The 288,358-nt window shown below is 38.6% G+C and overlaps 1 protein-coding gene across 2 annotated transcripts; it reads left to right on the top strand.

The window, feature by feature from the left end:
• The first annotated feature begins 152,275 nt into the window (after positions 1-152,275).
• On the top strand, positions 152,276-274,276 carry LOC114054296 (BTB/POZ domain-containing protein KCTD1). 2 transcript variants are annotated; one of them, XM_027877501.1, is made up of 5 exons: positions 152,276-152,398; positions 216,789-216,967; positions 254,398-254,542; positions 265,332-265,637; positions 273,312-274,276. In XM_027877501.1, the coding sequence occupies exons 2-5, from the start codon at positions 216,804-216,806 to the stop codon at positions 273,468-273,470; spliced, it is 774 nt and encodes a 257-aa protein (XP_027733302.1). In that variant the 5' UTR covers positions 152,276-152,398; positions 216,789-216,803; the 3' UTR covers positions 273,471-274,276. The 2 variants fall into 2 exon arrangements, with proteins under 2 accessions (XP_027733302.1, XP_027733301.1); XM_027877500.1 differs by lacking the exon at positions 152,276-152,398 and adding an exon at positions 152,767-154,593.
• The last annotated feature ends 14,082 nt before the right edge of the window (positions 274,277-288,358 follow it).

The raw sequence follows: 288,358 nt of genomic DNA, 5'->3' as shown, positions 1-288,358 counted from the left end.
TGCTTTAGGGCTGGGAGAAGGTTAAAAAAAAGAAAGAAAGAAAGAAAGAAAGAAAGAAAGAAAGAAAGAAAGAAAAACCACTGGGGAGGGCCTAAGAGGAAGTACTTCCTATAATTGAAACAGGAATCCTACTGGTAGTGAAAAGGATTTTCAATCACAAAGAATGGTGAAATAGCAGAGGAGATGGGAAATATCATATTTATGATATTTGTCTTAAGAGAAAAATTAAGACCTTACTACCCCAAGGACAATTTTGACAGGAAAACAAAATGTAAGCAAACAGAAAATGAAGCTTTTCTACATATTGGCATAGCAGCCAATAGAGGTCTCATCTCACCATTATCAACAAATATTTACTAAATGCCCACCAATATTGTACAAGGAGTGTGGACACAAAGGCCATAAGAAAGCACGCTCTCCCAGAATGTACATTAGCATGAGCCCACACACCAAACAAATACACCAAAACCACAAGAAATATCAATATTTTGTCAACGATGTAAGACTAACTCCATCAAGCATTTCTCTTGTCTCTGGTCTCTTTTCCCCAAGACCCACGTTCACAATGTACAACGTGGCCAGATCAACCTTCCTAAAACAACGCTGTGTTGTGTTATGACAAAACCCTCTAATCTTCTCACGTCCAAGCAGGGGCAAGTCTGAATCATGGTATAGTAGAAAGTAGATTTAGAAGGAGAGGGTCTGAATTTGAATCCTGGTTGTGCCGTTTAAGACCTGCATGACCTTGGTGGGCAAGCCCTTTATCTCCCTGAGTTCCATTTCCTTTCTTAGTAAAAATGAAAAGTTTCTTCGGGATCTAAGTCTATAATCCTGAAATCCTCCAGGCAACTTCCTTATTTCCTGTCCTCACCAACACTGATCTTCCACTTAATTTAATTTCCTTTTTGTCTTTAAACAGACCCATTCCTTCCTTCCTTGCTCAGTCTTGCCTTCCTTCTCCAGTTCACCTATTCACTTCCTGTATTCCCTTCAAAACCCAGTTCGAGACCCATCTCCTCCATAAGGTCTTTCCTAATTCACCCAGCCCACAGTAAACATTTTCTTCTTTGAACTAGGGTAACAGTAGATCATCCAGTTCTTAATTATCTAGAGCCCTTGCAATCCTTTTCTATTTGTTTCATGTATATTCATTCTGATTCTCCAATTAGAGCCACAACACCTGGAGGAAAAGAGTGATTTCTTTTTTTTTCTCTCCCACACTCACAGCAAACAATGGGTGGGTGCTTAAAGGTGACCAAAGAAAGACAGGCAGTTTAGCATTTGTTTTGAGATTCCCTTTTCTGTGGGAGGCTGAATTTCTCTTGAAGGGTTTACCAGAGACTTAAGGATTCTATTAAAGGAAGGGAAGCTTCGTGTGCACAACCTAACATACTTAACCACTGAAAAAGCATTTTGTTTTTAAATAAAAATCTTGGTTTTAGGAAGTAAAATGAGAATAATCAAAGCAAAGATGTTTATCTTTAATTAAACATTAATTGAATAATATAAAACTACGTGGCTAAGGTCAGGCTTCAGACAACAAAGGAAAGTCAGGATGTACATAATCCACTTTCCCCCCTATTTGAAGGCCAGGATGTACTGGCCTCACACAGTGAGAGTACAGCCCAGCAGTATGATGGATAAAGCATTGGCTTTGGAGTCTGGAAGATCTGAGTTCAAGTCCTTCCTCTGCACTTACTATATGTGGTAGCCTGAGCAATCCACTTGACCTCTCTGGCCCTCAATTTCCTCATCTGCAAAATTGGGGTGATAATAGAACTTACCTCCTAGAGTTATTGTGAGAATTAAATGAGATAACCTATAAAACACCTTGCAAACATTTATGTGTTATGTAAGAGGTACTCCAACTATCATTCATACCTAGTCGTCTCCCTGGTGTCAATGTGGGCAAAGATTTCCTGTTGTAAGAAGCTCTTCTTTTGGAGTAAGAGAAAAGTATTTCTTCAGAGCAATTCCAAGCAACTTGGGAGCTCTCATCTCGACTACAACAGGAAAAGAAGATTCACATACTCTGGGTGTTCACTCACTCTCCTCTGTTCACCTCTCACTGTGAATCGTAACTTTACAATGGCATCTTCTAACAACTCTGCCTTTGCCCTTGCCGGCATGTCGTTCTCTGTGCGATAAAACTCTGCACTACATGATTCAGTAAAGAACCATAGTGACACCCAGACCTGGAGGGAGATGATTTGGGTTGTTGGAGTGCAAGCTGCCTTAACGGGCTTTCTGGGTTGTTTTGGGAATCAGGAAAGATGGTGGATGTGAAAGCAATTTGTAAACTTGCAAAGTACTTTGCACAATTTCAGAGTTTGGCAGACAAACTTAAAAAAAGGGAAAAAAACATGATAGAAGCAAATAGACTACTTTTCTTCTGCTTCTTACAAAATCGCTCAGTAAATGTACTTGCCAAGGGGCAAAAGGGGGGTGAATTTAAACAAAAAAAAGGAAAATGCAAAAAAAAAACCTAGCAAAGATGTGTTTTAAACAGATACAAACAGACACTCATGGCTTCCTTTGAAGGCAAAAAGTTTCTGAAAGCTTAGGATTTCTGGAAAGTAAGAGAGTCACTACAGAATAGTAGAAACTTTCAAAGGTACAGAAAAGCCTTTACTCCACTCAGAAAAGCTTCAGAGCAGAATAGCTATTTTATTTAACTCCCACATCAGAGATTCTCGACCTGGGGGTATACATGAAAACCTTTTTAAAGTGGTGTGGGAAATATTTGGTAAATAACTATGTTTATCATATTGAATTTAATTGATTTTGTTAGTTATGTGCATATGCATGGTAAACTCTAGAATTTCTTTCCTTTCATGTTGAATACTGAATTTGGAGATGCTTAATGAAATCTAAGAGGTATGGGGATCAAAAAAGAATCTAAAGGGTATGGGGATCAAAAAAAGATTGGGAACTCCTGTCCTATAATCACAGTTACCAGCCTCAGTCTACTCCCTCCACCCCCAAGATCAAAGGGTATCTTTGCTTTCTCTTTTCGTTCTTAATGCCACCATACTGTTCTGAACCCTCTTCACCTCCTGCCTTGATTATTTTTTTTAATGTAAAGAGTATTTTTTTCCAATTACATGTAAAGATGGTTTTCAACATTCATTTTTATAAGATTTTACATTCCAAATTTTTCTCCCTCTCTCCCTCCCCTCCACCCTCCCCAAGACAGCAAGCAATCTGATATAGGTTATACACATACAATAATGTTAAACATATTTCCACATTAGTCAAGCTGTGAAAGAAGAAACAGAACAAAAGGGGGGAAAAAACTTGAAAAAAAAAAACAAAGAAAGTGAAAATAGTGCTTCAATCTGCATTCAGACTCCATTACTTCTTTCTCTGGATGCGGATAACATTTTCCATCATGAGTCTTTTAGAATTGTCTTAGATTATTGTATTGCTGAGAAGAGCTAAGTCTATCACACAATGTTGCTGTTACTGTATACAATGTTCTCCTGGTTCTGCTCACTTCATTCAGCATCAGTGCATGTAAGTCTTTCCAGGTTTTTCTGAAATCTGCCTGCTCATCATTTCTTAAAACACAATAGTATTGCATTACATTCCCATGCCACAATTTGTCCAACAATTCCCCAATTGATGGGCATTCTCTCAATTTCCAATTCTTTGTCACCACAAGAACTACTATAAATATGTTTGTATGTATAAGTCCTTTCCCCTTTTTTATGATCTCTTTGGGATACAGACCTAGTAGTGGTATTGCTGGATCAAAGAATATACACAGTTTTATAGCCCTTTGGGCATAGTTCCAAATTCTTCTCCAGAATGGTTGGATCAGTTCACAAATCTACCAACAATGCACTAGTGTCCCAATGTTTCCATATCTCCTTCAACATTTATCATTTTTCTTTTCTGTCATATTAGCCAGTCTGATAAATATGAGGTGGTACCTCAGAGCTATTTTAATTTGCATTTCTCTAATCAATTGTGATTTAGAGCATTTTTTTCTTATGACTATAGATAGCTTTAAATTCTTCATCTGAAAACTGCATATTCATATCCTTTGACCATTTATCAATTAAGGAATGACTTGTATTCTTACAAATTTGACTCAGTTCTCTATATATTTGAGAAATGATCCTGCCTTGATTATTGCAACAACATTTTAGGTATTCTCCCTGTCTCAAATTTCTCCCCAATCCTACAATTCATCCTGCATGTCGTTTGCAAGATTGATCTTAACATGTCACTTTTATTATGTGACTCCCCTACACAAAAACTTACAAAAGGCATTATTAGAAAATAACTGCTGGAAATACTGGAAAGCAGGTAGACTGAAATTAGGTATAGACTGAACCCAACACAAGATAGCAAGATAAGGTCCAAAAAGATACATAACTTAGATATAAAAGGCCACACCACTTAAAGGTGCAAGGAAGAAATGACCTTTTAGATCATAAATAACAGAAGAGTTCACGATCAAATAAGAGGTAGAATGATAAAGATTTATCTCTAAGAGGATAAAGTAGACAATTTTGGGATTGCATAAAATTAAAAGGTTTTGTACGAACAAAACCAATGCATCTAAGATTAAACAGGAAACTGGGGGAGGGGAGTAGGGAATCTTTGCAGAAATTTCTCTGATAAAGATCTTGTTTCTAATGTGTATAAGGAACTGATTCAAATATATAAGAGCCATTTTCTAATAAATACATGATCAAAGTATACAAGCAAGCAGTTTTCAAAGGAATCCAATCTATCAACAGCCATTTGGAACAAACAATGTCCCAAATTACTCATACAAATTTGATAAATCTAAATTAAAGCAACTCTGAAGTTCCACCTCACATCCACCATATTGTCAAAGATCACAAACAAAGGGAAATGACAAACATTGGAGAGGCTGAAGAAAAGTAGGCACACTAATGCATTGTTGATGGACCTGTGACTTGATCCAGTCATTCCGGTATGCAATTGCCCCACAAGTTACTAAAGTGTTCATAGCCTTTGATACAGTGATACCAATATGAGGTCTCTTGTCTCAAAATAAAAAGAAAAGAACATATAGGTACAAAAATATTTATAAAAATTCTTTTTGTATTGAAAAAAGAACTCAAAACAAAAGGAGTACCCATTGTGCTATAAGAAATTATGAAAAGGATGGTTTCAGAGAAAACTGAGAAAGACTTGTAAGAACTGATGCAGAGGGAACAAAATTAACAATTTTAAAACACCTAAGGGCAGCTGGGTTGCTCAATGGTTAGAGTACTGACCCTGAAGTCAGAAAGACTCATTTTCCAGAGTTCAAATCTGGCCTCAGACACTTACTAGCTGTGTGATTCTGGGGAAGTCATTTAACCCTGTTTGCCTCCATTTCCTCATCTGTAAAATGAGCTGGAGAAGGAAATGGCAAACCACTCCAGTATTTTTGCCAAGAAAACTCCAAATTGGGTCACAAAGAGTCAGACATGACTGAAAAGTGCTGAACAACAACAACAAAGAATTCAGTAGATGAAATGATAGACTATGATTCCAGAGGACCAATAATGCAGAATGTTACCCACCTCTTGACAAAGAGGTGATGGACAAATGATGCAGAATTAGACATACATGTAGATATGCTAATGTGGGAAATTGTTTTACTTAACTATGCATATTTATTACAAAGGTTTTGTTTTTCTATTTTTTTCTTTCTCAATGGGTAAGTGGGGAGAAGAAAAAATAAGTGCTTGTTAATTGAAAAAAAGCTAATTAAATAAAATTACAAATAAAAAAACTTACAATGTCTCCTAATGGATATATCAGGTCCAAACTTGGCTTTCAAGGCCCTTTTGAGTCTGGCTTCACTGTCTTTGTAGAACTTGGTTTCCTGCTGCACTGCAACATGTACTTTCTCCCTAGCCAAGCAGTTCTCTCCACTGCTTCTCCATATGCCATGCTCATTCCTGAACTGCATCCATAACTTGCCTAATGTGTCATGACATCCCCTGTTCTTGTCTGCACATCTACATACTATTTCTCCTTCAAAAGTTCAGCTGAAACTACTTCTTAGGCTTTAGAGTCAGGAGGGACTTTACAGATCACCTAGTCTGTCATCCTAATGTTTTAGACTAATGAAGTGGGACCTAGCACACAACAAGTTAGTGGTGGAGCTGGGATTCAATTCCCAGTCAAATCCCAATTATTTGGCCCCATATTCAATGCTCTTTCCATGACATCACACTCTCTTTTCCAACAGTTTCAGCTTATATGCATTATACCATTCCTACAACACCTATTGTACTTACAGTCAACATCAAACAGTCTAGGATTTGTTTTTATTCATCATGTTTGAGCTCTTTGAGGGCAGGTGTCATGTCTCAAATAATTTTTGCATTTCTCTACACCATCAGTTCTCAAGTTTTTTGGTGCCAGGATCCCTTTACATTCCTAAAAGTTATTGAGGACCCCTCAAAGAGCTTTTGTTAAGGAAGGTTGTAACTATTGCTATTTACTATATTATAAATTAAAATGTAAGTATTATTGTGAAAACATTTTTGAATGCACAGGATCCTTAAGAGGGTCTTGGGGACTACTAGGGGTCCCCAGACCATACTCTGAGAAGCATTGCCTTAGAGCATAGTGCTGGGATCAATGAATACCTATTGGTTAACTGATTAACTGGAATCATAGTAATAATGCTTTACTATATGCCTACAATATGCCATTCTTTTTTATATTTCCTATCTTCCCTGTAACAGCTTCCTTCCCCCACCAACAGGAAAGTATTTCTCTAATTATTTCCTCGAAGTGACAGAAGGTAAAGAGAGCAAGGCCACAGTGCTAGTATTTTACCCATTCCCAGACATTATTTTGACAAATTCTAGATCAGAATGGGACAAGGACCACCCTTCTTGACTCCATCATCCTTCCAGGGCAATGAAAAGAAGGTAGGCATATGCTTATAGTTAACAAGAATGTCGAGGATGCACCTAGACATTATTCTGGAACCATGTTGCCACATTCATGTGGTTCTTTGTTTAGGCATATGTGGTATCGCCTATAGAAGGTATAAAATCTTTATGGTACTCACTGATAAGATAAAGGCTTTGTTCTGGCATTGATGATACATTCTTGATAAGGTTTCACTTCTTTGCCTTCTCCTAGGCGTTTCTTGTCCTACTGAGATCTCATTTATGATAGATGCTTAATTCACAGGCCATTCATATATCTGAGCTTGGACTTGACCTTTAAAAGAGAGGGGGTCCACCTGCTTTCTAGTATTTCCAGCAGTTATTTTCTAATAATGCCTTTTGTAAGTTTTTGTGTAGGGGAGTCACATAATAAAAGTGATATGTTAAGATCAATCTTGCAAACAGCATGCAAGATGAATCGTAGGATTGGGGAGAAATTTGAGACAGGGAGAATACCTAAAATGTTGTTGCAATAATCAAGGCAGGATCATTTCTCAAATATATAGAGAACTGAGTCAAATTTGTAAGAATACAAGTCATTCCTTAATTGATAAATGGTCAAAGGATATGAACAGGCAGTTTTCAGATGAAGAATTTAAAGCTATTTATAGTCATATAAAAGAAAAGTCAGAGGCTAATAAAAAACTTTTTTTTTTCGGTGAGGCAATCAGTGTTAAGTGACTTGTCCAGTGTCACACAGCTAATAAGTGTCAAGTGTCTCAGGTCCTCCTGACTCTAAGGCTGGAGCTCTATCCACTGTGCTACCTAGCTGCTCTGAGAAAACTCTCTTCCTAAAGAAAAGAATTTCCTGGAAAGAAGTGTCGTCTTCTGCTTGTCTTCTCTAGAGAACCACATCCTTCCCCATCCCCCAACCACTCCCTAAAGGAGAAGGAACCAGAGATGGCAATGGACAGAGGCAGGTAGCAGGGTGACAGAGTGTTAAGGAATTCCTGGGCCAAATTCCTGAACCAAGATGGATCCAGAGCTTATTAACAGCAAAGGATCAAACTATTGTATAAAAGATTCATCCTGGTCCTTTTCCTTCATTTGTAGTGTGTAGCTCCTGAGAAACTGAGGAGGAAAGGGGAGAACAGGACAGGATGGAACTCCATTCTCACTAGACCCTGAAGGAAGATAGACATTGCCCTTTCATTCTAATAATGCCTTCCCTCCCTTGATTATTTCCAATTTATCTTGTCTATACCTTGTTTATACATAGCTGTTTGCTTATTACGTCTCCCATTAGACTGTGAGCTCTTTGAGAGTAAGGACTGTCTTCCACCTTTCTTTGTATTGCCTGCACTTAGCACAGTGCCTTGCACATTTAATAAATGTTTTTCAACTGATTGATATTGGTGAGTTAATAAAAACTGACTTATAAAAGCAGCAAGGTAGCACAATGGACAGAGCACTGGCCCTAGAGTCAGGAACCTAGTTCAAATCCAGTCTCAGATACGTCATAGTTGTGTAACCCAGAGCAAATCACTTAACTTCTGTTTGCTAAAGTTTCCTCAATTGTAAAATAGGAATAACACTAACACCTACCTCTCAGGGTCATTGTGAGGATTAAATGAGATAATATTTGTAAAGCACTTAGCACAGTGCATAGCAGTAGTAGGTGCCATAAATCCTAGTTATTACTATTATGCCACTGGGTCTATAGGGTTCTCTGGAAATGAAAGGAGAGTTGGCTGGATTGTTTATGGGCTCAATTGTGATTCTTTTATTGTCTAAAAGTTAAACAAAAGTTCAATAAAGTCTGCCTGAGTTGCGTTAGCCTGAGTACTTGCACAGGAACTGAGTCTTCTCCTTTTGTTTTGGAGGACTAAAAAATGAGCTAAATCCTCCTGTTCTTGGGAGCCATATGGTTTCTCCTTCCAGGAAATCTAGCCCTTGTTTATTGTGTATAATTTCCCTCTTTTTTCCCCTACTCTTAGAATTTCTCTCCAGTCTTCAACCTCCTTGTTTCTCTGTGCACCTTTAAAGTTCAAACTCAAGGGTGCTCATTTATTTGAACAGGCTATGAATTATCATGCATCATGGCCATTAGGGCAGCATCATTGAGATTGGCAACAAGTGTCCAGGAAACGGGAGGGAACTCCATAGCTAGAAAAGGATGACATCAACAATGTCCTCTATTGGGGAAGTGGCTAAACAAATTATGGTATAGGAATGTGATGAAATATTATTATGTCATAAGAAATGATGAAATGGACAATTTCCTAAGAAACTGGGGAGATTTTTATGAACTGATAAGGAGTGAAGTGAGAAAAAACTGGGAGACTCATTTGTATAATGGTGATAACATTATAGAGAAAATCAACTTTGACTGACTTTAGAACTCTAAAGGTCCAAAGGCCAAAGGCTTTGCTGTTCCAAAAGAAAGAAAATGAAACATGCCTGCTGATGGAGAGGACTTGAATTTATGATGCAAAAAGAGACATTCATTTTCAGAAATGGATAATGTGGGAGTTTGCTTTGTTAGAGCTATATAGATATGTATTGAGGGATTCGTTTTTGTTTTTCAGTTTTTTCACTGGGGGGAGGGAGGGAAGGGGTATTTAATGTGAGGGACAGATAGATTTAAAATACTTGTGTTAAAAAAATTGCCAAAAACAAAGAGCCACACCAATAAGGCAATAAAGACGCAGACCAATACTTAGACATTCTTGCCACAGAATATACTCTCTCTGCCCCTATTCAACAGAAAATTCTACATAATGCTTGCCAGGATAAAAAGGCAATCACAGAAAGAGAAGTAAAATAACAGAAAAACAAAGTAGCCCAAACTATATTCCATAGAACAATGACATTCTAAGCAATAAGAACAGGGGTTCTATAGAAAAATGTTAATGTTAGCCACTTTTTCCTCATAAAATATTAAACTTGAAATTGTGTATATATCAAAATACTTATGCACATTTTCAGTATGAAATTTTTCAGAATGAAAATAGACTTAGTTTTCCTCTGTTTTACTTTAAAATTTCCCCAATCCCCTCTTATCCCAAAGGCATTTCACACCTCCCAGACCAGTATTTATAGATTCTGTCAATTTATTTTAAGCCCAAATTTGTTCAGTGACCAAATTAGTTTGGGAAACACTACTCTACAAAATTGTATACAACTTAGACAGTTTTGCCTTAAGAAAAAGAAGGCAGAAATGGAAGCAGTCCAGATAAATGTTATAAAGATGGTTAGCTGGTAAATGATGGTACATAACTTAGAGACAGACTAACGAAAGAAAATAAGTTAGAATTCTAGACTTTATCATCACAAGTGGTGATAATGATAATGTTTTTTTTCCTCACAGTAGCCTAGTGGGATATGTAATACCAATATTATTTATCCCCATTTTACAGATGAGGAAATTTTACAGATGACGGCAAAAACTTGTAGTAGCTCCTATTGTCTATAGAACAAAATCGATAGTCTTTAGACTAATATCTAAGGTCCTCCACAATGTAGCTCCCACCTATCTTTGCAACCTTGTTTCATACCACTTCCTTTCGCAAACTTGGCATTCTAATCAGAGCGAACTAAAAATTGTTTGCTAAATTTGATATACTACTCCCATCTCCTACTTCCATGTATTAGTACATTGCATGTGTATTCACCTCATCTCCACCTCCCAGAATATTTGTTTTTCTTCAAGGCTCTACTGAGGTGCCACTGCATCCTTGAAGTCTTCCCAGATCCCGGTCTCTCCCAGCCTCATTATTAGCATTCTCTCTTCCCCCAATTTTCCTTGTATTGGTCTTATTTTTTGGTTGTTTTTAAATTTTTTATTCATTTGAAACTTAAATACAAAATGAGAAAAAGGGGAAAAAAAACATTTCCATGTACGTAGCAGAACATAAAGACAATGCAATATAAAACAATATATTTCGATTTCAAGAAAACCATGTAATAAATACTACATTGTTTTCAAAGCTACCCAGCTTTTCTGTGCTTTCTTCTAGGTTTTATGTTGGTATTATTTGTGTACGTATTCTATTTCTCCCTTAGCAGAATGTAAGTTTCTTAAGAGCAAGGACTGATTCCTCTCTGTCTTTGTGTCCCTAGCATTTAATACACTTCCATGCATATTATAGGCATTTTAAAACATTGAAATGAATTGATTTGACTATCTTCCTCTCAAGCCCTCCCCCACTTCAAAATTTACCTATATCTGTTGAGGGCACCATCATCCTCCTAGTTACTCAAGCTTTCTTAATAGCTAGTATTTATATAGTGTTCTAAAGTTTGCAAAGCACTTTACAATTATTATCACATTTGAACCTCACAATAATCCTATAAGGGAAGTACTATTATTACCCTCATTTTGCAGATAAAGAAACTGAGTTTTATAATGGATAAGTAACATGCCTAGGGTCATACAGCTAGTATCTGAGGCAGGATTTGAACTCAGGTCTTCCTTACTCCAAAGACCAGTGCTCTCTCAATTGTTTTTGAATATTACCTCTTCCTCACCCTCCCTCCACCCAATAAGCTGTCACATGTTATGTCTTTAAAACATCTCTTTCATCCATCTTTTCTCTCCACACATACAGTTACCACCTGAATTAAAGTCTTCGTCACTTATACTTGGACCATTGTAACAGCCTCTTAATTGGTTTTCTTGTGTCCAGCCATCCATCCTTTGTACATATCTTCTAAAATCTAAGTTGGCTGATGAGTTCCCTGTGAATTCACAGGGTCCTGCGCAAGTAACTCCTTCTTCTCTCATTTGGAATTATTTATTTTTGTTTAAGAATTTTAGAATTTCATTCTTAAGAACTTCTATTAGAAAGGAAAAATTAATTACTCATTTCGAATTTTAGTTCATGTATCCTAACTAACCTTTCTGATCCCTTTGAAAACTGTTGTCTCAAAGCCTACTATGCATGTTAAACCATCATAAATGGGACAAGAAATGTCCAGGTCAAGGTAAGAAATTGAAACTTTATCCAGGGCGCATCACCAGTGCCAGGACAAAGACTTCATCAGTGGAAGCAATAGGAACTTTATACCTTTTATATGAGATATCATCAGTGCTAAAACAAAGAGACTTATGAGTGGGGCAAGAGCCCAAAACAGCCTAGGTGAATGCAAACAATAAATGCATGTCTACTTTCTTGTTAGTCAAATGCCATGGAAGAATAATGGAGTCGAGAAGTGTAAGTCTTTGTCCCATCCTAACCTGGGACTTGAGTCCCACTGAGATATAAGAAAGAGGTAAAGTACAAGGACTATGCCCATGCCCAAAGCTATATATTGTCTATGACATAAGGTGAAGATTAATTCCTTGCCCTCTCCTCACCTTATGTGACTCTCAATAGGTGGTTAGAAAAACATATTCCCACTTATGTGTGAGAGCAGTGAAGAAATGAGAGGGTTTGTGTGTGTACATGTGGGGGGGGAGGTGCATGCATGCAGGCATGTGAAAGGGACACAGAAAATACAAAAGGACCTAGTATATTGTAGAGATAGAATATAATCTATATTGATCATAAAACCAACAGATATTCAAATTACAGCCCCTTCCTTCAAGGATCTCACACAGACAGACAGAACAAGAGGAAGTCAGAGGTTAGGAGGAATAAGGACAAAAACCACTCTTAGCAAGAGACAACCTCCAATGTTCCTTTTACAGGTACTGTGAGCTACATGAATTGTGTAGGCCCAGAAAAGGGGGAGTTGACTCTCAAAGGATCCCAGATACTTTTGCCTTCTAGAGAAATGAGCCTAATAGGGAGGGATGGAGGTAGGGGGTGAAATCAGCTATAAGTTGGAAGATTATAGAGATCTTCAGGGAGATGGGACTGGCTAGAAAAGAGAAGAATGGCCTTAAGGGTCATTGAGGGTGGGCTCCAGTGTAAACCTGCATTTCTTACATATATCACAAATTCTAAAACTGAGCAATCTCTTAACTAACACTCCAATTTCCTGTCCCCAGGCTTCTTCACTGGCTATCCCCTATCCTTTATTTCTCAGAATGCCTTGTTTTCTTCAAAATTCTTCTCAAATGCCATTTTCTACATAAAGCTTTTCCTGCAGCCAGTGCCCTGCCCCACCTAAAGTTATCTCATATTTGTTTTGTATATATCCTGGATATAGTTATTTATATGCATGTTGTTGCACCTACTGGAAAGTAGGCACCTTGTAAGAGACTGTTTCAGTCTCATCTTTGTATCTTCAGTGCCCATCATAGCATTGATTTCTTATCAGAACTCCAAGCATGGGGGACAGCCAGTGAAAATAGGATTGAGGTTTCTTATAACAAAGTAAAATAACAAAATTTGTTCTGGGAAGAACAAACTTGTGCTTTCCCGGGAGAATCACAGTAGAAAACTGATTGTGGAGCCCTTCAGCTCAAGCCCCATGACTCTCCTTCTCACTGAGTTAGCATCTCCAAAGCAACTGGACACTCTAGGGTCCCTTAGCTTCCTTGACATGGCTTTCTCTTGGTTGTCCTGTTACTTGTCTGACCATTCCTTGGCACATGGTAGATAATTAATAAATGCTTATTGATTGATTTATGGATTGCTATTTAGTTGTTGAATATACATAGTCACTTTTTTTCTTTCTACCTCCCTGCTTTTTAGTTTAAAGCCATTTAAATTAGACATGAAATTGGGTAAGTCACTTAACCCCAACTGCCTAAGCAAAAAAAAAAATTAGACATGAAAGACTTTAGACAAATACATTTTATCAACACTTTAAAAGTATTTTAAAATATAAGGTAACCCATTCCTGGCTAAAAGTCCTTCATTGCTATAGTTTAAGCTGCTCACACACATGATTGTCTTAAACAGCTCTTCACTTCCTAAATAGGCCTTTTTTCTTCTGAAATCCTTGCATTCATTTGGCAGCAATGATAAAAAAAAAAAACCACCTGTGTCCCTAAGGTCTTCTGTTTCTTACCCAAAGCCTTCATCATCTTTACCAGTGCTTGGCAGATTCCTTCTAGTGGCATCATTTTGAAACACTTGAATCAGCAGAAGTGTGTAGTAGTTATCAGGTTTGACAAGAACTCGGAAGTTCTGATGGAGTCCGAAGGCAGATCAAAGCATACTATTTTTTACTTTTTTTTTCCCCTTGGTTACAACATGACTAATATTGAAATGTTTTACATGATTGCACATAAATAACATCAAACTGTTTACCATCTTGAGGGGGTAAGGGAGGGAGGGAGAAAATTTGGAACTCAAAAAAAATTTTAATGAATATTAAAAATTGTCTTTACATGTATAATGGAGAAAAAATAAAATACTATAAAAAAAAGAATTAGTAAGTTCAGTGACATCACGGATACATGCACCAGGAACAATGCAGACTTCTCTCTCCCTCTCTCTTTGCTATCTCCTCTCCTCTTCTCTTTTCTTCTTCTTCTTCTTCTTCTTCTTCTTCTTCTTCTTCTTCTCTCTCTCTCTCTTTCTCTCTCTCTCTCTCTCTCTTTCTCTCTCACACACACACACACACACACACACACACACACACACACACACATCAGGTCAATATCAGTTTCAGCAGTAACCCTCAGCAGGGAGTCACCAGCTAACACTACTCATTTCTTCCTCTGATCCTTACTAGGTACTCTATCATCTGGTGGCATCCAGGCATCCACCTGATCATTCTTTGGAGGACAAGTATTTGCTTCCTCCCCAGACAGTGCTGTCCCCTCCTCTTTGGGAAGAGCCTTATATCTGTTTCATTGCTGCAAATGTTCAGGGGTTTTTCTTCCCTTTCTTTTCTCTGCAAAATTCTCCCACCCTCCAAACATCCTGTCAAGATCAGGATTTCTCTTTGCTATCAAGTTTTAAACTAAAAAGGAGATGGCAGAGAGAAAAATGACTAGGCATATTCAACAACTTTGTTATTAGAGCCCTCCTTTCTCTTTTCCTTAAAGGAACGCTTTATTCTCTCTAATAATAGAGTGGAGGGGTGTTCCTTGAGCCCCTTCACCTTATTTTCTAGGAGGGAGACCAACCTACACTTTAAGCATGTTCTCTATACTTGCTAAGAATGAGAATAAGATCATGACACTTTTGTCGATTTTCTTTCTCTTTTTTTGTTGTTATTGTTGTAAAAATTTCATGGACATGTTTTATTTTTACGTTACAAACATTGACAGATTACTCCCACTCCATGAAAGGTTTCTTATAACAAAGTAAAATAACAAAATTTGTTCTGGGAAGAACAAACTTGTGCTTTTCCGGGAGAATCACAGTAGAAAACTGATTGTGGAGCCCTTCAACTCGAGCCCCATGACTCTCCTTCTCACTGAGTTAGCATCTCCAAAGCAACTGGACACTCTAGGGTCCCTTAGCTTCCTTGACATGGCTTTCTCTTGGTTGTCCTGTTACTTGTCTGACAATTCCATGGGCAACCCTTTTCTGTATTCTCCTCTTCCTCCCACACTATTCTCCTCTTCCTCCCACACTATTCTCCTCTTCCTCCCCTTACATATATATATATAATATGTATATATATACACATACATATATATATACATATTATATATATATATACACACATATTTGTGACTAATGGTAGCCATCTCTAGGGTGGGGGAGGGAAGAAAAAAGGAAAAAAAAGAAATTTACATGATAACTTTATTACATATTTAAAAGGAATAACAAGTTGTACATAATATATTTGCAGTTTCATGTGCAATCATCTTTTTTTTTATTATACTATGTTATGGAAATGCTTGTTTTACTCCATAAATTAAAAATGAAATAAATAAATATTTTTTTAAAAAGAAGGTAAGCTCCTTGAGGGCAGGTACTACCTTGTTTGTTTGCATTTGTATTCCCAGCACTTAGCACAGTGTTAAGTACATAGTAGACACTTAATGAATGCTCTATCTATCCCTAAAATCTTTCCCAAACTCTAATATCTACTGCCTGTTGGACATTTCCACCTAAATGTCCCATAGCCATCTCACAGTTAACATTGCTAAATCAGAACTCATCTTTCTAAAAAGAAAGAAATCCATTTCCCCCCCCCAAACTTCACTATTTCAGTTGAGGGCAGCATTGCCCTTTCAGTCACCAGGTTCGTAGCCTAAGATTCATTCTTGACTCTTATCTCTCCCTCAGTCCCCATATTCATTCAGTTATTAAATTTGTAGATTCTACTTCCTAAACAGTTCTTGTATCCGTCCCTTACTCTTTACTCACACAACCTTAATCCTACTTTAGTCTCTAATCACCTCTTGCTAGACTACTATAATAGCCTAATAATTGTTCTCCCCACCTTCAGTCGAATCAACAAGTCTTTATTCAGCACCCACTAGGTGCCAAGTACTTTGCTAAGCCCTGGGAATACAAAGAAAGACAAAAATTAATACCTGCCTTCAAGGATTCTCTCTCTAATGGAAGAGACAACATACAAATAACTATATGATAAATTAGAGATGATCAACAAAAAGAAGTCAATAACATTAAGGGAATCGAAGAAAGGCTTTCCGTAGAAGACAGGATTTTAGCCAAGACTTAAAGGAAGCCAAGGAAGTCACAAAGTCAAGGGGAGAAGGGATAGAAATCCAAGCATGGGGAGCAGCTAGTGAAAATGCATGGAGTTGGGAGACTGTCTATATAAAGAGCAGAAAGAAGACCAGAGTCACTGGATATTACAGTGCATGGAGAAAGGCAAGATGTAGGAAGACTAGAAAAGTAAGAGGAGGCCATGTTATGAAAGTCTTTAAAAGCTAAAGCAAGGGTTTTTTATTTGATTTTAGGGGAAATAGAGAGTCTCTGGAATTTATTGAATTGGACAGCGAGGTGGGGTTGACAAGGTCAGACCTGCCCTTTTGGAAGATCACTTTGATAGCTGAGTGGATGGACTGGAGTGGTGGAGAGAGACTTGAGGAAAGGAAACCATCCCAGAAGGCTACCACAGTAACCCAAGCTTGATGTGATAAGGGTCTTTACTAGGGCAATTGCAGTGACAGAGGAGAGAAGGCAACGTAAAAGAGAGAGGTTACATGGGTAGAATCAATAGACTCTTCACTTCTCTCTTCTCCTATCCTCCTTTTGCCCTAACATTTCTTCTTCAGCTGGAGTCCTCCTCCTTTAACTTATTTATTTTTTCAATCTCGCTATCCTCCTCAAGCCTTCTCAAATTTCCTGTCCCAGATTTCAATCTCTAGCTTTCTTCATGACGCCAAAACCCTCAAATCCTGATCACAATTCTTTCTTCTTATTTTTATCTCATTTCTGTCTTTTCTCACTCAGCCATCTTTTATGGCAACCATCTGTAAAATCTTTAGCTTCTTAAATAGTGATAGATTTGCAATATGCTCAATATTTATCACATATTTGCTATTGTTCCTCTAGTTGTAATAGTCAAACAATCAATTTGCTCTGTAGGAAACTGTCACTTTCACCAGGATTTCTCACAATTGACTGACTGGTGTTGCACTAAAAAGGGTATTAAACAAGCAGGACACAAATAATGTCAACAAATGAATAAAACAAATGTTTGAAAGACCCCATTCGATTTTTGCATGGACTCCAGGAGAATGATAAGAACTCAGCTCCAAAATGGCACAGTACAAACATCTGACCAATGGTCACTGGCTTGCCCTTGACACCTTACAAACCAAAGTCAACTGCACCTCTAGAGACAAATGAATCGGCATCCAGGATGACTATACAGGAATTCTAACTGAGAGAGGACATCAATATAGATGGGAAAGTGCCTATTTTACAATGTTACATGAGCAATGATTTTCCAATGATGTTTGGATGGCATTCTTGTTATGTTGGTAGTTATCCAATAATGATTGAGTGGTGTATTTATGGAGAAAGAGAGAGAGAGAGAGAGAGAGAGAGAGAGAGAGAGAGAGAGAGAATGTATGTGTGTATTTTGGACCTTGATACATATTTTAGAGATTCAAAGTTAAGGCACTCACTACTTTTGATATCAAAAACCTAAATAGAAGTTAACAAGATATTTAAAAGAACCAAGTATTCAAAAGTATTTTTTATATTACTATTATGATTATTATACCTATAATTAGAAACTATCACTTAACTATAATCAGTCTATGGAACTTCAGAGGGTATTCGATCTAATATTCTAGCTAGAATTAAACAGAAACCAGGCCATTTGATGACCACTAACAGCATTTAGAGTCCAGCAAGCCAAGGATAATCAATTCTAGTGCTTCAGGGCATAAACTGATCACCTGTGGAGCTTAGAAGAGACATTTCCCCTTGTATATAAAATAGTACAATTGGCTTTGTGTGTGGAGGGCTTCCCTCCCCACCCCCACCCCTTTTGTCTGAAGTATTATGTATTGGCTATTGCCGAAGGCAAGATATCAGACTACCTAGGCCAATGATCTGACCCCATTTAAAAAAATCTTATATTCATTTGAAAATAATGAGATTAGTTTTCATTTTCATGAACAATTTCCTTTGCCCTCCCGAAAAGGAAATGTACATCTGTAACATGTAGCAGTACACATGTATTTATAGACTGATATGAAGAAACTGGAAAAATTTCGCTGCTTTAAGACATTCAATTCAGAACTTTGCCTAATCTTTTTTTTTTATTTGGTATATGTCATATATGTGTACAGTGAATACAAAGCTTCCAACACATACGAGATTCCAGTTCATCTTATGTAGAGGCTTGAGAAAGTAATGACAAAGAGAAGAACAGCTTTTCTTTGGAAGGTCTGGGTATCCTGATTGTCATGAATGGCCTTCCTGGGGGAGGCAGTATCAGCACTCCCACTAGGTTTTCCTAATCTAATTAGGAAAATATACCAAATCAAGGTTTTTTTTTTTCTCCCCTTAAATTAAATGGTAGCTAATTAGGAAGTAAAGACATTTCTCTAGAACTTGAGTGTCTCAGTAAAATACTTTCCCCCTTATTCTTAACTAACAAGGACAAAGAGTGGGATTTTAGAAGAGAAGAAAGATTTCAAATGATTTAGCAGTTGGTAGAGCTGGGAAGGGTGTGACTTGAGTGTCCAAACAACAATAGGATGAATGTGCTTCAGTGTTCTCAAGTCCTGTATCTTCGCTGCCACTAGTCATGCATCTGTGGTCCTAGATCTTTCCTCCATTTGCCCTGGACTCTGAGGGAAGGTTCACACTTATTCTGGTAAAGCATTGTGTTGCAGGGAGTATTTATTATGCAGGGCAGAAACAAAGAAAACAGATACTTTCTGCAGTGTCGTATTACCTTCCTTCCTCTGTCCTACTCTCTCCCTGCTTTCCTAAAAAAAAAAAAAAAAAAAAAAAAAAAAAGAACAGGGGTGGGAGGGAGAAGAGGAGGGGAGGGAGAGCCTCCAGCGGTGGGATACAGAAAGAATCAGGCTTACCACTGACAATTACTGGACCTTCCTTCAGGGTAGACCCACTCATTTCCTGCTCACTCACAGGACAGAGGGGCCCTATACTGGGGTTTCCAAAGACAGATGCAACTTGTCCAATGTGTCTGATTTGTGGTTATGACTAACCCACAAATGAGTACATGGTAAGTTAGATTTGCCCAGAGAAATAGGGTTGTGCCTACCTGGCACTAAATGAACTAATAGAGGCTGTCAATTCAGTTAAAAAAAAAATCAATTCTATAGGAATAAAAATCAGTCAAACTGGGTGTTTGGTGACCTATAGATTTTTTTTAAAATGTTTTATTTAATTCACTCCATTTTTATCTGACTACTTGGGCACAACTCAAGTTATTGCCTGAGTATGAATTTAGAACTTTTGAAATTATTTTAAATTGCTGGTAACCTAAAGAGTTTATGGGGAAGACTCTTAGAATAATGGAATGAGCACTAGAATTGGAATCAAAAGGCCTAGGTTTGAGTCCCAACTCTGTCACTGACTACCTACATGACTTTAGACATGTCACTCCACCTCCTCGCTAGGCATTAGTTTCTCCACTTGTCCAATAGAATAGATGCTCTCACAGGTTCCTTCCAGTTCTAAAATTTTGTTTCTGCAAGCATACGATAAGCTTTCTTGGAAAAAGTGTGATTTTCATGTTGAGAGACCAAGAGAAGAGTAGCATAGATGGGAAGGTGGTGAAAGGATTGAAGGAGAAGAATAGGAAGTCACTCTGTGGGCTATAGAAATGGTCTTGGCAGTGAGGAAAGTGAAGAGGAGGAAAGGGGCAGGAGCAGTGATGCTAACATCAGAATTAGTTAAAAATAAAGGAACAAAGGTAAAGCAATGGAGTACAAGACTAGGTGGAAATACTTTCAAAGTTAAAAAATGTAAAAACAGACAAGATAGTCATCTTATTCCCTACAGTCCCTTCCTCTTCCCCCAGGCTCTGTAAAACAAAATATAGTTCATTTCTCCCAAAGGGTAATAAGGGGGTATGCCCAGTGAATTGTCGTATTTCCTATGAAGACTGTAGAAAAACAGGCCCACTGAGCTTTTCAGTCATTTCAGCCAGATCCAACTCTTCATGACCGCGTCTGGGATTTTCTTGGCAGAGATAATGGAGTGATTCACTTTACAGATGAGAAAACTGAGACAAACAGGGTTAAGTGACTTGCCCAAGGTCACACAGTAAGTATCTAAGGCCAGATTTGAACTCACAAAGATGAGTCTTTCTAACTCTAGGCCCAACATGTTATTCACTGTACCACATAGCCGTCCTTCCTCCCCTTCATATACTCTACCATTTATGACATTGTTTCTCACAAACGATATTCCATCTCCCAACTCAGGATATTTTCACTGGCTGTGCCTGAAATGCTCTCCCTCCTTCATCTCTGCCCCCAAGCTTTTCGGGCTTCATTCAAGATTTAGCTCAAATCCCAAATCCCACTTTCTGTGAGAGGCCTTTCCTAGTTCCTCACCCCCACCCTCTGAAATTACCTCCCATATTTCCTGTATATATCTTGTTTGTACATAGTTGTTTGTATGTTGTCTCCCCCCAATAGATGGTGAGCTCCTTGAGGGCAGGCACTATTTTTGCCTGTCTTTGCATCCATAGCACTTTAGCACAGTGCCTAGCACATAGTAGGCATATAATAAATGTTTGTTGACTTGCCTCAACATAAGCCAATGCCTCTCACAGTGCTTTGCACATAGCAGATGCCCAATAAATCTAATCTCTCCTAAATGCCAAACTGAGTCAAGGTAAGAAGCTGAGGTTGAGGCCAAAAAAAGTAACATGAGTAATCCAAATGATCTGCTGTCTCAGTATTATATTACCTCCAAATATCTAGGGCAAAACTAAAAACTAAGTCAGACCTATGGCTGATTTGCCTACATAAATCTAAATATCCCAATGTTCATAAATTTCCAGGTGCTTCAGCTGGTTCTTTATCTCACAAATCTTCAACACACCTCTCTGCACTGAACAGGAATTTTACTCAACAAAGGTCTTGTTTGGATCACACCAATGTGATGATTTCTGTTGGTTCACAGCTACATTTCTTCATGAGCAGCTCTTGCCAGGTGAAATTTCTTTGCCTTATGTTATGTAGATGACCCCTGTTAACAGGAGAATCCAGTGAGCTGAATGCCCTGTTTTTATTATATTGTGCTATTTTGTCCCATACTTTTAGTTAGTAAATAGAATCCCCAAAATGAAAATAACCTAATTCTGACTTCAAGAGAAAGCAACAAGTATTCATTAAGCACCTTCTATGTGCATGGCCCTGTTCTAGTAGCTTGCTCATTAAATACTCTATGCTGCATATAGATAAAATGACTTTTAAATTTATTAGGTTTTTTTTGGGGGGGTTTTTTTTTTTTTTTGTAGAGCAAAATTTGAGTCCTCTGGACCTAAAATCCAATTTAATCAAATCCATTACTACTTTAAGTTTTGTTCATTGAGGAAAGAGAAGCTTGGGAAGATTGGTATTGGTACAAAATTAGGGATTACAGAGCTGGGTACATGCTCTACTTATCAAAAGCCTTCTCAAGGGGAAAACAGTAAGTTACTCTCATGAACCCGGAGCTCTTGCCTTGCTAGGACATCAACAGTTAGAAAGGGTAATAGACAAGCAGGCTTTGTTTTCTCAGCAGGAGATGCTATACATTGGTACAATGGATATCTGTTTTATTTTTTTTTTAAATTAAGATATCCATTATCTACAGAGCAACCTTAGAGGGACAGACTGTGGATTTGAGTTTAGAATTTTATGTCTGACTCCAACAGCCAGATGGTCTTTTACACAATGAAAGTTCACTACAATTATTTGTAATTGTTTCCTTATCACTATTATTGCCATTGTTATTAATAACAATAACAATAATAATGTTGAAGCAACGAAAACACTCATGTTTCATACCCCCCATGTCTCGCTGCTTCCCACTTCTTCATCTCTTACATGTTCATTGCACCATTTAGCTAATCAGAATTGAACTCATGTAAAAAACCATTAGACTGGCTTTTAAAAGTTGTTTTCTTCTCAGATAACTCTAAAAACAATACACTAAAGTTTGGATTTGTCTGATGAACATATCATCTTCACTCCTTGCAGAGCGTGTGTTTGTAGGCACCTACCGTTATTGGAGAGGGAATTTTTTTCTTTTAAATATGGCATTAAAATAGCAAATTTTATTATTCATTCTGAGAAATTTCTTATGTATTTTTCAGGAGAGGAGTAGGGATAGACTTTTAAAATTTGAAATATGACATCCATATCTTTTGGGTTTTTTTAAGTTGTTAATATGCTTTAGGGGTACTCTTTATGGTTAGCAAAGCTGAGAGGTTCTGACCCCCAAAGGATGCAGGAAAAGATAACTTACATAAATGTATATGGTGCCCGAAGGGGCCTCAATTGTGTTATAGGGTTTCTCTTGAACAGCATTGATTCAGGCAGTGGGACAGTGAAGCAAAACTAAGTGGTTCTTTAGCAGATGAGCTGTGAATGAGACACATTACACGACAAATAGAACTAAGTACCTTTCGATGCCAACTGGTTGGCTGTAAAGCACTGAGATATGAAATAGTACAAAGCAACTAACGAAATGTTTATCTTATTTTTAAAAAGTACCCTTAAAATGCCCACTGCAAAATCCTAAAATGGAATGATCCAGCAGCGTAAATGGAACCATCTGAAAAACCTTGGGTCTTAAGCTTTGAAAAGAAAGTCAGGCATAGGTTGTGTGAAATAAACAAGAGTAGATTTTTTTAGAATTTTGAACCAGTACTTTTTATGTTTCTTTTTACTTTTTTTTCTTCTTTTTCTATTTACCTTTGGGTTTTCGAAGCAACCTTTTATTCTATAGTTGGGTGCCCTAAAAGGTGTGCAAAAGTTGAGGGAAGGAGAAGATTCACCATGGAGCTGGAGCCGAGTCTCTCTCCAGTGAGACAACAGTCACTCACACAGCTGAATTAATTGTTTTACATGTGAGGCACTCTTGTCAAAAGCTACAAATCTCAAAGGAAAAGAAAAAAAAGATGTTATGTTCTCTGATAAGATCTCAAAATTCCTGTGATTTCTAATGAAATTAGATTCAGTTTATTGTCATAAGAGAAATGATTGCCACAGAAAGTTCAACTAGATGGATGCTCTTGGATATACAAATCTTTTTTTTTAATGACATCAACACGCACTATAACAATTTCCTAGATGCTGTCTCTACATAATACAGTAAAAACTCACTTTTATTTGTTCAAAATATGACTGTGATAAAGACATGGCACTTTACATCTTTTCAATCAAAGAATCTCAGAGTTGGAAGGGATATCCAAGGTCTAGATCTAGTCCAACCCATGTTGAACAACAACCCCTATTTTATTAGTTCCCCCCAACATTTTGTTCATCTAGCCTTGACCTGAAGGCTTTCAGTGAGGGGGAACCCACTACCTCCCATAGTAGCCCATTTCATTCTTAAGTGGCTCTATTTGCTAGGAATTTTTACCTTTACCCAGCTAAAATATGCCTCCATACAATTTCCATCTATGGCTAATAGTTCTCTGCTCTCTTGGGCCAGGCAGGACAAGTCTAATTCCTCTTTCTCACAAACAGCCCTTCAAAAGCTTGGAGACAGTTGATATGACTCCTTTCCACTTTTCATAAGTCTTCCCTATCCCCAGTTTCTTCAACAGATATTCATATGGCATGATCTCATCCACTCTCACTCTCCAGCCAACTCTCTACCAAACCATGTCAAACATCTATCTCAACCCATGGTTCAAAACTCCACACTAAAAAGTCCTCCTAGTTAATCCCAGTCTCATTCTCTTTATTTTCTATCATGTAATACAGTGCATCATTGCCATTTGCCTTTGTGTCTTATCTTGCTGTTACTTCCGGTCATGCCCACCACAGTGCTCGGTGCAGGAAGTGCTTAATATAGGTTTGCTGAATGAATAAATGTGAATGGGGTGCTCCATCCTACTATAACAAGGTATTCAGTCCATATTGCCAGATCTCTGCATCTTTTCTTCCCTACAGTGAAAGTCTGGGAACCCAAGTACATGAATAGATAGATTAATGGATTAATGGATGGATGGACAGAAAGAAAACAGTCAGATAGATAAATGGATGGATAGATAGATCCCTGCTTAAAAAACCTTTTTGGATTTCCTTGTTTCTCTCTCTTTTTTTTAAAGAAGGCCTTTAGTTGTGGTCCAAGAGGTATAACATTCATTAGATTATATTCATTTAATGTCTATCTTGTCTTTTTTCTCATTTGAGATATAACAATCTTAAATAAAAGTTGTATAACTTTTTGGAAAACTATGAAAGAACAGTAAGATTAATTCAATAAGAGACACACAAGGGTCACATTGTTTACAATCAGACTTATTGTGGTCAAAAATCTTGCCCTCAGCAGATAGACACCTTCAAACTATGACCATTAGCTTTACCTTTTCATAAAGCTGTGATGTTGTAACCTGTTAACATTGACAATAATCTAGAAAGCTAGTGTGGTTTCTCAGAGGCTAATTATAAACAGGTGAAAGTCTGAGTAAAAATTCAGGAATCAAGTAGCACATTTTTGAGCTCATTAATGTTCTTATTCAAGTACAGGGAAAGAAAGGTTCACATTCCACTGCATTATGCAGGGCCTCAAGTAAGCTGATAAAAACCAGGTGATTTGCCCGCAAAAGACCTTAAAAGTAAAAATTAAAGTAACTTGGTTTGGCTTTCTGTTTTGTTGTGTCTCATGAGTTAAAATTATCTCCAAGTCCAAAAATATTGTGTTTGTATTTCCTGGGTTTCATTAATATGAAAATATTCATAGGAGAACTCTTTAGCAAAAAAAAAAATGGAAACAAAGTGCACGTTCATTGACTAGGGAATGTCTGAGCAAGTTGTGGTGTATGACTGCCATAAGAAACCACAAAGATGAGGAACTCAGAGAAGTATGGGAAGACTTACATGAGCTGATGCAGAGCAAAGAAACCATAATAGGAAAATAGACTCCAATGGATCTGATTTCTGTGGGTATTCAGGTGGTTCAAAATGATGTAAATGAAAACAGTACTAAACCACAAGTCTGATCTTGGTCCCAGAAAACTGATGATCAAACACACACTTCACTCCTCTCAGTAGAGAGGTGGTAAACTGCTGGTAGGGACTGTTGGATATCTGTCAGTCCTAAACTGTTTTCCTTTGTTATGAAAGAGAGAGAGAGAGAGAGAGAGAGAGAAGACCAAAAATCATTTTTTAAAAAACCTTAAAAAGGAAATGTCTGTAGTTGAATGACCAGAAAGAGTTAATTGACTTAGCAAATAATCATGCAGCTGTGAATAGAGAAGGTTAAACCAAAGCACTAGGGCTTTTCTTCTTTTCTTTAATAGAAAGTGAAATGGAATCTTTAACTTGGATTTTAGCATCCCAATCCCACAGTGGAGGACTCCTCAATTTCACATTTCATCTCCAGAGGTTAATGTACACATCATCTAACATAGCCACCAGTAATATACTGCAGGGTTATCCCTAGACAAAATGTTGATATTCTGTGTAAACTTGTGATTTGAGGCCTCAGTGATAACAGAGCTACCAAATGAGCTGTCTTATAGTTCACATTGCAGCTGGTCCTCTGCTCTTTCTAAAGAACATCTCTTTATTTTCTCTTCCAGAATCATCACCATTTTATATTTCTGTTCATTTTCATTGTATTTGATTCTAAATACTCTAAAAATGGCTTTCATGTCTTTAAAAATCACTAGTTCTTGATTTTATTTTCATTATTATCTTAAAAGATTAAAAGCTATCTCTTTCCTTCCTGAAGTTTTCCTTTCTCAATCTTTCACATTGCTAATGAATGCCTGGCTGCTGGCACATCACTTCATTTATTTATTAGAAAAGGAATACCGAAATATATTTCACATACATGCTCTGTGCGTTCCTTAAGTGATGAGAGAAGGAACACAGCAAGAGCCCAAGAAAGGAGTAGGTTATCTTACACGGGTATTGCTTGGATCACATGTACAAATGGACTTTTTAAACTTTTTGAAAAATGAAAAAAAATTATGCTAATAAAAGTTCTTATTTTAAGAATTGCTAATAGATGAGCCATGGTGTTCCTCCCAGTTTTAAGGATGCCATACTTTGAAGTACCATTAATAAACCATCCTTTTCTATTTTTAAATAAATTATATTTTTTTTATTTGAAGGACTTAAAGTTCATCTCTGTCGAATTGAATGGAACAAATTCAAAAAACATGCTTTTTCACTATTGTACTCCAGTGCAGACCAGCTTTGCCCTTTACAATCCCACATACCTAAACTTATGGTCCCTCCGAAACAAGGGAGATTCAAGATCATTATTCCAATAACATCAGGATTTATCCTGAAGCCTATCTGCCACTGGGAATCCCACCAAATCAGCCACAGACTGATAAAGAAAAATGATTCTTTTTAAAAAGGGGGAGATCATTTTAAAGTGAAGTTCTTTTAAAAAAATGAGAGCATTGTTTATACAAGGTATGGCTAAAAAGTAATAGTTGTAGAGTGTTTCTGCATGTGTTTATGTTAAACAAACCTTTCAGAACATATAGAGCCAAATGAGTATTGTTCCCTTCAAAGTACCCACACTGGGAGGCTATACTCTTCTTAGATGATGATAAATTCCATTTTGGAACTCCTCTTCTGGGAATACCTTCAAGGGCTACTAATAAACAAGAGAAAATTCTTCTCTTTACTTCATAAGTAAAAAGAGGCAGCTAGGTGGCTCAGTACATAGAGCCCCGAGTCTGGAATCAGGAAGATCTGAGCTCAGATCCAAGCCTCAGACTTCTTTGACCCTGGGCAAATCACTTAACCTCTGCCTTGGTTTCATCATCTGTAAAATAAGAATACTAATAGTTTCTACCTTCCAGTGTTGTGATGATCAAATGAAATAACTATAAAGTGCCTGGGATATAGTATCTGCTTAATAAATGCTTGCTTCCTTTATAATCATGCCTCATTTTTTGAACAATAGCAGTATCTCCCAATTTGATCCCCAATCTTTTCACAGAAATTGGTTCTGAATAATTATTGATTGTTTACAAAAATTAAACTGTCAAAGTATGAAGAGCCACTACCACTAAAGAATGTTTTGGATTTTGGGGAGAGGAGGAGGTGTGTGTGTGTGTGTGTGTGTGTGTGTGTGTGCGTGCGCACGTGCGCGCGGTCTCACTCGAGTGTGCGTGTGTGTTTTAACTAAACAACAGAATGGTCTGAAGATAAAAATGTTTTGGTCATCATTGGGAAAAGGGTATAGCTTTCAAGGTGACTTTTTTCTTTTTTAAGAAGGCTCAAACACTCATTTGGATATAAAGTATAAATTGTGTACTGTTAATTTTAAAATAAGTCACATTGCTTTATTAGTCATATCGTGTATTTATGTGGCTATCATATTTTATTATTCCAAATGGAAATGAAAATTTACCAATGATTTGAGGTGTTCCTTCTTGGTTACTTTTCTCCCTATACTTTTTTTATATATTCTATATCTTATCTATCAGTGATGAGTAAAGTCAAGTTTTAATTAGACCTAAACTCAGAATTTATGGATTTAAATTATTCTATTACAGAACAGGCTACACAGTTTGGCTCTCTGTATGTGTGTGTTTGAATGTATGTGTCTGTGTCTGTATGCATGTGGGCAGGCAGTGTGTGTGTATATAGTAGGTATGCTATGGCCTGAGTTTCTGAGTATGTGTGTGTATATATACTTATATACACATACCTATACATATACATACACATAAACTCAGTATGTGTGTATACATACATATGTACATATACATGTTGTTATTGTTTAGTGGCTCATTCATATCCAACTCTTCATGACCCCATGGACCATGGGATTTTCTTGGCAATGATACTGGAATGGTTTGCCATTTCCTTCACCAGTGGATTAAGGCAAACAGGGTTAAGTGACTTACCCAGGGTCACAAAGCTAGTAAATGTCTGAGGCTGGATTTGACCTCAGGTCTTCCTGACTCCAGGTCCGTGGCTGTATTCACTGGGCCACTAAGCTGCCTCTTACGCATATGTATACATATGTATATATATGTATATGTAAATTTATATACACACATACATATTTACATATATTATGTAAATGTATATACACATATACACATTTACATATATACACTCAGAAACCCTTGCCATAGTATACTTGTGTGTGTGTGTATATATTTATGTTGGATAACATTCTTTACTTAATTACAAAACTGTAGCTACTTTCAACACAGAAGGCAATATTCCTGTTAAATAAAGACTGAATACTGACCACTACCACCTCCATTCCCCTGCCTATGATAATCAGGCCATGTTATTAGCCAGTCTGATCTGATTGACTATATTTTTAAGCAGTAAGATCAGACCTTCCTTTTTTGTTGGTATAATAGCAGTGGCTTGCCTTAAGGTGAAAGGATGATTTTTTAAAAAATATTCCAAGCTGCCAATTGCAGGTATTTGCTGGACATGTCTGATTTTATTTAGGGTTTTATTGAACATCTCTGGCCTTACAGTCTGGTCTTTTTCATAAGAAATGTCAGCAAAGTCTTTGAATTAATGGACTGTGAAGTGCTCAGAAACATACATTTCAAAAAGTATCCTGCAAGGATGTGACACTAATGGGAGGTGACCCATGAGTTTATAACCCAATACCCCATCCTAACTACAAAGAAATTAAGATAACAACAGCCCATGCACAACCATTTTGAACAAAGACCTGTCAAAGAAAGGGAAGTGAAAATGAGAAGAGGTAAGAATTGAAGTAACATTAATCCTTTATAACATGTTCAAATTATCAAGTCCCTTTAGCTTACTATCCCAGAAGGCTGAGCATTTCCGTCAAATAGTGGAAGTATAGAGAACTCTTCCCTATATACCAGACATTGAGTAGGAAAAGGAAAGGGAAGGAAAAAGAGGTACAGTTAGTCTGGGAACATTTATTACATGAACCTGAATGGTAGATTATTGAATGTGCTTCCATGGATTTTGTTTTCTTTTAATTTTGCTATTTTGGAAAAAAAATGCAGTGTAACTCCTTCAATCTTTTTACAATTCTGCATGGTTGAACATTTGAAATGAGTTTGTGTATCACCCTGAGGCACTGATTGAGACTTGATTGGGGCAAAGCAGACTCCATGTGCTTATTTTTATACACGTCATTTGGGAAGTTATATAGCCAAGGGAACAGAAAATGTGTTGCTCTATTGCCAAATTATCACATATCCTTTGATCCAAGGAGGAGGTGATGTTAATCAACAAGTTGCCCGACCTTAGTGCAATGGCAATGTCAGGTCAACTCGGGAAAGTGAAGAGGAAGATCTAAACACAAATAAAAAGAAACAACTCACAATCCTTATAATTATCATCATCTGCTGCTTTTCCCTCTTTTGGCAAAGAAACACTCCATCCATTTGCAGAAATCGCCTGCGGAAACGTTACATCAAAACTAATCACAACGATTAAAATCAGCTTTTCTGTGCAAGAGGAGAGTAAAAAGCAAGTTGGAGGCTGGAATGAGACTGGTTTTCCACCCCCAAAAAAAAATCTCAAAAAAAAATCCCTATATATATATTTATAAATACATATATGTACAGCTTTATTTTTGAAGGAGATCAATTTTCTGCCCGTGTGATCAGTTAATTTGATTTAAGTTTTATTTTGGAGATTGATTTAGACTGGAGGTAGAGGCATGAGCTAATTGTATCCTGATCCTTGCCTTGAGGGGTTTCAAAGCCCTGGAGCAACTCTTCTCTGTATTTTGTTCTGTCTACCTTAGCCAAGCTATTGCATTTCTCTCTGGTGTAGCGAGCTGAGCAGATCGCTGGGAGAGAAATCGGAAGGGGGGAGAGGAAAGGAAGGGGACTTGGAAAGAGACTTTGTGCTTCAATGTTTCAGGTAAGATCTGACGGTTTTGGTTTGTTATTATTTGCTAAGGAGGGTATGGCTGGGACTTTGGGCGCAACTCGCTTTTACGCATGTGCCAGGCATGGGAGAGAGCGCTCCACACTCTCGCACACACAGAGCCAGCCACGGTGGGGTTGGCAAATTCCTCTCCGATGAGCGGCGGCGGCGGCGGCGGCGGCGGCGGCGGCGGCTGCCACTTCCTCCAGTCCTTTTTTTCCCCCCCCCTCCCTTTCCTTTTCTTTCCTTTCTTTCTTCCTTTCTTCCCCTCCTCCCTCCACCAAACGTTGGAGAAACCAGCTGGAGGAGAAGAGGTGGGAAGAAAAGTGCGTGGTGGCGGGCCGGGCTGCTCCAGCCTGGGGTTTGCCACCGTGTGCGGCGGCGAGAGTTGCAATGCCCCTCCGGATCCCGGTGGTGCCCAGGAGCTGGAGGTGACTGCTCCGGGAACCCCGTCTGTGTCAAGCGGCCGCGGCTCCCTCCTGGAAGCCCTGGGAGCGCACTTACTCAGCCCCCCACCCCGCACCTAAACCCAAGCCGTGTTTTCGCTCCAGCAGCACCCCCATCACCCCTTCCTCTCTTCTCCTCTCCCCTCCCCGTCTGTCCTTCCGAAACACCCCCTGCCAAGTGCACGGAGATAGCCCATCGGGTGGCCGAGCAGCAGCAGCTGCCCCGGGGACCCGCACGCCCCCTGCCAGCAGGAGCGCACTGGGGGGCCCCCGGGCCCGAGGCCGCCTGGCTTTTGCTCGGCGCTGCTCCCCGGCTTCTGCCGATCTCCCCGGTGCTCCCGAAAGCTCCGTGAAAAGCGCCATTGTGGCTCTGGTGCAGATGCTGCCCAGGGGCGGTTTTCTTTTTCTTTCTTTTTTTTTCCTCTCTTTTTTCGCAAGAGGGACCAGGTCTCCCTTTTGTGTGCAGCCGTCTGCGTGTGGTTTCCTCTCCCCCGGGCAGTGCGGATCGTGTCCCTTGTGTATTCACCCCCTTGGGCCGACACAGGGGACCTGTAAAGCCCCCTTCCTTCCAGCCTCTGTCTGTCTGTGCTGCACCCCCCCCCATACACACACCCCGCCTTTTTTGGGTGCAAACGTTTCATTTATTTTTTAAAAGCTCTCATTCCTCTTCCTCCCCCTTCCCTCCCTTCCGCGATAAAGGGCACGGCACATGCTCTGGATTAGAAGTCTCCTTGGGAGGCGGGGACTGGCTGCTGGGGTGGGGGGAGGAGGAGGATGTGAGAGCTGCAGGTAATGGCTGTGGCTTTGCTGCGCTCGCCTCTTCCCCGCGGTGCCTGCAGCGCCCGAGCCTGGAGCCCGCATCCTTCCCTCCCCTCCTGTCTGCCAATGTTCCCTTAAAGCGACAGAGCTTCCTCTCCGCCTCTCCCGCGTGGATTGCACCCACGGCCTGGGGCGGAGGGGGTAGGTGCGCTTTGGCTCCAATCCAACCCCTTTCCCTACCGGAGGAGGGGAGATTATTTTCCCCCACTTTCATTAAAGTGTGCGTGTGAGCTTCCTTTCTCTCCACCCCCCACGGGAACTAAAATAAGGACTCCACGTCTTGCCTGAAAAGACAACACAAGAAAAGGGGGCTTTTTATTGGGAGGTCAGGTTAAAAGTGAAATCGATCCTTTAATTTTTTTATTTTTTAAGCAAGAAGGGATATATTCAGATAGTTTCTAGCTCTGGGATCCCCATACCTTTATTCGCGGTGGTAGATGAAAGTAACATGTGTCTACTGATGCACACACACTTCTCCACTCCACCCACCCCACTACTTCTCACTATTCCCATTACACCCGCTAGGTCCTAGCTGTTATGCATCTGCCTCTGTGCTTTCTAACAGTTGCACTGTAGTTGAAGTGGTCTTCTGTTATCAAAATATCTTTCAACGTGACTGCTCCGGAGGCAGGATGGGCGAGAGCCAACTAAGTTACCGAAGTTGCAAATAGGAATTGCTGCTTTGTGAGTCTGGGAGCAGCTCGTAGGAACTGTCGAATACCCCTGTGGCTTTGACTTCCTCTCTAAAAGGTGCAAAACAGTGGGCAAAAGTAATTTGGTACAAGTACTGCATTATCTCTTAGATAATAGGACTGGCTGCTTTCGAGTAAATCCTTTACTCTGTGTCTGTGTGTGTATCTGTCTGTCCCTGGTTGAGGAAGGTGGGGGTGGAAGAGAGACATAACAGTTTAACATACTCATTCTTTAAGAAATGTTCGCCTTCTGTTTTCAATCAACTAAGCTGGCAGCTAGAGATACAAGTTTATTTGAGAATACCCTCTGGGTACCAAGCAGGCTTGGATTGTTTTAGCAAATTAAAAATGAGCAAAATGCTTTTACCTTCTCAGCAGTAGACTCCTTAAGAGACCTCCTGTTTTGTGTGTGTGTGTGTGCGTTTTAAAAGAAAAACATTCTCTGTGTACCTCAAATGTGTTTTTAAAGTGGGAGAGGAGAAAATAGAGAATTTTTAAGACTGAAACTAATTCTCAAAAAATGTAATGATATCTGATCTCCAAACCAAGGATGTACCTAGTGTTTTTAGAATTTGTGGAACCTAACAGCTAGGCCATTATTGTCCTTTACAACAAGATCACTTTATTTACTTAATAAGTTAAGGAGCAACCAGCATGATTAATTTATTGCTATTATTTTTATACCACTTGGTGAAATAAAGGTGGTTGGGGTGCAAGAAACTGCACACTGATTTTAACAATTTAGTTGATGTTTCCTACTGCTCTTTGATTGAAAAAAAATTGTTAGCAGTTACTATAATGAGAGTAGATTTGAAGTTTGCATAATTACTAGGTGGAGGTGACCACATGGAATTTTTAAACTTTGAATCACAAAATAAAGTTCGTTGTTTGCTTATACAAGGCAATTGATGCCACCTGAGCAAAATGGCATCAGCATAATAAAGACATTTCTAGGTTAATTTAGTGTGTGATATTTTGTAAAATTTACCATGAGAGTATTCAAAATGACTGCAGTGATTCTGGTGTATTAATTACGCCTGGAGCACAGCACACACACACACACACACACACACACACACACACACACAAGAGCTTTAGCATACACACGCTAGAGGTCTCTCTTCTAACTGGAACATATTAGTGTGTTTATAATTCTTTCTTTAGTGTTTGAATACTAGGCTTGTACAGTTATATTTGGGTCCATCTTGACATAATGGCAATTTAATGTCTCCCTTCATATTCTCTGATTTTTAAAAGGTTTTCTTTTTTATTCAGCATACAGTATTTATTGTCCAGGTTGGATTACATCCTTATTATGAAAATGACTGCAAGAAGACTGAGCCTTGATAATGATTCTTAAAAAGTGAATCTAACGTGAAAACATACCATTCAATTTGTAAAATATCCTTTGGCTCTAAAATTGTTTAACCTGTGCATTTTTTTTTTCAAAAAGAACCACAAAAGTTAGTGGAAGATGTGTTATGATGGAGAAACTGAAGATTGGGTGTCCACAAAGCTCTGACTAAATGTGGTCTCTTTCAGAAGTGACCACTTGCCCTGGCATTTCTCTGAAAATGTTATGCTTTTCATTTGAATTATAGTTCAAACTACTGCCCTTCAAACATTTTTGTTATGATAAATCAGCTTCCCAAGTGTTTATGTTATTTTAGGTTATGTTTTTTAAACTATATTTTTGAACTTTTATGAACAATAACACCTTTATTAGGAGCCTTTGTAGGGTCATTGGGAATGCTGGTTACAGTCATGTATAATTGAGTGAAAGTGGGGAACAATTAATTAAATTTTAGTGTCATAGATTCAGAGCTAGACAGAGGTTTAAAAAGCATGAAGGTCCAACTCTTATTTTTTTAGATGAACCTCCAAAGATCCAGCAAGGTGAAGTGATTTATCCAAAGTCACACAACTACTAAGTAGAAGTAATCTGAACCCAGGTCCTCTACTTCTAGTTCCAATGCTTTTGAACTTAAATAATGAATTCACACATGATTGTTGATGAGAAGAAATGTTACTGAAGAAATGTTATGCAGAAAATGGAATTTAGAATGAAAAATCCTTTCATCACAAGTCACTTTTCATAATATGATATGTTCAGTTAAAGAACTTAGAAAGTTGCATGTATTTTACTGGGTAACATTTCAGATGGGCTAGATTAAATAAGAGTGATGGGTTAGATTTACATCCTGAGGGGTTCTTTTAAAAACTAAGGCACCTAACACAGTAGTTATATGTATAGGACGTGAGTTATACATAATCTTTTTATTTTGTTAGTCCATAAAATTTGTTCCCCTATTTTCCTTCACTGTACTCTAGTGTAAGACTTCAGTAGTTCTCTGTTAAATTGGGATTTGTGATAATTTGGATAAGGGCTGGGCTGCAGTTTATTCTCTTTGTGAATAAATATTTTCTTAACAGTCAGTGGAAATCAATTGTGTAATAAGATTTCAGGAGGAATTTCTAAAACTCTTAAGAGAATAAGCTTTTGAAGCTCTTTAAAGAAGCAGCCACTTACACAGAAAGACTGATTTACTAATTATAAACTTTTCTTTTCAATTCATTACATTAAATCTTATAAGGACCTCAACTTCAGTTCTGCCTACTTTAAGCTAGCTTGTATTGGCCCATATGATAGGAATTTTCATTGCATTTCTTTAAAAATATTAGTCTTATTTTTAAAAAGTCCCCATTAGTTATATATAACTGAATTTACTATTCCTTTACACTTCTTTCTCTTATCCTTCTGTAAATATACATTGTTAGTATGATATAATTTTTCTCTCTTTACCACTCTTGCCTCTTTCATCCTACAATTTTAATCTGGACTTCATTCTTCTAATACTATTCCAGTTTGGTATGACTTCAAGAACTTGTTTTATGATGATAATAAAACTGTGTTTTGGGAAATTATATATGCCAGAGTCCAAAATGAAATACAAAAGCTTTTACTAATTTGGATAATGACTGATTCTTTAATTGAGGAAAAAAATCCTTCACATAGGCATAGTACCTCTTCTTGTATTCCCCAACTTGTATTCCAACCCTTGGGTTGGTTCCTCAGAGGACACCTGCTACTCACAGGTTCTAGGGTATCTTGTGGGTCTACATTCCGAACACTATGGCTCACAAGCCCCCATTAATAGATTTCCTATTAACAATCAGACAGTAGACATATTTTAGCTGATAGCCAATACACTTACTAAATTGGCACAGAAAGAAATGTAAGAAGGAAAAATCATACCCTACACCCTACCACTCACCACCACCACCACCACACACACATATAAACTTAGGGTGCACTCTCCCACTAATACACATAACATCCAAAGGAAGAGTGGGCAAAAAGTTAGACTATAATGTTTGTGGGGCACACCTGTAAGGAACACCTGTAGCCAGGGCAACTCACCTCAAGAACTGAAGGATGTTGATTTTCTTTCTTTGCTCATGGTGTGCTTTTCCCCTCTACTCAGCAGGCTGTTTAGTTGAGTTAGGCATCTGGGTGGTAAAGTAGCTAAAGTGTTGGACTTACAATCAAGAAGACCTGAATTCAAATCATGCCTCAAACCCTTATGAGCTGTGTGCTCCTGGGAAAGTCACTTAACTTCTTTCAGACTTGGTTTTCTCATAGGCAAAATGGAGATAATAATAGCAACAAGGGTTGTTATGAGAATCAAATGAGTTAATGTAAGCAAAGCATTGTGGAAACTTTAAAACACTTTATAAATATTAGCAATTATTATTGCCAGGGCTAGTTTTTCTTGAATTCATAGTCACCTCTCTTTTTTTCCTGCTAAAGGTGCCACTTCTCTCTTCGCATAAGACTATCTCTTTTTTTCCGTCTCTGTCTGAAGAGTGTATATCTCTGGTTCTTGTTGAGTATGGTGTCTCCTACTGGTCAGATAACTTGACTTCAAAGCACTATTGCCAAATATAGGGAAGAAGAGAGAGAAATTCCCTCCTCTTCCACTCCTCTAAAAGGGAATCAAAAAATATTTGATTTCCTCCCAGAGGCTTGATTCTTGCTTAACTGCTGCCTTGTTCCTGGCCTGACTCTAAAACTCAACTTTTTTAAGGTCTATCAGAGACATGGTCAATCTTCTCTAGGCTAGTGGTCAACCTCCTCTTCCAATTCAAAGAAATTTTCTTCACATTTTGTAAAGTAATAGAGTTTCATAGCTGCATCTTTTTATTTATTTAGTTTAACACCTCACTGTCTGCCCTTTATTTTCCGTTATTGTATAGTGGGTTTCTTTGACTGGGGCAGGTTGATTAGAGATGAATTCCCTTAATGCATTCAACTTCTAGTCCCATAAAGATCTGATTAGTAAGACAGGTCTTCCCTCCCTTTTTTTTCTATTGTAGAAAATCATAAGCTCATAGGACCATATATCCAAACTTGGAAGGACTTTATTTTATTTATGAGGAGGCTGAGAATGGGGCTAGGTCTCCTTTAGCCCACCAAAACATGCTGCTCCCATCTAAATCTAACTTTCCAAACTCCTAGGAAAAAGAGTATCTACTGTCATTACTCTCTGTTTCACCTTTTACCATTCATCTTCTAACAGTTTGGCTTCTAACCCTATCACTTAATTTAAATTGCTCTACCCAAGGTTACCAATCGTCTCTAAGTGGCCGTTCCACAGTTCTCATCCTATTTTTTCTCTCTTCAGCTTTTTACACCTCCTCCTGGAAATCCTCTTCTGCTATCTACTAAACTACTTATCCTGGCATTCACAGCCTTCTGTAGTCTACTTCCAAAGTAACTTTCCAGAATTATTTCAAACTAGTCCCCTTTATATATCCTCCATTCCAGTTGAATTGAACTATTCACTGTCTATGTTTTGGTCCTACTCTCCTCAACCCCTGTTCCTCATTCACAATATCCCTCCATGACTAGAATGAAGTCCCCTTAGACCTCTCTCATTTCACCCTTTTGAATGGTGATGTTTAGCCTCAAGAAGAGAAGACTTCAAGTATTTAAAGGTCTATCCTGTGGAAGAGGGATTAATTTGTTCTGCTTGGCCCCAGAGGGCTATGAGTAAAAGTGGTCAAGAGCCAAGTTTAGGCTTGAAATAAAGGGAAACTTTCTAAGAAATAGATTTTTTTAAATTGTAATGGGCTGCCTCAGTTGCAAGAGAGTAATGGGATGACCACTTATGTATGTTGTAATGATGATGCTTTTTCAGATACAATTAGACTAAACAGTCTCTGAGGTCCCAATGCAACTTGAAAAAATTACGATTTTATTATCCTGTCTTCCTGTCACTGCCTATCCACTACCCAAGGGTATTTGCCAAAGCTGTGTTCTGGGCTTTCTTCTTTTCTCTGTCAACAGTCTCCTCAGCTTCAGTCCCACATCACCATCTGCCTGCTGAACATCTCCAATTGTGTATCTCTTCACCAGGTGAAGAAGCCAAACAGAACACATTATCTCACAAAACCCTCCTCTTCTCCAAACTTCCCTGTTTCTGTTGAAAGAACCAAAATCCTTTCATCCACTAAAGTTCACAGCCTAAGAGCCATCCTTAACTTGTCCTTCCCCTTTCCCTTCCCCCCTCTTCCATACCCAAACAGCTACCAAGTCTTGTTGATCATACCTCCACATTTCTCATATCTACTCTTAGGACCACTAACCTAGTTCAGGTCCTCATCATTCCTTTCCTGGACTATTGCAGTAGCCTCCCTGCTTATTTCCAATTATTTCCCTCTGCAACTCTCCCACAGTTGCCAAATTAATATTCCTAAAATACAGATCTGATCAAATTATTCTCTTATTAAAAACTCTTCAGTGGCTCCCTGTTGCCTCTGAGATTAAATGCAAATCCTTTAGCCTGACATTTAAATTCTTTTGCAACCTGACTCCTATTTATCTTTCCAGACTTATTTCATATTATTTCCTTTCATAAACTCATTGTATCCACCCTGGGCTATCAGCTATTTCCCAAATTTAACATCCCTTTGTACAGCCTGTCCCTGAACCTTTACCCCTTGGAATCACTAGTTTCCTTCAAGGGTCAGATCTTACCTAAAGCCTTTCTGTATTCACTCAGTTGTTACTGATTTCTCCATTGCATCTCTTATCTGTCTGCATTTTATGTTCTCTCCCCACTGGAATGTAAGCTCCTTGGGGGCAAGTGTTTTTTTCTGTTTTTGTATTTCCAACACCTTGCCCAACACCTTGAACATAGTTGGTGATTAATAAATACTTCTTTGTTTGAATTGATTTGAAATAAAGAGGATCCCTTTCACTAGCCTGTGTGTAAAAAGAAAATTATTTATATCAGAATCTTTATTTTATATTTACTAAACAAAAGTTCACTTTTATTGTCAATATGCAAATATACCTGGATGTTTAGGTATACATAGCAACTCCCCATTAACTCTCTGAAGAATAATAATAGTTCATATACACAATCCCTGCATAAGGTTGCCCTAACCAACATTATTTTGCCATGTTATTGTTAATGCATTATAACCAAACTTCATTGTAGAGTCACAAAAAACCCTAGTAACAGCTGGCCAATACCCTATTTATGACATAGGGTATGACATATGATTGATTTATGCTTCAATCACAGGCCCCTCATTTTGCCAAAGATGGTATTTTCCGAGAATCACTGAATGACAGATTCATACATACAACATGGATTGTCAACAACAAACAAATCCCATACTATATAAACAAACCCCAAAGATGCTGGAGAATTCATTCAACAAACCATACTCTAACCAGACCCATCATCTCAGACTGAACTGTTGCCCACAATCACCTAGACATAGATAGCATTGATCTATAAAAACTTGAGAGCAACCTTTTTAGTTGTCATCCCAAATGCTTATGATCTCCAAGCTATAGGGAACAAAAGGCTTCAAAACACAGAGACCTTGAAGAGAAAAGCAAGATCATGTGAGATCAGAAGGAGGTTCATCTCCCTGTTGTTCTGTCTGCTGAATTTTAGGAGTTGAGTTTTAGGAGCATCATTTAAATCCCCTGGACTTCAGTTTACTCATCTGTAACATGGGTAGACCAATAGCCATAGTGCCTCCTTAAAAAGATCATAGATTTAGAGCTAGAATGGACCTTAGAGATCATCTAATGCAACTCTTTTTACAGATGAGGAAACTGAGACCCAGATAGTTAAGTGACTTGTCAAAAGTCACATAGGTAGTTAAGCAGCAGATAGAATTTGAGCCAAATCCTCTGACTCCAAATCCAAGATTTCTTCCACTGTACCATACTTAAAATACTTCATAGACTTATAAATCGGAACGCTATGTGGTACAGTGGATAGAGTGCCAGGCCTGGAATGAGGACAACTTCTCTTCCTGAGTTCTAATTCAGCCTCAGACACTTACTATCTGTGTGACCCTGGGCAAGTCGCTTAACCCTGTTTACCTCGGTTTCCTCATTTGTAAGATGAACTGGAGGAGGAAATGGCAAAACCAGCCATCTCTGCCAAGAAAGCCCCAAAGGGATTCACAAAGAGTTGGACACAACAGAAAATGGACTGAACAACAAAGGACTTTTAAGTCTTCCGTAAATGTTAAATGTTATTATTTTTCTTGCCCTTAGAAAAAAAATCAATTCCCAACACATACTCTGTCATGTTGAGTAAAAATTTGGGTTTGTTTTTCATTTGTTGAAAACTGATTTCAGAAGTTGCTACATTTAAAGACTGCCACTAAGAAGAAAAGTTATGAACTGAAGAAAGTATTAAATATATTATAAACATATGTTGGAGTGAGGGATAACCTACCTGAAAAGTTTTCCTGCATGCCTATTGCTGTTATTGGGCATGAGGTAGCTCTGTGGAATGGAGGGATAGCCTGTAGGAGTTTGCATCTGTAAAACCTGGGTTCAAATCCTGCCTCAGACACATTAGCTGTGTGACTCCAGTCTCTCAGCTTTAGTTCAGTCTTCTGTAAAATGAGGTTTTATACTTATTTTCTAGGGTTGTTGTGCAGATCAAAAGGCATAACATGTGTACAGTATATTGCCAAACTTAAAGTAGAAGTGTTACTATTATCATTTTTGTAGCACCCAACTTGCTGGAAATTTATAGATTGTGATAAGGAAAAAAAGTTTGTCAAAGAAAAAACTCAAATTTTCTATCATGTGCTACTTCTAAAAATTTCATTATTTTAATACACATCAGAGCAGTAACATAACAGCTCATAAAGAATTTGCATTTTAAGTCAGCAATTATTTCCTTTGTCACAAGGTTCTAAGTCCAGAAGGAAGAATTCTTTATCCAGATTGCTTGTAGTTGTTTTTTTTTAATCGTTTGGGAACGTGCCACATTAGGTCTGTGGTAGACCTGGGAGCACCCCAAGACTTTAATCTTTGGCTCCTAAGTGGCCACCAAATTTAGCCTTTCCCTCCCTTCCTTCATGAAAGCCCATCTAGTCGTTTGACAGGAATGCAAACAGTGCTCAGGAGTGTCAGGTTTGCAAGAGTTTTTGTCTACTTAGCATGGAGAACAGCCCGCGTAATTCCAAACAAATACTTCTCCGTATTTCTCCCCACAAAGGAAAATGTTCAGCTGTTCATATAGGCAACATAGAAGCTTATCCAAACAAGTCTGATATCCATTCTGTCCAGCAGATGGCAGTAGTACCCACTCACAAATCAAGTCTTGGAATAGCCTCAGGTATTTCTCACAGTCTCAATCAAGTCCCAAGGCGTAGTCCGCCACCCGCTGTGGAAGATGCCAGCAGAACTTTCTGATTCTCCCTCCATTCTCTAGCCTCAACAGCAGAAGCCAGGCTAGCACAACCTAAAAAGCCCACACCCCAGAGTTGATCACTGACCACACTGTTGCCTCTGCAACACATGCAATTCTTGCATCTTGGGCATGCCTCTCAGAGTAAGTTGCAGTAAGAACAGAGCAACTGTTTTGTCCTGAATTTGGACAGGCTAACAGAAGACACTGTCAAACATCCATTGTTCCCTAACTGTGCAATTTATTCCCCTTGGAGATCGCATCTCAGGACCACAGATTTTCGGTTAAAAATAAACTTAGACATCATTTAGTGAAACTTCCTCATTTTACAGATGAGGAAACTGAGACTCAGATAAATTAAGGGACTTGCTCAGTCACACAAATAGTAAGCAGGTGGCGAATTCGAGATTAGAACCCAAGTCCTTTGCCAAGTCCATCTTCCCACTGTACTCCACTGTCTCCTAGGAGAGGAACTTCACGCCACTGGGTTGTGTCACTATGCCAGTAATAATGATGACTCTTGTTATTTTATGCAGTTAGGTACTAATATGGGCTGAGACTAATTTCTTTTTGTCTTTAAAAATGTTTTTGATCTTTTGATTTTATTTCCCTTTCATTTCGGAATATATCTCTTCTCTCCCCTCCCTATCCCTTGCAACAGATGTATTTAAGAGAGGGGAAAAAGTAGTTCAGTAAAATCAACCAACATCTCAACTGACTCTGACCATATATGCGATATTCCAAGCCCATAGTCCCCCACCTCCGCAAAGAAGAGAGGGAGATACATTTTTTCAACTCTTTTTCCAGGGCCAACGTTTCCTTTAAAATTATATAGCATTCTGTTTCATTTTGTTTTTGTTCTTTCCATTTCTATTGTGGTCCTTGTGTATATAATTTTTTTTACTCTATATGTTATACTATAGATAATTGTATATGTCTTCCCATGCTTTTCTGGCTTCTTCCTATTCATTTCTTATGGTATATATTATATACCATTATATATGCAATATATTCCATTATATTCATGTGCTACCACTTGATTTGGCTTTCCCCCCCCCCCCATCAATGAGTACCTACTTTGTTTCCAGTTCTCTACCACCACAAAAAGTGTTGCCATGAATATTTTAGTGTGTATATGTTTGTTCTTTGTGTCTTTGACTGCCTTGGGGTATATGCCTAACAATGAACTCTCTGGATAATTTTGGTCACTTTTAAAGCATAATTCCAAATTGCTTTCCAGAATCATTGGACTAATTTGAAACTCTGCCAAAATTGTCTATCTTTCAGCAGCCCCTGGACTAGATTATTTTCAGATGCATTTGAAGTCCCAAGCCATCCAATAAATAATTATTAAGCACCCAGTATGTGCTAAGCACTGTACTAAACACTAGGGATACAATTAATAAAAAGAAAGACAATCCCTGACCTCAAGGAGCTTACAGTCTCAGTGGGAGGAGAGACAACAAACACAAAGAGACAGGAAAGGGGAGGGGCAGCAGGAGGTACTCAGTTTGGGAGCATCTTGTTCCTTGGAGTTGAAACAGGAAGAATGGAGTGAGTTCTTCTCCTGTGAAACCCTTTATTCCTCTCCTGTGAAATAAATTTCATAGAATATACACAAAAAAACCACAAAGGACTTTATTAAACTATGGATTCTGTGGGTCAGAGTGTGACCCCAAATACTTCTTTTTATCTGGAGCCAATCACATGAGTATCTATTGAGCATTGACTACGTACCCAGAGTTTCGGTAGGCAAGCACTTTGGAGAATGCAAAAGTGGTATGTCTCTACCCTCTAGGAATTCACACTTATCCCCTACACAAATATTTCAAGGACCCCCGATTGTCTCCATAAAACATGGGCTAAGATCCTCCATCCAACCATAAAAATCATAAACCCTCTATGCCTTAATAAGCCATCTTTTTGAGTTGCCATGTTTAAAAAAAATTCATCAAGGTGATCAGCCTTCTGAAGATGAGTATCTCCAAAATTAGCCGGCTCAGCTATCAGATAACAGACACAGAGAGTCTGCCTCTGCTCATAACCCTTCCATTTTAGTATGACCCCCCCCAGACATTATGCTCTGGTAGCATAGCCTATGAGAACCTGGGGTTATTTGTATATCCTAATCTAATGCTTCACTGGACTTTACATGACTGCACAGACAGGTGGGTGTAGGGGCTAGAAAATATAAGATTAAAGCATAATGAAGTGCTAAAGTGTAAGTTCAGATTTACAAGTGCTGTAGGAGTATAGAGACAAGAGTGATCAATGTGGACTGGGTATAAAGAGGCTCAACTGTAATTGTATGTCATAGAGGAATCAATTTAAAATTCATTACCATTCTAAATTTCCATCAGGTGCCCTTTTATATTTACAGCTTCACAAATCATTTTGAAAAAGCATTAGGTCAGTCAGCAAAGATTTGCATTGGTACCACTCATGTTTACCAATGATATTTCCCCCACATGCTAATCTTCCCCTCTTCCTTTTACTACAAGGATAGGAAGAACCAATTGGTATTAACACTTACTGAGTAAATGGTCCTTCCCATCACACAGGTAGAATACTTTTGTGCACATTTACTTTGCTTATCTGTGCCTGTGGTGTGGTTAGCCCCAGTTACATAGCCTCATAGATTTAGGACAGATATCAGCTAATCCCAGGGTTCTTAACTTTTGTTTGTGTGACAGATGCCATTGGCAACCAGGTAAAAAAAAAAAAGAATAATGTTTTAAAATACATAAAATAAAATATGTAGGCTTATAAAGTAAGTCAATTCTATTGAAATACCACTTTCAAAATTATTCTTTTTTAACAACAAGTTCAAATCCCAGTTTAAAACCCCTTCGTATAGGCCAATATCTTCATTTTATAGATGAGGAAACTAAAAGTGCACGTGATGAGACTTGCTTAAGGATCTAGAGACAGTAAATGGCAAAGACAGAAATTGAATTTGAATCTAGTGATATTTTTTAACTATACTTAAAGTTATAAAGCAATGGAAATTTATATTTGGTTTCCCACTTGTTTCAGCAATTATCTCTTCTGGGGGGGGGGGTCTTGGTTAAAAATATTAGACCAAATGTGAATTTGCATTAGGTTTTGGCATTTGCTGTGTAGGTTAGGACTCCCTGTCCCCACTTTCCATAGTGTACCCTAACTAAAGGTAGCAGCTTATTGATGATGTGAGAGCTAGAAAGCCTTTTAGGACCTAGATGAAATTGAAATAATCAATTTGGACAACAAAGGGAAGCCCAGCCCAGAATAACTAAGTATATCTTTCTGGAATATTTAAGATTCCTATGTATCCAAGGCCCAAATAGATCTGGAAAAAAAAACTAATAAAATTAATGGGATTTCAATTATAAAACTAAACCAATGAGATTTGAAATATAGATGATTTTATTTTACTGCAAAAGCTAAGGAAACAAACAGAACTTAAGTTCCACCTCCATATCCAGTTTATATTTGGTGAAGAACTGAAGCCTTGCAGAAAGCAGCCCTATCCCTGTCAAATAAAAATATTAATAATTAATAATAATAATAATAAATTCTGCAAGTTGGGCTCAAGGCTGCCAGAAACAGTTTTATTTAATGTATCATTCTATATCCAAGCAATTTTAACTTGGTGGAAGTTGGTCAAACTGGTAGAGCTCCCCAGTCCTCTGACATGACTCTCTGTTCCAAGACAAGTTGAGGTTACATTTGTAGGAATCTTGAACAAAGAAAAGATCATAATATGTTAAAATACAGGATGGAGTTAACATTCCAGGACTATTCTGTTCCTTCCTGTACTACTCCCCACCAGGACTGAAAAAAATTCCTTTCTGTGATCAATATTTTAACCTTGAATTTCAGTAGAGCAGGTGCTATTTTCAGATGCATCGGGATGCCGATAACTTCCAGGTTTGGGGAGATAATGATTGTATCTGGAGTAGAGTTCAGTTTAATTATTATGCTTACTCCATTTCAAAAGGAGGCTTTAGGTTTAGTTCCTCTCATTTTCCTAAGGAAGAAAAAGAAAAGTTTGGAAAGGATTTTAGACTGAAGGAATATTATTTCTTAATATCCTTTTTATTTTAAAAGGAGTTTTTTTTCCCTTTTACACATGCATCCACAATTCCCTCTTTTTTGTTTCTGCGCAATTTGAAAAGTGTTCAATATTCAATCCATATCCCTTATATATTCATTCTAGAATCTCAATTTTGTAGCAGCAGGACACATTATTCCAGTTGTTCCAAAGAATGTAATTCTCCGTGTTTTGCTTTTCTGAAGGCAGCAAAACAGAAAGGTAATCAAGACGATTCTTGATGCTATAACAGTATACCAAGTAGCTTAATAGGGTCGAGGCATTGCCTTGAATTGAAGTACAAAAAGCAGTTCTGTAGACAGACAAGACCTAGGTCTCTGTAGACAGACAAGACCTAGGTCTCAAACATACTTGAGTATCCAGTGGCCAGACAGCTCTGTAGACCAACAGTGCTGATGGGCATCAAAGTAGTCCAATTTAAAGGCAATTTGAGTTATATTCTGCTGGTCAGCTGGCCAGTAGATAGGTAGTCATTAAGCATTTATTAAGTGCTTACCATGTGTCAGGCATTGTGTTAAGTGCTGGAGATACAAAAAGAGGCAAAAGACAGTCCCTACCTTCAAGGAGCTTGCAATCTAATGGATTATGATAGGAATGTATAGTATGATCCATAAGTGGATTCTTCCAATATAGATACATTCTCATCTACAGGGTGCACTTGCTATTAGTAGGTGTGGAGATTCTAAATATCAGGATGGACTACTTATGCAAACTTCCCAGGGTCCCTGAGTCACAGCCCAGAATACCTTCACAGGGCCATAGCTGTGGAACATCTACTGTGAATGGCTGCATTCCCAATCTGAGAATATGTAGGCATAATTCTAAAGCTATTGGTCAGAAGAGATTCTTGATTCTTTGAATGTCTAGCCCACATTGATGAGTGAGGTCACCATAAGTGGCCCATAGCTATTCATTCCAGAAATTCTGGACCTCAGAGCATTGATCTGCCTCTTTGGAGTATCTCACCCTAATAGACAATCTCACTGATTAGTGAGGAGAGATGAGTTCTCATGTAGCTGCTTAGTGCAAAATGATGTGGAACACTGCTCATATCACCTACAGCTGATTTGACAGACTCCTGTACTAAGGAAAGTGGCTTTTTCAGTTGTACTAACTGGTGGTCTCTTTCTAGGTCTTTATGTATGTTCCAGATGGAAACTACATTGTTGGCTTTATCCCAAATCATCCACTTAAAATTGGCTTACCTTTCCTAGGCAGTAAGGAAACTTAACTGCTAGTCAGACCTAGTCAAGTTGTGTTTATAGGACAGCTATAGTCTTAGAGCAATGAGAGTAAAGGGGAAGAACTGGTTGTCAAAGGATCATTTTAAAATCCTTAGTATAGAATTTAACCATCTATCTTCTTTCCCAGCTTCAGATCCTATAATAATAGTATTGTGTTTCTATTCGTGGATCGCCAGTGTAAAGAATCATGGTTAAATTATATTACTTGACAAAATATACTGACATTATAAAGAACAGTATGGTCACTGAGGGTAACAATTTGTATATAAAACATTGTAGAAATTCAGTATCATACTCTGCATTCTTAACAGATACCTGCTTTTTTCCCCTTATATGTATTATTTTATTATATGTAATATTTTATTTTTTCCCAATTATATGTTAAAACAAATTTTTAACATTTTAAAAAAAGTTTTGATTTCTGAATTCTATCTTTCACTTCTTCCCTTTCCTATCTCTGAGACTGTAAGCAATCAGATATAGGTTATACATGTACAAACATGTCAAACATTTCCATATTAGTCATTTTGTACAAGACTTGAACAAAAGAAAAAGAATGAAAGAAAATGAAAAATAGAGTGCTTCAGTCTGTATTCAAACAATATCAGTTCTTTCTCTGGAGGCAGATAGTGCATATCATTAGTCTTTTGGGATTATCTTGGATCACTGTATTGTTGAGATGAGCTAAGTCGTTCACAGTTCTCCATCATAAAATATTGCTGTTACTGTGTACAATCATTTTCCTAATTCTGCTCACTTCACTTTGCATCAGTTCATGTAAGTCTTTCCAGGTTTTTCTAAAATCATTCTGCTTGTCATTTTTTATAGCACAATAATATTCCATCAGAAGCATATATCACAGCTAGTTTAGCCATTACCCAGTTGATGGGCTTCCCTTCAATTTGCAATTCTTGGCCACCATAAACAGAGCTGCTATAAATATTTTTGTACAAAGAGGTACTTTTTAGGTCTTTGGGACACACACCTAGCAGCGGTATTGCTGGATCAAAGGGTTTGTACTATTTGGCCCTTTGGGCAACGGATACCTTCGTAAAGAGTACATTTCTGGCCACTGGGGTAGGAAGTATTGGTTGAAATTACATAATAGTGATTGCAGCTGATTGTTTCACATAATACATATCACATTCCCAATTAAATCTGTCATAATTCTTTCCAGAAAGGCATTCATGAGGAAATAATATGCAGTCTTTTTGCTCTGGGGTGGTGTATCTTCTCTGGACAGGGGAGAAATTACTAATATGGTCACCCTGGCCTTTTTCCTCCAGCTCTACAGAAATAAAGGTTCATTTAGAGTGGAATACATGAACTCAATGTTGAAGACTGACTTTCAGAAGTTTAGTGTTACCAGTCATCTGGTTGCAAATTTTTGGAGTCTATTTTAGCAGGAGGGTAAATGAGAAGTCATCCTACAAACATATATATAACACAATAATACAAATACATTCATCATTATGGCATTTAGACATTTAGGTAGAACTAACTTTATAAGAACAGAAGGAAAAGACCTATCATGAATGCTATTCTCTTTGTCTTAATTTGTTCAGTCATTTCAGTCATGTCTGACTCTTTGTGACCCCATTTGGGGTTTTCTTGGCAAAGATACTAGAGTAGTCTGTCATTTCTTTTTCCAGATCATTTTACAGGTGAGGAAACGAGGCAAACAGGGCTAAGTGACTTGCCAAGGGTCACACAGCTAGGATGTGTCTGAGGCCAGATTTGAGTGTGGGAAAATGAGTCTTCCTGACTCCAGGCCAGGTACTCTATCCACTGTGCCACCTAGCTGCATTATATGCACTTAAAGTATGCAGAATATCTGATCCTCGTATCTACCCTGTGAAGTATATGCCATTATCATTTACATTTCACAGAGAAGGAAACTGAAGCTGAGAGCAATTACATAACTTGACTGCAGTCACACAGTGACTAAGTGATAGGATTTTAATTCAGACCTCATCAGCTTCAAGTTCAGCCCTCCCAATGCTTTATGCTTGGTGGATGAAGTCCATATTGTTAGGCCAATAAAGTCAAATTTTCAACAACAAAAATTTTTTTTTACTCCCACAACAGCACCAATGAACACCAACTCCCCTTTACTCAGGTGCATTATGACAGCCACTACCTTAAGCAAAAATGACCTGGTTGGTCTGAAGTTGGGGAAGAAGATAAAGTCATAATTGTTTTGCCTGAGGAATGAAAAAAAGCTACACATTTTAGCATTGGAGTCAGCCTAGAGTTCCTTTTTCTAAATTGCTTAGCCATTCCCAAGATGACCTTGAATTGTATTTTTGAAAAATATCTCTGCATAGGCTTCATGCATTCCACAAAACAAAGATGCCAAAGTTTGTTCATGGCCTAAATTGTCCATTTGACTTTTTTTTAACCCTCCAGAACCCACTCTTGCAAACTGGTTGGCATTTATTCAGGGAAGGGTCACAGTATTTTCAGTTTTGGAATATTGTCTCATGTCACTGAGACAGACAATTGCCTGGCCCTTATGTCTATACCCATTCACAAACACTTGTTAATATAAACATTTCCAACTCTGCAGAACTGTTGACCAAAAGCAAAAAGGCTTTTTGACAAAACAGAGCAGTATATACTACTTGAATACTTAAAGAAAGTCATTAACTGGAGGAAGGCCCTTTGCAGCAAAAATCTCTAATTAGCAATTATTCTAATTTATAAGTCATCATAGCATCTGGTTAAAGAGGATCTAGTCCTTCCTTGTGTATTTTCTCCTGCATTTGAATGTGAGCTCTTTGAGAGAAGGGATTCTCATTTAGTAAGAACTTAGTTTTCTTCCTTTTTCCCCAGCAATTACCAATGTTTTGCATTTTATTCATTCAGTCATTCCTGATATTACAAAAAAATCATTTCCCTCCAAAATCAGCAGCATTTCTATACACTAAATCACAAAGAAAAAATCATAAAGAAAAAAATTAGACTTCTCATCAACACAAAACATAGGCTTAAATATAAATTCAAAACTTATTGTCAGTCAAATAACATTATTCCAGTTGAATGCATCTTTAAATTGTCTAGATGGAAAAACAACATCTATAAGTTTTTGCATTCCATTCTTGGGTTGTGTGGGGTATTCACGGACGATGAGTACCTGTGCTGTGCACGCACTTTTCAGTGCTGCTCATCCATTTTTGGTGTCTACCTGGCACCCAACTCTCACCTGTGGTTTCAAGAAGCTGTAGCATGTACAGCAGCCACACCCTGTAAACTGTCTGACAGATGGGCTACACCAGGTTGAAGGTAACTGAGAGGTCTCAAACCCTTCAGTGAGGTAGGGAGGTACCTATACCAAGCATGTGAAGACTTCTCCCAGTGGAATGTTGGATAAAAACAATTTGTTTCAACAGCCATGATGGCAGCTAAAGCAGGTGCTATGGGGCATTTAGAGCTTGATGAGACAGCTAAGAAACCAAGGTCATCCAATGCATCCTGGGCCATCTCTAGTAATCTTGACTTTTGTCTTGCCACTGGACATATCTTGATAACTCTGGAAGACAGAGTGAAAACTCTGTGCAACCCTGCCTCACTTAAATCCAATTCACACAGGAGTCAAGATGTCACTTCGTGATGTCATTGATCGTCTTTGAAAATGAAGGACAAACAAGTTGCATTCACAAGCTAGGACAGAATAGTTATCACGTTTACTCTTATAGCTACAAAGGTGTGGCAGCTGCTGTGTTACCATAGAGAACACAGACCAACCACGCTATGAATAATAATGGACTCCAATTAATCAAACCCAACATAAATATAGATTTTAAATTGCTCAATTTTAACCCTCACTACATAACCCCAGCCACTTTCCCCAGATTCACAAGGATACCAGAATTTGTGAAATTAAGCTTGGAAATCATTAGCAAAGACTAACTACAACTCCAAAAGTGAAGTTTCACGGCTTTGCAGGCATGGCAGTTTTCACTATTCTTGTATCTAAAGTCTAAAAAAAACTTCCATTGACATTTTGCAAAATCCTGGACTTCCCCTCCCTCTTCCTAAATTAGCCATTGATAGAGATTCTGATAGCTGGGGAAATGAGGGTCTTGGATGATGGTGGTGGTGGTGGTAGTACTAGTAATTATAATAGTAATAGCACGTACTATGTGCCAGGCTCTATGCAAAGTGGTTTACAAATATTATCTCATTTGATTCTCATAACAACCTTGGGAGGTAGGTGCTGTTATTATTTCCATCTTCCAGTTGAGGAAACTGGGGTAAACAGAGGTTAAGTGATTTGTCTAAGATCACACAACTAGTTAAGTGTCCGAAGTCAAATTTGAACTCAGGTCTGACTCCAGGCCCAAGTTCTCATTGTGCTACCTAATTGCTTTATATGGTCCTATTTAAGTGAAGAATCACTGAAGTGGAGGTGTGAGTCTAGATGAGTTAATACCACTGTTTGTAGAGTGGCATTCTCAGAATCTTTTTACTTTTTTTTTGGAGGGGGGGAGGGTGGGCAGGGAGAAGGCAATCGAAGTTAAGTGACTTGCCCAGGGTCACACATCTACTAAGTGTCTGAGGTCACATTTGAACTCAGGCCCTCCTGACTCCAGGGTCAGGGCTCTATCTACAGTATCACCTAGCTGCCCCAGTCTGGTTACTTTTAAGAGCAACTTATACACTTCTCATTGTCTTTTTAATTGAATTTCAGGTCTACTTTGTGTCAGTGTAAATGACATCTAATTCCTTTTTTAATTCCTCTCCTTTTTTTTTTAACTGAATGATTAACCCATACTGAGCCTTGAAAATCATAGAATTGTATTTTTTTTTTTAAATTGTTGACTCATTTGGTATTTCACTTTCTTTCTAACACTATTAATTTCTTAACTTCATACTTCTTTGGTTTTAAACCATTTTTTCAAGTTGTTTTGAGATCTCTATATTTTTTTACTCCATTAAATCTTTTGAAAATTAACATAATTTTTATGCGTCTCAAATTCATTGCAAATTTAGCCTTTAGGTGATGAGAACTAAAACTTCCAAGTTTACAGTTTCTCATTTTGACATGTAAAACACTTTCAATTTCATTTTTTACTAAAAAAAAAACTTGCAAATGCATGTCATATTCTATGTCTTTTTAAGGTACTTTGCTTCTACTTTACCTAGGCAAATTCTGCCAAGTCATTTAAAACTTCTCGGTGGTCAGGCAAACCAAACTCCAAAAATGAAAATTTGCTCTTTTGTGAATTCGTCTCTTGATTTAAAACAAGTCTTTTTTTTCACAAGCTAAATCGTAGCTTCATACTTCAAAAAAAATTTTTTTTTCTGCTTTTTGGAAGGAAGTCACTGGAAGGAAAACTTTTAAACTGGCTTTAATTCTGTTTATGGACTGAGCAACTTTTTTCTGAATAGAACACAAACAGATAAAATGCAGGAACAAACATTCTAGCAGCATTCATTCATTCACACAACCAAAAATTCACAGAGTGCACTTAACTTAGATTGAACAAGGATAATTTTTTTTAAAAAATTAGCCAAATCATTTTGTCTAAGAATATAAATGCTTTATTTTTCGAGCAGGTGAGACAGAAATGCTGGGGTTTTTTTTCAGAGATAAAGACATTTTAGAATGCTCCATTCTCTGGTCTGAGATTCCTCCAACTCTCCCAAGTTGGACTCTCATTACTGATCTTATCTGAAGAGTGGAGGATCCATTCTCAAAGTTCACTGACCAACAAAAGCCTATGTCCAGCTCTACCTCCATAGTAGGCAACCTGGTCTTTTTTTTTTCTGTGAACAGAGGCATCTCTAGCCTCCTTTTCTATTGCTGAGGGTCTGCTGATCTTGAGGTCAGCCACCATCAGACACGAGGGTCTATTGACCAATTTTGGTCAAGCACATCAAAATGACCAGAAGGCTTTCTGGAGGGTAAGCACCTGGGCTAGGGGAAGAGGAGAGATCTTTGTGATCTTATGGTCACTTTTACTGTGGAGGACCTACTGATTTTAGGGATCAGTTGCTCCTTTAGGCTTTCACATCTCTGTTGTTGGTGGTGGTGGTCCTTTGTTTTTGAAGACCAATGACATCACAATATTCGAGTCAGAGTACAATATGTTCCACTGTGGCTGATCAGTCCAATATGAGTTTGGAAGGCTTTACCTCAGGCACAAGTGTCTCTAAAGAGTGAAATGAGTGAAAGACGCTAAAACAAACCACAAAAACAGTGAAAATGCCAAACATCCCTTTTAGCCAGTTGGGATACGGCTCTGGACAGAGCCGAGGGATTCATGGAGCTCCCAAAGCTGCCTAGGAACTAGCCCTTTGAATGAGTGTTGGTCATAGGAATTAGGCTGCTACTCACACACAAAAAAGGGCCACTAGGCTCAGGCAATCTGCTGCCCAACCTAGGAAGAAGGTAAGATAAGCTTACCTGTCACCAGGCTCATGATCTTCCTCACTATCAGAGACTGGCAGAATCATCAGTGGTCTAGTGCTATCTGAAACTGACTTAGTCCCAGAGTAATATGTGGTTTAAAACTGCTAAAAGAAGGGCTTATGCTGGCATAATATAAGGGGGAAATAAGTATTTATTAAGTGCTTACTGTGTGCCAGGCACTGTGCAAAAGTAGTGTCTCAAATATTGTCTCATTTGATTCTCACAACAACCTTGGGAGGTAGATACTATTATTACTCCATTTTACAATGAAAGAAACTGAGGCAGACAGAAGTTAAGTAACTTGCCCAAGGTCACACAGCCAGTATCTTGAGGCTAGATTTAAACCTAGGTGTTCCTGACTGCAGGTCCAGTACTCTATCCACTGCAGCCAAATAATAATGATGATGATGGTGATGATGATAGCAGCTAACGTTAATATAGACCTTACTATGTGCCAGGCACTGTGCTAAGTGCTTTCCAACTATCACCTCATTTAATCCTCGCAACAACCCTGGGAGGAAGATACTATGATTATCCCCATTTTATAGATGAAGAAACTGCAGCAAACAGGTTGAGTGACTTACCCAAGTCACACAGCTAGTTAAGTATATGAGACCAGATTTGAGCTCTGCTGGCTAGCATATATGATAAGGTTTATCATATGCCATGGAAGTATCAGACATGGGCAGCAACACTCCACTATAGGGAGAACCAGATTAAAATATAATTAGGAAATGTTTAACAAAATAAAAATACAATAGAGCATAGATAATGTTAACAGGCAGTTTTCTAAGTCGTTATGCAACCAACAGGGATCCTTCTGTCTGGTATAGTGGCCTCCATTTCTGAGTTTGTCATCACTGATATATGACATGTGACACAAGATAGGATGACCACCAATATGGACAGATATGCACAAATACTTACTACCTCTGACAGACTTGAACTTTGAAACAGTCAGATACCATGAGCCAAACATAAGATAGCAAGGCTGGGTCAGTAGAAGCTTTTCTTGTTCTTTATTTCTTTTTAGGCAATTGGGGTTAAGTGACTTGCCTAGGGTCACACAGCTAGTAAGTGTCAAGGGCTTGGCCTGAGGCCAGATTTGAACTCAGGTCCTCTTGACTTCAGGGCCGGTGCTCTATGCACTGCAACACCTAGCTGCCCCCTTTTCTTTCTTTCTTTCTTTTTTATTTTGAAGCATATGTTTAGTCCATGGAAGCCTTTCAATGAGAAGGGGTCCATGGATCTTTGCTAGCTTTTATTAAGCATTAGTATCCTAGTAAACAGCACTGTTAAATTGTTGAAGAAAAAAATTTAATATGAATTTTGTACCCTGTGATTAAGATATAATTCTTCCAGAAACTATTTTATTTAATATACTATTAATCTATATCCAAGACATTTCTAACTTGAATAGAAGGGGCTGGGGGTGGGAGAGAGGAGAGAGAGAGATGTTCAGTTAAGCATAGCCATTCTCCTCCACCCCCACCCCAGGCCCTCTGACATGACTATGCCCCAAGAAGATTTGAAGTAACATTTCTAGGAATGTTAAACAAGGAAAAGATCACAATATGCTAAAATACTGTGTGGAGTTAACATTCTACAACTACTCATTTCCTCCTTGGACCACTCAAGAGTTCCTGCCTATCAGCAATATCTTAACCTTGAGTTTCAAAAGAAAAGACACTGTCCTCAGGTGGGTCACTGTGCCACTCACTTCATGGGGTGGGGAGGCGATGATTTTTATCTTGGTAAGAGTTGAATTGGTTATATCACTCTTACTCCATTTCAAAAGAAGGTCTCGGCTTTAGTTCTACCCACTTCCCTAAAGGGAAAAGTCTGGAAAGGGTATAAGGCTGGAGAAATATTACTTCTTAATATTTCTAGACAAACTAAAAAGGAGGTTTTTAAAAATAGGTTTCCACATCAAAGAACAAAAGCTAGAATAGAAGCTCCCCAGACGACTTCCATAGGAAAGAAAAGTGCCTGTACTCCCTATCCCAGATGATTTTAAAGAGATAAGCAGAAAGCATGAAGGAGGTGGATGACATTTCTAAGTGACAGTGCTTAACAATCCAGGTCCTCCCCCTCCTAAATTCATATATTCTGCTCAGGAGCCCTTAACTTACTGAGACTTTGATGAAGACATCTTGATATTCTAGAATTTGAAAACCATTTCAACAAATAACTCCTCCCCCCCTCAAGTCACCTGATACCCTTATGGGTCTCCTGGACATCCACAACTTCTGCCTACAGAATTTCACCGAGGCTTCACTCCCATGTGCCATCATGCTCTAGAACAGGGGTGGGGAACCTGTCTTCTCAAGGCCACATGTGGCCTTGAAGAGGCAGGTTCACCACCCCTTCGACCTTCCTTAAGCCTTTCTCATAAAAACTAACCTGATCTTAGCTCTATCCCTTAGGATTTAAACTTGATGATAGCTAGCTAATCTGAACTAATCTATGATAATATAACTCACCTAAAGTATTAACTGGTGCCTTCTGCAACCACTGCATCTTAATTCAAAGTAATGACTCAGAGTAAAAATTCCAGGTATTGAGGTAGACTTGAAATATTTGGGGAGGGGAAAAAACTTTTCATAGCCCTCAAATCATCCTATATAAGTGATTAACTATTCTGCCAATTAGTAAGACTAATTCTTTTTGGTAGCCATCAAGCCCTAGAATAAACATGGCCCAAGGCTGGGTTAAGGCCAGTAGGAAGCATATATTAATCAAACAAGCCTTAACTCAACAAGCATTTATTAAGAGCTTCCTATGTGCCAGGAACTGTGCTAAGTACTAAAAATACAAAGATGGACAAAAACAGTACCTTGCCTCAGGAAGCTCACATTCTAATGGAAGAGACAGGATGCAAATAACTAAGGAGTCTCTTAAAAAATATTGTAATTAAATTTTATTTTCAGATCTGCAGCCTCTCTCACATACCTTCTACTCTCTTCCCAATTGAGATGGCAAGAAAAACAAAATCTCTTGTTATAAACATGTGTAGTCAAGCAAAATAAATTCCCATGTATCCATGTTTCCCCTCCCCTCCAAAAAAAAGTGCCACAAATTGCACTCTGAATCTATCACTTGGAGATGAGTAATCTATCTATCTGGAGAGAGGTAGCATATTTCATCTTAAGTCCTCTAGAATTATTGTTGTTCATTGTGTTAACCAGAGTTCCAAGTCTTTCAAAGTTGTTTGTTTACAGTATTGCTGTCATTATATTAATTGTTCTCCTGGTTCTGCTCACTTCAGTCTGGATCATTTCATACAGATCTTCCTATGTTTCTCATATGTCCTTCACTAAGGATTCACTTTTGTTGTGGGACAAATTAGAAGTTGTGTTGTTGGTCGCTGGATCAATAGTTCGTAGGGTCATAGATTTAGAGATAGAAGCTACCTTAGAGGGAATCTAGTCCATAACCAAAAGACATCAGAACTTCTCCTATCAGTTAAATAACTGTACTTATTGTTGCAAGAGAATGTTCTATGGTGAGAGTGGTATTTTTTTAATGGAAGAATTTATTTTAAAAGTCAATAAAATATTAAAAATAAATTGTCTGGATAGATGCTTGTGAATCTACTCGAGAGTTTAATCTGTTTTAAAAGGGCTAAGCTGAAAATTGGAGGGTATGGAGAACACTACCTACTTTAATTGGTAAGTCAGATGGCAGAGAAAGCAGTAGGTATGACATAGAACAAAATAAGTATGGAAATACCCAGTAGTTCATAGGAGACAGTATCCAGAAAGAAGAATATGAATGGTATCCATGGTCTTAGATGCCAATACACAGAGGTACAGAATGTGAATAAATATAAATTGGAAGTATTAACATTTTTTTGTCTAGACCTGTGGCAGCTAGGTGGTACAGTGGATACAGCGCCAGGCCTGGGAGTCAGGATAATAATAATTATTATTATTCATTGGTTAAAAAAGGAACTCCCCCATATGGAAAGTCCCTCCACCAATGCAGATCTGTAAATCTTAGAGAATTACTTTTGGCATTGAGAGGTTAAGCGGGTTGTCCATGGCCACATAGCCAGTAGTTATCAGAAGCAAGACTTGATTCCAGTGGACTATAATTATCTAGTTAGCTATTGAAGGTCTTTATTTTTTTAAAAACAGAGCCATTGATAAATTTTTGGCTTACCTTCATAATAAATTCATCCTTAAGAATGTGGAGGAAGTAACAAAGGTAACTGCTCTTTTGGACTTGAGTCTGACTAATAAGGAATATTATTGTATGGCTGCTTAAATAGAAATGATAAGAACCTTGCCATGAAGTGAGTTCACAATAGATACAAAAGGGCATATCACCTGTAGTATGAAAATTGACCCAGGCCTTGAGAAAGTGAACTTCAGAATTCAGAGAAAGGATAAGAAAGTTCTCGTGGTTTAATATTCCCTAGGGCAGGTCAGCATGTGGGAATGGGGATGCTTTGATGGCACAAACACAAACATCCTTATCAGGAAGATAATGGGGAACTAGTTGCATAAAAGGGGCAGCTAGGTGGTGCAGTGGATAGAGCACCTGGCTCAGAGTTGGAAAGACCTAAGTTCAAGTTTGGCCTCAGACACTTAATAGCTGTGCGATCCTGGACAAGTCACTTATCCCTCTTTGACTCAGTTTCCTCATCTGTAAAGTGAGCTGGGGAAGGGAATGGCAAACCACTCCAGTACCTTTGCCAAGAAAACCCCAAATGGGGTCAAGAAGAGTTGGACATGGCTGGAATGACTGAACAACAATAAAGTTTCCTAAAATCATCAATCAACTTGGACTTTTAAAAGGAATGGGAAGAAAGGAAGTTTGCTGATGAATATTCAAGGGTGGCATTGTCCCCTGTGAGTAGTGTTTAGTGACACTTAGGTTCAGAATGAGCTGAGGCTGGCAATAGATGATAAGGACAACAGAAAAGAGTGTTTTAGTTACATTGATGATGAAGGAAGATCACAGAAAGGTTTGTGCCTCTCTTCAGGGTAGATGGGGAGACAGAATTACTCGTCTCCTACTTTATTCCCATTTTCTCTACCAAGGAGAAGTATTCTTAGACTAGGAAAAATGGAAAAAAAATTGTTTCACAAGAAATTGAAACTCAGAGTAAATAAGGAGATGGTAAGGGAGCTCCTAGCAATTCCTAATAAATTCATCACCAGATCTATAAAGAACCATCGTCTAGGATACTGGAAAAATCTTTCAAATATTATTGCTAAAGCTGTATTGAAAAACTGGAGAAATATACAAGTAGGAGAGTCATCACAGAACTGCAGATGGACAGAGGTGGTCTCAATTTTTCACAAAGGGAAATAGCAAGAAAAAAAGTTCTCACTTACACAGCACTGGTAAGAGTTATAAAGTGATTTCCATAATCACTCTTTGAGGTGAGGTTGAAGAAATATTATCCCCATTTTATTAATGGGAAAACTGAGGTTTAGAGAGATTAAGTGATTCAGTCATAGTCAAATAGCTAGGAAGTATCTGGAAGCTTAGGGCAGCTAGGTGGTGTAATGGGTGGAGCATCGGTCCTGGAGTTAGGAAGATTCATCTTCCTGAGTTCAAATCTCACCTCAGACATTTACTAGATATGTGACCCTGGGCAAGTCACACAACCCTATTTACCTCAGTTTCCTCATCTGTAAAGTGAACTGGAGAAGGAAATGGCTAAACCACTCCAATATCTTTGCCAAGAAAGCCCCAAATGGGGTCACAAAGAATCAGAAGGTGTTGTACAACAAAATGAGATCTGACACTTCCAAGTATAGGCCAATGATCTTGACCATAATCGCTGGTGAGATTCTGGTATGGTTTATGAGCCTCCCAGAATCCTTCTCCAGGCCCTCATTGTGGTGTGGAAGTGATCTTTGGTTCCTAGTGCCTATGCCAACAGAGCACAAGCTCCAACTGGCAGTGCCATGCATGAAAGTCTTAGAATGGAACATACATAGAGAGTACCTACTATGTGCCAGACACTGTGCTAAGCATTTTTTTAAACAAATATTATCTCATTTGGTCCTTACAACAACCTCGGAGGTAGGGGAGGTAGTCACTGTATATTATCCTCATTTTTACAGTGGAGGAGACTAAAGCAAACAAGGGTTAAGTGACTTGCCCAGTGAGTAGGTGTTTAAGACCAGATTTGAACTCAGATCTTCCTTACTCTAGGCCCCATGCTTTATCCAGTGTGCCACCAGTGGCCTCTAGTCTTTACGTATAGCCCCATTAACAGATTACATCAGCTTGCCAAGGACCAGCTTAACTAATTACAAAGGTTAACCACATGATGATAATTTTTTTATGATGCCAACTCATAGAACAAAGAAAAACTTTAAATGACCTTCAGTCCGATGGAGCCCATGTCAGAAGTAACAGTGGTAAAGGGGTGGGAAAAGAGGCAGTGAGAAGTAAGAATTATATAATTTTTTAGGCCATCAGTAATCATAAATTTGATGGGTACTGTTATAAATGTGAGATCTCTCTCTAATGATTAACAAGTGGACATATTGCTGAATGAGCAAAATCATATCAATCCTGACATTTTTTGGTATCAATTAACCCAGAAGAAAGAAGTTGAAACTAAATAGAAGGATACTCCTTGGAGAGGGAAAGAAAGAAGTAAACAGGTTTTATTGTACATTTCAAGGCTTACAAGAAACATTTTATGGGACACTTGGCCATCATATATTTCATTACTAAGGAAAATATTTGCAAAAGCCCACCACAAAAATGATTGCAGTCGATATACCAACACCAGTTGCTGAGGACAGCAATTGATAGAGAAATTTGAATAACTTGCTACAACCACCAGATCAAATCATTATGTACTCTGATATTTGATTATTTAAACACAAAGACAGGAAAAGAAGATGTGAAGAAATGCATGGGAAAGCATGCATTAGAAGAAAGAAAATAGAGAGGCCAGACATGGATTATATAAGATCTAGAAAAGAGCTGGCAGGTCCTGGACATGACAAACACCAAATAACACCCCAGTGAATGAAACTGGCTATATTTTAACAGATAAATACTTGTTATTGATGTGGGAGTTATCCCTGAGTCTGCTCTCTTTGTATAGTCAGAACATTGGCTCTTCAGAGCTAAGACAAAAATATGAAAAAAGCAAGAAGAAAGAATAACAATGAGAAAAAGATATAGTGTCAAATTTTAGATTTAAACCTGATTTAAACAAGTTATTGACAGTGAAAGATAGGAAATGGACAACAGAAATGATACCAATATTGACTATGATAATTTTATCCAGAATTGAAATCAATACAAATTAATTGCTACAACAAACAAGCTGAGAAAGTACTTGGTTAGCAAACATTTGGCACTTGCCAAATGAACAGAGATGGCTGCCAAAGGCAACATCAGTTTAGAATATAAACTCATCTTTAAAATCTTACAAAGAAGGATGATGGACTATTATGAGCAGTATGATCTCATAAAGCAAAGAGAAACAGTGGAGAGTACAACCAGTTTAAAGAAAGCTTAGCAAAATATCCAATTAAGCAAAATCATCCCAAGGGCATTTAAGGATAAAAATGAAAGGCTTCAAACAGAAGAAAAATGAGAAAAATTTGCAAAAGTCATTTCAACAAACTTTTCTCCATCAAGGACAGTTGAACCACCATACTTGGACCTTAACATCACAGTCCCTGAGGGGCTTATTGAGGGAATAGAAATGGCACTAAAAAGAACAAAAATGGGAAAAGCAGCAGGATTAGATCAAGTTTATATAAAGTAATTGTGCTGGAGGCAAAATATAACTGTGAGAGCATTGAGGGACCAATATACAAGATATCTGAAAGAGGGGAAGATACCAGAAATGTGGAAAAAATCTTGGTCCTTATTAATTTGGAAAAAAGGAAACCAAGAAAACATCAATAACTATCAACATGTGTGTCTACTCTCACATCCATACAAGATCTTTATGAGAGCTATCTATACATTATTTGAAGGCATCCTTAATGAGGATATTGATCAAGAGCAAGCAAACTTTTTGTAAACAATGTTCAGCAATGAACTCTATCTTTATCAGTTCATAATCAACTGAAAAATGTAAAGAATATAAGATCTCATTGTACTTTGAGTTTGTTAATTACAAAGAAGTATTTAACTTAGTAGGACATAATACTACCTTAGAGGTGCTTTTACAAAGCAAGGTCCCCTTCCTACATAAGGATCATTCAGGATTTCCTGAAATATCTAGCAAAAGAAATTACCTTCTATATCGATTTCTAATAATTAAAAAAAAATCAGGAGAGCATAAAATAGGGAGATAGATGCTTGCCTAAAGGATTCACCACTGTGACAATTTGGTTCAGGGTCCAGGTCCAGGAGGAATTCCCTCTGGATGATGAAGTCCTCTAAATGCTTCTGTTTGTGGATGACCTTTTGTTGATTATATTAATTCCCTAGTCATTGTAGAGCCTCCTGGAAGAGCTTTGAAATCACTCAAAAGAATTGGCTTGCCCATCCACACAGGAAAGACCAAATGGATGAAGAATACCTATTACACAGATTTCAACATGCATTTGAATAGATACTCTGTAGACCTGGCCCAGTAGTGTATATATGGGACAAAGGATAAAGATGGACAGTGAGCGAGATCAAGAGCTGTCCATATTCTCCCAGAAGTTCACCATAGGAGATCCACGCTATGTGTTGGAGGCCTTCCTCATTTTCTCCTGATATGTCAAAGGCAGCAGTAGGGCATGTTGGCTCTCCATCTATCATCTCTTGCTCTTGCCAATGATTAGCCTATATTCTCTTCCTGCCATTCAATTCCCTGATGACATCCTTCATTCTCATTCTTCATCAGAGTTCCTCAAAAATTCTATGTTGCAACTGTCTCACACCTCCTATGCACCTTTCCTTTGCCCTCTATGTGATGTTCATGTTTAATTCTTCAGAGGCAGCTGTGTTCCAGATCTCATTACCATTTAACAACACCAGTAAAATGTTAGTCTTGAAAAGATTTGCTTTCATGGGAAGCTTGGGGTCAGTAAAAGTGATTTGTAGTTTCCTGAAAATAATCCAGCTGACTCCCATGTGCCTTTTCTACTCACTTGTTGTAGAGACAAATTGTGTTTAACATAGAGAAGAGAAGGCATTGTAGGGGATGTGATAGCCATGTTCACGAATTTGAAGATCTGTCTTTTGGAAGAAGGAAAGATTTGCCTTTTTTGCCCAAAGCAGAGAACTAGGACCAGTGGATGGAATTTGCAGCTGCAGAGATGAATTTAAACCAGTTCCAAAATCTAAATAGATGCTTCAGGAGATGACTTCCCTGGTGACTACAGGTCTTTAACTGGATGTTGCTTGACGACTTATGAGGTGTTTTGTAGAGAGGATTCTTGTTCAAGTATGGATTGGTCTATATGTCCTCTGTGGTCCCTTCCAACTCTGAAATTCTGTGTTCCTATGAATCAGAGCAATCCAAAAACAGGTCAAAAATTCCCCTTCCCAGTGTGCCTTCAAATGCAGGCTGGATTACCTCTGCTGCCCGAGGTTGTAGCTTGTAGCGAGGAGATGCAGTCAGGTGGAGGCTGGGCTAGATAACCTCAGAGCCAAATAGCAGCTCTGACATTCTGTGATTCCATAATTCTTTTATTACAGTAGTGGTTAAGTGCTTGTGAGCTGTTGTTCAGTTCTAACAGCTCTAAGTTCTTTTCAACAGATGCTAATAAGTCAGTTTTGCATATATTTACATAACAATGTGTGACAATAATTGTTCCAAGTTTCTTCAAAGTCCCCTCCACTTTTCCCAAGAATATGAGGTCAATTCTTAGTTATGCAAGAAGTGACTTAGTTAGAACATAGACTTTTACAGATGACAGGCACATTAGAGACTATCTAGTTTATTCTCACTTTTTTTTTAATCTCTGAGAAAACTAGGACTTCAAGGGATGAAATCGGCTGCTCCAGGTCACCTAGTTTGATAGTGATTGGCAGAGCCATTACAAGATTCAGGTCTTCTAACTGCAAGTCCCTTGTTCTTTCCTTTACGTGCTGATGACTTTTAGACAATTAGACAATTTTCCTTCAACTCTTTTCTTGGTTCTTAATTACTGCCTGCCCTTTGGCTATTTCCCTACTTCTCTGTACTTCTTCCAGAAAGTGGAGAAGTGAAAAGGGGAAGAAGTGAATTTTAAATCAATTTATTCTTTTTTTTTTTAACACTTTTGTTTTTTAGGTGAGGCAATCAGGGTTAAGTGACTTGCCCAGAGTCACACAGCTAGTAAGTGACAAGTGTCTAAATTCAGATTTGAACTCAGGTCCTCCTGACTCCAAGGCTGGAGCTCTATCCACTGTGCCACCTAGCTGCCCCTAGATCTATTTATTCTTTAAAAAAAACAAAAACAACAACAACAACAAAAAAAAAAACCTTAGCAAAAAAAAGTTATTCAGAGAGAAATCAGCTCTTGACCTTTCACCTTGATGGAAGGAAGCAATGATTGATAATCCCAAATCATTTATATTGAATTTGTAATTTATTCTTGACTTTTTTTTTTGCAGAAGATCTGTCCTTCCTAATTATTAGATTAATAGTAAAATGAGTTCATATTCAGAAGACTCAATAGTTAGTTACCACCAGAGAGAGATGGCCCTAACCAGGTTCAAAGTGGGAGAGTGATTCCAGCCTGGGATTTAAGATTTTCTGCAGAAAATTTTCAAAATGGATAATCCACATATAATCAATCAAGATGGATTTGTTGACTAAAATAAGTTTGGGGTTTATATTTTTATTTCAACTATCTATATTATTTTTATTACCTATTGCCATGAAACATTTGAATTATAGTTTATCTCAGTCATCTGTCAACCATAGCTGTGTATCTGGGGCAAATTTTGTTTTCTATTACATGGATAGTATCTAATTTATTTTAATCCTTGTTTTATTTCATTTGTTTAACAAGCATTTATTAAATTACTACTGTGTGTAGAACACTGAGCTAGGTGCAAAGGAAAACACAAAATTTATATAAATACATGATTCAAGCTTTTAAGAAGTCTATTGTCTAATAGATACTTAATAGATCATTATCAACTAATTTACTTAATTTCAACTTTGTTGAATTTCAACTCTGTTGAAACCTATACCTAATCATCTTTTCTATACCAGTGTACAAGTAATCCCCAAGGTAGCAAGGAATGGGACATAGGGGTGAAAGGTGTGGTAGGAAGATAAGAAACTAGAGAGTTGCCAGCTCTTTCTTATAGTTGGATTTTCACAGCATGCCATCATTTTGTCTGAAGGAAATTCCTATATCATATATATCTATATTTAAATATAAATTTTAAAAAATTAGTCTAAATCCCAATATAAATGATTCTTGGATTATCCACCACTTTGGATTATCTACCCCTACACTTCCTTCTACTTGTGCATATAATGAAGAATTGACTCTAACTTTATTTCATTTAATTAATTTATTGAGCACCTACTGTGTTCAAGGCACTGTGGGTCCTTATTCAAAGATGAATAGCACAGCCCCAACCCTCTAGAAGCTTACAATCTACATCTATTTCTTTCCTAACCTCCCTTCTCATTATTATGGTGTTACTTGTGTATTTGCTACTTATCCATGAAAAAAAGCATTTTTTAAAAGAAAAAGAGAGACATTTTCCCAAAAATCTAAAGATGTAGATGTTGAGGTTTTTTAATATCTTCATTCAATGTTCTTAAACTCCTTTATTTCACAAGTGAATTGACTCAGTTTGGATCCCAAATCTCTGAATCACAGAATGTCAGAGTTGGGAAGGATTACAAAGCCATCTACTCCAACTCACACCTGAGGAAGAATTTCTCATTCAATATTGCTGACACTTGTTCTTCCAATCCAGTAAAGACCTTAAGTGAGGGGAAACAGCTACCTCCCCAGACAAGCTATTTCTCTTTGTATAGTTCTAATTGTTAGGAGTTTTTCCTTACATCAACTCTTAATCTTCCTTTTGCAACCTTCATCTGTTGCTCCTGGTTCTGTTTTTGATAATTGAATCTATTTGTTCATCTTAATATTCAAGGACCTTTCTGTCTAAGGCTTTCCTTATGACCACTTAACAGATGTTCTATTTAAGTCATTGTAGGGAAAGAATATTATCAACTTGTTATGTGTTTCTCTGCCACCACTATGGCTTTTTTTTTTCATTAGTTTTCCACTGAGAATGTATTGTTCTGAGTTGAAGTGAAAAGAAAGTTATTTGGGTGGCTAATTATTAATGAAGAATGTATTAAGACCCTCTGTGAAATTCTCTTAACTTTTCTTGTTTGGAGCAGGTAGGTGATGCAATGGATAGAGTGCTGGGCTTGGAGCTAGGAAGAACTACATTCCGTTCTGGCCTTACTAGCCGTGTGACTGTGGGCAAGTCACTTAACCCTGTTTGCCTCAGTTTCCTCATCTGTAAAATGAGCTGGAGAAGAAAATGGCAAGACACTCCAATATCTTTGCCAAGAAAACCCCAAATGGGGTCATAAAGATTCAGACACCACTGAAAAACGACAGAATAACAACAAAATGAAGATAATACCTTCCTCACTGTGTTATTGTAAGGATTAAATTAGATAATAATTATAAAGCACTTAGCACAGTGCCTAACACATAGTAGGCACTATATAAATGTTAGCTATTATTATTGTTAATAAGGTTAATATGGGTGAAGCCTTTGTATCTAGCATTGATACAGTGCTAAATATAAGGATTCTAGATACCTAAGAGGTGATCAAGTCCAACCTCTTCATTTTATAAATGAGGAAACTGAGGTTAAATGACTTGTTAAGGGTCATACAGTTAATAAGTGTCTGAGGCTGGATTTGAGCTCGGGTCATCCTGCCCCCACACCTAGCACTCTGTCCAATGAAGCTGCCTCAAAAAGCAGAGCTAAGACAGCCAGAGGAGAAGTCAATGAGATACATGCAAACTCTAATTCTCCACAGGGAAGCGTGCATGGGTCCATAGTCCTATAGCTTTTCCAAGAAACTAGTTTACTTTCCAGTAAGTCATCTATCCTGAGAAAAGGGAATAGATGATCCCAAGGATAGCAAAGAACAGAGACAACAGTTGGGAAAAGAGCAGTTTGGTGGCCAAACTGAGAGCTATAGAAACATGAGCCAGCATCTGTGGGGCAGAAGTAGTAGAATGAAGGAGTTCCTTAAAGAAGTGAAAGAATCCCTGTTCCCAGTAGAGGAATACCTAGGCCAGGGCCTTCTAGATCCTTAAGTGCGGCCTTTTGATAGAATCCAAATTTTGCTGAACAAATTCAATTTGTCCAAAGGCTGCACTTAAGGATCTAGAAGGCCACAGGGTCCCAACTCCTGACCTAGACCAAGCAGGAACTAGAGCCAAGCAAGGGACAGAGCCCTGACATCAAAGAGCAAAACTGAACCTTGCCCTTCACCAGTAGCATGAACTATACTGACTCAGCAAGGCCAGGAGAAAGGGGTTTATTCTTTATAGGTCCTGAGTGCATTCCCTTTGCAGGGGCAGAGGACACTCGAGTTTAGTGTAGTAGGTAGGAATCATTGCAGGGATGAGATACCTGACCTCTAGCAATCCCGAAAGGTTTTCCTTTGTAGGAGGTCTTCAAACCTAGTACTGCAATTCCAGAGATTTATATAGGTCCCCTGAGAAAAATGATGCTCACCAGGCTCACTGAAGAGGGAGCAAGAGTTGTTTAGACTGTTTAATGGGCTCTGGTGTGAGTCCTTTGCTTTTTCTCTATTTTTTTTTTAAAGCAACGTAAAATAAGTCCTGTCCTATATTCATTATATTTTAGTTCAAGTGCCTTCCATGATTGCTAGGGGCCCTTTCCTTTCATTGTAGTGACCTAGACATGAACCAAATTCTAATGTTCCCAGAGGACACTCTGGATCAGAAGGGTAATGACTAAGATAAAATGTTATCAGGATATATGAAGATGATGGAGAGGGGGAAGACAGATTGGTCACCAAGTATCTATATACTAGAGCTAAAAGGCATCCCCTAGTTTGAAAATGGTCACATTAGGATAAGTGAAACAAGGTTCTGCTTTTCAGAGCAGGTAGCAAACCTAGGAAAGTTGTTACTCCCCTTGTACTCCCAGAGTGGTACTGACTGAAAACGTAAAAAAAGAGTCAGAGGGTTTTGATGAATTCACCAAAGAGATCATTATTGCGAATCCTTTAAAAAATCAAACCCAATCTGTAAAAATTCCAAATTTAAGTTCCAGGCCACAGGTTATATTTATGTGACAACTGTCTACCTCTGCCATGCCTTCGTCCTTTTCTTGTTGAAACAAGTAACAATATTTATTGTTTTGTCAACTAAGAAAAACAGTTCTTCCCTGCCCAATCACTTAAACACACACCAAACAAAATGAATGCTTTGGGAAATGAATAGGAAGCAATGCCTTTTCAGTATTGTCCCTTAGAAAATAGGTAAATATAGAGAACTCAGTTTTTCTTGGAGGTGGGTTGGGTGGAGGAGCAGAAGTATATCTTAGGCCTCCTTATTTCCTTCCATTGCTGGACTGGATTCCTCCTTAGCCTCTGTTGTGTAATGGAAAAGCTCTTGTCCTTCATCTGTCCTTCCCATGCCAACTTCAGAACTTTGATCATTCTACCACATTTATATAGGAGTAAGCTGAAGTTCAAAGTCAAGTGAACAGTCCCTTTGGTCACAGAGCTAATGAATGTCCAAAGTGGGATTTGAACCTAGATCTTCCTGACTCCAAGTCCAACACTCTGTCCAGTACAGTACACTGCCTTATGGATCAGTGATGTCAAATTCGAATAGAAGCAGGGGCCTCTAAACCTTTCATAAGGAAACAACCAGACGTGGACTTAGTTTTAAAATGTAACATTATCTGTCTTGTATCTTTATTTTGTTAAATATTTTCCAATTATATCTTAATATGGTACAAGCCACATTCAGAAGTGTTGTGGCTTACAGGTTGAGTGTTTGACACCTCTACCATAGACCATATAAAATTACCCAACATACTGTTATAACTACATTTTAAAAAGTCAACAAAATACTAGTTATGTTTTTTTTAATATTGAGGCAAGAAGCCTATTATTCTTGTATAAAACCACAGCTCTCAATCCATGACCCTCTGACCCTATGTACACTAAAAGCTAGTGTTTCCTCAACTTTCAGAGGATGAGTACCCCTTCTGGCCTATCCCTTAAGTAGGAAAATGCATGATGGCAAAACGTTACTACAAATTCAGTAATACTTTTTAACAAATTTCTGTTTTGTCCATTATAACAGCATCTGTGCATATTTTAAAAAGAGTAATATGTATATTGAAAGACTTTATTTATTCAGTTCATGCCCTGGTACATATATGCCTTTGTGAAGCCTTTATATAACTGTTGCCTCAAGTTTAGGAAGCTTTGCTTTGGGTAGTTCCAGTCAGCACTTCTCAAGAAACGTCTAAAATTGATGGAAAACATCCCGAGAAAAATAGCTGACACAAACTAAGCAATGGAAGGGGTTTTGCATTAACATATTTTTTTAGGACATTTCAATCTGGAAAGGAGATGACTCAGATGGGGATATCATCAGAATCTATGAAATCGATGGATATGCTATAACTAAAAAGCAGCCCAGAGTTTGAAAATGGTCCCATTAGGACAAATATAATGAAGTTGGGTTTTTCAGAGCACGGCAGGTGACCAACCTAGGGAAATTGTAGCTCCACCTGTACTCCCAGAGTGGTACAAACCAAAAATGTAAAAGAGGTTCAAGAAGAGTTTTGATGAATTTATGCATGATAGATCTAGAATAAATTATTCAGGGAAACTAGGAATGCTTGAGGGGTGCAGAATTTTGAAGGGATGTCCAAGGAAGCAGTTATGACCTACTATAAATTATAACACAGTGGATAAAACCCTGGCTTAGGACTCAGAGGACTTGGATTCCAATCCCCTCTCCAATCCTTCCTACCCATGTGACTATGAATAAGTCATTTCACCTAGAGCAGCCAGGTGGTATGGGAGATAGAGTATGGGGTCTGGAGTCAGGATGATCTGAGTTTAAATCCTGTCTCAGACACCTGCTAGCTGTGTGATCCTGGGCAAGTCATTTTTAATCTCTCTATGCCTCTGTTTCATCATCTATAAAATGGGGATAATAATAGCACCTAGGTGGCTCAGTAGATAGAATATGGGGCCTGGAGGTAGAAAGACTCATCTTCCTGAGTTTAAATCCAGCCTGAGACACTTACTAGCAGTGGTGTGACCCTGGGCAAGTCACTTAACCCTATTTGCCTCAGTTTCCTCATCAGTAAAATGGGCTGGAAAAGGCAACAGCAAAATATTTCAGTATCTTCACCAAGAAAACCCCAAATGAGGTCATGAAGAGTCAGACATGACTGAAAAATGACTGAACAGCAACAATAGCGCCTACCTCACAGGGTTGTTGTGAGGATCAAATGAGTTTAAAAACCTTAAAGGAGAGGTGGGGAAACAGCCTTAAAGCACTATATAAACCTATTATTGTTGTTATTATTACTTTATCTCCCTAAATCTTCGTGTCCTCATCTATAAAATGAGGGGTTTGGAATAGGTGAGATCCTTCTAACTCTAACACTGTCATCCCATGGTCCCTTATTGTCACTATCAGATGAGTGATGTTAAGATGAACAAAAAGTATGGCATTAGTAAATGCTCTTCTGTTCCAATACCCATTCCTGCAAAAGGACTTAGGCCTGTATTCCTCTGGCCGTCCTAAAGCAACACGTCTAGTCATCCCCATGGGAAGTACCCTGAATCTCTTCAACATGGGTTCCCCGAAGCCTCAGATCCATCTCTTCCCAGCAGACGCCTGTTTCCAGTTCTTGAAGTTAGCAGAGTAGAGTGCTACCACTCTAGGTGGGTTGACCCCATAATAGAAGTTTTAGCACGTTTATCTTCTTGAGCACATGCACACACACACACACACACACACACACACACCTCCTCCTCACCACTAACCTCCGCAACCACCCCCAGCAATCTGGAAGGTCCTTTGCTGGTGGGGAGAACATTATTAGATATTCTTGATCCTCAGTGTGAGAAACATAATTTTCACACGTAGTCGAAGTTATAACTGTATAGTTTTCTGTACTTTCCCATGGAAAATCTGGGCCAGTGTTCAAAATGAGAGAGTCAGGCCCCTAATTAGTGATAAACCAAAAAGGAGAAGGTGGGAAGGAGCAAAGAAGGAAAGGACAAAAGGATTAAAAAACTTGTGGGTTTCCAAGTACATTCAGTAAAAAATTAAATTAAGTAAGTATTTTGAGAAAGTGATTTCTGTAACTCTGAAAATGCTAAGTTCAAAACTTCTGTAGTGAATCCCTTGCAGATCCAGGCTGCATGTATCAGGGCCTTACGGATGCCTTAGATGTCAGCCCCCCTCAGTCTTCCTGAGCAGCTGTCTGTCTTTCTTCTAGCAGGGAAAGAAATGCATTTATTCTTTTCCACAGGCTGGAACACAGACAGAGAAGACTGTCAATGTCAGCGTCAGCGAAAGGGGCAAACAAGTGCAGCTATAACTAAGAATTCTCTCCCTTGGGACAAGCAGGTAGAGGTGTGAGGCAGTGCTGGTGACAGTCCAGTGTTGGGGAGGGTGGGGTGGGGAGCAGCAAGATGCAGTGCAGTCTGACTATGGGTGCAATCCTTCTGGGAGAAAGAGCAACCTATGACCAGAGAACCTCACTTTTGTCCCCTTTGGGGGCTGGGAGAGAAGGCAGGTCCCAGGAGATGTACACTTCAGGTAGGGGACCCATGGGATAGCAGCCAAGAGGTGGTTCTTCTGTATGGCAGTGCAAGTGAATGGACAACCATAACAAGGTGGAAGGATGGCAGTCAGCCTGTCAACCAGCAGCTTTAAGTACTTCCAATGTGACAGGTACAGGCCTAAGCACTAAGGAGTTAAAGAAAAGAAAAATTCAACCTACAGCATCTGTCCCCGTTGAGGATACATTCAAATGGTGAAAGGGACAACACATCCTGGATAGTCCTAACTAGACTTACACAAGATATATACAAAATATATTAAGGAAATCTGAAAGGGGAAGACCTCAGCAGTTGGAGGGGACAGGAAAAACCTCCTGCAGCAGGTAGAAATTGTGGAGGTGAATGGGGCAGAGCTTTCCAGGCACTAGAAACAGCTAGCAAAGGCACAAACATAAGATGGAGCATCTTGTTAGACAAACAACAAGAAGGCCAGAGTCATAGGATTGTAGAGTACTTGGGAAGGAGTGAGGAGTAAAGAGACTGGAGGGTGAGGAAGGAGCTGGGTTGTCAAAGGCTTGAAAAGCCAAATAGCAGATTTTATATTTGACCTTGGAGATAAGTCACTAGAGCTCACTGAGTAAGAGGGTATCCTGGTCAGACTGGTGCATTAGAAAAAAACCATGGTAGCAACTGAGTGTAGGATGGTCTAGCGTAGGGAGAGACTTGAGGCAGGGAGACCACCCAGAAGGTTAGTGAGGTCATGAGGACCTACCAAGCATGGGAAACAACCAGTACAAAGTCACAGAGAAGGAAGATGGAGTGTCGTGGTGGAAGAATTGTAAGCAGTGTAGTATGACTGAATTGGGGAGTGGGGTGGGGAGGGGGAGAAAAGTGTAAGAAGGCTGGAAATGTAGGAAGGGGCCAAGTTATAAAGAGCTTTAAATGCCAAACAGAGGAGTTCATATCTGACCCTGAGGCAGGGAGACCAGCTAAAAGGTATTGTAATAACATGACTAATGTGAAAATATGTTTAATAGGAATATATATGTAGAGTCCGTATCAGATTGCATGCCGTCTTGGGGAAGGAGGTAGGAAGGGAGGGGGAGAAAATTTAAAAAGCTTATGGAAGTAAATGTTGAAAATTAAAAATAAATTAATTTTTTAAAAAAAGGTATTATAGTAGTTCAGGCAAGAGATGATGAGGGCCTGGACTGGGGTTGTGGCTAGATGAGTAGGGAGAAAGGGACATGTCCAAGAGATGTTATGAAAGAAGAAAAGACAAGATTTGGCAATAGAGTATATGTATGAAGTGAATGACAGTGAAGAGTTGAGGGTGACACAGAGGTTGTGGACCTGGTGCCTGAGAGGATGGTGGTGTCCTTCACAGCAACAGAAGAGTTAAGAAAGCAAAGGGTTTGGTCGGAAAGATAATCAAGTTCTGTTTTAGACACATTGAGTTTGAGATACCTATGGAACATCCAGTGTGAGAGGTTGAAGAGCTATTGAAGATGTGTGATTGTAGCTCAGCAGAAAGAGTCCAGCTGCATGTGTCGATCTGGGCATCATCTGCACAGACATGATAATTGAACCCACAGGAGCTGATGAAATCATGAAATGAAATTGTGCAGAAGGAGAAGAGAAAGAAGACAAGAGCAGATCATTGGGGAATACTCACAGTTAAAGGGCATGATGTGGATGAAGAATCAGCAAAGGAGACTGAGGAACAATCAAGCAGATAGGAGAAGAATCAAGAGAGAGCAGGGAAAAGAGGCTGCAGTCAAAGACTGCAGGGAGATGAAGGAAGAGCAGGACTGAGGAAAGGCCACTAGATGAGCATTCAAAAGATTATTACTCTTACCTTTGGAGGAGCAGGTTTAGTTGAATGATAAGGTTAAAACCAGATTACAGAAAATTTAGAAGGGAATGAGAGAAGAAATGGAGGCACCATTTGAAGATGGCTTTCTCATGGAGTTGTTGGGTTTTTTTTTAATAATGGTTTCTTTTTTCCCCAGTTACATGTAAAGATAATTTTTGGGGGGTAGGCAATCAGAGTTAAGTGACTTCCCCAGGGTCACACAGCTAGGAAGTATCAAATGTCTAAGGCCAGATTTGAACTCAGGTCCTCCTGCCTCTAGGGTTGGTGTTCTATCTACTGCACCATCTAACTGCCTCTTGTAAAGATAATTTTTAACACTCATTTTGAAAAAATTTTGAGTTCAGGGGCAGCTAGTTGGTGTAGTAGATAGAGCACTGACCCTGAAGTCAGGAGGACCTGAGTTCAAATCCGGCCTCAGACCAAACATTTGACACTCACCAGCTGTGTAACCCTGGGCAAGTCATTTAACCCCAATTGCCTAAAAAAAAAATTTTTGAGTTCCAAATTTTCTCTCTCCCTGCTTCACCTTCTCCCTCCCTAAGATGGTAAGCAATTTGATATAGGTTCAATCATGAATATTTTATATGTTCAATCATACAAAACATAATGGTAATATGTTGTGAAAGAAAACACAGACCCAAAGGAAAACACACACACACACACACACACACACACCCACACACACACACACACACACACATACACACACAGATGCTCATGAATACACACATACAATAAAGAAGGTGAAAATAGTATGCTTCAACTGCATTCCAACTCCAACAACTCCTTCTCTGGAAGTAGGTAGCATTTTTCATTGTGAGTCCTTTCTTATGGAGTTTGACTATGAAAGGAAAGAGAGATATAGTATGATAATTAACAGGAAAGCATCCAGTGAAGGATTTTTTAAGGATAGAGGAGACAGGTATATTTGTAGGCATCAGGGAAGGAGCCAGTAGGTGAGGAGAGATTGAGGAGAAAGGGTAGAAATTAAATAGGAGAGACAATCTGTTGAAGAGGACAAGAGGGAATGGGATCAAGAGTATATGTGGAGGGACAGCTAGGTGGCGCAGTGGATAGAGCACCAGCCTGGAGTCAGGAGGACCTGAGTTCAAATCCCACCTTAGACACATAACACTTACTAGCTGCGTGACCCTGGGTAAGTCACTTAACCCCATTGCCTGGGGGGGGGTAGTATATGTGGAGGGGTTGGCTTTGGTGAGAAGAGCCACTTCTTCATCAGAGACTGGAATAAAAGGGGATAAAATAGAAGATTATGTCAAGGGAAGTTGAGATGAAGAGAGTTGAAAACAAGAAAAGGGAGCTCATGGCAAATGGTCTTGATTTGATTTTATTAGTAAAGTGTAACATGAGATACATAGGTAAAAGGAAGAGGGAGAATGTGCTGTGGGAGACTATATATGTATGTATGTATGTATGTATGTATGTATGTATTTATGTATATATACACATAGCTTGAGGAGAGAAGAGGTTTGCCTTGCTGTAGTGAGAGCCCAGTTCAAAGTAGAAAACATTTATCAAATGACTTTCTAAGCCCCATTCAGCTGTATGTGTGAGTTTGAATCAAGATATATCAGGTTGTAATGTCCTGTCATTTACTTTACTTTTATTTACTTATTTTTTTAGGCAATTGGGGTTAAGTGACTTGCCCAGGGTCACACAGTTAGTAAATGTCAAGTGTTTGGTCTGAGGCTGGATTTGAACTCAGGTCCTCCTGACTTCAGGGCTGGTGCTCTATCCACTGCGCCATCTAGCTGCCCCCTGTCATTTACTTTAAGTGGAGTAGAGTGATTGATTAACCTTTCCTTATAGAAAAATAGGTTTAGAAGTAGAAAGGCATACAAAGAGATTGAATTATAAAAGATTTGGAGTTCTTGACTGTGGAAGTCAATGCTAACAGTGAAAATTTCCTGACATTACAGCTATCTAAACATAGAATCATAACCTAAATATAGAATTATAGGTATCTATGTGTGTATGTATATGTATATATGTGTAAGTATGTGCACATATGTGTAGGAAAGAGGGTAATGTGAAAAAAAAACCTATGAAGTTAGGTTGAAGCTAGGTTATAAAGGGCTTTAATACCAAATAGGAGTTCATATTTGATCCAAATGTAGAAGGGAATTCCTAAAGCTTCTTGACCAGGGGAATGACATAACTAGAACTGTCCTTTAGGAATATCACTTTGCCAGCCCTATGAAAGCTGACCACCTGCCTAAGATATTATACATTTATCCCTTCTGCATCATTGCTTTCCCCATCGTGGTTTTGATATATCAGCATAAGAAATTATATGGGAATTTGGGGGAGTCTTACAGAAGCCACAGGTGACATGCAAAGGCTAGCAGACAGCACACAGCCTGTGACCAAATACTTAACCAAATTTTACAATAAGGTACTCTAATCAACCCATAAAAGAAAAAAGAAAAAATTCAGACTTCTTCTCTGGTCCAACGGAAGGGCCAAAAAATGTTACATGGATTTTCCAGATTGTAGGGGCATTATTCCCCTAACTCCAATATGTGGAAGAGATAACTGTATAGTAAGGATTTGTCCTTGGGTAGCAGATGCTCCCAGAGGTCCCTTTCAACTCAGATTCTATGATACTGTCATGCCTTGAATGAGATGTCTTATGGTAATTGAATCCCTTGATCTCTTAATCAACTAAGTTATGATTCTATAAATCAGTTTTTCACTAATCCAATGGCCAAGGTTATGGATTTATACATTGTCAATGCATGCTTAACAGTCACAAAATAGACGAGGAGCAACCCATCAGTACAATTCCACTTCACCTACTAGAAAAAAAGTGCATGGCTTACTGATGTTGAATCAGCTACCATCTTTGTACACACTAAAAATAACAATTCCTGATAATCTAAGAGCTTCTTGATCTGCATAAAGATAATATAGTAATAATAGCCAGCAATTTTATGGTGCTTTATGGTTTGCAAAGTAACTCACATGTTAACTCATTTGATCCTCACAAAAACCCTTTAAGGTAGATGCGATTATTATCTTCATTTTACAGATGAGGAAACTAAGGCACACAAAGGTTAAATGGTTTGTTTCAATTAGTGTTTGAAGAAGGATTTGAACTCAGGCCTTCTTGACTCTAACTCTTGTGGTCCAGCCACTGTGTCACCTAGTTTTATAATGTCAAGGAACCTTTTCTTATTTATTCATTATATCCTTTTATCAAATGCATTTAGCCTGATTGCAGAACAAAAAATTCACGTTTTATACAGCTTTGAAAAATCTAGAGCAGGAATAGACTCTAGAAGTCATCTAGTCTAAATCCTTCATTTTACAGATAAGGAAACAGAGGCTGAGAAATGAAAAGTAACTTGCCCAAGGTCTCACAGATCATAAAGGGCTTAGCTGGTGTTTGAAGCCAGGTCCTTTGACTCCAAATCCAGCAAATCTTCCCATTTTACCAGTCATCAAAGGCTCTTTAAGAACTATGATTCAGAGTTGAAAACCTCTGCACTAACCAAATTATAATTCAATCCCAGGTTTAAGCTGAATTGTGATGATTATAGCATACACTCTGGAGTTATGGTTGAGAGGGTAGTTTAATTAGAAGCCCCTATCTTCAGGCACTTAGAACTCCACCTCCCTCTTGTCCCTCCTCTCCAAAATTCTTTGGGATGAAATTTCTAATGCTTTCCCTCAGCCTAAAGGTAAATTTCATTTTAGAAAGTGAAGTGAGATTCCATTTAGTCTATTTTTAAAACTCTAGAAAAAGAGCAGAAAGGGGAATTTCACCACTTAAGAAATTACTTGGGATGCTATTTTTTTTTTTTTTGCTAAATGTAAACCACTTCCTTTGAAAACTTTCAGCTTGCTCTTCTTAGATGCCTTTGGCATAATTGAAGAAATTTGGTTGAGATGTAATGAAGTTACTAGCTTACTATATATTACAGATATGTAGGTACATTTCCTTTCCTTGTAAAGATGCATGGAGAAGATCTGTGTGGACAGTCATGGACAAAAGCAGCACAAATGGATTGACCCAAGAATAGCTATGTGTTAACTATGACTACATTAGCATTAGATTCATACCTTGATTAGTCAGCAAATCATAGACTATTAGAGCTGGAAGGGACCTTACGATTTATCTAGCTCAACACCCTTATTTTAAATATGAAAAACCTTAGGACCAAAAAGATGAAATGACTCATCCGAAGTCTCACAGTTAATGGCATAGCCAGGATTAGATCTCAGATTTCCTGATTCCTGATCTACTCCTCCTGCCCCTGTATTATACATCCACTTCTTCAGTAAATATCCGCAAATGCCTACTATATGTAGGTCTTGGAATGAAAAGATGAAAAATTACTTGTTTTAAAAATTACTTGAGTGAGTAAGTCATTTTGACTGTTATAAATACCCAAATAACCATAAAGGACATATAAAGAAAGATATTATCTGTATCCAGAGACAACTGATAAATAGAAGTAGGTACAGAATGATTTTGCAAATATGCCTATTTGTATATAATCTCTAGGTTGGGGGGGAAGAGAAAAAAAGAGGGAAAAAGAAATTTATATGATAACTTTATTATATATTTAAAAGGAATAGCAAGTTATACAGAATAGGTTTGCAGTTTCATGTGCAATCATCTTTTTTATTATACCGTATTATTGAAATGCTTGTTTCAATAGACTGATTCGGTGAGTAGTCACACTGCCACAGTTTGAAAAGTGAGCAATGTAAAGAAGAGGAGACAAGTGTAGATTGTACTTTCTGGAAGTTTAGCAATAAAGGGAAGGAGAACTATAGCCTAATCACTTGGAGGAATGACAGGGTCAAGAGAAGGACTCAGGCATTAAGGAAGGAACCAACAGAAAGTGAAAGATTGAAAATGAGATAGAGAATGTACACTTTGATAAAGTCCCAGGGTTGCTGCCACATAGTTGTTGTTTAATAAATAGTTACTCTAGGGAAGAATGTTTTAAATGGAAGCGCAATAAAATTTACATTGGTTTTATTCCATATTATACTGTCACACTGTTGTGGTTTTGTTCTTCGATCTCAAAGAAATCCAATGACATCAGGAGGGTGAAGTCTTGACTTGCAAGTGAATTGGATTTAAGTGAGGCAGAGCTGTGTAGAGTCATCAGCCTCACTCTCTCCTCCAGAGTCTTTGGAGTCCTGTGGCAAGACATAGGTCAAGAAGACTAGCAATGGCCCAGGATGCAGTGGGAGACTTTGACCTTTATTCACTATCACACTAAGACAGTGTGGAAAAACTGTGTATTCCCACAACACAATATAACACTACACAATACAACACTCCCATAATCTAAAATAGTAAGTATTGTGATCCTACCATGTCTTCAGCAGTGCATTAGGAACTATCCAATACTTCCATGGATCTCATTGACAAAAATATATATATACACACATATCATTAAGGAATTGAATTGACTTGAAGATACAATAGAAGAAACCCAAGACAAATACTCCATTCTTGGTGCTGCCATGATTCTCATTCTCTTTTGTTCCTTCCCATATTTAATCTCACAACAAGTAATACACAGCCTTGGAGCCAGAGGATCTGGGTTCAAAGCCTACACCTTTTGCTTACCACTTGTGAGACCTTGGGTAAGTGACTTAATATCTCTGGGTCTCTGTTTCTTCAACTGTAAAACAAGGGAGTTGCATTGCTTGGCCTCTCAGACCTCGTCTAACTTTTAATCTATGACCCATGGCCTGCAAAATGAGGGATTTTGCCTAGATGATTTCTAAGGTCTCTTCCAGCTCTAAATCATGATCCTGTGAGGGTTCACAGTGGTCAAAGAAGGCTTCATTGAGAAGGTGGAGGAGGCTAAGCCTTGAGGGAAGGGCAGGATTTGAATAGTCAGAGAAGAAAAGGAAAGAGATAGTGGGCACTGGGAATCAAGTGGTCAAATTTACAAAATAGGAATGAGCGTGGCATATTCATGAGATATTAGGAGTGGCATTATTGGAGTGGAGGCAGTATGTTGTGGGAAATAAGACTAAATAAATAAGATTGAGCCAGGTAACCATCTTGAACCAGCAAAGAGCATTAGATTTGATGCAATGGGAAAAGAGGATTAACTGAAAGTTTTCCTGTATGGTAGTCACTTAATGAAAGCAGAGTTTAGGAAAATTAAGCTGGCAGCTGCTAGCAGGGTGAATTGAAGCCAGACAGCATGTAAGCAGGGAGATTATGTACGTATTCTAGGTTTGAAGTGATGAAGGCAAGGACTTGGGTGCAAATGTTAGGAAAAAAGAGGAAGAGGAAGAGTTACTTCAAGCGAAAAATCAGCAGGAAATAATGACTTTGATGTGGCTGAAGAATTAGAGGAATAAGTCAAAGATCACTACAGGGTTTTGAATGTGAGTGGAAGAAAGAATGGTTTTGCTATTCGAAGACCTAGAAAACTTAGGAGGGTGAGGTTCTGTGGTACCTTACACAATGATAAGTGTACAGGGCACTTCTGTGAGGATTAGTAAATATGTGTCAGATGAATGAAACAGTAAATGGACTGGTTGGAGGGAGGGGGAGATGAGATGAGTTCCATTTAAATGAGATGCTCAGTTTAAGACAAGACATCCAAATGAAAATGTCTGTTTGGCAGGTGGAGAAATGGGCCTGGAGCTCAGGTGAGAGGAGAGAACTAGAAATAAAGAGCCCATGTAGAGGATTTTAGAGTTGGAAAGGACTATAGAGATCCCTAATCCAACCCCTTCCTTTTAAAAATGATGAAACTGGAACCCAGGGAATTGAAATGACTTGCCCAGTGTCATAAAACTAGCGAGAAATAAAGTCAGGACTAGAAACCAGTCCTCTCAGTTTCCAGTCCAGTGTTCTTTGCACAGTCCCAGACTCCCTCTGAAAAGTCCATATTCAGCAGAGAAAAGATCGTTGCCATGAGGAAGGATGGAAAGATGTCAGTTAAAACCCTGCCCAGCAGATTAACTCATTTCTCTCTGCTCCTATGAGAACTGAACTCAACAAGGGCTGTATACCATGCCAGTGAACCAACCCCACCTGAATATGTTCAACATTTTCTACGTTCATGAAGCGTATTTGTTGGAATGTGTGATAATTCTGTTAAGATTTGGCTCCTCACCTCCCCATTTGCCTATCTGTCTGTCTCTCTCACACAAACATATTCTCCCTCTCTCTGTCTCTCCTCTCTGTGTCTTTCTCTGTCTCTCTGTCTCTCTGTCTGTCTCTGTCTCTCTCTGTCTCTCTTTCTCTGTCTCTCTCTCTCTCTCTGCCTCTCTGTCTCTGTCTCTGTGTGTGTGTGTGTCTCTCAGTCTTTCTCTCTCTTTCCTTGTTAACCACATGAATTCCAAAAGTTGAAGATAGTCAATACTTCGGTTTCCAGTGAAGCTCTGCTCTGCCCCCTTGTGCACTTACATATTAGTGCATGTACCCTGGGCAGAAAGGGTAAAAAGGAAATGCCACTCCACCCCACCTCCCCATACCTACCCTCCCCCTTTCTCCTTAGTGCTGAGATTATACGACCAAGTTATGGGCAACTCAGAGTTTTCCTTTGTGAACAGGACTTTCTAAATTTAGCTTCATAAAATGAATGGTATCTTTCCACGTATGTGGAACTGGTGCAATAGATAACACACCACATGTACGTATATGTGTATACATGCAAGTACACATACATATATGCATATACACACATTTACATGCATCCAGGTGGTACAGAGGATAGATCACAGGACCTGGAGTCAGGAAGACCTGAGTTCAAATCCAACCTCAGATACTTATTAGCTGTGTGATCCTAAGCAAGTCATTTAACCGCTATCTGCCTCAGTTTCCTCATCTGTAAAATGGGAATAATGATAATAGCACCTACCTCACAGGATTCTTGTGAGATTAAATGAGGTAATATTTATAGTGTACTTTGAACACCTCTCTCCCACTCTCTCTCCAGACGCACACGAGAATAGTCTTTCATACGATGCTAGGATTTTGGGCTGCTAGAAATAAATTCCTTATATAACAAATGAGGAAATTGAGGGAATTAAATTTCATTACTTTAAAAAAGACAGCTTTGAATTCATTTCAAATTTCAATTCAATCTTCCTATCTCTCCCTTCTGCACAAGTATGAAAGTGAGACTCCTGAAGCACAGACTTCACTATTTAACTCCTATGGCTCCCTGTTATCTCTAAGATCAAAAACAAACTTCTCTCTTGGGCAATTAGAGTCCTTCATAACCTGGCTCCAACCTGTCTTTCCAGGTTTATTATACAGTACCTTTGTTTATGCTGTAATCTAGCCAGCTAAAGGAAGCTAGGTGTCACAGTGGCTAGAAAGCTGGGCCTGGAGTCAGGAAGCTGTGAGTTCAAATCCAGCCTTAGATACTTACTTAGCTGTTGTGACCCTGGGCTGTTTGCTTTAGTTTTCTTATCTCTAAAATGAGGATAATGATAGCACCTACTTCACAAGGTTGTTGTGAGCATCAAGTGAAATGATTATTTGTAAAGTGCTTAGTACAGTGCCTGGCATAATAACTGCTATATAAATGCTTATTCCCTTCCCCATTATAAACCTCCCCTGCAAAATGGTCCTCCAGCCTTCGCTTGTAGACACCGAACGAAAGGAGATACTCTCCACCTTAGGCACCTGATTCCACTTTGGGAGGAAGCTAGTTTTTAGAAGTTTCCTCTTAATCAAGCCTTAGTTTATCTCTGCTATTTTCACCCACTGCTTCTAGTTCTGCCAATGAAATCAAAGAAAACTACATCTGATCTCTTAGACCCAGATAGGCTGTCAGGTACCCAAAGAGAGGTATCCCACTTAAACCCCTGCACCGCCACCTCTCCCCATTCCAGCCCTGAGTGTTCTCTTTTGCAGGTTAAACATCTCCAAGTTCTTCACCCCATCCTCATATGGCATGAGCTGGAAGAACGACCTTCACGTTGTGGCTGCTTTCCTCAAGCTAATCTATGCCTTTTATAAACTGTGGTACCTAGAATTGAACGCGATATTCCATGTAGTCTGACCAGGGCAGACTATAGCACTACCATCACCTCCTTATTCCTAGACACAAAATATTTCAAGTTAACATGAGAAAAGAGTCTGAAATTACCATTCTCCTCTCTGGCCCATCTCCAGTTACATGTTCACCCCTTTAAGATAATCTAGCTGGCTAGTACTGAGGGAGACCCTGAATAGTCCTCCCCTTCCCATTGCCATCTCATATTTTTAAAAATTATTTTAAAATAATTTTTAAAATTTACTGATCTTTTTGTCTTTATATCACCTTCACTTCCAAGTATATCTCTCTCCCCACCTTAACCTAGTGAGCCATCTCTTGTAAGAAAAACAAACAAAAGGAAAATAAAGAAAGGGGAGAAAACAGTTCAGCAAAACCAATCAATACTGTGGGACAATATATGCTGTATTTGTACCCATAACTGCCCACCTATGTCAAGAAGAAAGAGAGAGACATATTTTCTCAACTCTTCTCTGGGTCCAAGCTTGATCATTATAAATACATAGAAGTAGCATCTGACTTGGTTTTTCATTCTGTTTACAATGTTATAGTCAGATGGATGGATGGATGGATGGATCGATGGATGGATGGATGGATGGATGAATAGACAGATAGATGGATGGATGGATAGGCATGATAAATAGATAATGACTACAAAATATATTGTACAACATATTGTTTATAACTGTATATATGACAACCACTATATAATATACATACTATATATTTTATATATATATTAATAAGCATATATAGAGAGAGATTATTTTCTAGGTTCCACTGAGTTCACTATTTATCAGCTCATAAAAGTCTTCCCATGCTTCTCTGAGTTTTCAATATTCATCAGTTCTCATAACAGTGATATTCCATTTCATCCATATACTCCAGTTTGTTTAACCATTGCCTAATTGATAGACTTTGATTCCAAAAAGGGCTGTTTACATATTTGCTGTTAATATTTTGGTATTTTGCTGTCTTTGGCCTCCTTATGGTATATGTATATGAGCATTTTAGTCACTTTTTGGGGACATAATTCCAAGTAACTTTCCAGAATGGTTAGACTCCTTCACAGTTTGACCAACTATGTGCCCATACTCTCCCACAATCCTTTCAACATTTACTGTTCTCATTTTCTGTCATTTTTGCCAATTTTCTGGGTGCGAGGTAAAACCTCAGAGTTGTTTTAATTTTTATTTCTATTGTTAGTGATTTGGAGCATTCTTTCATATGGTTGTTCATAATTTGTTCTTCCTCTTTGAAAACTGTTTGTTCATATTCTTTGACTACTTATTCTTTGGTAACTTAACCATGGGGAATGGTTCTTAGTCTTATAAAATGTCTCTCTTAATTATTTCTTAATTCTCTTCTTAATTATGTCTCTCTTAATGTAGCCTGAGATCATATTAGCTTTAGGAGCTAGATGGCATTCTATAAACTTGTTGAGCTTGCGGTCCCAATTTTTCAAATTGCCATTGTGTAACTATGCCTCCTCCACCTTATCCTTGTGGATCTAATTTCTTGAATCCAAATATGAGATTTTACATTTACCCCTATTAAATTTCTTCTTCTTCAATTCAACCCAGTTTTCTAGTCTGCCAAGATGTGGGGTCATCCTGCATTTATCATCTAGCTTATTAACTAACTCTCCTAGCCTTGTATCATCTGCCAATTTAATAACTATCCCTTTTGTTTCTTTATCCAAGTAATTCATAAAAATATTAAATAGCACAGGGCCAACCAGAGACCCCTTCGGGACTCTACTGAAGACCTCCTTCTAAGTTTACATTAAACAATTAGTGACTGACTACTTTTCGAGTCTGGCCATTCAACTAACTTTGAAGCCACCTAATTGTAGTAGTGTCTAATCCACATCTTTCTATCTTTTCCAAAAGGAGAACGTGAGATATGTTATAATCTAGTTATATTTCCAACAATCCCTGATCTACAAGTTTACTAATCATGTCAAAAATAGAAATGAAATTATTGTGGCATGGCCTATTCTTGCTGAAGTCATTCTGGCTCTTTGTGATCTTTTCTAGATGTTCATTAGCCATCTCTCTAATAACACATTCTAGAATTTTGCCAGGAAGAAAGTATGTTTAATCATATGTTCTCCAGGGCCACTATTGTTCATTGCATGTAATATGGGTTCAGTGTTAGTTTCATTCGTGTCATGGTAGTCATTGTGTATTTTGTTCCGCTTCTTCTGTTTACTAAACTCTGCATCAGTTCATGTAAGTTTTCCCATGTTTCTCCAAATTCCCCATATTCATAATTCCTTATTGCCCAATAATATTCCATTTGGAGGAAATGTACAGTGAAAAGAATGCTTAATGTGGAGTCATCAAACCTGAGTTCACATCCCAGCCTTGCCACATCCTACCTGTATGACCTTGGGTAAGTCACTTAACCTTTTTCAGGCTTAGTTTCCTCATCTATGACATGAAGGGGTTGGATTAAATGGCATCTGAGACCTCTTCCAGCCTTATTTCTCTAATCCTATGATCATATATGCTACAATTTGTTCAGCCGCTCCCCAATCAATGTGGCACCCATTTAGATTCCAGGTTTTTTGCTACCACAAAAAGCAGAAATAGTCAACTTATCCCATGATAGCTCCTTTCTGAAATAAATATGTTAGCAGAAGCTTTGTTAGCTTCCTAATGAGGACTCCTTTACTCTCTCCTAGATTACAGGTGTTTTCACTTCTGTGTTTTATTGCTGGTCAATGCATACTAAAGTTTGTCTTTTGATAAGTTGTGCTTGATAAATACAGGTTCATTCCTTCATTCAGAAAAATATTTATTGAATGCCTTCTAAGAACTTGACTTGCTTAGTTTCTAAAATGAATCCATTGAGAAGGGCTGTTGCTGTTGGGCAGCTAGGTGATGCACTGGGTAGAGTGCCAGGCCTGAAGTCAGGAAGACCTAACCTCAAATCTGGCCTCAGACATTGACTAGCTGTGTGACCCTAGGCAAGTCACTTAACCCTGTTGGCCTCGGTTTCCTCATCTGTAAAATGAGCTGGAGAAGGAAATGGCAAACCAACCATTCCAGTATCTTTACCAAGAAGAATCTAAATGGGGTCACAAAGAGTTGCACATAACTGAAATTACTGAATAACAAGAATGTGGCTTGCTTAGTAGCTGAGGTAAATAAGTCTATTGATAAGTATTAGACAAGTTCATTTACATTTTTAATTTATAGTTAAATTGTAGAGACGAGACCTATATGCCATGAAACAATAAGCAAGATGATATTATACGTGCCATTGAATTGTTTACCAAAATCATGTTATGCTGGAATAAAGTGTTAAATTCCAAAGTACAGCTAAATTATAGGCACTGTCAGAGAATAAAATAGAATGCTCATTTTTAAAAGTTGTGGTGGGATGGGAAAGAATGAGAGTAAGTAAAGTTTAGGTTTCTAGTTAAGAAAGCACTGGTTAGAAAGCAGGGTAACTTTTAGTAAAAGATATAACTAGCCTAGAGTGAATGGGGCTTTGCCCATGGGCACCCAGAGAGACTTGCTTCCTCCTCATGATGACCACTTTCCTTATGTTTCCCTTACATTTCCTCCTTTGCTGTTTAGTCCTTTTGAGTAGTATCTGACTCTCTGTGACCCCATTTGGGGTTTTCTTGGCAAAGATACTGGAGTAGTTTGCCATTTCCTTCTCTAGCTTATTTTACAGATGAGGCAACTGAAACAAACAGGTTAAGTGACTTGCCCAGGGTCACACAGCAAGGAAACATCTGAGGCCAGGTATAAACTCAGAAAGATGAGTGTTCCTGTCCAGGCCCAGCATTCACATCACCACCTAGCTGCCCTACATTTCTTCTACCTGCCCATGATTCTGTGTGAGACAGCTGCCTCCCCCAGGGTCCCATTAGGGTAACAACCCTCCCCATTGTCCAATTTCCCACATAACTCCCACTACTAGACTGCCCCACTCCCATCATGGCTGTGTTCTTGATTGAACTGTCCTCTCTACCATCCATCCCACACCTTGTCCCTGTTCAACTCCTTTTGCCCCAGTTGAAAAACTGTTTATTTATAGCTCTACTTTTTTAAAGTTTAATAATACTTTATTGTTTCCCAATTACATGTCAAGAAAATTTTTAGCATTCATTTTTACAAGATTTTGAATTCCAAATTTTTCTCCCTCCCCTCTTTATAGCTCTTATATTGATTGAATATAAACTATTGATGATTCCTTGCTGCTTTAAATATTGGACCCCATCCTGAAAAGAAAACTGAAGGCAAACATCTATTTAAGTTTTGTGAAAAGAAATAGTCAATGGAAAGTTATCCTACATATCAATTTACCAAATGTGAGATAATTTCACAGGGGAGAAATAGAAGTGTTAGTCACTTTCACTGTAAATATTTGAAGTGTTTGGTTGAAAAGCAGGAACTGGATCTGTAGCCCGCCACAGTCCTCTTCAAGGCAGTTAATCCAATAGACTTAGAAGAATTAGTCACACAACTCAGTTGTGCTATTGTGACTTCACTTGGAGCAGACCCCAAGCACATTAAGTTGTCCCCCTTTTGAAGACTGAGGACATGGACAAAGTTTCACAGAATAAGGGGGCATGGATGGGTTGTGATCAGGACCACTGAGAAGAGTACCCCCATGAATGAGGTCGTAGAGCCATCAAAAAGCATCAACATAATTATAAAGTAAAGGAAAAGTCTCTTACTTGCTTACTCTGGCTCTCCTGACATATTTCAAAAGGCAGATTGCTACCTGGAACCTTGGTGTATCTCTTCCTAGAGCCCTATTAGAAAATGGCATGTTAAGAAATTTCATATATTGTACATATTCTTCAGTACTGGTTGACAGCTGACATTCCTCAGAGCGAGCATAACTAGCTCTGTGCATTATTGTAATGCCTGCTTTTTGGCTCTGTGCATAACAATGCTTGAGACCAAACATATTTTTGAACAACATTTTCAAATTTGCTAAGTTTGGAGAGACGATGACCTTGAAAGATTACCCTGGAAGCTCCAACTTGAGCCAAATGCGTTGGCCTAATCACTAGAAAAGGCTAAATAAACAGGCTCTTTCTTCTCCACGATCAGGCTCAGGCTAGGCATCATAATCACCATACTGAGGACCTTTGTTCACAGTTTATGGGAATGACAAGCCTCTATTGCCCTTTCTTCTGCCCTCGGTTAGTTGGGCAGCTAGATGGTGCAGTAGATAGAGCCCTGGGCTTGGACTCAAGATAGACCTGGGTTCAAGTCTGGCCTCAGACGCTTACCAGCTGTGTAACCTTAGGGAAGTCACTGAACCTATTTGCCTCAGTTGCCTCATCTGTAAGATGAAGATAATAATAGCACCAATCTCCCAGGGTTATGAGGATCAAATGAGATAATAATTCAAAGTGTTTAACACAGAACCTGGCACATAGTAAATACTCTGTAAATGTCAGCTATTATTATTAAATTCCAAAGAATAGATTTTAATGTCTAAACCTTATTGGATATAGATTCCTATTCCTTTTGAAATTGCTTACATATTTTGCTGTTCTGCTTTTTCTTCTTCCTTTTTTGTTCTTTATTATAAGGGACAGATCAATGGGAAGGAAAAGTAAAAGGGAAAATTAATAGAATAAAATAAATAAGAAATAAAAGAGGTTAAAAAAAACAATGAAAAAGAAAAAGAAAATGTTCCTTAGCTGGCAATGATGAGTGCTGTCCTTATTAATCCCAAAACATTTATTGTAGGGGAAAAGGAATAAGTATTTATATGTACCTACTATGTGCCAGGCACTGTACTAAGTATTTTTATCTCATTTGATCCTGATATTAACCCTGTGAGGTGGGTAGTGTTGTTACCCCATTTTACAGTTGAGGAAACTGAGGCAAACAGGCTAAGTGACTTCCCCAGGGTTATACAGATAACAAGTGTCCAAGGCAAACTCAGATCTTCCTGACTCTAGGTCCAGTGTTCTATCCACTGTACCACCTAGCTGCCTCATGATATGGGAGCTGAAGGAAGAATGTTGTCTAGACATAGAAGAAGAAAGATACCAAGATTTGTAGTCAGAGAGCTTGGATTTGAGTACCCACTCTGGTGCTGACCGCTCACCCATATGAACATTATTTCAATCAAGCCATCGATCAACAAGCATTTATTAAGTGCCTCCGACGTACCAGGCATTTTGTTGTATGCCCTGGGAATACAAAAACAGAAATGAAACAGCCCCTGACCTCAAAGAGCTTACTTCCTATTGAGGGAAACAATATGTACACATATAAATACATAGTTTGTATATAATAGTCAACCCCTGGGAATCTCTGGGCCCCTATCCCTATTCTGACTAAGTTTCTAACCACCCTTGTTCCTGGACAGAGATAATCACAAGGACACTTCTGCAATACTGCCTCCCTGCAGTTCAGGTGTTCTATACATCCCAAGTATTCATCTTCCTTGTATTTCCCACAACCATACCCTATAAGAATCCCCTTCCCCTCAACCCTTCCGCAATATCCCTGTCTGAAAAAAGCAGCATGTTGTCCCAGACTGCAATTCCTCAGCCCTGAATAAATGCCTCACTTTATTTACCGATCACCTAATTGGTCTGAGTTTTTGCGGGTCTGACAATTTGTACATATTTAATACACACACACACAAGAAACAGAAGGTGATTTGGGAAGGAGGAAGGAAGAAGGCACTAGCAGCTAGGACCATCAGAAGAGATTCCATTGAGCTGAACTTTGAAGGAAATAGGAGGCTCTAAGAGTAGGACATGAGGAAAGAGTTCATTCCTGGTTCAGGGGACATTCTGTGCAAATTCACAGAGAGGGAAGGTGGAATGTTGGATTAAAAAATAGAAAGAAGACTGCTTTGGCTGAACCAATGAATGTATGAAGGAGAGTAATGTATAATGTGTAATTATACATTATCATTCCGATCTAAATCCTTTGAGTGACATTTCAGTTTGCTGTGATCCAACAAAATCCTCATCTGTCTTTTCTTTGTTTTTTCAGGTAGGTCAGAGTGGAAAGTACCTCCCTTGACACTTCCATACTCAGGTGGACAGAATGTCCAGACTTCTGCTACTCCAGTCATGCTGTTTAGTTCTGCTCACTTGGTTGATGTGTATATTTAATTAGACACATATACCTAGAGGTTTCCTCAAGAAAAAAAGCTAGATATGGCCTTAAAAAATTAGTTTGAAGGTCCTGTCTAATGTGTTCACTATTTTAAGAGGAAATAATAAGTCAATTGGGTGTGAAAGTTCTCTCTTAGTTTGGGCAAGTAGGTGGCACAGTGGATAAAGCAACTGGGCCAGGAGTTGGGAAGAATTGAGTTCAAATCCAGCCTCCAACATTTACTAGCTGTGTGACCCTGGGCAAGTTATTTGCCTCAGTTTTCTCATCTGTAACATGGGGATAATAAGAGCATCTACTTTACAGGGTTGTTATGAGGATCAAATGAAATAATAATGGTAAAGCTCTTAGCACAGTGCCTAGCATATAAGTAGGCTCTACATAAGTGTTGGCTATTGTTAGTTATATACATACACAGTTTTTCTCAGACTGCTAGTTACTTCGTAGATGGTTTTCACATAAATTAATATGACTGCCCAGCTGAAAAAAAAAAACCTATCATTCTTAATGATTCTTAATGTTTGTCATTGTACCAAGTACTTTCACATACTCATTGTAATCCCCATAACAGTCCTACAAAGGAGCTAGTGTAAGAATTTGTGTCACCATTTTACCAATGAGGAAACTGAATCTCAGAGTTCAAATTACTTACTCCTGGTTTACCCTGTTAGTAAATGTGGGAGTCAGGACCTAAGCCCAAATCATCCTGGTTCTAAGTCTAGAGTTCTTTTCACTACACATTCTTGTTAGGGTGCCAGGATCCTTTCCACTGTTGAAAATTGCAATCTATTTTGTACCATAGTTATGTGGGTTGTGATGTGTCCATTTATAGTAACTCAAGTGTGTACAAATTGTATTTGTTTATCTCTCCTATCTGGCTCCACCTTAGATTACAAACACCTTATGGGCTTGGACTGTCTGCTCTTCGTACATTCTTTCTTATCTCTATGTCTGATCTTCCATCTCCCTTCCAAATGTTCCTCACACACAATTGAAATACAGTAAATGTTGTCTGGTAATGATGTCCCTCAATTTCAGGTTTCAACTTTGGGGGAAGAAAGGAAAAAGTTATTTTTTTTAATTGAGTAATACCTATCATAAATCAGGGAATATTTTTTAAGAGAGGATATAGTGTATTTCTTTAGCTCTTTCTTTTTTTTTTCCCTTTAGCTCTTTCTTTAGTCAAAATGAACCTGTTTTTCTGTGTATAAGTACATATGTTTATACTTGTCTTCTCTTTACCTAGTAGGGATATCATCAAAATAAATGAAATAATCTACACGAGACATCTGGACTTTTATTTTCCAAGGTGATAAATATAGACATGAGACAAAGCAGAGTCAACAAATTTGGACAAAACAAAGAGCTGTGGGCCAGACCCACATCAAAACTTTAAATTATAAGCCTGTAGGTAAATACTCGTGGAATTTTTTAAATTTTTTTTTTTGGAGGGCAGCTAGGTGACACAGTGGATAGAGCACTGGCCCTGGAGTCAGGAGGACCTGAGTTCAAATCTGGCCTCAGACATATAACACTCCCTAGCTGTGTGACTCTGGGCAAGTCACTTAACCCCAATTGCCTCACCAAAAGAAAATGTTTTTTTCTCTAATCCCCTTGATCAGGGCATGTGGAACTAGAAGTAGGTAGATTGAGGACAATCTGAATGGCCAAAAAGTAGTTATTTCTTATTTTAAAACATGAAACCCTAGAGTAACATCATTAACCTAAGTCACTTAATTTCTCTCAGTCTCTTGGTTTCCTCTTCTATAAAATGGGAATAGTCATAGCACTAACCTCCCAGGATTATTGTGGGGATCAAATGAGAAAATATTATTAAGAACTTTGCAAACTTTTAAAGCTCTATGGAAATGCTAACTTGTTAAGTTAATATAACCATTTGTCAGTTTTCATAGAAGAATTCTGGTTAAAGGTTCAGTGGGAATAGATGACCTCTGAGTTCCCTTTCAAGGTTCCCTTTTGAGATTCTCTGATTCAGTGAACAAGCAAATTTTTTTCAATTTATTTATTTATTTATTTATTTTTAGCTTTCAACATTCATTTTTATAAGATTTTGAGTTCTAAATTTTCTCCCTCTCCCCAAGATGGCATGTAATCTGATATAGGCTATACATATGCAATTATATTAAACATATTTCCACATTAGTCATGTTGTAAAGATGAATCAGAACCAAAGGGAAACAACACAAGGAAGAAAAAAACAAACAATGAAGAAAGTGCAAATAGTATGACAAGCATATATTTATTAAGTATCTACTGTGTGCACAGTAACCGTAGCAGGCCCTGGGGAAATGCAAAGATCAGTTATGGTTCCTACCCTCAATGTAACCCCCCAAAAATAATAATTCATTCTTTGACTAGAAAAAATAATAATGGATGATATTCACTTAGCACTTTAAAGTCTGCAGAGCACTTTACATATAGCTCATTCTATGATAAATACATCAGAGAACTGCAAAGCAAGGATTTTGTGAGGTCCAAGGGGTCACATCCCTTCTTCATAGGTAACCAACTAAACCACCAAGAGGTTAAATCGCTTATCCAGGGATGTTCTTTGAGACACTAGAAGCAGTCGCATATATTTGCTGTATTGAAAAAAAAAATCTAAATTCAAGACATCTTTGAAAATACACCACATTACCATTTTAGAAGCAGTCACTTCATTCGCACACCAGTTCTCTGTTTAATGTTTTATTGCCATTGTTTTGGAGGCTTTGAAATTTAAATGAAAGATCCAAACAGGAAGGCGATTGATTTTATTCTTATAAAGTCATGTTAATTCTGATGGTAGATGCTATGGAAAATATTCCTGCGTATTAAAAATGCCGAAGGATTGGAGTCCAGTCCCTGTTCTCCATTTTGGAGCTCAGAGGCAAGCTTCCAATCCCATCCTAATGTAAGTAATTAAAACCATCTTAAAAGGGGAAGGGGGAACAAAAAGCCCAACCAGTTAATGTTTCAAATGGCAAATTCCGACCAGAATTTTAAAGGGCGAGGAAATTTACACATTGACCTTTTGTCCCGTATTACCTCTAGACCTGGTGGTACATCACCTGGTAATACAGCCCCATTAACCTCCTGAGGGCTGAACTCCGTGCATAATCAGAGGCCATGCTGCCTGAATAGCATTCTTTTAATTTGCACAGCATGGAGATATACCATCCTCGAGATGCAGGAGCTGATTTTATTTTTAAATCACTGCACATTGGAGAATTAGGCCATGATGCAGCGGTGCCAGGAACTTCAGATGTTTAATTTTGTTTTAATACTGTCTTACATATTTAATGCTTAGAGACTTTTATTAGAATACATCATCCCAATGCAGCGGCTGTTACGATGGGGTAGTTAACTCTATCGTAGAGGCCCTGGTAGTACAATGAGCTGTCACTTTAAAAATTAATCTTTAGCGATCCAGAGAGGGCTAGTGAATTGAGCATAGGACTGACAGCCAAGAGCTCCCCAGTGAGAATCCCTGGGTCTGACATCCCTTCCTGGGGCTCTGGACAAGCCTCTAATCCCTTCTCTTGTTCTTCACTTTCTATAAAACAAACCCCGTAACTCACTGTTAAGAATGTCTAGCTACTGTTAAGAATGACTAATTGAGGTTTACAACTTATCTTGGCAAAGAAAGGAATTAAGGTTATTGTTATTGTCCTCCTGTTGATGACTTTGATGTTAAAACTGCACTTCCTGAGCACACAGATCTCTGATGAAATCAGATCTTGTTCACACATCGTAGATATCTTGGAATTTTCCTCCTTTTTAAAACAAACACAACATGTTAGATTCAATACAAAATAATGAGTCAGCACTGTGACCATTAAGGTAAAGGACACTCATTCATTGTATGTTCAAAATGGTTGACCATTCCTAAATAATGGGAAAATAACAGGAAAAAGAAGCGCATGAGGAGGGGATGCCAAAGCAAGCGTGTCTTCTTGGTCTATAACTCTGCCAGACTTCTCACCAAAGAGTCGTCTATGGTTGGAGATATCCAAGGAGCTACAATTAGGAATTTTTGTAGTCTGGGTAAGAATCACAAACCACATGTAGGACAAGTTCAGGAAACATGCCCTCACTTGAGAAGGGTCTGGGACATCATCCCAGAGGTAAGGAAGCAGAAACCTCAGCAGGGATCAGGGTGGGCTTATGCAGGATAGATAAGGGAAGCAGCTTACTCCAGTTCCCATGTGGTAGCTTCCTATTTTAACCAATTATTCTTGCTAAGTAGGTGCTAAACTGCTGAAGGATCACAAATGCTGCATCTGCTTCTAAATTTACTGTAAAATAGGGGCAAAGTTCTTGTTTTCCTCCTTATTTACAGCTGTGGGTATGAATGAATGAATGAAAAAGCCCTTATGTGCAAAGCACTATACTGAGTACATTGATATAAATAGAAAACCAAAGATGGTCCCTTCTCTTATGGAGCCCACATTCTATGGGAGACACAATATATGTGTGTGCATGTGTGTGTGAGTGTGCGCACACACAAAGGAGATTTTAGCTGCAAGTCAGATGGAAAGATCCCACAGTTCTTAGGATGCCGCAGCAAGCAGTGGTTAATACATCTTCTTTACTGTCATTTTTCAGAGATAAGCCCACATTTTTTGATGGAGAACCATTTGTCAATGCCAAGGACTTTGGTGTCCAGAATTTTCCATTCTGGGTCTTCTGTAGCCGTGGCTGTAGTTGGTCAGCAGTTGGAGACAATGGTCAAGATGGTGGTGCCAACTTGACTCACATCACATGTACTGCCTCCTACCTCATCCTCAGGGTGCCTTGATGCTTAAGGTAGGCTGGTTTGCCTGCCCCACAGATAGAGTGCTGTATTGGTAGCAATGCATAGGGTAACCTGGAATGGGAAGAGATTTGAGACAGGGCTAAACAATGAGGATGTTACTGCAATAGTCCAGGTGAGAAGCAATGAGTTCTAAACTAAAATGTTAACTGTTTAAGTAAAGAGAAAGGGGTATCTGAGAGAGAAGTTATGGAGGTAGAATAGACAAGATTTGAAAAGTGCTTCGATATGTAGGGAAAGGAAGAATGAAGAGTCAGAGATAATGCTGAAGTTGTGAACCTGGCATCTGAGGAACAGGGAATAGCCAGTGCAAAGGGTGATGGAGGGTTGTGTATGAGGAAAAGAAAAAAGGCCAGTTTGGCTGGCTCACAGAAGAGGGAGAGTGACATACAAAGAGGTTGGAAAGATAGTTTGGGGTCAGGTTGTGGAGTGCTTTAAGGCTAAACAGAAGCATTCATATTTTATCCTACATGCAATAAGGAGCCACTGGATTTTACTTGGTAGACCAAGTGACATGGTCAGATCTGTACTTAAGGAAAATCACTTTAGCAGCAGAGTGTAGGATGGAGTAGAGTAGAGGGAGACAAGTCAGGGAGACTAATTAGGAAGCCACTGCAATAGCCTAGGCAAGAAGTGAAAATGGCCTAAACCAGAGGTGGAGAACATGGGGCCTCGAGGTCAAATGTGGCCTTCTAGGTCCTTGGGTGTAACCTCTTGACTGAGTCCAAGTTTTACAGAACAAATCCTTTTATTAAGGACATTTATTCTGTGAAGTTTGGATTCAGTCAAAGGACCACACTTGAGGACCAAGAGGGCCATATGCAACCTCAAGGCCGCAGGTTCCCTAACTTTCCCCTAAATTAAGTTGAACTAAGAAGAGACACTAATATGTCAGTATGATGGTCAATGATCAGAGCTTTGAGGAAGGAATCTATGAATTATAAGAAAATTCCAGATGAGGAGGAATTGGAATATAAGTAATAGATATGTTAATTGTATGGTAACTAACATGTATATATAATACTTTAAGATTTAAGTAGGTAGTATGTTTTATTATCCATATTTTCCAGATAAGGAAACTGAAGCTCAGAGAGGTTAATTGACTTACCCACGATTGTACAGCTAATAATTAGGAGAGCTGGGATTTGAACCTGTTTTCTAGCTCCACTCCTATTATACCATTGTAAACTAAAAACGGAAAATCAATCAAACATTTTTAAAGTACCTGCTATGTGCCAGGCACTATGCTAAGCACTGGGGATACACAAGAGGAAAAACAAAAAACAAAGAAATCCCATCCCTGCCCTCAAGGAGCTTACAATCTAACTGAAGAGACAACATGCAAACAAATATGTACAAAGAAAACTATACATGAGATAAATAAGAGATAATTAACAGAAGGAAGGCATTGGAATTAAGAGGTGTTTGAGAAGGCTTCCTTTTGGAGATGGGATTTTAGTTGGGATTTAAAGGAAGCCAGGGAAGTCAGCTGGTAGAGCTGAGGAGGGAAAACATTCCAGGCATGAGGGACAGCCAGAGAAAATGCCTGGAGCCTAGAGATAAAGTGTTTGATTTGTGGAATAGCCAGGAGACCAGCATCATCAGATTGAAGATTGTATGTCAAGAGTAAGGTATAAGAAGATTGGAAAGGTAGAAGAGAGCTAGGTTATGAAGAGCTCTAAATGCCAAACAGAAGTTCCATGTGATTAATGTACTAAAAATTGTTCCACAGATTAATTCCTAGAACATTAACTGGAATAATCACGAGAGCAAATGTTTTAGTCTAGTTTGGCTGGACTGTAGCATGTGTAGAAGAGAGGGGTGTGGGAGACAAGTATTTATTAAGCACCTACTATGTATCAGGCATTTTATAATCATCTTATTTGATCTTCACAACAACCCTGTGAGGCAAGTGATATTGTTATCCCCATTTTACAGAAAATAATACTAGGCCACACGGAGGTTAAGTGATTCAGCCAGGCTCACACAGCGACTAAGTGTCTGAGGCTGGATTTGAACTCAGGTCATTCTGAGGAGGGGACCAAATTATGACTTAAATTAAGGAAAGAGAGAGAACAAGTGAGAGAAAAGATTGGGAAAGAGAATGTGGCATTAAGGGAAAACTAGATTAAGAAATGTAGGATCAAATAATTCCCTTGTTTGCCAGATGAGAAAATGAAGACTTGGAGAAGCAGAGACTTGCCCAAGGCCACATAGCTAGTTAGTGTCAAGAAGAGATTAGAACTGGGACAGCTAGGTGGCACAGTGGATAGAGCAGCAGCCCTGGAATTAGGAGGACCCGAGTTCAAGTCAGATACTTACTAGCCTTGTGACCTTGGGCAAGTCACTTAACCCCAACGGCCTCCAAAGAAAGAAAAAGAGAGAGACTAGAATTTCTATTACCCCAATGCTTGCTTTATTCTATTGCTACCTTTTAACTCCAATTATTCTTTTATGATGAAGTTTTTAAAAGTAATATCTATAATACCAAATAGGAGATGATTGATCAGAAGTAAGCTTGGTCATACAGAAGGACTAGAAAAGAACTTAGATCATTTTAAGTATAATATATATAAATATATATATATAAGTATATATAAAAGTATAATATATAATGTATTATTATATTATATATATTATTATCATTATTATCAACTGGTATTTGTTAAAAATGGAACATGACTTGAAGTGGTACTCATAACAGAACTGAACACAGCTTCCAGCTTCTGAGAGCTGACAGCATTGATGTGTAGGGAAATATGTGAATACACATATAGCTAGAATGATGGAAACATAACCAAGGGAAGACATGAAAAAAAAAAACTGCAAATCAGAATTTCTGAAATAGCAACAGAACGCAGAATTTTGCAAATAATATTCCACCTCCTTGCCAATAAACCTATGACTGAAAAAGCTTAATCATGCTTCCTTGTTTATAAATTTAAATATATACATATATGTGTATATAGTTTTGTATATGCATATGTATCATATATGTGTGTTACATACATATGTGTATCTTTACATAGAGATATGTGCATGCATGTGTGCATGTATGTATGTGGTTTATATATACATATATCATAAATATGTGTGTACATGTCTATATATTTCGTGTATATCATGGATATGTGTTTATATATATAACAGATATATATGCACATGCATATTTCATGTATACATATAGGATAGATATGTCATAGAAGTGTGTATACATGTATGTGCATCTTATATACATATCAGATATGTATGCACATATGTGTATATATTTTCTATATATATGCATCATAGACGTGTACATATATTATATATTTGTTGTTCAGTCATGTCCAACTCTTCGTTACCCCATGCATTATAGCACACCAGGCCCTCCTATCCTCCACTATCTCCCAAAGCCTGTCTGAGCTCACATTCATTGCTTCCATGACACTATCCATTCATATCATTCTCTGCAGTTCCCTTCTCCTTTTGCCTTCAATCTTTCCCAACATCAGGATCTTTTCCAATGAGTCCTGTCTTCTCATTATATGGCTTCAGCTTTAATATTTGTCCATCCAATGAATAGTCTGAATTTATTTAAGTATTGACTAGTTTGATCTCTTTGCTGCAAGGAACTTTTAAAAGTCTTCTCCAGCACCACAATTTGAAATCATCACTTCTACGGTGCTCAGCTTCCCTTCAAGTCCAACTCTCACAGCCATACATTGCTACTGGAAAAACCATAGCTTTGACTATGTGAACCTTTGTTGGCAAGGTGATGTCTCTGCTTTTTAGTATGCTGTCCAGATTTGCCATAGCTTTCCTTCCAAGGAACAAGCATCTTTTAATTTCATGGCTGCAGTTGCCATCTGCAGTGATCTTTGAGTTCAAGAATAGAAAATCTGACACTGTTTCCTTTTCTTTTCCTTCAGTTTTCCAGGAAACGATGGGACCAATTGCCATGATCTTAATTTTTTTTTAATATTAAGCTTCAAGCCAGCTTTTACACTCTCCTCTTTCATTCTCACAAGAGGCTTCTTAATTTCAGCCACCAGAGTGGTATTATCTGCATATCTGAGATTGTTGATATTTCTTCCAGCAACCTTAATTCCAGTTTTTGGTTCATACAGCCTGGCATTTAGCATGATGTACTCTACGTATAAGTTAAATAAAGAAGGTGACAATATACAGCTTGTCATACTTCTTTTCTAATCTTTTTTAATCAGTTGTTCCATGTTTGGTTCTAACTGTTGCTTCTTGACCCACATACAGGTTCCTGAGGAGACAAGGAAGATGATCTGGTACTCCCATCTCTTTGAGGGCTTGCCACATTTTGTTGTGATACACACAGTCACAGGCTTTTTAGTCAACGGAGCAGTAGATAGTTTTCTGGAACTCCTTTGCTTTCTCCATAATCCAGCAACTTTGGGCAGTTTTGCCTCTAGTTCCTCTGCCTCTGGAAAAACCAGCCTGCTCTTCTGGTAATTGTTGGTTCACAAATTGCTGAAGCCTAGCTTGCAGAATATTGAGCATAACTTTGCTGGTGTGTGAAATGAGTGCAACTGTTCAGCAATTTGAACACTCTTTGGAATTGCCCTTCTTTAGGACTGCAAAATAAACTGATCTTTTCCTAATCCAGTGGTCACTGCTGAGTTTTCAGAATGCTGGCATATTGAGTGCAAGCACTTTAATAGAATCACCTTTTAGGATTTTAAATAGCTCAGCTGGAATTGTATCACCTCTACTAGCCTTATTGTTAGCAATGCTTCCTAAGGCCCATTTGACTTGAGTCTCCAGGATGTCTGGCTCTAGATCAGTAACTACACCATCGTGGTTATCAATAATGTTAAAATCTTCCTTGTATAGTTCTTTGTATTCTTGCCACCTTTTCTTAATCTGTTCTATGTCTGTTAAGTCCCTACCATTTTTGTCTTTTAGCATGCCCATTTGTACATGAAACATTCCCTTGATATCTCTAACGTTCTTGAAGAGATTTCTTGTATTTCCCATTCTGTTGTTTTCTTCTATTTCTTTGCATTGTTCATTTAAGAAAATCTTCTTAACTTTCCCAGAAATCTGCATTCAGTTGGGTATATCTTTCCCTTTCTCTTTTCCTTTTCCTTCTTTCTTCAGCTATTTGTAAAGTCTCATCAGGCAGCCATTTTGCTTTCTTGCTCTTCTTTTTCTTTGGGATGTTTTTTGTTGCTGCCTCCTATACAATATTGTGAACCTCTGTCTATCGGCCTTTAGGCACTCTATCTACGAAATCTAATCCCTTAAATCTATTCATCAGTTCCACTTCATATTCATGAGGGATGTTATTTAGGTCATAACATACAGTCTGCTGATTTTCCCTACTTTTTCAATTCAAGTCTAAATTTTGCAATGAGAAGCTCATGATCTGAGCCACAGTCAGCTCTAAGTCCTATTTTAACTGACTACATGTACATATGTGTATGGGTGTGTATAGGCAGAATTGTCTCTGTTGTTCTATTTTTTAAATGTTTTTAAAGGGGTATTTGGCAGTTCCAAAGGACTGTAGCTTCTCAAAGATTTCATTATTCCAACATAATGAGCTGAGATTGGAGGTGTACTGTGCTGATAACATGAGCAATGGGTCTTTACCCCCTACATCCTGGGGTTGCTTATATTGGTTTGCTAGCAGTATTTTCTACTTATTCAAAGGTTCACTCTACTTAAGAAGTTGGGGAGATTTTTTTGATTTCACAAGACTCATTTATTCAGAAAACAGATCACAAGAATGGAAGGTGGGCAGGGATAAGGAGACAAAACATAGTAGCCATAGAAGGCTCCAGTTATCCAAACATCTGCTGGAACTTTCTACCCCTTCCTTTTCTTTCTGCCCAAAGTAGAAAAGCTAATAATTTCTTAATTTGCTTTAAGGATAATTCCATCCTTTCCAAAGGGGAAGAACCCACAAAGAGGAATCCCATTCTGGATCTGATTCTTGCTAACAAAGAGAAATTTGTTGCTGGTGTGGGAATGATTCAGTCCCCTGGGAGGAAGTGGCTACTCTCTCCTAGGGTTTATGAAAGAGGAGAAGAGATTTGGGCGGGTCTGACAGACTTTCTAGATGCTGAGAGAGCAGATTTCAAATTGTCAGAGGAAAGAGGGGAGAGCGAGAATAAAACCGGAAGGAATGGAAACAGTTCAAGCAGAAAATGCTAGCACTGCTGGGTCATGTGACCAACAAGCTGGGGGGTGGGGGTGAAGTCCTTTTTCTAATTCTCTAATTCCCATGATATCTCTAACCTTCCCACAGTGAGAATTATGGGCAAAAAAAATTTCTGAAGACATAAAGGGAAACAATTCCAATAAGGAGGAAAAATGGGATTTGTCTGAAGAGACCAATGTGGATGCACAGGGATCTCACCAATCAAGGTGAAATTTTAGGTTTTAAAAGGAAATGTACAGAAGGTAAAAACAAGGCCAGGGAAAAGAAGAGCATGTGTCTATGTCTGTGTCTATGTGTGTGTGCATATATATAGATATCTACCTAGATATACCCCTTTAAAAAATATCTATCTATAGATGGATAAACAAAGATATCTTTCTCTCTCTCTCCTGAGCTTTGACATCCTTGATGCTACTTTTACAAGACCTTGTCAGGATTTTTTAGATAGATATCGTTATAGATATGCATATATGTGTTTATATATACATATATACACATGCATATATACACACATCTTCTCTTCTCTGACCTTGCTTCTGGATAAGTAGATAGATGTAGATGTAGAGAAATATCCATATCTATCTGTAGATATCTGTATATATATACAAATATATGTGTATATTTATATATGTGTGTATTTACATGTATGTATTTACATATAACTATATTCATCTGTCTACATATATACATATAAAAATGTGTGTAGATATAAATATCTATATCTATGTATAAGAATGCTTATATTTATGTGTGTATCTACATATGTATATATGTAAAGATCTATATAGATCTCTAACTACCTATATACATGTATGTGTATATATATATATAGGTAAATAGAGATCTATATAGATAGATGTGGATATCTATCTGCATCTGCATCTATCTATTGATATAAAAGATCATGATAAGGTCTTGTAAAAATAGCATATAGATATAGGTGGGTATTTATATAGCTAGAGATAGCTAGATATCTGTCTCTAGATAGAGATATGTAGATAGATACAGCTATCTATATGCATATTATATCTAGCTATATATATATATATGATCATGACAAGGTTGTCTTGTAAAAGTAGCATCCAGGATGTTCTGGATCATCTAGTCAGAATGAACTTGGGCTAAAGGGAAGCTAAAGATATCAAAAGAAGTGTTAAGATTTTTTTAGCTCTCTTGGGAGAAAAAGGGGCATCAAAGAAGGGATGATGGAACCTTTGCTTGAGATGGAGAGGAGAATGATACATGACAAGAGAGAGAAAGCAGAGCTGCTTGTTTCTTATTTTGTTAGAATAGCTTTTGTACTAGATGTGACAGAACAAAAATGACTAATGGAATTGATCTGAAAGCAAGAAAGCTCACAGCTGCCCTGTCACCTGACCCAGAAAAACTGCATTCTCAGGTACTGATAGTAACATCAGGTATGATTACTGAGCCAATGTCAGCAATATTTTTAAAATTCTGAAAAAACAGGAGATTTATGAGAAGTTTGGAAAAGAGAAGAAGAGAGGAGAGAACAGAATCTGCAGACTTCAAACTTGTGAGCTTTACTTTTCATTCCTAGGAAAATTCTAGAATGAATTACTAAAGAAATGGTTGGTGAACATCTGGAAAGGGAAATGATGATCAGAAAGAGCCAGCCATGAAGAACACATCATGCCACCCTAACCTCATTTCCTTTTTTGACAGGATTACTAAGCTAGCAGATGAAGGGGATGCTGCGGATATAGTTTGCCTAGATTTTAGCAAAACTTTAAACTAGTCTCGTGAAGAATACGACAAGGTATAGATTAGATGACAATAAAATTGGATGGGTTGAGGACAGTTTGGATGACCAAACTCAAAGAGTAAATGTTAATGGCTTAATTGTCAATGTGGCTCCAGTGGAGGACCACAGAGATCTCTGCTTGGCCCTATGTGTTTTAACATTTTTATTAATGACTTGGATAAAGACATAGATGAAAAGCTATCATATCTTCAGATGACACTAAGTTGTATGGGATAGCTAAAACACTACATGACAGATTTGGGGGTTTTTTGTTGGTTTGCTCTTTTTGTCTTTTTTTTTTTTTTGGTGAGGTAATTGGGGTTAAGTGACTTGCCCAGAGTCACACAAGCTAGTGAGTGTTATGTGTCTGAAGCCAGATTTGAACTCAGGTCCTCTTGACTCCAGGACCAGTGCTTTGTCCACTGCGCCACCTAGCTGCCCAGATTTGTTGTTCTAAAGGAGCTTGACAGGTGAAAGCATTGGACTGAACCTGATATATAGAAATTCGTTAGGTTTAAATGTAAAGTCTTACACTTGGGTACAGAAAAATCAGCTTCACATGAATAAGATGGGAGAGACATGGTTAGAGAGAGTCAAGTGTTAGCTGTTCCTCTCCATTCTTTCCTCCTTGTTTGTTCTACTTACATATCCTGATTATGTGAGATAATTTTACCTAATTTTCATTTCCCTTCCTCTCTAGGGTAATCTTCTTCCTCTCTCTTTCCATTCTGTTTTTTAATATCCCCAAGACATAACATAACTGCTCCCAGACCTTGTCTAATTGAACTTCTTCTATGAATCCTGATGATAGGGTTCAGAGGGGACACATGTATCACCTCCCCTTACTTGAGTGTAAGCAATTTGCCTTTGTTTAGGCCTTTATCATTGTTCACTCATATTTACCTTTTAATGTTTCTTTTCACTTCTATGAAAGTCTGGTCTTTATTTTTTTTTATCAAGAATACTTAGAAGTCTTCTATTTAATTCATCAAAGATCTATTTCCCCCCTTTAGCATTATACTGGGGCAGCTAGGTGGCACACTTGACACTTAACTAGCTGTGTGACCCTGGACAAGTCACTTAACCCCAACTGCCTCACCAAAAAGCAAAAAAAAAAAAAAGAAAGAAAGAAAAAAAGAAAGCATTATACTGTTTTTCTGGGTAAGTTATTATTGATTGTAAATTCATGTCCTTTGTCTTCTGAAGTATCATATTCCAAGTTCTCTTCTCCTTTATAGTAGTGGCTGCTAAATCATGTATGATTCTGACTGTGGCTCCTTGGTATTTGAATTCTTTATTTCGCACTGTTTGCAGTATTTTTCTTTGACCTAGAAACTTGGATTTTGACTATGATATTCTTAGGAGTTTTTTAGGGATTTCTTTCAAGAGGTAACTGGTAGAGGCTTTCTATTTCCACTTCGCCCTCTGGTTCTAAGAGCTTTGGGCAATTTTCTTGAAATAGGATGTCTATACTCTTTTTTTGTTCATGGCATTCAGATAGTCTAATGATTCTTAAATTTTTTGTCCTTGACCTGTTTTTCAGGTCAGTTGTTTTTGTTATGAGAGACCTTTTATTTTCTTCTATTTTTCTAGCTTTTTGACTTTTTTTTAATATTTTTTTGCTGCCTTGTGAAGTCTTTGGCTTCTATTCAATCCATTCTAATTTTCAGGGAATTTGTTGCTAGGGCAAAGTTATATACCTTTTGTGCCAAGCTGTTAATTCTCTTTCCATCATAGTTCTCATTTCTTTTCCAATTTTCCCTTCAAGCTCTCTCATTACATTCATAAAAATACTTATAAACATTTTTGAATTAATTCTTGCTTTATCTCTTCCAGGAATTCTAGTTGAGTTTGTGCCCAAGCTGCATTTTTCTCTGAGACATGGCTTGAAGATGTTTTAGAGTCATTTCTTCTTCTGAGTTTGTGCTTTGAGTGTCCCTACTACCATAATAACTCAAGATGGTGGAGTCCTTTTGTTTGCCCATTTTTCCAGTTAGCTTCCTGACGTCAGACTTGATACTGGGGCTAGGCTCTGTCATACTTGTGGAGGGAAGGTCTGGGCTATCTTGTTCCTTTCTTAGAATACTGAACATTGTGTTATTCTGAGATCTCCGGTACAGATCAGGTACCTGCAAGCTTTCAGTGCTCCCAAAAGAGTCTGATCCAGGGCAAAGTCTGTTACCCCCCTGGTGTGAGCTCTGTAAATTCCTGACCAGAGTAAGGCTCTGGACAAGAGCAGAATGCTGCTAGATTCAGCCCTGTCAGTCAACTGGAAAGCTCTATTGGTTCAGAATGGCAGAACTTAGGTGCCTTTTTGGTCTGAGATTCCTGTCCTGGTCATTGGTCTGAAAGCTGGGCTTGATGCTGGAAGAGAGACCCTGCTTTGCTCCCAGAGTCTGAGCCACCCCACGGCTGTCACCAGCTTCTGAACTTACTCCTTTCTCCACCCACAACCCAGGACTTCCCTACTGTGGAAGGTCACTTCCTTGGGCAGATCTCTTTCTCAGCCCACCTTAGATCTGTGACCCAGAACTGGATAGAGGGTGACAAAGCTACCACTTCACACCTGTCCCCATCCCTACGACCAGGGATGGGTCTGGTGGTGCTTAGTATGGGAGTTAGTGTACAGCCTTTCAATGGACACCAGAAGAGTCTACACACAGCATGCTTCTGGCCCAATCCCGTTCCTGATGTCCACAGATAACCGTATTTGTCTCCCTATGCTAAACTGGGCCAGATAAAGGACTCCTTGTAACCTCTTCTGGATTTCTCCATCAGAATTCTGTCTTGTGAATTTTCTAGACCTGTTTGGAGGAGTTGATAGAAGGGAGTTCATTGTGCTGCTTCCCCTTTGCCCTCTTGGCTCTGCCGTCCCCAACTGAACTTTCATTGTCAGAGCTCATCTGGAATATTATGCTCCGTTCTGAGCACGACAATTTAAGAAGGAAATTGATAAACAGGAGAATGTCTAGAGGAGAGCAACTGGGATAGGTTGAGAGAATACAGAGAATAAAACTTGATATGTATATACATTGTATTTCTCCAGCAGATTATAAGCACCATGAGGGCAAGGCAGTTTTATTTTTGTCTCTATACCCTAAGTGCCTAGACAGTGTGCAAGCACCTTAACCATTTCTATACAGGTATTTAAGTGCTTATTCTGTGCCCAGAACAATAAGTACTTATTGAACTAAATAAAATAGATGTAACAACAGATATAACTTAGTTCAATGATCCTTTGATTATTAATATCTAACAAGGTATACAGTTAGCTTTATGTTCCACAAGGGCATTCACCTCTGTCATAGGGAACATCCTTCAGAGAATTCAGATGGAACCAGGTGATGAGATCATCCACATAAGAAGTGCCAAGGGCATGATAGTTTCTTGTAAACAATGACTATTCACAAGATGATCCCATACTTTAACTTGGGGGGGGGGGGTGACGGCGACAAGCATAAGCTACCACACCAGTCATTCCTGCTGCAGTAGAGGCCGAGGCTAGTAGATCACTTGAGGTTGGGGGTTCTGAAATGTAGTGGCCTAAGCCCATCAGGTATCCTCACCAATGTGGTGAACCCTCTGGAAGTGGGGGGCTACTAGGCTTCCTAAGAAAGGGCAAACCAAAACTAGCCCTATCAGGCTCCAGTACCAATACGTATTGGAATAAGGTACCTGAGTGGTTGCTTCCAGCCTGGGAGAGACAGGAAACCCAAACTTGGTGGGGCAAAAATTGAGGGGGGGTAGAGTGAGATTTTAACAGCCTCTACTTGCCAAGTAGGGACTATGTCCAGCTTCACCAAAGTGAGTAATCTCTCATTCCAAATTTGACTCCAGTGTATGCACTATAGACACTGGGCTCCCCTTAGCATGGAAATAGCACAACATTTATATACCTTCATTTTTGCTTTTATTCAGCAGTCCCTGCAGAGATATACATGCCACAGCCAGCCAGTCCCAGTGAAGATGAGATGTGGCTACCTTTGTCCTCTCTCCCCTGTGCATTGTTGTTTGTGTTTCCCAGAAGGTGTGTCTTCTGTGCATAGGTCGATGGAAAGTGCAAAGGATACTTGGGCAGGGTGGTGCCAAGATTGGCGTGGTCTCTGTTCTTTTATCTTCTTCTTCTGGTTGGGGATGAGCTGGTATCTTTTCTTCTCCACTCCTGATTTGCTTCTTTAAAAAAAAAAAAGTTTTGTTGGTGCCTTTTTCTTTTTTTATAGCACTATCACTTCCCACTAACTCTCTCTACCTACACTCCACTCCACCAATGTATAGAATGCTCCCTTGTAATAAGCAAGTGTAGTCAATCAAAACAAATTAAGATATTGGCTACATATGCCTCATTCTGCACCTGTAGTCCACCATCTCTCTGTTGAGAAGCAAGGCACGTGCTTCCCCAGTGGTCTTTTGAAGGCATTCTTGGTCGTTGCATTGGTCAGAGTTGTTAAGTGTTTCAGTGTTGATTTCATTTATATTGTTGAGTTCATCACGCAAATTGTTCTACTGGTTCTACTTACTTGGCTCTGCATCAGTTCATATAGGTCTTCCCAAGGTTTGGGTTGTCTTGGTTTTGTTTGTTTGGTTGTTTTTTTTTATCATTATTTTAAAAATTTTTTACTTATTTTATTTTTAATTTTTGAAATAAAGCAAGCATTTCCATAACATAGTGTAATACGAAAAAGATAATTGGATGTGGAACTGCAAATCTATTATGTACAACTTGCTATTCCTTTTAAATATATATTAAAATTACCACGTAAATTTCTTTTTTTCTTTTTTTTCTTCCCTTCCTCCCCTCCACCTTAGAAATGGCCACAATCAGACACAAATATAAACCATCTATATATACTTCTATTTATCAATTCTTTCTCTGGATGGAGATAACGTCTTCCTTCATATGTAATTTATAGTTAACTTGGGTATTATAATAGTCAAAATGACTTATTCAATTGAAGTTGTTCTTCAAACAATATTGCTGTTACTATATACGACATTCTCTTGGTTCTGCTTATTTTGCTCTTCATTATTTTGTGCAAGTCTATTCATGTTTTTCTAAGATCATCAAGCTCATCATTTCTTATAGCACAGTAATATTCCAACACAATCATATACCATAATTTGTTTAGCCATTCCCCACCTGACAGACATCCCCACAATTTCCAGTTCTTTGTCATCACAAATCATTTCTTAATAATTCAATAAGATTGTGTTATATTCATATATCATAATTTATTGAGCTATTACTTAATCAATGGGCACACACTTTGTTTACAGCTTTTTTTTTTGTCTGTCTGTTTGTTTGTTTTAGGCAATTGGGGTTAAGTGACTTGCCCAGGGTCACACAGCTGGTACATGTCAAGTGTTTGGTCTGAGGTCGGATTTGAACTCAGGTCCTCCTGACTTCAGGGCCAGTGTTCTATCCATTGCGCCATCTAGCTGCCCCTACAGCTTTTTAATACCATAAAAAGTACTACTAGAAATATTCCCTCTGTCTTTGGCCTCATTGCAGTGCGTGCCTAGTAGTGGCATCCCTGGGCCAAAGTTTAGCAGTTTGGAAATTAATAATAATCACATTTGTGTAGAATTCTAAGGTTTGCTAAGTACCTTACATATGTTATCTCATTGAATCCTCACAACTCTGGAAGGTAGATGCTATTATTATCCTTATTTTATAGATGAGGAAATTGGGACTCAGAGAGATTAAGTGATTTGTCTAGTATCAAACAGCTAGTAATTTGTCATTTGAGCCAGGATTCAAACTCAGATCTTACAATTCTGAGTCTAACACTCTCTCCACTACACTATCTATTACAAATTGTGCTCCAGAAAGATGAGATCAATTTGCAGGTCCTTGAACAACGTATCAGGTCCATGTCCTTATCTGCACCTTAGGGTTTCTATCATCCTGGTTAATTAGAATGGTGAAACGGGGCCAGCAAAGCCTTTGCCTGGCTTTATAAGCCATTCCATGCTTATCGCTTGTTGTACTCATTTACATCTCATACAACTGTATGGACTTCATCAGTTCCTTTATCTCATACTCACACATAGCTCTATAGGATGAGCCCCTTATAAAGTTCAGGAGCATGAAAGGAACAAAAAAGGATTATCAAATATTTCACTCACTGCTGTCTATATCTTTCTTTGCTTGTGGTCCCTTATGCTGGAATGGGATCTTATAGTTATATATATAACTATATACAGGCCCAAACTCATGGCTAACTGAATAGTCATACATATGAGCTACATATGTCCCCTAGTACAAATGCAATCTTGTACAATAGCCCTTTACTGACTTCCAGACAGTTACTTTTCCAGATAGAAAGATTATTGTCAAAGTGAAAATAGATTTCCATTTCTGATATACAGTATACGATGTCCCATCTCTCTGCCTTTGTTCAGGCTTCTCCCCATGCCAGGGACACACTCAGTCCTCATCTCTCCCTCTTGGAATTCCAAGTTTCCTTCAAAGCTTAGGTCAAGTTTCACTTCCTCCGTGAGTCCTTTCCTGGCCCTGTCAGCTGCTGGGGTTTTCTTCTACCTCAAAAAAACCTTTCATTGGGGACTGACCTGTGATCTCGTAGGTATAAGCAATTCCCATGAAGAAAACTCCCTCTGCCAACACAGGTCAGCACCTACTCTTCAACTAATCGCCTTGAAGAACTGCCCAGCACACTGAGTCTGAAGCTAGACTAGAACCCAAGTCTTCCTGATCCCAAGGCCAGCTAAGCCATTATGCCATGTTATCTCTCTTATTTTGATTATATTGTGAGGCAAAGCTGCACAAAGGCATCAGCAGCCTCACTGACATCAGCATCTGCTTCACTTATATCCAGTTTGTGCATAAGTCAGAACATCACCCTCGTGTCGTCCTTGGTCCTCTTCAAGAATGAAGGACAGAGTAGGGCAGCTAGGTGGTGTAGCGGATAGAGCTCCAGCTTTGGAGTCAGGAGGACCTGAGTTCAAATGTGACCTCAGACACTTCACACTAGCTGGTTAACCCCAATTGCCTCACCAAAAAAAAGAATGAAGGACAGACAACAGCAATGCCATGTTACCTCTCTTGTTTTGATTATATTGTACAGTTACTTATACATACATGCTGTTTCCCCTGACCGGATGTAAGCTCTATAAGAGCAGGACAAAAGCTATTTTATATCCACACACCTAGCAAACCTGAGCATGGATTGATCAATTAGAAGGGCTTTGACTAACTTTCCTTTATATGAGCAAACCTGCTTATTTTAGGAACACTTGCTGCTAATTGTCTATGAATATAGATAGACAAGAAGAGATGTTATTTAAAATATGTCATTTAAAACACTTACTTGAAAAGCTTTGTGCTGAACTTGGAGTCAGGAAAACCTGGGTTCAAATCCTGCCTTAGATACTTATTAGCTATGTGACCCTAGGCATATCACAACTTCTCTGGGCCTCAATTTCCTTGTCTGTAATAATAAGGGGGTAGAACTCACCAACCTCTAAGGTTCCTTCTGACTCTAAATCTATAATCCTATAATCCTATGAAATTGAAGGATACTCAACATCTTATAACACTCCCTTAGGCACTCTATTTATTCCTGATGCTTCAACTATGACCTGTATAAAGATAATTCCTAAATATTTGTGTATTCCTCTGATTCTATTTCTCCTTTCCCCATCAGACATCTCCTACTGCCTTCAGGGCACCTGCACTTGAATGTTCTCCTAATACCTAAAATTGAGTGTGAAATTTGAGCTTATCATTAATCTTTTTTCTCTTACAAAATTAGTGACACTTGTAATCTTCAAGGATCAAAATTCTGGTATCATTTTTAGGCCTCCTCTCTCCTTTGCCTCCCCCCCCCCACATTCTATACATCCCCCTATCCTGCCAGTCCTTTGTCTGCTTCCTCTCTATTCCCATGGCTTTAACTTTTGTCCAGTCTTGAATGAGAATGGCTTCATGCTAAGCCTTCCTTCAGCCAATCTTCAGCCTTTTTTACTTATGGGCTAGAGCATGTTTTAATGAAAAGAGCACATGAGGAGGCCTATCTCTGCTGTTTGATAGCTGTGTGACTTTGGGCAACTCACTTAACCTTTCTAGGAATTATCTGAATGGTTTCTCAGATGCCTTCTGGCTTTAAAATCTCTAAAATGCTAATATGCCAAATTAAAGAACATTTTCCATAAGCGTTATTAGGATCTTTTCTCTACCCTACTCCAAACCCTACAAAAGTTTTCTCCTGCTTCTTGTATTGAGCTTAAATAACTGAAAGATCCTACAGTTTAAGGAAGAGATGGAGTGGAGAAAGAAGCAATTATTACAATTGTGTTGACCCTTGGAAACAATACAGAAAATGTGCCTGAGTTGTTATCCATTGCTGTATGGATGGTCCAGCCAAACTGACCTTTTTACTGCTGCTCACACACAAAATTACAGCTCCCACTTCCATGACTAGGCTGGGAGTGCACTCTCTCCTCATTCCTCTACTTAGAATCTCTACTTTTCTTCCAGCCTCATCTCCTACCTAAGGCATTTCCTGATTCTTCCAGCTGCTAGTGCCTCCTCCCTCCCCAATTACCTGGTATTTATTTTGTGTATGTTTTGCATATGTTTGTATGTATACTTGTCTCCCTCAATAGAATGCTGGCTTGAAGGGAAGGACTCTTATTTTTGTCTTTGTATTCCCAGCGTGGTACCTATCCCATAGTTGGCCTTTATTGATTGATACTCCAAATAATTACAACTGATATTTCTATCATGTTTTAAGGACTGCAAAGAACTCTACATGTAGTCTCTCACTGGATCCTTACAACGACCCTGTGAGGTTTATTTCACTAATTTCACTGTGAGACATTATTTTACTAATTTTACATCTGAGGAAACTGAGGATCAAAGAGATGGAGTGCTCAGGGATCACATCACTAGCAAATGTCAGAGGTAGGATTCAAGCCCTAGTCTCATCTTCTTCTTCTTCTTCTTTGGCTTGTTTGGTTAGGTTTAGTTTGGTTTTCAGAAGCAGTGGGTTAAGTGACTTGCCCAGGGTCATACAGCTAATGTCTAGGGTGGGATTTGAATTCAGATCCTCCTGACTCCACTGCGCCACTTAGCTGCCCCCCCAGTCTCTTCTGACTCCAAAGTCCCACATTAAATCACACTGTTCTCAAGTCCTTCTACCAACTGGCTCCTTCAATTCTATGATCACACTTCCCATTACTTCCTAGTTCACACACTCTAGTCTAGTCTAGAAAACCTGCCTTATTTATTCTGTCCCTTGAGTTCTCTACACATCCCTTTGCCTCATATGACCATCCCTGCATACCCCTTTACCCTTGTGGCTGGGTGGTAAAGTAGATACAGTGCTGGGCCTGGAGTCACAGAGACAAGTTCAAAATCAGCCTCAGATACTCACTAGACTTATGACCCTGACCAACTTGCTTAATCTCTGCCTCAGTTTCCTTGGCTATAAAATGGGTACAATAAAAGCACCTATCTCCCAGGGTTATTGTGAGACTCAACTGAGATAGTAATTGTAAAGCACTTAGCACGGGGGCTTGTTGTTCGGTCATCTGACTCTTCTTGACCCCATTTGGGTTTTCTTGGCAAAGATTTGCCATTCCCTTCTCCAGCTCACTTTACAGATGAGGAAACTGAGGCAAACAGGGTTAAGTGACTTGTCCAGGGTCACACAGCTAGTGTCTGAGGCCAAGTTTGAACTCAGGAAGATGAGTGTTCCTGACTTTAAGGTCCAGCACTCTATCCATTGTGCCACCTAGCTACCCACCTGCCTGTAGTAGGTGCTTAATAAATGTTTAGATAAACATTTTACTCACCTCTGACATGATTATGCTCATATGGTGGCTCCAATAATCCTTAGCAATCTACAGCATTCTCATTAGTCGTATTATCTTTTTATCGTATCGTATCGTATCGTATCGTATTATGTTTACAAGTGCCATCCTTTTCATAAAAATAGCTCACATACATGGAGGACTTTACCAGTACAAAAATACTTCCACATACATTAGCTCATTGTAAGGGCATTTGAATTATCCACTCTCATTAGATTTTAGATGGAAGATCTATAAGATTGTTAGATTAGAGATCAGAATCAATATCATGTGGTAGAAAGATCATTGCAATCTGAGTCAGAAGGCCTGGGCTTAAATCCTGCTTTTAGCCATTACTGTCAGGAAATCAGGATGCTGAAGGGTTGGGAGGGGGAGAAACACACAAGTGCCGCCATTTGTATGGGAAGAGAACAATTGATTACGATTTGCTGGAGGAATTTAAGGCCTACAGGACACAAGCATCATGCTGTTGTGTGATGAAACTGGTGGCTATGGGGGCTGGCCCTCGTGTTTATTTTTCAGAAGGTTACCTTGTGCTGAGAAGAGCTGTAACTAGGGTGGGGCAATCAGGACTTTATGGGAATCAGACCAGGATTTGCCTAAAGCAGAAAAGTTGCCCCAGGGCAGAAAACATAAAGGGCCTGTACTCTTCTAAGGAAGGCAATTCTTTTTTTTTTAATTAATTTATTTTGAATTATCAAGAATCACTTCCATAAGCTTTTGAGTTTTAAATTTTTCTCCCCCTCCCTCCTCGCCTCCCTTCCCAGGATAGATATAGAGGTATACATATACATTCCTATTAAATATATTTTCACATTAGTGATGTTGTAAGTAAGAATTGGAAGCAATAGAAGGAACCACCAGAAAGAGGAAACAAAACACAACAGAAGAAAAAAATAGCAAATAGTGTGCTTCAATCTACATTCAAACTCCACTGTTCTTTCTTCTTTGTGGATAGCATTTTTAAGGAAGGCAATTCTAAGAAACCTGGTTGTGGGATAGGCAAACCTGTTATCTGGCGGATCCCATAGAGATTAAAAGCAAGTTGGTGGTATAGTAGATTGCCACACTTGGGATGGGGAAGACCAGAGTTCAAATCCAGCCTCAGACACTTAACTAGCTGTACAACCCTGGGCAAACTCTCTCAGCTTCAGTATCCTCTCCTACAAAATGAAGGTAATAGTACCTACCTCCCCGGATTTTTGTGAGTCTCAAATAAAATAATATATATAAAGCCCTTTGCAAACCTTAAAGCTCTATATAAATGTTATCTATTGAGTTGAGTTAAGCCTATAGCTTTCACCACTGGTAGCAGTAAGCCCTTGGGGTGCAGTCTGGGGACAGAAGGAGCACAGGCTGCCAGGCATCCCAGGTCCAGCATGTACACTCTTTCCCCCTACCTCAAACTTTCTTTCAGGGTATTGGGTAGAGGGACCAGATTTAAAGTATGGCAGGCCATAGTGTGAGCCAAGAATGGGGTACTTCAGGGGCTCCCAGGTCTCCCCAGTCAGTGGGATAGGGACAGGATACCCTTGGCCTCACACCAGTTTCAGCTCCCTTTCCAGAAGCATAGATTTGTTGTCTGGGGTTCCCATTCACTCACTCACACAGGTGCACCTCCACCCTCATTCTTAGATGCTAAGTATGAAGAAACAACTGACTACATAGTACTTGTTACTCCAATACTACAAGAGTTCTTTGGGTTCATTGGTGTCTTTATTATCTTTAATCCATCTGTGCCTACTTATCAGGCCTCATTCTCTTTCATCCTCTCCCATAAGTTTGACACAGGGGGTCCATCTGACATGCTGAAGGCCATGAATTGCCAATGAACCATATGGGCTGTGGGTCAGTTCTCCCTCAGTCACCCATTTTTGCTTCCAGTCCTCCTTTCTCTGCTGAAGATAAAAGGAGAGATTTGTTTTAAATATCAGTTATTTAAGGAATTTAAGTGAAAGAGAAATCTAGCCAAAGTCCTCCTGGAGGGCTTGCCTCTTCTGACAGTTGATTCACTCCTGCTGTTTCAACTAGGACCTATATTCAGATGGCTGGCTCCTAAATATATTTATTTCTTTATCTGACTGTATCTCTTCCTCCCATTTGGACATCTCCTACTGTCTTCAGGGCACCTTTACTTACATGTCCTGACACCCTCCTCCTTCCAAAAAGCCATCTCTTAAAACAATTTTTTTCAAAAGAAAAGAAAAAGAATGAGAATAAATTCAGCAAAACCAATTAATATATCCAAAAAAAATCTAACATTGTATGCAATGTTCTATATCTGTGCACTCCCCATCTCCCAAGGAATGAGAGGTGGGAGGACTTGTCTTCTCATATCTTTCCTTTGGGGCTAAGCTTGTTCTTTATATTTTCACAATATTCAATTTTGATTGTTTTGTAATTGGGTCTTTTTAAAATTTGCATTGTTCTAGTCATTGTATATGTTTTCCTGGCTCTACTTTCTTCATCAGTTCATGTAAATCTTCCATGTTTCTCTGTAATCATCACACTCATCATTTCTTACAGCTGGGTAATATTCCATTACATTAATATATCATAATCTGTTTCTCTGTATTCAACATACTCATTGTTTCTTCCCCCACCCCAGTCCAGAGCTCTTTATTGTTATAATAGCTAATGTTTATATAGGTTTGCAAAGCACTTTACATATATCTCACTTTATTCTCATAACAACCCTGGGAGGTGGGTGCTATTGTAGATGAGACAAGCAAGTTAAGTGACCTTCCAGTATTACAGAGCTAATTCCAAAGAAATGAAGATTTCAGTCTTCCTAATTCCAAGTCCAGCACTCTATCCACTAAGCCACCTAGGGGCTTCACATACTTAAAGGACTGGCATGTGGGAGACAGTCATATTTTATTTGGACTTAGATGGCAGAACTGTAATCAAGCAATCAATAATGATTTATTAAGCACCTAACTTATGCCAGAAATGTTCATTGTTTCTTACAGCACAGTAATATTCCATTATATTCATATATGACAGTTTATTTAGCTATTTTCTAACTGATGGGCATCAAATTTCCAGTTCTTTGCTAACATAAAAGGTACTACTCTATGTTTGTGGCATATATGTAGCCTTTCTTCCTTGTTAAAGATCTCTTTGGGGGCAGAGCACAGGCCTGGGAGTCAGGAGGACCTGAGTTCAAATTCTGCCTCAGACACATAACACTTGACACTTACTAGCTATGTGACCCTGGGCATGTCACTTAACCCCACTTGCCTAAAAAAAAAAAGATCTCTCTGGGGTACATGACAAGTAATAGAATGAATCTCTGGGTCAAAGGAAATGGACATTTTATCCACTTTATTTGTAGAATCTAAATTGCTTTCCAGGATAGTTGTACTAATTAGTTTGCCTGTCTTTCCGAAAATTCTCCAAATCTGACTCCTACCTTTTTTCATCTTTGCCCATTAGCTCAATGTGAGGTGAAAACTCAGGGTTGTTTTGACTTATATTTCTCTAATTGTTAGTAATGTGGTACATTCTTTCACAGGGTTGTTAATAGTTTGAAATTCTTTTGAGATCTATTTGTTCAAGGTTTGACCACTTGGCTATTGAGAAATGACTTTTGATCTTCTATATTTCTGTTAGCTATTAACACAATGCCTATCATGTAGTAGGTGCTTGATAAATGATTATTGACTAATTGATTGAGTTATCTATGTATCTTGGATACTAAATCCTCTTCAGAGATATTTAATACAAAGAATTTTTTCCTATTCATCTACTTCCCTAAGATCTTATTCTAGATACATTAATTTTGTTTGTGCAAAATCTTTTCAGTTTCTTGTAATCAAAATTATCTATTTTATGTTTGTAATTGGGATGAGGTTTTAACCAAGAGGTCAGATGAACCCAGCCCACAAGGAGGGGTAGGAGTGCTCTAAAATAAAGCAACAGTATGTCAGAAAGCAAAGACAAAGACCCTTTTGTGGGAGAAAATACTAGAGAGGCCATAGAGTAATCTCAGTATTTATCCTATATTGATTTTAGAGCCGAAAGAGATCTCAGAGGTCAATTAGTCCAACTCCCTCATCTTACCCAGAGAGGTACAAATGACTAGGCCAAGGTCACATAGGTGATAAGAGGCAGAGCCACAATGCAAACTCAGATGCTTTGGCTCCTAATCCAGCCCTTTTCTTTGTATCACACTGCCTCTTGGTAAAGTTAGCAAGGGAGCTTCCCAGGCCCCAGAAGAGAACTGCAGGAAAGGCATCTCTTACTAGATGTGAGACCTCCAGCCCCCTAGAGACACTCCACAAGGAGCTTCTGGAAGCCCTGAATTAAAGAGAAAACTGAAACTGGAAAGACATCTATCAGACCAGTAGTGTGGACATTATGATCTCCCAGAGGCACTCCATTAAAGATCATGTGGTCACAGCAAACCACTTGTGGGTTTCTCTTTGTTCCCCTTTCTGAGTTGTTTGAGTAATAAAACTGCTTCGGATATAATGTGGTCAGCATGCTTGCATCAGTGGAATTGGACTGTCCCCTAGAGAGATTTCTCCAGCATTCTGGGTGAGGGCTCTGAACCAAAAGCAGAGAAACATCCCCAAATGGTGACCCTTGGCCCTCTGTGCCTTTGGCATGAGTGTATGACACTATTATTTATTAACCCAAAGACAAGAAGAATCTTAGTCATTCAATCAAGTATTTTTTTGAGTTGAAACTATGCACAAGTCCCAGAATTTTAAAACTGTCAGGAGTCGGTCCTTAGAAACCAAATAGTTCAACACCTTTAGCTGTCCTCTCTGATCCCAGTCTTACTAATCACAGAATCAAGGAGGTAGGATGAGGACACTGGGACACAGAGAGGTGAATTAACTTACCCAAAGTCACACAGCTAATTAGTGACTACATCAGAACTACAGCCAGGGTCTCCTGACTTTTAGGTGAGTGTTCCTTACCCCATAAAGTGGAACGCTACTTTTTCCTATGTATAATTAATTTTATAGGTTAAGAATTCCATCAAGTTAGAATACTTTATGTTGTGGTATGGATTCCTATTTAGCTATTATGAATGTAATTGAAAAAAGTTCCCCTTTAATATCTTGTGCCTTGAATATCACTAATATAACCCCCTAGCTAATCTTCCTGGCCTCTCTTCCAAACTACAGAGTCATAGAACGTTAGGTCCACAAAGAATCTTGGGGATAAATTAGTTCAACCTCTTCATTTTCAGATGAAGAAACTGAGGCTGGGAATGGGAGGAAAATGACATGCTCAAGAAATACCAGCATGTGTCAGACGTCAGACCTAGGACTCAAATCCATGTCGTCTAACTTTAAATCCAGTATTAATTCCACCATAGAAGGGGTTCTTAACATTTTTGTATGCCATGTCCCCTTTAACAATCTGGTGAAGCCTCTGGATCCCTTCTCCAAATAATATTTTTAAGTGCATAAAATAAAATACACAGGATTGCAAAGGAAACCAATTATATTGATATTGAAATACTGTTATCAAAACATTAGGAAAAGGGGCAGCTAGGTGGTGCAGTGGATAGAGCACCGGTCCTGAAGTCAGGAGGACCTGAGTTCAAATCTAGCCTCAAACCAAACACTTGACACTTATTAGCTGTGTGACTCTGGGCAAGTCACTTAACCCCAATTGCCTTAAAAAAAAAAATTAGGAAAAAAACACAGGTTAAGAACACCTGCTATAGCATGCAACATGTACAGCAAATAAAAAAAAGTATCCATTACCAATAATGTGCTAAATGCTGTAGTAAACCCAGAATTAATGGCCAGTCCATGCCAGAAGTCACTCAGTGAAGCAAATGTCCCAATAACCACTCCGTACTATGAGTACACACACACACACACACACACACACACACACACACACACACACACACACACATACCCACTCCTTTTCCAAAGGAGGTCACACAAGCCAATGCCAAAGGTACAAGACTAGATAGGAACAAGTTTGTAGCCCTGAATCATGCCAAGAACAGAAGACCTCCATCCAGTAGGAAAGGACCCCTCTAGAAGTCAGGTTACATTTCAGGCCAGAATAGCAGCAGACCCCCTTCGGGGCCAGAATCCTCCCCAGATCCTCCAGACCAGAAACAACCCAGAGCCAAAAGTTCTGGATTCTACCTCCTGGGGTAGAGGTGCAAGTGCAGGCTGGCTTTTGGGAAAGAAGGCATTTGTACTATAATCTTGGGCATTTTTTGAGATGTTAGTCTGTGGACTCAACAAAGAGATCAAACCCAAATTCAGAGAAAGGATGGTGTCCATTTAGAGGTAAAATGGGTAACTGCCTATTCAGACAGTGGTCATTTAAATTTATTACAATCTTCAGGTATCTCCATAATAAGAATAACTATATTGCATAGCACCTACTATGTGCTAGGCACTGTGCTGAGTGCTTTGCAAATATTCTCATTTGATACAACAACCCTGAGAGGTAGGTGCTATTATTATCATCCCCATTTAACAGAAAAGGTAACTGAGGCAAAGAGAGGGTAAATCAATTTGAATCTGAATTTGAATTTAAATCCAATTTGGATCCAGAGGCTTCACCAGATTGTTAAAGGGGACCATGGAATACAAAAATGTTAAGAACCCCTTCTATGCTGGAATTAATACTGGATTAAAAGTTAGAAGACATGGATTTGAGTCCTAGGTCTGACCTCTGACACAATTTGAATCTGAATCCACTGTTCTTCCCACCAGAGTATGCTATTTAGTATTACTCTTCATCTATCATACCTACTCTCTCATTAACCTTCAATCCCTCCATGTCTACTGAGTGCTTCCCTAGGGCCTACAAACATGTCCATGTCTCCTCCCTCCTCAAAAAACCCTTACTTCATCCATCCATCCCTGGAAGTTGTTGTGCTATAGCTCTCTTCCCTTTGGTGGCTAAACTTCTTGAGAAGACCATCTACAATAGATGCCTCCACTTCCTTTTCTTTCACTCTCTTCTTGACTTGTTGCAGTCTGGCTTCCCACCTCATTATTCAACTGGAACTTCCCTTTCCAAAGTTACCAGTGTTCTGGCCAAATTCAATGGCCTTTGTTTCTCAACCCCTTTCCTTCTTGACCTCTCTGCAGCCTTTGATCACCCTCTTCTCTTCGATACTCTCCTCTCTCAATGCTTTGGTGACACTGCTTTCTCCTAGTTCTCTCATCCATCTGATCCTTCTTTCCAAGTCTCCTTTGAAGGTTCTGCATCTTCATCAAGTGTGCAAACCCTAATGGGTCCCTCAGGGCTCCGTCCTAGGCCATTTTCTCTTCTCCCTCCATATGCTATTTTGCTTGCTGATCTCATCAGGTCCAGTGGATTCAATTATCATCTCTTTGTAGATGATTCTTAGTTCTATTTGTCCAGCCCTAATCTCTCTCCCAACATCCAGTCTCTCCCATCTCCAACTGCCTTTCAGACATCTTAAACTGGATGTCCCATAGATGCTCAACACAACCCAAACTGAACTTGCTGTCTTTCCTTCCAAAGCCTTACCCTCTTCCTCATTTCCAATATCTCTTGAATACTTTCCCTTCTCTCCTCCAATGCCACCTCTACTCTGACAAAGGTCCCCATCACCTCCTACTAAGACTATTACAATAGCCTACTTAATCTCTGTGCCTCCAGTCTCCCCACTACAATCCATCCTCCACTCAGCAGAAGTCTGGCCAGTCACTCCATCCCTAACCAGTCAGTAAACTCCAATGGCTCCCTGTTACCCCCAAGATCAAATACAAAACTCTTTGTTTGGCTTTTAAAGTGCTTCATCACCTAGCCCTCTCCTACCTTTCCACATACTCTTCAATCCAGTGACGCAGACCTCCAAGCTGTTCCACCAAGACACAACATGTGGCTCTGGGCATTTTCTCTGGCTGTCCCCTGTGGCTGGAATTGCCTTCCTCCTCGTCTCTGCCTCCTAGCTTCCCTGTCTTCCATCGAGTCTCAGCTAAAGTCCCACCTTCCATAGGAAGCCTTTCCTAGTCCTCCTTAAAGCTAGTGCCTTCCCTTTAAGGCTATCCAAAGTTTATCCTGTCTATATCTTGTTTGTGCAGATGTTTCCATGGTGTCTCTTCCAATGGACTATGAGCTTCTTGAGAGCTTGCTCAGTCGTATCTGACTTCGTGACCCCATTTGGGGTTTTCTTGGAAAAGATCCTGGAGTGGTTTGCCCTTTCATTCTCCAGCTCATTTTACAGATGAGAAAACTGAGGCAAACAGGGTTAACTCACTTGCCCAGGGTCACACAGCTAGGAAGTGTCTGAGGCTGGTTTTGAACTCAGGAAGATGAGTCTTCCTGACTCCAGGACTGGCACTTTATCACTGTGCCACATTGCTGCACCATTGAGAGTAGGAATTGTTTTTTGCCTTTCTTTGTATCTACAACACTATGCAACATATGCACATAGAAGGTGCTTAATAAATGCTTATTGACTGACTGACTTACTATCATGTAAAGTTCAAAATATTTTCTTTGGCCTTCAAGACCCTCCACCACCATCTGGCAACATGCTTCCTTTCCATGGTATTCCAGTTCACACCACTGGATAGACTCTCAGACTCCCACATATTATCCTACTGTTTCTTATGGTTTCCTATGAAGTCTTAGTGTGGTCTTAAGCTTTAATAATTTCAGAAGAATAAATTATACAAATTTACAAAAAACATAATTTGAATGTTTAATTACTAAAATTCCTTTTACACTTATTTTGTTTTATGAATTTTCAATAGCACATTTTTAATTTAAATTTTAATAAGACGAACTCGGTGTCATTATGCATTGTATGTATGATAGTTTCTGGATGCCACTTTCTCTATTTGGTGGATCAATAGAAGAGGTTTTCTCACTCAGCCACTTGAGTCACCTGATCTATCTTCACTAGACTTTTTTTGTGGGGTTACATCAAAATGTATGCATCAAAACCATGTTCTTTGGATGAGGCAGCTAGGTTGCACAGTGGTTAGAGTGCTGGGCCTGGAGTCAGGAAGATCTGAGTTCAAATACAACCTCAGAGACTTTCTAGCTATATAACCTTAGGTGAATCACTTAGACTTGTTTGCCTCAGTTTCTTCAACCGTAACAGCAGCACCTGCTTTGCATGGTTGTTGTGAGGATCAAATGAGATAATAATTCTTAAAGCAATTAGCATAGCTGCCTGACACGTAGTAGGTGCTATATAAATCTTATTCCCTTCCCTTCCCTATCTTAAAGGTAGGGTTACAAATGTAATCCTTTCAGACAAGCTGAATGAAACTTTTTACAAAGGTTGAAAATCAACTAGAGAAATGTACAGCACAAGACAGTGCTTATGTTGAATTTTAATAAAAACATAGTTCTTATTAAATATATTGACTTATAATATTAATAACAATTAGCAATATTAGTATATTTCTTATGTTATATGTAAGAAATATTTCATTATATAGTTCTACTATAATGTATAGTTTGTAATATTAATACATTTCTGATAATATATATTTCTTATATATTATATATAAGAAATATATATATATTTTTTAATTTAAAGTTATTCTTTTACTAAAAGTGCTTTTGTAAATTTGTAGCATTTATACTTCTAAAGATAGTAAAGCTTAAGGCTGCACTAAGACTTTTGGGACCTGTTGTATTTGTAACACCTTTCCACTCTCCACCTGTAAAAGTACTTCCCATGCTTTAAGGCCTAGCTCAAATATTAACTCTATGAATCCTTCTCTGGTCCCCGCAATTGGTAATGATACTTCCCCCTCAGGACCTCATAGAGTTCTCTGTACTTTTCTTCTTACTCATTTATGTCTGTTGTTTTGTAGTTAAGGTTATTTGAGCTGGTGCCAAGTCTATTTAAAAAACTATAAGTTTTATGAGTGCAGGAACCCATGATGTCTTATTTAAACTTTGTGTCCTGCCTAGTACCTAGCACACAGAAAGTTCTTAATAAATGCTAATTGAGTTTAATTGAATTGAATTAAGAACTCTTATAGCTGTCATTAAGTGGAAGGATTTTTACCAAAAATCTCAAAGTAATTTGCCAGGAAAACTTTGCACAATTAAAATGGTGGCATGAAATTACAAAATGAAAGGATCTCATAGTACTTTTTTGTAATTAAAGACCCAGATTAATAAACAGGGAGAAGGAAGAAGACCTAGCCTATGCTTCTATTTTAGCCCAGTACATATATGGCCAAGTGCTTTTAATCTTCCCTAGAGTTGTAGACAGCAGAGTATTCTAATTATTTCCCAGATATTTCAGGTGGTTTTGTTCTCAGCTATAAATATTCTATAGCTTCTTTTAGTATCTGTATCAGAGAATACAAAAGTTCTATTGCCAAGTCCAACTGTGGTAATAAAAAAAAAATACGTCCTCAGGCTGTCAACAAAGACAGAAGGCAGGAGGTAAAGGAAGGGCCTGCTATTAGCTGGCTGGTTGTCCCACATTCTTGTAAAACATATGACTTTGCCCCATTCTTATCCAAGAACATATCTCATTTCAGTGACTATTGACTCAGATTCATTCTTGCACAGCATAAAACAGTCCCCTAGTCATCTGAAAGAACCAGTGGGTCTTCCTAAGCACCTCACCTAGTGGGTACTGGAAAGAAGGCAGCCCATTCTGCCATAAATGTGAAAAATGCCCCACAGAAAGGACTCCTACTTGGAAGTCAATAATGGTATCCAGGGCTATTACTGATAAGCCACCTTCTTCACAAAGTTGTGAAAAAGAAAAAAAAGAAGAGAAGAGTTGTGATGCAAACAAATGTGGAGGCAGCTCTCACTGATCCTACATCAATGCCGAAAAGGGATCTTCCCCTTCCCATAGTTCATCCTCACATTAGAATGTATACTCCACTTCCAGAAAGCAATTTGGAGCTACACTAAGAAGATAAGTAAAATATCCATACCCTTTAGCTCCACTGACAGGCTTAAACCCTGAGCTGTTCAGTGACAAAAAGTAAGATCCCATAATAAACCACTTTTTGTAGTAGCAAAAAACTGAAAACAAAGTAGATGCTCATTGATTGGGAAATGACTACACAACTTGTGGTAGGTGAAGGCAATGGAACATTGCTTTGCTATAAGAAACTGTGAACATGATGAATGCAGAGAAGCATGGGAAGATTTAAATGAACTGTTGCAAAGTGAAGTAAGCAGAGCCAGGAGAAAAGGAACAGTATACGCAATGAGTACAACCAGGTAAATGGAAAGGATAGCAGCAGCCAAAGATAATAATAATGATGATGATAACCTAAATAAATGTAAATTTTAAAATTAAAAAAATGATGATAACCAAAAGCCTGAAAATGAATTAGTGACTCTGGAATAGATAAAATATTTTTTATTTTGGAATACAGCTATAAGCAGCATGATTTAATAGAATGATTTCAGAGCTTAGAATCAGAAGACCTAGGTTCAAATCCTGTCCCTGTATGACATTGGGCAAGTAATTTAAACTTACAGAATTTCCATTTCTTCCTAAAAATGGAGATATCAGTACTTATAATTCTGATCTCCGACTGTTGTTGTGATGGAAGCACTTTGCAAACCTCAAGGCACTACATAAATGTGAGTTTTATAAAACAGGGGCATGTGGGAACCAGCTTGTCCTACCAGCTTTCAAGAGCCAATTGTTAAATTTTCAGTATGAGCATTCACACCTCGGGAGTGGGCAAATGCTACAAATCAGGGCTTGATTTATGGTTTTGTGGTTGTTTAGATTTAACAATGTGATGGAGAAAATGTGTTAATGGTGCACATGAGAATACTTAAAAGTATGCCATGCAGACATGGGGGGGGTAGTATCCAGTTGTTAAACATTTACCAGCACACTCTTGGCTATATTATTATACAGATAGTGGAAAATAACTTCAGCTTGTAGAAAATTACTTTTTTTTTCTTCAGAGTAGTGTCATAAACTGAACCTCCTTCATGCATATCCAGGTCTTTGGGTGACTTTTCTAATTGTTGTTGCAAGGCATGTTCTTGATTCAGGAGGAGGAATTGTTTCGATGTTTCCTGCTTCTTGTGTCTCAGTCTTTTCTCCCAAGTGCCTGCCTTTCTCTATTCATGAGAGTAAAAGGGGGAGGTGGAGAAGGGGGGAAGGGGAACCGCCTGTAAAAGCTCTGTCAAATACCGATGATAAATCTGACTGTGTTGAAGGGGTTTCTTTATTATGCTTATTTCCTGTGCGATAAATGTGTGGTGATTATATTTGCTTTCTATTATTCATAATAAGCACCTCTTAAGTAATTGGCATCATGCTCATTCTCCCCAGGCCTAAAAATTACACTAGATAACCACCACAGCAGTGCTGACTGGGTAATTTTGTGTACTGGTAAGGGAAATGACCTCACTGAAAACCATTTCCCAATAGTATTTAACATTGACATCCCAAGAAGAAAAATTAGAACGAGCCAGGTATGAAACAGAAAGCTTTCGTGCATTTCAAACATTCTTTTATCCCTTCCCTTTGAGAGGGAAAAAACAAAATAAAACTAAAAGTTGTTATTCATATTCACAGTATTCCCTACCCAGCAGCAGGTGATGGAGACCCAGCAAATAGCTGCTATGCTCAGGCAGCCAACCTTGGCTTTTGTTTTCCTTTTCTTCCCCCCAATTTGTTTGAGTTTTGCAGTGAATGCTCACAGCATGTTTTAAATCATCACAGCTCTGCTAAGTTTAGCTGGAGGAGGCAGGGGTGGGATCTGAGGTTGGGGCTAAATGATGACTGGTCTCTTTTGGAGTATCCCACCGTGAAAGAGGTCTCTCCACCTCTTCAAGTACAAAGGAAGCCTGTCTCTTCTGGTTAAAAGTATAGCCCTCTGTGGTGGGGTAGGTGGGGAGGGGTGGGGGGAAACAGTACAATGTTTTGACGCTGTATAAGTATCAACTAAGATAATATTTGTAAAGCATTTAGCACAGTATCTGGCACACAGTAGGTGCTTAATAAATGCTTGTTCCCCTCTCCATCTAATTTTTTTTTAATATTGCAAACTGAAAAAATGTAGTCTTCCAAAGGCATCTGGAACCAGATAACTCCAAATGGCAGTGCCTTTACGGACATCACAACGCTATACTGAAGATGCAATAGAAAGTGAGAACTAGTTTTCCCTTTGCATTATGATTCCTCTGCAAGTTCGTACTAGGACTCGGATTTTCCAGGAACTATTTATTTACTAAAGTATAAGAGATCAAGACCCTCTAACTTGTTAAAGCTTAGAAAAAATCTGAAAAATGCTATCAGAATTTCTAAGACTTCTCCCTTGGGGATCGAAAGCACAGTGGTTTAACAGTTGCAGTAGAAAGCTCCATTGTTTGACAAACGGCTTCCTCCAAGAAGGTTCTTCATCAAGCTGGGTCAGGAGGAGGCAGTGAAAAAAGATGATGGTGAGAGATGGTAATGAAGGGGAAACCTAGGACCAGTAGACTGCTTTCCACGTTGTTCAACCTTTGTAAATATGTCAGACTTAGCACCTATACTGATTGCTCTTTTAATCATCAGGAATGAAAAATATGAAATTAACTGAAAAGGATTAATCATATTCAAAGTAGACAGATGTCTAGAAAGAATTTATATTACAACAATCTTTGATGTTTAAACATGTGTGTATAAATAGGTAGGTGAAAAAGTAGGAGGACAGAGATGATAGAGAGATGAGCTATGCAATAATAAATAATAAGTCCATGTACCTGTGTAACTGCCACCAGAGCTTTGCTCCATTACCAGACACTTCAGTAATAGAAACAGCTGGGAAAGAAAGGTGGCATTCCAAAAGTTTCTAAATTTTCTGAGCTCTGGCACCCCTGAAAAATTAGGAGCAACAAAATGAAGAAAAAACCCACTAAAGCCTCAAGGATATAAGATTATTTGAATCATGGTGTCTATGAATGAAGATTCCAAAGCTCTCTTACAAATAAAAAATAACCTTCTTTTATAGTGTGCCCGAAGCTAAGAAACTGCCTGCTCGAAGTTATAAAGAGCATAGATTGTATCAGTCAAGTGGAAAACAGAATTTCTATATTAGACAAATACATTGTTCTGATGTCTACACTTTCCTCATACTCCTCCCTCCCCTGATGCCAAGTAGATTTGAGAGACACTTTCTCCCCAAAAGTTTTCCTAACAAAATAATGGTATATAGTGTTAACAAGCCTTGCTTCCCATTGTATTGTGTTAGCACACCATGTTCTTCAGAATGCCAGTTATAAAGACACTGCATGTGGTTACAAAGGAACGAAAGCTTTGGCACCAGAAATGACATTTTCAAGTCTGCACATGTATCTGAGTTGCCACTACTCAGTAATACTTTTCTGGCAGATTAATTCTGCCCTGCAGTACTTTCGGTTGTGTTTATGATCTTAAAGCCATAACTACAAATGTGGGCCACAAGTTCAGACTTTTTTAAATGTCTTCTATTGCTGCTTAGATTGGGGTATTCAGATGCAAGTTTCTTAGTGCAAAAGGAGCCTTGGCATTTCTGACAAGATAAAGATTGATATTGTACAATGGCAGAGGAAATTGTGGGTTTATGTCTCCAGGTGGGCTAATTTCCAAATTACTCCAGAGAAAATTGCTCAGGATAATTTTACAGATTTCCTCTAAGGTTCATGGTGGTAAGATTGTTGCACCTGCAAAATTTAATTACAAGTTTATTTTTTTTCCCAAAGCAGAGATATCACTATAATTGGTAGCTGCTTGTCTTAGCAACACTTGTTACTTATGAGCCCAGGAGTAACAATTTTAGCCTGGGAATGTGCAAAATGATGATGTGAGATCATCTGACACAGTCATTCTGCTACATTTCAGTTGTCTTGGCTTTATCTTTGTTGGAACTCTTCAAGCCAAGGCTGTATAACCAATTGTCAATTATGTTGTAGAGGGAATTATTCAGGTAACAGGTTGGACTGGATGGACGTAGAGATCCTTTCCAACTCTAAAATCTGTGATACTATGATCTACAGTGGAATCACAGCAGAAAAAAAGTTTAGTGAATCACCAGTCAATAAAGATTTATTAAGTTGGGGATACAAAAAGGCAAAAGACAGTTCTTGCCCTCAAGGAGCTCACAATCTAAGAGGGAAGACAGCAAGCAAGCAAATATGTACAAACAAACTAAAAGAGGATAAATAGGAAATAATTAAGAGAGGGAAGACACTAGAATTAAGAGGTTATCTTTATTGTCTCATTTACCAATATAATTTTGTGATACAATAATGTACCTTAAACTTGTACTTAGGTAGGGCAGCTAGATGGTACAGTGGATAGAGCTCTGGCCTTGAAGTCAGGAGGGCTTGGAGTCAAATTCGGCATCAGACAGTTGACACTTATAGCTGTGTGACCCTGGGCAAGTCACTTAATCCCAATTGCCTCACACACACAAAAAAAGAAGAAACTTGTACTTATGTTATATTTTAGTAGTATAGTAAATTCCCACTTGTTTAGGAAGAAAACAAGTGTCCTGCATCACTTAATATTCTGATTAACTGAAGATTGACCATTTTTATCATAGATAGATTATGGATTTTCAAGTTATTGGAGTAAAATAGACTTGAGTGAAACTATACTGAACATAATTGAATCTGTCTTTGAGGATTCAGAACTTTCCTCAGGATCTTGCATGTTTTAAAAGTCATCATTATAAATGTTAATTGTTAATGTGATAATGAATTGAATTGGTGTAGATGCAAATGGTATATGAGATCAAACTGAATGAGCACTGACCCTAGTCCTGGCAGTCCTTTTTTTAAAATGAGTTCCTGCTAGCCACTCATTCACTTCTTTCCTATACGTTTCTCAGAAAAGAAGTCTAAAGGGGGGTGGGGGGTGGGGGGGTGGGAAGGCAACTATTTAAAAGCTGACACAATGGATAGAGTGCTGGAGTTAGAATCTAGAAGACCTGAGTTTGAATCCTGCTTCAGGCCCTGGACCAGTCATTAAAATGTCTCTTAGCCTCAGTTTCCTCATCAGTGAACTGGGGATATAATAGTTACCACCACCTCATAGGGTTGCATACTTTAAAGCACTGTATAAATGCTAACTATTATTATTTGGGTTTTCTTGTTGTTTGGATTTCCACTAAAGTTACCTATACCCTGCTGAGACTAAATAATATTTTATTGCATGTGTTCAGCCAGTAAGTATTTCTTGAAAAGCTACAGTGTGTGAGGAGGCACTATAAAGAAATTCAAAGAATTCTGGAAACTGAATAACAGAACAAGAGATATAAGGAGGCAGTCGCACTTAGTGATAATAGCTGGCATTTACATAGCCCTTTAAGGTTTGCCCAGAACTATCTCTTGATCATCTCAACCACCCCTATGAGAACTATGCTATTATTACCCGAATTTGTAAAATGCAGAAGCTGAAACTGAGTGTTAAATGACATGCCCAAGGTCACCCAGTAAGTATATCTAGGTAGGGATTTGAACTCAAGTCTTCCTGAGCCCAAGGGCAGCAGCACTTCATGACAAGCTGCTATACCAAATGAGGGAAGGGTGTAGACAGGAATCCTGTGAGCTCAGAAGATGGGAGATGACAGCGGCTTTTGATAGCAAGGGAAGACTCCACAGAAGAGAACCAGTGTGACCTTGAACAAGTCTATTAAACCTTAGGACTACGTGGCCTCTGGGCTCCCTTCCAGCTCTCAATCTACAATCCTATGAACGAGCCTTGAAGGAGAGGTGGGATCTGTAAAGCAAATCAACTTGGATATAGCTACTTTTGATTGAATCTGAATTTAAGAAAACTAACTTTTAGCAAGTAAAGCATTTGAATTGTCTTGTCTCAAAGACTAAATTCTTTTTAGAAAAGCCTGTTAATCTGCCTTTACAATACTGTTTCATCTGTTACATTGGTTTGTACTAATTTTTGTGAAAATATTGCTAGACTTGGGGTCAGGAGAGGTTTAGGTGCAGAGCCAGCATCTGGCACTTGATAGTTTTGTGACCGTGGGACCTAATTGAAGCCTCTAAATACTGACATACTGGGAGAAATAATACTTCCATTCCTTTACTATTATTATTATAAACCTAATAAATCATATTATAAATGTAATAAATCATATTATAAACCTAATAAATTATAATAATATAATAAATAAATAATAAACAAAAATAAATAAATTATAGTATAATAATAAATATAAAAATGATATAATGAATAAATAATAAATTATAATAGATAAAATAATAAATTATAAACCTAATAAATCATACACAAAATAATCAAATAAACTTACAGAACAAGATGCAAAATCTTGCTTAATCCTTTTAACAAGGTAGAACTAAAAGAATTAACGAATAATAATGCTTCTGTTCTGTTTCCTTTCCAAGCCTGGATGAAATTTCCCACCACCTTTGTCCCTATTTCTCTCTCTCTCTCTCTCCCTTCCTTTTTACCCTCCTTCTTTTCCTTCCTTACCACTCTTCTTTCTGCCTTCCTTCCCTTCCTTTCTTCCTTCCTGTGTCCCTCCCTCCCTTCTTTTCCTTCCTTTCCTTCCTTCATCCCTTCTCTTCCTTTCCTTCTTTCCTTCCTCCCTTCTTTCCTTCCCTCCCTTCCTTCTTCCTTTCTCCTTACTTTCTCCTTCCTTTCTTCCTTCCTGTGTACATTTAGATATAAAAGTGTACATTGGTATGTGTATATATATATATATATATATATGACAGCATATAAATGTCAGAGAGAGATAAAGCTTGAATAGAAAAATGTGCCAACTATAACACCACTATCAAAGAAATTAAATTCATTCCATTTTAGGTGGATTAACGTGGTGTTCCTTGGATAACACACTGAAGGAATAATGCTATTAGCTCTTCATAATGGCAGTATTTTAAGCTGAAGCATTTCATAACTCAATTTATCTACATAGCATTTTTGAATGTTTTCACACACAAAAAAAGCAGATGAAATGGTATTATTATTCCCATTTTACAGAAGTTGGAAACTAGAACTAAAAAAATTCAGTGACTTGCCCAGGGTTACAAAGATAATACATGTCAGTGTCCAGGTTCAAAACAAGATTTCTAGAGCCAAGTCCAATATTATTTTTTTCTTCTCCCCAACTTTAAAGTCATAACAGTTTTAAGTGGGCTTTTTTGTGGCTGCCTTATTGAAGGTCACAGCAAAATGGGATACATATTCTAAGATTACGTTCATAGAAATGGAGCCAGGCAAGGCAGAGAAAGAACTCGCCTCAGTCAGGAGACCTAAGATCTTCCTTCTCTGACAGGTACCAGCTGTGTGGCCTTGGGCATGGCAGTTAAACGCTTAGTGTCCCCAGGCAACTCTCTAAGGCAATAAATTGCAAAAGAGTTGGATCTACTTTGGAGTTCCCCACACCAGCGAAATGCCTAATAATAGCTAATATTGCTATATAGCATTTACTATGTGTCAGTCACGGTACTAAGTACTTTACAATTATTATCTCTTTTGATTTTCACAACAACCCCACTAGGTAGGTGCTATTATTATCCCCATTTTACAGATGAGGAAACTGAGACCGACTGAGGTTAAATGACTTGCCCCAGAGGCACAAAGTGTCTGAGGCTGGATTTGAACTCAGGTCTTCTAGGCTCCAGGCCCTGCACTCTAGCTACTACACCACCTAACAGAGTTACAACGTATAGAAGTAACTTTTTCCCTATGAAAACCTCAATTAGTAGCAACCATTGAAAGTTCTTGTATAGAGTTATTTGAAGATAATGGCAGTTTCTGCTAAGTCTTAGGAATCAGAGCTATGGCTACATTATGTTGCACTTTCCCTAGAAATTTGCAGTTGACATTCATAAAGAAAGAAATGGGGTTGGGGGCAGGGCTTATATTTGGAAAAGTTTCATACAAACAAATCTTTATAATTTATAATTATGATTGATGTCAATTAAGATCTAGAGTCAGGAAACCTCCATACAACATAATGCATTATTGATGTAGGATGTTAGTGGATTAGGCATGAGTGGAGAGATTCTTCTGATTAACCTTCTCTTCTCTCCAGGCTAGCTTTGTTCCAAACCCTAGGTTTGAACTGGAAGAAGTCAGTACCAGGCTGGAGTAGGGGAATATGTGAGTTCTGAGTTCTGTGTGTGGAGGAAAGGAAGGGGAGAGAGATAGAGGGATAAGGGAGGAGAGGAGGAGGGATGATAAACAATAATAATAATATTTACATAGCTCCTTAAGATTTACAAGGAACTTTACAAATTATATCTCATTTTATCTTCACAACCCTAAGAGGTAGGTGCTATTATCCCCATTTTACAGAAGAGGAAACAGGTACAGACAGAGGTTGTGACATTCAGAGGTTGTGACCTTAGCCAGGGGAACACTACTAGTATCTGGGGCTAGATGTTTCCTGACTTAGGTCCATTACTGGATCCACTGAGCAACCTAGCAGGAAAAGGAAGAGAGGAAGGCAGGATGAGGGGGAGCAGGTCAGGGAAATGGAAAGAGAAACTTTATTTTAAAACCAAATGTGACTTTGGTATTATCCGTGGTCTGCAGCTTATTGGTGCCTCCACTCCCCCCTAATACTAATGGTACAAATAATCATTGGCGTTTCTGTGTATGCCTAATTGTTAGAATCATTGCACAGTATTTTGGTTTTTGCTCCTAATCCTAAAGCTATCATTGCTTTCTGGCTGGGTAAAATCAACCAACCAATTACCATTCTTGATATTCACATAAATAATATAATAATAATAACAATATTTTAAATATATGTGTGAATATATAACATCAATTAGATAAAATAATTATATAATTTATATAATAATAATAGTATTTTTAAAATCCAAGGTGTTTCATTTCAAAACCAAATCCCAATTCAGCAAACCTGCTGTGCTTCCAAGCCTCCACCTGACCTTCAACTTGAAATATATCTGTTTTTCAGTACTACAAAGCAAATCAACACGGCACAAGGGAAAGATCAGTGCAGCCTATCAGAGATTCCAGGGAATTGCTTTCAGCTTATAGTCAATCTGAAGTTTATTCTGCAGAGCAAATAGTTTGAGGGAACAAGGAATAGCCAGAGTTCTAGATTTGATGATGCTAATTGTGAAACATGTCATTAATTTGCTTTGTTTCTCTCTATCTTTGATGTACTGTTTTCTGATGTACGGGCTGTGGATAGGCAAATCTTGATAGTCTACCTTTTTGTTTATGGTGGGATGGAGGGAAAAACACAATCATGAATATGAATCACTGATGGCATCAATGACTTAATCATATTTCTAACAGTCAATCTCTTCTCCACTCATACCCTTTTACAAATTGACTCACATGAGAGTGGATATATACAGAGTTTAGACTGGTGACATGCAGGAACCTTAGGCATTATGTGTTGTAGGTACAGGTAAAGGTTGCACTAGATATTCTCTAACATTCTACCCAACTCTGATATGCTATGATTCTATGAAACAGGGCTGTTCAGAAGACATGAGGAGAGATGGAAAGGGCATGTTTTGTTAAGCATTTTAAAATCTCATTGTTGAACGAAGTAAAATCTTAATCAATTGCAATGCAGTATATATGCGAAGAGTTTGGAAAGCCATAAAGTGTTATACAAATGTTAGCTATTATTATTATTATTAAATAATTGTCAAGTCCATTGTTGCCATTATGATGAGAAAATTCAAGTTAAACAGATTGATTTGCAGACATACTAGTATTATTCAAAACTACAAAGGGGAGAGGGGTGGCAGGTAGAGCCATGGATTTGGAGTCCTTGGCTCTGCAGTTTACTATCTATGCAACCTCAGACAAGTCACTTAACTTTCTGAGCTTCAGTTTTTTCATCTGTAAAATGAAGGGATTGACCAGATAATCAAAAAGATCCCATTGAGCTGTAAGTCTATGATATTTTGACCCCTCCACCTAATACAGATTGTCACCTTTCAACATCTTAGTAGATGGTTTTAGTAATATAAGGTGGCCAAAAAAAAAATCATAGCCCTGTAACCAGCCTTTTCATGGGCTTCTCTAAACTTAACTAGACTTATCTTCAGTCAACATCATGGAATCCATTACTAAGTCTGCACTTCAAGCCTTTCAGATTGGTGGAAATTGCCAGCATTTATGCTTCTCTGATAATCTTCTGATAATCTACAGAGTGTCTTCTATACCATGATGGGACATTGGAATAAGGATTTAGTGAAGAACAGTGGAAAAGGCAAGGGCTATTTTCACATTTTACTATTTTGATTACCCTACATAAAATCATCATCATCATCATCATTAAGTTTTTAATTGCACATTGTTGCAGGTTAATGCACAAAATTGTCATAAGAAACACATTTTTAAACCTTAAAATCCAATAATAAATGTGAACTATTATTATAAGTACAGGGACCATGTCTTATGTTTGTAGGTCTCTCTCCACCCAGGGTAATGTATAGTGTACAAATAGATGCCTAATAAATGTTTACTGAGTGAATGAACAACAACAAAATACACAGATCTAGTTCTAATCCTCTGAGAAATGCTGCCTTACCCATGGTTCTCTGATTATATTTTCAGGGATAAGGCTTATTTTAAAGGGATGAGGCTTATTATTCTGTTTTTAGAAAGTCATTGCCAAAATGACTGAGGCCTCATTGTATCCATCAGTTTTGAAACTAATTTTTGCAGAAAAGATTCTACAAGGAACTGAGTTCTGTTCCTCTCTATTATCCCTCCCCTTTCCCACAATTCCAGGAAACTCTCTGAAAGGCAGCAGGGAAGGGCAAAGATCAAAAGGATATGATGTCCATGGATCTGTGTTCAAATGACACCTCTGTTAGCCTTTGACCTTGAGAAAGCTTTCCATGGGCCTCAATTTCCTTATGTAAAATGAGTAGCTTCTAAGGGCCCTGCTAGCTCTATGTCTATGAGAGCCCAACAGTGACTCCCATTGCTCCAAACCAGGCCAGACAATACCCTCCCTTCTATTCCCTGGGAGAGCTTTCCATGGATGCATACTACCAAGGATAATGGCAGACAGTGTTTCCTAACCTAGCTCAGAAATAAAGGGTCTTTGGCTGCAGGGTTGGTCCAAGGAGATAACATTGCTTTCAGCTATGGTCAATCTGAAGTTTATTCTGCAGAGCAAATAGTTTGAGGGAACAAGGACTAGTTTTCTTATCCCACAAATGACACCTACCACTTCCACCACGTCTCCTTTCCAAATCTCCTCCCCCAAGAAAGAGTTTGGGGATCATATGACTAAGGTGCCACTAGGGGAATACCAGGTGTGTGGGCTATGACTTTTTGATGAAACAGTGGAACCTGTATCTTCAAGGTCATCCTATGCCAGCAGTGCTGCATCTCAGCATATACATCATCTGAGTAAGTGTACTCATGTCTACAGAGCTGCAATAAAAGCTTCATAAATAGATTAGTCCAAGTTGAAAATCATTCAGTACACCCACCCTCCCTCCTCATTTGTTGTTGATTCGTTTCAGTTGTGTCTGAGTCTTTATAGACCCCATTTAGGGGTTTCTTGGCAAAGATGATAGAGTGGTTTGCCATTTCCTTCTCCAGCTCATTTGACAGATGAGGAAATTGGGGCAAACAGGGTGAAGTGACTTACCCAGGGTCACACAGCTAGGAAGTGTCTGAGGCCAGATTTGAAATCAGGAAGATGAATCTTCCTGATTCCAAACCCAGTGCTGCATCTGTCCCTCTTAGACCTGAACAATTTTCAGACAACAGTCTCTACTCAAAGTAAAAGCTGTTTGTTGACTCAATGTGCTGCATTTCATCCTGGGTATAGAGATTTCATCAGTTTAGTTTCAGAAAAGACAAAAGTAGTATACTCAAAGTGGTATGGGTACCTCTGCCAAGCAAGTATGAACCTGGCCAGATGAGAGGTGGAACCAGAGAAAAGTACAGGGGAGGAGCCAAGGCAGAGGTTTGTCCCTTTAATTTTTGGAGTTCTCTTTTCGTACATGCTGGCAAGTTAGGGTGCCAGCTTGATCTAGTACCCTCTTTAAAACTAGACTTATAAGAAGAAAGGGCAAACATTTTTAAGGGAATTTTTAGGAGGCGTCAAGGTAAAGAACAATGTGGTGCTTACAGGCTTCTTTCTGCTTAGTTATCAAAAGGGAAACAGTCCAAGCTAAATGAGCTGGAGCCATTAGATAAGGTAGGTAGTTAATGAGGGTCAGAAATGCCCTTCTTGTAATCACTACCAAGAATTCTTGCCAAAAGCAAAGCAGAATGCTTGCTGTCCTAAATAAAAAGCAAATACCTCTCCCTCCAGTTCCCCCTCCCCCAGCATTCAGTGACTGCAACAAAATTCACTGAATGGCAAAAACAAAGACAAAGCAATGCATCCAAATAATTACAACAATAGTGGATATACTTGGTACCTATTATGGCTTTCAAGAGATCATTGTAAAGAGTTTAATAACTACTGCCATAATCGATCATTCTAAATATGAAATCTTATTCACCCATCCTTTTTAGAGGAAGAATAAGTCACAAAGCTCCATTAACACTCAAAAGGCAGAGTTTCTGGACTAAATGAAATTCTTTCCTACAAAAAGATAATTATTATATATTTATTTTTATACATACTGTATAGACTTACTTTGTATATATTTATGTTTGTGTACATGTTGTCTCCTTTGATAGAAGGCATATCAACCAGCCTTTGTTAAATGTTTACCAGAGCTAGGCACTGTACTAATCATGGAGATATGAAGAAAAGCAAAAATAGTTCCTGTCCTCCAGGGGCTTAGAGTCTAACGAGGGTGACAACATGCAAACAATCTTCAAGAAAAATTGGAGATAATCTCAGAAGAAAGGCACTCCCATTAATGTAGATAGGAACAGGCTTCTTGCAAAAGATGGGCTTAAAGAAACCTGGGAAGCGGAGAGGTGGAGACAAATGCAGAAAGTATTCTGTGGTGGACATTCAATGAAAATGCGGAGTCTAGAGATGGAGTCGAGTGCACACAGAGGGGAGTAAAGCGTAAGAAGACTGGAAAGGTAGGAAGGGGCCAGGTTAGGAAGGATTTTGAAAGCCAGAGATTTTTATATTTGGTCTAGGAGGTGAAAAGGAGCCACTGGAATTACTGAATAGCAGGCAGTCATTTTGAGAGCTGAGTGGTGGAAAGAGAGAGACTTGAGGCAGGTAGACTCACCTGTGGGCTATTTCAATAGACCCGGCTTGAGGCGCTGACAGCCCGCACCGGAGGGGTGTCAGTATCACAGAACAGAAGGATGTGGTTAAGAGAGATGTTGTGAAAGTGGAGACAATAGGACTTGGCAACAAATTGGATGTGAGTGGGGTGAGAGAGAATGAGGAATAGAAGACGACACCTAGGTTGGGAGCCTGGGTGGCTAGGAAGATGGTGGTGTCCTCAACTTTAATATGGAAGTTTGGAAGAGGGGAGGGTTTGAGTAAGCTCTTGAAAGGCAGAGATATTCATTTTTGTCTTTGAATTCCCAGAATATAGTCCATTAGTAGGCATTTTATAAATGCTTATTGGTTTATCGAATAAATAATATATATTTTTACAGAGTTTACATAGTGTTTTTCATTCAACAACCCCATGAGGAAGGTAATAAAATAGCTGATAGTTACATGGCATTGTGAGGTTTACAATACATATTACATGCATTATCTCATTTGATCCTCATGACTAACCTGTGAGGTAGATAGAAAAAATATTGTTATCTCCATTTAAAGATGAGGAAACTGAGGCTCAGAGAAGTAAGTTAACTTCCTTGGTTTTGAGGGTGGAGATAGGGCAAAAGTGGTGGTATTATGGTGGGGAAGTGATGTTTCCTTGGTCTCCTCCTCCCCCACCCCACTTTCCTTGATACATTCACCTCAGTGGAAGGGAAGGGAGGGAGAAGAGGAAGAAGAATGCAGAGTTTTAGTGGATAATGAGGCAAAAGAAAAGGAAAGGGAAAGAACAAGGGGTTTGTTGGCTGTTACTTTTAAAACCTGGTTGTCAATTTGAATGGTTTGGAAAACAGGGTTTTTATTTGTTTGAGTTTTATCTGTTTCATCTAGTAGAGTTTTTATATATTTTAAGTTGCATAGATTAACCATACTTCCTCCTCCCTCTTTCCATTTGGCCCTAATTCCCTGGGTTTTGAGGGTTTGCAAATGGACACTTCTCAGAAAATGTATATCCCATACATGTATGCCATATGAAGATAATTAGAAAGATGTACCTGTTCTTCATACATATTAAAGCTTCCAGGATGATAATACCAGTTTGTCCTAAATAGTTTTTACAGAAGTGCCTTCCATGAGAGGGTGTAGGATGGGATTTATATCTTATTTCAAAGAGCAAATCCTTCACTTTTCTCTAGGAGGGCCAATGAATTCTTGTGAAAGTAAATTCTTTAATTTTGATCTCACTCAGAGAGTTCAGAAGTAATGTATGTGATTCTTATTGAGACAAAAGTTTAATATAATTTCTATCATTGCTTAGCAGCACCAACCACTCTGCAAATTTTCCAGAAATTCTGCACAAGTCTGGGAAATTCTATCTAAAAATGGAGGGGTTTTTTTTTCACCCCTAAACAAAGGCTCTAGAAATTAAGCATTCCTTCACTATGCCATCAACTACTAGGTCCAATTATTCTCCAAGTATTAAAGGACTTTCATGCTTATGAATGAATAAATGAATGAATGAACGAATGAAAAAGCATGTATTAAGTTCTTATAGGAGGCAAGTATGGTTAAACCTTCAGGATATAAATACAAAAGCAGATAAAGTTCCTGCCCTCAAGGAACTTAACATTCTAATAGGAGGAGACCACATTCTAATGGAGGAAATGCTGGGCGGGAGGGGTATTTGGTTTGGAATATTATAGGGATGGTGGATTGAATTACTGCATACAAAATTAACTGGTATCTAGTTCTGCCCTAGAATCTAGAGAGGAGATTGGGATCACATTGCATAGGGCTTTGAAAGCTAAACAGACCAGTTTATATTATATCCATTGAGTGAATAGGCAACTTACTAGAATTTAATAAATGGAAGGGATAGAGAATATGGTCAGATCTGCACTTAAGGAAAATTACCTTGATTACAGTGTGTATGATGGAATGGAGTAGGGAGAGACTTGAGGAAGGGAGACCAATTAGGATGCTGTTGCAATAATCTAAGTAGGAGGTGACAAAGTCCTGACTTAAGATGATAGCTCTGTGTGTGTGTGTGTGTGTGTGTGTGTGTGTGTGTGTGTGTGTGTGTATGTGTATGAAGATAAGTGGTCATATTCAAGACATGTTGTAAAGGTAGAAAGGGCAAGATTTGGCGATTTTTCGGCTATGTAGTATAATGGGAAGTATGGAGCCAAGGATAATGTCATGGTTATGAACTCTGCAAATTAAAGGTATAGTAATGCCTTTCACAGAAATTGTGAGGTTTAGAAGAAGAGATGGTTTGAGGGAGAAAATGATGAGTTAAAATTTTAACATCTTGAGTCTGCTATGTCTCTGGAACATCCTATTTGAAATGTCCAAAAGACAATTGGTAATGAGCAATTGAAGGTAAATCTCATAGGAGAGACTGGCTGTAAGTGTCTACATTGTGTGTGGATGTCTGTCTGTTAAATGTTCAGGGAAAACCTGAATACACATGGGATGTTACATGGATGTAAACCAGCAAAGGAGATAGAAAAAGAACAGTTGTAAAAGGAATTTGGTAGGACTCCTTCTTTGTCCATTTTCCAAAATAGTTTAGATAGCACTGGAATTAATTGTTCTTTAAATGTTTGGTAGAATTTACTTGTGCATCCATCTGGTCCTGGGAATTTTTCTTAGGCAGCTTATTTATGGCTTGTTCAATTTCTTTCTCTAAGATAGGGTTATTTAAGTATTCTACTTCCTCTTCTGTTAATATGGGCAATTTATACTTTTGTAAATATTCATTCATTGCACTTAGATTGTTAGATTTATTGGCACATAATTGGGCAAAATAGCTCCTAATAATTGCTTTAATGTCCTCTTCCTTGGTGGTAAATTCACCCTTTTCATTTTTTATACTGGTAATTTGGTTTTCTTCTTTTTAAAAAAAAAACCAAGTTAACCAACAGTTTATCTATTTTATTGTTGGGTTTGGTTTTTTTTTTTCATAAAACCAGCTCCTACTTTTGTATACCAAGATAAGGTCAAAATGGGCATATGATTTAGATATAAAGAGAGATATCATAAGCAAATTGGGGGGGGCATGGAATATCATACCTATGAGATCTCTGAATAAGGGAAGAATCTATGCCCAAATAAGATATAGAGAGCATTATGGGATGTAAAATGGATAATTCTGATTATATGAAATTTTAAAAGTTCTGCACAAACAAAACCAATGCAGCCAAGATTAGAAGGAAAGCAGAAAACTTGGGAAGAGGGATTAGATTTTATAGCAAGTTTCTGTGATAAAGGCCTCATTTCTTAAACATATAGGGAATAAATCAAATTTATAAGAATATGAATTATTACCCAATTGATAAATAGAATAGCAGTTTTTAGAAGAAACCAAAACTATCTATAGTCATATGAAAAAATGCTCTAAGTCACTACTGATTAGAGAAATGCAAATTGTATCACCTCATACTTACCAGATTGGCTAATAAAACAGAAAAGGAAAATGACAAATGTTGGAGGGGACATTGAAAAATTGAGACACTAATGCACTGTTGGTAGAGTTGTGAACTGATCCAACCTTTCTGGAGAGCAATTTGGAACTAAGCCTAAAGGCCTATAAAACAGTACATACCCTTTGACCCAGTAATAAACCATGACTAGTTCTGTGTCCCAAAAAGATTGAAAAAAAAAGGAAAAGGAACTATATGTACAAAAATATTTAAAGCAGCTCTTTTAGTGGTGGCAAAGAATTGCAAATTGAGGGGATGCCCATCAATTGGGGGATGGCTGAACAAATTGTGGTATATGATGGAATACTATCATGCTATAGCAAATGATAAGCAGGATGCTTTCAGAAAAACCTGGAAAGACTTATATGAACTGATGCAAAGTGAAATAAGCTGAATCAGCACAACACTGTACACAGTAGCAGCAATATTGTACAATGATCATGACTTAGCTATTCTCAACAGTATAATGATTCAAGACAATTCTGAAGGACTTATGAAAAATGCTATCTACCTCCAGAGAAAGAACTGGTAGAGTCTGAATGCAAATCAAAGCATACTTTTTTTTTTTTAAACTTTCTTTATTTTTCTTGTGTTTTTTTTATTTGTTTTTGTTTTTGGTTTGTGTTGTCTTTTGCAACATGGCTAATATGGAAATATGCTCTGCATGACTACACATGCATAATCTATATCAAACTGCTTGCTTTCTCAAAGAAGGGTGAAGGAAGGGAAGGAGAGAATTTGGAACTCAGAATTTTTTAAAAAATGAATGTTAAAAATTTACATGTAATTTTTAAAAAATAAAGTATAAAATTTTTCAAAAAAGAAAGAGAAAAGGAACAATCATACAGGCACAATGAGAACCACAATAGAGTAATGTCTTGAAAACCCTGAAAGAAATATCCAAAAGGAAAGAGTGGTCAACAGTGGCCAAGGCATCAGACAGGTTGAGAAGGATGAGGGCTTTTAATTATTTTTTTTAATTTTCATTTTCATTTTATTTTATTTTTTCAGCAATTGGGGTTAAGTGACTTGCCAGGGTCACACAACAGATGAGGGCTTTTAAAAAGCCATCAGATTTGGCAATTAAGAAATCATTAATTAATAACTTTGAGAAAGTTTCAGCTAAGTGTTTGGAAGCTGGGAAGCTAGATTGCAAGGGGTTCCAGAGTGAGTAAGAAGAGGCAGGAATTATATACACTTCTTTTCAAGGAACTTGGGTGAGAAAGAGAGGAGAGATGTAGAATTATAGCTTGAGGGTGTGGTGGGGATCTAGTGAAGCATTTTTAAGGATGGCAGACTTGGATATATTTAAAGGCAGTAGGGAAGAATCCAGAAGATAGGGAGAAGTTGAAGATTCAAGAGATAGAGGGGTTAATTGAGAATGTAATCTACTAGAAGAGATGGAAGGTGATAGAATCAAGTACACTTGTGTAGGAGGTGACCTTGATAAGGAGAAGAGACACCTCTTTGTCAGAGACTTAAGGAAATGAGAAGAGAGTTGGGTTTTGTATTCCTCTTTGCCTACATTTATTCCATTAATTTCTTTTTCTTGTCTTCTCTTCTGTAACTAGCATCTCTTACCATATTAGATAGTAATAGTGATAATGGACACCTTTGCTCTACCATTAATCTTATTGGAAAGGCCTCCAACCTTTATCCATTAAATGTAATGTTTGCTCTAGATTTCAGATATATCCTACTTACTATATTAGGGAAAACCCATTTATTTCTATGCTTTTTAGTGTTTTCAATAGAAATAGGTGTTGGATTTTGTCCAAAGTCTTTTCAACATGTATTGCTATAATCATATAGCTTTTATTTTTGTTACTAATATGGTCTATTATGTTTATAATTTTTCTTATATTAAACTATTCCTAGTATGTATCCAACTTGTTCATAATATGTAACCTTTTTGATATGTTGTTGTGCCTCCTTGCTAATATTCTATTTGGAATTTGTGTGTTAGTGTTCATTAGGGGTATTGATCTATGGTTTCTTTCTTTGCTTTTTTTCTTCCTGGTTTAGGCATCAAGAACATATTGGTCTCATAAAAAGTATTTGGAAGAGTGTCTTGTTTTGCCTATTTTTGAAAACAATTTATGTAATATTGGAATTAATCATTCTTTGAATGTTTGATAGAATTCACTTGTAAATCCATCTGGTCCTGGAGAATTTTTTACCTTAGGAGTTCATTTATGGCTTATTCAGTTTCTTTTTCTGATATTGGGTTATTTAAATAATCTGTTTCTTTTTCTGTAAATCTAGATATAAGTATTCATTTCATCTACTAGTTTTGTTGACAAATAATTGGACAAAACACTTTTTAATAGTTTCTTGTATTTCTTTTCCATTTGTTGTGAATTTTCCTTTTTTAATTTCTGACAGATTTTGTTTTCCTGTCTTTTAAATATCATATTAGCTGTTTATCTATTTTAATTTTCTTTAAAAGCTCCTAGTTATAGTTATCAATTTAACTTTTTTTGCCTTCAGTTTTGTAAATCTCACATTTGATTTTCAGAATTTCTGCTTTGGTGTTTAGATGGGAACTTTTCATTTGTCTAGTTTTTTTTTTTAGTTACATGTCCAATTCACTCATTTGTCCTTTTACTCATTGATGAAAGTATTCAGAGATAGGAAATTTCCCCTAAGGGCTGCTTTACTACATCCCATGCATTTTAGTATATTATCTTATTGTCATTTTAAATGAAATTTTCTGTTGGTTCTATGATTTATTTTTTGACTCACTAATTCTTTAGGATTAAGTTATTTAGTCTCCAATTAATCCTTAATTCTTTCTTCAGAGGTCTTTACTGAATGCAATTTTTATTGCATTATGGTCATTAAAGGATGCATTTTTGCTTTTCTGCATTTATTTGTGAAGTTTTTATGCCCTAATATGTGGTAAGTTTTTGTAAAAGTACCATTCTGCTTTCATTCAGATCTGTCATCTTTAATTTTTCTAAAATTCTGTTAGGGTCCTTAGTGTTTTCTCATTTATCTTTTTGTTAGATTTGTCTGTTTTTTCATATTTATTTCTCTCTGCAACTTGATTAACTTAAATTTTAGATGCTATGCTAGTCAGAGCATACATATTAAGTATTGATGTAGATTTATCTGGTTTTATGTTTTACTGCGGTTTGGGCCTACATCAACTGGATACTGGATTGGGCATGGGCTGTCTGGGTCCTGGGTCAGTCAAAGGTTGCCTGGATAGTGGTCTGGCCCTGTCTCCTGCTATGGATAAGGCCCTTGGTTACCCATGCTGAGTGCTGATCTGACACTATTTCCCGTTGTAGGACCTAGCTATTTCAGGCTAGATTTGAGCTCAGGCCTTCCTGACCCCAGGCCCAGGGCTCTGTCCACTTTGCTACCAACCTTTGCCTTCCACCTACCTAGCTTTTCTCCTCTGTTTCTATAGAATTCTGTCAGTCTGTGTGCTGTCCTGGAGTTTGGTTTTCTTTATCATTCTACTTTCTAGTATATTTTTGGAGCTCTAATAGGTTATTTAGGAGGATATGGGTTCAGAGGACCTAAAATGAAATCCTGATCATGTTCCTTACTATCCTGATCCTTTCTCTCTTTGTGATCATGGGAAAGACATTTTTTCTCTCTCGACCCCAGACTCCTTATCTATAAAATGGGATTGGGGTAGGGGAAGGTGGGGATATAGAAAAGCTCTTAAATCCCTTCCAGCTCAAAATTCTATGATCTATGATAAAATTGTATTCATTTGTCCAGTTGATAGTATTGACAGTTATTAATAATAACAACTGATATTATTCATTGACATTAATGATATCCAGTCGATAATATGAAACACTATGTACAAAACACTGTGCTGAGGCTCAAGGTGAGAGACATAACTGGGGAGATAAGACATACCTGAAAGACAAACAATGCTAGGCAGTGCCTGATAAGGTCCAAAAGACTGAAACTTATATACATGAGGAAGGAGCTGTTACTTCTGACAAGGATATTTAAGGAAGGTTTAAAGAATAAGTAGGATTTAAGTAGGTGGAAAGGAATGAGGAGCACATCTTGAGACAGTTGAATGGCATGAATTGAAGTGTGGATGGAGAAGTAAAATGGATATGTTCCTGTACACCACAGGCCACTGTTATTATCAAATAGACAGGTAGCTGCTTCAGCACTCCTTAGGGAGTCTCCATGTATTCTGGCCCATATTCTCACTTGTGGTCCCCTCTCCCTGCACTGACCCACATCATCATCACCCCATACAAGAAAGACAACTGCTTTCCCCTCTGAGCTTATTGCTCCAGCTTCTTTGGTTCCCAGTGTTCAATAGTCCTGTTTCTCTTTCCCTTCTGTCACATTCTTCCAGGGTGATAAATTTGGGGTCATAGCCATTCTCAAAAATCATCCACCAAGTTGTCAAGGGTTGGGAAGTTGTTAACAGAGAGATGACCCACAGTAATAAAGCAACAAATCTTTGAAGTACAGACAGTTCTCATTTTATATAAATGGACCCTTCCTTAGCCAGACACAAACACAGGCAGGAGAGGAAGGGTGACACAAAAGGGGTCCAAGGACAGATACATGGTATGGGAGTATCTATGGAGGGAAGGCAGTGGTGGATGCTTGGGAGGGTGGCCAGTGCTTTAAAAAATCATTTGGGGCTAGGAGATAGAATGCCTTAAATGCTAACCTAAGGAATTGGGACTTGATTCTACAGGCAATGGAGAGGCATCGAAGGTTTGGACACAGTAGGTGACATGATCAGTTATGCTTTAGAAAAACTAATTTAGCACCAGAGTGGAGGGAGATGAGACTAAAGGAAGAAGGAACAGTTAGAAGACTATAGCAATAGTCTAAATGGGTGGAAATGTGTCAGCACAGTGGGGAAAAGAGCACTTCAACTTGCTTGTCCTTAGTTTTCTCAACTATGAAACAAGAGAGCTCTAAATCCTGTGATCCTGTCATCTTTGGAGACTTAATTTACATTGACATTGAGTCATTAGGAAATCACTGGGATTTTTCCTCCTCACTCTGTCTTATCCCACCCTGCCACCAATATCCAATCAGAGCTGCCTGTTTCTTTCCCAAGTTTATTTCACATTACTTTCATCTACACACTCTACATTCTAACCAGACTGATCTACAACTATTCTGGGAACCCAAAATTCTGTCTCCTGCCTCCCTGCCTTTGCATGAACCATTCCCACCCACACCCATCCCTTTGCTGGAATATCCTTTCTCATTTCTCCCTCTTAAAATCTCTAATTTATTTCATAGCTCAATTCACCTTCTCACTCTCCATTTCCAATCAGTTGCTAAGTCTCGTTGATTCTACCTCCACAACGTCTCCAATATGTTCCCTTCTTTCAAGTCACTCAGCCACTACCCTGGTTCAGGCCTTCAATAACTCTTGCCTGGAATATTGTAGCAGCCTCCTAATTGGTCTCCTTACCTCAAGTCTCTCCCCTCTCCAATTCAACCTCCTCACAACTACCAAAATGACTTTTCCTAAAGTATTAAAAGGTCTGACTAAAGTACCTACAGGTCTGACCATATGTCCTACTCAATAAACCCCAGTATCTAATACCTTTGGAACTAAATGTAAACTCCTCTGTTTGGCATTTCAAGCCCTTTACAACCTGGTTCTAACCCTTCTGTCCATATGATGCATTTCTCCCCTCCAAAGCATTGTCTCAGTAGAACAGTGAAAATGGAAGCCAGATTGCAAAGGGTTGATGAGCTAATGGGTGGTAAAGAAGAGGTAATATGTATATAAATTACTCTTTCAAGAAGTTTGGTGGTGACAGGAAGAGGAAATATAGGACAGTAACTGTAGGGATGGAAGCAGGGTCAAGAGAAGGTTTTTTTTTTTTTCGGTAGATGGTGTAATTGTTCAGGTAAACCATTGTGCCCCTATGAGTTAAAATAGCTTTCTTGACAAAAAAGTAAGTCAATTAGTTCAAAATGTGGGTTAGTGCTTCTGGGTATTTGAAGGGGGATTTTTTTCTTTTTTAGTTCATTTAGAAACATAGCCATAGGGCAATCACATAACTACTCAGTGAATCTCCACAATTGTAACTGTATGACTTACTATTTAATATAGATATCTAGAACTTCAAAATCTGGTCCATAAACTTTCTCCAAAGTCATAAGAATATCAAACTGTTAGCATTACCTTGTCCTTCACTTTTAACTTTTTGACTTCTGGGTCACCAGTTCAAATTCAGCAGACTTATTAAGTACCTACTAGGTGCAAGGGATTTGTGTATGGTGCCCTGACCCATATCCTGACCTATATTCTACATTTTTTTAAGCCCAGAATCATTATTATCACCACCACCACCATCTTTATAATCACAAATATTTACTACATACCCAAAACATACAGTGCCCTTTTTATAATACGTAGAGAAATGTTTCTGTCTTAACTGGGACCAGTCAGGATGAAACAAGTAAAACAATATTTTGACAATATGGTCAGGTGATAGTGCAATCTAGAACCAGGAGATATGATTCTGGATTTGTTTAAATGGACCAGATAGCACCTCAAATCTAAATCTTTGGTGATAGGATTGTGAACTTAAAACTGGATCATCCAAGCCAACCCCTCTGAATTTATGGATGAAGGAACTGAGACCCAGAGAGATTAGATTACTTGTCCAAAAGTCATACAGGAAGTAACAGAAACAGGATTCAATCCAGATCCTCAGACTAATTTCAGAGCTCTTTCTACCATTTCATATGGCTCTATTAGTTTATGTTGTTCTATTAATATCTAGATAGTCTATTATCAATTAAAATTTCCTAATGTCCCTTCTATAGAAATGGCCAAATATCTTTGGTAGCAGAAGACAAAAGAAGCATGGATAATTAATGTCCACAAATAATAAGAATCTTTACTCTAAAAAATGGATTCAACCACCGCCCTCACCAACCCTATGACTAGAGCTGCTGATAAAACAGCACATTTTACTGATTTGTACTTTATTCCATTATTTTTCCATTGCCCACAGCCTGACAAAAGTGATAATGAATTGTAAAAAGCCCTATCTTTCAGTAAAGTTAACTGCAAAATGTAAGCTGCAACAAAATTCACTTGTTTTTTACCTTGTATAATAATTTGTTTCTGTAATTTAGAATTAAAGTCACTACTTCAAGGGTTTATAGTTTTATTAGTGTGAACCTTCCCTCTGCTGATAAAGATTGCCACTCTTCTATGCCTTTGTAAGTAGCCCACGGCCAAAAATGTTATGATCAAGCACCAATCTAGTGATGAACCTCTCCAGATCAGCTAGGGTGGTTCGAGTGACAGGCAATCAATCTGTTGCTGCAACCCTACTAGACATCTGCCAGATTTTCATTGGCAGCCTCTGTTTCACGAAGAAGCATCAGATTAAGTAAGCTCTGGCAGCAATAATTTCACCAATCATAAAACATTCAAGAGTTCTCAAAGAGCTTAAATAATCTAGGAACCTCAAACTCTAAAGATAATACTACCAGTTATTTACTTGTTTGTTTATTCATTCATTTATTTATCTATTACAAGCATTTATTATCTCTCCCTCCCACTGCTGTGCTCTTTGGGAAAAAAAGGAAAATAAGAAAAAGAAAACCCTCATAAACAAATTCCCACATTGGCCATGTCCAGAAATGCATTTCTGATTCTGCTTTTTAACTCCCATCACTTCTCGAGCAGGTGGTAGGTGGCATGTTTGATCTTCGTTCCTCTGGACAAATGGTTTATCATTGTATTGATAGATTTCTAAAGTCTTTCAAAGTTGTTTTTCTCTATGATGTTGCTGACATTTTATAAATGCTACTTTTGCTCACTTCACTCTGCATCAGCTCATAGCAACATTCCCAATTTCCTCTGAAATTGTCCATTTTGTTATTTCTTAAGGTACAGTAACATTTCATTACATTTACATATCATAACTTGTTTAGGCTTTCCATAGTAAGAGGGCAAACAATGAAATTTACTATTAAAATGACTTACTCAATACCAGATATCTTGATTGACTTTTTAAAGGAAATGTGAATATTTGAAATTATTTTAGAAAACTTGCATATTCCAGGGATAAATGAACTCACATGGATTTCTCCCTTCATTTATAGTATGGTAGTGGCATAGAAGTAAATATTGTAGTATAATAGGAGAAATCATAGCCAATCCAACTCCATATACCTTTTATGTATACATAATAGAAAAGCTAAAATTAAGATCTAGAGCTTGAACCTTTCTACTTTAGATTTAAATTTAGAAACCTCTAACTTTACCTAGGGAGATGTAGTTGCCCCTTCCCCCAGTTTTATCATCAGTACTGTATAACAAAAGGAAAAATATACATAATTAGGCACCACAGCTTTATTTCCTGAGGGAAACCTACATTCCTTTGACCTGCAAGCTAAAAAATATCCTGGACCTGTAGTCAAAAACTTGGGGGGAAAAACAGGAAGATTACCAAGTATCACTTGTTAACTGAATTCTCCTTTGGTTACTACAGTCATTTGCTAAATTAGATTCAGTCTGCAATTTGTTTTGAAATTGAAATGCAGCAAAAGTGGAGGTAACGGACAACCTCCAGGCCACCTGGAAAACTTATGCAGATAGCTAACCGCCTTTCCATTTCAATAGAGAATACCCCTTTAAAGGTAGGGTGGGCAGATGAGCCTTCTTTCTGTTCTAAGATTCTGCAGTCTTCATTCTTACTCCCTTCAAAGGCTCTGACCCATTCAGCTGCAGCTGCTTTTTAGCAGTCTAGCAGAGTAGGCCTGGGTTTTTAGTGCTGGGTATACAGAAAATAGGAATGGAGGCTGAGGCTGTGTCTCCTGCCCCCTAGCTTCTCAGGCTCTGCCCTCCCACCCCCAGGCTCCCTAAGCCTCCAATGATTATCCCTTCTCTGGCTTTCAGAAACCCTCAATAGAGGTTCTCTTAAGAGTTATTGTAGGGAACTGCTCCCTTTGATCAAATATTTTCTTTCCATTCTCTGGTTGTATTCATCCTTTCACTTGGCGTTTTTAATGTGTTAAATTCTAATCTGAGTTCATAACATTTCACTAGATGATCTCCAGTTGCAATCAAATAGATTTTAAATTGAGCAAACTTCAAAACAAAAGCTCAATTTTATTCCATACTTAATCCTATAAATACATTTCAAAAGCACTTTCTTCACTATTCAGTAACCGAGGCAAGTGGATATAACTTTTCTTTTGTTTCTTTTAAGTTAGGAACTAAATCCTTTTTCTACACCCTGCCATCTGGAGCACACACAATCCCTCAAACCTACCAATGTCGGTCCTCCTCAACTTTCCCTTCACAACCAGCAGATCTCCCTTTCTCTAGATCTAGTTACTGAAGGATCGGTATTCGCTCTATCTGCTAGGAAAGCAGAGGGTAGTTCACTCTCTTATTGAACCTCCCCAGTATAATCTCCAGTAACATATCCTTCACTGGGGAGGGGGAGGGACCTTCTCTTCTCCAGTAATATTTGGCAAAACAATGTTTACGTTATTCATAGCTGGCTAGAAAGAAACTTACCTTGTAGACTCTTTTAAATACAGAATTTCAGTTCTGATATACAGGGACAATACATATGAGATAGATTACACAAAGCCCCTTACTTAAGTCATCACATGAAATAACATTTGTGAAATGGAAACTAAATTAAATAAGACAGTGAGAAAAAATGGTTAGTCAAGAGACTATGTTTCAGTTGAAAATTACATTGGTAATTACAATGCTTCTATACTACTGAATCTGTGATTTCATCAGACACATATCTCAACCCCTTTACACCTTAGTAAATTGTCTCTAAGAGTCTTCTTGAGATGCCCTTGATGAAACCATGTATTGCCTGGTGGCCAGCCTTCTGGTGATGATATCAGTCAGTCAACTGTCAACAAGCATTATTAGCACTTATGTTGTGTCAGGCACTGTGTTAAATGCTGGGAATACAAATACAAAGAGAGCTTCTCTCCTCTTTTAGCTAGGCTTTTTCTCACACAACCTATACACAGTCTGTCCTTGGACTATACTCCAAGCCTTTCCAGATTGGTTTGACCTGCTTTGTGCTCTTTTGGCATAGCCCCCCAAAACCCAGGTCATCTCCACACTACAATGAAGGCAGTGAAGGAGGACTTTAGTGTAGTACAAAATGCAAAGGTGCAGATATTTAGCTGACCCTTAAACAGCACAGGCAAAAGACATAAAATGAGGTAATGTTGTACTTGAAATAGAAAACACCTTGTTAGTGGAGTTGTAAGCACTTTTGTAGGATAGCTTGCTATGAAGCCTCCATATAATTCTGGAACCTAAAGCTAGGAATTTTTTTTAAATCTTAAAGAAGCAGTGAGTTATGCATTTCAAATAAAGCATAATGTCGAACTCAAGTTGTCAGTCTGTTTCGATGGCTTTTCAGTATTTGCAGTTGATATGCAGATTTGAGCTGTAGCCTCACAGAAAGAGTTACATAAAGAAACTTCATCATCTTGTTCATTGTTCCTTGGCAAATAGCAATTGTAGAAAGAGAAAGTGTCTGCCAGTGAATAGGCTAATAGTCAGCACTGCCTGTTTAGATCAAAGATAGCCTTTCTTGAGTTCTAATGGAGCGCTGCACAAAATTATGCATTCAGGGAATTGTATTAGTTTAAGGAGTTCAAGTTTGTTCCATTCTTTTAAAAATAAAGCAACGTTTTTCCCCGTTAAAAAAAAAACACGCAACTCTCTAGCTGCTTGATTCTTTCTGTATATATCTAAAAGTGAAGTTTTGGTCGCATAGCATAGTCAACTGATGTTGGTATAGTCTAACTGTATGAGGAAGTCAGTTGTGCTAGCATCTAAGAAATCAATGTATTAAAGAAATGATTGTATCCGAACTTTTCTGAGGTTCCTCTAAAATTCCACGTCTCTAGAAAAGTAATGTGGTTATTAAAGCTGACTCTACTTCACATTACAATAAGGGATAGGGCAAAAGTTCCAAAGGTGCTTATGTCTTACCCAATTTAATTGAGGGTCCTGATAATTGTGTTTGGACAGCGGTTACTGAAACTTTTTTTCCTCCTAAATTCATTTAAGTAGGGTGTGTGTGTGTGTGTGTGTGTGTGTGTGTGTGTGTGTGTGTGTGTGTAGACCTGCCCTAAGGGTGGTTTTGTACTGGGAGCATAAAAATATTTTCGTTTCTGGAAATAGGTTGACGTCAACTGGAAACTGTTTTTTGTTACTTTGTTTCCCGGAGCATCCAAACAGGCACACTGCCTCAAGCAAACTGCATAGAATTCAAAGAAGCACCCGACTGAGGAGCAGAGAAAGAAGTGGGCAGCCTACTGCCTGGGCAAGACCCAAGTGTTTCTTCTGTTCCTTACTTGCCCGTTCCCTTGCACAAGTGTAGGGACACACCTCAAGACTCTTGGGCAGAGTTCTGTAAACGGCTTTTGTGGGTACTTTCGGGTTGTGTAGAACATAGCCGTAATCAAAACTCATTATAACAGATAGATGAGACTCAGTTTTCCACACTGTTGTCCAAGTTCCCAGCCCAGGCAAGGCAGAACCTTTTGAACCACACAGAAAGAGGCTGGGACAACCTTGAACTTGGGAGCATCCCTAGTCAAAAAGGCAGGCTGTCCGGTGCTCCCGGAAGAATCCCTTCTTCATAAAGTGACTAATGTAAATGACTGCTTTCCCCAGTTTGTGTGTGTGTGGGTGTGTGCGCGCGCGCGTAATTTAACCATACACCGCCCTGGGCTCTGGGAAGCTAACACGCCTTTCTACATATTTCAAAGGGGCGGGGGGAGCGGCGCGGCGGTGTTAGACTGGGCTAGCCGCCTTTCTTCCTTCACCTAGAGTAAAGATTCCTGTGGGAGCTAACTACCAGGACTGCCTTCTAACCCTGGGGGCTCACTCACACACAGCCTTCCGGGATGGCTCTCTCCAAATGCTTAGTGGGAGGATTGTTCTTCTTCCCACTAACCCTGAAGACAGTTGGGGCGGGGGAAGGGGCGGAGAGGCAAGAAAAGGGACTTGCTTTAACTTGCTTACCACCTGGAACGATTTTCCCTCTGCTCTGCCCCAGTCCACCAAGAAAAACTGCAGCAAAACGCTGAACGAAGGTAGTTTAAGTAGAGCAGACAAAAAGTAAACTTTCTAGTACAGCAAACATCAAAACGCCACTTTATATGTGCATATGTATATATATATATATATAAATAATATGTGTGTATATACACATATACACTGGGCCAAACAGACCTCGCAGCTAGAACCCGGTTTCCACCTCCTCTCTCGACTCTGGAGATCGCAATGAACCCTGGTGGAATACAAGGACATTTTGTGTAATGGTACACGTGTTTATGGTCCTATAGAACATGCCTGTTCTACGTCAACGAAGACCAAAGTTAAGGACTGGAGGTCACCTACTTTTAAGGAGTACCTGCCAAGAGCTGGGGCGAGAGTTAGGGCGAAAGAGTCTCTCTGGCTTGTTGCCACTTGACCCCACCCTCTTCCCCCAGGAGCTTGGATGTGTTAGGGGTATGGGTTTGGGTAGAAATGGTTCTATTTCCCAACTCAGTGCTTTTTAACTGATCTTCCTCTGTGCCCGAATGTTCTTCCTACTCTTCTTTGCTTCCTGGCTTCCCCGCCTTCCTTCAAGTTTCAGTTAAAATCCCACCTTTCTGCAAGAAGCCATTCCCAACCCCTACCCCACCCCACCCCCACTTAATGCTAGTGACTTCCCTCTGAGATTACTTCCAATTTATTCTGCACATATCTTGTTTATACATAGTTGTTATGTTGTCTCTCCTACTTAGACTGTGAGCTCCTTGAGGGCAGGAGCTGTAGTTTTGCCTTTCTTTGACATCTTCAGCGCTTAATGCAGCACATAGTTAAGTGCTTAAATAAATGCTTGTTGACTTAACTTGGTTAAGCTCTGGCTTGCACGGGGTCTAAGAGAGCTTTTGCCCTCCTGGCTTATTTAGCATCCTTGCCAGTTGCGAAAGAGGCCGAACTTCGACGCTGTAGGAACCGCGGCGCGGAAGCTACTTTCCCCTATCCCAGTTCACTTTCTCTCCAGTCCGGGATGGGGATGGGGATGGCGACTGCTTGGACCCGGAGGAGTCACTTGCCCCGGGTGGGCGGTCAGCCTCTCTCACCCGAGGGAGGATGAGGGGGAGGGCACCAGTTTGCGGGGAGGGGTCCCGGGGGTCTCTAACACCTCCCCCCACCCCCCGCCGCGGGTCCACCTCTCCTCATGCCCCACCCTTTCTCTCTCTCCCTCCTTGCTGCTTCCTCTGGCCGGACCCGTGCGGACTTGCCCCAGACCTTCGGGGAGCGCCTCGGGCCTTTCATGACAACTTAAAAGTGTCTGTCGGAGCAGTCCAAAGGGACGAAGCCGATGCTGGGCGTGTTTCGCTCCTTTGCGAAAGTCGGAAAGTGAGCTGGGAGCCGCGCGCTGGCCCCGGGCCCCCGCGCCTCGCCTCGCCGCCAGCGAGTAGGTGGGGGAGAAGCCGCCGCCGCCGCCAGCCCTGTCCCTCTCCCAAGCCTCGCCGGCTGCGCCCTGGCCGCGGGCGGGGAGGGGTGCGGGGCTCTCCTTGTCTCCCTCCTCCACCCTCCTCATTACCTACCTGCTCTACTCCGCTCCGGGCGGCCGGAGAAGCTCCTGGCAGCCCCCTGGAGCCGGGCCGCCGCCGCCGCCACCCGCAACAGCAGCAGCAGCAGCCGCCGCCGCCGCCCCCCACCCCGAGCTCCGGGGGGCGATGAGGGGGCGGGGGAAGGGGCGCCGCTCCTCGGGCATTACTTAGAGAAGTGAGGCCACCCCTCTCGCCGGTCCGCCCTCCCAGGGCCAGGACTGCCACTCTCCAGCCAGAGGGTAAGTTGGGCGTGTTTCTTTCCCCTACCAGCCTCCCCCTCCTCTGTCCCCCCCCCAATTTTTTCCCTTAAAACTTTTCCTTTAGGGGTGTGTGTGTGAGTGTGTTGGGGGGGCAGGAGTGTAAGGTGCATTTACTCCTCTTTACTCTTCTCTCCCTCCGACGTACCCTCCCAACTTTGCACCCTCCCTCCATCCCGCCTGTTTCTGCCCCGCTGCGGCGCGGCTGGTGCTGACAATTGGAGCGCGGCCCCTTTAAGAGCCCGGCTTTGCCTCCCGGTAGCTGAAGGTCATTAAACACAAAAGCTCTCAGCGCTGCGGTCCAATATAGCGCATGCGCCCTGCCCGAGGACTGGCAGAGAGACGGCAATATGGCGAGAATGCCTGGCAGCGGGGACTGTAACACCAGCCCCAGCAGCAGCGCCAGCGCCAGCGCCGCCGCCGCCGAGAACAATGGGGAGCGGGGCGAGGGCGAGCGCGGCGGTGGCGGCGGGGGCAGCAGCCGGCCGAGCCACCCGCACTACTGCAGCGCGGGCGAGGAGGAGGAGGACGACGACGACGACGAGATCCAGGAGGTGCAGATAACGGGGGACGAGGAGGAGGAGGAGGACGGAGGTGGGGGGCTGGAAGAGGAGGAGGAGGAGGAGGAAGAGGAGGAGGAGGAGGAGGAGATGGGTCTGGACTGGGACGAGCCCCTGGAGCCCGAATACTCCGCCGGGGAGGAGCTGGAGCCCGAGCCGGTCCATATGATCCATATGGACCAGAGCACGGAGCTGGACCCGGAGTCGGAGCCGCTGCTGCTGCCGCCCCGCAGCGGGCCGGCCGAGGACCCCGAGCTGGATCCGGACCTGCTGCAGCGCCCCGAGCGGGCCCGCCTGAGCGAGAACACCCGCCTGGCCACCCGCTATGCCGTGCGCATCTTCCGGGAGTACCTGAGCGAGAAGTCGCAGAGCCCGGACTTCGAGACCATGGACAAGGGGGCGCTGTGCCGGGTGCTGCGCTCCTTCTACGCCGAGGCCCGCTCCAAGAGCGGCCAGCTCTACAGCAAGTCGTCGCTCATCAGCATCCGCAGCTCTCTGAACCGCTACCTCAACGAGCCCCCCTACTGCCGCACCCTGGACCTCACCAAGGACCCCGAGCTGCGCAGCGCCAACCTGACCCTGGCCGCGGTGATCCGCAAGCTGGAGGAGCAGGGCGCGGGGCCGGTGGTCCAGAAGCAAGCCATCACCCGCGCCGACCTGCGCAAGCTGTACACCTCCAGCGTCTTTAGCACCAACACCCCCTTCGGGCTGCTCAACAAGGTCTGGTTCGAGACGTGCATGTACTTCTGCACCCGGGGCCGGGAGAACCAGCGGGAGCTGGAGGAGGACTCTTTCGGGCTGGCCATGGACGAGGACGGCCGCAAGTTCGTCTACTTCAAGTCCCTAGGGCCCTATCACAAGTCCCGCTCGTCGTCCTGGAGCAAGAAGCGGGCGGAGAGCAGCGACGAGGAGAATCTGCCCCGCATGTACGAGACGGGCACGGAGTTCTGTCCCTACGCTAGTTTCGTCAAGTACCTGTCCAAGCGCAACCCACTTTGCAAGGCTTTCTTCCAGAGGCCCCGGGACCATTGCAACGAGGGCGATGTGACCTGGTATGAGAACAAAGCCATCGGCAAGAACTTACTTGGCACCAGGATGCAGATGCTCTCCAAGGCAGCCAAGCTGTCCAAAACGTACACCAACCACTGCATCGGCGCCGTCTCCATCGCCACCCTCAACAGCATCGCAGGCATAGGCACTAAGCTGGGACCCCCAGCCCCGCAGGGCTGCTACGCCGAGGCTCTGAACGGGGGAGCGCGCCACCACCACCACCACCACCATCACCACCCCCACACCCCACACCATCACCACCGCCCCCAGCCGCCTTCGCTGGGGAACACTTACATCCTTCCCAAAGAGAGCCAGGTGGTGGCCGACGTGAAAGCGGAGGCTGCACCCAAGCGGGCCCTGTACGAAGCCGTGTTCGGGCAGGGTGAAGTCTGTGGTCCGTCTTCCCCCAAAAGACTGTGCATCCGTCCCACGGAGCCGGTAGATGCGGCGGCGGTGGTGGTGGTTTCGGTGAAACACGACCCCCTGCCTCTTCTTCCCGAAGTCAATGGGCACCGAAGCACCAATTCTCCCACAGTAGTTTCACCTGCTATTGTTTCCCCCACCCAGGTAACCAAAACCAAACTCTATGCATGAAATGTTTCTCTGGTGCCACTTCGGGACTAACTTTTATGCTAATACAGGTCTGTGCTTTTTGGCCATTTAAAAAAAAATAGAAAGTGAAGTTCGTTGAATCGTTTCACTGTGCTGTTACAAGTTTGGCTTTCTTGGAGATTTAAGGGAAGATTACTTTTAAACCAGTGGTATGAGGGCAGGGAAATCACTGCTGAGCAATAGCTTTTAAAACTTCTGTGTGCCAAGAACAATAGGATTAGTTGAACTACTGCAGTCTCTCGAGTTATGTAAAGCCATTTAAGTTAGAGAAGTTTTGTGTGTCTATGGTTTATGGGCGTAATGTGTAAATGAACCACTTTTTAAAAAATACTTCTCATAAATAGAATGACCATAAAAACATTCCATTACATATCCTTGATCACTTTTGAAGTTGGGGGGGGAAGTATTCATCATTATAAACGATTAAAACTTCAACCACAGTTCCCGAGACTTTTGTTTTTGTTTTGGTAAGAAAGCTTTTAGCTTCAGTAATACATTTATCTTGTTAGCTAGACCCTGGTGCTAAAATATAGTGCAACAAATAATTTTGGGACCTAAGTAGCATCAAATAGAAAAATGAAGTTTGGTTTGTAGTTAGGGTAAATTAAAACTCAACTTACTTAAGTTATTGTTCAAGTGAAGAGTTGAGACCTGCAGTTACAAGCTAATTAACAAATATTTATTATGTGCCTACAGTGTGTAGAGCACTGTGCCAGGCACTATGAGGAATATAAAGAGAAGTTAGAGAAACAAGATATAAACCCCCACATGTGTGCATACATTATGTGTAGGTGATCACAAAACAAAACAGTGGAGGCAGCACTAAATCGGGAATTGAGAGATCTGGGTGCCAGTCCTGCCCCTGTCACTAGTTTGCAGTGTAAATTCAGACAAGTCAGTTAACCTCTCTGGGCCTTACTTTATTCATCTGTAAAATGATGGAGTTGGATTAAATGATCTCCAAAACCTCTGCCAGAACTAGAATTCCTGGACTTAGTGACAAATGGCCAGTGAGCAGGATAGACAGTAAGTGCTACGGGAATGCAAGGGAGAAAGACATCATTGATAATCAGAGAAGGAAGACTTCCTGTCTCTTTACTCCTGGTGGGGTGGGGAGAAAACAAATAAACGGTTGAGTACTGTAAAGTTATATTTACTTTCTAGATTCTCCTGTTGCTCATGAGATTAGAATAAGTTGTCTATAAAAAATATATAATGGAATTTAGAATTACTATCCTCTGGCCTTCCTTTGCCCTCCCCACTCTATTAGAGGAACATATCAGAATTTTTGCCCACTTATCATTAAGGAAAAAAAAAATAGGAATCTCAACTGTAAGTCAGGCCACTTAATGAACAGATGGAAGGTACCTCTGTGCTCTTTCCAAAGTGGAAATTCCAGTTCTGGACAAACTGACCCTTTCAAACAGTTTACCAGCTAATCAGCAAGCCTCAAGGCCAAATGAGAAAGGGGGCTGTGAATGGCAATATAAACATGGAGGTTCTCTAAAATACACATGACCTGTAGGCTGTGTGTATCTTTGTGTTTCTAGTGTGGATGGTTCATTTGTGGTATTATTAAGAAGAATGGGGAAATCTTTTCAAGTACTTTAGTTTGTTCTCTTAAAAAAAGATATAATAAGCCTTCAAAACAGTAACTTATTTTAAATATAGTGGTTTAGAATGTTAACTGAACAGATAAAAGTGTGAAGTTTAAGCATGTTTATCAAAAGTTCTATTTACTTTAGGCAGTCAGTAGTCCAACAAGACAGCTTTATGTCTTGCTTTCTTAATATCCCTTGGGGTCATGTCAGACTAGGAAGTAGCATTTTGTTTCACTAGACATGCATGTGTACTTTCTCTCTCTGAGTTTTCTTTCCACTTATTTAACCTGAGTGTTAAATCCTGGATCTATGAAATTGTGTACCAACTCTTCCACTTTCTCATGAAATACTGTAAGGTAATTCCAGGGTTAAGTTTAAGGCTCTAGTCCTGAATGTGGATTTTTGTGTTTGATGATACACAAACTCTTCAAACATGGTCAATACAGATGAAATTCATTGGAGTGTTGTTTGTTTTTTAAGTACAATGCCATTTAAAAATGAAACCCAAGTTTTCATTCATGTTAGAATCACACTTTTTCCGCATCCTTTTTTTCTTTCCGTTTTTAAGCAAAATTAAAAACTTGAAAGGAAGCCTTTAAAACAGTGACTCCTATGGGACTCTGTATATTAAGCCTGAGCATCATAAATATGGAATGGATTTTTTTAGTTTAAGTGGAAAGCTGATATTAAACTTTTTCCCTCCTGTATTTATTAAAATAGCCATAACAATTGAAGTCTTGGGCATTTCCTGGGGATTAATGGCCGGCTGGGGTTAATGGCCCGAGGCATTGCCTTAGGCCATCAACTCTTCCAGCTAGTCATTAATCCCCAGGAAATGCCCTGTACCTCAAACCTCAATCGTTATTACTTAATTATAAACATAGGCTTTCTAGCCTTATTACTGACTAGACCTCATCAAGTGGTGTGACACCAAATTCCACTGCTGACCAGTGTTACAGATTTCTTGATAACTTAGAGATCACAGACTGATACTTTTATTGCCCTCCAACATTGCAAGTTACTTAAAAAAAAAGTTATTTTAACTGAATGCCTAAATTCTGCTGTTAAATGTAGATGCCCATTTTGTCTCTCTTTGGGGAAGTTGTACCTACAGAAAGTTTGATGAGTTGAAAAAGTGGAAATGTTCTATTGAGGATTAATGGGAGCATGTAATTTCAATTTAGACTTGTTTAAAGTATGAATTTCAAAGACCTAGATCTTACTGATTTTTAAATAACTGCTTCATTCAGAGATGTCCTAACATTTTTAACTGTACTGGATTGTTAATGGTTGTCAGTTCAAGAAAGAAGAGGTGGTTTCACTGTTTATTTTGTCGCTGTGTTTGTGATCTAGGATCAGCCAGGCATTACTCCAGCTTTATAGCCCTAGGAAGGAAATCCTGTACAATGCATTTGAAAAGATTTAGCACCATACCCCTATCACATCTTCACTGTAGCTCCTATTTGCACTGAAATATAACACTTTCCATGCCACTGACAAGAGCAGTTCTGTATAGGCTGAAGATAGAAGTATGTAATTTTACAGGCTCATCTTTCACATCACTGGGAGATGGGATAATAGTAAAAGTCTGTTTTAGCTGTCCCAGTTAAATAAGTGTTACAGTTTTATATACTCTTTATCCAGTACTAAACAACAGTCCACAGATATATGAAAATGGACTTGGAAATAACCATATGTTCACTGCAGTAAAGTTCTTCAGTTTAACTTGCTTAAACTGATTGCTTTCTTTCCAGATACCTTTTAAGTATCCCATTAGCATGAAACCTAACCAAGACAGAAATTTTTCCACTGATGGATAGTTGGTTGTTTGTATTTCATTGTCATGACTGTGCCTAGGCAGAAGTTCCACAGATCTCTAGCTGAAAGCAGGACCAACATTCTGATTTGGAGCACATGATTTTTCATTGCCTTCAGTCTTTGAAGAGAAGCCATATGTTGACAGAATTAGGGAACTGGCTCTGGTTTGGGTTTTGTGGTAGGAAGTACAAGGATCATTTAATCCACTACAGAAACAAAATATGAAGTTGCTGATCGGTTGAAATAATTAATAAAATCTAGTTTAAAATTTTTTATTAAAAAGTCCCTTTTCTTCGTAGATATGTTGCTGACACTGCAAGACACATAAAAAATGTGAATTTAACAGACTTGTTAATATTTTACTGCTATTTGAAGTGGCTAAAATTAATGAATTTGTTTAAAACAAATATACAAAAATAGTTTTACTGTTAGCTTGAGATATTTATAGAAGCTTTTTCTCCAAAAAAAAGTTTCTTCTTTTATGAAAGGTAGGGCAAGGGGGAGAGTAAAGAAGCTTAGGTAAATGTACACCTTTTATACCAAGAATCTTTATAATTAATCAGTTTGCCATTAAGCACTAATAAGAAGGTAATCCTCTGACTCATTTGACACACTTTGGATTTTAGTCTAAGTGAACATGTAAATTAGACCAAAAGAAAGAAATCGAGAGGCAGTGTGATAAAGTGGTAAAAGCCCTGCATATGGAGTCAGAGAACCCAGGTTCAAAACCTGCCTCTCTCACTTACTCAGTTACTTAACATCTAGATGTCCTCTAAGGTCCCTTCCAGCTCTAAATCCTGTGACCTAAATATCTCAACATGATTGATCCAATCGTACTGCATTTTGTATGAATCATCTTATAAAAGAAGTCCATATTTTACCTTACTATATTAGCAAATTCATAACTATTGAATGACTAAAATTGTTTTTAACAGGATGGGGTTTGGTGTTTTTTTTTTTCATCTATCCGAAGCTATATAACCCCAAATGAAAAAATCTTATATAACTCCAAATGAGAAATCTTACCATCTCCACTATCTTCTTATGTGCTATTTAGATAGTAAGCAAAAATTGCAATCCCATTTCTTCTCTGTTGATGTCTTAAGCAGCATAGTAACTTTAAATTATGGGTCCCCAAGTAAGAAGTCTTAATTACGAAACGAATTTCCAGCAAAGAGAAGCCCATTCTTAACTGCAGTTCAGGGGACTATTTAGGCTGGATTTTTATCTATGGTTCATTAGCTTTCAAAAACTTTTCTTTGGCTACAAAATGAAAAACTATTTATTTGAAGCGTGTTTCAGCTTAAACTTTAGGATCTTAAGTACTCTATTTTAAAAGAGAAATCCATGTATTTGGATAGAAGGCACTAAAATGAAAAGTTGAAATGTTCCAACTATTATTCACCCTGCCTTATTCAGTAGGACTTTTATTTTTCTATATTTTATATTCCCAGATTCATCATAGATCTGCCTCATACTAGTTAGTCAAAATTTGCCTTTTAAAATTTCTTTGGGTAAAATTTAATAAGGAATAGGGAAGGAAAATTAATTGATGCAAAACTGAATGCTAACTTTGAATCACTAATCAGGAAGGGGGAGATCTTCAGCACTTGGAGAGTTGCTGGGCAACTTTCCTCCAAACCACCTCCCCAAAAAGTACTACTAGTAATTTTTTAATTGCAAAAATACTTCAGTACTTTACATGTGAATCTCAGAGCTGAAACACAGAAATGTTTTTAAGTTGCAGCGTTTTTTGTTCGTTTTTGCTTCTGAGATGATATAAAAAACATTACCCACTATTCTTCTTTGAAAGAAAGATCAGAACAGATATCTAATTAGTGACAGTGATCTTTATGACAGTGAGCTTCCTGATATTATGTTTGTTCTAGAAATTAGTAAATGGTGAAATCCTTTGAAATAATTCACTAGAGTCAGGCCTGTGGGCTGTAATTATATTGAATATGGGATTGTTTTATCAAATGCCTTTAGCTATAAACTTGATAACAGACCAAGCTACACCTACTATTATGTTAGGAGGCAGATCCTAATTAGACCCATTTTAGGTTCAGTTATTGTCAAAGGCCTTCTGTTCATCACTTTCTTTCCAGTTACACTTTTTTTTCTCCTAGCTCATACTTTTAAAAGCAGATGTAGCCTTTTCTTTCTCCCAAAATGCACACATTTATATTTGACAGCAAACATTCACGTGTTGGTTAGTTTTTATTTATATCATGCAAATTTAAAGGGCAAGTCTTTTTAGAAGCTATCTTGTAACATTGGGTGACAAGAGCATTTGAACTTTAGTTGAAAGTTTTATTACAGATTATTTCAAGCACTCACATACTGTTAGGTATAAAGTGTGTCCTTTCTGCTGAAATTTCTCCATTTTCAACCCAAATATGAACTTTCTTTTACAGGAGACCTTTTTATTTAGGACATAGCTGTATGATTTCTGAAATCAGGTTCCTTTTTCATCAGTGCAGTTTTCCCCAAATCTTTCAGCAAGCGATTAAGCACTTATATTGGTGACTTTTTGTTTTTCCTGAGTACTAATTGGGAGTTTAAAGCCGCTTTGAAAGGTGAAGAATGGGAGTGGGGTGAAGTAGATGTATTTTACTTCTCGGTAGACTTGAGAAGTCTACTGAGCCAGCCTCAGCCAGCTCAAAATATCTTTCTCACAGTTTACCAAGTAGAGATTCATAGAAGTTACCATTTGCTGTTTTTAAAATGTAAATGATTATTGGGAGATTCAGGACTCAGTCACACCAGTGTGAACTGTCTTAAATAAACTAGTAAGATTGTCTAGAAGAAGTAATTTAAGCTTGTTTTTGGTAGATTGTTCCATTTATTGTCTTTGTAACCAGTGTCTGACATATAGCAGGTTTTTAATAAATACTTATTAACTGGTATTTAGTTTCATTTGGGGCTTTGATAAAAAGTAAAATTTTTGAATAAGAACAATGTCAATCTTAGATGAGTTAAAGAACTTTAGACAGTATCTGGGGAGCAGGGGAGAGAACTTAAAAGGTAAAGAGGGTCACAAATTATGCATGTCACTGACCATACTCTCCCTCGTCTAACTCTTGCCCTCTTCCTTTATCATCATTGTGGTATAATACAGAATTTCCATATTTGTTGGACTCCTAGAATTCATGCTTTAAAATGTGGTCTTCCTATGTGTTTGGCAAAGTTTATTTGCCTTCAGTTTTGTCAGTTAGGCTCAATAAAAGGGAATGTTAGGGAATTTTTTCATGAGTTCGTGGCTTAAGATGACTTAGTTCTATAATTTTGAACTTACTGTAGATTATTTCTTTTGTGACATCTTGAAAAGTAGCTTTAGGATATGGTGTGGGGAAAAGATGGTCTGAAAGTCTCTGATTGTTTTTATGTTAAATACTAAGGAATAAAATAATAACTCCTTACATTTTTATGAGGTTTCATATATATTTTCTCGTCTAATCTTTACAACTCCATGAAGTTGGTAGAGCAAATTGCTAATACCTTCTTTTGCCCAATCACAAAGGTTTTTATTTGTCCTTGCTCTTGTAATAGAGGAATGACTACCAAGAATATATGTCTTCTGATCCTATCTAGCCTTCTTTTCTATATCTCCTACAACCTCTTTGCAGTGCTAGATTAAATACAATCAAGTGTACATCCATTATAGTCTGTACTTCTAAAATGAAATTTTTAGTAGTTGATATTTCTAATTATTTAAACTATCTCTTGGATTATTTAAATACTTTCTAAGGAGATGACTGATGGGGGAAGAGTTCACAACTTCAGATCTACAGTTAAAGGGTACATGTTATCTGTCACAAAGAAAATAAAGATTACATGATGTATTGCTTTTAGAGGCCTTAGAGCACTTTGGATAACAGTATGAAATATAAAATGATGTGTCTAGGACATCATAATTATCATTCATGTTTGCTGAGTGTCTTTGCTGTATGAGGCAACTGAAAAGAATATAGTACTCATACCATTGGTGCTTCTTTGCTAAGATTAAAGGCGTGGCTATTTTTGTCTCCTTTTTTTTTTAACTCCAGTGATTAACGCAGTACCTGTCATATAGTAGGCACTGAATAGTTGCTTCTTGTTTTGATACTAATGTAGTTATTTATGGAGATGATGAAAAAACACCGTCTTAGGAAAGTGATAAAAAATACACACAGAAAAAAAAATACACACAGAACCAAAAGGATAAATGATGTTATTATTTATAATATGTTCATATTTTATTCTATATAATAGTTTAAGCAGCTCATTAGTGTTCATGATCATTTCTGGATCTGGAGTATATTTGTACTTTATTTCACAGGACACTTACATATCACAGGGTTGTTTGTTTGTTTGTTTGTTTGTTTGTTTGTTTGTTTGTTTTTTAATGTAGAATTGTACTAATGGCCAGTCCTCCAACTGACAACTTTTCTTCTTGAAAGTATCCTGGCCAAACTTCGTACACAAAGTCTTCCAGCTTCTATTTGATCTACTTTCTCCTATCTATTGTGGTATTGTGGCTAGGGCCTGTCTTAGATTCCCTTCAAATGAAATCTGACAGTTTTGTGGTGGATATTAAATCTGATGCATATTGCTAATACTTGCTATAGCGATTTCTTCTCCTTCACCTTGTCTTGCTCTCTGTGTTCCTCTCTTTACATGCAGTACCTATGCTAAATGGAATTCTTTGAGCCAAACTTCATTATTTGCTTTCACTGCTTTTGGTCACTTGTAAAATTCAGGGTAGAATATTGATAATGAGTCCTACATAGAGTAATAGCCACTGACCAATGCAAGCTTTATAGGAAGGCAGGTTTAGATTACAAGTAGAAATACTATTTGCCTTTCATGATTGTGCTTGATTTTTTTCTCTTCATAACTCAAAGCTAGAAATCATGCCCTGACATCAAGACAGCCTTTGCTAGTAGCAGCTGCTGTCTTTTGCAAAGTTAGTTTGTTATTATTATTATTATTATCATAGTTTTACTGTTATTAAACTGAATTTGCAAAGCCAATCAACTAGCATTCATTAAGTGCCTACTACATGTACCAGGCATACAAAGGAAGGCATAAAAACCACCCAGCTCTCAAGGAGCTCACAGTCTAATGGTGGAGACAACTAGGTATAAAAAAGATATGGACAGGATAAATTGGGGGATAGTCTCAAAGAGAAGGCACAAAGATTAAGGAAGAATGGAAAAGGCTTCTTGTAGAAAGTGAGGCTTTTGCTGAGATTGAAAGGAAGCCAGAAAAACTAGGAAGTGGAGATAAGGAGGGGGAGGGTTCCAGGCATGGGGGCCAGCCATGAGAATGCTCCAAGGAGGCCAATGACTCTGTCATTGAGTACATGGAGGAGAGGAAGGTGTAAGAAGACTGGTACAGTGGAAGTCAGGTTAGGAAGGATTATGGAGACCAGGTTTTATATTTGATCCTGGAAGTAACTGTGAGGGAGTGGAGTTTCTTGAGTAGGGGTAGTGATATGCTCTAAACTGTTTTAGGAAGAATTCAGGATGAATTGGAGTGGGAGAAGACTGGAGACCAACCAGCGAGCAATTACGATAATCTAGGCTTGAGGTAATGAGGGCCTGCTCCAGCTTTGTAGCGATGTCAGAGGAGAAGTGAGAGAGTATATGAGAGATATTATGGAGGTGGAAACAATAGAACTTGACAGTTGAGAATGACACATAGGTTGGGAGCCTGGTTAATTGGGAGGGTAGGGGGAGAGAAATTAAGAAGTTTGGGGGAAAAGATGAGTTCAGTTTGGAACATGTTGAGTTTAAAATGTCTATGGAACATCCAGTTCCAGATGTCTAATAGGCAATTGGAGACACAAGAGTGGAGGGCTTTTGTGTGTGTGTGTGTGTGTTAAGCAAAAATGACTTTATTATCAGATATTAAAAAAATGAAATGGGTTGTTTCTTCTTCATTGGGTTTTTCTTTTATTTCTTAATTGAAGGGTGGAGGTTTTTAGAGAGGTTAGGACTGGACCAGAATATCTGAGGGTCAATCACCTGTATAGACATGATCATTGAATCCATGAAAGCTGATGAGATCACCAAGCAAAATAGTGTAGAGGGAGAAGAGAATAGCATCCAGAACACAGTCTTAGGGGATCTCCATCATTAGCTGCTGTGACTTGGCTGAAGATCGAGAAAGGAAGCAGAGAAGGAAGGGTCAGAAAGGTTGATGGAAAACCAGGAGAGAGCATTGTCATGAAAACTTAAAGAAAAAGGAGTATCAAGAAGAGAGTGACTATGTCAAAGGCAGCAGAAAAGTAAAAAAACAAAACAAAACAAAACAAAAAAACATGAAGCTTGTGAAAAGGCCATTAGATTTGGCAGCTAAGGGATCATTGGTAACTTTGGGGAGAGCAGTTTAAGTTGAATGATGAGGTTGGAAGCCAGACTGAAAAGAGTTAAGAAGAGATTGAGAGGAAAGGTAGTAGAGGCACCTATTCTAGACAGCCTTTTCAAGGAGTTTAACCACCAAAGAGAACAAAGATATAGGATGCTAGTTAGAGAAGGTAAATGACTTGGGCTTGTTTGTAGGCAGAGAAGCAGCCAGTAGAAAGGAGGGATTGAAGGTTAATGAGACAGTAGGGATGATAGAGGGGGCATTCTGCTGGAGAAGATGGGATAGATTGGGATCACTTGTGCATATAGAGGGGTTTATCTTGGCAAAGCCACTTTTTGATGTCAAATGGGTGAAGGAGGAGGTAATAGCAGAAGGTATCTGAGCGATGTGAGATGAGGAACAAGGGAGAAGAGGGAGCAGCTCTCTGTGAATTACCTCAGTTTTTTCAGTGAAATATGAGTCAGGGTTCTCAGCTGCGACAGTGTGGGGAGGGGGAGCCTTGGGAGATTTGAGGTAGCACAAACAAGTTTCGAAAAGCTGCTGTGGTGAATGGGATAGGGAATTGATTAGGGAGATGTAAAGAGATTGCCTCGCCCCGGTGAGGACCCAGTTGAAATTCTATAACAAATTTGTAGTAGACACAGTCAGCATTGTTTGATGGTTTTCTCCAACTTCATTCAGCAGCACGTGAGTGGACATGAAGAGAGTAATCCAAGGCTGAGGTATGGATGGACAAGATCTTCACTAGGATAAAGGGGCAAGGGACTAGAGAAAAGAGGACAGTGTAGGGTTGAATGAGTTCACCTGAGAGTCAAGTGGGGGAAGAGAGAAGAGTGCAGGAGTGATGGCCTGGGAAAGAACCAAGGGATGGAGGAGTTGAAGGTCATGGTATAGACAAAGAACAGAGTTTGGAGTTGCAAGGCAGAGCAAGAGGTGCAATGATAACAGATGCTGGCAGATAAATGAGTTTTAGAGTTAACTGGCATGGGTATAGATCTCTTGTGGGAGATGGCAAGATCAAGGGTCTGACCATCCATTTGTGTGGGGGGAGTGAGAGGGTGGAGGAATTGGGAAGTTAAGATATTTGAGGGAGTACCAATATGTATGTTGAAAGTTCCTTAGTATGAGGGCCAGTGTGGATTACAGGAATGGGTGATGTGCTTGCACTTAAGGACCCTTTAATGAGCAGTTTCCACAAAACCACAAACTTGAATCACACCTACAGGTCCCTTGTTTCATGTCCTAATGCTATAACCCTTATGTTTTAATGTTTGTTTGTCTTAGAAGTAAATTTAAGTATGCATACATATATATGTGTATACACACATACCCATAAACATGTGTATATACATATACACATGTGTGTCTATATATACATATATGTGTCTATACACATATACATATATAAAATCTATGAATGTTATATAAATGAGCTGGGAGCTAACATTTATAGAATCATAGGATTTTAGAAGTGGAAAGAACCTGAGTATTGTTCTACACCAATAGTATCAAATTCAGATAGAAACAGATCCTTGCCAGCTACTTATTGACTTAGAAAATGACCTGCCCATGATCATATAGGTAACAGGTAGCAGGGTCAGGATTCAAAGACAGGTCCTGTGACTTCAGCTCTGGGACCTTGTTATCATACTATAACTTAGTAGTCTGAACATTTTATATAGCCCCTCCTGCTTTATTAATGACACATAAAGAGATGGTCTTACATTTCAACCAAATAGTTCTTGGGTCATATAATTGATTTATATGCTAAAATCATGATTTATTACCTACAATTGGGCTTCTATTTCTACTAACTTGAGTGTTTGGCAACCAGAGTACATATACAATAAGGTTATTTTATGGAGCTTTAGAATAATTTACTTTAATCTAATGATCTTTGATTACGAACATAGTTTTCCATTTTTGTGATATTATTCACTAAAACTTCATCTTGTTTCCTAAAATGCAGGTTTTAATGTGATTTTTTTTAATATCTTAAACATGTCGGCACCCTGTCTTCTTTTTTTTGTTTGTTTGGTTTTTGTTTTTTGTTTTAGGCAATTGGGGTTAAGTGACTTGCCCAGGGTCACACAGCTAGTAAATGTCAAGTGTTTGGTCTGAGCCCAAATTTGAACTCAGGTCCTCCTGACTTCAGGGCCGGTGCTCTATCCACTGTGCCACCTCGCTGCAGGGGTGGGGGTCGTCTTCTTTTAAAGAAACTTTATAAAATATGCATTTCTTTTTGAGTGGATTGAGGAAGACTCCTACAACCCTCAATAAAAGTTGTTAAAGGAGAGTGAGAGGGCTAAGTATGTTACCTTCCCTATCTTTCCTTCCTACTAATATGCTTTCCGTAGACGGCAGCAGAAAGTAGCCCAAGAGCTGCCAATTTCACTTAATTCAGGAACGTGCTTCGACTTGCTGTCGTTTTTACTAAGGGAAGTGAAGTTCCAGAAAGGTTTTTGATGTTTTATAAAAATTAACATTAAAAGAATGACTGTGGCATAATATGATCCAATGCCTAATTAGCTCCAGTATGTTAAAAAGGTGTGTAAAACAACAGAAACATTTACTTAAGCTACTGTCTATGATGGCACTTCAGTACCATCTTGTATTTAGGTATGAACAGTGCTTCTAAATGAGAGTAAAGACAATAATCGGAGGAGAAGGAAATATTTTTCAATCTGGTGTCATAGATTTTGGAAATGAGGAGAGAGCTCAAGAGCAAGGCTACTAGTAATAAGGAAATCTCAATAGAAAAAGAAAGGCCAAGAAAGAAAAGGAAGGTAGCAGAGGACGGGAGAAGAAGGCATTATTTCCTCTGGACTGTGTTCAGGTGGTAATGTTGAAAATGATGCATTGTGTCTGGGGGTAAGCCAAACAATTAACTAAAATGAATTTAAGAGTATCTTTAATTTTTTAATAGTGTTTTTTTCCTAATTGTATGTAAAGACAATTTTTAGCTTTCATTTTTACAAGATTTTGAGTCCAAAGTTTTTCTCTCTCCTTTCCTCCCTCCTATCCCTTTTTCCTAAAATGGTAAACATTTTGATATGGGTTATATATGTGTAATTATGAGCATGTCTTTTAAGTAATTGTTTTAGAAACATGAACCAAAAGTGTTACCAACTTTATTTCAAGTTTTTACTTCTATCTGTAAGGGCTCTATAAATGTGCAGGAAGTTAACATTTCTAAGATCATGAGATTTTAGAGCTAGAAGAAATTTTTAAGATCACCTAAACCAGAGGTACTGAGCAAAGGGGCTGGCTTTGTGGTTCGGGGATACTCAAGTGGAACAGCAACTAGATTAAAATGGGAAATATTTGGCAAGATAAATAAAATAAAACATAGATAATATGTAAAGAGAATTTGAAAAGTTCTAGCAAATTTAATGTTACAAATGCTAGGTTTTTATACTTTGTAAAGTTTCCTTTGAAATAAAAATGCGAAGGACTGAGATTGTTAAAGGGGTGAGGTTGTCTTTGTACCACCCTTCCCCTCCCCTTGGTTCCCACCCCCACCTCCCAGGCTAGCCTAGTGCTTCTTCTCACTTAGTAAGGTCTTAAACATGGTTGAATTTAAATGAAGGACTTTGGTATGTCTATAAAATATCAGTATTTTGGATAAATAGCTGTCCATATATAATGAAAAATCTTCATACTTCATTGTAAACTGCTGTATTCCAATCTCTTGTGGAACAGTCAAAAACTCATTCAGTATTCAGGCTCCCTTAGATTCACCAGCATCATATAAAATTTAATCTTATGGAAGAGATATAAAACCAATACAATAACTAAAAATTTTATTTTTTTATTGAAGGTCTTACCCATTGCATCATAATTTTTAGACTTATAGATGATGTGATGAAAATGCTTTATAAACCTTAAATCACTATACAAAATGTGAGTTGTTACATAGACCCAGCCTGATTTCTTTCAGATTTTGAGTGTGTGGTGCAGATTTTGAAAGGTTGAGTTTGCAGTGTATTGTTGTTCACGTGACTTCAGGTAGGGATCAATTCTGCGCTTCAGTTTTATCATCTATAAAGTGAGGAGATTGGCCTATGAAGGCCGAAACTCTAAATCTATGGTCTCTGCCACAAGTATTAAGCAATTTAAAGGACAAAGCAGGGTATAACAATGAGGGCTTAGTTTTAGGTTCATCTGCATGAATTTGGAAATTAAATGAATCCCCAAAATGTAGTCAGCTTTGGAAATGTCAGGGAATTAAAGAGAAACGTAGGTGGTCAAGTCTTTTTCATATTCATATTTATCTAGACCATTCTAATTGTAAGAAGTAATTTATGTTGTTAGAAGGTGGCTTTGGATTAATTTTGACCTTTTTTTTTTTTTAGCAATGAAATCTATTAATTTCAATACAGGATCAATTAATCTATCAATTAGTAAGCATTTATTAAGTGCCTACCAAGTGCTAGGCGTTATGCGAAGTGTTAGGGATACCCAGTCAAAATGAAAACAGTCCCTGCTCCCCAGGAGCTGACATTATGTAATGAGTAGCTTCCTGAGTGGACATAACCCAGTAGTAACCATGATTCTGATTAGCCAGGGCACATCAATGGGACCATATGGGAGGCCTCATATAGTTTCATACCAGTTCTCTGTATGCCTTGCAGCACAGAACTTTATTCTTTTTGGCTGTCGATCTGACATGTTTCTCATAGAGCAAGCACTTAATTTAAAAAAAATCCACACAATTCTGATGCAAAGTTACAACTGTAAAATAATTAATACAATATGACTGTAAAGCATTTTACAAATAGAAAATGCTTAATAATGGTGTGAAGCTTTATAGGGTGAGAGTTACACTTTGGCATGGGATGACAGGGCTCCCCTGTAGAAGGCTTTAGCTTGTTCTGTTGCTGTTGGCATGGAGTGTCTGCCCACCCAGAATGGTAGAATGAAACATATTAAAATCATGTTGATTTCTCTTTACCATCCATACTGTTTAAATTGCAAGGAAGTCTTTGATAAAGGGCAGCTACAGACATACAGGTCCTTTAAGGGAAACAAAAGATGGGACGTTAGGGGAACAAAAATATAATTTGAAAAGGGAAAGACACAGAAAGTAATGAAGGAGAGGTTTAATAACTTATATGGGGTTGAGATTTCTTCAGTCATCTGTTTAAGAGAACAGCAAAAATAGTAAACACCTACTGTTTGCAGGGTGTTGTGCTAGGTGCTGTGCAAAGTTGAGGCAAGACCTGATCACTGTCTTCAAGAGAGTCTAAAAGAGAGATAAGACATTGGTAACTAACTATAATACACAATGTTATGTGACAGTTGCATTAACCACTTACAAAACAAAGTGCTATGTGAGATCTGAGAAGGAAGGTATGTCGCCAATTTGAGCACTAAGGGAGTAAAGAGGTAGTATTTGAGTTTTGCTTTAAAAAGATTGATAGGGGGGCAGCTAGGTGGCGCAGTGGATAGAGTACCGGCCCTGAAGTCAAGAGGATCTGAGTTCAAATTCGGCCTCAGACCAAACACTTGACCCGTACTAGCTGTGTGGCCTTGGGCAAGTCACTTAACCCCAATTGCCTTACTAAAAAAAAAAAAAAAAGATCGATAGGAATTCAACAGGATAAAGAATTTCATTTCAGGCATAGGGAATTCACTGGAGGGAGAAACCCAGTCTATATTGAGCAGCAGAGAGTTACCCAGTTTTGCTGAAGTTAGATTACAAACAGGGGAGTAATAAGAGACTGGAAAGGTAAAATGGAGCAGACTGTAGAGAGTTTTGAATGACAGTCAAAGTTTGAACTTCATTAGGCAATAGGGAACCACTAAACATTTTTGGTCAAAGAAGTAACAATCAGATTTATATGTAAGAAAGATTATTCTGGCAGCAGTACTGTTGATGAATGGGGGGTGGGGAGCAGTAAAGAGTGGAGGTAAGGAGACTTGTATGTAAGTTATTGCAGCAGTCCAGTTGGGTGGTTGTGAGGACTAGTACTGGGGGTAGTGGCAGCAAGAAAAGAGGGGATGAAGGCTATAGCTGTTGCTAAGGTGAATTCAAGAGGACTTGGGAACTGATTAGACAGAAGAAGTAAGGAAAAAGAGAAAACACTTAAAGATGTCCCCAAATTTATGAACATGGGAAACTCAGTGGATAATAGAAACAGTGAAATTTGAAACTGAAAGACAATGAACTTGGCTTTGGACATGTGTTTGGGGTGCCAAGGGCATACACAGTTGAATCTGTACACAGTTGAAGATGCAAGGTCTGGAACTTGTAAGAGAGGTCAGGGCTAGACAGATAGATTTGGAAATCATCAGCATAGAGATTACAGTGAAAGCCATGGAAATGAATGAGACTGTGGAGCAAGAAAAGTAGAGAACCAAAGATACATCCCAATATTGAAGGTCAAGAAAAGGAATAGAGGAATAGTCAGAGAGATAGGAGGAGAAGCAGGAAAGTCTTGTGTCTTTGTAGTCAGTGGAAGAGAGAGTATCAGAATATCCAGTCTGATGGAGTGGGCAGTTATGTCAGAAGCTCCAGAGAGGTCAGAAGGTGAGGACTAAGAGCAGATCATTTGATTTTTGATGATTACAAGATCACTGGTAAACTTTGAGAACCTCATTACCAGGGTTTTGAGGAGCTAGTGAGTAGGTGGTACATCAGTTGTAAATGCTTTTTTTTTTAAAGATGTTTATCAGTGGAGGCAAGAAGGGAGAAGTAAGACTGTAGGTGGAAGGGGAGGGGTGGTTATGGATCAAGGAAACACTTAGGATCAGAGAGACCTGAGGATGTTTTGGAGGCAGATGGCTGGGACCCAGTGGTGAAAATGAGATGAAAGTTATTGGAGCAAGAACATGAAGGAAACAGGAGGGAATGGGCTCAAAGACAGAAGTAAAGGGATTAGACGTAGTAAGGAGCAAGGATTCCTCTTCTGTAACCAAGAGGAAAGAGATTGTGAGTGATAATGCTAACAGGTTATGAGTGATAGAGAAGGAAAGCTGAGAGAAATACTGTCAGACAGCTTCAGTCTGTTCTGTGAAGCAGGAAGCTAGGTTATCTGCTGTAAAAGTGAACGGGGGGGCAGCTAGGTGGCTAAGTGGAAAGATCACCAGCCCTGAAGTCAGGAGGACCTGAGTTCAAATCTGACCTCAGACCAAACACTTGACACTTACTGGCTGTGTGACCCTGGGCAAATCACTTAACCCCAATTGCCCCCTCCAAAAAAAAGATTTACACAAGTGAATAGGGATTGTTATTGTTTGTCCTTCATTCTCAAATGAATCAGGAAGCCAATGCCATGACTTGCAAGTGAATTGGATTTAAGTGAGGAAGGGCTGTGCAAAGTCACCAGCCTCACTTTCTCCTCTAGAGCCATCTGAGTCCAGTGACCAGATATATATCAGGACGACTGGAGATGGCCCTTGAGTAGGAATATAGTTGTGGATGAGAGGAGGGGAGAAAAAAAGTTCATGACAATCACTAAGGGGAATGAGGTAAGGAATTGATATGGGTAGGATTGCCAAGGAGCAGCTAAGGGCCTGGCTGAAGTTGTGAATTTGTGGTGGACAAATTCAGCTGGACAAAATTCATAGTGGACACTACTTACTTATTCTACTATTCTAAGGAGTTCAATGGGCATTTACTAGATGCTGATTGAATGGAACTGAAAGCTTGTTGAACAATAGTGTGCAAAAGACAAAGAAGCAGTTTGAAGTACAGGAAGAGTGGTCATGATGAATTGTGGGTTTCCTAACTTAAAACTACAGTATTATGTTATTAACTGAAATGCAAAAATATAATTCACTCCTTAAGTTCTAGATTTCATTTCTTTGTGTCATGAAGAGGATATAAATTTCTGAGCCCCACCCTAGCCTAAGCAACTCTAATGTTAATTAGAGTCCTGTGAAGTTTGGTTCTGCTGACCCTGAGGATATTATAAACATAGCAGTCTTTATAGGAAAAAAATTCTTTTGAAATAAATAAAAGGAAGCACAACAGTAGAATACTTTATAGCTCAGCAAAATGAACTATTTCTTTAAAAAGGCTTTAACCTGCCTTTCAAAACTGAAGCCTGATTTTTTTCCTAATAATAGGTAAGAAATAATGTATAATCACTCTTTTTGGATTTTTTTAGTACGAATTTTTAAAAATAACATATCAATGAAATCCAGTCTGGACTCAGGCTGTATTAAGATATCTGAAAAATCTAGAATTCAGAATTGTCATTGAGGCTGATTTAAACTTTCATCAAATAGCCCCACCCCAACTTAGTCCTAATGAGCTGAAAGTGAATTGCAAATAGTTTTTACAGTAGGTTGAAAAAAAAAATCCCATCTTCCTGACTGTATTTTCATCAGAATAGATCTAATCCAAGTGTAATCAAAAATATAAAAATATATGTCTTGAGGCAAAATACCTCTATACTATAGATCTCACTAAATCTGGTGGTCAAGTGGAGTTCTTTAACTGTTAAAGTGGATCTTGGGAAGGTTATGAATTCAGTTACTTTTCTTGGTCCCCTTTAATGCTTGTTCTAAAGCAAACCGTTTCCTTAATCAACATTTTCACAAGTGTAACATATGTTCTGGGCTACTGTCCCAACTCCCATTCACTGGCAAGTATGATCCTCAGCGCAGCAGTTGGCTGTGTCCCTTTATGGCTCTAGTGGTAGCTGTAAGTGTTTAGGTGTGTCATTTTTAGTGGTGTAGCTCTCAAGCCCCCATCATTGTGCTTCTCTCTTTGATTATCATTTGATGCCACTTAGCCAGATGATCACTTTTTAGAAACAGGTATTTAGCCTGGTGGCATAGTCAGTACAGAGCATCCCCCCAAAAGTCTGTAGCATTCTGTCTCACCACTACACACAGATTCCAGGGCAAAGAGGTGCTCAGTCTTAGGGCACATGTGACAGCTCCTGAAAGGTCTTTTGCTGGAGCCCTCAGGAATTTTCAGCTTTTCTGCTGGGATCTTTGTAGAACTCTGAATCTCTCTGCCTTATTGTATGCAGCCTGTCCTGAGCTCCTGATGTAGACCCTGCAATTGGCCATTCTTGCTAAGATGCTGATATTGAGTCAGAATCCTCCCGATCCTTTGAAATGAACCAGATCTTTCTTCAGCCAAGATGGGGCTTGACTAAAGCCAAGGCCAGGGTTCTCCCCTCCCCCTTCTCATCTCAAGCAGTTCCTTCTCGGGGGCTTGGCTTTTCTCTCTTCTTTATTTCCCAACTGGTTATGAACTGGCTCACTATGTAATAGATGACCTTACCAAGTTTCCTCACACAATTCAGACATGCTTCCTGCGCAGTGTCACTCCAATTCAGCCAATGGTTCTGGGTAAAAAACAAAACAAAACAAAAAACCACATCTAAATTGATTAGGACCTTTCCCACCTAGTTGAAAGCCTTGTTCGCACCTATGTTGAGTTGTTGACAGAAGTATGAGGGCGTGCTGTCTTGTCATTTACTCTTTAAGTGGGTTAGGGTCATTGATTGATTGACTCCATTGAACTTACACACACACAAACACACGCGCACGCACACGCGCGCGCTTTCACAAAAGTAAGAGGAAGAAGCAGGCAGATAAAGAACTCTGCTGCTGCCTCCCACTGGGAATTACTTGCTGTAGGGTCAGTTATTTTAGTACCAGCTTCTTTCCATAAAAGCAACAGTTGTAGAACAGGAACCAGCGCTACCAAGGAAATGGGTCAGAATGAGAATGACTTGCTACAAGTAGTAACTGGAGGTCCTGAGTGGAATTAAGTAGAAGAGAAGCATGCTTGTAGCCCTGACTGAGGAAGTGACCACATTGGAGTGAGCCTTCCTCAATGCAGAACAAAATCTCCCTTTGGGATTGTGAAACCTACTCCTCACTTCTGAATGTACACAAATAACCCAGTGGAGGAATCTGACTGATAGATACCACTCCTGGAATTAGTAGGAATTTTTTTGGAGGTAGTGTAGTTTAGTGGGAAGAGCTCTGTACCTGGAGTTAAGAGACTTGTGTGGGAATCTCAGCTCCCACTACTTATCCTTCACTCAGATCAGCCTCTGTCTCCTCATTTGTAAAATGGTGATAACATTTTTATGATGTGCCTTACAGGATCACGTTAGGCAATGTGTTTCACAAATCTTAAAACTAGAAATGTTAATTTTATTTTTTTCCCCACTTAATAGTATTTCATTTTTTTCCAATTACATGTAAAGATAGTTTTCAACATTCACTTTTAAAAGATTTTGAGTTCCAAATTTCTTTCTCCTTCCCCTCCCCAGGTTGGCAAGCAATCTGATATAGGCATATGTAGTCATATTAAACGTATTTCCACAAGAAATGTGAATTTTAAAAAGTTATTGTTGTTATAATCTGGTCAATAAAGTAAAATAAGGGATATTGCAGAGAAAAAGGGGGCCAGTTTTTTGTTTTGTTTTGTTTTAACAAACTCTCATGTAAAACTTTTAGAACAAAATACTCTGTATAGTTGACATATGCCTCTGGACATGTTCTGTAGACTCAGACAATGCCATGGAGTTATTTAAATAACTTTGTCTCTTCCTTATATCAGAAAGTTGAACTTAATACCCTTCAAAACTAGAAAAAATATTATGGAAAAGGTTGAAGTATAATGAATAAATGGAACTTGAATGCTCTAAAGAAAGATCATTGGACTTTCAAACTTTTGACTTCTATTGACAGTAGTCTAAATCAGACTAAGGTAAATAATTACATTTGACAGGGCTTCAATGCTTTATGTGAAATCTTTTATCAGATTTTTAGAAGCCTAGCTGCTAGGCTATTAAAATAAAAAGAAAAAATGTTATCTTCATCATAAAATAACAATTGCAATTGAACAAATCGTTATTTTGGGCATGAACTTGGGTGTACCAGTAAAATGGACCTGTTTGTCCATTCTTGGAGAGTTCTGCTCTCTATAGTTGTGTGTGTGTGTGTGTGTGTGTGTGTGTGTGTGTGTGTCTGTTTTACATGAGTGGTATAGAAAGATCTCCATTTCTGTCAATTTGCTATCACTCAAAGCCCAAACGACTAACATTGGCAGGTCCTACAAATAATACCATTGCTAACCAAAGGCTAGATTCATTGTGTTCTCATCTGTGTAAAAATATCTTTGTTATATTGAATATTTCTTATTCAGTGATGATCCAATTATCATGCTATTCTAATACTTACATGTTTCATAGGTAGATTTTTCCCCTTATATTTTTCATGCCATCTTCAAAATAGCCAAGATAAGATTGAAGTAGATATATTCTAATTTTTGGTCTGGACCTTTCCTTTCATTGGTACAAGGAACTCATAGTGAGGAACATTTCTACCCCCCTTGCCACTCACTCAGAGTTGTCTGGGGCCCTGGGAGGTAGATGACTTGCCCAGAATCACAGATCACATGCCACATGCCAGCTTGAGAGGGATGAGTGTTGAACCCATGGTCTTCCTGATTCCTTTGTATATTCTCTATCCACCAGACTGCCTGTCATTATCTTATTATAGGTATAGGGACTGGAATTGTGATGTCATCAGTACAGGAAACTCTGAGATGAAGAAACTGCCTCTACCCCTATAAGTCAGCACCTTCTTTGCTGCTTGTATTCTCAGAGAGTTCCCTGGAGCACTGAAGATAAGAGACACCCCTGGTCACACAGATAGTATATGTCAGAAGGGGGACTTGAACCTCAGTCTTCCTGGCACCTAGGTGACCCAGTAGATAGTCAGGAAGACCTGAATTTAAATCCTAGCTCAGGCACTTGTTATGTGTCCCCAACAAGTCCCTTAACCTTTTTTGTGCCTTCTCTCCTCATCTGTAAGATGGAAATAATAATCGCACCTACATCACCAGTTTGTTGTGAGGATTAAATGAGTCAGCAAGTGAAGGAAGTGCTTTGCAAACCTTAAAATGCTAAATAAATGCTAACTGTTCCTGGCTTGAAGGCCAGCTCCCTATCCACTCTCTCCCATTTTATGGGTGTGAGAATGGAAACACTGAGTGATAATAATCTTAAGATTTAGCATTAGAAGAGATTTTAGAGGTCTTCCATTTTCATTTTACATACGATAGAACTGAGACCAGAGAGGCTGAGAGATTTGCCCAGAGTTGCACACTTAAAAGAATCAGGGTTTGAATCCAGGCCTTCTAACTCCAAATCTCTTGCTTTTGCTTGCATAATCAATGGCAGAATCAGGACTAGAACTCATGCCTCTTGACTCCTAGCTTAATGATCTTTCCACTGACCATTGTTGTCAATCTTACTGCTTTGCCACATTCTTTGTAGCCTCTATGATTTGATTGTATCATAGTTACTCAGCTAATTCTCATCTTCCCCAAGGACAATTAAAGCCTGGGTAATTCTTTTTAGTCATTGAAGCTGAATGAGATGCTAAGGGATTCAATTTGTCTCTTTTCCTATGTAAAAGTATGTACTTCTACTCTCTCTGCATAGGTTTTGTAGAGTTGACAGTAGTTTTTCAAGTTGTAGATGGTAGTTTTCTCAATCCTTTAGAGTTTAAAAAAATTTTTTTATATGAGCTAGTTATGGTAAGATGAGTAGTACAGAATAAAAATATAAATTATGATAAACAGTTATTTTACACATGCTTTGATATTCTAAATGTAACATATATTGGCTAATAATATTTAATAAAATAACTCTCTGGCTAGCTAGCCATAACTAAACTTTCCCATACATCTCCCAAGCAGCAATATAATGCTAGCTATTCAAAAAACAATAGACTGACTTTCAGCAATACCACTTGAAGGAAATCTGGACCAATTTAGGGAGCCTGTGTAGCATCTTTGGGGCTGGGAAAAGCCTTCATGAGCATATTTGAGTCTGCTGGTTCCATGGAATCGTCAGAAGGTGACTGGATAAAGAGAAATTGGCCTGGAACCTCTTTTCTCTGGTGTTTCTGCCCAGGTTGGAGAATAGAGCGGACCCTCTGAGAGCAGTCACGTGATATGGGTGTCCAATGGAAGACTGTTGCTGGGGAGTGGTGGAGTACACTATATAGTAATGATCCTCAAGAGGGTAAAAGCCTCAAGGGGGTGGGAAGCTGACTATGCTTTTGCAGTCATGTCAACACTTGCCGTTCTTCTTCACAGGATTCAGCAGTTTTGTGAATCCATCTGCACGCTTCCCACTCACTCCCTGTGCTCCTTTCCCATATCTCTCTCTTCTATCTTTATTAGTGTCACATTAACAAGCAACCCAAGTTAGTAAAAAGTTTGTTATACAAACTACGTATCCAAGGGGAAATATGCATGGTGGTCCCTGATCAATCATTAAGTTGTCATCTGACTCAAAAGCACCAAAATATCAACCAAGAAGAATGTAAGGGCAGAAAGCCAGGAATTTCTCCCCAGTTGAAGAGATTGAGGAAGTATCTTGTGAGTAGTCATGCCGTGTGGTAGGACGTTTGTTCCTAAAGGAACTATGGGGTCCCGAGTGGTCTGTCCAGAAGGAAATCAAATGGGCTGATCTAATCAAATGGGAAACAAAGTGGTGTTCTTATAGGTTTAAAAAGCTATCAATATTTCAAGAGTTCAACGTCTTCTAGATAATCTCAGTTTCTTCATCTATAAAATGAAGGTAATGTTTGCACCACAGGGGTGTTGTGAACACAGTGCATTGTAAACCTTAAAGCCAATCAGCAGGGTTCAGGTTATGGAGAGCTTTAAATACCAATCCTAGGAGTTTATATTTGAGCCTGGAGGTACCAGGAAGACCCTAGAGCACTTGGCCAATGTTTTACTGCTGAGTGGTCAGGCCCAGTGCTATTATAATGCAGGTGTATCTTACTTTAGACAATACAAATATACTGAGAAGAGAGGCAATAGGCAGCTGAGTGGTGACGTGGATGAAGCAAACAGGCCTGGAGTTCAGATGCAACCTCAGACACTTAACCAGCTGTGTGACCCTGGGCAAGTCACTTAACCTCTGTGTCCCCCAGTTTCTTCATGTGTAAAATGGAGGTAACAATAGCACCTAATTCCCAGGGTTGTTGTGATGATCAAAAGAAGTAATAATTGCAAATGCTTAGCACATAATAATCACTATACAAATGTTGGCTATTATTATTAGATACAAATCAAATTGTGTTTTAGATGTAGTTTGAAGGAGCACTGTTGGGAGCTTGCTACTTAAAATAATTCTGATGTGTATCCTTTTCAAACAAAATGTAGAATTCTATTGTAAAGTGAAATTACCACCTAATTTACCTTTTGTGGAAATCATTTTTTAGCCACTGTATCACTTTATTTAAGTTAAGACTATATAGACTATAGAGTATTTTCTATGGTTCCTGGCAACCTTTTATCTTTCTTAAGGGTTTACATTGTCATTGTATCTTTAACATTTGTCTTAAACTCAATATAATAGGTAGATGAAATATGATCAACATTTTCTAATTAGTTTAAAATAATATATATTTGCTCTATACATATAGCATTTAATACATATTTGACAGTTATTTTAGTGAAACAAGATTCAATTATTTCTAATGACTTTAAAAATTTCACATTAAGATTTTTGAAAGATAATTTTTTTATATCAACTTCTTTTTAAAGTCTTGGATAGCAAGAATTTAAGACTTCTGTTTGTTTGGAAAATGAAAGTAAAATTAGTAGCTATGAAATTAAATTGAAAACTCCATCCAAGGCCACATAGGAGGAAAGATCAGATTAATAAGACTTTGATGAACTATCTAATTTACATATTCGAAACTTAATTTTGTTCTGTCTTGTTTCCTTCTTGCTGGACAAAACAAATCAAGTGTACTCAACTAAATTCACAAGGCACATGTGTCCTGGGCCAATGAGCTCATCACTAGAGCAGGCAGAGAGTGGAACTAATAGGATGAAGTGTATGGGGCAGAGGAAGGGGTGGGGAGTTTGAAACACTGGCCATAGGCTTTCTGCATGTTAATCAAGGCAAATCTTTTCAGTTCTCAGTGAGGATATCTCCATTAACACCTTCCTTCACTATTCACTTTGCTTCAGTCTTTCCCTTTCACCTTTCCCTGCCCCCAACTATCATAGTCCTCTCGTTTCTCTGAGTGAAAAAAAAAAAAATTAAAACTAGAAGGAACCCTGTTTCAGATGTAAAGACAAAGTTTTAATTTGTGATGCACCTTATATTATGTTGTGTGTGACCGGGGGAGGGGGAGAGAACCATTGAATCATTTTACATCTCTGGCACTTGAACCAGTAATCCAATTACCTTTTTGATCTTGTGAAAATTATAGAAAATAAAATCAATATTTTCAAAACTTATCAGTACTGTATTTGGGATTGGAGTTTCCCAGTTTCAAAGATTATATTTTCATTGTAATTTCAAGATTACTGAATGAGGTAACAAAGTACAGTTAATAAAAATGATATAAGCCTATCTGCCTTTCTTCGTATTTTCTTCAGCTGTTCAGTTTCCCTTGATGCATATTCTTTTGTTGATACTGTTGTTACTGCCCTTGCTATAGGTGTTCCTCTCATGCAGGCCTCAGTATCATCGTACCTTAAGTTTGTGCCCACCCTTTGTGTCCAAGGACTCTGTGTGTTTTGGGAAAAGTAACACTGTAGGCTTGGGAGGGAAATGCTTTGTAACTATGATACATATTCTTCTCTGGATTTTAGTCTTCTAAGAGACCCCAGGGCAAGAGGAGGAATGTTTCCAATTAAAAGGCCATTGGTTCTACTCATGGAACCCTATTTAAGTTCAAAAGATTTATTAGTGTTGTGTTCTGTGTTGTTTACCTTTCAGGTATTTAAACTTCCAAACACACATCAGGAAGTACCTGATGGAAGGCAAATACTTCCTAAAACAGCTTCTAAGCCAAAATTATAAAAGTAGGCTAAGTCAGTCTTTAGTGCTGGAGCCAGGCCTTACATTGTCCCCTGCTTTGACCTAGTACCCATATTCTGTGCCCTCTTGGTCCAATAATCCCTTTTCCCATCTAAGACATCTAATCTAGGCCTACCATATTCCGCATTAGACATTGTACTAGCTTCTTAGCTAGCCCCCCAAGACTGGTCTCTGCTATGCCTTCTTCCCTGTCCATTGAAACCTAACCGTATCTCATTCCTCTAGTCTTCTATTATGACAAATAGTTGATGTAATAAACTGTTTATTCACTCATGGGCTACTGATTTGTAATCTCTCCTTGGTCATGCTATCATCTCCAATTGGGTTAATTTTCATATCTATTCAGATTAACTCTTGTATCTATATCCTCTATATATGGAAAGAGAGGCACATCATTTCTCTCCCTTCGTTCCCTGTGAGAAATACATTTCATTAGTGCCCCTATGTTTGTTTTGATATCAGTGGAGTAACTCTTAATGATGGAAATTTCAGAATAGTGGGAGAGTCATCTGAGGGTAGCTGTCTGGGGCCTACCCTTAAGTCATACTTCATAGGTAGCCATCTACTTAATGCTTAGGGCTGAGTTGGGTTTGGAATGAAAGCAAGGAATTATTCCATCAACATTATAAGTCTTGAAACTCAAAAGCAGTAATTTGATTCATCAAACATTTATTAAGCAACTGCTATGTTCTAGTCACTAGGGGATACAAAGACAAAAGTAAAACAGCCCCTGCCTTAAGGAGCTTACATTTTACTGGAGGTAAATGCAACATGTACACATAAGTAAATGTGCAGAATTATACTAAGCAATATCAAAAGGAAGAAAGCCTCGGCTGATGGGGTTGAGGGAGGAATGAATCTAGAAATGAATGTAATCTAAAAACAAGAGTCATCAATAAAACAAAAAATAAAAACTTGAAACAATTTTCTTAGAGTGAACATCGTAAGAGGCTGTGCTTTGAAGGAAGGTAGGGATTTTAAGAGTTAGAGGGAATACATCCCAGGCATGGGACACTACCTCTGCAAAATCAGTAGATGAAAATTCACATATGGGAGACAGCTAGCCAGCCAGCTTGACTCATGCACTAAAGAAAGTAATATGAAATAATAGGCAGGAGCCATTTTCTAGAGGATTTTAAATACCATGCTTAAGTGTGTACCTATGTCTGTGTATTTGTCGGTATATGTGTATGTGTATGTGTGTCTATGTGTCTGTGTTTTGTCCTGGAGATAGAAGGGAACCAATGAAGATTTTTGGATATAGGTGTTACATAGAGAGTTCTGTATTTTAGAAATGTCAATTTAGCAGCTGTATGGAGGATGGATCAGGGAAGGGAGAGATTGGAGACAAGGAGACCATTTAAAAGGCTACTGAAGTAGTCCAAGTGAGAGGTGATGAGGTCCTGATAATGTAGAAACTCTGTAAGTGAACAGAAAACCACAATCTTAGGGAGGTAGAAAGGATGAGACTTGGTAGCTGATGGTAGAAGAAGAGGGAAGAGTGAGAGAAACAGCTAGGATGACTACAAAGTGGTGAACCTGAAAGGCTGGAAAGATGCTGGTACCCTGAGTAGAAGTAGAAAGGTTTGGAAAAAGAATTAGGGGGAAAATACATTGGGGTTCTGTTTTGAGCACATGGAGTTGAGAGGTCTACAGACATCCAGATGGATATCTCCAGCGAGCAATTGGTAATGCAAGACTTGAATTCAGGAGAGAGAGTAGCACTGAATATGTAGATGCAAGATTTATCTGTGTTAGATATGATCATTAAACCAGTTAAGCTTTTTTTTTTTGTGAAGCAATTGTGGTTAAGTGACTTTTGCCCAGAGTCACACAGCTCATGAGTGTTACGTGTCTGAGGCCAGATTTGAACTCAAATCCTTCTGATTTCAAGGCGGGTGCTGTATCCACTGTACCACCTAGCTGCCCCTGATTTGGTGAGATGACCAAAGAGAAATTGTATGGAGAAAAGAGAGCTCAAGACTGAGCCTTGGGGCCCTGGGTGCCTAAGTAGAAGAGGGATAAGAAAATATGACATGGTCCCCACTGCTTGCAAAATTCTCAAATGCAGTCAGCAACTGAGCAAGACTTTTGATGAGGAATTAGAATACTACATTTTCAAAGCACACAGTAGTCATGTGATTCTTCTTTTTAGTACTGAGGACAAATGTAGCCCCAGAGTCTCATACCTGTGGACCACTGCCTTTGATTGTGTTTGTTGGCTCCTGCTTTGTATCCCCATCTCTTTCCTCAGAGGATCTTAATTCAGCATTACTCAGTGTTCGTAACCTCTCCTTAGGAGTTGAGAAGTGATGTAGAGAAGAAAGCAAGCACTAGCAAACTTTAAAGAGCTTTCTAAATACCAGCCATTCTCCTTCTTCCCTATTTTCATCCGTGTACAAACTGAGCATAGTTTTTACTTTTATTGTGTTAAGGACAAAATTGACACTCAGACCTAAAGAAGATCCTCTTTTATATGGAAGGAAAAAGCCAGATTAACACTGCATTGCCTGAACTCTGCTTAGTTCACCTAGCTAGTTTGATCAGCTCAGGAGGGGTAAAAGGAAGTTCTTAAATTGTCAACTGTTAGAATCACATCAAGTGATTTTTAAAGTTCCACAAAGGGTCAATTTCGGAGGTGCAGTCAGCTTTGAACTCCACTGCCTCTAAACAGACCACTCTATTTGCACTAAACAGTGGCACTTAGAACAAGGTTCAAGCTGGGTTCTTACTGGAGAGGAAAAAAAAAAAGACAAGCTTCTTTTTATTCAGTTTCTTTGGAAAACATCATGGTGAAGACAGAAGCAGCAATTTCTTTTCCGGAGAGCAATTGCTTTTTTTTTTTTTTTCTGAACTTCCATGGAGACACAGAAAGCTCATTTTCAAATCTAACTGCCGCAAGGTTTCAGTATAGCCTCAACAGTAGCTTTTTTTTTTTTAAACACAGAACACAAATAATTATCCTGGAGTTGTGTCTTCTTATCAGCCGCTTGCATATTTATTTACACCATCTAATTCAAGGTTCCTTCTCCCCCTCCACAAATGGTTCCTTTTATATAAAGTTATAGTTAAGTGTTCACAACAAGAAGTTTTCTTGAGAAGCCTACTTACTCAGGCAGGTACTGTTTTTGCCTCTTTGTATCCCCGGGACTTAGCACAGTGCCTGACATATTGTAAATGTTTGTTGACCAACTGACCCTATAATTCCAAGTCTATTCAAAGATGGAGGTTGAGGAAGGGAAGAGGATACGGGAATAAGCATACATAGAGCCTCTGCTACGCGTCATACGCTGTACTAAGCACTTTACAAAGATTATCTTATTGATTAGGTGAAGTACTTTGATTTCTTTTGTGCTGATGAGAGGAGGTTCCTCCTGTAGTCTTCCTACCCTAACCCCTCCACCTTGGACTTTTTGTTGTTGGATGTTTTTTGTAGGGGAAGGGGTGGGGGGAGTGGACATTCTGGGCAGAGATAAGGAAAAGAAGAAAGTTTTTCTAAAGCCCAAGAATTAAGACAACAGGTTCCATGATTCTGTTTTACTGTATTTGTGTACAGGCTGCTAGCTGCTTCAAAGCAAGGAAAGGCATGAATCTGACTGTAGAGAGATGGTTAGGAAATTTTTAATATGTGCAACAAAAATCAAACAAAAATTAATAATTTTCTTGGAAGAGCTCATCATTGGTTATTCATATATGTTTAGCATTGTTGTTGTTCAGTTGTTTTAGTCATGTCCCACTCTCGTTGACCCCAGTGTTTGGGTTTTCTGTGGCAAAGATACAGGAGTGGTTTGCCATTTCCTTATCCAATTCATTTTATAGATGAGGAAATTGGGGCAAATAGGGTTAAGTGATTTGCCCAGGGTCATGAAGCTAGTAAGTATCTAAGGCTAGATTTGAACTTAGGTCTTCCTGACTCCAGGCCTGGGGCTTTATCCACTGTGCCACCTAGCTGCCATTTATAGCATTATCAATCAATTAATAATTTATTTACAATTTGAGCACCTTTGTGTACTATGGACACACAAAAACCTATGGGACATTGGTGATAAAACCACATGACTTGAAGAAATCCTTAGAGATCACCTAACCTGAGGGTTTTTTACCCCTTTTCTTGTGTCATGGACCCCACAGCATCTTGGCTCACAGCAGCACTGATGAATGTGGTGGGAGTGTGGGTTTTAACTCAAGCCTCCGCACTTCCACCAACATCTGGCCATCCAACTAGTTTTGAACCTATTTAATCTACTGTTATCATCTACTCAACATCTCTTCATCTTCTTTGCAAGAGGGGCAGCTAGGTGGTGCAGTGAATAGAGCTCTGAAGTCAGGAGGACCTGAGTTCAAATCTGGCCTCAGACACTTGATGCTTACTAGCTGTGTGACCCTGAGCAAGTCACTTAACCCCAATTGCCTCAACAACAACAAAAAATACTGTCTACATCTTCTTTGCAAGAGTAATACACATTTTCCTCATCCATCAGTTCAGTAATCCATTCAGAAAAAAAGAAATAAGTTTAGTCTGATATGATCCATTCTTGATCAAGCCATGCTGTCTCTTTGTAATCACCTTATCCCTTTCTAAATATTCACTAGCTATGGCCTTACTACTCCATTCTAGAATTTTCCCATGTCCTTCTACTTCCTTTGCCATTGTTCAGCTCTCTCCCTCTTCCATCACCACTTCTTAAAATCCTGTCAGTCCTTCAGGACCCAATTCAAATGCTGTCTCCTTCGTGAAACCTTCCCTGGTACCCCAGACTTCTCTAGCACCTCATAGCATGTCATTTGTACCTCTCGTGGCAATTATTTTATTCTTTTTTGTATTGCAAGCGTTTCTGTATTTGTCTTATCCCTCTTACTAGATCATAAGCTCCTTGAGGGGAGAGGTATTAGATCTTACTCATCTTTGAATCTCTCCACAGCATCTGCTTTGTGCAGTGTAGATGGCCAATAAATATTAATTGACTTGGACTGATTCAAAACGCCTCTTAAATAGTAACTATTTACCAGCATTCTCCATTTATGAGGAAAACACAAGTATATTAAGCAGGGGACTATAAACCTATTTTTATTCTTAGTATTTATTACTGTTTTCCTAACAGTGGATAGAGTGCTGGGCCTCTGGAGGACTCATCTTCCTAAATTCAAATCCGACTTCAGACACATTAGTTGTTTGACCCTGGGCAAATCACTTAACCTTGTTGGCCTCAGTTTCCTCATCTGTAAAATGAGCTGGAGAGGAATTGGCAAACCACTCCCCTATCTTTGCCAAGAAAAGCCCAAATGGGGACAGGAAGAGTTGGACCTGACTGAACTACAAAGATTATAATTTCCTAATTTCTGCTCTAGTCTCTTCCCCCTCTAAGATCTAAATCTGGACGTTCTATTCACCCCGTCTTATTGGCCACTCCCATGCAGATCCTCCTTAAAGCCCTCCTCCAATCACCCCAAACTACTTGGCTACTCTTAGATCCCTCCCACAGTCTTTCTGTATACAAGGTCCATCTTGTCTCTATTAAGGTGCTCAGATTCTTAAAATCTAGCCACTGCTCAGATTCCTTAAGAACCTAGCCAAGGGCTCAGATTTTTACAATCTAGCCAATAGCTCACAAATGTTCAGATTCCTTAAGAGTCTGGCTAATGTGGCAGATCTTTAATAAACCTTGCCTCTAGCTGGAAAAAAAAAGGATCTAAATAGGATCATTTAGACTGGAATTGTACTACAGAGAGGGAGGTTGTTAAAGTGAAAAAAAGAGCACTGATTTTGTAGTCAAAAAACTTCAGTTCTTGTCATAGCATTGCTATGTGTTCCTGGACAAGTCAGTTAGCCGCTGTCTACCTCAGTAGGCTTATCCATAAAATAGGGACAACAACCCGTGAGCCACCTAATTCCCAGGATTATTGGGAGAAAAACACTATCCAAATATAAATTGTTTCTTTAAAAATTACTTGTTTTGAGGGAAGAGAAAGTGATCCAGAGCCAAAGGCCTGGCAATAAAATGGTTAGTGTAATGGTAATCACAATTTTGTGACTCTGGGACCACATTTGCAATGACTATTAAAAAAAAAAACCTACCTGATAAATGCAAGTCTGAAACACTCTAGTATTTTGTGACATTCCAGTATAGAAATTTGGGCTCTTAAAGAGAAAGTTGAACGTGAAGTTTGAGAGTCATGATCTAAATGTCATTGGGTAGCACTGCCAGAAACTGTCCCTGGGCTGCCTGCCAGTGGCCCCTAAGATACAGTTTGGTGAGCACTGTTTGCTCAAGAGCATGCAGGACCTAACTATATAACTCGGAGAGTGGGTGGTACTCTTAACAAAAGAGCTTCTGGGAATTTCTTACTGCTTGGAAAGTAGAGTTTCAGATGGGAAATAATTAAACCAGAAAAGACAAAGTCTATGTCTGGGTAACCATGCTCTGCTCTGGTACCCTCAAGAGAAAGGCTTAGTGGGAGTGGAGCTGGTCTCGATTAGAGTTTTTGAATTAGATGCTGTTTTCTTAGGGAGGTAAAATCTTTGGATAATCAGCAGTTTTTAGGATATTATTAGATGGAGTTCATCCAGGCTTCACAATGAACAATTCATTTGAATTCTGTAAATATGTATTAAGTGCTTAGTGTATTGTACATGATTCTGAGTGAAATGCTGGGGATACAAGGACAAAAAAATTGTTTGACGATCCTTGCCCTCAAGGAGCTTACATTCTCCTGAGAAGATTTAACATGGTACAGATCCCCATTGCATAATCATCTCATCCTATTTTTTTTAGTCCAAAATTGGCTTGTAACCTTTCGTTGCACAATCATCACATGATACAATTCTGTTCATCATGCCGCTTAAAAGGTAAACAGAGCATGAGGTAACCGAAGGCATATAAATATGCATTTATCACTCATGCGTTGTGAGCCGAGCCTAGAGTTCTCAGCACAGGTGCATTGTCAGTATGTTTCTGAGAGCCAATGTGGTTTGTTTAGAGTGCTGCGGTACTAATGATATTGTCCAATGAAGAGCCGTAGGCGTGGGGGGAGCAGGCGCAGGGGGAGTGGGCAGGCAGGCGAAGTTGCTATGAGTAAGTCATGCGATATGGAAAGACTTGCATCATCCCTCACTAGCTAAACTGTACAGCTCATCCGCTAGCGATACATTCACGTGCGAAGCGTTTCTGTTTATGGGTGACTATAAAAACTATTCTGTGAGCTTCAAGCTGAAAGTGATTGTGTTCACCGACCAACATGGAAACGGAGCTGCAGAAAGAGTTTTCAGTGAGTGAAAAGTTGGTGTGAGACTGGTGGAAGCTAAAAGACAAGCTAAAAAACGCAAACCTTTTTTGGATGCGTGTTCAGAGGTCTTAAAACAGGCAAGTTTCCACAAATGGATGAAGAAGTGTTTGTGTAGTAATACCGGCACAATTTTTAGAAGCTTCCCATAATGGTCGCACCCCACTTTTTACCCCACGCATAAAATCTGTGACGATTATACAGTGAAATATAGTATGCGATATTTTGAGGCAGAAGAAAGCACTAAGAATGGAGAGGGAGAGGTCTGGGAATCTCAGAAGAGTAATGTCTTGAAGAAAGATAGGGAAAAGTGCAGGTGAGAACAGAGTCCATTCCAGACTTAGAGAAGTGACTGTGCAAAGGCATGTAAGAAGGGAAATGGGGGGTGGTGGGGATATTAGGGCCATGGCTGGTAGTCCAGTTTGGTCGGAAACCAAAGTGCAGCCACATTGATATGAAATAATCTCATTTCAAAAAAATCTAGGTGGTGACATGTTGTTTCTTGTTTTTGTTTTTGTTTTTTTTTGGTTAGGCAATGGGGTTAAATGACTTGCCCAGGGTCACACAGCTAGTAAGTGTTATGTGTCTGAGGCCGGATTTGAACTCAGGTCCTCCTGAATCCAGGGCCGGTGCTCTATCTACTTGACATGTTGTTTCTTGAAAAACATGGATGGATTAAACATTTTTGTAGCAGAAAGAATCCCTGAGAGGGAGAGTGGGAGATGGAATAAAATAATGAATCCTGGAAATGAAGAATGATAAAGAGGTTGATTTCTATGAAATATCTATGAAAAATTGGCAACTCAGATTATCATCTACAATCAAATCCAGCTCATTCTAAGCATGAGACATTGATTTGAAAACAAAGCAGTATAACTTTTTCCCTAGTCCCAAATTTTAGGTTCTTTTTTTAAATTAATACTTTATCAAAAGATGATCATAAGACAGTGTAGAAGTTTCCTCCCTGTTACTTTGCTAAACAAAGAAGTGAAATCATTCTTGATACTTGGAGACACAGTGGGCTCATGTCCCTTGATAATGGTATTGCTGAAAGATGTTAAAAAAAAATATGTCTTGGGGGGCAGCTAGGTGGCGCAGTGGACAGAGCACCAGCCCTGGAATCAGGAGTATCTGAGTTCAAATCTGGCCTCAGACACATAAAACTCACTAGCTGTGTGACTCTGGGTAAGTCACTTAACCCCAACTGCCTCACCAAAAAAAATATATATATATATGTCTTGCTTGATTTCTTTTCTTTTGAGGCTACAATGGTAGAAGTTAAGAGTGATTTTAACCACCCGAAAGAAAGGCAAGCCGATATATTACCTGTCAAGTGAGTATGGCTACAGAGAGTTGGCAGAGAAACACATACTGCCCCTTAAGCTTTATTTTATTTTTATGACCACTAGGCAAACAAACACCAGACATTTGAATAAGCATGTATACTGTATTCTTGCTTGTAAACCATCAGAAAGTTGTTGTTGTTGGTCCTTTGTTCTCAGAGAAGACCATGACACAGGGAGGTGATGCCATGACTTGCAAATGAATTGGATTTAAGTGAGGGAGGGCTGTACAAAGTCACTCTCTCCTCCAGAACCATCTGGGTCCAGTGGCAAGGTATACATCAGGAGGACTGGAGATGGCCCCCAACCATCAGAAAGGCCCTCTGCTTGAAAGCAGAAAAGTGGTAGGAGCGTAGACATAAAGCTGGAAGGGTCCTCCAAGCCATCTGGGCCAACTCCTTCCCCTCTGCTTGTACACCTCAACCATTGCACAGGTTAGAAAATAAGGCCTAAGGAGATTAGGTGACTTGCCCAAGGTTCTGCAAATAGTAAGAGCAGCTAGGTGGCACCTTGGAGAGAGCGCCGGCCTGGAGTCAGAAAGACTCACCTTCACAAATTCAAGTCTGACTTCAGATACTTACTAACTCTGTGACCCTGGGTAAGTCACTTAATCCTGTTTGCCTCAGTTTCCTCTTCTGTAAAATGAGCTGGAGAAGGAAATGGCAAGAGTCAGACACAGCAGAAATGACTAAATAACAACACAAGTAGTAAGCATCAGAGGTGGAATTTGAACTCAGCTCTTCTGCCTCCAGAACCAGTGCTCTTTCCACTCTACCATGCTGCTGCCTCCTCCAAGGAGTAATAGTGATGGAGAGAGTGCTGGGATTGCAGTCCGAGAACTTGGATTTGAATCCCAGTGCTGTTACTTACCAGTCTTGTGACCTTGAGCAAGTCTCTTAACCTCTGTTTCCTCATCTGTAAAATGAAGACATTAGATTAACTAACCCAAAAAAGTTCCTTCTATTTCTAAATCTTATAAAAGTATTTGGACTGCCCTTCTGAACTCTGATTTGGTAGAAGAAGATACCTCTCCAAGTCGGTTAACGAATGCACACCAGCACAACATTCATTAACTTGATGTCTAAACTAATGATTCCAGTGTATTTACCCATCAACCCCCAGATTAACATTTCCACATTCCACCACACAAGGCAACCAAGTACTGGGATCTTCTGGTTGCCCAGGGTGCTTCAGATTTATTTAGTTGTTTGATTTTTGGAGAGTCAGGAGGCCTAAAAATCAAAAGGAAGTTCCCAGCACTTAGTAGGTCCTCAACAAGACCTTTTCCTTCCAACCAAAGTAACTTTATTGTTTTTATGGCTTAAGGTTTTTATTGTTGACCTGGCTTAAAATATTACCCTTCCAAGGGCTTTTGTGTTTTAATAGGCCTTTAACAAAATTCATCTTTAGATGGTATTTCATTGATGTTTTAGCTCAGGAGCCTTCTTGGTTTCCCTGAAATCCCCATAGCCAGGCCTGCGTGAAAGTTCTAGCTGGCCCCAGGAAAAGTTTTAATTAAACAGTCTTTTAAAGTCTGTGGCTAGGTAGGGATGGACTGCTCTCTTTCACCTACTGCCACCTCCCCTTTCCAAAACAGAACAGACTTCCAGCACAGCCTTTCTCCGACTAACTTGGCTACAGAACGCTTAGAGTTCAACTGATAATAATAGCTCAGATTTGTGTAGCCCTGCATAACTACAAAATGTTTCACATATGTTATCTCATCAACTACCTTCTTCTAACAGCTCTATGAGGTGTTTTTATTTCTATTTTACAGATGAAATTGAGAGAAATTAAGTGATTTGCCTAGGGCCACCCAGTCGCCTAGTGATGGATCTGGCCCTCAGACTTCTTCCAGTGTTCCTTCCATTATACCACCCTGGCTCTCATTATACCTTGCTATCATGGGGGATTAAGATTGAGTTAAAATGTAATCTTTTTTAATCTACTCCAGTGCCATTTTCTAATTCATCTTCCCCAGAACCATTGACATTTTTTGCAATGGTTGAGGGGATCCCATAAGAAAATTTGAATATTTTGTCTCTGAAATATTAAATATGAAATTATATATCTATATATTCATTACAAATGACAATTTCTGGGTGTAAAAATAGGCTTAATTTCCTCTATTTTTCTCACCAAATTTCCCAACTCTCTGTATCTCCGTGTTACCCACAGACCTCCCTCCCAAGCATCTGTGGATTCCATTAATATAAATTCAATCCCAGCACTGTTCTGGGGCCTAGGTGGGAAATGCTGTGCTGGAAGTTTGTCCTGCTTGAGGAAGGGGAGGTGGCAGTAGGTTAAAGGGAGAAGTTCACCTCTACTCAGCCACCAACTTCGATGCTTAATTAAAAGCCTTTTGTAGAAAAGCCAATATAACTTTAAGCCAGAATGGTTGATTGCACATGCTGTGCGACTTAAGGAAAGCAGAACAGATCTGCCCTCACAAGATCACTGGTCTCTGAAATGCCACCTCTAGAGATGAGTTCCTTTGATCCAAGCCCTGTTAAAGTGCAGTTACCCATGGGAAAAGTAACATTTTAAACTTAAATTTTAGTATGAACGAGTTTATCAAATCATTTATTTAGATCTGTTTTTCCTAGGGGAGAGAGAGAGCATGGGAACAGTAGCTCCTGAAAGACCTAGAAAGGAGAGGCTTGGGTAGGAGACTTTGTCTTTTCTTAATTTCTTGTTTCGTCTAGTGCAGGGCGTGGATTAGCACTTAACCGTCTAGATTGATAATACACAATATGAAAAAGAGCCATCCACATTAAAACTACAGGGTAGTTTCACAAAAGAATGATCAGACCAATGGCCATTTAACGGCAATGCTGAAAATTAAGTTTGCCCTCATTTTTGAAAGAGCTAGTGTATAAACACTGAAAAATATATGTGTGTTTCAGAAAGTAACTTACTTTCCCTGAGTTGTTATTGGACTAAATGCTAACAGTTAGGACTTGTATAGTGTTTAAAGATTTGCAAGACCCTTTACAAATAGTGTTTTATTTTATGAGAGGCTAAGTGATTCACCCAGGGTCACACAGCTAGTATATCCAAGACTGGATTTGAGCTCAGATCTTTCTAACTCCAGGCCCAGTTGCCTAATCCATTGAGACAAACTACGAAACTCAGGGTCACATTGTGTTCAGTTGTGTCCAACTCTTCATGACATTATTTGGGGTTTTCTTGGCAAAGATTTTCTTGGAGTGGTTTGCCATTTCCTTCTCCAGTGTGTCCCCATTCTACAGATAAGGAAACAGGCAGACAGGATTAAGTGACTTGCCAAGGTGTTACACAACTAGTAAGTGCCTGAGGCCAGATTTAAACTCTGGAAGATGAATCTTGCTGACTCTAGACCCAGTGCCCTATGCACCATGGCGCCAACCTAGCTGCCACATATATCAGAGGTCAAACTTGAACTCACATCTTCCAACTCCCAGGCAAGCTGTCTCTCCAACCATGCTCTATGTAGGTGGAGCTCTTTCAGTACAGCTCTTCTGACTTCAACTGTTGTATCCTCTTCACTACAATATAGAATTTTAGAGCTCAAAGGAATCCCAGTGATCACGTAGTCTGTCACCTTCATTTTATACATATGGCAACTGTATTTGAGATTAAGTGAAGTGACTTGCCCAGGGTCACGCAGCTCATTAGTGGCAAAGCTGGCACTACAACTCAGGCATCTTGACTTCAAGTTGTGTGCACCTTCCCTTGCAAAATAGCACTCCCTGGGCTGCCATTAAGGCAAGAGTAGCCTTCTTTTAGGTAAGCATTTCTAAAATGTCCATGTTCTCAATCTGTGTAGCATCCCTACCTTCATACCTTTGTGCCAGAAATGATTCAGGTTCCTGCTTTGATATGTAAGAAGCCATCCAAGGGTTTGTTGATTTCCATAGCCTTGGAAGCCCAGTGTTCAATCACTTTGCTACCAGGAATTCTAAGCCTAAGAGAAGCTACCTTAATTTCTTGTTGTCTTTTGAATTCATGGAATCACAGAACCTCAGAGGCAGCAGTGTGCTGGTAAATATTTAACAGAGACTCTGGGGGGGGTGGGAATTACCACTTTTAAGTTTAATTTGCATTATTACAATTTTTTCCATTACTCTCTTACATCAAGACAATCAACAAAACATATCAAGCCTTGATTTGTAGCATTTGCTGATTTCCAAGGTGTAAGTAAATGCTCCTCTCCAGTCTACAGCCTGTTTTACAGAAAAGAAAACTGGGAAATAAGACTTAGATTGGGAGTTGCCGAGAGACAGAGACATTGGCTTAATGGAAAGACAAGCTTCCTACCGACAGAGCTAGCCTGTAGTGCAGTGGGATCCCACAGGAGGTAATTGAACTCCTCACTGGTTGAGTATTTTTTGGTAATGATGTAGAGGAGAATCTTGGTCAGGTACAGATTGGCCTGGATGACCCCTGGGATTCTGAGGGTTTAAGCAATATATCTAACTAAGGTGACACTGCTAGTTATTGGCAGAACTGAGAGTAAATCCAAAGACCCCCCACTCCTAGTCCAGTATTCTTTCTACTATACTGACAAATAAGAAACAGAAATAGAGAAGATACTAAATATTTGGATATTTTTATCTTTTTCACACTAGTATTTTTTTTTACCTTAGGCAATCAGGGTTAAGTGACTTGCCCAGAGTCACACAGCTAGCAAGTGTTAAGTGTCTGAGGCTAGATTCGAACTCAGGTCCTCCTAACTCCAAGGCCAGAGCTCTATTCCCTGTGCCACCTAGCTGCCCTGACACCAGCATTCTTTCAGTAGCAAGTGGTACCAAATAGCTGCAAACCATAGAATACTGTAATCTGAAGAATGAATGAAAAAACTGAAAATAATTGAAAAAAGCATTTATGAGGCACTTGCTGTGAACCAAGTACAGTTTAAATGCTGAGGATAGAAATAAAAAAACAAGATATTCCCTGTCCTTAAGGAACTTGCATTCTAATACAGATAGGCAACGCATAAAGGAAGGGAGAAAATAAGTGTTGAAAGGTCAGTGCAGTGTGCCTGAGAAGGGTTTAATGAATTGGATGAGATGGTAAGACCCAATAGTCCCAACGAACACTGTGGCATCAAAAAAAAAAAGGCCATCAAAAAGAATCATACTTTTCAGTCACCTAAAGGTAATGGAGAGACAGAAGTGAGGTAGACATACATAAGGTTATCAGTGGTGAATTTCAGGGAAGCATAAGTGTAAAAATGTCATGAAGAGATATATTACTGGGAAAATAGAGGGAGGGTTAGTCACATAGCAAGAGCAAAGGATAGCAGAAACAGCCCATTTGCTTCCCTGGGATCCAATAAAGAGTAAAGTACATTGAGTCTACCTTCCACACAAGATATATGGCAAGACACGTACAATAGTGGCCTAGGGTGAGAATGTGTGGGTAGGTTTCAATCTGGCCCTTTGGAGGAAATATCTACAATTAATTAAATGACCAATCTATAGAAATAGTGAAGCATACAGGAATTTTAGCTTTTCTTAAGCTAAAAATTATTTTGTTAATGACAGTGTGATAGATTTCCAGTTAGAATACATGGCCTTCTGAATCTATTTTTTAAAAGTCAGTTGCTTCATCCCACATCCAGTGGGATGAAGCTCACCTGTGGGAGCTTGGGCAAATTACTTTCTGGGATTCCATGGAACTTAGTTGCCTTATCTCTGAAATGGGGGGGGAGGTTGGGCCAAATGACCTTTGAGAGCCCTTCCATCTCCAAATCTGTGATCAGCCAATGAATTGTGGATTCTTAGACAGATGTATCTAATTTTAATATTTTCTGCATTCCTTATACTTAACATCATTTTTTAAAAATACTTGAAAATTAAAGTCAAATAGTACATAAGTTGATATAAAATTCATTGGAACATATCTTAAAACTCAAGGATCTAATAATTTCAGAAAAGTTGTAATTATTAAGGAGGAAATCGTATGTTAGTCTTCAAGAACAATTTCTCATTTCCTTTTAATCTCAAAAGGTTACATATTGGCATATGGGTTAATCAATCAATCAACTACCATTGATTAAGCACTTACTATATACCCTCAAGAAGCTCACATTTTGGGGCAGCTAGGTGGCGCAGTGGATAGAGCACCTGGCCCTGAAGTCAGGTAGGACCTGAGTTCAAATCCGGCCTCAGACCAAACACTTGACACATACTAGCTATGTGACCTTGGGCAAGTCACTTAACCCTGATTGCCTCACTTAAAAAAAAAAAAAAGAAGCTCACATTTTAATGAGGAAGAAACCATGCAAACAGCTATGTATATACAAGTTACATTCAGGGTACATGGGAGGTGATCTCAGAAGAAAGACAGTAGCATTGGGAAGACCTCTTGCAGAAGATGAATTTTCATCTATCTTGAAGGAAGTCACAGAAGCAAAGAGGCAAAAATGAAGAGGGAGAGTGGGGGACAGGCAATGAAATAGGCTGGGCTCAGGAACAGAGGAACAGCCGGCAGGCCAGTGTGGCTGAATCATACAGTGAGCCAGGAGTGAAGTGTCAGAAGACTGGGAGGACAGGACAGGGGCAGGTTGTAAAGGGCTTTCAAAGCCTAACAGAGAACATGACTATATTTGATCCTGGAGGTAATAGGGAGCCACCGGAGTTTTTTGGGTGGGGAGGTGACGTGGGCAAACCTGAATGACTTTTGCAGCTAAGTGAAGAGTGTTCTGCAGAGATCTGAGGCAGAGTCGGCCTCAGGGTCAAGCCAAGGCAGGACCCACTTTGGCCAGTTGATCCCAGGATTAACCTTTCAGTTCTAGATGGGCTCTTCACAGTGTTCCCTTTACCAGTCCCTGTCCCTACATAGGAATATAGTTCTTTATGGAAAGACAGTGGAGAGAAAAGAAAGAATGGGGAAAGTCTCCTGAGTGAGGATCAAAATACTAGGATTCCTTTACTCATTCTACCATTAACTAGTGACCTTAGGCACGTCACTTAACCTCTGGATTTCATCTCCTTTGTAAAATGAAAGGGATAGATTAAGGTATATTCCAGTTCTAAAATTCTGTTCTCTTCCTCTCTATAGTATAAAAAGGCCACTTTGAAACTGAATGTAAGTATTACTATTTTTTGAAGTTACTACTGAAGTTGTTATTACCTTAAACATGATCATACTGGCAGTTTTGAAACCAAAGGCATTTTCATGCTTATCGGTACAGTCAAGGTAGGTAGATTTGTGCTAAAACAGGCTAACTAAGATCAGATTTAGTTTGCTTTTGATGCTTTTTACAGTTTTTGTTTTAAACACAGAACAGTGATAGTTTTTAAAAAGACAAATATTTACCAAATCCAACATTTCCCCTTCATTTAAAAAAATTCCAGTAATGAAATTGCATTTGTTCCCTTCATCTCCCTTTCTCTTCCTTTACTTACTACTATAATCATTGCCACAATTGTGACTGTACTGGGACAAATACTTGCTGTTGAAACAAAAAAAAATGTATATAATATTTTTATTTTGGGGATTGGACAAGACTGAATCAATAAAGTAATTTGTTAGGCAGATGAAATAATTCTAGTAATAGTATTAAGTTTGTGAATATTGTTACATGGTTAGTGATTATAGGACAGATGTAGTGTTAATTTTGTATGTAGTTTAATAAAACCTACAGTTTCCTGTTTCTATTATACACAGTTTCTATTGATCATTGTGACAAATGCAATACTTAACTATTTGAGGGCTATCAGCGTTATCACTGACAGTCCATCTCAATATCCATTCATTTAAAATTGCTACTAAGAGGCAGATACAGCAATGGTTGAGAATCAGAAAAATTCTTTGATTCATGGAATTTGTTTTTCTCTAATGAATAACATTCTGTGAAATGTTGGGTGGTTCATAAACTGGCATAACCTTTAAAACATCTTACGTCTATTATAAACTACAATATTGCTGAGTTTTCCTATTTATCTTACATTATGACAAAAGGGCAGGTGTCTGTCCAAATTATACAAGTTTATGATTGTTTTGAGCCCACTTCTAGTTTCAGGGTTAGCTGTTTAAGCCAGGCTTTGTGATTTGAAGGTTGCAAGTTCATGAATATGCTTGCTGAGCCTGAATGCATTGTTGTGAGATGTGATGGCTGGTGGTACCATGGAGAAAGTGGTCCAATTGGATTTGGGAAACTTCTGAGTTCAAATTTTTCCTCATTAACTTTGGGACCCTGGGCAAGTCATTTAACTTCTGTCTGCCTCAGTTTTCTCATCTGTAAAAATGGGGATAATAGCACCCACCAACTCCAGAAGTTGGTGTGAGATTAAAATGAAATAATATTTGTAAGGCCCTTTGCAAACCTTCAAGCACAACATAAATGGTGGCTACTATTATGATGTGAGGGAGATGTGTGGGAATGAAATGCAGCTGCCAAAATGCACACCACTTTTTATTTATGAAAAAAGCTTTCATCTAGGCCAAAACTGTTAGCTCTAGGATCCAAGGTAGAATCAGGAACAAAACTCTTGTTGCCACATAGTCTTATCCCTGCGAGCCACCATTTTCAATAATCTATGTTCTGTCTTAGTAAAGCAGGTAAAATGGGTTGGTCAGGGTGGGGTGGGAGTCTTTTGCTGGGCCCTCCCTGTGGTACACACACTGTATCGCATAAGGCAGGCTTCAGTGAGACAGTTAGTGTAAAATTCACTGGAGGACAACCTAGAGAGGCCTGGAGAAATACGGAAAGTCGTCAAGAGACATTTAATTATAGCATGGTATTTTGCAAGTGCCTTTCTAAAGAAGTTATAATTGTTATTTCAAAAAAAAAAAAAGAGAGAAAGAAAAGCTACATTTAAAAATTCCCAAACCAGCCAGTTTCCTCTGTATCTCTTCTCTCTTGTTTTAAAATAATTCTTTGCCAAATAAACTTTGTGAAGAGTGGCACAGGATGGGTGTGGGTGGTTAGTGAGATTTCAGAATGTACCTTGAAAATGTTTAAACATTATTTCAAAATATTTTAGTACTCGCATTCCAAAATAAATGTTCACTTAGGTCTACTCAACCTTCTTCTTAACCTGTATGTTTATTTACCTTCCCCTTGCAGCCACACATCTATTTTACAGTATTCCTCTGCTTTCAGACAATTCCAACCATGGGTTAGTTTGTTGTTTCTCCTTTCCTCACTTAACACTCCCTACTTAAAGCACTCCATTTTGAGTTAGTAGAAGAGATAAAGAAAAGTCTGTGAAGGAGAGAGATGGAAAAGTTCAGGGCAAGAAATCCTTGGTTACCCATTTTTTTCTTGTCTTATTTTATTTTTTAAGATGCTGGTGTAATAATACTTCTTTTGTGCAAAAAATTCTCAACCTCATGGGGTATCTACCCAGGTGATGTGTTCTCCTCTTCTCTTGTGCCTAGTGTCACCTTACACAATCTGAGTCCCTTTCAATTTACTAGAGAATTACTGGTTAAAAAAAGAAGAAGAAGAAGAAGATGCAGAAGGTTCCACCCTAGCACCATCAAATTGATGGCCTGCCATCTTCCTGATTCAAGTCTTCCTTTCACCTCCATATCAGAACAAGGTATTTGGATTCCACAGCAAAGAAAGGGAACGAGTTAGTGGTTCAGCATTTTACCAGTTACTTAATATTTTCCATTTTCCCAAACATAACAAGTTCCTAGTCTCCTAAAGAAGTGATTCTCACTCCATGGCCTACTAGTCCACAAATTTCACTACTCCTACTGGTCTACAGGTTGGTTACGTGTGATATTAGCAAGTCTTATAATTCTGCATGGCAATATCAATATTTTTGTTTCTGGCATTGCTTGAATGAATAATTTGTGTGTTTATATATATATATATATATATATAAACACATCACCTCATTGGTGCCTAATCAAAAGCAGTTTATCCTATTAATATGATTGGATGTTTATGAGGTTTTTTGTTCTACAGAGTAAGTAAGCAGCTTGCACTGTTGGAAATCTCAGAAAAATCAACTTCCAGCCCCATCATCTTCAGAGTCAGATAATAACCAGGGGATCAGGGGGTCATCCTGCTGGAAAGAGTAAAGCAATTGTAGGAAGTGTAGAAGTCCTTAGGCCCACCTTCTAAACCTCTCTCCAGCTTCCAGTTCTTTCTGGAAGACCAGACTTTCTGGAGACTTTACCTACCATTCGCAGAGGATAGAATCAGGCTTCCAGCACCCTTGTAAAACAGACAAGGGAGCTTCTGGTGAAAGCCCATGGCCCTCTCTCAGAATAACAGTTTTTAAATACATAAAATAAAATACATTGGATTGCAAAGGAAACCTATTGTGATGAAATACAATTAGCCAAATTATTATTTTTTTAAATAGTTCACAGATTCCAGGTTAAGAGTCCAGACTAGATGATCTCTGAGGTCCCTTCCAGCTCAAATCTATGATTTTTCCTGCCCTTCATATTCCTTCTTGGTCCCTTTTCCCCTCTCCTATTTCTGTAATCCTTTCCATTTTTCTGTTTGGAGAAAGTAGCATTTAGAGCTCCCCCTCAGTCCTGACTTCCTACATTGTGTCTTGTGGTTAAAATCACCATCTAAGGAAGTTAAGCTGGGCTGGGTAAGAATACTAAAGAAATCCCGGGGCACATCTTTAAATCCTCAGTACCACACAGTTTAATCCCACAGGCAAATGGTGGAAGGCCCAGGTTTTTCAGAGTCAGATTCAAGCCCTAGTGCATCCACAGACCACCAGATAGGCTTAAAGACGGCAACTCAAAACTATGGTTTGCTTGCCTCTTAGAGAATTTCAAGTTCAAATCGCTGGATGTTCTAGAAACCTCTGGCTCCATGCTGACTTTTTTTTTTAATTGTGTTGTGTCTTAGTTTTCCCTCCTGCAAAAGGAAGATAGTGACTACTCCTTCTTCCCTCACAGAATTCTTACAAAGACTAATGAGGTAATATTTGTTGCAAAATTCTTTTAAGACCCTGGGAGATAAGAAACCGTGTAAATTCCAGGTATAATTATTGTTATATATTTTCCCAAGTGCATTCACATTTGGAAAGCAGTTTTTCCAGTAAGTTGATCTTATAGTAATTGCCTTGGTGTTTTGTTTTGTTTTCACTCCTGCTAATGTACAATATTTATTTAAGATATTTATCCAGGAGCAGAGATGTTGTCTCCTTTACAATGTAAAAATTGTAAGCAACAGAGCCACTGCATTAAAATGCTGAAGAGGGTGTATTTTTCAGGACCCCTTTTATTGCTAATTTGCCTTCTTTACAAACTTTATTTAAATGATTATCTGCTCATCCATCTGCTCTTGGATAGAAGCATTTTCACCAGCCAATGTACTCCCTGAAAAATCCTTAGCTCCAAGAGTACAAATCTGCTTTGTTGACATTGGGACTAACAATTCTGCTGCAGGTCACTGTTGGCCACTGCAGAGTTCACTGACCACATTTTGCTTCTGGCAGTCGAGGCTTTGGACCCTTCCATAGATCACTGTCAGGCTGACACCAAGGAGTCAGGTCTCAGCGTCCAGAATAATGTACCCACGCATCAACATGACCCAAAAATCAAGGGGAAGAGAAAAAACGATGGATCAGCATCTTCTAAAGCTAAAGATAGTAACAGCTCCAGATTTCAAATAGTGTCTGCAATAGACCTTTGATGTGCCAATCAATAAAACATATGATCCATTGATTCTAGTTTATGAATATAGAGCATAGTTCATTTTGATTTTGATTGCCCAATATGTTTATTTGAAAAAGACAACTCTGATTTTACTTTGTAACAGATGCTTATTTTATTAAAAGCATCCATTTTATAGCGCTAAAGGGAATGTTTTTACTTCTTGAAAAAGTCAGATAAGCCATTTTCGAACTGTGTTAATGAAGCAATATTATTCAGAATATCTTTCTGGAATAGGCACTTGGCCTCTTAGTCATGTTATTTCATGAGACATTTCTTTGTGTCACCAAGCATCTTATACTTTTCGTTTTTCAAACCGGCCAGAAGAACCACACTCTTGTGGTTCAGGGACTTTTTTTTTTTTTTGGTGAAGCAGTTGGGGTTAAGTGACTTGCCCAGAGTCACACAGCCAGTAAGTGTTATGTGTCCGAGTCTGGATTTGAACTCAGGTCGTCCTGACTCCAGGGCCAGTGCTCTATCCACTGCGCCACCTAGCTGCTCCTCAGGGACTTTTAATGTTGCTGTTATTTGTTTGTTTGTTTTTCCTTACCACTCAGCCTTTTGTGAGCCTTTCATATTGTTTTTCATCAATTCTTCATTTCATCAAAATCATGTTGTATTTCAAACCTGACTGCCACTGACTTACTTAACAAGAAAAATGTTTGAGTTGCCATCATTTTTGAAGTGAGAGAGTTTCAGAATTGACCCTTAGGGAGTATCTTTAATCCACTTCCCTACTCCCACCATTTTATAAATGAGGAGACCCAGGAACAGAGACCAAAAATGATGGTACTAGGTCATAAGGAAAAGCATCAGCTAGAATTCAGGTCTTCTCACGGTCCATGGCTTTTGACTATATCATGTTTATAGGAAAATGTTTTGGAAATTTTATTAGTGAAAATATTCCATTTTAAGCCAGGGTGATGGTGCACAACTTTAATCCCAGCTAAAAGAGAGGCTGAAGCTGGTGGATCTCAGGAGCTCTGGAGTGTGGGCTAAGCTGACTGGGTGACTACACTAAACTAAGTTTAGCATTAATATGATGAAACCCCCAGGATCAAAGAACCACCAGGTTGCCTAGGGAGAGGTGAACCAGGCTGGGTCAGAAATGAATCAATGAGTCAAAGCTCCTGAGCTGACCAGAGCGGGACCAGACCTGTGAAGAGCCACTGCCCTTCTACCTTGGGTGAGAATGGAATAGTCAGTTTGTTTTGTTTTGTTTTGTTGTAAGAAAATAAAAAGAAAATACAAGATGTGAGAAAGTTAGATGCAGTATAGCTAGTACCCTTCTCTAAATGAAGTTTAATTCCAAATATATTATATATACAGACAAAATACCAATCCCCTTCCACTCCCTTAAGAAAATGCAAACAAAAGTCTGAACTTCTAAAACATAATTTAGAGGACAGTTATTTGTAGTACAAAGGGAATCTTTGGCTTATAAAATGGTTCACTGGGCATCTTTTTAAAAAATTTCAGCATTTAAAAGAGGTTTTGACCTAAAAAATTTGACACTATAGAACTTCAAACTCCACATATCCAAAAAAAAAAAGAATTTAGTCACATGCCCCTTTCAAACCTATTCCTTCTGATTTTCCTATTTCTGTTAATGGTATTACGGTTTCCCCATTCACCAAGGACAAAGAGCCTTCCTTTGCACTATTCATTCCGTCATCCGAGGTTAGGCACTCCCTATCTTTTGTCTAGATTGTTTGGTTTTTGGTTTTTTTTTTAATTCTTTTTTGTGTTATGGACAATCACTTTGGCTGTCTGGTGAAGGCTATAGACCCCTTAGCAGAATAATTTTTCTGAAGGAAATGCTAAATTTCAGTTAAAGATTAGTGAAAATAAATATGTAAATTTTTTCCCATCCAGGTTCATGGATCCCATGAAATCTATCCATGGACCCCTTTTGTACCTTTTCTTCTACCTTTCTCCATGCTGGGAATGTGTTTACACTATCTTTACCTGTTGGAATTCTAAACAGACTTCAAGACATAACTGAAATGCCACCTCTATCATAAAACCTTTCCTCCAAAGCCAAAAGTGATTCGTCTATCCTTTGGTCACTCATAGCACAATTTTAGCACTTATTTTCCTATTATTCAATTTTGTACCTGTATGGTTATTTCATATTTTTATATTATGTATTTATTTGCGTACATGCCTCATTTTTAGAATATGCAATGCACATTATTAAAGTTTGTATTCCCAATTAGCACAGTGCTTTGCACATAGTAGGTACTTGCATGAAGTGAATGAATGTAACTCAATCATATGTGCCTTCTGAAATCACTTGTACTGATATATTTTTATCAGTGTGCAACTTGTCTGCTCAACTAGGTTGTAACTTTGAGGTCAAAAGCCTTCTATGATGTATCTTTACACTAACAGAGGGCTGTTCATGGTAGGTGTTAAATGCCTATCAGTGAATAAAGAAATAATTAAATGTAAACTTTGTAGGATCATATCTATTGTGTAGATTCACCTGCTTGTAAATATATATGTTTGTGCATGTCTGTGTCTATACACAAACACTGTTGTTAACAGGTCTTAATTATAATAGATTCTTATCTGTCTCACAGTTTTTAGATTCATTCTTAAAAATCATTGTACCAAAGCATATTAAAATATCAGTTATGCCTGTTCAGAAAGAAGTTCAGGAATATTCGCCTATTTCAGGAGAGGGTTACAGAGTTTTAATTTATCTTGACTTGGAATTTTAAAAGCTGGTTATTATCTATGTGAGTCACTGGATTAGTCACCTCACTTTTATGAGCCTCAATTTCCTCATCTGTAAAGCAGAAATAATATTATCCTACCTCCCCCAGTGTAGTTGTAAGGAAAAAACTTTAAAGTACTCTATAAATGTAGATTATTGTTATTCCCCAAAATGCATTTCATCTTTGAAATTATACAGGGTATCCCAAAAGTCTTAGCAAAGTTTTAAGCATCAGTAAGCTTTAGTAAGTTTTCAACTGCACTGAGACTTTTGGGACACCCTATATTAAACAGTTTCAAATTCAGGAAATCATTAAAGCAAATTTATTATTTAATTTGGTCATTGCCTATGTTCTATTAGTTCCCATTAAGGAGCCAAGCTTATGTGACCACTGTCATGGATTAGAACCCCTTCTAGACCAGTTAACTGTGAACTCTTTGTCACCATATGCTGCACTGAGGTACAAAAAGCATGGATGGAATGGTCAATGCAAATCCATTACCACCCCTGGAAAAATCAAATGTGCATCCTGGTGATGATGAGTCAATAGAATCGTTTCTATGTATGTCAAATAGCACATAAAATACAAGTCTGTGAGGAAATGATCTTTCCTTCCTCATACCTCAGATATGTTCCACCAAAAATGCTATTTTGTATTGTGGCTTTTTGGGCACAAGTTTTAACTATTTTTCTAGAGTGAAAGCTTAAAGACAGGGACAGGATCTCATTCATCTTTGTATCTCCCCCTAGCATCTAGTCTCAGGGGCAGACGTTTTATCAATGTTTGTTGAATGTACTTAAATACATTCCTGGGTAGCTGTAATTTGACCTTTGGACTAATTCCTAATAAATCTAATAAAATAAGTATTTGTTGCAAAGCAAAGTCAGAGTTGTCTTTCAGGTGAACATATTGGGTAATCAAAGCTTCTGAAAAGTAACTTTTCATGATAATACTTGGTATGTTTGAAGGTGTGGTTCTTTTAAGATGGAAATTGGGGTAAAGTGCTATGTATATAGCATCATGTATATAGGAGTAAACACCATTATATAAAGCTTTCCTAAATCCGCACAGATGATTGACTTCAGGAAGTCCAGTGATTGGTGCTTTAATCTCTCTTCCTCTTCTATCAGAAAGTTGGCATGGGGGGCAGGCAGAGAGAGGAGTACTAGGGGACTGGACAAACCATAACATTGTTCCCAGAATGGCAAATATGTAACTATACTCTTATGTCTTAGCAACATTTCAAATTCAAACCTCCTAGCCTTTCATTTCTGGATTAACAGCGCTGGCTTGCTCTTTTACTCTGGGCAAGGCATTTAATCTTCTATGCTACAGTTTTCCTCTCTTGATTGCAAAATTACAGCATCTTGCATAAAGGAGGAACTGTCCATAAATCATTACTGCTTCTCTCCAACCAACACTTTTCACAGTAATTTTCCTTTTTTGGAAAGGAACATGCTATAGTTAAGTCAGACAGGAGCCATTTAATGTGAATTATCCTCTAATGTTGCCTTTTCAGATTAAGAAATGCATAAAATATCAAAATTTGAAATATATTAGAAATTACTCTATGTGATTTTAAGGGTCTCCAAAAAAGTATCTGAGATATTAATAGAGATAACATTTCCATAAATTTGTTTTGTGCCACCAAAAAAGAAGACATAACAGAATTTTTCCTGAATTTTCTCATATACAAGTTTATTTTCTTCTGGAAAATGAGCAGATAAATATAGTAGACAAATAGGTCATCATTCTCCTTAAGATTACCTGACATTCCTTTCTTCATTATATTCTACAGTTTGGGGAAAAAATTGTTCAAACAACAATCTATCAATTTCCATTTGCCTAAAATATATCTTACGGATAATTCATATCTGGCAAGAGATTTAGCATGATGTCTTGGCCAAGTTTACAAGTGAATCCCATCATATATTGAAGGTGGGCAAAGTGGGTCATGAATGAGCTCATTACTTTACTTACTTCTCTTTTACAAAGAATTTGTGAAGCTTTCTGTTTTATGCCCCTATGATTCAGCCTATAGATTTATCTGAAAAAGCTAAATGGCTTCTTTCTAATCTAGATTTATTCTTCTAGCCAAGAGTTTCTAAAGCAAATTGAGATTTATTTGTTTATGCCTGCTTCTTCAAGCCTAGTTACTCTTTACTCTCTAATTAATAATAATAATTATAACAACAATAATAATTAATAATTACTTTCTAATTGCTTTTTTTTTTCTTTTTTGCCAACCGTTTCTGGTTTCTCACACTTCGAAGCATTCCCTTCTTCCCTTAGCCCAGCCTTTTCTTCTGGGGTCATCCCTATCCCACCCATTCTTAGAGGCTCAGCTCAAATTCTGTTTCCTGAATAAAAGTCACCTTGATCTTCCCATTCTTTAACTTTTTTTTTCTGTTTGTTGACTGTACTATGCCATAAGCATCTTGTTATGTGTTGCCCTATTCTCTGATTGTTTTGTGGCAAGAGTTATTGCATGCTGTGGCAGCATAAATGCTCTCTTGTTCCAGAGGTCATTTCATTCATTGGAATGAAGCCCCTCTGTGGGATTATGAAATCATAGCTTTAGCTGGAAGAGACATTGGAGCCCATGTAGTCCAACCCAGTCTCAGAGATACTTACCTTGTTAGGCATATGATATAATATTGTTAACAGATTCATTGATTGAACTTGTTTTTTCAAATATGAGATCATATTTCTCTAATATTAAGTAATAAATTATTACATGTAAGTGGCTTGATAACTGAAGCTTACTTCTCTAAGTGCCGAATCTCTATTTAATCTTAATCACTTTAAATAGATATCATTTAAAAATTTGTTACAATACATATTGTTGTAAAAGTGAGATTGAAACCACCCTACCCCATTTTAGCTGTGATGCCTTAACTAGGTAAGGCCATGTCTCAGTCAGTCAAAAGATCTTAAGCCAGTCGTTCTTAATTTGGGGTCAACTGACTTGTTTTTGAATATATGGTTTGATAACTGCATTTCAGTATAATTGGTTTCCTTTGTAATTCTACATATTTTATTTTGTGCATTTAAAAACATGATTGTGAGAAGTGATCCATGGGCTTCATCAAACTGCTAACAGGGTCCATGGCACAGAAAAGGTTAAGAAGCCCAAACTTTAGCATCTCAAGGATAAACTGACTCCTGCTGAGAAGTGTGTTCTGATAGCTTGTGAAACTAGGTCAGACCCCCAGGAACTATCTATAAATTATCAAATGAGTTGATAAAGGAAGGCTTTTCTAGAAATTGGAGAATTTTGCTTTTCTAGCACATTCTTGAGAAGTAACCACCTGGAGTGAGGGGGTGGGGAAAGGAGAGGCCTTACTCCCCCGCTCCTGAAAGGGCCTACTACCCTTTGATCACCCTTCTTGCTTCAAAAAGTACAGAGGATATTGGACTTCTTACTTTCCTATTGGCATCCTAAATGGCATCCCTGATCTGCTGAGTAGCAGTAATAATAATAGTAATAGTGATACTATGATAATAGTAATAGTTAGCATTTATATAGTGTTTTAAGGTTTGCAAAATGCTTTACAAAGATTATCTCATTTGATCCTCACAACCACCCTGGGAGGTGGGTGCTATTTTTATTCCCATTTTACAGATGAGCAAAATGAGGTAAACAAAGGCTAAGTGACTTGCCCACAGCTACACAGCTAGTCAGTGTCTGAGGCAAGATTTAAACTTAGACCTCATGGATGCAGTGTCTGCATCATCGGCAGCCAAGGCCAGACTGGACTCCCAGAACTCCAAGGAGACTAGCAAAGACAATACATGATCTGGTGTCCCCATATCGGCCGGTAACCATGTCTGCATCAGGAGCTGAGGGTAGATGGATGCACATTCATGGTACCCTGGGGAACTTCCTGCACACCCCACAGATGGGAGAAAAAGACTTCCAGCTGCCGAGAGCTGTTATCCCTCTGCCATATGTGCTCCCTAAGCCTGAGCCCACTTTCTGTGGACTCTGGACATATGCAAGAATGTGTCACTGACCTTTGTGGGCATGTTTTGTACCAACTTTTCTTATTGCATGACTTTAGCGAATACCCATTTTCTAAAAGCTACTTAATCCTGGCTGGCTGAAGCATGTCAGAGGGGGATTCTAGGGTATCCCAAGAACACTCAGGGAAAGATAGTAGCTAGTTAGATTCTAGGTCCCACTCAGTGGAGGTGGGAGTTGGGATCGGGAAGCTCAGATCTTATATGGACAACATTTTAGTAAGGCAAATTCTATCTTCCTAGGAGAGAAAGACTGTAATTTGACATTTGAATATAATTCAGCATAATTTAACATATATAATTGAATATGGGTAGCTAGGTGGTACAGTGGATAGAGCACCAGGCCTGGAGTCTGGAAGACTTGAGTTCAAAAGCATGTCACTTAATCCTGTTTGCCTCAGTTTCCTCATCTATAAAATGAGCTGGAGAAGGCAATGGCAAACCACTGTAGCATCTTTGCTAAGAAAACCCCAAATGGGGTCACAAAAAGTTAGATGTGACTGAAACTACTGACCCACAAATTAAATATAATTTAACATTTTCTTGCTATAACTTATAATAGAGATATGTTACATGGACTGCTATAGTCAGAAAACCTAAGTTCAAATCTTAGCTCTAGCACTTTCTATCTGTGTGGAGAAGTCATTTAATCTCTCTGAACTTCAGTTTACTTCTGTAAAATGTGGATAATAATACTTGCACTACCTATCAACACAGAGTGGTTGTTTTCTCTCTTTTTAAAACAATTTTATTTATTTTTTGTTACATTTTAAGTTCTGAACTTTCTCCCTTCCTCCCTCCCCACCCCACACTAGAGTAGGCCATCTTTTGACATACACATATATATATATACACATACATACGTGTGTGTGTGTGTGTGTGTGTGTGTGTGTGTGTGTATAACCATACTATGCCTACTTCTGTTTATCAGTTCTTTCTCTGGAGGTGGATAGCATCTTCCTTCATAGGTCATTTGTAGTTGATTGGAGTATCTATAATACTTAGAACTTTGTTGTTCAGTTATTCTTTGAGCGATGTTGCTGTTACTGTATACAACATTCTCTTGGTTCTGCTAACAGAGTGGTTGTGAGGAAAGCATTTTGTAAGCCTTTAAAGTGCTATTTCTATAAATGTTATTATAAATAGTAGCTAATGGGCTGTAATATCCCAGTGCTGTAGTCTCCACTGAGATATGTATGGCTCTGCCTCTTCAGTAAATGGCCCCGAGACTGCTATATGGTTTCTAAGCCCTTTTTAATCTACTTTTTAGTTTTCTTCTTCCATCGTTGTCATGGCATCACACAGGCAGACGTCTTTGTATCTGACATATGGTCCTATGGAGTAACAGAACAAGTAAACTTGATCTACTAGGCCCCCAAAAACAAAACTAGGACCAATGGAAGGGAGGAAGTTGTTACTGGTATGAATATTTCAATTCATCCTAAGGAGAATTTTTCTAATACTTAGATATGTCCAAAAATGGAATTGGCGTCAGACCTAGGGCAGGAAAAGAGTTTCCTGTCACAGAAAGTCTTCAAGTGGAGGCTGGAGGACCACTTAGTAGGACTATTTTGGAAAGGATTCATAATTTGGGTGGGGGTTGAATTTGATGACCTCTGTACTACCTTTTGATTCTTAAGATTCTATGATTCTAGATGTTATATCTTACTATATTTTATGGGAAGTATGCCATACTCAATGGGCCTTATCCCCTTTTACTTAATTGTTTCCCATATGCTAAGGATCAGGAAACTTTGTGACTTAGAACTATGTATAACTCATTGGGTATCAGTGACTTCCTCGGTATAGGAATTGCCTTCAAACAACCCATCAAGATCACAGTAAGTTAGGCGATAAGTTGTACCTGAGCCCAAGGTTTGGACAAGTTAGGTGATCTGACCGTGGTCACATAGCGAATAAGTATCAGAAGGCATTCAAATCCAGATCTTCCTGACTCTAAGCCCAACACACATACCTCTCAGTTTCTGGGTGGACTTTTAAACGAGAACTCCTAAAAATGATGTTTGTGGACTTCTGAAATTTGCTTTGGCTGCTCCGAAGCGTTTCATGCTTCCTTCTGGTTCTTTTCTGTGTTCAAATAAGTGTTGCTGCTGGTTAACTTACCTCCAGATAAGTGATAGCTTACTATACTTATACCAAAGGGACTTGGGAAGTTTTTTCCTGCTTTCCTTGTGTGAAATTTGGGGGAATGATTTTATTTCCCCCCCAGGCATATTCTGCTTAGCTAAAGTCATCAGAGAACACTTTTACTTTGTAATTTTATGAGACCTCTTAAAATTTGTTGATATTGCAGTTAGTTGTCTTGTTACCAGACTAAAGATTTGTGGTAGGTAAAAAAAAAAAAGTGCTGTATTTCTAAGAATGCATCAAGTGAGAGGTCAGCCAAGACACTTTTATTGCCCCATGGACAGAACATTCCCAAGGGAAATAATACAGTTCCAGCCTCCTTGGACGAACATCCTGGCTTCAGACAAGGACTTGCATATGTGGGTTTGACCATCAGTTAACCAGGAAATTCAGTTCACCGAAAGAGCCCTGTTCTTAATCATTCCAAATTACTGAGGTATTGACAATACACTCACAGTATATCTTTACAGCTGCCTACTCTAGCTAAATTTTGTGCAAACTTTGTAATCTTGCTTAAAGTCCTTTCCCTACTGTCATTTAATGTGGAAAATGAAAACTGTTTCAGTACACTAATAAAATTACTCTGTTGAAATGCAAGTCTCAAGACAACTAAAGAGTCAGCTCATTTTCACAGTGAAGTAGTTAGTAGTCTACCATCATAGTGAAACTTGACATGGTGTATATCCCCAGCAAATAAAGTCATTACCACTTTCAGCTGAAACTTCATCTCATTTAGTCCAAGGCAATGCTCCCCAGGCTCCCATTTCCATAGCATACAGCAAGGTTAGACTTAGAAACTGGGGTTTTCATCAGATTCATTTGAAGGGTGCCTGAAACCAAATCCTTTCCAGGATCCTGCCATCAGAAAATCATTGGTATTGGGCAGTTGAGATGGATGTGCAAAACTACAGGTTTGTTTTTTTTTCAGCCACAAACTGTCTGATATATGGAAGTTTTAAAAAAATAAATCTATCATCCTGACAATCTATGAACAAAAGAGTAATCAGAAATGAAAATCCCAGGGAAGCCATTTCCTTCTGGAGTTTGTTTGTTTTTGTTCGGTTTTTTTTGGCGGGGGGATGCTTTTGTTTTTTAGCTAGGCTTCTTGGAGCATCCAGGAAACAGTGGCCAAAATTGGGGCCTTCTCTTCCTCCTTCCGCTTCTCCCCAACCCCACCTTTTTTTTCTTTTTTACAAAATGTGATAATACAAAGAAAAACACACAATAATTTAAAAAACACATACTGTTGCTTTTGTTACAGCCAGTTTATGATCTGAGTTCATTTCCATTTTCATCTCAATCCATAATCTCAGTAAAAGTGTAGAGTGTTTTGCAATGGCCACACATATTTGAGTTGTGTGCCCAAGCAGCATCCACAAGAGGCAGAGTAATGGCATTTAAGGAGCAAAGGACTTGGCCTTAGGAGCAAATCAAAACCTAGCTTTTAGTAAGCACTTGTAACTAATTCCAAGTGCTAGTCCCCAAGAATGCAAAGATAAAATGAAAAGCAGCTGAAGCTTACCTTCTACTGGGGGAATATAACAGATAAGTAGATGCAAGTTCATTTGAGGAGAGAAGGAAGGCTGATAGAGAGGGAGCCCAGGAAAGACTTCTGGAAAGAGGAAACGCCTGAGTGGAGCCTTGAAAGACACTAAGGATTCCAACAGGTTGGGGTAAGGAGGGAATGCATTCCAGGCATATGGGATAACCTGCACAAAAGCAGGAGTCCAAGAGATGAAATACACCCTTTGAGAAACGGCACAATGGCCAGTTTAGCCAAAATTTAGAACGTGTGAAGGGGACTAATATGTTATTTTTTGTTCATTTGTTTTTTTAGGCAGTTGGGGTTAAGTGACTTGCCCAGGGTCACACAGCTAGTAAGCGTCAAGTGTTTGGTCTGAGGCCAGATTTAGAACTCAGGTCCTCCTGACTTCAGGGCCGGTGCTCTATCCACTGCGCCACCTGGCTGCCCCTGAAGAGGGCTAATATGAAGTTAATCTTGGAAGGTGGATTGGTGCCAGATAGGGGAAAGCTTTTTAAAATGAGGAGTGTATTTTATCTTAGTGGCAATAGGAAACCACCAAAGACTTGGGCAGGTAAGTTGTAGGCTGATGTGTGCTTTACTAATATTCTCTTGGCAGCTGCGTGGAGGAGGGACAGAAGTGGGGAGAGACTGGTTGCAGGAAGACCAAATAGGAAAATGCAGTAGTCCACACAAGAGGCGATGAAGGCCTAAAACTAAAGTAGCTGCTGTGAAAGTGAAGAGAAGGGGATGATGAGGAGTTAGAATCGACATGACTTGGCAATGATTTAATCCCAGTATCATAGAATTTCAGAGTCGGGAGGGAGCTGAGCAAAAGCCCTTGCTTGAAGACATCTCCAAGACAGCCCATTATGCTTGTTTTTTTTTTTTTTTAGTGAGGCAATTGGGGTTAAGTGATTTGCCCAGAGTCACACAGCTAGGAAGTATTATGTGTCTGAGGCCAAATTTGAACTCAGGTCCTCCTGACTCCAAAGCCAGTGCTCCCTTGGAGCTGCCCCCTCATTATGCTTTTGAAAACTTTTACTTGTCAGAAAGTTTTTCCTAACGTCTGGGTCTTAAAAGTCAACAGTGCCTCCAGTGCCCTGAATCTCGGTGGCTGGTTGGAGGGTGGTGGCCTCAATGGAAAGAGGAGGAAATTTTAAGGAGAAGTGGGTTTAAAGTAGGGATTCTTAGCTTGAGGGAGGGAGGTGGTGGTCTACAAACTTATTTAAAAAAAACATTTTGATAACTTTTTTTCAGTATAATTGATTTCCTTAAAATCCTTATGTATATTATTTTATTAATTTAAAAACATTCTGAGAAGGGATCCATAGGCTTAATCAGACTGCCAAAGTGGTCCCTAAGATAAAAAGAGGTTAAGAACCCCTGTTTAGGCAGTAAGATTGGTTCTATTTCAGACATGTTGAATTTGAGATGCCTATGAAACATAGTTCAAAATCGAGTTCAAATCCAGCCTCGTATACTTACTAGCTGTGCGACCCTGGGCAAGTTTGCCTCAGTTTCCTCATCTGTAACATGAGCTGGAAAAGGAAATGGCAAACCATTTCAGCATCTTCCCAGATAGGGTCACAAAGAGTCAGAAAAAGACTCAACAACAACAATAAATGGAACATTCAGATAGAGATGTTTAGCATGAAGTTGATTCTGGAGCTCAGGAAAAAGATTAGGCAAGAGATACAGATTTGGGGCTTATCTTCATAGACATATATGAATCAATAAGTACTGATGAAGTAATCAATAAAGACTGGGGGGAGAGAGAGAGACAGAGACAGAGAGAGAGCCTGGGATAGACCCTGGAGTGGGAAATAAAGGAGGCCACAGAGGAATGGTCAAACAGGAGCAGTACCAGAAGACAGCAGTGTCTTCCAAGCCAAAGAAGAAAAGAATGTCATAGAAAAGAAAAGGGTCAGGAGGATGGAAAGCTCATTAAAGGCCATCACATTTAGGAATTAAGAGATTGTTGGTCACAATGACCAACCACAATTCCAGAGGACACATAATGGACGTGCTGCCCACCTCTTGATAGAGAGATGAAGGACTCTGTGCAGATTGCCACATGTTTATTTATTTTTTTTGGGGGGGGGACATGACCAGTGCAGGACATTGTTTTGCTTGATGATACATGTTTGTAACAGGGGTTTTGTTTTTCCTGCTTTTTCTGCAGGATGAGGGTGGGGTGGGAAGGAGAAGGGAGAGAATTCGTATCTTCGTGAAAATAAAATAAAATTGAATTAAAAAAAAAGATTATTGGTAACCTTGGAGAAAACAGTTTCAATTGAGTGGTGGAGTATGAAGCCAAATTAGAAGGGATAGAAAAGTTAATGAAAGGTGAGGATAGAGTTTAAAGTAGACAGCTTTTTCTAATAATTTGGCTGTGAAAAAGCAGAGAGAATTAGGATAGCTTAAATGGGTGTCAGGGTCAAGTATAGGATTTTTTTCTTTTTAATGTTTTAAAAGGTTTGGGGTTAAGGGAAGAGACCTAGGTTTGAATCCCAACTTCAGTTTTTATTAGATGTGTGACTGTAAGCAATTACAATATCTCTGAGCCTCCATTTCCTTGTCTATAAAATAAGGATTCATATTTGCATTATCTGCTTCACAGTTGAGGAAACTATTCTGTAAACCATAAAATGCTACATAAATATCATTTATTAGATCTTAATTCTTGTATATTTGACTCAATTCTTTCTTTCAAAAGTCATCACAAATAGCTTGATCTGAATATTAAGGAGTGAATGATTCAGGCATCATTTGGAAATGAGACTATTGAATGTCTTTCCCCCCAAACATTAGAATTTTTTTTTAACATAAATTATTGTTCATCTAACCCAGGGATTTTCAGGATACTTCGAAACAATGCTGATGGTATTACCTAGCATTTATATAGTGTTTTAAGGTTTATAAAACCCTTTACAAATATTATCTCATTCTATCTTCACAACCACCCTGGGAGGTAGCATTATTATTATCAGCCTTCTCTTCCTGTATCATCCCCAAGAGAAGGAAAAGTAGTTGAATTTCTGTGATGCCAGGATAGTGATACCTTTTCCCAAGGAGTGGGGGAAAGACTGTCAGATGTTCTTACCCGCTACCAATCAGGCAGATGTGCTTTGAGTTGTTTTTCCGGTAGTGTTAATGGATCCACATTCTTGCAGGCCAGCACAGTCTATATCTTTGGACGGCTTTCCTGTTTAAAATGATCAGGATTATGTTCATTTGTGCAACCTGACATGGTAATGGGGGTGAGTGGTAAAGAGAAGACTAGACAAAGTAGTAAGAAAAAAAAAGTTGGACTAACTAAGCCTGTGATTGCTACTGCCAAACAGCTGTTCTGGACTCCATGGGTCTCCACTACCAAGGTTGCTCTTACGGGCAAGCAGCCATGTGCTCTAATGATTACCTCAGTACCCACAAATGATCCCATTCCCCCATCCTGTCTGAAATGTATCCACTAGCAAAATACAAGTACCTCTAAGAGGAGTAAAACCTTTAGCCCTTTCAGGTGTTATCGGGCTTAGCCTTGGAGGCCCTGAAGCCCAGGCCCTGAAGCATTCGGACACAGAATAAAGGGACAAGAGAGAGAGATGGGGTCATAGGGAGATGGGAGAGTACCTGTTTTGCCCCATTAGCATCTGTAGCCTCTGCGGAATTTGCTCATTAACCTTAGGGATTCATAACCTCTTCTTTGAGAAGCGCTGGTCTAATCTTAGCCATTGGAGCTTCCATATATTTATGATTTACAGCCTAAATGGCATATACCCCAAGAAATCTGGAACCCTTCAGGTGATCTGCTATGCTTTAAATTCTTCTCCTATACAGTCCTTGCAGTGTTATAGCTCCACTGAATGAGGTCACAGTCTAACTACAATATTAACCCTGCAAATCTGTTCATTTTCTCCTGAGCACCCTCAGGCAGGATATAGAATGTGTCCAATTGAAAAACTATTACAGACTCCATGGTGCTGTGATGTGTTCAGTCGTAACAGGGTGAGTGTGTGTGTGTGTGTGTGTGTGTATGTCAGCCACAAAATCATTCTCTAAAAGGAAGTAAGGTAGCATATGTTTTATGTTTCCATTTTAAGAAGAAAAATTTTAAAACATTTTCCAAATGCTACTTTTCTCTTTGTGTTTCTTTTCTTTAGCTGTTTATTTTTACATTTTCTACCAATTTTGTGTCTTTGTTTCATATTTCGTCTTACCCACCACCTCATTAATTCCTCTTCTTTTACTATTTGTTGGCCCTCTTCAATGCAGCGTATAGAACACAGATGGTAAACCGTGTGTACAAAAGCCCAATCACTGCTCCATTCATAGGAGTGGCTGAGCATTCTAAGAAGCATGTGTATTCTGCATCATGCCTGGACATGTGGTTAATGCTAAGTATTCCAGCAGTTACGCCCCAGGTAGCAACTAGAGCAGCTCCAGATCATAAAACGTATGATGTTGTGCAAATTTATATTTTATCACACTGCGTTTTATGAACAAAAGCTAGATGACTTTCCCCCTATCAAAAGCATTTCTTAGCCTTTTATAATGCCTTATCACTGTATTTGACCTACATTGTCTACCTATTCCAAATAGCAGTCTCTGTCTCTGTTACAAGTCTGTGACTGTATTTGTAACTTTCATCTTAAGGAGACCATGCATTAAATACTCTCAATTTATTATTGGGATGGAGACCTTAAGTCCTAGGCCCCTTTAGTGAATGACAATGTGCCAAATACCTGACTTTAGCTTTCTTTGTAATTTGGGTTTTAATTTAAAAGCAATGAAAAGTGTTGAAGCAGCGTTTGAAATCTTTGTTTCATACACTTGGGAAGGAAGCAACATTTCATGGTCTCAGCAGTACTCTTTCTTAATCCCAGCAACCCAGAAATGTTCTGGCTACCAAGATAAACTGCTGTGGGTCCTGTCTTATAGAAATTAAAGGTGTTTGCCTTTATGACGTTACACCTATTCCCTCATGACTAACATTTGCTACATCAGCATATACTTCTGCTCTTCCTTTGAAACTTGACTTCCTTAAAAAGTTAAATACTTACCCTAGTGGCTAGTCCCTCACATATGCCTCACAAGGACACATTTATCATTTGGGGCATAGTTTTGTTTTTCCTGGAAAAATGTATTTTTTTAAATCATGTCACAAGCCAACCGTATTGAATGTAAAAGACACAAAGACTAAGGTTGGGCAAATAGTAAAAAAAAAAAAATGTGATGTGCATTTTAGTAATTTTGCACTTCCTAAGTGGTTGGTTAAAAACACAGTCCATTGACTTTATTTTCAGAGTTAAGTACTTTAAGTACTCGAACAGCTTAAATAGTTCATTTGACTCCTGACTTGACAAAAAGAAATTCCAGAAAAGAGTCTGTAGAATATGAGGGTTAAAGGTTTGTGTGAATCTAGTCTAACTATATACAAAGAGAAATCATGGACATTTTTATTTAAATGCTTATTGTTTTGGGCTTTGATTATCCTCTAAAGTGATTAGTGATTCTTCATGTGAAGTTACTCATTGTTCAATGTAAGCTGAATTCATTAGTATAATGGGCCCTCCTATTTCACAAAATTATTTGAAATAAATATTAGTTAAGAACAAATCTTTATTATTGAACATGTAAAAGCTTCCTTTTGTCAGTTAAAGCAGTTATTTTTCTGTTGTTCATTATAGTACAAATGAGAACTGGTGAAATTTTAAAGACTCACTGGCTTTCAGATTTTAACATATGAAGACTATCAGCTTTAAACATTGACTTGTTCACTATGTTTTGTATATTTTCTTTTTTGCCATTTGAAAAAAAAAAGAAAGAAGAAAGAAAAATGTCTAAACTTGCTTGTCTCTCCGTAGGACAGTCGGCCCAATATGTCAAGACCTCTGATCACTAGATCCCCTGCATCTCCATTGAACAATCAAGGCATTCCTACTCCAGCACAGCTCACAAAATCCAATGCACCCGTCCACATTGATGTGGGTGGTCACATGTATACCAGCAGCTTGGCCACACTCACCAAATACCCTGAATCAAGGTAATTTGAAAACTGGAAAGTCAGTTGACAAATTGTATGCATTTGGTAATCTGTTTCTCTCATGGCCAGATAGAGTGGAACTCCTCCATAACACTGGTATTGGGGAGAGGATTAACAACTGCCCTGTAGACTCTCTGTGTAATAACAGATTTTTACTGAGTCCAATTTTGTTCCAGGGGCCATGAATTGACCCGTCATATATCCAAATCTGTGTTACGATGAATTGTGTTATGATGGAGTTCTACTGTATCTAGCTTTTATAAAGAACTTCATATTTTTTAATGTATTTCCAAAGGCAGTGTTATTTCTCTTATTTTCCTTCCTTCTGTCCTCTCTAAGACCCAATTCCTTATAAAATCCCTGTACTTCTAGAGCAAGGTAGTTGGTTCATGAATACAGTAGGTGACCAAATTGCAAAGTAGAAAAGGGAGATACAGTATTTTTCCATTGAGGGAGGATTTTTCAGGACACCGTGCAAAAAGTCTTGAAACACAAGGCAATCTTGCAAAAATGGTCACAGATTCTGAACAGCTCAAGCAAAAGAAGTATTTGCAGGAGGAAGGTTGTGTTAAATCTGGCGCTGTAAATGCTTGTGGGATTTTTTTCCCCTCAGTTCTAACGGCATCACAAAGAAGGGATTCACTTTTGCTCTGGGACATCCACTCATGGTCTTGCTGACCACTCTGGCTCTCTGCTCTGCTTCTTCAGAACAGCGGCTCTTTGCTAGTACTGTTAGTTGATGAGTAGGAATGAGCTGACATGGGGCTACACACTTCCTATTTCTGTTCCTACTCATAGAAAATAACAAGGCGTTGTCTGGTTTCAAAAGACTTCTTAAGACAGGAGGGGAATGATTCTTTAAAAAAAAAGGGGGGGGAGGGCATCTAGCCTCACAGCCATCACAGAAACTCGTCTAACTCCCTGACATATTCTTTGGTATGTATGTTTATAAATGTGTAATTACCATATCAGTCACTTACCAGCATTATCGACTGAGTACTTTTCCCCGGAGCACTGAACTATATGCTGTGGTCTGTTACCATAGTTGTGATTACATTTTTGCACATGTAAATACTTGTGTCTAGGAAAGAAAACATTTTTTTTAATTACATACTTCAGCTAATGTACTTCTTTTGCAGATAAACACGGAATACCAGGGAGAGAACAAAAGGCCCCCTGTTAAATGTGTCAAAAAACCATGCATTTTCAAAGCTCTAGCAAGATGAGCTGGCATAGTCTATAGCAGCAGCCCTTTCCTTGGGTTTGTTTTTTTAAACTCTTGATATGTGTTACATTAATGGTCACACATTTGTATGTAACAAGAGAGCAGTTTTCTTCTGATCCTTACTGTTTTTTAATTGGTTACAATTCTTCCTACTGATTAACCTTCTACAAGCTAATTTGCTCTTTGGGAAGATCACTCCCATCACTTAGTTTTTTTTGGCACTGGTGAAAAATTGGAGAATTTATTACTTAGTTGTTGTCTTTTTCCAGTTTAATTATTTCAGAATTATTAGATATTGTCAGATGGCATTGTTGTTCCTATGGTGCCTTCTCTGAAGGTCTGTTTCCTCACCAACCCACACTCTGGTTTATGGATGTTCTCAAGAGTTCTCACTCAAAATCCTGAGCGACGGCAGCTGCCCTGACAGGTTTGACTGCCAGCTATGCCAAGGTGACATGCTTGATCCAGATTGGCCACTGGGTCTCAAAGACATCTTGATCTGCTCAACAGCTTCACCAGTTTGGTTGGAAAAGACCAGAGCTACACATATTCTTTTCACAATCTTTCTCCAGTATTTATTGTCCTTGTCACAGTGAGTCCCACCGCACGAGCCTCTCTTAGTTCTCCTTTCATTCCCCCTGTCGCTTTGCCATCTAGTTCACTGCTAAGTCCTGCTCTTTTTTTTTCTTTCAGACTACCTACTAAGTGCAAAATAGCTCCTTATCTTTCTTCCTTTTAAAAATAATTTTAGATAATGATTATTAGCCGTAATGAACATCAATACAGTCAACCAAGCTTATATTGCAACTAATGCATTTAAATAGATGAAATTCATCCTATAAATTGTCATTGTCATAACTTATTTTATCTTTAACTCCCTCTGAGTCTTCATCAGCATTCTTTGAGCATTCATTCCTATTCATTTTTTTCTCATATGTGCTTATAGTTAGTGTGTGCTCTGCTCTGATTCTTTTTTTTTCTCTTGTATCATTTCTTAAAGGCCTTTACACATTTCCTTATATTTGTCATACTTTCTCATCTTAATGGTAGCATTACAACCTATTACATTGATGTACCACAATTTTGTTTATCATTCCCCCAGTGTTGTGCATTTAGGTTACTCCTCGGTTTTTTTTGCATTGCAAATAACACTGTTATAAACATCTTCGAAGAGATAGATGACTCTTCTAAACAAAACAGCACAGGGCATATTCCCAGCCATGGAGTTATTTGGGTCAAAGGATGTGATTATTTTTGTAAATTTTTCCTGCATATTACCAGAATATTCCCAAAAAAAGATTCTACAAGTTTACAATTCTGCAAGCAATACATAACTTTTTTCTTTAAAATAGCATAACCAACAGTTTCGATGTTCTTAATGATTTTTGTCAATTTGGTGGAAAAGGTAGTATCTCAAACTTGTTAGTTTGTATTTTTCATTGTTGATGAAGCTGTACCTTTTTTAAGTTATTATTAACAATTGGTGTTTCCACTTTTGAAAATGTTCTGTCCGAGAACTTCTGAAAAAACTAGAAAACAGTTTGCAAAAATGAGGTTCAGACTAAGCAGCATCTTATACCATGTGCAATAAACTCAAAATGGGTGACTTGCATATTAAAAGTAGCACCACAAAAAAAATTAAGAGGTCAAGGTCAGTTACCTTTAATGGTGGCAAATGGCAGAATTCTTAACCAGATAAAAGAGATTACAAAAAAAGATAATTTTAGTTGCATGACATTGAAAAGCTTTTTGCACAAACAAAATCAATGAAACTAAGAAAGGAAACCACAGATTAAAAATCTTTGTATTAAAACAGTCTGACAAGGGTCTGATATCTAAGATACATAGGGAATTAACTTAAGTCCATAAGAAGCCATTTCCCAATGAATAAATGGTCAAAGGATATAAACAAACAGTTCTAAAAAGAATTTTAAACTATTAAGAGTCTTATGAAAGATTGTTCCAAATCACTACTAGTAATAGAAATGCAAAGAATACAGTTCTGCAGTTTTACTTCACACCCCACAAATTAGCAAAGATTGCAAAAGATGTTGGAGGAGCTGTGGAAAGATAGGCACATGACACTGTTGGTGGAGCTGTGAATTGGTCCAGTCATTCTAAAAAATAATTTGGAATTGTCCTAAGAAAGTGGCTAAAAATGCCCATCCTTTTGACATAGAGATACTAGTGCTAGCTATATGTCTCAGGGAGATAAGAGACAGAAGGAAAGGTCCTATATACAGGAAAACATTCATAACACTTTTGGTGGTAGCAGAAAAGTAGAAAGAAAGTAGATAAGCACTGATTTGAGAATAGCTGAACAGATTATTATATGGATTATTAATTAAATTATAAATTATTAAATTAAATCATAGATTATTAAATTAATTAAAACAGATTATTAATAGCTGAACATATAGTTGAATATTACTACTTTGTAAGAAATGAGTGTGGAAAATTCGAAGAACCACTAGAAGATTTATATGAACCTAGACAGATTAAAGTGAGCAGATCCAGGAAAAAACTATATACAATGATTATGAAAACATAAACAGAAAGAACAACAATAACAACAAAAACTCTAAATCCTATGTATAAATGCAACTTCTAATCATTGCAAAGGTGAAGGACTGTAGATAAAGAATATTACTTATACTGTCAGACATGGTAGATATGTTGGCTAATTTTGTCTAACTGACTTTTTACCTTATTTCTTTTGCATCTTTGATTAAAAAAAGATGGTCTTTTGGTTAAAGGAGTGAGAAAGAACATACTTGGAAATGAATGTGATGTCAGAACAAAAGTGTCGACAAAAATAAGAAAAGAAACCATTTTTATAAAAAAGAAAATAACATTGTCTCTTCATATTGGTTGATCACATATCCACCGTACATCAGGCTCCCCTTTTTTCTTTATTCCTACAGCAACAGCCTTACTCTAGGCAAGATGTGTTATGTCTTGCCTCTGCTATCTTATTGGACTCCTTGCCTCCAATATCTTCCCTTCCATCAGTCAATCAGTAAATATTAAGCACCTACTATGTGCCAGGAACTATGCTAAGTTTTTGGGATACAAAAAGAGCAAAAGGGCAAAAACCCCTGCCTTCAAGGAGCTTATAATCTAACAGGTGGAGACAACATGCAGACAAATATATACAAAGCAAGCTATATACAGGATAAATAGGAAATAATTAGTAGAGGGAAAGCACTGCAATTAAGAGGAGCTGGGGAAAGCTTCCAGTAGAATGTAGGATTTAAGTTTGAATTTAAAGAAAGCCAGGAAAGTCAGGAGGCAGATTGGGGGAGAACGAGCGTTCCAGCCATGGGGGACAGCCAGAGAAAATACTGTGAGTCGAGAGATCAAGCATCTGGTTTGTAGAATAGCCAGGAGGCCAGTGTCACTGGATGGAAGAGTACGTGTTTGGTTTTTACTGCAACTGACACAGTTATCCTTTTGACTCATCATTCTACTCTATTCTAATTGTTTTCATGAATGATTAACAGTTCTAGCCTCTCCCCTTGACTGCACCACGTAGGGTTGCTAGGTTCTAAGATCAATACTATCATAAAAAAGCATTTTCAAGCATGCACGTAGAGCTATCTTCAGTTCTTTGCAAAATGACAACTATCGGCAGCTTTTGAGCCAAAGCAGGTACACATCCATAAAGCTCCTATAAACAATTGAATGGTGAATTGCTTACTTTAGATTTTTTTTAAAAGATTTGAATAGTCCTTTCAATCAAATTTATTGAACTTATGCATCAAGTTTTAGAAAATAAAAGATCCTGCATGCAGTTAACTCTCTGGTCTGCTTCTCTGCTCCCTACTTAAGAGAAGATGAATAGATTAACATGAGCATACAAAGGCATGACCTTTATGAGTACAGGAGTCATGCCTTCTCAAAAACCTAGCTTTTCATAGGGTTACAGAATTTCACAGCTGAATGGCTGAATCTAGAGTCCCTTTAGCTTTTAAAAGCCCTTCACAGCCTCGCCCCAACCTACCATTCCAACATCATAGATTATTCTCCTTTCTACACCCTACCAGCCCCGTCATCCACCTCAGCGCCTTTGTGCTGGCTGGCCTCCAGACCTAGAATACACTCTTACCTCATCTTCACCTCTTAGATTCCTTTCTTTCTTTTAAAACTCTGTTGGAGCGACTATATGAAATCTTTGTTGATTCTCCCAACTCCTAAAGCCCTCCCCATTCACCCGTCCAAAAAAACAAAAACAAAAAACCTTGTATACATTTTGTGTGTTGTTTCTTTGATAGATTGTAAACTTCTTGAGGTCAGGGTCTGTTTCTTTGTCTTTGCACCTCACTGCCTCGCCTTGTACCTAGCAAATAATAGGTGCTGATTAAAATGAGCTGAAGAACTAATACAGGTAGCCATAGACACCAAATACGACTGTCCTTTCTCACCATTTTATTAGAAAATAAAACAATTATTTCAAATTCTCCGCTTCTCATTCCCTGTGACCTCAAGCAAGTCACTCACTTCACTTTTCTTGGTGTCAGTTTCCTCATCTGTAAAATAAGGAGTAGGTCTCTTCCAGCTCTAAATCTATGATCCTATGACTTCAGGTCTCCCAAATCCGATGTCCTGTTCATTATACCATATTGTTAGTATACTATGTATACATTTATATATGTATATACACATATATGCATATGTGTGTATATATTATATGTGTATGTGCATATGCATGTGTATCACACACACACACACACACACACACACACACACACACACACACAGTATTGTTAATTCTACAAATGGAAATGGATTGCAAATAGGTCCGGCTCAGGTGCCTGATCATCAGGCTCAGAACATCTTCCATGGCCCATGGGTCCATTTCTGTGTTCATCTTCCAAACGTCATCTGTCTTAGCCTCATTTCAGAGTTGTAGCAGAAGGAGCTTTTTCTTGTTTTTGTCCTCTGAGTACAAAGGGAAGGTGAGCTTGACGTGGCTAGGAAGATATGATCATTTAGCAAACAAAAAAATCCCAGAATAAAATGCTTCTGCAAATTTAAAAAAAAATTTTGGCTCTTTCTGCAAATTTAAAAAAATTCTTCAGAGAACTTTCACTGTCATGTGTATTTCTAAATTTCCAAGACATCATCCATCTGACTGTGCCACTCCCCTGCTCAGAAAGCTTCAGTGTCTCCCTGTTGCTTCTAGGATATTATGAGCCCCTGGGCCTTCATAGCCTTTCAGAATCTGCCTCCCACCTGCCCTTCCAGACTTAATACATATCACTCCCCTTCACACCTCTACTTGCTAGCCCAATTCAGCTACCAACTCTCTCCAAAATCAGCTGTGTTTGTCTCACATCCCTGGGCCTTTGCTTTTGGGACGTCCTCCCTCCTCACTTCCACCTTGTCTCTCCACCCCTTCCCCCATTCCATCAAGCTCAGCTCTGGTGACTCCTCCCACATGAAGGCCCCCCCCCCCCAGGGGTTGTGTGTTTGCCTCCTGACATCTACCTTCAGTTCATTCACCCATTTCCATAGTGGAGCCTCCCACTTTCCCAAGGGGAGAAACTTTTGTGTTTGTCTTCATCTTGCATATGGAAGATGCTTGATAAATATTTGTAGAACTGAATTGTTTGGAAAAAATTAAATTTTTTTTTGTCCAGTCCTGTAATTTCATTGATGTAGGAACTTCACAATTCATATCAGCACCTCTTCTTCCACTTGTCTCAGGGCCCTGGGAAGTTTAATGTCTTCTCAGAGTTGGGACTTTTTTTACTCCCGTCTTGCTGCAAAGGCCAACTCTATCTATTTACTGTGCTATGCTGCCCCATACATATTTTGATGTGTGTGTGGGTTTCTGCAAACTGGCTTCAGACGAGACAAAATGTTTCACCGGATAAATATAGGTCTCGGCCTTTTTTTTAGTCACTACTTCAAGCTCTGACTTCATGGTCATTTCACCAAAAGAAAATATCCATTTTTAACATGTACGAACCAAGGTCAGCAGTAGTTCTAATGCTGCTTCTTGACCGATAACTGTTAGTAGTGATGCTAAAAAACTAGCCCAGTTTTGTCTCTTAGGTGGAATACTAGGTTGATATCTCAAGTTTTTTTTTATTTACCTCCAGTCTCAGTGGATATAACTAATGAAACCAAAGTATGCAAATGAGCTGAAGAAATAATGAATAGTTACATAATAATCTTTCTTAAACTTTTTTTTTTTAGTATTAGAAGGAGAAGCAATTATTTCTTGCTGTTTCAGAGAGGTAATATTGATCCCTAATTTTTTTTTTCTGGTATTAAGAATTGATCTTACCGGAGGAATCAAAAAGCCTCAGGTTTTTATTTCCTTATAAATTTTTTAACACACAAAATTGTAGTATAACTGATTTGATGGTCTGTGGCAAAATGTGCTAAATAAATAGGGATAAATCTAGGAAAATCACCCCAAATGGAAAAAATGTTAAAGAAACACATGACAAAAGATATACACAGATCTAAAGAGTATAAGACATCCTTTACTAATGACTGCTTTTATTAGTATTAATGATAATATTAATTTGGTCCCTCTATTGTTAACATCTTGACTCTTCAGCATTTCCCACTGTTATTCTAAAATGCATCTTTGGCAACGCATGACATGACTACAAGGAAGATCATTTCTCATTTCAAAGAAAATGGAAACTTAAAATTTGCCTTCAAACAGACTCTCTTGTCTGTCCTTTCCTCCCACTGCCAATAAGAACAGTCTTAATTCCATTTGTGTTTATGGTTTCTATGCTGTACTCATAAAAAAAACCCAAAAAACTAGGAAGTCGACAGATACTGCTAATTAACTGAAACTGTCAGGTGGTAACTGTTCAGTTATTAACAATCAGGGTTGAATGTGAACCAGTGACCTAGAAGTGAAAACCTGGATCTCAGGTTACCAGTCCCTTGAGCCCTCCAATTTCACTGCTTGACAAAACTTTTGTATATTTTAAACCTAGAACATGGGTAAACTCCCACATAAGTGGATTATGCTAAATGTGGCTCTTCTAAATAGCAGTGCAGTTACTAAGCATACTGGCATATGTGTGTAATTGCAAAACTAAATTGACTCAGCTTCCAGCATTGAAGTCAACACCCATGGCCACCCATGGGGTGTGCTTGGAGCTTTCGGATACAGATGCCAAGATATGGAATAGATGCTTTTGCCAGCAACCAACTGCTTTCTGGCTAGCTTACAGCCGGATGTGTTGGCCATTGTAGGATTTGTGTGTGTGTATGTGTGTGAGAAGTTGTATTTAATGGAAAGTAAAATGGATGTTATTAAAGGCTCTTAGTATATGTATCTGAGTATGATTAAATTTTTAATGTTTGGATTCTTTGTGATAATTTTGTGCCAGATTGGGGAATTTTCCGTAATCTTGTGTGGAGCTCAATGATTCTATATTTTGACATTTTTAGGCATAGAGACTAGGTCTTGGATTTCATTGGTATGAGGAACTCCCAGGTGGGGAAAGTCCCTCTGCAGGTTGGCACCTTCTCTCTGCAAATTAAGGAGAATTGCCTAGAACACTATGAGATCCGTAGGACTTGCCCCTGGTCACACAGCAAGTATGCATGAGAGGTGGGTCTTAAATCCAGCTCTTATCCATCTTTAAAGCTGGCCCTCTAATGTACCATACTACACTGTCTTTCACTTTGTTATGATTTTATTATTTAAACTTAATATAAAAGCTGCAAAAAAGTTGTGCCCTACAGAGCTCTGAAACTGACATATTTTAGGATCTTGATAAAAACCGAATAAGAGAAGGCCCCAGAGCCAAATGTCCTCAGCATCATCTATGCATTGTTCCTCCCACCTTTCTTTCTCAGTCTTCACACTGAACTGGATAGGATGCATTTTCCTTTGATCTGCTCTTCATTCCTGACCTCTTTCCTTTTTCTAACAGTATTGTTTCTATCAAGGTAAAGATTTACAGGCTCATTTTTCTTTGTTGCTGTTTGAAGTTGGCAGAAATTCTTATTGGAAGTGTTCCTAGCAAGGGGAAAACAGAAAACAAAGCCCTGACCCCGAGGAGCTTACAGTTATAATAATGGCAGTGGTCAGAAGCTATGGTGACTAGATTTATTAAAGGCAATCTAGTTTCGGGGAGATTTTAAAGGAGGAAAAAATGTGCTCGTCAAATAAAAAATTGAAATATTCTCCATGTTAGGTTATGAGGGGACATTTTTCCCCCTCTCTCATTTTCATCTTACAGTTGTGATGCACCATTTTTTTCAAAAGCACTTGTCACAGGTCGAAAGTAAATGAAATTGGTTTCAAAATACCTTTTATGATGAAAGACACTTTTCTTGTTTAGTCCTCAAAGGCAGGCCCTTCAGTAACTTGTGTTATACTACCTGACTCAGCAAGGTTCTTTTGCCATTTGGAAACAAAAACAAACAAAATGTGCTATTCATCCTCTATTCTAAGTAATCTAGTTTGTAAAATCTTGCCCTTGAGCATAATTTGGAGGAAATAGATCCGTATGGCATCTGCCCCTTTCCTTGCTACCCCAGAGGTCTCACATGGGAACCAGATACCATTTTGGATAACTCTATGAGCTTGCCTTCTACTTCTCCCCCTTGAAGGTTACATTATGGAGGAGGTATTTTTTAGAAAGTAATTTCAATTCATTTTGTAACTAAGCTATATCCATAAATGCCCGTTTCTTTATTTTGAGCTTTACAGTTAGGTTTATTTGCTTGAGTGACTCAAAATAACACCTGAACTATTACCAATTATCTATTTAGAGTTCTGTTAGTTTCTTTTCTGTTCTCCAGCACGTGGTAAATACATATGTTTATACTTCATCCCCACTATTTACATAACTTAATATATAACTAATAAATTAAGCATAGCAACTTTACTGTTAAAACTTTTACTCTTGCCTTTGGTTAATATAGATGTTTGGGATTAACTAAGAGTTGAATGAGAGAAGTAAAAGAGTATTGAAATAAATGTGAGAAGAGGGCTTATACTACTCCTAGCTCCATAGGTGTCTAAAAAAAGAATTTTATTTTATGGAAGTGCTACATGAAATAAGAAAAGGCTAAGGCAGCCTTGCAGAACCATTTGAGTGTCAGTACACATTGAGATATAATCGGCACTTAATAAATGCTGATATTGGTTGTATTTGAATGAATTCATGCAATTGAATGAATGAAATATCCTACCAATGATACAACCAATGTCACTGAGTATCTGTGTCCTGAGAAAACGGTTGCATTGTTATGTGTTGTATTTCAATTGTTATTAAATTGTCAGCAATTTGGGCTTAATTTAAAGGTGTGGATTTTATTTGTTTATTTTATGGCTTAATTTTAAATGGTCCTTTAATTTAAATGGCCCTTGTGGAGCTGTTGCCAAATTCACACCTGGACAAAGATTAAAAAGTGCAAGATTCAGAAGTAGGATCTTTGAAAGAACACGTGGAAGTGGTCAGAGTAAAGCTCTCAGGACACACTAAGAAAGGAAATAAGTGACCATCACATTTCTACCTCAGTTGCTCTGTAGCTGTGTTCTTCACAGATTAACAACTCCCCCCCTCCCCAACTATAGGATGTAGAGGTCAGAGTAGTATTCCACAGTTAGTCTGTAGTCCAAAGGGAAGATCTAGTCAAGAAAGGAAAATTATCTGCATCATTGTAGGCCCGTATTTACCTAGAGGGTGTCTGTAAGAGGCCTTCATGGGCAGTGTTGGCCTTGTGGCCTGGCCTTACCATCTCATGGGTAGCTGCTTATTTGTAGAGGTGAAGGGGATCAGTGAAGAGTAGGACATCAGGAAAATAGTCACTAGCCTCTAGTGAGGCACTGAGGAGATGCCCCTAAGCAAACCCTGTCCAGCACTTAGTTATTCAGAGGCTAACTATCTGATCTGTGGTTTAGCAGCTGCTATTGCAGTTTCTGCTGCCATCATGAAGCAGCCGCTTCTCCTCTACCTCCTAGGGCTCTGTGTGGATGTTTGTTCTACCGGGTTCCCAAGGACCTACAGGACCCCAGGGAACCCACACCCTTATCAATAAAAATAATTTGTATGATAATTGATGCTTATACAAATCAATTAAATTTGCTGCTACACTTCTAAATGGCAACTCCCTATGAGTAACTCTAATGTTAAATACTCTACAGTGATAGGAAAGATAAGAATCTGGCTATAGTCCTCAGGCCTATCCTGTCCCTGAAGCCTTGAGCAACTTGGTGGACATTCACAGACTGTAGCAGCTTGAAGGTCAAAGATTCTGAGTCTTCAGAGGCCATAAGGTATCACACAGGCCCCTCTGGCCACCAAGTCATGTGGATCAGTACCTCCTACTTCAAATCCGGAGCCAAGAAGGGATCTTTCAACTTGGTTACACTAAACAGAACACTGTAAAAGAAGAGTAAACTTACCTAGTCCCACCCTAGGAACAGACCCAGCCACCAACTAAATGAAAGGTTTTCTTCTGAATGTTTTACTGTTCCCTGGCACCTCCATTAGAGTATGTGAGTACAAAGAGGCGAAGACATGCGAAGAGATGAAATTGAAATTATTCCATATTTCTGTTTCTACACTATTACGTGACAAACGTGGACTCAGACCAGTAAGCATTTGTTCAGCACCTGCTATGTGCAGTGCATTGTGGGGTTAACAAAGATAATAAGAGATCGCCCCTATATTCAGAGAGTTTAGAATCTATTATGGACCCAAGTGAGGCCTTGAGTTATTAATTCTCCCTTACAGCCCCTTTGGTTCTAGCCATATTTTTGATGGACCAGCCAGTCTGAACAATAGCCATCATGCATTGCAAAGGTAATTTGGGGAATGCCATTTTGAAATCTTTTCTAATTTGTGGTGCAAAAGTGAAACGTGCTGGGTTTGAAATAATTTTCAAATCCTGCCTCTGCCACTTACTCTCCTGCATGACTTTAGGCAAATCCTATAACTTCTCTGGACCTAACAAAACTGGGCCAAATGATCATTAAGGTCCCTTCTACCCCATGGCTTAGTGGAAGTGTTTTATGTTTTCTCTTTTTACTCTATAAAATATTTTTTTATACTTCATAGTCTGTTGATTACTTTCTTAAATGATTGCTAATTATTTTACAATAAATATGAGTAGAATTCTAGCTGGGTAACAAGGATGACTAATATAAAATATCTTCTGTTGAACAACGTATTTGAAAACAGTTCTGTGATCTTTAATAGCAACAACAATAAGAACCCATAGCAACACAGCTCTTTTAGGGGCAACCTGTGGTCTTTTAAGACCTCTTATTTCATAGTTGGATTATACATTTTGCTATTTCTATAGTATAGTAAGAGGAAAGTTGACTAATTTGGGTCAACAAACATGTATCGAATACCTACTACGTGCAGTGCAGGATGAACAAAGGTAAATAAGAATTGACCTCTGTGTTTGGTTATATGGCCCATTTGGTAAATGAGGACAGATGCGCTTCCAGCATCATGGTGCTGTGAATGCATAGATCAGTGTTTTAGTGAATGTTCATTTATCTTGAAAAAAGGCAAACAATCATATTTTAGGTAAAAATCATCTCAGTTATATAACAGAAAATATTATTTCTATATAGTTATTTCTGTGCCCATAGTACAAATTGTATATTCTTCTAACCACACCAGGTCAAACACACTATGCAAGAACCAAAATCTTTGTCTAGATATGAAATATTTAATTATCAAGAAAAATAGTGGCCTATTATATAGTATGATATCTGTATAATGGAAAATATTCATTTTAGTACTTAAGGCTCCTCTCACAATTCCATTCAATAAATTTTCTAAACCAGAGGTTCTCAAGATGTGGTCCAAGGAGCCCTTGGGAGGTCCCTGAGACCTTTTAAGGGACTATGCAATTTCAAAAATATTTTCATAATGATAATTATGAAATAATGATAATTCATTATTTGCCTATTAAAATACTCTCTTTTCCAACTCCATACCTGTATGAGACCATATTTTCTTCATATACATCAACCAAAATAACATTGCAACAGACTGAGTACAGAAGCAGATATAAGAATCCAGCTGTCTTCTGTTAAGCCAAACATTAAAGAAATTTGCAAAAATGTGTAAAACAATGCCGCTCTTCTTTCTAAATTTTTGTTTTGAAAAATATAGCTATTTTTCACAAAAATGTTGTCTGATGTAATTGGTTTATTATTGTTATTTTAAAATTTTCCATTTTAATTTACAATATCATAAATATCAAGAGATATTTCTTATCAACAAAAAAAAAGACCTTTTTGAGGTCTTCAATAATTTTTAAGAGCAGAAAGGGATCCTTAGACCAAAAAGTCCACTATTTCAAAGCTTAACCTCTTTTTTTTTTTCAGGGGAGGGGGGCCTTTGGAGTTAAGTGACTTGCCCAGGGTCACATAGCTAGTAAGTAAGCATCAAGTGTTTGGTTTGAGGCCGGATTTGAACTCAGGTCCTTTGCTCTATCCACTGCACCACCTAGCTGCCCCTACTTAACCTCTTTTCACAAGTTCCTAACTTTACCTTCAACTCCCACACATACAGTAGATGACTTAGCCTCATACTTCACTGAGGCCGTTAGACAAAAAAGCACCTCAAAACATCTTCGCATTATTACTCATTTTCCCCTCTTCACTTCCCTCCAATTCCAGGAGAAGTATCTATTCTTTGCTAAGGATAATTTCTCCACTAGTTTACATGACTCCAGTTCCTCCTTTCTCCCTCAAGAACTTGTTCCATCAATCATTCCCTCTTCATGTATCTTGACTCTTACTCTCTCACTTGACTCCTTGTCATCTGCTTATCAATTCTGGGTCTCCCCAATCTTCATAGAAAAACTCTTCATTTAAGGGTTTCCAATCTTCTTTATCTTTCAGATTCTTTTTACTGTTTTTCATCTTTTACCTTCTACCACTGTACTATCTTTCTCCTCTTTATAGCCAACTTTATGGAAAAAGTCATAGACAACTTACCCAGCTAATGCCTCTAGTTCCTTACTACCTACTCATGTCAGCCTCTCATAGTCTAACTTCCATTCCCATCTCTCTATTGAAATGCCTCTCTTTAATGCTACCAGTGACCTTCCGATCCCAAATCCAAAGGTCCTTTCTCAGGCCTCATCTTCTTTGACCTCTTGCAGCATTTGACACCATTGAAGAACCCCGCTTTCTGATAACATCTCCTCCTCTGGGTCTCATACCTGTCTCTGGGTCTTCTTGGCTGGTTCCTTATCCTTTTAAAAATCCCTTGAAGGGGATGTTCCCCAAGGTCCTTAGCCTTTTTTTTTTTCCTCTCCCCCATGGCAATTTCCATCTCCTTCACTCCTATGGCTTCAGATATTTCTAAACAGATGACACCCAGATCTAAAGATCTAGCCCCAGAGCTGTCTTCTGAGCTTGACTCACATACCCAGCTGCCTATAAGACAAGCTGGATGTTCCACCTGCACCTCCAGCTCAAATGAGTTTTATAGTATCTTTCAACTAAAACATATTCCTACTTCTGGCTTTGCCATTTCCGTCAATGGTACCACTTCCACCTTTCCAGCCTTATCTTGAATAACTTCCCTATACATACTTTATATTCCAGACAAATTGAACTTTGTTCCAATCTTCATAAGTACTCCACACTTTTTCATGTCCATGCCTTTACATGCTTACATGCTTACACTGATCACTTGGTCTGGAATGCCTTCCCACACCCTACCCATTTGGCTCCTACTTATGCTTTAAAATTCAACTCAAATTCTTTCTCCTCAATAAGTCTTCCATGTCCCTCTGAGTCAGTAACAGCCTTCCCTCTGAGAAACTTAAATAGCAGTTTCCCTGCACCTCTTTTATGGACTCTATCATGTATTATTTTTGTATTGTAGTTACTTGCATTTGTATGACTATTACCTGTCTAGTCCATTAAACCATAAGCTCCATGAGGGCAAGACCTACCTCTTATCTAAACCTTAGATCCATCCCAGTATCTAGCCCAGTGCTGTTTGTTGAATTGAATTTGGCATGAGTCAGATTTGAGATTGATGTCTTTTGCAAAGAATTGTATTTTTTCTCAGTACAGATAAAAAAATTTTAATTTTCAAGTAGAATTAAAATGCACATACATACACAAAAGTCTTCTGGCATAAAATGTGTGTTGTTTTTAGGAAACTTATTGGACTACAATAGCAGGAAATAATGATGGATCAGGCATATTGTATCGGTTCCTTAATATATAATGTACTTTGGTTGAAGTATAACTGAGGTATGGTCCCAGACTATTAAAATATACCATGTCTACTCTTCATTTTAATGTATTATTATCATTTTAAATTATTCTTTTCATCAGAAATTCAGAATTATAGTCTCTATCAATATATGAATTATCAATGTTCTTCTAAAAGATTGTTGTCTTTATGCCTGAAGATACAGAAATGCAACATTTCTCACCTCTTCCCCAAACATCCTATGCTGAAGCACCTACTTAATTTCCAGCAAACATGCCCCATATGGCACTTGTAGGACTGAGAGATAAAGTGTGGGGTGATGAGAGGAAGAGAGGAAATCAGGGCAAGTCACTCCCAACCTTCTGTCCTCAGTTCTCTGATCAGTAGAACAGGAACATGAGGATCAAATGAGTATGGAAAGTGCTTACCACGATTTAAGTGGCTAAGAAAACATGAGTGATTATTATATTACACTATTAATAGTCTATCCATCTAGACCTTAAAATATTAACACCCTCATCAGTGGAATAGATTAGGCACGTCAGACTCAGTAGTAAATGATTATAGTAATCTACTGTTTGATAAACCCAAAAATCCTAGCCTCTAAGATAAGAACTGACTATTTGACAAAAACTGCTGGGAAAACTGGAAAACACTATGGCAGAAACTAGGCATAGATCAACATCTCACACCCTATACCAAAGATAAGGTCAAAATGGGTACGTGATTTAGAGATAAAGGGTGATACCATAAGCAAATTAGGAGAGCAAGGAATAGTTCACCTGTGAGATCTATGGAGAAGGGAAGAATTTATGACAAACAAGAGACAGAGAACACTGTGAAATGCAAAATGGATAATTTTGATTACATTAAATTAAAAAGGTTTTGCACAAACAAAATCAATACAACCAAGATTAGAAGGAAAGCAGAAAGATGGGAAACAGTTTTTGCAGTATTTCTGATAAAGGCCTCATTTCTCACATATATAGAAAACTGAGTCAAATTTATAAGAATACAAGTCATTCCCCAATTGATAGATGGTCAAAGGATATGAACAGGCATTTTTCAAATGAAGAGATTAACGTTATCTATAGTCATTAAAAAATGCTCTAAATCTCTATTGATTAGAGAAATGTGAATTAAAACAACTCTGATTCAGATTGGCTAATATGGCAGAAAAGGAAAATGATAAATGTTGGAGAAGATGTGGGAAAATTGTGACACTAATGCATTGTTGGTGGAGTTGTGAACTGATCCAACCATTCTGGAGAGGAATTTGGACTATGCCCAAAGGGCAATCAAACTGTGCATATCCTTTGATCCAGCAATGCCACTAGTAGGTCTATATCCCAGAGAGATCATAAAAAAGGGAAAAGGACCCATGTATACCAAAACACTTAAAGCAGCTCTTTTTGTGGTGGCAAAGAATTGGAAATTGAGGGGATGCCCATTAATTGGGGAATGGGTGAACAAGTTGTGGTATATGAATGTAATGGAATTCAGTTGTGCTATAAGAAATGATAAACAAGTAGATTTCAGAAAAACCTGGAAAGACTTACATGAACTGATGCTGAGTAAAGTGAGCAGAACCAGGAGAACATTGTACACAGTAACAGCAACGTTGTGCAATGATCAACTGTGATTGACTTAGCTCTTCTCAGCAATACAGCAATCCAAGACAATTCCAAAGGACTCATGATGAAAAATGCTATCCACGTCCATAGAAAGAACCATGGAGTCTGAATGCAGATAGAAGTATGCTATTTTCACTTTTTGTTGCTTTTCCCTTTTATTCTGTTTCTTCTTTCACAACATGACTAATGTGGAAATATGTTTACATGGAAAAAAAAAATATTCCCACCCTCACCCAGAAGCTCTGATACCCTTACAAAATAGTTTTAAAATCTAGTGATTCCTTTTGCAGAAGAAAGAGTTAAATTAGATTTTTCTGTTCCCCCAATTCCATTGGCTGTTAACTGAGTTGTCTGAATCTAATCGAGATGTGATGTTGGTAGAACAGAGACCCCCATCATGGGATCATGGTTTCCTGCTACTACATAAAGGCCACAGGTCAGTTTGCTTAGTAACGACCTTGCTGCTTATCTTCTTTTGTGGTACTGATTATTTTTACTCGTGTGCAACTCTTGTTATTGTGTTTCCCTTATGCAGAAGATAAATTATAGCTGTGCAAAACAGTTTACCACCAGTTTTCAACAGTAGCAAGTATTTCTGGGCTTGGAGAACTTCCTCTTCCCTGAAAGGAGAATTGAAGCTCGCTTGTACTTGTCCTCATGATCCAAGCTGAATGAGTTCCAGAACTCCTACCCAGTCTCATTAGGCTCTCCTAGGCCTCTTCTACCCATCTGAACATTGATTTCTTTTTAACAGTTTAGAAAGCCCTGAGGGCCTTGCACAAGCTTACATAAAAAATGGAAACTCTTCTAGTCTGAAAGCACTGGGAACAGTCAATACAAAGGAGAAAAATGATCTTTTGGGTGTCCCACTGAATCCATTATCTTGGGGGCCCTGGGTGAAATGCTTCAACAAAACATCATCATCTTGATGATGTAGTGCAGGTGGCATTTAGTGAAGACTGTTACAGCACATTAAAACAGAGGGGAATAAAGGTTGGAGTTCATATCAGCAAAATCCAGGGAACCAAATTAAAGGTAGAGTAGGGAAGGAGGGTAGGGGGGGATAGGTATTTATATTAGCACCCACTGTGTTCCAGACATGGTGCTAAGTGCTTTGCAAATAGGTCATTAGATCCTTACAACATCCTTGGGAGGTCGGTACTGTTATCTCCATTTTACAGCTGGGGAAACTGAGGCAAACAGGTTAAGTGACTTGCCCAGGATCACACAAATACTCAGTGTCTGAGGCTGAATTTGAATTCGGGTCTTCTGATTCCTGTCTCAACACTATCCAATGAGCCACCTACCTGCTGGTAGGTTAGAATAAATCTTAACAAGCACACATATTCTGTTCTTTCACGAATCACTATGTGGTGATAAGTATAGCTAACAGTTTAGAAACTGCTTACCTTTCAGAGTCAATAGGAAGGTAGTTTGTTTCATATCGACGGTATCATTCTTCTTAATAGCTGACAAAGAACATTCCTCTCAACATCCCTGAGAAGTACACAGAGCAAGTGTTGCTATCCATATTTCACAGAAGAGGAAACCGAGCCCAGAGACATAAAGTGATGTGCCTGACATTACACAGGTAGGAAGTGACAAGATGAGGACTTGAAGCCAGTGTTCCTAATCCAACACCCTTTTTTCTATCTATTCTTTGTCTAGATCATTTCTTTGTATTTGAAAATAAGGATTTTGCTTACAGCCCAGTTTTCATCTCTTGGGTTTCCCAGCAGAAAGTTATAATTTTTTGATTGTGGCAGCATTGCGCAAAAATATTTCAAATGATTATCTTCATGAGGGAATCTGAAGCAGTAGCAATAAATGATGGCTCCAAGGTTCTCTTAAATGGATAAGAAAAGGAAGAGGTTTGTTGTTTTTTTTTATTAGAGTTGGGGAGAGTAGATTGTTTGGTTAGACAGGGTATAACTCAAGTAGATTTGGGTAGGAGATTGTTGTTTGGGATTTACTTATTAAGTGCCCCCACATCCTTAAGGACCAATTTGGTTTCCCTAGATAAATCCTTAAACTTCACACACAAGGCATAAAGCACAGTGGGGTGTGTACTGTTGCTTAAGAAACATCCACAGTGGCTGCATTGTTGAATCCAAAGCAGCCAAAGGCAGAATGCTGTCAATGTACTTCATGATTTCCCAATAACTCATACCTTGGAGGGTTGTCCTTGAATCATAAGACTTGATTTCAGCTTCATCTTTTTCATTTATCATTTTCATTTCACTTAGTGACTAACTAATCTTGCCATGAACACACTAAATCTTAATTTGCTCAGAGTACACACATCAGGCCAAGCATGGTTCTCATGCTTCCATTTTGATCCAGTAATGCAGGAGGGATTCTTTTAGCTAACTAATCATTTAGGTGGGGCAGTGAGAGAGCTGGATGGTTTTAAGTATTTTAAAAGGGTTTTTTTTTATTTATGGGCTTTTAAAATACTTATAAATGTAACTCTTGTCCAATTTTAGTTTACTTCTCTTCTTTTAAGGAGGTGCATAACTCATAGTCCTGAGGCAAGTACTCCTCCCTTCTGCTTTGTTTTTCCTGAGTCTTCAATCTGTGTTTGTGGAAGTTTATGAATCACTTCGAAGTTCCTTCTCCCCAGAGCTTTTGTTCACATTTAACAATGGGAAAATGAGAAAGCAGAAGTAGTACCATTTGCCCCCTAGCCTTTTGAAATTTTAAATCCTTGAATAGTCTCTAAGATCCAAGCTTTTGCCCAAGAGGAAAGGGGTGAAGGGGAGGAGCTAACCATTAGTTGAATCTGTTTCTTTTCTATTTGGAGGTATTTCTATACGTCTGCTGTCAGGCTTTTAAAAACGTTTCAAGTTTTTACCTCGTCCCAGGTAAAATGTTTTAATTGACCTGGTTTTTTTGTTTTTGTTTTTGTTTTCTTAAAGACAAGAAAAGAGAAGTTGTCACTCCTCTGACTTTTAACTTATTGGAGTGAGTTTTTTAAAAGACTCGTTGAAAGCCACTGCTTTGCTGACACTATTTCAAGGGGAAGAATTGTTGGTTTGCAGAAAGAAACAGCTGGCTTGGCTGGAGCTTTCAATAGCACTTTATCCTGACTGGGACTCTTTATCTTTTATTTTCTGCTAAAAGGTTAAATTACAAGCAGGAGACTTCCCACAGTGTCATAGCTTTAATATGATTGTTTTCTAATTAAAATAGCTCCTGTAAAGAATTCCATCAGTCCTGACTGACTTAGAAACAAAGGAGACTAATTTGTAAACAGGATTTTACAGTGTTAAAATATATGACTTTTCTTCGTTTTCTGGCCATAGATACAATAGTTTGAAGGGTTTCGCAAATGATATTTTGGAAAGTTCTTATTCTTCTAATAATCCACAGCAATTATCCTATTTTTGAGTTAGATGAATAGCTGATTCTGCTGTTTCCTCTGTCTAACAGACTTGTTTTGTGGATCTAAATTTCTGTCTCTGCTTGAATGTGAAGCTTGAGTTGCTTTTGATAACAAATTGCTTTTTGGGGTAGCATTCTACTTATACACAAACACACACAAATTCAATTTTTTTGTGTCCTCCTAGACATTACTACTAGCAATAATTTTAGTATTTTTGATCTGATACTCTTTTGCCTTATGATGTGGAAATTCTTAAAATACTTAAAATGTATTCTACTTCACTTAGTTTCATATTTATTATTCTCTTGGATTCATATTAATTATGGTTTAGATTAGAACAATTAGCTTAGGAACAGGAAGACTAAAAACTGCCAACACTGAGGAGGTACAAATTTGATTAATATTCTTTTCCTCTTGAATAGCCCTGGTGTTCTATCAGAAGCACGCATTGTTCAGTGTTTGCCTGAAAAGACTTCAAAATTATTTTTAATATTGTAATATATTTAATATTTAATTTTGTAGCACTAAATAATGCTCACATATTTTTTGTTAATATTCAAATGATATAAAAGGGAATGGCAATTTGATTTTCAAAAATGTAATCCATATCAACATGGCTAGAGAGCAGGCCTTGAAGCCAGTAATTTGTTGTGATTCAGTCATGTCTGAGTCTTCTTGACCCCATGAACCACACTTCCATGAGGTTTTCTTGGCCAAGATGCTGCAGTGGTTTGCTATTTCCCTTTCCAGCTCATTTCACAGATGAGGAAACTGAAGCAAACAGGGTCAGGTGACTTGCCTAGGGTCACACAGCTAGTATGCATCTGAGACCCAGCACTCTATCACCCATCTACCTACCTGCCTCCAAAGCCAATAATACCTGGTTCAAGTCCTACTTCTGATCCCTAAAGCTGGGTGATTACCCTGGGGCAAATTCCTTAACCATTTAGTGCTCTAGGCAACTCTCCTCCAACTATAATTTGCTGAGAAGATGTCAAGCTGAGTTGATAGAGAGAATTTCCTCACCTGGGAGTTCCCCATACCCAGAAAATCACAGGTCCAGCCCGATCCCTATTCATTGTCTAGTTTTGTTTAAAAACTTTCCTTTATAGCATAGACTATGGAAAGTTACTGAGGGGAAACAACAATTTCAGATTTGTTCATTTGTTCATCTGTTGTTTTGGGTTCTCACTTTAGTTGGTAGTTTAAAATCCCCAAGTAGGAGTGTATTATAACATTTAAAGGACAGTTAGGTGGTATAATAGATAAGAGCCCAGGGCTTGGAGTCAGAAAGACCTGAGTTCAAATGCAGCCTCAGACACTTAATAACTGTATGACCCTGGGCAAGTCACTTAACCCTGTTTGCCTCAGTTTCCTCATCTGTAAAATGAACCAGAGGAGGAATCTTTGCCAAGAAAACTCCAACTGGGGTCACAAAGAGTCAGATGTGACTGAACAACATAGCATTTAAAATGTTTTATGTATTTTTAACAAGTTTTTTTAAAATGTTGAGTTCCAAATTCTCTCCCTCCCTTGCCTCCCCCACCCATTGAGAAGACAAGCAATAAAGCATTTAAAATGTAGAATTAGATCATTTTACCTTTTATGAAATGATTTCTCAGCTGTTTTTAATGCTCCAGTAGAAATGGAAAATCTGATAGTGCTGCTATCAAGGTGTGATCTTGTATGATGCTATCTTTTTAGGTCACAGACTTATCCAGAATGCACATCTTTCTTTTTTCCCATGTGCTGGTATACAGTTGTGTGAAAAGAAACCACAACATGGAGATGTCGGAGTTTTAAAAAATAGAGGTGTTGATTGAAACAGACTATTCAGACCCAGAATCTAAAGAAGAGTAGGCTCAATTCAGCATTTTCTGCAAGATTTTATTAGCCAAGCAGCTTTTGTATACACAGATTTTTGCATGTTCGTCTAGGACTTTAATCATAGTAACATTGTCTGCATTTTTTTTAACGTTCGCATTTGTTGAAATCAATTCTCTAAGCCCTTTTAAGACGCATTTTTTGTTGTTGTTGTTGAGAAGTGAATTGATACAAAGTCACCCTGATGTTTTTTCTTCCTTTTTAAAAAAATTTCTGTTATAGATATTGATCCCTGGGAATGGGGAAGGGGAGAAATACAGGAGAAAATATAAGCAATGTAAAAACAAAAGATGTCAATAGAGATCTATAATTTTTTAAAGTCAGCCTGAACACTTATATGAGACTTTTTCTACTCAGCCCTTCATCCAGGTGGTAATAGAGGCATGAATGAATCAACAAATCAATGATTTTAAAAGCATTCGCTATGTGCCAAGCACTGTGCCAAGCACTTCGGATTTTAAAAAAAAAAAAACAAAAGCAAGAGGTCCTCAAGAAGTTTACTTGGGGAGACAACATATGCAAAGTAGACTGGGTGGTAGCCAGGGTGGGACACTTGGTCCGGAAAGTTTATGGTGATGGTGAGTGGGATTAAGAACAGATTGACAATCCCCATCCAGAAACACATGCAGAGTTGATTTGGTCACAGTTCATGGTTCCTGAACTGGAGGGGGAGGGGAAGGATACACGGGCAGCAGCAAGACAGTTGCCAAGGCTGTGGAAGAGAATGACCCAAGAAGGAATGAAACAAAGCATAGCAGTGGGGGCTTTCCTGAAAGAGTGGTCTAGAAGAGACTGCTACCAGTCGAGATGAAAAGCCAGACATTCTATGGCAAAGAAATAATAGAGCGAATCTAAAAATGGAATGCACCGTTCAGCACAGCGCAGTGACCTACACCCCAAGCGTAGGTCAGGACTTGGGAAGGCACTGTAACGAGAGTACTAGTCTGTATTTTTGAGAAATCACTGAAATTTCTTGAGAATTAGGAAAAGGGAAATTTCATCTCCACTTTTAAAAACAGGATGATACTACTATGAATTGGCATTGGGAAAATACTAAGTAATAAGTTTAGAAGTGTATAAAATGCTAATGAGTGTCTCACATTGCTTGGTAAACATGCTAGACCAATTTATTTTTTCCTGTGACAGAAATGTTGGTCCATGGAGTCAAAGAGAGAAGTAATATGTGCACTGATTTTGATTTCAGTAAGGCTTTTGATTTCATCCTACATAGTATTCTTATCCACAAACAAGAAAATTGTGAAAGTTCATTATTAATAGGATGTTAATAGTATGAACAGCAGACTCAAGGGTACTTGTCAGTAGTTTGTTTGATGGCGGTTGGGGTGACATCGCTGCGGGTATCCTGCAGGAACCAGTCCTGAGGCCCATTGTTGATGATCTGGCTAAAGAGATCAAGGAAGGAGACCGAATAGGGAGATCATATTGGTTTGCCAACATTCAGAAATCCAAGAATAAAGTTCAAAACATACTTCAAAAATAGGATGTTAACTCACTGTGGACTATAGGGAAAGATTGCATACTTGGGAACAAAAAAATCTTTCTAAGAAACGTAGGATAAACACTGACCAGAAACACACATAGCAGCAAAAGACTTGGGGTCACACATTTGACTACAAGTGTTTTGGTTTGTTTTTTTTTTAATTTCATGAAAGCAAAATGTTGGGAAAAAAGTATGACACTGAAGAACAAGGAGACAATCCTTCTGTTCTGTACTACATGCATCAGATTGTGTCCAGTTTGGTCAATATTACTTTTTCAAAATTTTATTGCCATTTCTCGGTTTTTTATATCATGAAAATTTTTTTTCCAGTATCCTTTCCTGTCCCACCCCAGCCACCTCACATAATAAATGCTATTTTTTAGAGAAAAAAAGAAAGGGAAAAAGGGAAGAACTCAGGAAAAGTGGTAGTCAATGTACATTTTTCTTTTTTATGTACATTTTTATTATCTTTTGTCTTTTACAGCCTGTTTTCCCTCTGAAAGCCATCTCATATAATAATCTTTTAAGACCAAATAAAAGAAAAAGAGAAAAAAAGAATCAGCCTAACTGATTAATACATTGAAAAAGTCTGAAAATATGTGCCATCTACCATACTTGTAAGACCTCCCATTTTTGCAGAGGGGTAAGGTGGGGGCATCTTCTCATATACCTTCTTTGGAGCCATGCTTGTTCCTTGTAACTGCAAATTTTTGACTTTTTTTTTGGTGGTTCTTTCCATTTATATTGTTGCAGTCATTGTGTATATTGTTTTCTTGGCTCTGCTTACTTCACTCTGCATCCATTCATTTTCCATGTTTCTGTTCATTCTGTTTTATTCTGTTATTTCCATGTTTCTTTTTCCATAGTTCTTTTCCATGGTCCTCTTTATTAATCATATTTATCTTTTCTTGTAGAACAGTCATATTCAATACATTTATTTGCCACAGTTTGTTTAGCCATTCGCTAGTTGATGTATATCTTTGCAATTAAAAAAAAAGTATTGCTATAAATATTTTGGTGTGTACATAGGGACTTTTTCCTTAGCAGTGATCTCCCTGGAGCAGTAGGCTAGGAGAATAATCCCTGGGTCAAAGGATATGGATATTTTAGTCACTTTATTTGCATAATTCCAAACTGTTTTCCAAAGTGGTTTTACTAATTCACAGCTCTACCAACTCATATCTTCCCACAAGCCCTCCAGCACTGCCTATTCCCATCTTTTGTCATCTTTGACCATTTGCAAGGTATGAGGTAAGACCTCAGGGTTGTTTGCATCTTTTTTAATTATTAGTGATTTGGAGCATTTTTTACATGATTGTTAATAGTTTGCAATTCTTCTTTTAAGAACTGTTTGTTTATATCCTTTGACCACTTATCTATGGGGGGGAATGGTGTTTGGTATTTTATGTATCTGTTAATTTTTTACATATCTTAGATACCAAACCCTTATCAGAGAAATTCAGTACAAAGATTTTTTTTTTCCCATTGACTACTTGCCTTCTTATAAGCGCATTATTTTGTTTATACAAAAGCTTTTCAATTTCACATAATCGAAGTTATCTATTTTATCTCTTATAATTGCCTCTATCACTTATTTGGTTAAGAATACCCTCCCTACCAATAGCTATGAAAGGGATTTGATCTGCTTCTCATCTCATTTTTAATAATATGATCTTTAATATTAAAGCAATGTATCCATTTAGACTATGTTGAGGAATACTGTGTAAAATTGGTCTAAGCTTCATTTCTTCCAGATTGCTTACCAGTTTTCCCAGTAGTTGTTATCAAATAGGAAGTCTTTCCTAAGTAATTTATGTTTTCTGGTTTGTCAAACACTGGATTGAGTTCCATTATTTCTGATTCTCCCCTGGCTAGTCTGTTCCATTGATCTAACTCTATTTTTTTTTAACAAATATCATATGGTTTTGATGACTGCTGCTTTATAATATAGTTTGAAGTCTGGAAGTTGTATTCCCCTTTGTACCTCTTTTTTTTTTTCATCATTTCCCTTGATATTCTAGATCTTTTATTTTTCTAAATTAATTTTATTTTATTGAGTTCTATAAAGTATCCCTTTCAAAATTCAATTGGCATAGCATTGATTCTGTACATTTACTTTTGTAATGTTGTCATTTTTATTATATAAGCACAACTCAGCCACAGGCACTGAATATTCCTTTATCTATTGAAGTTATTCTTTATTTTTTTAAGGGGCTCTTTATAATTTAATCTATAAAAGTATTTTATGTGTTTTGGTGAATTGTGTGCTCAGGCAGCTACATGGCACAGTGGGTGTAATGCAAGATCTGAGTTCAAATCCAGCCTCAGATACTTCCTAGCTATGTAACCCAAGTCACTTAACCTCTGTCTGCATTCAGTTTCTTCAACTTTAAAATAGGGATAATCCTAGCACCTACATTCCAGGGTTGTTGTGAGGATAAAATGAGATAATATTTCTAGATCACTTTATAAACCTTGAAGGAATCTATAAATGCTAACTATTATTGATCCCCAAATATTTTATGCATTTTGTAGTTAGTTAGAATGGAAGTTCCTTTTCTATTATTGCCTCTTGGATTTTGTTATATCATATAGAAGTTCTATTGATTTGGGGGAGTTTATTTTGTAGCCTGTGTGTAGTTGCTGAACCTGTTGTCTCAATGGGTATCTTTGCTGATTCGTAGGATTTTCTAGGTAAACTATCATGTCATCAGAAATAGCAATAGTTTTATCTCTTCTTTACCTATCTTTATGCCTTTCATTTTATTTTCTTGTCTTACTGCTATTGCTAGTCTTTCCAGAATCATATCAAATAATAGAGGGGAGAGTAAGCATCATTGCTTTACTCCTTACTTTATTGAGAAAGCTTCTAGTGTGTTTGTATTCCGTACGATGATTGCTTTTGGTTTTAAATGGGTACTTTTTATGGTAATAAAAAATGGTTCTCTCTGTGCCTATACTTTGTAGGGTTTTTAGCATAAATGAGTTGTGTTTTGTCTTAATCAAGTGGTTTGGATGATTTTGTTTTTAATATAGTAAATCAGGAGGGAGACAAGCATTTATTAAGCATCTGCTATGTGCCAGTCATTATGCTAAGCACATTGCAAATATCTCATTTGATTCTCACAACCTTAGGAGATAGTTGCTATCATATTTTACAGGCAACAAAACTGAGACAGACAGAGATTAAGTGACTTGCCCAGGATCACACAACTAGTAAATATCTGAGGCCGGTTTTAAACTCATGTCTTCCTGACTCCAAGCCTAACGCTTTCTTCACTGTATCACCTAACTGCCTTGGATAAGTCCCCATGGTCTATTTAAAGTTTTTGAGTTGATATTAATATTAGTCTATAGTCCTCTTGTACTTTATCATTCCTGATTTAGGTACTAGCATTATATTAGTCTAATAAAAAGAATCTGGTAAGGTGCTTTCTCAATTGTTGAGAATAATTTGTGTACTATGATGGCTAATTTTTCTTTTAAAGTGTGGATCTATTAGGACCAGGAGGATTTCCCCCACCACACTTTGATAGTCCCTTCATAGCTTGTTCTACCTCTTTTCCTAGGATTGTCTCATTTAAGATCTCTATGTAGTTTTCTGGTAGTTTGAGTATTTTATATGGTCAACACATTTTTTAAAAGGAAAGGAGAAAAAGGAAAAGATTCTGGGAAATAAGTACAACAGAAACAAAGAAATGAAAAATAACTTCTGAGGTCTGGGAGAAGAGACAGCTAAAGGTTGACAGTGTTTAAACATATGAATGGTCTTTATGAGAAGCATGTTGCTCAGTGGATTTTTCCATGTCTCTCTGGGACCAAACATGAGAACATGGGTAATGTTTCAACAGAAGAGATTTCACTTGGAAACAGTGAAATGGGCAGTCAGGAGTGGCTCTGCAGTCATTGGTGTAGAGAGCATTAAGGCGAGACTAAACAGCCACTTGCCCTGAACGTTTTACTTTAGACATTCATCTGCCTAAAGCTAGGGAACAATACCAGATGTCCTCATGTGCTCTCAAGGTTTCTTCCAAGTTCCGTATTCTATGACAGATGTTTTAGATATATAAATAAAAGCTATAAGCAAAATAAAGTATTATTTCCTTTTCAGATGTTTTATTTCCTTGCATTAGAATACTCTTATATTCTAATATTACCACAGGTAAAAATATCCTTATAATGATGATGATTAGAAAGAAGTGATTTCCATGTTCTGTTCAGATTCCCTGTAGCAGCAGTATATGACTGATCCATTTATAAATTCTTCATAAAAAATAATTCTTTGTCTGGTGTCTACAGACATAGACCAATCATTCTGTAGAAGAAAAATATCATTTGCGTTGTAGGTCAGAAAGGGAAAGGGCACCTGAAGTATACCCCAACATTTTTACAGTTGTTTTTTTCCCTGCTCTGTAGTAGAAATTACCTTTAATTCACATCATGTCAAACATCCCATCTCTTCCCACCGTAAGTTCTCATTTACCACCCTCCTACATCCAGCAACTCACTGGGAATCCAGCATCTCCAAAGATTAAAGGGGTATCACTTCTTTGACTTTCCTCCATTGGATTCAATTATTTTTACTTTTATTTGTTCATTTATTTGTTTGTTTGTTTGCATATCGCAGTGACAGTTGGAGGCAGCTAGTTGACTAGACTTGGTGCCAGGAAGACCTGAGTTTGAATCCTGCCTCAGGTACTTAGCTTCCAGACCCAGGGCAAGTCACTTCCAATTGCCTCAGTTAACTTTCCTTATCCATGAACCTGCCTCTCAGCGTTGTTGTGAAGATCAAACATGTAAAGTGCTTTACAAATCTTAAAGTACTATATAGATACTAGTTATTATTATTATTATTATTATTATAATCAACATGTAATCCATGTAAACTTCTTGTGTTTTGAAGTTGTTCTGGACTAAGGACTTAAAATATTTCTGATGGATTGGTGTAGCTGATCAACTTAATGCCCCAAATCTAGACCTCAAGTCATCAAACATATTTCAGCCATTCATTCTCCAGGAAATTTCCAATTCTTTGATTTATTGCTGTTATCATTTTTCTTTTTCATTCATTTTGAATGACTTTTTCTTTCTCCTTTTCTGCAACTATTTGTGCTTCATCAGGGAACAGATTCCCAATATTGCATAGTGCTTCCCACCTATTAATATATAAATAATTATAAATACACCTGCCTAGTGTATATAAAAATTTGATCTGCTTCCACTTGAAGATATTTCCTCTAGAGGTTCTAATTGCTTCAATCAGCTTTCACAACAGGCTCTGTACAAATTTATATTATTAATTGGTGTATATTTATCATTAATTTATGCATATAAAATAGATGAAAATTTTCAAATTTGGGACTTTAAAGAAATATCACTAGCATTCATGTAATTATAAAACCACTGTAAGCAAATCCAGTTCTGAAAATCTGGGCTTAAAACAAGTCAGTTAGGGTGTGGTTGTTCACTTTTAAAAGTATTTCCCATAGGATTCCTTTTATTATTAATAATAATTCTTATTGGTGCTTTCAGGTTTAAAAAGAACTTTCCTTACAACAATATACAAATAGTGCAAATATTGTTATTCTCATTTTTCAGAAGAGTAAAGTGGCTCCAAGAGATTTAAGTGACTTACACATGGTTGCCCAGCTAATAAATGTTGGAATTGACTCAAATCCAGTTCTTTTGATTTCAAGTTCAGAGTTCTAGAATATACTGTGTAGCAAGTCCCCTAAAATATTAAATTACAAATGTTAATTATACAATTGTGGAGGAAAACATTAACTTGGTAAAATAAGATGATCCTGTAGAACAAAATTTTCTAAGAATGTATTTCAGAGATGGGAAAAAATCTAACCCCCCCCCAAAAAAGGAAGGCAAGCCAAAAGAAATATGTAAACAAGAACCAGAAGAACCAAAAATACTAACATGGCGTTGGATAACCCCAAGAATATCAATTACTTAGGAAAAGATTTCTTCTTTTATAAGAACTACTCAAAAAAAAAAAACTGGAAAGCTCTTTGGCAGGAATTAAGTTCAACATGTTATACCATATACCAAAAAAGGCTCAAAATGGATTCATAGCCATTAGAAAAGGTCACATGATTTTTTTTAAAAAATAGAGCAGAATAGGTAAGGATCACAATTCTTGACCAAAGAAAAGATGGAGGTAAGCATGGCAGAATAGAGCATTTCAATTACATAAAATTAAAATTCTTTTGCATAAATGAAAGAAGAGAGGGGCTACTGAGGGGGAACGAATCTTTGTGTCAAATACCAGATGAAAGCCTTCATATCCGAGATACATAGAAAAATTACATAAATATATAAGACCAAGATGCATTGTCCAATAGGTAAATGGTCAAAGGATACCAGATGTCCTTTACTTTGGTATGATGCCTTATATTTTGGGATGGCAGAAGTTTTGGAGTTTTTTTTAACCTTTTAGAAAACCAAAATGACTAACATTTTTCCCAAATGTTTTGTGTAGTTGTTTTCCAGTGTATGTTATTGTTATTTAGTTGTTTCAGTTGTGTCCAACTCTTTGTGATCCGATTTGGGATTTTCTTGGCAAAGATACTGGTGCAGCTTGCCATTTTCTTTTCCAACTTATTTTACAGATGAGGAAACTGAGGCAAACAGTTAAGTGACTTGCCCAGGGTCACATGACTAATAAGTGTCAGGGGCCAGATTTGAACTCAGAAAAATGAGTCTTCCTGATTCCAGGCCTTGCACTCTATCCTCTGCACCACCTAGCTGCCCCTTTCTAGATTCATATGTTTCATTTTCTTTCAAAGGGAGCTCACTTCAGGGATGTAGCCTGTTTTCAGACCAGTAACATAGATCATGGATAACTAGTAACATGAATTACAGTTACAGTAACAATGGATAATTCACAACATATCTGGTTTTTTTGTTTGTTTTTTGTTTGTTTTTGGCAAGGCAATTGGGTTAAGTGACTTGCCTAGAGTCACACAGCTAGTAAGTGTCGTGTGTCTGAGGCTGGATTTGAACTCAGGTCCTCCTAATTCCAGGGCTGGTGCATTATCCACTGTACCACCTAGCTGCTCCCATAGCTTTTTTTTTTTAAATAATACAGGGTAATGAGAAAAATATTGATAAGGAAAAGCCAGAATTTGCATAATTGACAAAATAAATTCTATTTCAATGTGTTTATATATCTCCCCTTAAGTGGTAAATTGTTGACTCTGTATGTAACTCTGGAATAAAAAAATTAAAGAGCTTATTTTAAAAACCAGGTAATATAGCTAGAACTAAATTGCCATGTCAAAAGTGTCTTGTCTTGGTACCCTGTGTCAGTGTCCAGTGTGTTGGTATGACTGAGGAGCAACGTGTAAAGCAGATAAACTTTAATTTAACGTCTTTTAGTTTTCCCTGCCTGCTCTCTGATAAAAAGTGAAGAGGTCACAAGAAAGAGAAATAGAATGTAAGCTTCGTGAAGGCAAGAACTATTTCATTTTTGGTCTCTGTATTTCCAACACCTACTGCAGTACCAGGCATGTGGTAGGAGCTTAACAAGTGTTTGTTTAATAAAAGGCAATAATAATAATACAACTTTGGGTTGTAATTTATAGTCACAAAGGACTTTATGTTCTTAATTTCATCTGAACCTCATAATAAACCTGTGAAGCCTGGTATTATTGTGCCCATTTTACAAATGAGAAAACTGAGGATCATAAAGTTAAATAATTCCCCTATGGTCACATGGCTAGTAATCAGCAGAGGTGAGACCAGAGCCCAGCTCTTCTAACTCCAAGTCCAGTATATTAAAGCACATTTCCTCTCTTTCGAAGTGAAAAAGAAAAAAATAAGAAAAGCAAGAGAAGACAAGCAAATAGGATGATACAGACTTAACAGTTTTGTTTCTAGGTAACACAGTGTGACAGTGCCTTGTCACAAATACATGCTTGTTCAATTGAATTTGCTTTTAGGCATGGGGAAAGCATCCTGGTTCTAGAGGCACCAAGGTGTCTGGGCCTGGAGTCAGGAAGACCTAAGTTCAAATCTAACCTCAGATACTTACTAGTCACTTATCCTCTGTCTGCCTCAACTTCATCAGCTGTAAAGTGGGTATTAATAAAAGCACCTACTTCACAGGGTTGTTGTGAGACTCAAATGAGGTAATATTTGTAAAAACACATAGCACAGTTCCTGGCACATAGAACGCAAGCTTCATGGAGGCTGGGACTGTTTCATTTTTTATACATTGTAGACACTGTATAAATCCTTATCCCCTTCCTTTCTCCTCCCCTTCTTTCTCTACCCTAAAGAGAAATTCCTGAGAAAATGAATCCCAGCAAACTGGCTAAATAAAGTTCTTCCCATTGCATGAGTCCAGACTCCAAGGTTCTATCATGTCTTGCTACTCCAGAAACATGAGCCTACTCTCTGCAAAAGAACAGGGAAGGATACAATTGAATGTGCTTATATATTTCATAGTAAACCTTTTAAATACCTTCAGACATTAGAAAGATAGATCTTCCTTTTGCAAACTTAAAAATACTTAGCTAAGAAGGCCCTCAATATAATGACTTGGTTCAACAAGTACAAGAACATCGACTGTATTGTATCATCTTTCCTTGGAATGGCCCTTGGGCATGGTCCGTTAGTGAATAGTAATGTACCTTCAGATCCGAACTATTCAATTTCAGGTGCCCTTCAAGAGCCAGAGCTGAAAAATCTCCACCGTTTGATTTCTTGTACTTCTCCCAGTAAACAGAGCCAGCTCAACTTTGCCACTTTATCCATTCAACTAACTGGAAATTCTGCAGTCTACCATTTACCCAGATTGTACTACCCATCCAAAAGACTGAAATATTCACATAGTTCCACTTGTGTATTTTTGGAATTTAACCTGCTTCTTCATTTCCTCAGTTCAAAACCTTCCTTCTTTACAGCCAGCATAGCGAGGACTGTGGATCAAGCTTGGGACCTGCAGACCAAAGTCCCTGGTTCCAAAACCAGCTTCAGATGTACATCCCTGGGCAAGTCATTTCTCAGAGCCTTAGTCTCCTCATCTAGAAAATGGGGATAAAACCAGCACCTACATCACATGGTTGTTGTGAAGAACAGATGAGATAATATATGTACAGTGCTTCCCAAACCTTCCCAGCTGTTAATAATTTTTCTCTCCCCACCCCCACCCCATCCCCTAGCTCAGTATCTGGCAGGTAACAAGGATTCTATAAAGATTTGTTGAATGAATGAGTGAGTGAGAATTGGTTGAAAATCTCTAGTACAATTCGTTATTGTACTCTCTTTTTTGATCCCGGTAAAATGGCCTTTGCAAAACCACTGCCAAGTTCAAATCTGGCCTCCAACGCATAACACTTACTAGCTGTGTGACCCTGGGCAAATCACTTAACCCCATTGCCTAGCCAAAAAAAAAAAGAAAAAGAAAAAGAAAAACCACTGCCAGTATCATCTTCCTTTCAAGTTGCTACTTTTCTCCTACCAGGGGTGGGGATCCTGCAGCCTCAAGGCCCCATGTGGTCCTCTAGGTTCCAGTGTGGCTCTTTGATTGAATCCAAACTTCACAGAACAAATCCCCTTAATAAAAAGATTTGTTCTGTAAAGCTTGGACTCAATCAAAAAGCTGAACCCAAGGACCTAGAAGGCAAGATGTGGCCTCAAGGCCACAGGTTCCCCACCCCATCCTAAACATTCTTTGACCCAGTGCTCTTTACATAGCCCAGTTGACTGAATCAGGATGTCCCTTCCTTTTTTGGGGCGGGAGGCAATTGGGGTTAAGTAACTTGCCCAGGGTCACACAACTAGTAAATGGCATGTGTCTGAGGTTGGATTTGAACTCAGGTCTTCCTGATTCCAAGGCCAGAGCTCTATCCACTGCTCCACCTAGCTGCCTCTGGATGTCCCTTCTTCTCTCCTGCCAAGGTGTGTGGAGACCTCCTTCATCTTCTGGCCATCATGACTTCTATTCAGGCCCTACCCTCGAATGCCTATCCTGCCTAGAGCTTTTCAGTTACATCCCCCTAGCAAAAGTTTTTCTCTGCTTTCCTCCTGCAAAAATTGACACTGATTTACCTCTACCAGGTAAATCTGTCATTTGGGAAACTTTTATCTGTTTAATTGATCAAATAAAGCCCTAGGGCAAGACCCATGTCATCTTCCCTGTCTTTAACAGCACAGAGCACTTTGCTGGCATGCAACAAATAATAAAACTTCTCTTGTAGTGGTTTCTGATCAGATAGGTAATAGCAAATCCCGGTGATCAGCTTGTTATCTTTTATTATAGTTAATGGTTCTGCCTCACTTGCAATTCCAGTTATCTCCATCTGCTACTTCCAAATCTTTCTTTAGTGAAATGGTTGTTTTTGTACAATCTATAATCTCAGCCAACCTTCACAACATGCAGCATCTATCTATATTTACCTCCTGCTGTTTTCTTTGCTTTTTTCTCACTTCAGGATGAATCTGACGTGAAGATGCTTCAAACTCCATCTATTTCAAATTTGCTAGAACAAGGTCATTTTCCCCCTTGATTTTCTAAATGGAGTTCAAATGATGTTGCTGTATGAAGTAACGTAGCCACAGTGTACAAAAAGTTCAAGACGGACAAGTTAACCTCACCACTAACATTCTTCTTTCTATTCTCCCATCCATAAAGTTGTTTTCTAGCTGCAGCCTTCCCAGAACCACTCCCTGAGTCATACATACTCCCCTGGGTCATTCACCTGGCACACCCTCTTGTGTCAGTCATTTGCTTTGGACCTTACCTGTTCTCCTAAATGTTTGGAATGGTGATTTTTGCCAGTGAGCAGTAATTTTCTTTAAGGACCTATCTTTACCTCTTCTTAAAAGAGAACTAAATCATTGATACTAGCATATAGTAGATAACAAAATAGTCCCTTAAGATCAATCAGCAAGCTTTTCACAGGCACCAGTTATGTTCCAGGGACTGTTCTGGGCACTGGAATACAGAGACAAAAATGAAACAATTCCTGCTCTCAAGGAGTTTATATGCTGTTGATGGAAATAACACATATTCATATAAGTAGATCCCCAAAAATTTATTTTTAAAAATACATGGTAATTTTGGGAAGAAGGCTCTGGAATCTGGTAAGATTCTGGGAAAGGACCTCATGTAAGAAGTGGCCCTTAAGCTAAACTTCAAGGGAGGCTAAAGATTCTGAAATGCAGACATCGGTGTAGGGAACTCCAGGAAAGGAAATCCCCTTTTAGACCAGCTCAGCAGCTTATGGTCTTAGAGAGTTGCAATAGAAAATGAAGTCCTTTGTAGACACTTCTTAGAAAGCAAATGTAAATTTATTTTTCCAAAGTTGAAGTACTTCACAATGATCAAGACTGATTGGAGAAAAGATAAGAAAATACCCTTCCCTTCCTTCTTTGCAAAACTGGGGGAGTCTGAGTGCACCTGTTATACCCATATTGCATGTCTTGTCAGATTTTGTTGATATGTTGATTAATTTTACCCAACTGGTTTTTTTTTCTTCTTTGTTACAAGGGATAGCTGTCTGGGAGATGGAGGGAAAGATATATTTGGAAATGAAGGTTATATAAAAAAAATTACATAAAAACTTTAAGAGAATGAATTACCATACTATCATTCAGGCAGACTCTCCTACACAGGACAGGTGTGCTCATTTTACATTCATCGGACACATATTGAAATTGTAGATTTGTTTTCATAGAGACAGGGAGTAGTGCAGTGAATAGAGTACTGGGCTTAGAATCAGGAAGACTTGAGTTCAGATGTGGGCCTCAGATACTTAACTGCGTTGGTGACACTAAGCAAGTCACTTAAACTGTTTGCCTCAGTTTCCTTTACTGTAAAATGGGGAAAATCACAGCATCTACCTCCCAAGGTTGTTACAAGGATCAAATGAGATATTTGTAAAGTGCTTAGCACAGTGCCTAGCACATAGTAGGTGCTATATAAATGCCTATTCCTTTCCCTATCCCAACAAATGGGGGAAAAAGAAGAAAAAAGTAAAATGACCTATAGCAGTTCCCACCTTAGAATGGATCAGGTTCTTTATGTTCCATTACAATAATCATGCCCTTAGTACTTGGCATCTCCTGGGAATTTTTAATGACTCATTAAATATTTTCTTGCCATCACCTCTTCTAGCTAGTCAGAACAAAAGGATGCATTCGAGTTAGTGTATAAAAAGTTGGACCAGGTGCCTTTGTGCCAGAGATATTTTTATTTTTCTTCCTTCTGAAAAAATTTTGAATGTAGATGATAGGCTCCAGGCAATGCTTTGTCCTTAGAGCCCCCTGGAAGCAAATTTCTTGAAGACTAGTGATTTCTTTCCCATTTTTTTAAAATGGCTCTTTAATTACAAGGGATCAAGAAGTGAGTGAAAGCGAAGGCTGGGTCTCTATGCAGTCAGGCTCCAACCTACCTTTCCTCACTTATTTCACATGATTCCTCTTCCTGCATTAGTAGTTTTTTTTGTTTGTTTGTTGTTTTTTGCTTTTTGGCTAGGCAATAGGGTTAAGTGACTTGCCCAGGGTCAAGTGTCTGAGGCCATACTTGAACTCAGGTCCTCCTGACTCCAAGGCTGGAGCTCTATCCACTGCGCCACCTAGCTGTGCCTGCCGCACCCCCCCCTCCATTATTGTTTTAACCAGTCTGGGCTATTTGATGTTCACTGATCTCACTCTGCCCCCTCCTATTCATTTACATAGGTTGTTAGGAATACACTCCCACCTGTCCATCTGTCACAATCCTCCTCTTCCTTCAAGGCCCAGCTTAGTTGCTCTGTCTTCCATGGAGGCTTTTCTGATCCTTCTAAGCTAAAACTGTTCTCTCTTACCTCTTATGATTTCCTACAAGCCTTTCTCTGGATCTCCTGTTGCCACGTTCTGCTTTGCCTTATACTTATTTGGATGCAACTCCGTGAGAATACGGACTTTGTCATTTTTCATCTTTGCATTCTCTAGTGTCTAGAAAATATAATAAGCATTTAGTAATGTTTGTTGGATGAAAATGAATTGTTCATACAAAAATAAAACAAATAATTCGGACGGCTTCCTACTGGTTTTAAGATCCACAGGGATACCCACGTTTCTCCAGTGCTGACACAGCATCTTGCCACAAGAGCTATCAGAGTGTTCTCTTTAGAGGTGGAAGCTTTCAGTTGTCTTTTCCTGAGTTGTTTCCCTAGTAAAGACCTGCATGTCTCTGTCACCGTAACTGCTCGAGTGTCAAGCTTAGCTCTGTGACCATCTGGACTTTTTTTTTTTTTTTTGGTCTAGATTTGTGATTTCTTCAACATAGATTTCATTCCTCCCTGATAAGGAAACTCCTTCTACCAGTCAGCCCCTCCTCCACATCAGCCCTTTCTCTACTCTTACACTTTGACAGTTGCTTGAGGGCACTGAGAGATATAAGTGACTTTCTGAGGGTCATCCAGCCATTATGTATTTCAGAGGCAAGTCCCACCTGACTCCAAGGCCAGCTCTCCAAACACTCCCCCCACATGGCCTCTCCTCCTTTTTTAGAATGATCGAAATCTGTGGCTTTCAGTCTCAATGGCTGAATGGAATATTGATTGTAATTCTGACCTCTCTGTTCATTCACTCTTTTCCACTGCAGAATTGGAAGACTTTTTGATGGCACGGAGCCAATTGTTTTGGACAGTCTCAAACAGCATTATTTCATTGACAGAGATGGACAGATGTTCAGATATATACTAAATTTTCTACGAACATCAAAACTACTCATTCCGGATGATTTTAAGGTGAGATTTATGTGTTAAACTGCAGACAGTATAGACATGTAATGTGTTTTGAAGTGGTGAGAGGAAAGTTTTGGAATTCCTTGTTTTCGGTGTATTTTGGGATCAGATTTCTTCTGAAAGCATATCGTAGTCAACACTCAAGCTGCTTTAAAGGTGCCTTTGCAAGGCACTTTACCTACATTACTATCATTTGGTCCTCACAGAGGGGAAGCATAGGTACCCTTATTATCTCCATTTTGACAGCTGAGGAAGCTGAGGCTCGTGTAAAGTGGCTTGCCCAGGATAACGCAACTAGTACGTATCTAAAGTAGGATCTGTCTTCCTGCCTGCAGGTCCATCACCATACATGTGGTGTTGTGCTGCCTCCCAATGATCCATTTATAGCACTTCAGTATTGACAAGATAGTCTCTAAGCCCTTTGAAGGCAGGCCCTGCCTCATTCTTCAACTTTATATCCTCAGAGTAGAGCCCAGCACCTTGCGCCTACTATGTAGGAACTTAATATGTTGATTGAATTAAATCGAATCATTAAGTTTGAGGATGACTAAGTTAGAGTCATCAGTCCTGTGACTAGGACAACTGAATTAGAATTCAGATATACTCCCACAAGTTGTCAAAAATGAAGCCAAGATGTGTTAAATATAGACCACCACATTTAGGACAGTAAAAGAAAGCACATTAGAACCTCAAAATATTTTCTGTTTTGCATATCCAGTATAAGGCAAGCCAGACATAGACCACATCTTAGCAGGTTTAGTTACTGAAATACCAAAGGATCTTATCACAAGCTACCTTCAAGTCAGTCCTTCAGCATGAGCAAAGCTATGGCAAGGCCCCAGTTAATCAGTCAATCAGACAATATATTAATCCCCTACTGTATAGCAAGTACTGGGCTAGGCCCTGGGGATACAGATACAACTTTGAAACAGTTCTTACTCTCCCGGGGGGCAGGAAACAACATAACATGTTCACAGATCAGTAAATACAGAATACATAAAAAATCAGTACAAGGTGATTTCCACAACCAGGGGAATCAGGAAAGGTCTCTTGAAGGATATGTCGAACTGTGTCTTGGCGATAGCTAGGAGAGCGCATTGCAGGCATGGGGACTACTGGTACAAAAAGCTCCAAGGTGGGACCTGGGAACCACAGATAGGGCAGAGAAATGTGTGAGGAGGAGGAATGTGTAATCAGTCTGAAAAGATAGGCTGGAGCTACATTCTGAGTCTTTGACCATCAAAGGGAAGAGTTTTATTTTATCCTAGAGACAAAGCCCTGAAGCCTTGAACCAGGAGAGATAGCTCTGTCTGTCTGCCAATATATAGCTTGGAGATGGCAAAGACCAACTAGAAGGCAAGTGACAGATAATGAGGGCCTAACCTAGGGTAGTTGTGGTGTGAGTGGAAGAAGGGGACATTATTGAGGAGGTGAAATCAACAAGATTTGGGACCTGGGGGGGCAGGTGGTAGCAACGGGGTGAATGAGAGTCAAGAACTGAGAATCATTCCTAGGTTGTGATCTTGGGTAGCTAGAAAAATAGTGGTGCTCACCATAAAATAAGGGGGGGGGTGGAGTTTGAAGGAGTTTGGGGATTTAGAAAAGGGAAAATAATGAATTCTATTTTGGACATGTTGAGTTTAAGATGCCTGTGGGACATCTAAATGGGATATATTTGCAGGCAATTAAAGATGCAGAAACAGAGCCCAGGAGAGAAGTAGGGAGGGATTTGAGAGTCATCTACATCGACATGAGCTAAGGACATGGTCAAGAAAGAGAATACAGAGTGAAAGCAGGAGGGCTCAGTACAAAGAGAGGCCTGGGATACATTTCTTCATATGGGGTGGGATGGGAATGATGATGATCCTGCAAAGGAGACTTAGGAGCAGTGAATTTAAATTGCAAAGGAGAATTTAGATTAGATACTGTCTAAGGGGAACTTGCTGATTGTAGTTAAGCCCTGGAACAAAATTCCTGAGGAATCTCTCCCTGGAGATCTTTAGAACCCAGACAGATAACCTCCTCATCCACATACAAAGGCCCTATTTTAAGGCCCTTTCTCCTAGATCATATACTAATTCTTTGTACAGAACAAACCTTTTAAATTGGCTTAGAATTTATCTATAGTCTATGGGGTTTTTTTTAAGTGACATAAAGCCTAATGCTTGAGATAGTTTTCTTGTCCCCTAGGTATTAATAGCATTAAATTTCAGTACAACATATCTTCTGACTGCTGAGTGATGCAGTGGATAAAGTGCTGAACTTAAGAGTCTGGAAGACCAGCATTCAAATCCTGCCTCACATACTTATTAGCTAGGTGATCCTGGACAAGTCACTTCAACTTTCTTAGCTTCAGTTTCTTCAACTGTAAATGGGAATAATAATAGCACTTACCTCATAGGGCCAGATGAGATAACTTATATAAAGTGCTATGTAAACCTTAAAACACTATACAAATGCTAGTGATGATGATGATTGATGATGATGATGATGATGATGATGATGAAGAAGTTGAATGTTTCTAGAACGATCATTTGAGGGTAAGAGATATTCTGGGTCACTAAACAACAGTAGCTGAGAACTGAATAGTAATATTCCCTGGATATTCAAGATAGTTTTGAGTCTAGAAAAAAACATGTAAATCCTCTTTTTGCCCTTCCCTAAACATTCTAAGAAGTACTTTCTCCTTGTCACTCATTGCCTCCTGACACTGACAAAGGAACAAGGCATTTTGGAAGTTAAGGGATTATATTATGCTGGGGAGTGGCAAAAAGGGAGGATTTTTTTATTACTTACTTTTATTTTCCTTATATTTAATTCTATAATAATTTAGTAAGTGTATTAAAACTGTAAATGCCTAAGTCTGTAAATTATCCATCGTCCTTTAATATTTCATTTCTATAAAAGCTATATCTGAGCCAGATTCCTAATTAGCAGCCTGAATAACTTTATCTTTAAAGATGCCATTTAAACCACCACCATTTATTCCCCTTTTCAACCATTAATTGTCTTTGGACATTTTGGAAATGTCTTTGAAGACTATTCATTCCGAAACTTTTCTGCATAGATATCTTGAATGTGAATACGCTTCATAATTTTTCCTCTTTTTCCTTAGCATTTTCTATTTAACTCTTTTATTTATTTCTCTAAGGTTTTGGTCCTTCTAAGACTAAGTCCTTGTTTGTTTGTTTGTTTGTTTAACCTTTATGAGCCCTACCTAAACTGTTTTAAAACCAAGAACCTCATTTTAGAAAATAATACCCTGGGCCAGGAGTTCTTAACCTGGAGTCCATGAACTTTTTTTTTTAACATTTTGACAACTGTATTTCAATATAGTTGGTTTCTTTTGCAATCCAATGAATTTTTTAATGCATTTACACATAATTATCCTGAGATAATATCCATAGGTTTTACCAGACTGTCAAAAGGATACATGACAGAAAAAAAGGATAAGAATCCCTGCTTTAGAATTAATACATTCTCTGGTTTACATATTAAAATATCCAGGTGTGAAGTGAACTGAGCCTCAGTGATTACATGTATATTCAGAATAACATGATAGCCTTTAATTGGACAAAGGGAAGGATAGATACTACAGTCAAATCAACAAGCGTCTATTAAGCAAATAACATATTCCAAAATCTATGCTAAGTGCTTAGATTACAAATACAAATAAAAAGATAATCCAAGCCCTCAACAAGCTTCCATTCTTCTAATGAAGACAGTACATAAAAGGAAGCTGAAAGGGGGAGCTGGAAAGAGAGGGCGGGGAGTGAAGGCAGGGGATGAGGAGGAGGTACCTGCTCTTTGGAGTGAAACCTGAAGAAGAATAAAGACATGGCTGACCTGGGCATTTTCCTTAAAATGGAGGTTCTGCATTTTATACAATAACAATGACATTGTAAAGGCATACAACTTTAAAAGACTTTAGAACTCTAATCAACACAAGAATCAGCTACAGTTCCTGAAGATTCCTGATGAAACATGCTCCATGCCACCCACCTCCAGGTGAAAGTGATGGACTGAGGGTGCAGAGTGAGCTTTTTTTTTTTTCTTGGACATGTTCAATGTGGGAATTTGTTTTGCTTGACTATACATATTTGTAATAGGTTTTGTTTTTCTTGCTTTCTCTGTATAGGGGAAGAGGAGGGAAAGAATTGAAAACTGAAAATAAAATTGCATTTTAAAAATGTTAATTTAGGGTCAGGGAGTTGGAACCACCTAATTAGAAGAAGGGACCATGGGGACAGAAGTTCAGGGGAGTAGTCCACTTTTAGGGTGAAGATGATAGATGGACCTCTGACTAGCCACAAAAAAAATCTATTGGAAAACTCATCCTGCTAAGTCAGGCTTTCTAATAAATTGTTCACTTAACCTCACAGACAATCTCACTAGGAAGCTAGGAGAAACCAGAAGGGCAACTGCTAAGCTGGACTTACTTTTAATCAGAAAGGAGAAAGAACTGGCCAGTGACATGAGAGGAGCTGGAGCCTTGGGAAGAAGTAGCTGTGCCCTCTTAAAGTCCACAGTCAGACATGTACCCAAGATTCTGTGGAAGCATATTTCCAAAAGTCCAAAGGAACAATAAGCATGATCTCATGACCAAAAAATATGACTCAGTAAAGGAGAACTCTAAAAATGAAATTCTAATAATATAATCACAGATGATCCTCAGAAGAAAGAAGTAGGGCAGTCATCTAAAGAAACCAATGTATCTATGCAGGGAAAATCTCTACTGGGTTCTAATTTGGTGAGAATGTGTTCAGAAGATGGTGCGAGTTACAATAACCAAGGAGGAACACGAAAGAGGATCACTCACTATAATAATGGTGGGAGCGAGGCTAACATCCAGAGCGAGTTGAGGCTTCCTGAGGGTCCCAGTGAAGTCCTGTTTTGAGTCTTTCTTCATATTGAAAATGTAGAGTTCTCATATCTACTCAGTCTTTCCTCATTGCCTAGGAGATATCATGGGTTCTGTAAGAGTAAATCATGACAAACTGGATTCATTTCCATTAAAAAGTTTTGTTATCAATTTAATAACTGTCAACAAAAAAACCAAACATCTCAAAGGGGAAAATCATACACAAGCCCCTTAGCCTTTAAAAAAGCAGAACCAATTGAATTTACAAATACCCAATCAGTATGGTTCCTTGTCAAGCCTCTCCAAAACGCCATCACCTCTGGCCTTGTTTTCCTTCTTTCTTTCTTGTCTTCTTATTTATGGTGAGAGAGAAGGCATGGCCTATTGGCTAGAGTATTATACCTAAAAGTCAGGATTCAAATCCCATCTCTGACACTAACTCCCCAATCTCTCTGAGCCTCAGAAAATTCCCAAAGACTCGCCTGAGTGACAATAAATTGCAGTCTGCATCAGCAGAGGAATTTCCCACAATGACAAAATCACTTGTACTATAGTCAGTGGTATTTCTGTGTGCTGGGGCTAAGTGACACGGATACAAAGAAAGGCAAAAACAGCCCCCGCCTTCAAGAAGTTTACATTTAATAGTGAAAACAACATGTAAAGAACCAGGCATATACAAGATACATATAGTGTAGATGGATGGTAGAAGGCTAAAGATCAGAGGTCCCCTGGACTTATCTCATAATACTGCTACTACTGGAAGGAGAACGAAGACCACTGGTACATGCAGTCAGTTGTAACATAGAGTTATAGTCCATGTTTATTCCATTCTAGTTCTGCTGACTTCACATCGTATTATCCCATATAGGTTTCTCTGTATTTGCATGTCAGTATTTATTATTATTTATGATACCATGATATTCCATTACATCAAATTTTTTTGGATTGCTTTGGTTATTTTCATTGGTCTAGGGAAGTCCTAGTGAGAAAACTTCCTCTACAAAACAGATTCACAACTGTTCTATAGCTCATAGTCTTAGACAATGGGCTGGGGGCACAGTGAAGTCAAGCTCCTTCTCCAGGTCACACTTCCCCAGGCTCACACAGCCAGATAGTATAATATGTTCCAAAGGCAGGACTTAAATCCAAGTTTTCCTGACTCCAAGTCCAGTTTTCTATCCACACATTGATAGAGTAATGCTGTATCATTACTATGTCATCATTTATTCATCCATTCTCTAACTATTGGAGGGATTGGTTGTTCACAATCGTTTACTATTACAGATAGAGCAACTATAAATAGTTCTGTTTAGAAAGGTTATCATTTGGATTTTTTATGAAATTATTAGACTGATCCATAGGGAAGGAAATGCAGTTTTGTTGTTCAGTCATTCAGTCATGTCTGACTCTGTGTTATCCCTCGGACTTTGTGCTTCGGGTTTTCTTGGCAGAGATACTGGAGTGGTTTGTCATTTTCTTTTCCAGTGCATCCCCATTTTACAGATAAGGAACTGAGGCAAATAGGGGTCAAATGACTTTTGCAGGGTCACACAGCTAGTACATGTCTGAGGCTGGATTTGAACTTAGGTCTTCCTGACTCCAAGCCCAGTGCTCTATCCACTGTACCACCTAGCTGCCCTGAGGGAAATGAAGTAGGTGTGTACCTGAATTTTACCATTTACATTTACAATTTACCATTTACATTTACCATTTACCATTTACAAAAATTCCCATTATATGTTTGTTCACATGATGGAAAAATATAGGTAATATGATAATACAGATTTATTCGTAGCTGATTGAACAACTGTATCCATAGAAGGTTCATAGTGGATTGATATTACGCTGGAGGAAAGTCTAGTGGCATGTCAAAGGGCCCTGTAATTGGTCCTGTCCTATTCAACACTTTTATCAATGACTTGGATGAAGACTGAGAGGGCATCATTTCATCATATTTGCAGATGACACAAAGCTAAGAGGGATGGCTAATGCATCAGATGACAGAATCAAAATGCTGTTGACAGGCTTGAAATACAGGGGTGAAGCTAACTAGAGGAAATTAAAATAAGATAAATGTAATGTCTTGCACTTGAGTTTGAAAAACCAACTCTGCGAGTACAAAATGGGAGCGACCTGGCTTAACATCAATGTGAAAAAGACTCAAGGGCATACATTGACTACAATTTCAATATGAGTCACCAGTGTGATGTGGCTGCCAAAATAGCTAATACACTCTTAGGTTCAATTAATAAAAGTATGATGTCAAGATCAAGGGAGATAATACTTTCATCCTACCCTGCACTGCTCAGACTTCATGCACCTCATCTGGAGCGCTGCTTTCACTTCCTGGTGACACACTTTAAGAGGGACATTGGCAAACTAGAGTATATCCTGAAGGAGAGTGACAAGTCACTGTTTAACTTTGGGAGGAGAAGACACAAAGACATCATAGCCATCTTCAAATATTTTAAGGGGCATCACATGGTTAAAAGATTAGATTTGTTTTGTGTAGTTATAGAAGGCATCTGAACCTCCCATGCCATATGGGGCAGTGGATAGAATGCCAGGACTGGAGTCAGGAGGACCTGAGTTCAAATCCAGCCTTAAACACTTACTGTCTGGGCAAGTCACGTCACCCTGTTTGCCTCAGTTTCCTCAACTGTAAAATGAGCTGAAGAAGGCAGTGGCAAACCACTCTAGTATCTCTGCCAAGAAAACCCCAAATGGGATCACAGAGAGTCAGTCACAACTAATAGACTAAACAAGACTAGAGCTACAGAAGGCAGAAGTAGGACTAGTGGATGAAAGTTAAAGGAAAACAGACTTTGGCCTAAAATGAGGAAGCATTTTTAGCCAATAAGTCTGTGCAAAAATGAAGTGATCTTCCTTGTGCCCCTGCCTCTAAATTCTCCTAGCATTTTGCATCTTTATGTATTTATCGCATTCCATTTTGTTTTGTAGCTGTAGGTGTATGTATGTACATACATGGAGGGATAGAGGTGGTACATATTATCTTAGCTGCTCCATTAGCTTGAAAGCAGGAATCATGTTTTATTTGTCTTTCTAGCTATCCAGCACAGTATATTAACATATGTACTTCACACACTCTGTGTATGTATGCTTTAAGTATATTATAGTGTGGGTTATTAAATATTTGTTGAATTTATCTGGAAGTAATAAGCTTCTCATCACGAAAAATGCTCAAGTAGAGGCTGAATGAACACCTCCTGGGTATGTTAGAGATGGGACTCCTGCACGAGATAGGACTGAATGGACTTCCAGGGTTCTTTCCCTGCCTAAGATTCTGTGTTCTAGAAAAACATGACCTTTCCAGAGGGCTAGCATCTGAGCCTCCCACGCCATTCCATGAAATTAAATCTCACAGAAACAGGAAAAATGAGCAGAAGTGTATATCTTCACTTTGTTATGACTTTCCATTTTTAAATCCTTTTGGTACCTGGAGTCTTTTCTAATAAGGGAGAAATTTATCTAAGTCAATACTTAACTGTTGTCATAAAAGAGAGGGTAGCCCAGGCTCCAGGAAGTTCATAAGACCCACTTAGAGAGATGATTGATGCCCTTTCTCTTAGGATCTGAGTTGGAATCCTATTGGTTGCCCAACCCTAGCTCAGCTCAGAATGCCACCTCCATCACTGCCCCCAGTGTTTTCCATTTTTGAGTACTGTAAACCTGGGCAGTAGCCCTTGTAAGCCACTATCCTGTTTGTGTCTGGGGGTTATCTTTTTTAAAAAATGTTTTATTGATAGTTTTTTGTTTGGTATCACTTCCACTTCCCAACAGAGAAGTTCTAGTGAAGCAAAACCTGCGCTAGCATTGGCCACATCTGTTAACACATGCCTTATGGACCATCAGTCTGCAGCAGGCAAGTTAGGTCATTGCACTGATCAGAGTTCCAATGCCTTTCAATGTTCCTTTCACATTTTTGTGTCCCTTGGTTCTGTTTACTCTGCATAAGTTCATACAAATCTTATGAATGGCAAGTAAGCCCAAGAGCATGGGAGGGGCAGCACTTCCAGTTATCTGATTTGTAAGTGAAACCTTCTCTATGTGATGTCACTCCCATTAGAAGTAAGCTCCTGGGAAACAGGAACCATCTTACTTTTCGATCTGTATCCCCAGCATTTAGCTTTGAACAGAGTAAGCCTTTAATAAATGCTTATGCATTCATTCATTCAGTTCTGAACTCTTCATTCTCGTCATTTCTTAGGGTGCAATATTCCATTGCATTTGTATACCACAGTTTGTTCATCCATTGTCCAAATAATAGGCACCATTTTACTTCCATGGTTTTGCTAGCACAGAGAATATTGCTATAAATAATTTTGAGAGTGCTATATTTCAGGAAGAACATTGACAAACTGAATTAGTTCAGAAAAAAGGCAACCAGGTTGGTGAAGGGTCTGCAAGCCATGTCATGTGGGGAAAGATTATAGGAATTAAAGGTATTTGGCTAGGAAATGATGGGGCAAGAGAAGAAATAAAAGTTACTGCTACCATTCGCGTCTGTTTTGAGACTGACGCCTTCCCTTGCCTTTTAGTTGGTAAAAGTTTCTCATTTCATGCAACTCTTATTTTATGACTTATAATCATGTAAAATAGTGTGAGTAAAATGCTGAAAAAGAGCTTTCCTAGCACCGCTTTCCCTTTAAAGCCCTGGGGTAATTCTGTTTCTGATCGACTCAAAAGCAAAAGGGCAAATCAAAAATAAAATAAAATAAAAACAATTCACTCATCTCCATCCTCTCCTCCATATACTCCAGCATTGGACATGCCAAATAATAAAGGCCTTTTGGATGATCAGCACTTGGGCCAAAAAGATTTCAATCATCCTGGCAGCCCCAGGCCATTGCATGGACTGTGCAGTGACCATGCCCGAAGGTGGAAACTTTCACCGTGAACATGCCTGGGCAGGTTGTCCCTCATCTCCCACCCTGATGGTTGTGGCTATAGCTACCATCAAACACAACATTGACCTTGTTTCTACTCTCCCTCCTCATTCCTTTTTTGTCTCTATCCACCCTCTCTTCTGGGGTGTTTATTTTTAATTAATACCTTTTTGCTAGAATAATTTTTAAAATCAATATCAATTCTTTTTTTTTTCAAGAGACAAAATTATGTAAAAAAATCTAAATGGGCTTCCTGTTCACAAACACTTGAGAATTCCTTCCTCTTCTCCCCCCACCTCCCCCAGTACGTATTTGCTTGCCTTGTGCCCAGATGGGATGAAGAGGCCTGATGTTGTTCTGACCTGTCAGCTCAGTGATCTCATTTTGCCACACCACCACTGAGTTGGCAGGAGGCGCAGGCTTTCTCATTAAGAATGGCAAAGTAGATCTCTTCCTACAGGTGTGCCTTACTTTACACAATAGGTTTTTCTCTGAACTTTGAACATAAATCATATTCTTGTCAATCTAATGAAATTTAAAATGCATTAGAGGGCTTATTACTTAAATTGAAAAATCTCCCCAATTGTATCGGTTTTGTACATTCTAACTTAGGGCACGTTGAGTTTTCTTAGAGCAGAACACACATCTGTATCTGTAAAATCTCTCTTTTCTAAATTCTTTACATGCTAAAACAGGTTTTCCTACCTTGTGTTTGTCATTATGCAGACTATGAAACTATCCCAAAGGCGTTGACCCTTTCATTATGCTGTACATACTTTGTGCAGGCTAACTCTGGGTTGCATGAAATTATTTTAGCCTTTGCAAACTTGAAATATGAGAAAAAGATGTAGATGATTTCATTTAAAAGTCTAGTCAACAAAATGTGCAACAGCAAAAGTAAAAAGTGATGTTTTTATACAGAGGCAGGTGTTTGTTTTTTTTAATGCTCTTAGTTTGCCATACTGTTCATTACAGTTTAGTACAATAAAATATCTCTTCCCCAAACCCTTCTCTTCTTTCCCAGGACTACACTTTATTATATGAAGAGGCAAAGTACTTTCAGCTTCAACCCATGTTAATGGAGATGGAAAGATGGAAACAGGATCGGGAAAATGGTCGCTTTTCTAGACCCTGTGAATGCTTAGTGGTACGAGTTGCCCCAGACCTCGGAGAGAGGATTACGCTCAGTGGTGATAAATCTTTGATAGAAGAGGTGTTCCCAGAAATTGGAGATGTGATGTGTAATTCGGTCAACGCAGGTTGGAATCACGACTCAACGCATGTCATCAGATTTCCATTGAATGGATACTGTCACCTCAACTCAGTTCAGGTACGCGGTGTATCGCATATTGACTTAAGAAGGCTACACTATTTGACCATGGGTTCATTTAAAGTTTATCAGATTAGGAGATTCTTGAGGACGGGGACTGGCGTTGGTTTGTTTGTTTCAAATTTGTATCTCCAGTGCCAGCTGTTGTTCTTTTGTACATAATAGGTGCTTAATAAATATTTTCTGAAATTGGATATAATATTACTTATACAAAGATCTCAAAAAGTTTATACATGCCCTTATCTCCATATGGTAAGCAGGTATCTCTGTTACCGTCATTTTACAGAAAGAAACTAGGTCACGGAAAAAGAGGTTAAATGATGTATCCAAGCTTACATAATCAGAGATAAAGGCAGAACTCAAAACACGTATTCTGCGTTGGAGGCCAATACTATATCAGCTCAGCTATGCTAATCTGCTTGGAGTCATGGACAAAATAACTTATAAAAGTTGAATTAAACACAATAAATGGTTTCAGCTCTTGTTCAGGATTAATTACGCAAAATATTAATCAAGATAGCTTCCCTCAAAGTTCCTTAACCCCCTGACACGTGACATCCATCTCTGCCCATTGCAAAGAGACCCATATATGTGGCAGAATCTGAAAAATCTGAAGCAGATCCTTCCCAGGGCAGAAAATGGTCCTTCAGAAAACATCCCATGGATGTCTTTGCACAGGGCGGCCACCAGAGATTAGATACCTGCCTCCTCCCTGAACCTCTGTAGCTTTTCGGCCTCCCCTCCCTGTTCCACTCCTTCCCCTACAGGAGAAATGAAGCCATCCCTTTGTGCCCAGGACCCTACAGGTCCATAGTGCCCTCCTGAACCTTTGGCCTCTCTCCCAGCCCAATGAGTCAGAGGCTTAAATCCAGTTGCATGGCAGGTTTACCAGATCATTCCAGTTAGATCTGGAAAGTGGAGCTTTCCTCCTGGGTCTACACTGTAGGGCACAGCTGTGAGCCTCAAAAAGTGACAATGGGAAAGGGGACCATCCTGGCAAGCCAAAGCTTCTGTAGTATTAGATGTGAAAATGTAAGTCACACAAACGTTCATCGGCAGCAAGAACTGGGGGCACTGTTAGAAATCATTTTTAAACACTCAAGGTTGGGGAGCACAATTTTGGGCTTCATTTGGAGGCAGACTCATCTTGTGACATTCTAAATTCATGACGATATGACTGTTAGGCTTGTCAGGATTAGGAATCATCTCAGTCATGACTCTGTTGGCACCATCCTACAGAAGACACAGAGGCTGTCGGGCTTAAGGGCTTTCCCCAAAACCTTTCTGGACCTTTGTAGCTGTTTTCCAAATAGTGTCAAAGAAACTCTTGGCAAAAGCCAATTAGTCAAGTCTCATAGAGAGATTACATTCCTGTCTGTGCTAGGAATGTCTCCTCAAAGTGAGCTCTTCTTTGGCCTCATTAGATGCCAAACATCTGAACAGGTTATGTTTCTCCTCAAATATAGTTAAGAAGCAGCTTAGTATAGTGGGAAAACCTCCGATCTTGTCGTCAGGAGACTGCCAATTGAGTCCTGGCTCCACAGCCTCTGTGTCCTCATCTGTAAAATGGGGTCTGAGTTGTTGGGAGGAAAGGGTTTTACAAACCTTACATCACCATATACATTTCAAGATTTTATCATATAGATACAAAGACTTCAGAGCTCAAAATATGAATTTTTTATTTAATGATAATAAAACAATAACTTGGAGGTTTATTTCATCAGTCCAATTACTAAGTAAATTGGTACCTGCATAAATTTTTAATTTACTAATAGAATCAGAGCACTGAGGGGTAACTTGATAAACATTTCCTTACAGCACCTTATCTCTATTCTATTAAAAAAATCAAATTTGCCAGCTTTGCAGTTATAATTTTTTATATATATACTCACTCTCTGGTCTTACCTAATAAACTGTTTCTCAGGTTGGTAGGCCATGTGTCCTGAGGAATGGTAAATGAAGAAATGAAGTTAAGAGCCCACTTTTCATTGAATTGCTACTTTTTAAATATCATGAAAGCCCTTCTAGTGATTCAGAAGTAATTTAACTGCACTCAGAAATCCTTTTAAGTGTTGTATATGTTGAATCTCTAAATGAGAAATGGAAGTTCCTCCCTAGCTCAGTTTTCTAACTCGTGTATCTAGAATTTCAGGAGAACCAATATTTTCCTGTTTAAAATACCAGATGTGCACTGGCTAAGCTAAAGTTCTTTTAAATGCCTGATATTTGATTTTGGAGACTGGAGATAACTTCATTTGTTTGATCTTAAATAACATAGAATAGTAACATTTATATATGCCTGACTGAAAACTTAGACAATCATATATACATATATAAAAGTGTGTATGTATGTGTGTATATATAATATATGTAAATTTTATTACGTACCTACGAAAAGAGAGACAGAGAGACTATAGAGGCAAAGAAAGACATTGATGGACCCATGATCTGCCAATATAGGTTACAGTCTGTCCATGGCTTCTCCAGCCTGTGTGATTTCCATTCATATCTCTCCATAAAACCACCCTCAGCATTCTAAAAGCCCTCTTCTGATTCTTTTTCTAGTTTGTGGGCACCAGTGTAGTTCTCAGGCTGTCCTTGTGGTATCTCCCACTCATGCTTCATGAATGGCCAACCTCCACATCCAGTCACACCTATATTTGCTGATACCTTTTATGTCATGTCTTGTGTGCAAGTCATTGTTGATAATACACTGCAGCCTTTGCTGTCTCCACTCTTCAAGGTTCCCAATTTCGAGACAACCCATGCAATTTTGAAATTACATAAATCATGCAAATTCAGGTATGAAATATTGTCTCATGATTAGGAACCTGGAACAATAGTAAGAAAAGATAAAGCATGCAAAGGAGGATAAGCTGAGAAACTGGACAAACCGTATTGTCATTACCTAGATTATTGCTGACTTATTCCATTTCCACATACATAAATACAATTTGTGCTTGGAAGTCTTTGCTGCTTTCAAACCAGCTTACCTATGCCAGAACGCTCCAGTTTTAGGGGCTAATTTAAATAAGTAGTCTGCTACTCCTCTTCCCATCACTTCCTAAAAGGAATCACCTGTTCAAAAGATTTAATTTTTCGTTTCCTTTATCATGTCATAGAAAATCATCTTCTCTGCAATGGATTAGCCAAACATAAAGGTCAGCATTCGTGTTCAGATCACCAAGTATTTAGTTTACTGAATGTGGCAAATAGAAGTTACGCAGAAGTAATTACTTCAGTTTATGTAGATGAGAATTGAGTCACTTTAAAAAGATGAAGCATTAAGCTAATTTTTACCAGTATTCAAAATGAAAAAGGAGAATTCACAATGGAAGAATAAAGGATATTATTAGAAACTATTTTGCCCTAGAGTATGCCAATAAAACTGACAACTTAAATGAAATAAATTGATATTTACAAAAATATGATACCCACAATAACAGAACAGGAAATGAAGAATTTAATCCAATTTCAAAGGAAGAAATGGAACAATGAACTTGAAAGCGAAAAAAACTCCAGGACCAGACTTATTCACAAGTGAATTATATCAACCATTCAAAAAATTTTAATTCCAAAGTTATACAAACTGTTTGGGAAAAAATAGTAAAAGAAGAGAGCCTACCAAATTCTTGTTGTGACACAAATATGATCTTAATACATAAACCAGGGAGAGTCAAAACTGAAAAAGAAAACTGCAGACCAATATCCCTAATGAGCATTGATGTAAAAAGTTTAAATAAAATATTAGTAAAAAAGCTAAAATAACATATAACTATAATCATGTTGAATTTATACCAGAAATGCAAGGTTGGTTTAATATTAGGAAATCTATAAGCTTAATTAACTACATTAGTAATAAATAATAATAACAAATATTAATCAGATTTTGTTTATTAATAAAATCAACAAAAATTATGATTATATGAATAGATGCAGAAAAGCTTTTGACAAAATAAAATACCCATTTCTATTTCAAAACATGGGAATAATGGACCTTTTTTTAAAAGGTAGTTAGTATATATCTAAAACCAAGAGTTACCATCATATAAAATGGAGATAAACTAGAATACTTTCCAAAAAATTAAAGGTGAAACAAAGATATCCATTGTCACCATTTCTGTTTGACATAGTACTATTAATACTGGCTATAACCATAAAACTAATAGGAATGAAGAAACAAAATTGTTACTTTTTGCAGATAACCTTAGAAAGTAAATTAGAAACTAATTGAACTAATTAGTAACTTTAGCAGAATATAAAACATCCACCCACATCATTAGGATGTCTATGTAATACAGAAAAAAAAAAACCAGTGGGAAGCGATAAAAAAAGAAATCTTATTTAAAATAACTAGACTATATGAAATAATTAGGAATCTACCACCACGATAAACACAAGAATTATATAAATATAAGTGTAAACTACTGTTTACAGAAATAAAGACAGACCTAAATAATTAGAAAATATCAGTTGCTCATGGATAGGAGTCAATAAAAATGAAAATACTACCTAAATTATTTATTCAATGTCACACCATCAAACTACCAAAGACTTACTTTATAAAACTAAAGAAAAAAAAAAACAACCAGAATTCAAATGGAGATCCAAAAGGCCAAGAATCTCAACAACAACAACAACAATAACAATAATAATAAAGGAGAATGAAGAGAACATAGCCATGCCAAATCTCAACATATACTACAAAGCTGAGATTTTCGAAACAAATATTCACTGGCTAAAAAATAGAGGTAACAGTCATCGGAACAGATTAAGTATACCATGTACAGAAGCAAATGTATCTAGTATCGTAGTACTTGATAAACACAAAGACTCCAACTTCTGGGATAAGAACTCACCATATGACAAAAGACCAGCTAGCTAGTGCGATAGTACACAGAGTGCCAGTCCTGGAGTCAGGAAGACTCCTCTTCCTGAGTTCAAATCTGGTTTCAGACACTTACTAGCTGTGTGACCCTGGGCAAGCCACTTAACCCTGTTTGCCTCAGTTTCCTCCTCTATAAAATAAGCCGGAGAAGGAAATGGCAAACCACTCCAGTATCTTTGCCAAGAAGACCCCAAATGGAGTCATGAAGAGTCAGATGCAACTGAAAACGACTGAACAATAAACATTTGACAAAAACTGCTGGGGAAAATGGGCAACAGTATGAAAGGAATTAGATTTAGACCAATACCTCATACCTTATATCAAGATAAGCTCCAAATAGATACATGACCTAGATATAAAAAGTTACATTATGAGCAAAGTAGATAAATGTAAAATATATATATATATATATATATATATATATATATATATGTGTGTATCAGATCTATGGATAGAAGAAAAGTTTATGACAAGGAATAATAGCATCACAGAAGATAAAATGTATAATTTTGATCGTATAAAATTTAAAGTTTTTGCAGAAACAAATCTAATAAAGCTAAGGTTAAAAGGGAAACAATTAACTGAGAAAAAAGTCTATATATAAAGACCTGATTCAGATTTATAATAGAAAGAGCCATTGCCCAATTGCTAAATGGTCTAAGGATACAAACAAGCAGTTGTGGAAAAAATACTCTAAATCATTACTAATTAGAGAAATGCAAATTAAAGCATTTCTGAGATTCCATTTCACACCCATCAGATTGACAATCCAAAAAGGAAAATGATAAATGTTAGAGGGGTTGTGGGAAAACAGGCACATTGATACATTGTTGGTAGACCTGTGAATGGGTACAACCATTCTGGAAGTACACAGTTATTCAACTGTATATGCACATTGACTCAACTATACCAGTGCCAGGTCTCTGCCTAAAAGAAATAGGAAAAACTCTCATTGCTTTGGGCAAGTCCCAAAATAATTATAGAGGCTTTCTTGGTGGCAAAAAAAATGAAAACTAAAGGCATGTCCATCATCTGATGAATGGCTGAATAAATTATGGTATATTGAATGTGATGGAGTACTTTGTTATAAGAAATGAGGAATTAGATAATTTCAAAGAGACATGGAAAGACTTATAGACTAATGCACAATGAAATAAGCTGATTCAGAAGAACAATTTGTACTGTAATATCAATGTTATGAAAATGGATAATTTTTAATACTTTTATAAACTGATAAGGAATTAAATGAGCAGAACAAGGAGAATAATTAATACAACAACAACAACAGACGAACAACTTTGAAAACTGTAAGAAATATGATCAATACAATGACTATCTGTGATTCCAGAGAAAGATGATGAAACATATCTTCTAATAGGTGCTAGATTTAGGGTATAGATATAGAATGAGACTATATATATTTTTTGGCATCCAGCTATTGAAGGAATTTTTTTTTTGCTTAACTACATATTTGTTACAAGGAATTTGTTTTTATTTTTTATTTTTTCAATGGAGTGTGTAGATGATAGCGACAATCAATTTGTATTGATTTTTTTTTAAATAACGCTTTAAAAAAGAAAAGTGGGGGCGGCTACATGGTACAGTGGATAGAGCACCAGCCCTGAAGTCAGGAGGACCTGAGTTCAAATCCAGCCTCAGACCAAACACTTGACCCTTACTAGCTGTGTGACCCTGGGCAAGTCACTTAACTCCAATTGCCTAAAAATAAAAAAAATAAATAAAATAGAAGGGTGGCAGTGGAGATTGGTGGGGGGTGAGGGACACTAAAGATGTGGAACGTTGCATGTACTTTCAGATAAGGTCACTGTATTGTTACATTTGCTTAATTGTTTTACTTTGTTATAAGCAACCTCTCATGGAGTAGTGCTAATCTGGAAATGTTTTTCATGTAAAACAAAACATGTCAATAAAACTCTTTTTTTTTTAAGAGGAAGGTGAGGATTGAAATGAATGAATGAAAAAGAGTCAGATGCCTGCAGTATGGCAGGCACAGTGAAAAGCAAAGAGATGCAGATGCGAGAGTGAGATAGTTCCTAAGCTCAAGAAGCTTATATTCTATTGGGGAAGATGTCTTGTGGAGCCCTAGGCATCATGAGGCAGTCCTCATTGTCACACCCTGGCCAACATCAATGTTAGTACTGCTCTGATTAGTATCCCCAGAGCAAGAGGGGATGTGGCAGATGACAAGATGCCTGGGTAGGCCCTGGTGGGTATCTGGATAGAATGTGGAGCATGGTCTGGGGCCAGCTAGATATAGAGCAGTATTAAATGTGAATGAAGCTTCACTTGGGTGCTTTTGTCTCTCTGCAAACCTCGAATTAGGGGCAGCTAGGTGGCACAGAGACTTGAGCTTCAGCTTTGGAGTCAGGAGGACCTGAGTTCAAATGCGACCTCAGACACTTGACACTTACCAGCTGTGTGACCCTGCGCAAGTCACTTAACCCCAATTGCCTCACCAAAAAAAAAAAAAAAGAAAGAAATTAGTTGACATCAGCATGTAAGCTGTTTGAGGGCACACTATGTTTTTGCCTTTTTTTTTTCTTTGCACTTAGCACAGTGCCTAGCAAGGAATAAATATAGGTGCTTCTGGCCTTGAAAAGACTACCTGGGGCTTTTGTGAGAACTACTAGACCTGCGGATTAACAAAATAGGCATCACTATAACGCTGTTACAGAGTGACAAGACCACCTTGGTGTTCCTCTCATTCCTTGTGGCCAGTGGTCCATTTCCCTCCCCACCTGAGTGTGTACCTTTATCTCTTCCAGGTACTTGAGAGGTTGCAGCAAAGAGGCTTTGAAATTGTGGGCTCCTGTGGAGGAGGGGTAGACTCTTCCCAATTCAGTGAATACGTACTCAGACGAGAACTCAGACGGACATCTCGCGCACCCTCCGTCATTCGAATAAAGCAGGAGCCTCTGGACTGAACGGACATGTTTCTTATGCAAAAAAAAAAAAAAAAGAAAGAAAGAAAAGGAAAGGAAAAAAGGGACATTCATGTGCAGCTGGGACACCTAACCAAGTCCTGGAATGAAAATCTAATAAAGACACATTTATATCAAATAGAGACCATACCTGTATTCATATGGGAACAATTGGAATAGTAATAATAACCTCAAGGTGTAAAAAATATATAAATATATATATATATGTCAAAAGGTAGGAAATGCAAAAAAAAAAATAATAATAATAATGATGATGATGTGGTAGCTGAAGTTGGTGCTGTGATGGCCATTAAGTGTCCTAGGCCTTCCTGAGGCCTGCTTATCAATAAACAAGCCATGACCGGTGAGGACACAATCTCCTTACGTTTTCCATTGCCAAACAGCCATCCATTCATTCTCTCTCTCTCTCTCTTTCTCTCTCTCTTTCTCTCTTTTTCTTTCTCCCCTCACTTTTTCTTTTCTTTTTTTATACGTTGAATTGAGTTCCTTTGCAGATGGAGGCTCAGAGCCTCTCTTGAAGAGGGGACAGTTCAGGACTTCAGAACCCCATTCACAAGCACATTGCATCTGAAAGTTGTTAGACTGAAAGTTTAAAACGTAGCTTGTACAAAGTCTCACCTTTTCGTCTGCCTCGCCAATGTGAACATCATGTTGTTTTTAAACTGACAGTTTTGCAAAGGGGCCAGAATTATTACTTGTTAGAGTTTGCTCTGGTTTGAATCTGCGGCTTTCCTACAATTTTTCAAATTTTATAATGTATTAAATACAATAAACGCTGTTTAAAATAATCAGGGTCTCCATTGAACCCACAAGAGTGGATGAGAGACAGGATTCAAATGATGCAATTCTTTTTTAACTGACTGTATTGTATATCAAAAGGTGGCCTGAGAAGTAGTGGCCATTTTGCAAACTCAAGTCCTTGTTCCCACTGGTGGGAATGATAAGACACAGGCAGATCCTTTTGAACAGTGTTCCCCTAATGCTACGTTCCTGGTAAGCACAGAAACACTTCTCCTTCCTTTTCACCCTGACCAGACCACTCAGTGAGTAGAGCAAATCAGTCTACATTTCAGAGGGAACCTCTCATTGTCAGTAAAGTCATATTATGGCTATAGTGTGGAGGTGAAGGGGCTGAGAAAACAAAACTCATAGGAACCTCAGAGATCATCTAGTCTAACCCCCTTATTTTACAGATGAGGAAACTGAGGTCCAGGGACTTGCCCAAGGCTACACAAGCTATAACATGAGATGTGAAATTTGAACCCAGGTCTTGTTAAAGGGTTAATACCCTTTCTACAGTATCATGCTTACAGACTTGTTTCTGTTGCTTTTAGTCATTTGGGAATTAAGCCCTCCATTTCCTTTCCCCCAATTTATCCACGCACCTTAAATGTTGGTAAGATTGGCAGGTAACCTATTATGTCTTTCTACTTCAGAGATGTCCCCAAAGGAATGGGCTATTTCCATCCTGAATTTTTTCCTTTTTTAAAATGTCTACGTTGGCACCTGGGAACACCAGTGAAGAAAACATTTCTGATATCAGAAACTGAAAGTAACACATTCTCAAGTGCACAGAGGCAACCTGACCACAAAATTATTTTGCTTTAATCAGTATAAATCAGACTTCTATGTTGTTGCTAATTCTCTCTTCTCTGATGTAAATACACAAACATAAGTCCATGCTTTTTACTCTTCACCTCACAGTCAATTGCATTTCCATCACAACAGTGAAATTGCTGGAAGTTTTAGCCATCTTCCTTATGCAAATACTCATGAAGCCAGTCAAACGAAGGCTAGGCTTAGAAGGACTTGAACAACCATCCCCAGTTTACATTTATTAAGCACCTACTGTGTGCCAACAATACTCTCCAAACTAAAGGCAAAATCCTTTTGTCACCTAAGAATGAATCCACCTTCTTCCCATCCAAACAAGTCTACTCCAAATACAACACACTATCATGTATTTTATATCGATGGGCACATAGACCGTTTATTGGGATTTTTTTTTAAGTGCTAGGAACCTTCAGGTTGTCCATATACTGAAATATACTGAAGAAAGTGCTGGCGATTCCAAAAATGTCATTGAGCTACATCTGTTTTAAATGAAAACTACTGTAATTAAAACTAATGGGATTTCAAATGATGATAGTAGTACTTTTAAAAAAAGTGAAAACAGAAGACTTCCTTTCTATGCCACCTAGCCCTCTGCCCATTTTCCTCCTCTCGTTGCTAAACTTCTTTATAAGTTATCTATTTTTGCTGCCACCATTTCTTCACCACCCACTTTCTCTTCATCCCCTTACAGTCTGGCTTTGCCAAACAAAATCTGCTAAAACTATTCTGTCAAAAGTCACCAATGGCCTCCTAACCACCAAATATAATGGCCATTTCTGATCCCTCCTTGCCATCTACTAATCTCAACACTTAACTACTCTCCCCTTGGCTTCAAAAATACAAATACCCTTTTCTTTTCCTTCTCATACTTCTTTCTCTGCCTTCTTTGCTGGTGGCCTCTTATTCTTTTTCCTGATTATGTAGAGTACTTTTTTTCCCCAAATTCTGTCCTTGTCTCTCTTCCCTCTGCACTCTCTCCCTTGGCAATCTCATTCACTCCCAAGACTTCAACCATCACCTCGCTACAGGAAAACTCCCACAGATGTATCTCGCCTCTCTTCTGGGCTCTAGACCTGCACCTTTTTATTTGCTTATAAGTTATTTCCATCCAGATCTCTCACAAGAATCTCAAATTCAACATGTCCCAAACCAAGCTTATTCTTTTTCTTCCTAAACTATCTCCTTCACTGTTTCCAGCAACGGTAGGCATGAAACAGGGTGAATAAAGGTACAAGTAATGTTCAAAAGATAAAGTCCAATTTGGCTGGAGCCCACAGTGCATGGAGGTAAATGATAAGAATTTGCTCATCTCCCATGTTCAAAACTTTGTGTTAGCTTTGACCCTTTCCTCTTTATTACCTCTTATGTCCAGACCAGTTACTTACCAAGTCCTGTCAGTTCCACTTGAGCAACATCTCTCAATTTGACCCTCCTTTGTGTTCCCCACGACCGTCTCTTGGGGCACAGGTTGTCCTTATTACCACCTGGCTGAACTGTTAACATGAACCTTCCTACAGATCTTTGAACCTCTGATTTCTCCTCATCCAACTGAACTTCCACACTAGACAGACTAATCATCTTTATTCATATATGTATTTAATCATGTCATCCACTACTCAAAAATCTTTAGTGGCTCCTCACCACCAAGTTCTGACTCCATCACCTGCCATTGAAGGACCTATGCAACCTGTTGCCATGCTCTCCAGTCTTAACTCATATCATTTACCTCCATGCACTATAGACTGCAACCAAATCAGACGGCTCTTTATCTTTTGAATGCTACTTGCACTTTCATTCACCCTGCTTCTCTACCTAAAGAAGTGTCCCTTAACTTCTTTGCTGTTACATGCCTATCTATCCCTTAAAGACCAATTGATTTGCCACCATGAAGGCTTCATTTATCCCACCTCTGTCCCCTTCCCTGAGACTTCACTTACTTTATTTTTCAGCTTTCAAAAACTTATCATGCAAGTATGCATTAGTTAATCTGTATTGGTGTCTTATCCCTCTCCTAAACTGAATGCTCCATAGGGGCAGGAGCTGTCTCATCTAAACTTTGTACCTTCCCCCTCCCACCCCTACTGCTCTGCACACAACAGGTACTTAATAAATGGTGACTGACTGGTTGAATGAATGATTGATAGGAAAATTGAAACCTGTGCATGAAGTGCAGTTCAACTCAGGTCAGAAGATGTAGGAATGTTTTTAGAAAAAATAGATAAAAAGTAAACTGGTTTTAAATCATCTTCCTACGATGAATAACTAGTTTATTTACTGAATCTGACTTTACAAAGACTGAAAAATAGCTAGCTCTCTGAAATGTTTTAATATAATGCTTCTTCAGCAATGGCATTATTATATATAAATATGCATATATTTGTATATGTATTCATATATGTATATAAACATACATATATGATGTATAAAATATAGTGAAAGACAAATTTTCATATTAGGTTGTTGTAGGTAGAAATTAGGTGAGTAATAATTGTAATTTACATTTATAACCAACACGCATTTATTTAATCACCAAGTATTTATGAGGTATTTCTTATGTGCAAGGTATAGTATGAGTTACCATGCGGAACAAAACAAATGTATACTGTATACAAGAAGAAAAATCCCTACCTCCAGAATTTTGTGGTCTTCTTAAGGGAGATCAAATGTGTGCACAAATAATTGAAATCCAGTGTATGATAATTAGCATAAGTGGCCCACACTAAGTGCTGTAATGGTGCAACACAGGAAGTAATTGCTTCCAGGTGACATAATTAGGCATCATAGAGGATGCATCACTGGAGCTGAGTCTCAAAGCCCAGCTCAAATGGACAGGATTTCCATTGGTCAAGATGGGGATTGAGGTGATTCTAGGCAGAGGAAATTATATAAGTGAAGGCATGAAAGTAGGAAAGCACAGTATGTGTCCAAAGAATGGCAAGCCCAGATTATTCAAGTTTTAGTCCTATTGTTGATTACTTAATGCTTGTATTTCTAATTAACAATTAGAAATGGATGCCTGTATCATTCCAAAGACTTCCAGCTGTACTAGACCCCAGCTAAAATTCTGTACTGTCTTAGGAGGAGGGTTAATTCAAGCAATAACAAATAATATTAGGACTAAAACTTTACTACAGTCTTTTTCTGATTAAGAAGGTCAATTGTGTACATGAATGGCATAACATTATTAATAGGTTTTCTTAATAAAAAAATGTTTAATATAGCCATGTGATATCCCCCAAAAGATAAAAGGGCTAAGCTACAACAGTGTTTCCTCCGCAGGTAGGTTTACTGCATATAATTTTTTTAAACTTTTTTTTTTAATGTTTTCACTGATACTTCAGTTAACAATACTGTCTCTCCCACCTTTTTGGAATGAAATAGTAACAACCAGAGAGCTTGGAGTGGGGGTGAGGAAAGGCCTCGCCAGTAATATGGAATTGAGAGGGCTTTATCCTTTGCCAATAAGGTAGAGAACCTGCCTGTTATAGACACCACTGTGGTCTATTGATGTCTCTAACAAAAGCAGAGTACTTACAGAGCGGGTGATGTGACCCGCCTCGTGCCACAAACTCTGGCTTACAACATGATACAGTCTGACATCAGCATGCATTGTCTCATGCTTTATATGCACTGGTTTCTCATTTGGGAAATTTCACTTTTCCCTTTGCTCATTACTATCAGTATATTTGTTTATATGAAGCTCAAGCTCAGATTCTCTTAGGCCTCTTCTGGCTCCAGGCCTTGTGATGGATCTCCTTTGCCCTCTATAAAATCAGGGGTTTGGACAAGGAAGCATCATAGTACAGTGGGGGAGTGCTAGATCTGAGTTTGAATCCTGACTCTGCTCATTTATTGGTGTATGATTGAAGTCAAATCATTTGACCTTTCATGGCATCAGTTTAAATTTAAAATAATTTAAAATAAGGGGGTTGGACTAGATGCCTTGTAAGGTTCATTATTGCTCTAAATACAATCTTATCCACGATCCTTGTTCACAGCCTATGGTTTAATTAGCACGAAACATATTTCCCTCATTACACCCTATCCCCACCATGTTCTTTCCTTTAAAATTTCGCTAGCATATACTTTCTTTGACATAGGACACAGAACTTGGCCATACTGTTTTCCCATGATGTCAAGTAGCAAGCGAGTTGAGCTCTGTCTGTCTCTTTATGTGTCTCTGTCTCTGTCTCTCACTCTCATTTGGTAAGTAAACTGGGAGTATGAATCATCCTGTTCTTCATCCCCCCCCCCCCCAACTCCACCATCATCAGTCTCTAAAATTCCATTGTCAGGGTGAAGAACAGATAGTAAAGGCATTTAATCGTGCTCTTGATGAACCTGGTCCAGAGGACCAGAGAAGCAATTGCAGTTGGCTCACTAGAAGTTGACTTCAGCAGTCAAGCCAAACCCAGGTGATTAAAAAGCTTCCATTACTGGGGAAAGAAGCAAGACCAGAAGGGGCAGCTTTGACATGTGTAGCTCTACCCGGGGTTACAAAGGATCACCCAAAAATATGTGACTTGAGCAACACTGCAATCTTTCCTCTTCATCAGCACCCATGGGACACAAAATGGGGAGTGGGTGAAGGAGGAAACATTTATTCAAGAGCCCTAAACATGTTTTTAGAAGTTATTTGAGCTTTAGTTATGAAACATATGTTATCTTCTCAAATATTCAGTCTCATGAGTAGGGTTCTCTCCCTTCACCCTCAGAGGAGATAGATGTTGAAATACTGTTAAGCAAGTTGCATTTTTGCAAAAATAATCCTGTTAATGTTACCCTAATGTGCCCCCCGGAAAAGTTGCATGTTACTCATCTATATTCATCTATCTCATCTGGATGATTAGGGGTTGTCCTTGGTAGCCTTAATGACCCCTTCCAACTCTTAATCTATGATTCTATGAATATTTGACAATTGAATGTTAACCCATTGATTGCCATAATTTCATAGACCTGTTCACACAAGGAAAAAAATGGCCTCAGTAGGGTCTCTAGACCTATGATTTTATTGACTCAGTGAACTCCCAGGTGAAAAAATTCCCTCTATCAATTTAGCTCAGCACCTTCTCTGCAGTGTAGTCTTAGAGACCTGTTTAGATTACTGATGGTTCAAATGATTTGCCTAGAGTCACACAAGAAGCATGCATAAAAGGCAAAACTTGAACCTAGATCTCCCTGGATTCAAATCCAACTCCACTATACCACAGCTACCTCTAATGACTTAAATATGTAATAAAACATAATATTTAGGAACCCTAAAATTCACTTTTTTGGTTTATTTTTTGGTTTGTTTGTTTTTTGAGGCAATCAGGGTTAAGTGATTGGCCCAGGATCACATAACTGGCAAGTATCAGGTCTTCCTGACTCCAGGCCAGTGCTCTATCCACTGTGCTACCTAGTTGCCCCCTAAAATTCACTTTGAAAAGAATCCTTCCTTTGATAATGTACACTCTCTAGGTATTCAATTCTTCCCCAACAACTCCTGCAAGAAGGTTTAGCCAAGAGATCAATCCACTTGATCTTGGCACTGTCATTAAAAATTCACATGCTAACTATTAAAATAGCTTCTATTTTATTAGGACTGTTTACTGACTCCTCCCTCCCCCATGAGACCTGGCTAAGCAGCCATCCCGTCAATAGATATTCAGCAGAACCCTCTGGGGACACAGGACCTTAGACAAGTGGTCACAAGAACCCACTGGCTTGTTTAGTGCCTGGTACAAATGTAAGAGGACAGTGGCCCCCAGACCTGAGAGAAGGAGCTAGTTTTAGTAAATGACCAACAGTTGAAGCACAATCACCAATATTTGGTGCTATTGGTCTTTTTGAAGTTTGTTTTGATTTTAGCCCAAAAGGAAGAAAAGAGCACATTCTTGGAACTAACTCCATTTACATGTGTTTTGAAGCAGTGAATGGTGAGTTCACATTTGGACAGTGACAGCTGGAAGTAGCCAGGGTTAGCTAGGTTAATGTTAGAAGGTGAGAATGTCCACGTCAAGGTCCAACCACTACCATCACTTGTTAAATGCACTACTGTGAACTATGTAATGCAAACAGTCAAAAGTCAAGATTGACCTGGACTTGGATCCACAGTCATTCTGCTTTACAGCTTATCCCCAATTCCTTTCAGTGATCCCCTGGCATTTAACAGAACAAGATCAGCATGCCTCCAGTAAGTTAAGTCAAATGTACTCAGCCACAGTTAAGTGGCGGCTTAGCCAAGATCTTTCGGGACTGGTTGCCAATGCCACTTCATCAAGGGGCATTAAATCCACCAACTGAAGCTAATTCTCTAGACCTCTTTTCTTCCTCCTCCTCTCCATTGACAGCCTCATTTCTCACCTTAAAGTAGAAAAGAGCATCTGTGCTCAAAGGAAACAAAATCAGGTCTATGTCACATTAGTTGTGAAGACATTTTATGAAAACGTTGAGTTCAGCCTGCAGTAAAAGTTTGCCTGGGCTCCTGTTTCACTAACATCAAACAAAAGCTTCCAAAGTCAAGATTCCCAACCCCAGTAAACATTTGGACAGCGTTATTTGCTGAAATGTCTGTTTTTTCATTGCTCTCAGAATGAAAGCTCTATAATGAATTGTCCTTTGCAGTTGGATTTAATCACCAAGAAAAACAATTTTATTGACCTAACAAATGGCCTACATTTTGATATGATTGGTTTAAACCAATCAAACATGATTCTTTCAATTTGCAATCTTTCCAGGTTAAAAAAATACTTTGTTGGGGAGGGGGGTGTGAGGGGCATTATATTTTGTACTTCAGAAAAGCCTTCAATCTTGAAACCTGTTACAACATGCTCAACTTTTCTGTGTTGTGGGGAGACTGGATTTTAAAATCCTTTTTCCAGCCAGCTTCAGTCTGTACTGATTGGGTTAACAGTGAGTGGATGACTGAGGGTTGGAGGGGGGAGTGGGAGGGGCATGCAGTAAGAAGAATTTTTAAAGACTGATCTGTTCCTCTGTCTCTTCAGCCTGAATAGAGCTGATAAATGAGTTCATCTATGGACACAAAATAGCCTTTGTTTTATCATGTAGGTCCCTGGCTTGTTGCTCCAGTGGAGGGAGGGAATGAATGGTGTAACAAGGTTTGCCTAAACATGTCTAGTCATTGTTTTTAAAGAAAAGGTTTAATTTATAGGTCCACAGCAATTAAGCCGACTTCCCGACATTTGCCTCTGTTTGGGTGTTGATTGCTTTTAACAACCTATGTGAAATGTGTGTGCTCTGTGTGTGTGTGTATCTGTTCGGATTTGCCATTCTCCTCCCACCACTTAGTGAGACTCAACTTAATGGAAGCTTGATACTGCAATTAAGTCAAAAGTCGTGGCATTTGCTGTGAGTATCAGTACACGGGACATACTGTTCCAAAGATCTGAAGCAGCTCTTTTGCCCATCATCTGCTGAATCAATAGCAGAGCATAATGATGGGGCACTACACTGAAAACTAGGAGAGAAATAGAGAAGATGCTCTTGTCTTCTGCCAGACCTTGAATCAGAAACTTGTCATAGCTCACGCTGTCATTTGCTGGTGGCTGGAGGTGACACAGTATATTCAACAGCTCATAACTTTTAATTTTCCTTACTAGCTACCCACAATAGACTCAATACTGCAGAAACCTCAAATACTGCCTGGTTTAATTAAAGAATCCTAGGATTACCCTCCACCAAATCTAAATATGGGGTCTTAGACATGGAAAGAACCTCAAAGGAAATTTAATTCAACTGCCCTTTTAATGCATGAATCTCCTCAACAACTTTAAAAAATATAATCATGCAACCTTTACCTATATACCTCCAGTAACAGAGAACTCACTATTTTAGAAGGTAGTCCATTCTACTTTTAGAATCATAGAATCTCAGAGTTGGAAAGTATATATATATACCCCTAATACATCATTTAGCCCAACCCTCTAATTTTTTTTATTACAAATGTATTTTATTTTCAGTTCACGGAACAAAACAAGCATTTCCATAACACAGTACAATATGAAGACCCAGAAAAGTCAGGCAGCTTTCACAAGTTCATACACAGAGTAAATGACCAAGATATCATTCAAACCCAGCTCCTCTGACAGGAAATCTGAGGCTCTTTTCACCATAGCACACTGCCTTTCAATTTTAGAAAGTGTATGGAGCCTCTTTGTGGAATTCCACCAAATGGTACTAGTTCTGTTCTGTGGAGCAACACTAGATATCTACTTACTCTCCCCCATGACTGCCTTTCAAATATGTCGTGTCTCCTCACAGTCTTCTCTTCTCCATGCTATCCATGCCCCTAACTCCTTAGCCACTCCTCACAAAGCATAATGAAGCCAGCCAACCACTAGCCATTACTGACAATTCATGTGGAAAAGAAAGATAACCCCAGAAGAAACCTGGAAAGACTATGAAGCCTCTGAATTTCTGGACAGGAATCCAAAGGACTGGAGTTTTCATTACCTCTTCAAGTTGAAACTTAGAACTTTGGAAGAAAAAGGATAGTGTTAAAAATGAGTGTCAGGGAGAAGACTTGGCTTTCTAGACCATAACTTAGGATATAGCAATGATGAACCTGTGGTTAAAGAAAGAGTAGATATTATAAGAATTTGCTGATCTTATCAAGAGAACCTGAGATCTTTAAAAGGGAAATAGAAGAAGGTGCAAGAGAAAATATCCAGATAAAGCTGCCTATCTGGATTGTATGGATAATATCAAGTGCAATATAGAAAGAATAATGAGTGGAAATGTCCAGAAATTCACAAGAGAAAGGCATCACGAACAATATTGATGACTTTTGGAGTCTTACGTCCCAATATGCAGAAAAAAGCATAATAAAATGAATATAATGTATGACTACAAGAAGGTATGTAAGCCCTTCAGGGTCTCCTTGAGATTTTTTGGGGATAGCACTTAAGGCTGAAATATAGCAACTGATGGGTATAACCTTGAAGAGGTGGTAGGAAATCACTGTATAAGCCTGAATTTCTTCTTCTGTAACGTACAAATGATAACAATCAGTAGCACCTACCTCCCAGGCTTTCAGTGAGACAATACAGGTAGAGTGTTTTGCAAACTTTAAATGACCATGTAAATGTCAGTTAAAAAAAAGACCTCCCTCTGTGTCAAAATCTGCAAACCAGAAGAATGAAAGAGAGCTTTTGGGTGAAGATGAAAGGAGAGAAAACGGAGTTTGTGGGAATATACTATGGGCCATAAGGCCAGATAGAGGAGATGGATGAGTCCTAACTTAGATTACAAAGCTGTGAGGGAGGTAAGAATTGCTGAGGTGCCTGCTAAAATTCATATTCCACATGGGATAAATTCTTGATCTGTCTTGCTAATGAATTCTTCTCTCTCTGAAGAGAGATGATGTAACCAGGAAGCTACCACTCTGCACCTGTTCCTGGCCAATAAGGAAGATCTGGCTGGGAAAGTAAAAGTGATAGGAAACTTGGGGGAAAGTGAGTATATGATGTCAATGTTTGTCCAAGATGAGGCTGGGAATTCTGGGGAGAGTGGGATGTGTACCCACATACATTCTGAAAAGCAAACTGGAAAAAATGCAGAGAAAGAATATGTTTTATCCCATGGCTTAAGACTCTTAAAAGGAAGATGACTCAAGAGGGATAGGAGGTGTTCAAACATTAAATTCTGATCTTACCAATGAGGAATCAAAGAGGAGGCATCTAAAAATTGACTGTAAGCTCAGTTTTAAGACAGTGCACCTAAGATAGAATCACAGACACAAACACAACCTTGAAAAAATACAAAGGAACACCATGGGCCTGTCATAATAGCAGCTAAGTCCCCAGATAAGCTGAGGTTTACAAAAATACCAAAGTTAACTAAAAATATTTTTAAAGCTTTGTTTGGGAAAAAAAAAAAGGAAAGGAGGGGCAGCTAGGTGGTACAGTGGATAGAACACCAGCCCTGGAGTCAGAAGGATCAGAGTTCAAATCCAGCCTCAGAAACTTACTAGTTGTATGACCCTGGGCAAGTCACAGAACTTTGATTGCTTGCCCCCTCCAAAAAAACCAAAATGAAACAAAAAACAAGGAAAGGCCTGCTGCTTGGAGTTGGGGAGGGGGAGAGGAGACACAGATAGTATCATATTAATAAGTAAGAGTAAGAAGAATTGTAACAGGGTTGCTAAGTGGTACATTCATCTTCCTAAGTTCAAATCCAGCCTCAGACACTTACTAGCTGTGTGACCCTGGACAAGTCACTTACCCCTATTTATCTCAGTTTCTTCATCTGTAAAATGAGCTGGAGAAAGAAATGTCAAACCACTCCAGTACCTTTGCCAAGGAAACCCAAATGGGGTCAGGAAGAATCAGACAGAACGGAAACAACTCAATAACAACAACAAGGAGAACTATTCACTTGCTCTTTTGCTTCCTTTTTTTTTTTTTTTTTTTTTTTTTTTTGGTCAAGGAAAATGATCACAAGACTGGACAAGAGAGAATAAAAATAGATAAGAGTGAAATGAAGATCGTGATAGGGAAGGACATAGTCATAGGGCACCTGGCTGCTTTCAATGAACTCAAGACACTCAATCCATATGAATTACATTCCAGGAACAGGCAACAGCAGTGACAATCATGACAGCTGACATTTATATAGTACTTTGAGTTTTTACCTAAAAGACTATTTTACCAAGAGCTCACCCAAGGCAAGCACTCACACAGAGGTCAGAAGAGGTGATACAAGGACACTCTTAAGGTTTCTCTGAAAAACTTTAGTATAGATTGTGAGACATGGGAGGCACTGGCACGAGAGCACCCAACATAGCATGCCCACGTCAGAAGTCACTATGCTCTACGAACAAAGCAGAATCGCAGTAGCACAAAGGAAATGCAAGACTCGCAGATTTAAAGACATCTCCACTCCAAATGTTCACATGGACTATTTGTGCCTGACCTGTGGTAGAGCCTTCCGAGCTCACGTTGGTCTGATCAGCCACAGTTGGACATACTATACCTTGACCCTGACATAGTGATGTCATTTTGGTCCTCTTCAAGAATGAAGGACAACAACCTTAAGTTTTTCAAAGTACTTTGCACACATTATGGTCATTTGATCTTCACTACAACCTTATGAAGTAAGTGCTTGCAACTATTATCCCCATGTTCAGATGGAAAAAAACTAGGGCTCAGAGCAGTTAGATGCCTTACCCATGGACACACAATTAAGCAGGGGTCAGAGGCAAGATTCAGACCCGTGTCTGTCCTGAGTCCAAATCCAATGATTTGAGGAATCATGGGAGAGAGGTACCAAGAGCTTACTTCCAGGAAAATATTGTTTCAATATTCAAAAGGGGGAAAGGGGCAGCTAGGTGGTGCAGTGGATAGAGCACCGGCCTTGGAATCAGGAGGACCTGAGTTCAAATCCAGCCTCAGACACTTGACACTTACTAGCTGTGTGACCCTGGGCAAGTCACTTAACCCCAACTGCCTCACCAAAAAAATAAAATAAAATAAAAAACTCAAAAAAAGGAAGGGGGGAAAGGTGGACTTTGGAAACTGTAGACTAGTAAGTCTGATTACAGAATTAAACAGATAGTCTATGATTACTTTGGAAGGGAAACACTGATCACTCCAAATGAGTCTGGGTTTGCTCTGTATAAGTCAGGCCAAATTAATATCACTTCCTTTTTTTGACAGAGTCAGGCAAATGACACAGATATAGTCAGGATTTTAGGAAGGCCTCTGACAAGGTCTCTCCTAGCAATCTTGTGGACCAAATGAAGAGATGGGGGCTGCATGATAGCATGGTGAGATGAATTTGTCATCACATCAAAGACTACAGATGATTGGAAAGATGTCCACATTATAATCAATGGGCAAGCATTTATGGAGTGTCTATTATGGCCCAGGTTGATGTGCTAGGCTCTGGGGTTACTAAGACAAAAATGAAACAGGTCTGCTGCCCTCGAGGCACTTATATTGTCAGAGAGATGTGTAAATAAATAGATATGTGAATATATACAAAATAAATAGTAGGTAAAATAGGGGAGAGGAAGAAGAACAGAAAAGGCTCCTTATCAAAGGTGGCACTTGAACAGTTACTTTTTTAATTTACTTAGTATTTTATTTTTCCACAGTTACAGGTAAAAATTTTCAACATTCATTTTCAAAATTTTGAGCTCCAAATTCTCTCCTTTCATCCTTCATTGAGAAGGCAAGCAATCTGATACAGGTTATACACGTGTGGTCATACAAAATACACTTCCACAGTAGTCATGTTGCTAAAGAAAAAAAAAAACTAAAAAAAAAAAAAACAACCCCGCAAAATAAAGAAAGCAAAGAAAAGTATGCTTCAGCCTGTATTGAGACTCCATTAGTTCTTTCTCTGGGGATGGATAGCATTTTTTACCATCAGTCTTTCAGAGTTTTATTGGATCCTTGTATTGCTGAGAATAGCTGTCATTCACAGCTGATCATCTTACAATACTGATGTTACTGTGTATAACATTCTCCTGTTCCTGCTCATTTCACTTTGCATCAGTTGAACAGAGTTTTGAAGGAAACAAGGAATGATGAGAGACAAACAGGAGAGTGCATCCTAAGCATAGGCGACAGCTAGTGTGCAAAGCTGCAGAGATGAAAGACACAGTGTTGGGTATGAGAAATAGCAAAAAGGCCAGTTTGCCTGCAGAATGTGAGACGGGGAGTAACGTGCAAGGCTAAAAAATATGTTGGGGCAGATTGCAAAGGACATTAAAAATTAAACATTTTCTGTTTGATTCTAGAGGCAATAGGACACCAGTGGCATTTATTGAGTGGGGGAGTGACACGGTTAGACTTTCATTTTAAGAAAATCACTTTGGCAGTTGTGTGCGGATGGATTGGTGGGAGGAGAGAATAGAAGTATGGAGAATAATTAGGAGGTGATTGTAATAGACCAAGCAAGTGGTGATGAGGGCCTGAACTAGAGGGTGGGGGCTCTGTAAGTAGACAGGAAGGGATAGAGGAGAGATATGTTGTAAAGGTAAAAATGACAAGACTAAGCAACTGATCGTATATGTGGGATGAAGGAGAGGGAGGATAGAGGATGACATCAAGGTTATAACCCCAAGTGACTGGAAGGATGGTGGTGCCTTCTACAGAAATAAGAAGGCAAAGTGGTATGTTTTGGACATGTTAAATATGAGATGCCTATGGAATATCCAGTTTGAAACAGAATAGAAGAGAACCTAGGACAGAACTTTGGGGAATATCTACTGTTAAGGTGCATGATTTGGGTGATAAAGCAACAGAGGA

Source organism: Vombatus ursinus, unplaced genomic scaffold (genome assembly GCF_900497805.2).
Source record: "Vombatus ursinus unplaced genomic scaffold, bare-nosed wombat genome assembly UNPS02014812.1, whole genome shotgun sequence".
In the NCBI taxonomy this organism is placed as follows: Eukaryota; Metazoa; Chordata; class Mammalia; order Diprotodontia; family Vombatidae; genus Vombatus; species Vombatus ursinus.
The sequence above is the reverse complement of the archived record's forward strand: the minus strand, read 5'-3'. Positions and strand labels throughout refer to the sequence as shown.

What these genes read in the sequence shown, in the direction of transcription:
- LOC114054296 (XM_027877500.1), top strand. Translation starts at nt 152,767, where the DNA reads ATGGCGAGAATGCCTGGCAGCGGGGACTGTAACACCAGCCCCAGCAGC. An exon ending in CTATTGTTTCCCCCACCCAG is followed by an intron (nt 154,594 to 216,788) that starts GTAACCAAAACC and finishes GTCTCTCCGTAG; the next exon opens with GACAGTCGGCCCAATATGTC. An exon ending in GTCACCTCAACTCAGTTCAG is followed by an intron (nt 265,638 to 273,311) that starts GTACGCGGTGTA and finishes TATCTCTTCCAG; the next exon opens with GTACTTGAGAGGTTGCAGCA.